Source organism: Hypanus sabinus, chromosome 31 (genome assembly GCF_030144855.1).
Source record: "Hypanus sabinus isolate sHypSab1 chromosome 31, sHypSab1.hap1, whole genome shotgun sequence".
NCBI lineage: Eukaryota > Metazoa > Chordata > Chondrichthyes > Myliobatiformes > Dasyatidae > Hypanus > Hypanus sabinus.
This window is the reverse complement of record NC_082736.1, coordinates 6134898-6423255: the sequence shown is the minus strand read 5'-3', so window position 1 is coordinate 6423255 and position 288358 is coordinate 6134898. Positions and strand designations below refer to the sequence as shown.

The 288358-nt window shown below is 45.6% G+C and overlaps 16 protein-coding genes, 2 long non-coding RNA genes and 6 other non-coding genes across 29 annotated transcripts; 17 read left to right on the top strand and 7 right to left on the bottom strand.

The window, feature by feature from the left end:
- Positions 1-12378: 12378 nt before the first annotated feature.
- Positions 12379-12903, top strand: LOC132383803 (histone H2B 1/2-like). The gene has a single exon (XM_059955010.1). The coding sequence runs from the start codon at positions 12384-12386 to the stop codon at positions 12756-12758; it is 375 nt and encodes a 124-aa protein (XP_059810993.1). The 5' UTR covers positions 12379-12383; the 3' UTR covers positions 12759-12903.
- A 742-nt stretch (positions 12904-13645) lies between these two features.
- Positions 13646-14129, top strand: LOC132383781 (late histone H2A.L3-like). Its single transcript, XM_059954986.1, has one exon. The coding sequence runs from the start codon at positions 13746-13748 to the stop codon at positions 14127-14129; it is 384 nt and encodes a 127-aa protein (XP_059810969.1). The 5' UTR covers positions 13646-13745.
- A 7475-nt stretch (positions 14130-21604) lies between these two features.
- On the top strand, positions 21605-21676 carry trnag-ucc (transfer RNA glycine (anticodon UCC)). Its single transcript has one exon. It is a non-coding gene; the product is annotated as a tRNA-Gly (tRNA).
- Positions 21677-25030: 3354 nt separating this feature from the next.
- Positions 25031-25104, bottom strand: trnan-guu (transfer RNA asparagine (anticodon GUU)). The gene has a single exon. It is a non-coding gene; the product is annotated as a tRNA-Asn (tRNA).
- A 5094-nt stretch (positions 25105-30198) lies between these two features.
- On the top strand, positions 30199-34766 carry LOC132383843 (uncharacterized). The gene is made up of 3 exons (XR_009508771.1): positions 30199-30432; positions 32909-33020; positions 33241-34766. It is a non-coding gene; the product is annotated as an uncharacterized LOC132383843 (long non-coding RNA).
- Positions 34767-47485: 12719 nt separating this feature from the next.
- On the top strand, positions 47486-47884 carry LOC132383800 (histone H2B 1/2-like). The gene has a single exon (XM_059955007.1). It carries the CDS (start codon positions 47487-47489, stop codon positions 47859-47861), a length of 375 nt encoding a protein of 124 aa, XP_059810990.1. The 5' UTR covers position 47486; the 3' UTR covers positions 47862-47884.
- A 16047-nt stretch (positions 47885-63931) lies between these two features.
- Positions 63932-64333, top strand: LOC132383630 (histone H2B 1/2-like). Its single transcript, XM_059954826.1, has one exon. The coding sequence runs from the start codon at positions 63932-63934 to the stop codon at positions 64331-64333; it is 402 nt and encodes a 133-aa protein (XP_059810809.1).
- A 925-nt stretch (positions 64334-65258) lies between these two features.
- Positions 65259-105167, top strand: LOC132383744 (late histone H2A.L3-like). Of its 3 annotated transcripts, XM_059954945.1 has the most exons (3): positions 65259-65638; positions 100534-100542; positions 104430-105167. In XM_059954945.1, the coding sequence occupies exons 1-3, from the start codon at positions 65259-65261 to the stop codon at positions 104827-104829; spliced, it is 789 nt and encodes a 262-aa protein (XP_059810928.1). In that variant the 3' UTR covers positions 104830-105167. The 3 variants fall into 3 exon arrangements, with proteins under 3 accessions (XP_059810928.1, XP_059810929.1, XP_059810930.1); XM_059954946.1 differs by lacking the exons at positions 100534-100542; positions 104430-105167 and having other exon boundaries at positions 65259-65342; positions 65433-66031; XM_059954947.1 differs by lacking the exons at positions 65259-65638; positions 100534-100542 and having other exon boundaries at positions 104446-104529; positions 104620-105167.
- Positions 72673-74196, top strand: LOC132383749 (histone H1-like). The gene has a single exon (XM_059954952.1). The coding sequence runs from the start codon at positions 72673-72675 to the stop codon at positions 73318-73320; it is 648 nt and encodes a 215-aa protein (XP_059810935.1). The 3' UTR covers positions 73321-74196.
- Positions 75541-75855, bottom strand: LOC132383835 (histone H4). Its single transcript, XM_059955044.1, has one exon. The coding sequence runs from the start codon at positions 75850-75852 to the stop codon at positions 75541-75543; it is 312 nt and encodes a 103-aa protein (XP_059811027.1). The 5' UTR covers positions 75853-75855.
- trnad-guc (transfer RNA aspartic acid (anticodon GUC)) lies at positions 93352-93424 on the top strand. The gene has a single exon. It is a non-coding gene; the product is annotated as a tRNA-Asp (tRNA).
- LOC132383785 (histone H2B-like) lies at positions 103076-103522 on the top strand. Its single transcript, XM_059954991.1, has one exon. It carries the CDS (start codon positions 103076-103078, stop codon positions 103448-103450), a length of 375 nt encoding a protein of 124 aa, XP_059810974.1. The 3' UTR covers positions 103451-103522.
- A 4812-nt stretch (positions 105168-109979) lies between the features above and the next one.
- On the bottom strand, positions 109980-284161 carry LOC132383742 (histone H4-like). Of its 2 annotated transcripts, XM_059954941.1 has the most exons (5): positions 283875-284161; positions 283378-283425; positions 282831-283163; positions 239845-239856; positions 117348-117663 (listed from the first exon to the last, which is right to left on the bottom strand). In XM_059954941.1, exons 1-5 carry the CDS (start codon positions 284159-284161, stop codon positions 117348-117350), a joined length of 996 nt encoding a protein of 331 aa, XP_059810924.1. The 2 variants fall into 2 exon arrangements, with proteins under 2 accessions (XP_059810925.1, XP_059810924.1); XM_059954942.1 differs by lacking the exons at positions 239845-239856; positions 282831-283163; positions 283378-283425; positions 283875-284161 and adding an exon at positions 109980-110127 and having other exon boundaries at positions 117350-117659.
- Positions 113352-247981, top strand: LOC132383743 (uncharacterized). Its single transcript, XM_059954944.1, has 3 exons — positions 113352-115026; positions 185777-185821; positions 247604-247981. The coding sequence occupies exons 1-3, from the start codon at positions 114550-114552 to the stop codon at positions 247979-247981; spliced, it is 900 nt and encodes a 299-aa protein (XP_059810927.1). The 5' UTR covers positions 113352-114549.
- Positions 115166-143370, bottom strand: LOC132383758 (histone H3-like). 2 transcript variants are annotated; one of them, XM_059954961.1, is made up of 3 exons: positions 143207-143370; positions 127894-128005; positions 115166-116848 (listed from the first exon to the last, which is right to left on the bottom strand). In XM_059954961.1, the coding sequence occupies exon 3, from the start codon at positions 116654-116656 to the stop codon at positions 116246-116248; it is 411 nt and encodes a 136-aa protein (XP_059810944.1). In that variant the 5' UTR covers positions 116657-116848; positions 127894-128005; positions 143207-143370; the 3' UTR covers positions 115166-116245. The 2 variants fall into 2 exon arrangements, 1 of the variants encoding a protein (XP_059810944.1); XR_009508763.1 differs by lacking the exons at positions 115166-116848; positions 127894-128005 and adding an exon at positions 130963-131440.
- trnan-guu (transfer RNA asparagine (anticodon GUU)) lies at positions 145966-146039 on the top strand. Its single transcript has one exon. It is a non-coding gene; the product is annotated as a tRNA-Asn (tRNA).
- trnag-ucc (transfer RNA glycine (anticodon UCC)) lies at positions 150643-150714 on the bottom strand. The gene has a single exon. It is a non-coding gene; the product is annotated as a tRNA-Gly (tRNA).
- Positions 153874-159874, top strand: LOC132383842 (uncharacterized). Its single transcript, XR_009508770.1, has 3 exons — positions 153874-154002; positions 156873-156951; positions 159034-159874. It is a non-coding gene; the product is annotated as an uncharacterized LOC132383842 (long non-coding RNA).
- LOC132383822 (histone H4) lies at positions 184720-185031 on the top strand. The gene has a single exon (XM_059955029.1). It carries the CDS (start codon positions 184720-184722, stop codon positions 185029-185031), a length of 312 nt encoding a protein of 103 aa, XP_059811012.1.
- Positions 193646-194084, bottom strand: LOC132383814 (histone H2B 1/2-like). Its single transcript, XM_059955021.1, has one exon. It carries the CDS (start codon positions 194018-194020, stop codon positions 193646-193648), a length of 375 nt encoding a protein of 124 aa, XP_059811004.1. The 5' UTR covers positions 194021-194084.
- Positions 204837-205211, bottom strand: LOC132383816 (histone H2B-like). The gene has a single exon (XM_059955023.1). It carries the CDS (start codon positions 205209-205211, stop codon positions 204837-204839), a length of 375 nt encoding a protein of 124 aa, XP_059811006.1.
- trnad-guc (transfer RNA aspartic acid (anticodon GUC)) lies at positions 237030-237101 on the top strand. Its single transcript has one exon. It is a non-coding gene; the product is annotated as a tRNA-Asp (tRNA).
- On the top strand, positions 248976-249411 carry LOC132383823 (late histone H2A.2.2-like). 2 transcript variants are annotated; one of them, XM_059955030.1, is made up of 2 exons: positions 248994-249077; positions 249168-249411. In XM_059955030.1, exons 1-2 carry the CDS (start codon positions 248994-248996, stop codon positions 249375-249377), a joined length of 294 nt encoding a protein of 97 aa, XP_059811013.1. In that variant the 3' UTR covers positions 249378-249411. The 2 variants fall into 2 exon arrangements, with proteins under 2 accessions (XP_059811014.1, XP_059811013.1); XM_059955031.1 differs by having other exon boundaries at positions 248976-249411.
- On the top strand, positions 281112-281759 carry LOC132383747 (histone H1-like). Its single transcript, XM_059954950.1, has one exon. It carries the CDS (start codon positions 281112-281114, stop codon positions 281757-281759), a length of 648 nt encoding a protein of 215 aa, XP_059810933.1.
- Positions 284162-288358: the final 4197 nt, after the last annotated feature.

Genomic DNA, 288358 nt, shown 5'->3' with positions numbered 1-288358 from the left:
CAGCAGCCCATTCCACGCACTCACCACTCTCTGAATGTAAAAACTTGCCACTGACATCTCCTCAGTACCTACTCCCCAGCACCTTAAACCTGTGTCCACTTGTGGCAGCCATTTCAGTCCTGGAAAAAGCCTCTGACTATCCACACAATCAATGCCTCTCATCATCTTATACACCTCTATCAGGTCACCTCTCATCCTCTGCCGCTCCAAGTATAAAAGGCCAAGTTCACTCAACCTATTCTCATAAGGCATGCTCCCCAATCCAAGCATCATCCTTGTAAATCTCACCTGAACCATTTCTATGGTTTCCAAATCCTTCCTGTAGTGAGGCGAGCAGAATTGAGCACAATACTCCAAGTGGGATCTGTCCAGGATCTTATATAGCTGCAACAATACCTCTCAGCTCCAAAGCTCAATCCTACGATTAATGAATATCAAGGCACCGTATGCCTTCTTAACCACAGCGTCAGACTGCTTAGCATCTTTTAGTGTCCTATGGATTCAGACCTCTGATCCTCCACACTGTCAAGAGTCTTATCATTAATGCTACATTCTACCATCATATTCAAACTACCAAAATGAACCACATCATACCTTCCTGCCACTTCTCAGCCCAGATTTGCATCCTATCAATGTCCCGCTGTTACCTCTGACAGCACTCCACACTATCCACAACACCCCCAACCTTTTGTGTTATCAGCAGATTCGCTAACACATCCCTCCACTTCCTCATCCAGGTCATTTATAAAAATCACAAAGAGTAGGGGTCCCAGTACAGATCTCTGGAGCACACCACTGTTCATCAGCCTCCATGTAGAATATACCAACTCTATAACCAGTCTTTGCCTTCTGTGGGCAAACCAGTTCTGGATCCACAAAGCAACGTCCCCTTGGATCCCATGCCTCCTTACTTTCTCAATGTGCCTTGCATTGTGTTCCTTATCGAATGCCTTGCTGAATTCCATATACTCTACATCTACGGCTCTGCCTTCATCACTGTGTGCAGTCACATCCTCAAAAAATTCAACCAGGCTCGTAAGGCACGACCTGCCTTTCACAAAGCCATGCTGAATATTCCTAATCATATGATGCCTTCATAAATCCTGCCTCTCAGTATCTTCTCCATCAACTTACTGACCTCTGATGTAGACTCACTTCTTGAGACTTGCTCAGAGCACAGCAACGGTTCGATTTTGTTTTGCATTGGCCTTGTCTGAGAACCTGGACTTTGGAGTCAACTGACTTTGAAGACTCGCGCTATTCGTTCCATAATTTGATGTTCTTTTGAGCCCGTTACCTGTTTGAGAGTTTTGGTTACTAGTCCTGTTTTTGCCCAGCATTTATTGATTTACTTTCATTTGAACACTGTTCACATGGAAGATTTGTGAACTATCAACCCACTTCAGTGTCTCTCACATTGCACTTTGGCCATATCCAAACCAGGGCGACAAAACAAACCCCATTTCAACAATGTATCGGATTACTAAAATATCGCACCTTAGAATTAATGTCTTTGCTGATGTATGGAACCCACAGATGAACCCAATACTCTGAGAAACAGAGAAAATACTGAATAGTTCTTGTCTGCTGAGTGACGTGCGTCTTCCTCACTGTCAGTTGCGGTTTTCACGTTTGTTTTCTTCCACACAACCCAAAACACCTTGACCTGTCACACAACCCCAAACCACACGCACTACCACCACAGTGTGTAAAAGGACATACTCACCAGGACTCCTTCGCTTTCCTTCCCAATATAAGTCCAGGACTCGCTCACTTTCCTTCCCAATATAAGACCAGGATGAAATCAGCCCGATTCTACTGAAATAGGAAATTCCATGTTCACTGGCAGGTTTGCAAATGCTACATTATGTTGTTATGCGGGCAGCCCCCTCCTTTGTGAGAATTGCAAGAGCACTAGTTGGGCGGGGGTGGTGTCAGTAGACCCAGGAAATGGGAGAGAGACATGCTGGATGCCTCGTTCCCCAGTGATGCAAAATAACGCAACATTGACCATTGTCTCCTGGAGACCACATTTGTGGATTGGGGACTATGCTACGTGTAAGCCCTCGGGCAAAGTGGGCTGGTTGAGAAGAGATTGCATCATCCCAACCTGATTGATATCTGTGACCCCATGAGGAAGTATAAAAGAGGGTCTGGGGGAACAACCCCTTCAGACGCACCAGAAGAAACACTAATGATCCCGTAGTAGCAGGAAGCCATTTGAAGGAAGCCATGTGCGTTCGGTTCCCCTTTGCTTGGGAGCCGGTGGCAGGTACCATAGAACCGATGTTCTTGAACTAACAACGAGGAACCAACTTTCCCGTTTCAACGGATTTGCTTCATAAAAGACCCGGGCAAGTTTCTTTTCTCACTAATCTCTCTCTCTCTCTCCAACAAGTGAAAACCCAGCGGTCCACAAAGGCTGAAGCCTGCAGGAACTGAGTGACTTTTATATTTCCATCGGACAAAATATTATCCCCTAGACCGGGGGTCGGCAACCCGCGGCTCTGGAGCCACATGTGGCTCTTTTACGTCTGTGCTGCGGCTCCCTGTTGCTTTGGGAAATAATTGGTTGTGGCGACCCTTTTCCTGGCACATCCGAACCGACTCACAATAAGATAGCCTACGGCTAAATACTGACCATGTAGCGGTGTGCTACACGCAGCGCTAAAATTACGACACGGAGTCGGTAACTGCAGTCGAAGGAAAAAAACTTTATTCGAAATCTTCAGCCTCACTTTTAAGCCTCCCTCAACCTGCCCCCCCCCCCATGGCGCAGAGGCTCCAAAGCTCTGTGCTCGCAAACCCCCGTAGGCTATCTTATTGTGAGTCGGTTCGGATGTGCCAGGAAAAGGGTCGCCACAACCAATTATTTCCCAAAGCAACAGGGAGCCGCAGCACAGACGTAAAAGAGCCACATGTGGCTCCAGAGCCGCGGGTTGCCGACCCCCGGTATAGTGGTTAGTATCCTCGCCTGTCACGTTGGAGACCGGGGTTCAATTCCCCGACGGGGAGTTACAAATTTTACTGCACCATTCAAGGGGAATTTTGTCTTAAGAAGACAAATTTAAAGTGGACAAAGAATTTGTGTTTACGCTAAATCAGTTCATTCGGCATTGGCAAGGTGGAATATAGTTCGGACTGTTGTGACCCCGGGACAGTAGAGCATCACAGCAAGGAATGAAGCTAATCGGGGGCGGGGGTGGGGGGCAGTTCATTATAACAGAATCACTCAGTACAATTGAGGGGTTCAGACTTCACTGTTAACCCACCTTCCGTATGTATGGGCCCCCTACAACACACTCAACAACTCGAGCGTTTAGTACCAACATGCGTTCATAAGTAAGGGTCATGTTCTTTGTATGGAACAGGAGCTGTGCCGCCTCATCTTTGACATGAGGTGCACAAACCACGTATCCACTGACATTGTTTCCAGTATCATATCAGGCGAAAAAGTCATCAAGGCCAAAAACTGAGACACCGGCTTACATCAGGAGGCATTTTACAGCGGGCAGAATTACAATTGTACAAATTCTACAGTACAGTTTGGGAAAGGATTATTTAAAGTAAACTTCATAGTCTGTGGTGTTTGTGGCGGCTGAGGGTGAAACTGACTGTTATCAAAGTTGCTTTGGCGCTGAGGGCATCTTTGAACTCAGTGGCGAGACTGTCCATAAACAAGGTGCACCTCTCACTGACGCCCCACCTTTTACAAGTAACTGTCCTCCGCCTTCTCCCCATGTTTCCTGAAGTGAATCAAAGAACTGCAAAATCCATAATTTAGAATAGTTGTTTTTTCCCCCTCTAAGTAACACTATACAATGTTCAGAACAAAATAAATACCAGTCACAAGTGGGTGACAAGTCAAATGCATTTAAAGCAGGTAACGTTCAAACAAAATTTAGAATGAAATTGTAAACAGCTTTAATATAGTAATGATGAGCAACAATGTGGTCACAGTCATCTTTATTAAATATAAAACAGAATACAAGTTAAAATAACATTCAAATCATACAGGGCAGCTGTCACAATATATTTATACAACGGTCAATATTAATGAGACAATGGTAGAGCAGTCCAGGGAGTCTCCAGTCCTCACACAAATATTATCCACTCCCTTAACAGCTTGAAGCATTTGATTTCATCTGAAATTATTGTAAACCACTCAGAATTTTACTTACCTCTTTTCATCTAACACAAGTAACAATCTACATTTCCTTTAACCTGGACTCACTTAATCATCATTTGCAATAACATTCATTACAATCGAGTAAATCAGTGTATTTCTGAAATACTTTGTTTATCTACTTTACAAATTTATTAAGGTGCCCATCTGCTTTTTGTGCAATATGGTGTATCATATGTCACTCTGGAGTGTGAAGGAAACACTTCAGTATAACATGACATTTTAGTTCAAAGTGCATAAAAGTCTCCATATTGGTCATTCTCCCATCGAGCTTTTGAGAGATTTACACCAGCCTCTTCAAGAACTCGCAAGACACTACTGGGGTGGGCTTTGTTGTAACTGTACCTGTGGGGGACAGGGGTAAAACAGGTTCCTACTACTTCCTACTCAGACATTAGTACGAGTTGTGTCTTGTTAAACATGGAATAGTACAGCACATTACAGGCCTTTCAGTCCACAATGTTGTGCCGACCCTCAAACCCTGCCTCCCATATAACCCCCCATCTTAAGTTCCTCCATATTCCTGTCTAGTAGTCTCTTAAACATTGAGGTAGAGTTGATTACACTTTCCTGTTCTTTCTGACTCTATTTCTCTAACCTTTTTTATTCAGCTTCTCTGCTCTTACTGTGAGGAGCAACCAATTATTTCTGCATTTCTCTCCAGGTGAACACCACAGGGCTCCTGAAAGTTTCCTTTCTCCTTTATCTGTATTTCTGCAAGCACTCCCTTCTTCCATTCCACCCCTTCTCAACATACTTAATTCTTTCTGCTCCACAATATACGAATAAACAAGCCACCGAGTCGTCTTAGATGTCGAGTAAGAGACTCTCACGTGACCATTCAGACACACAATCAAGGCACTCACTCATACTTCAGAATTCCCTTTCTTTCGTGCATCATGGGGTCAAATCCACCCCAAGGCATATGCATGATGACCAATGGGATTCAATCCAGCATGAGGCATCCTCTTTTCCCATCGATTCATGGGATCTAGCCCAGCCCGAGGCAGCCACAGTTTCCCTCTATTCCCTCAGCTGATTCAAACCCACCTAATGCTCCTTCTTTACTGTTGCAGCCTTCCGACAGTGGACAAAGGTGATGGACTACTCCACACACAAGGAATTCTGTTTGAGGACTGATTGGCTACAGGGGCTGAATTCCTTTCTCCTGTAAAACAAAGCCAAGGGTTCAGTTTCTCAGAGGAAACTCCATGTTTCCACCATCACCCAGTAGCTGGAATCTGAAAACTCGCACTCGTTCTTCAATCAAACCTTAGTTACCTGTGCACAAGGAGAACAACATGGCCTCTGAAACAAACTGTTCTCAAGTTTAAACAAAGAAATATCACTTTTTACAGAGTTGTTTATTCAGAGACTGGTAATGACCAAATGGTAATCTCCTCGCCCACCCCCACTCTTCACTTCCCGCAGCGATTGCTCCCTTTGTGACTCCCTTGCCCACTCAACCCTCCCGACTGATCCCCCTCCTGGTACTTACACTTGCAAAGTGTCATACCCACCCCTACCCCTCCTCCCTCACTACCATTCAGGGCCCTAAACAGTCCTTCCAGGTGAGGCAAAAATTCACCTGCGAGTCTGTTGGGGATGTCAACTGTATCCAGTGGTCCCGGTGTGGCCTCCTGTATATCAGAGCAACCTGATGTAGATTGGAGAACACTTCGTCAAACATCTTTGCTCCATCTGCCAGGAAATGTGGCATCTCCCCGTGGCTATTATTTCAATTCCACTTCCTGTTCCCTTTCCAATATGTCAGTCCATCACCACCTCTCCTGCCACAATGAATCCACAAACAGGTTGGAGGAGCAACGCCTTATATTCCAAAAGGGTAGCCTCCAACCTGATGGCATGAACATCAATTTCTTGCACTTCCACTAATTGCCCCCTGCTCTCCTTCAACATTCCACATTCCTTTTCCTTCTCCTACTTAATCTCCTTACCTGTCCATCCCCTCCTTCTCCCTTTCTTCCACGGTCTTCTCTTCTCTGCTATCAGATTCCCCTTCCTCTAGCCCTTCATCTCTATCACCAATCTATTTCCATAGCCCGTCCCCTCTCCCAGTTTCACACATCACCTACCATTTTCACTTCTTCCTTTCCTCCCGCACCTTCGTAATTGGACTTCTCTTCTTTTTTCAAATCATGATTAAGGGTCTCTGCTCAAACGCACATTGAATCTTTACTCTTTATCATAGATGCTGCCCGGCCTGCTGAGTTCCTCCAGCATTTTGTGTGTGTTGCTTTGGATTTCCAGCATCTGCACATTTTCCCCTGTTTGAAATGGAATTGCTTATGTTCAAATTCCTTATTTGTCTGTGTAATCCACATTGAAACTACGATAATACAGTATTAGCAGCCAAAACAATCTGCACATTAAATGCCAATAATAATCAAGAATTAGTGAAGCAACTGTTACATGGCAATCTGTCACTTGAATCATTATCTTGTCTTGGAATGTGAAATGGGTCCATCCCCTGCTGTGCAAAGGGAAGTTCTGCTCTTCAAAGCCAATTCTTGCCCAGGTTGACTGCACACTACCTGTAAACTATCCATTCTTGAGCAGTAGCTGTACCCTAGCCTTGTTGCAACTTCAGCTGACTCAGCCACTGAAAAGTCAGTCAACCTGGCTCACTTCTCAGAACAGGACAGACCTCCCAAATAGTTGGACCACACACATACCCCTTTTAGACATGGCTAACAAATTCTGCCGCATCGAATATTGTGCCTCGTGGAATTCCCAGTCAGTGCTCAATGTTCAAAAGTTTAAAGCACATTTATTACTAAAATTATGCTGACATTATACAACCTTGAGATTCCTCTCCTAACAGGCAGCCATGAAACAAAGGAACATACAAGGAACAAAACAAATAAAAAGAGGACCGTCAAACACTCAATGTGCAGAGAGAGAAAAACATGCAAACGGACAGAGAGCCCAAAGTTCAGCGCAGGGCAGAGTAAACATCGTGGAGCAGTGATCTGAACCAATTTGTTCAGTTGGATATGGGTGCCTCCTGGAAGAGAGCGTTCCTCAGCCTGGACCAGATGGACTGAAAGTTCCATTTTCATGCAGAGTGTCGCTGCAAATCTGAACATTGTTCACTCGGTTTGATGACATTTCACTTCTCTAAATGACTTGTAATTTCTTCATACATCAGACTCCAGCATTTTACCCTCAACACTTGTGAAATTAACAGGTCGACAATTACCTTCTGTTGTATTCTAACTTGAACAATGGACGTAGTTGAGGTTTTTCATTCCAATGGGACCTTCCTGGAACACAGTGTGTTCTGGCAAACAGCAACTTCTACCTGCACTTTCTCTCCCGCCACTTCCCTGTTAAACTCTTGAGTGCAGGTCATTGTGACCTGGTGATGTTAACTTTTAGTCTCATTCAATATTTTTCTCATGATGGTGAGTGCTGTAAGTTATTGCACAGTGTTGAAATGTCAACCAATATATCAGTGAGATGTGTCCCATGTCCCCAGTGTGAACGATATTCACATATTGAGTTTAATTTATTACAATTTTATTTGTTAGTTTAGCTATTGAGGCTCTTGCCACTGGTTCCTGAATTATTCTCATTCTGTTAGTCTATCTAACAGCTTTCTGTTAGATAGACTAACTAAAAGTCAGCAGCTTTCTCTCCAGCGACTTCTGCAGTAAAGCCACAAATCCCTTGTGCGCTCCTGTCATACTTGGTGCCCCATCAGTAGCTACTGACACCAGGTGGGTGGTCTTTATTACTTTGGCTCTTAAACAATTCAAGACAGCCTCACAGATGTCCTCCCCCAGTGTTTGGCTGTTTAGAGGTATCAACTCAATCATTTCTTCCTGTGGCCCGGCAGAGTTTACATACCGGCAGAACAGCGCTATTTGTTCAATATCACCTTTGTCTTTAGACTCGTCACAGGCAATCGAGTAGGCCACAGCTGAATTGATGTCTTTAATTTACTGTCTTGTGATGTCTTCTGCCATTTTTATGGTTCTGTCTTTGACAGTCTTTGCAGAGAGGGGCATATCCCTGATTTTCTGCTGAATTTCACTCTTGTTTTTAAGTCCGTGAATAGATGTTCTGAAGTCTTAATGAAAGATACTTTTATATATTCACCATCTGTAAACTGCTTCCCGTGCCTGACTATTTCCTGAGCGGCACAAAACTAGAGTATGTCATTGATTTTCCAGACATCATCCACTTCGTGAAATGATTTTTGCTCAGATCAACATTCCGCATCAGTTCTGAAACGACTTTTTTTCTCTCATCTCCATCCGAGTATTTTGGAGCAAAGGCTGCGTGTTTATTCTGGAAATGTCTTGCGACTTTTGATGTTTTGTTGTTTGCTAGTTTCTCATTGCATATTAAGCATACCGGTAAACCAGTCTCGTCAGCAGTGTAAGCAAATGAATCTGCCCACGTATCATTAAACTTTCTGTTTTCTTCAATCACGTTTCTTTTTTTAGAATTCTCCATAGTTAGCCGACCTTGGATCGAAAAATTAAAGAAAACGCGCACTGGCGGGTGTCAGGCATTGGCAGTGGTGACGTATATTAATAGCGGCAAAAAACACGTTTTATTTAGATTGTACAAGATCACCATAATCTTCAAATTTAGAATAACATTTCAAAAACTAACAAACTAACATAAAATACATTTTAATCAAACACTCATCGTTTATTTTCCAAAGCCACAGGGAGCTGCAGCACAGAGATCAAAGAGCCGCATGTGGCTCCGGAGCCGTGGGTTGCCGACACCTGACCTAGGCTTATCCATGGCCCTCTAATCTACTAAACTCCATGTATCCATCTAGGAGTTTGTTAAAAGACCCTATCATCTCCGCCTGCACCGCGGTCACTGTCAGCCCATTCCATGCACTCGCCATGGATAGGAAAGGTCGAGAGGGATACGGGCCTAATGCAGGCAGATGGAACGAGTTCAGCTTGACAACTTGGTTGGCGTCGATGAGTTGTACCAAAGGGTTGGTTTCAGTTCTGTATAAATCACAGACTTTATTTTGGGAGGTTAAACCAGGGCAGGATGTACACAGTGAATGACAGGCTCCTGGGAAGTTTTCATGAACAGTGACCTTATTGGCTTCTCCCCCCAGTCCTCTGCCAGCTCATTCGGGATACTAGTTATTCTCTGTGTGAAATATTTACACTTCAGATCCCCTTCTCACTGATCGGCTGGAACATTCTCATCAAAGTGTTTGTGACATTAGAGAGACTGATAAAATAATCACAGGCATTGATACGGTCAATAGTGAATCTGTTATCTCCAGGGTCATGGAGTTGGAAGCTAGAGAATACAGGTATAAAGTGCGAGAGGAAAGATTTAACTGGGACCCTGAGGAGCAGGTTTTGTTCACAGAATGTGCTGTTTACATGGAACAAACTACCTCCAGGGATGGTTTAGGGGGGCACAGTTGCCAACTCACTTGGACTGTCGGGAGGGAAGTTTCACAGGGACATGGGCCAAATTCAGGTTGGTCAGCATGGATGTGTTGGGCTGAAGGGCCTGTTTCTGTGTGGCATAACTCAGTGACAACATCTGTTGCTGTGGCAGAGCAGGAGGGACAGGGTCAGTAGTGATAAGGTTTGGGGGATGTCGATAGGAGAGTGAATAGTTGAGGATGGGGCAGATGGAACAGAATGTGGGAAATGTGAGATCACCCAATCCCAGGAACAAACTGTAAGAGTTAATTCCACATGGGAATGTTCAGAGGGACCTGGGTGTCCTTGTAAACAAATCACTTGAGTTAACATGCAGATACTACAAGTAATGAGAGAGGCAAACAGTATTTTGTCCTGTGATCCAGGAGGAGTGGAGAAGAGGGGTACAGATGTCTCACTGGATTCTATAGGGCCCTGGTGAGAGCAAACCTTGAATGTAGTGTCCGGGTTTGGTCACACTTCCTCAGGAAGGATATCCCTGCAATAGAGGGAGTTCAGTGACTGTTCCCCACACTGACTGGGCTGGTTCCAGGGATAGAGGGTTGGTTATGTGAAAGGAGAGTGAGTGGGCTGGGTCTGTATTCCTGCAGTTAATGGGAAAACAAGGATATCTGTTAGATTTTTTCTGGATGTGACTGGCAGTAGGCAAGGAGGATCTTTCCCCTGAATGAGATCTCCATAACTGAGGAAAATACCCTCAGAATGAGGCGTAAATCACAAACACCAGAGAATCCGCTGATGCTGGAAATACAAAGTAATACACACAAAATGCTGGAGGAACTCAGCAGGACAGGCAGCCTTTATGGAAAAGAGTAAACAGTCAACACATCGGCCCAAGACCCTTCCATCAGATCTCTCCCTGGTGAAGGTTCTCAGCCTGAAGCATCGACTCGTTACCCTTTCCCATAGATGCTGCCCGGCCTGCGGACTTCCGCCAGCATCTTGTGTCTGTTGAACAGATTAAGGTGACAAGCATTCAGGATGGAAATGAGATCATATTCCTTTAATCTGAGAACTAGGAACTTCTGTATTCCTTATATAAGGAATCTGGAGCCTCAGGTGCTGGGCTGAGTCAAAGCTGAGATCAACAGTCTCTGGGAAAATTTTAGTCTCTAAGTGAGTCCATAAGACCATCAGATATAGGAGCAGAATTCGGCCATTTGGCCCATCGAGCCTGCTCTGCCATTTCATCATCACTGATCTATTTTTCTTCTTAGCCCCAATCTCTGCCTATATCCAGTGATTTAGCCTCTACAGTTGCCTGTGGCCAAAAATACCACCGATTCACCACTCTCTGGCTGATGATATCCCTCCTCATCTCCACTCTAAAAGGATGCCCCTCTATTTTGAAGCTGTGTGGTCTGGTTACAGACACTCCCACCACAGGAAAAGTTCTCTCCACATCCACTCACTCAAGCCCTTTCACTATTCCATAGGTTTCAATTCAGTAACCCTTCTTCCTTCGAATTTCCAGTGAATAGAGGCCTAGTGAGGTGAAATGCTCTTCATTAGACAAGCCATTTAATCCAGGGTAAAATTCCCCATTTGTGACCTAATGTCAGTACAATAAATTCTGGATTTCAGAGATTTTTGCGTTTTGGAATCATGGATCAATCTGCCCAATATTAATCACTAGTTTGTACTGCAGTAAACTCTGTTAATTTAACCCACGCAATCCCAGGCTCACAGATGCAAAATAAAGACAGGTGTAAATTTAGAGTAGGGAAGTTTAACCGTACTTGGAGGTAAAGCCTGATTACTAGGCCTCAGAACATTCTATTCCTCAAATGGTCAGAATAAAGCCAAGTAACAAGGTCGAAAATACCCACAACTTGCAGAATTACACATCGGCAACTGAGTGGCTCCACTACACTACCCCATCCACCGTAGCCCCACATAGCTCACCATATTAAATTCTACAGACTTATCTCTCCCAGCATATATACATCCACCAGGCCGAACCTCAAACCTAATCCAGGGGTCCAAGGGGACACACAGCCCCACAAACACGATGACTAGTGTCAGGAGGAGGAAGATCCAATAAAGGCAAGTGTTGGACCTGGTGAATGAAGGCATGGGCCAGATCAAAGCGGCAGCGTTGCGTGACTCTGAACCGAGAGTGATGAGATGAAGAAGCACAAGAGGGTGATTCTCCCACTGCCTGCATAATCTCTTTGTTATTTAGATTTTGTTCTGATATTTCTCTGTCTATTTGAATATTTTGGTATAATTCATATTTAATTCCAGTGTTTCTGGTCAATGTTGTGTCTGATGCAATGTGTCTGTGATGCTGCTACAAATCCGTTCTTCTTCTCACCTGTGCATAAATAAACTCGATTTGAACTTTGCATTGAAATGTCTAAATCTCTCCTTCGCTCTCCTGCTGCCCTGTGTCATGAAATGAACATCTCAGTGTTTAATTTAACAATATTTCATCTGATTTTATTTTCATTCTGCTTTAGAAATTTGCGTTTCTCTTTTCAATTTCAGCCCGCACCCCCGCCTGTCTCTGCCCTTCTGTACTTCCTCCCGCATTAAACGACAGCGGTAACCGCCACACATTGGCGCCGCTTCCCATCCCCCAGCGTTCCGATTGGTGATTCCCTTCTCCAAACAACCAATGGGAATGCTCAGCGTTCCCATCCTCATTAACATACCACTTTGGGCGCTGCCTATTTAATCCGCGCTCCGGACAGCTTCTGCTTATTATTGTGTTTGAAACCGACGAGGAAATGCCTGATGCACCGAAACCCGCTCCCAAGAAGGGCGCCAAGAAAGCTCCATCCAAACCGGCGAGCAAGTCTGGCAAGAAGCGCAAGAGGACGAGGAAGGAGAGTTACGCCATTTACATCTACAAAGTGATGAAGCAGGTTCACCCCGACACCGGCATCTCCTCCAAGGCCATGAGCATCATGAATTCATTCGTGAACGATATTTTCGAGCGCATCGCGGGTGAGGCTTCCCGCCTGGCCCATTACAACAAGCGGTCCACCATCAGCTCCCGGGAGATCCAGACCGCCGTGCGCCTGCTGCTGCCCGGGGAGCTGGCCAAGCACGCCGTGTCCGAAGGGACAAAGGCGGTGACCAAGTACACCAGCTCCAAGTAAAGCTGTCCAGTGAGATGATCGAAAACACAACGGCTCTTTTAAGAGCTACTCACAATTTCAATGGAAGAGTTGTACTAGCTTTTCGGTAATAAATTACACATACTTTATGTCTGGTGACTTTTACAAGAGCTAGATCGCGGTTGGAATAACGTCCCACTGAACTGACAAGAAATTGTTACCCCCCCCCTTCCCCATCAGTCCGTCCCACTCGGTATCCATGCCAAGTGGAGGATTGCTGCCGTTATATTTGTGGGTTCGGTGTTTATTGGTTCCAGCTGGGTAACTCCTGAATCTCTTTTCAACTCGAGCCTGAAAGACCCCATGACTCTTTCGTATGGAGAAGTGTCGACAGTCCTTCTCTTATAGATGCTGCCTGGCCTGCTGGGTTCCACCAGCATTTTGTGTGTTGTTTGAATTTGCCGCATCTACAGCTTTCCTCGTGATGGCTCTTTCATATAATAACTTTATAAAATTGCAGACTAGACGCTGGTCAAAGTTTGAGAAGAGCCGTTTTCCATAACCTGATAACGTTCACACAGTGACCGACCGCGGGCAGAAGCTGAGGATCAGTTTTATTCGGTTCCGTTACGGGTTGAAAGAAATTAGAGAACTGAGTTCCCAGACACTCCAATATCAACTACACTTAAATCAAATATGCCTGGTTTCAGTAACAGAGGGTAACCGATCTGCAATTATTTAACTGGAAATTAAATTTGAACAATAGGTTTATTTTTGGCGGGCTTTTTTCCAGATTTCAATACATTTTGGGGAGGAGACGGTTATTTTCCCCGCTTCTACTTTTACGGACTGCTGATTGGTGATTAAGGCAGTTCTTCGATTGGAGCATTTGTCTTCACCAATGAGAATAAGGACGATCACACCAATCACAAACATCACTTTGCATTCTCAAAGAGGGTATAAAAAGGGCAAGTAGGGGCGGGGTGAACATTCCTTCATTCTCATTGGAGTAGGACTGTGACTGTGGAAATGTCTGGACGTGGAAAAGGCGGCGCTGGCAAAGCTCGATCCAAGGCCAAATCTCGTTCGTCTCGGGCTGGACTGCAGTTCCCGGTCGGCCGGGTTCACAGACTCCTAAGAAAGGGGAACTATGCTGAGCGGGTGGGTGCCGGAGCCCCGGTTTATCTGGCTGCTGTGCTCGAGTATCTGACGGCCGAAATCCTCGAATTGGCCGGCAACGCGGCCCGGGACAATAAGAAGACCCGCATCATCCCCCGACACCTTCAGCTGGCTGTCCGCAACGACGAGGAGCTGAACAAGCTGCTGGGAGGGGTGACTATCGCTCAGGGCGGTGTGTTACCCAACATCCAGGCCGTCCTGTTGCCCAAGAAAACCGGCGCTGCCAGTAAGTGAAGCGACGTAAGCTGAATCTATTTACCCAAAGGCTCTTTTCAGAGCCACTCACAATGGCTCTGGAAGGGCTGAGCGGCGGGTTCTATCCGTCCTTTTGATATCCTGCATCTGTCAGTGCCTCGACATGTTTCTTCCGCGAAAGAAACCGGAATAAATCTGCACAGAAACCGGTTCGTTTCAGTCCCGGCTCGTTTTCCCCTCTCAGCAGACCGAATGAGCTCTCTCCCCTTGCAGAGAGTCAGCGGGTTCCCTAGGCGCAGAGTCATGAAATGAACTTCCGGAGTCAGCCCCGGGAGGGAGAATTTAATCTCCGATCACTGAACGACTCCGCTCTTCATCACCTGGAACCGCGTTGTCTGGGTTCCACATTGCGGGTTGACCCCGGGCCGTTCCGGTGTGCAGAAGGAGGGAACATTGCCTGTTCGTTGCTTCATGAGCGATTCTCATCGCCTCACAGAAAAATAACATTTGCGTTTTACATTTCAGAATCAAGTTTATTATCACCGGCATCTGACGTGAAATTTGTTAACTCAGCCGCAGCAGTTCAATGTCATACATAATCTAGAAAATAATTATAAAATTATTAATTAAAATAAAAAAACAAGTAAATCAGTTACGTATATTGACTGTTATTTAAAAAAAAAGTAAAAAAAAAACAAATACCGTACATTAAAAAAAGTGAGGTAGTGTCCATAGTTTTAATGCCCATTTTGGTATCAGATGGCAGAGGGGAAGAAGCTGTTCCTGAATCGCTGAGTGTGCCTGCAGTCTTCTGTATCTCCTGCCAGTCACTTCTCTCCAAATTCCTGTCTGTTTAAGACTTCCCTAAATACCCCTGTGCTCTCTGCCTCTGACACCACCCCTGACAGTGTACACCAGCAAAACTGTATAAATTTCTGTCAGATCTCTCCTGAGCTGACGCCACTCCAGAGGAAAAAGCTCCAGCATGTCGAGCCTCTCCTCACCTCACTCCTCCTCCAGACATCCTGCTTAACAACTTCTGCACCTGCACCGAAACCTCCATATGCTTCCTAGAATGAGGTGACCGGAACTGAACACTGTGCTCTCACTGTGGCCTAACCAGCATTTTATAAACTGTAACATGATGTCCTGGTGATTGAACTCAATGCCTTGCCCGGTGAAGGCAAACATGCCGTACACCGGCTTTACCACCCTGTCAACCTGTGCTCCCAGTTTCAGGGAACCAATCTGCCCGGACCCAGCATCCTTCTGTATGTTAATGTTCCTGCCATTACCTGTGTACCCATGCTTTATGTTGGACGTGCACCCCTGGGTATCCTTTTCACCACAATGAATGTACAGAATGCAGTGGGGTTATCTTTAATCCTGCTCATCAGAGATTTTTCATCACTGTTTCTCACTCTCCAAATGTTCTTGTGTTCCCTTCTGTGTTTTAAATATCATCCTCAAACCCCCTGTTTGATTCCAGCTTCCTAAGCCTTGCATATGCTTCTCACTCTTCCTCGACTAAATTTACTTCCTCTCTCATCATCCAAGGTTCCTGAACCTTGCCATCCTGGACCCTCCCCCTTACAGGAACAAACTGGCCCTGAATCACTGTGCAGCTGTCTTTAAACAAACTCATGTCAGATGAGGATTTGCCTCAAAATCCATCCTTGCAGTGTTAAGCATCAAACTTGGCGTCAATCTCTCCATTCAGTGACAGGTGTTCTGGTTCACATCCCCCTGTCAATCTCATTTCAACCCTCCCAGGGAGCAACAATGAACCTCATGATACAGACCCCCCCCCCCCCCCCCCCGTGAAGGTGCAAACCACCCTCCCCCTTGTAAATGTCACCTCTGGACCTGAAGAGGTTCCAGTGTTCTGGAATCCTGAAACCCGGTCCCTGCACCAGCTCCTCAGCCACACAGTCATCTGCTCTAACTTTCTGTTCCCACCCGAACTACCACAGAGCATTGGGAGTAACACAAGAATTATAACCTTTCAGGTCCTGCTCTTTAACTTGTTCCCTAACTCTCTATATTCACTGTGGGACCTCATCCCTTTTCTACCTGTCCACTGCTACTGACGTGAACCACCACCTCTGGCTGAGTGAACATTGTTCAGTAGCTGCTCTGAGACATCCCTAACACTCAGTTATACAATTTACAAAACTTTGAAACCAACTAAAAAAGTCATTGAGAGGAAAAAGATGAAATATGAAGGTAAACTAGCCATTAGTATTAAAGAGGATACCAGAAGTTTCTTCAGATATACAAAGTGTAAAAGAGAGGCAAAAGTAGATGATGCTGGAGACGTCGTAATGGGGTACAGGGAAGTGGCAGAGAAGCTGAATAAGTATTGTGCATCAGTCTTCACTGTGGAAGACACTGGCAGTCTGCTGGAAATTCAGGAGAATCAGGGGGCAGAAATGAGTGAATTGGCCTTTGCTGTGGAAAAGCTGCTTGGGAAACTGAAAGATCTGAAGGTAGATAAATCAGCTGGACGGGATTTTCTACACCAGTGCTATGAAAGAGGTGACTGAAGAGATAGTGGCAGTTTTAGGAATAATCTTTCTATAATCCCTGTATTCTGGCGTGGCTCTGGAGAAGAGGAAAATTGCAAACATTATTCCACTCTTGAAGGAGGGAGAAGGGCAGATGAGAGGAAATCATAGGCCAGTCAGTCTGACCTCAGTGGTCGGGAAGATGATGGACTCGATGTATTTTCGGGCTACTTGGCGACACATGATAAAATAGGACAAAGTCAGCATCGTTTCATTTAGGCCCAAGGTGTACAAGATGATGAGAGGCATCGATCGTGTGGACAGTCAGAGGCTTTTTCTCAGGGCTGAACTGGCTGCACAAGAGGACACAGGTTAAGGTGCTGGGGAGCAGGTACAGAGATGTCAGGGGTAAGTTTTTTACTCAGAGGGAGGTGAGTGCGTGGAATGGGCTGCCCGCAACGGTGGTGGAGGCGGATACTATAGGGTCTTTTCAGAGACATTTGGATAGGTAAGCACAGTAATTCGTAAAGTAGGGACATGTTAAGCACAACTTTGTGGGCCGAAAGTCCTGTTTGGTGCTGTAGGTTTTCTATGCTTCTATTAACTTACATTGGATTAAAATGTTGACTTTGACAGTATGTTTCCGTAACGTTCTGTTTTCATGAAGTGTTCAGTGATCTAGTTACAACGTTTTTCTATCCCAAATTGTAAAAGATTATCCACACAAATATAGAAAATACAAATATTAAATATTTATAAGACCGAAAAGTCAAATTAAAATGTGAATACTACTGTCTATAAAACACTCAATTCCTGGCACTCTGTCCCCTGCACCAGCTCCTGAGCCACACGTTCATCACTGGTAACTCTCTATATCTCCCCCCACTAACAAGTGTCACTGGGAGTAATACAGAGCTTACTACTTTTTAGTTTCTGTCTTATTTCTCTAAATTTACTACACAGGACACAACCCTCCGTATCCCTGCGTTGCTATTACCAACACGCACCGTCCACCACGATGTCCGGCTGCTCAACCTTCCCTTTGAAATGTCCTGCAGCTGCTCCTGGACCATTGGACCATAAGACACAGCAGCAGAATTAGGCCATTTGGCCCATCCAGTCTGCTACCCCATTCTGCCAGGAGTAAGAGATCATGACAGATCTCTTAACCCTCTCAAACACACTTATCCCGCCCCCACCCACAATCGAGAAATTCCACATTAAATATACCCAATTAATTGGTCACATCCGTCTGTGGGGATGAATTCAGAGTCAGGACCAGAATCAGGTTTATTATCACCGGCAGGAGTCAGGAAATTTGTTAATTTAGCAGCAGCAGTTCAATGCAGGACTTGATAATATAGAAACAATAAATTACTGGATATATGGATATGTATATTAAGTAAATTAAAATAGTGCAAAAATAGAAATATTATAAATAATATATAGAATACATCTACAGCAGTTTTTGGGTGTGTTAAAGTGACAAACCAAATATCTTCAAACTCCTGATGAAATATACGCGTTGTCTTGCCTTCTTTATACTGTAGCTGCATCAATAGAGATATTGACACCCAGAAACTTAAAATTGTTCACTGTGTCCACTTCTGATCCCTATATGAGGATTGGTTTGTGTTCCCTCATCTGACCCTTCCTTCAATCAGCTGTTTTGTCTCACTTACATTAAGCCCAAGGTTGTTGCTGTGACACCACTCAACTAGCTGGTATATCTCACTCCTGTGTGTCCAATCATCTCCATCTGAGATTCTACCAACAATGGTTGTATGCAGCATATTTCTAGATTGCATTTGTGCTATATTTAGTCACATAGTCATGGGCTTAGAGGGAGTAGAGCAGTTGGCTAAGCACTCATCCTTGAGGTGCAGCAGGGCCAGTGTTGATCGTCAGTGAAGAGGAGATAGTTGAATTTGAATTGACTTTATTTCTGTCATCCTTCACATACATGAGGATTAAAAATCTATGTTATGTCTCTGTCTAAATATGCAATGTGCAATCACAGTGATTTATAATAATTGATAATAAATAGAACAGCCAGTGTAACAGAGAGGTACCCTCAAATCATCGTGAGTTAATCAGTCTGATGGCATGGTGGAAGGAGCTATCCAGACACCTGTTGGTCCTGTCTTTTGTGCTGTGGTACCGTTTCCTGGATGGTTGCTGCTGGAATAGATTGTGCTTGGGGTGACTGGGGTCCACGATGGTCCCTCGGGCCCTTTTCTCACAACTGTCTTTGTCAATGTCCTGAATCATGGGAATTTGACAACAACAGATGCGCTGGGCTGTGCTGCAATTAAGGGAGGTACTGTTCCCATACCAGGCAGTGATGCAGCCAGTCGGGATGCTCCAAAAGATGCCACTGTAGAAAGTTCTTAGGATTTGGGAGGTGAACGAGGCGCTGTTGTGCCTTTTTCAGCACACAGCAGGTACGTACAGACCACGTGAGATCCTCGGGTATGTTGATGCCGAGGAATTTAAAGCTGTTTACCTTCTCAACCCGAGATCCATTGATGTCAATAGGGGTTAGCCCGTCTCCATATCTCCACACAATCTGTGTGGATTATCACTAATCCGCACAGACTGTGGTTTCCCGGTTAGGAAGTCGAGGATCCACTTGCAGAGGGACCAGGTTCTGTAGCTTATTGATCAGGACTGTGGGAATGATAGTGTTAAATGTTGAGCTCTAGACAATGAGCAACATCCTGACATAGGCTACACGGATTCACTGCTCTTTACTAAGGAAATTGCTCCTTATCTTTGTTCTAACAGTATGTCCTAGTATTGTGAGGCTGTGCCCTGTGGTCCTTGACACATTATCGGAAACACCCTCCCCACTCCATTCTAGGCCTTTCAATAGTTGATCGGTTTCAATGAGATTCCCTCGTTCTTCTAAAGTCCAGAGAGTACAGGCCCAGAGCTATCAAACAATCCTTGTGCATTAACCCTTTTATTGCCAGGATCATTTTTGTGAACTTCCTCTGGACCCTCTCCGATGCGAGCATGTAGCTTTGTAGATAAGGGGCCCAAAACAGTTCACAATACTCCAAGTGTGATCGGACCAATGCTTATATCCTTGCTTTTATATTGTAGTCCTCTTGAAATGAATGCCGACATTTGGTTTCCTTACCACTGACTCGACTGGCAAGTTTATCGTTTGGAAATCCTGCACGTCTGAGACGGACCTGACCCCAGTACCCAGGAGGCGACACACCATCGTGTCATCTCTGTTGCTGCCACAGAATCTCCTGCACATCCCCTGTACTGTGAGTCTGCTGTCATCACTGCTCTGCTTGACCTTTCCTCCCGCGGAGCATCGGTCTGGGGTCTCAGTACCACCGACCTGGCGAGCTGCTGTCTCTGGTTTGTCATCCCAGGGGTATCCAAAGGAGTGTACTTGTTGCTGAGGGTCACGGCCACAGGGAGACATTACTCTGTCTGTCTCTTCCCCTTTCCGTCGTGATGGTCACACAACAGTCTGCATTCTGACCTCAGGTGTGACCAACTCACTGAACCTCTGGTCTCAGCATCCTGGAAACTCTCGGTCTGTCCATCTCCATCTTCATTTCCTTCACACGGTCAGTCAGGAGCTGCACCTCGGTGCACTTCCCTCATGTGAAGTTATCGGGGACACTGAGTGACTCCCACATCCTGAGGTGGAGCATGTCACTGCCGTAACTGTAATTCCAGCCACTCTGATGGGGAGAGGAATTCCAAAGAAATCCTCTGACATTTGACTTCCCAGAGTACACCGACTTATCTCCCATTTCTCTGCCCACATTTCCAGCTGGTCTATGTTCTGCTGAATCCTTTGACAACTTTCCTCACGATCCATAACTGCACCAATTTCTGTGTCTCTGCAGACCAACAAATCAGCCCTCCTTCATTTTCATCCAAATCATTTCACAAAGAGTAGAATTTCTTGTGGGCCCCACTGTTCACAGGTCTCCAGTCAGAATCACACCACTCAACCATTACCTTCTGTGTTCTCTGAACAAGCTGCATTTTGAATATACTCTACCAAATTTCCTTTGAGCCATGTGCTTCCATGCTGTGGATCAGCCCACCATGGGGACTCTTGTTGAAAGCTTTACCAAAGTCCATGTGTCCTATACCCACTACCCAACTCTCATCGATTGAATTTGTCACTTAAAACGTTCGGCCATGTTCGCAAGACTTGACGTTGCCCATGCAAAGCGATATTGGCTACTCTGAAATTGTTTATGCCTTTTCAGATGCAAGCTGATCCTATCGTTAAATATCTTTTCCAATAATATCAGCAATTTGTAATATCCCTACCACTAATGTAAGAGTCACTAGGGTATAGTTTCCCATCTTGTCCCTATTGCAATTCTTAAAAAAGTGAAGAATATTTGTCATTTTGCGCTCTTCTGCATCCTGGCCTATAATTAAAAGAGAATCATTTTTGAGTTGGTTATCTTTTTGTCCTTATTTTATCCCTCAAGCATCAGGTTTTTGAATCAATGTACAAAGTGAATTTATTATTAAAGTATGTATACATTATACAACTTTGAGGTTTGTTTCAAACAGGCTGTCGTGAAACAGAGAAAGCCAAAAGAACCCACTAATAAAATAAGACCATCAAACACCCAATGTGCAGAAAGAAAGACAAATCCTGCAAACAATAAACACAAGCAAATTCTGTAGAGTTTTAAACTGAAATGCTCAAAGAGAGTTTGTGCACAGATGCTTAGTTCAGTGCAGAGTGGATCAGCGAACTGAACCGGCTTGTCCCTGGCCTCAGGCAGAACAACCTGACCTTTTCAATCTGGCCCTGCGTCTAAATCATTGTGCAGACATTGGGTTCAGTCGCTTTGATATGATTTGGGGCCTGGTCCCCGCCACCTCGATTTGGCCTGTAACTGACTTTTCCTTTTCAGCCCAGATTTTAATCAGCAGCTTGGAGACTGATGGAGTCCCATTGAACTATGGAAGACTCCTCACTACTCAAATCCTTTGCAACATCATTGAGCGATGGTGGTATAGTGGTGAGCATAGCTGCCTTCCAAGCAGTTGATCCGGGTTCGATTCCCAGCCATCGCAGGTTGTACAGTTTTAGACTACAGAACAACTAAACTACTTACTCCAAGGAACTCCAAGGGCCGAGTAATGACTCACTATAATAGACGCTGCGAGTTTAAGACTGGTTCATTAGTCATCATCCACTGTGTCGTGGATCAGAGATAGAATTAACATCGCTCAAGAGTTTCCCGTTAAATCCTGTTCTGACTCTGTTCCAGATTCCGCAAGAATGGACACTTCATAGGAAGGATCAGCAGGATTTATAAAGCGTTGCCCGGGCGTTGCCTGATCAAAGTGTTTGAGCTTTCATTGGGATGTCAGAGCCTAGAGGAAACTTGACCGAATTATGAGGCAGAAAGTTATGAGAGACTGGGCAACACGAGTGAATCTGCAGATGCTGGAAATGAATAAAAACACAAAATGCTGGCAGATCTCAGCAGGCCAGACAGCATCTATGGGAGGAGGTAGTGACGACGTCTGCCAGCATTTTGTGTTTTTATGAGAGACATAGATTGGGCAGAGTCAGAATTGGTTCTCAGGGTAAGGATTTGAAATTCTAACGGAAATGAATGTAAGGTCGGAGTGGGAGAGAGTTTAAAGAAGATGTGCGGCTCACGTTTTCAGACGGAGTGGGGCGGGTGCTTGGAACGGGCTGCCAGGTTCAGAGACGGAAGGGTGTACGATGGTTTTAGAGAGACACATGAATATGTTAGTGTGCAGGGACATGGAGAGAGGCACAAAGAGAAAATCGCAGGTGATGGAAATCCAAACAACACAGAAAATGTTGGAAGAAGTCAGCAGGGCAGGTAGCACTTGTGGGAAAAATACAGTGGACATTTCGGGCCGAGTCCCTTCATCCCGGCTGGAGAAAAAACAACAAGGAATCAGAGCCAGACGGTGGGTGGTGGGGGGGGGGGGGGAGGAAGACACACGAGATGACAGGTGAAACCAGTGGGGGGGGGTGTCTGTTAAATTAAAGGCCTGAAACTTTGATTGGTGAAAGAGATACTGGGCTGGATAACAGGGAAGGGGATAAGACCATGGAAGAAAGAAAAGGGGGAGGAACACCAGAGGGAGATGACGGAGAGGTAATGGATAAGGTCAGAGATGGAAAAGAGAATGGGGCTTCGTGAAGGAGGGGGCATTACCGGACGTTTGAGAAATCGATGTTCATGCCATCAGGTTGGAGGCTACCCAGATGGAATATAATGTGTTGCTCTTCCACCCTGAGTGTAGCCTCATCGTGACAATACAGGAGACCTCGGGCTAATGGGCTATTTTGTCGGCATTGGAATGGGAAGTGGAATTAAAATGGGTGGCCGCTGGGAGATCTCGCTTGTTCTGGTGGACGGAGTGTAAGGTGCTCACTGAAGTGGACTCCTAATCTGTGGCGGGTCTCACCGATATACAGGAGGCCACACTGGACAAACTGGACAGGGTAGATGATCCTGAAAGACTCACAGCTGAGGTGTCCCCTTACTTGGAAGAATTTCTTGGGGCCCGGAATGGTAATGAGGGCGGATGTGTAGGGGCATTTGTTTCACTTGCAACGATGAGGGCCAGGAGAGAGATCAGTGGGAGGGACGAACACACATGGGATTCACATGGGATCCCTGCAGAAAGTAGAGGGGGGAGGAAAAATGTGTTTGGTGGTGGGATCCCGCCGGAGATGGCGGACGTTACCGAGAATTGTGTTCTGGAGGCGGAGGCTGGTGGTGGGGGGGGGGGGGGGGAGGTAGGTGACCTCAAGACAAACCCTAACCTGGCGGAGGGTGCGAGTATGGGGTAAGGGCAGACGTGAGCAAAATGGGAGAGATTCTGTTGAGGGCAGCTTTGATGGTGGAAGAAAGGAGGCCCCTTTCTTTGAAAAAAAACACGATATCTCCTTTGCTCTTGCATGAACCTCCTGCGGACACGGAGGAATTGAGAGAAGGGACTGGCGTTGTTACAAGTAACGGGGTCGGAAGAGGTGTAGTCCAGGTTGCTGTGGGAGTCTGTGGTTATAACAGGCATCAGGAGACAAGCTGTCTGCAGAGATAGAGACAGAGAGATCGAGAAAAGGGAAGGAGGTGTCCGATAGGGACCAGGTAAACTTTTGGGCTGGGTGGAAGTTACAAGCAAAGCTGATGAAGTGGACGAATTCCACGCGGGTGCAGAAAGAACCGCAATGCTGCCGTTTATGTATGTAGTACAGGAAAAGTGAGGGAGCGATATCAGTGTTGGCTTGGAACAGAGACTGGTCCACGTAACCGACAAACAGGCAGGCACAGCTGGGACCCATGGCAGCGTCCGTGGCTACACCGTGTGTTTAAAGGAAGTGGGAGGACGTTCGGCCGGAAGGAGGTGAACGGTGGTAGAGGGGAGCTGGCTGGGTTTGTTATCCAGATGGAAGCGGAGAGCTTTGAGACCTTCCTGGTGCGGGGGGTGTGGAGTTGCTGGACGTGTATTGGGTTTGGACATCCATAGTGAAAATAAGATGGTCGAGGACCGATGCGGGATGAAACCAATTAGACTCCAACTGAATGACCAAATTAAATCAAAACCAGGACATTAGACCCGGCAAGTCGGTTAGTTCCAAGGATGTCGCTCGAGGCAACGCACACTTATGGACAAAGAGAAGCGGATCTTACACACTCGTAGAACCATAGAACATTACAGCCCAGAAACAGGCCTCTTGGCCCTTCGTGGATGTGCCGAAGCAGTTTTCTGCCTAGTCCCACTGACCCGCACCTGGACCATATCTCTCCAAACCCCTCTCATCCATTACCTGTCCAAGTTTTTCTTAAATGTCAAAGTGATCCCGCATTCACAACTTCATCTGGCAGCTCATTCCACACTCCCACGAGTCTCTGCGTGAAGAAGCTTCCGCCAATGATCCTTTTAAACTTTTCCCCCTTCACCCTTAACCTATTTTTTTCCTACACTGGCCTCAGTGGAAAAAGCCTGCTTGCATTCACTCTATCTACACCCATCATAATTTTATACACCTCTATCAAGTCACCCCTCATTCTCCCACGCTCCAGGGAATAAAGTCCTAACCTATTCAACCTTTCTCTGTAACTCATTTTCTCAAGTCCCGGCAACATCATTGTAAACTTTCTTTGCACTCTTTCAACCTTATTAATATCCTTCCTGTAATTAGGTGACCAAAACTGCACACAATACTCCAAATACGGTCCCACCAATGTCTTATACAACCTCACCATTACATTCCAACTCTTATACTCAATACTTTGATCTAATCTCTCGGAACAGCTTTCTGTACCTCGGTAAGCGACAACAAACATTTTAAATGCCACTGAACGTGGTGAGGCAGTAGCAGAAATAGCGCATTTCCCAGCGGGCAAAACAGCCGCAAAAGCCGCTAGACACCAGCGTCCCTGGGTGGGCTCGAACCACCAACCTTTCGGTTAACAGCCGAACGCGCTGACCGATTGCGCCACAGAGACAATCTGGAAAAGGTTTCTATAAATGGTCCACTCCAGCTTTCCCAGATGGTGATTAACAATCGATGGTGTGACCTGGCTTTTCACGGTCTACATGAATAGTTTGCACCAGAGGGTGACAGACTACTTAAAACTGAAAACTCTGAAACCACATATGTTTTGAGAGGCAGGTTTAGAAGCATATCAGCTCTTGTCTGAATGGTGACTTGCATCCTCTCTCATTCTCCTACTGAATCAACAGCAGATGTGTCTCGTTGACTCTTTACACAACTCTGGAACATCTGGACAGCAAAGAAGCAAACATCTGGATGAACTTTATTGACTACAGCTCAGCATTTAACACCACCATCCCCTCAAAACTAATCGGCACACTGCAAGACATGGGCTTCAATACCCACCTGTGCGATTGGTTCCTGGATTTCCTCAGTTGCAAACCGCTGTCAGTTCGGATTGGCAAAATCATCTCCGCCACAATCTCTGTCAGCACAGGAGCACCACAAGGACGAGAGCTTAGCCACCAGCTCCACTCACTTTCGACCTATGTCTGTGTGGCTAAGTACAGCTCCAACAACATATACAAGTTTACAAACATGGGGGATCTCCCAGTGGCCACACGTTTTAATTCCACGTCCCATTCCCATTCTGATATGTCAATCTATGGCCTCCTCTACTGCCGAGATGAAGCCACATTCAGTTTGAAGGAACAACACCTTATATTATGTCTGGGTAACCTCCAACCTGATGGCATGAAGACTGATTTCTCTAACTTCCGTTAATGCTCCCCCCACCTTACCCCATCACCTATCTATTTATTTATTTATTGTTTGCTTATTCATTCATCCACCCATCCACTCATTTATCTATCTATCTATCTATCTATCTATCTATCTATCTATCTATCTATCTATCTATCTATCTATCTATCTATCTATCTATCTATCTATCCATCCAATCTATTTATTTATTTATTTATCTATCTATCTATCTATTTATTTATTTATTTATTTATTTATTTATTTATTCGTTTATTCATTTATTCATTTATTCATTTATTCATTCATTCATTCATTCATTCATTCATTCATTCATTTATTTATTTATTTATTTATTGTTTTCACCCTTTTCCCTCTTTTTTCCTTTTTTTCTCTCTCTGTCCCTTTCACATTCACTCCTTGCCTGCTGTCCAGCTCCCTCTGGTGCTTCATCCCTCCCTCTCCAGTCTGCTCCTATCATTTTGGATCTTCCCCCACTCCCTCCCACTTTCAAATCTCCCACTATCTCTTCATTCAGGGTCTCGGCCCGAAACGGCGACTGTACTTCTTCCTATAGATGTTGCCTGGCCTGCTGCGTTCACCAGCATTTTGTCTGTGTTACAAGTTTACGGATTACACTACTGTTGGGGGCTGTAACAAAGGGAGTTATGAATTATCATACAGGAGGGAGATCGAAATTTGGCTGATTGACATAATAACAACAACCACTTTCTCAATGACAGTAAACCAAGGGACTGATTGTGGACTTTAGGAGAGGAAACGGGAGATACAGGATCCAGTACTCAAAGGACGAACTGAGTTGGAGAGAGTCAGTAACTTTAAATTCCGGACCTGTCCTGGACCTTATACAATGAAAGCACAACAGCACCTGTACTTGCTCAGGACTCTGCGGAGGTTCAGCCTGTGGAAAGTGTGCTGACTGGCTGTAATACAGCCTGGGAAAGGAACATAGTGGAACATATGGAACATAAGCCTTTGAGTGGAAAATACCACGAAATGTAGTAGATTCAGCCCAGGTATATCACAGTTAAAAAATTCACTACCACTGAGCACTTCCACATGAAATTTTGCTGTAGAAAAGCAACATAAATCATCAAAGATCCTCACCACCCAGACAATGCACTTTTCTCACTGCAACCATCAGGTAGAAGGTACAGGTACCTCAGGACTCGCAGCGCCAGGTTCAAGAACAGTTACTACCCCTCAACCATCAGGGGCTTGAACAAAAGCGGATAGTTACATTCATTTAAGGATTGTGTTATATCGTTAATTCATGCTCCATATTTATTGCTATTTATTTTTCTGCATTTCAACAGTTTGATAACAGTTTATAGTTCCTCATATTTACAGTTCACAGTTACTGTTCTATAGTTTTGCTAAGAATACCCGCAGAAAAAGAAACTCAGCGTTGTATCTGGTGACACGTCTGTATTGTGAGAATAAATTTTACTTTGTACTTTGGGCTCTATGGTCACATATGCGTATTGTGATAACAACTTATTTTGGATTAAATTTTTGGCTTTGCAATATTTTTCCGTAACTTTCTTGTTTCATGAAATGTTCAGTGATCTTGTTCCAATGTTTTTTACCCAAAATTATAAAAGATCATCGAAACAAAAATATACAAAATACAAACATTAAGTATTTATGAGACCGAAGAGAAATTACAATATGAATATTACTGTCTATAACACACTGAATTCCCGAGGGAGGGAGAGGGGTCACCATTCACCGAAATCCCCCACTATTCCCACTCTGTTTCCAATTCTCACAAGTTTTTCAGCGGCTCCACTGATTGACAGCTCCCTCTGCCCCGCCCACGGGCTACTGAGTCACGTCACGCGACAAATCGATTTGCCTGATCGTGACGAGCTGACGTCACAGAGGTACCAGTTCCACCGACGTCGTTTCCTGGGGAACGGTCCGGGTCGGGCGGTTAGTCCGGGATGGTGGGCACGGGGTTGTGGTAAAGTGGAGTCGGTCTCCACTTTGCGTTTCGGCTCCACTGTGGGAATCGGCCTCTCCTCTTCCTGACCTCGGAACAGTGAGTGTCTGTCAGCGCCTCACCGCACCGGCTCTCTGCCTCAGGTACAATATTTAAACCATATTTGCACAGTTACGTGGATAGGAAAGGTTGAGAGGGACACGGGCCTAATGCAGGCGGATGGGACGAGTTCAGGTCGACAACTTGGTCGGCCTCGATGAGTTTTACCGAAGGGACGGTTTCAGTTCTGTATAAATCACTGACTCTATTCTGGGCGGTTCAACCAGGGCAGGATGTACACAGTGAATAACAGGTTCCTGGGAAGGTTTAATGAACGGAGACTTTGCGGGTTTCTGCCCCTACACCTCCTCCGGCAGCTGATTTAGGAGAGCAGCTATTCTCTGTGTGAAGTATGTACCCTTCAGATCCCCTTTAAATCTGTCTTTAAACAGTTTTGTACAATTCTAATGAGAGGCAGTTCGTTGTCTGAAAAGGAAAGTAGTACACACAACCCTGTCTCTCTGTGATGCCACATACAGGGAACTGTGTAACAATATTAGAGGCACATGCACAGGTAGTTCCGTGAGCAAGGCCTGGAGGGATATGAAACTAATGCAGGAAAGTGGGATTAGTATAGCTGTGCGCGATGGGGAGCATAAATGTGATGGGCCAGAGGGTCTGTTTCTGTCCTGGACAACCCTGGCAACAGCAGTCCTCCACTGCAGTGGGGTTTGTTACCTTCATTCTCAGCTGTGAGCTTGTTCCACTGAACGCATTATACTCTGAGAAGATATCTGCACCCTCCCACTTTGACCAAGCTGTTCGCTATCTCCTAATATTAACCAGCTCTTCACCAAATTCTCATATAAAAGTCCTGGTACTGGTGCACAGGGATTGGGAGCATTTTGCTAGCCTTTTGAGGGGGTTGGTTCACTATTTGACCATTAATACATTTATCCAACCAAAATCCATTGTCCTGGGTTCTGAGTGTTTTAGGTAAGTCCATCCTGAAGTTCAGTGCTCCAGGTTCCCACTGAACTTTCATAGTCAGTGGTTTCTGCATGTCTATACTGACCATCGAGAATCTGTCTCCACTAACTCAGCACTTGGTCTGTCTCCTACCCTGCCCTGGTGATTCAAATGCTCAATCAGATGGTCCTTAAATACCAGCCTGCACCACCCCCGCAGGCAGTGTGGTCCCGATTGTAAACACCTTCTGGAGAAAGAGGACAGTTTTCCTCCTATCCTCTTTAAACCACACATTTCACACAAGAAAATTAATCTCAGTTTTGCATATCGTGACAGAAATGATTTTGGTAATACATTTACTTTCAGCTTTGAACTTTGTAGTCGAGAGCCGGGTGTTGTACTGGTCTGTGTCCTCACTGGCCGGTGCTGTGCTCTGGCAGCTCAGTGTGCTTGGAATACAGTGTCAGTGTTTTTACAGAAGTGTGTCCTTCTTACACAATTGATCTTGTCCAACCAGGAGCTAGGAAAATTGACTGGAGACCAGAATGATTTTTTCAGACTGTTATTGGTCACAGGATCATTCTGGGTTGGTCTGAACTGTCTGACCCATCAAGTTTATACCAACTCCTGCTACAACATTTCCACAGTCCCATTCCCCTCTCTGTCCCCACAGCTGTGCTGGTTATTTCCCCTGAAGGACCTGTCTAAGTCCTGTTTGAACACTGGTTGTCCCCGCCACCACTCTGGTGAGTCCCATATTTCCCAAGGCAAATCAAGAATGTCTCCCTCCCTGGTGGACCATCTACACACTGTTTCAGGAAACCTTGCTGAACACACTTAACAAATAATGTCCCAACTAAGTCTCAGGTGTTAAGGGAATCCCAGTCACTCTGGGGAGATTATTCACTCAGCAAAGCTACTCTGTTATTTTTACATCAGTCCACAACCTGCTGACATATCTATTCCTACAGTACCACCCCATCACAGTGATTGCACCTTTCTCATTCCTGAGTTCCACCCACATTGTCTCACTGGATGAGCCTCCGGGATGACCTTGAATTTGTGACATTCTGCCTGATCAGCAGCACAGCTCCCCCAGCCTCATTCACCTCCCTCTGGACTGTCTGAATCTGAATCCTGCCCTTCTCTGAATCACTGTGCCATGTACTAATCCAGGCTCTAAGTACGTCTGGATTAACTGTTCCACACCCGGCACTGACACAAACACACTTCAGCCCCTCGGTGCCACTGTGCTCATTAACTATGCAGTGGTGTACTGGGCAAATGCCATCAACACGGGTGATGCCATCTGAGAATAAACTGATTAGAAAGGCTGGCTCTGTTATAGGAGTCAAACTGGACACACTGGAGGCCGTGGTTGAACAAAGGATCCTACCGAAAATCCTGACAATTCTGGACAATGTTTCTCACCCTCTGCATGCCTCCTTGGCTGAACAGAGGAGCATCTTCAGTAACAGACTGAGACAACTGTGCTGCTCGGAGGAGCGCTGTATGAAGTCATCCTTACACTGGGCCATTAGGCTCTGTAATGAGTCAACCTGTAGCCGGGGAGGTGATGACACCCCCCATGTTAGACTGTTGGAGGTAACTTACTTTTTATTCCATCTCTTACTTATAATATTTGTTTATCTGTGCACTTGTAGTACTACTGACACAGTGTAATTTCCCATTTGGACTTACTTTCTGTGTTAATCCACATCCATCAATGCCACTACTGACCTTTCACTCTTCCCATCAGCTGTCCTGAAAGAGCCCAATGATCAATGTAACTAAAACCCTCCATCCTGCACCAGCTTGTGAGCCACACAAATAACTGTACCACCTTTTTATTTCTTCCTTCGCTAACAGGTCACACTGGGATTACCCCCGTCCCCATGACAGTGTTTCTGCTTAATTTGTCTCTTTTGTTAGAACCAATATGGACACGGCCTCTAGCTGCTCACCCTGCCCTTTCAGAATGGCCTGTACTTGTTCAGTTACATCCTTGGTCTTGGTACCAGGGAGGTAATGTACCATCCTGTGACTTATCTGTGACTTATACACTTATCTGTGACCCTGGCTAAAGAATCCCCCGTCACTGAGGCTCACCGAGAACGCAGAACAGTACAGCACAGGAACAGACCCTTCTTCCCATAATGTCTGTGCTGAACACGATGTCAAATGAAACTAAATCTCTTCAGCCTGTGTTTATCTAAGACCCTGACAAATGTCCTTATCATATCTGCTTCCAGCACTCCCCGTGGCAGCCCAAACCCAGCCCTCACCACTCTCAGTACGGAAACAGAAATCTTCCCTGCCCTGAAATTCACCTTTAAATTCTCACCTGGTGTTTTAAAGCTGTGCTTTCTCATATTTAATATTTCTACCCTGGGGAAGTGATTCTGACTGTCTACCTTGTCTACACCTCTCATAGTTGTATAAACTTCTGTCAGGTCTCCTCAGCCTCCGTCACTCCAGGGAAAACAGTCCCAGTCAGTCTGATCTTTCCTTGTAACTCAAGCCCCCAGTCCAGGTTCCATTCCTGTGAATCGTTTCTGCGTCTTTCCAGCTTAATCACATCCTTCCTCTCGTGGTGACCAGAACTGCTTAGGTTACTCCTGGTGTGGTGTAATTATTGATTTGTACAACTGTAATGTGATGTCCCAACTCCTCTCAGACCCTTTGCCGATGAAGGTAAGCATGTCGTGCACCTTCTTCACCACCTTGTCTACCTGTGTTGGCACTTTCAGGGAACTATTTACCTGCGCGTCAGGTTTATCTTTTCATCAACACTCCGCAGGACCCTGCCATTCACTGGGTATGTCCTACCTGCGTTAACTTCCGAAAATCCATCAATGTGCATTTGTCTGACACTGTAACAACACTGCCCTGTTTCTCTGCACTAATGCCCCAGCAATAAATGTCAATGACCCATTCACCTTTGAACTTTGGTCATATATGGTCTTATGAACCCCTCACTGCACCCGTCACTACTTTGTTGTTCAGGCAACACCTCAACCCCTCTCTGTTTCTCTCATTTACAATTTATCTCCCCATCATAGTCTGACTTCTGATTTCTCCTGCCACTTTACATGCCATCACGCTTTGCCACCTTAAACTCCATTTTCCAAATATTCTACTCACCGACTTCTTATCCTGTTGGAGAGATGAAATGTCCAATCACAACATGTCCCCCACCACATTCCCTGTTATTGACAACCATGGATTCCTCCCTCCTCCGGGTTAGTAAAATCAGTAATAAATCATTGGCAATCTATAACTGGTCGCTGGGATACTCCACAAGTTATATCATCCCAGTCTGAATCGGACCTGTTATTCTGTCTCAGTATGATAACCAGTCTTCAGTCAATATTAACACACTTCCTTCCCAGTACTGAGCTCTGGTCTTGTGCACCAGCCTTTTATGTGGCATCTTGGCAAATGGCTCCCGACAATCAAAAATCACCACTTCTCCAACTTCCCTTGTAAAGTCTCAAATCTCTGGTATGTTTGTCAAACATGACTTAACATTCAGTAGCCCAGGTTACAGGGACAAAAACCAGGTTCCAGATGGACAGGGTGGTGACGAGGCTTTTGGAACACTGGCCTTCAGTCAGGGCACCGAATATAGAAGCTGGGATGAAATGGTGCAGTTGTACAAAGGGGCCTGGGTTGCGTCAAAGATAACTATTTTTGTCAGGGTTGGGGAATCAAGAACTAGAGGGCATTGGTTTAAGATGAGATTTAATAGGAGCCTGAAGGCAACTTTTCCACACACAGGCTGGTCAGTGTATGGAGTGAGCTGCCGGGGGAGTGGTTGAGTCAGGTATATTAAAAAGGTACTTGGTCAGGTAGATGGGAAGGAAAGGTTTTGAAGAATATGGGATAAGGAGGAGGATAGCCTTGTTCTTAATGTGGTGGTGAGGGGGTTACTGACCACAAGCTCAGATGAAAACTTTGTTCAGCGTGGACCATTTGAGCTGAAGGGCTCGTTTCTGTGCTGTGTGAATCTGACTGTAAACCCTGTTGACTCAGTTCAATCACATTAAACTTTTCTAAATGACTTGTTATTTCTTCACAGATTATAGACTCCAGTAGCTGAAGTGAAGTTAACTGGACTACAGTCACCTGGTTTTTATCTTCCACCCTTCTTCAACAATGGATTTCAACTCCACTGGGACCTTTCTGTAACAGTGAGTTTTGACAGACTTCAGTGTCTCTACTTTCTCTCCAGACTTCAGTGCAGATCATTGGGACCTGGAAATGTTTGCTTTTAGTCCCATTAGTTTCTCCCTCCTGGGGACGGTTGTTACACATTACTGCAGAATATTGAAATGTCAGCAATCAGATATCTGTGGGATGTTTGCTGTGTCCCCGCTGTGAACACTAATTCCCTGTTGGTCCTATGCTCAGTGCAGGCTGGCAATCCTGTGACACCGCTGGTGCCTGACTCCATCGGTCTCTGCCGTTGCTCTGGGTTCATCAGCTCCTGCATGGACAACAGCTTGCTTTACGTATCGTACTACCCTGGTCTGCATATTGACTTCGACAGCCAGGGCGCAATATCCATGATCGTCCCTGACCAGCAGAGGGCCATCACCAACATGCCTGTCCACGGCCTCCTCTCCTGCTACGATGAGGCCAAATACAGGTTGGATGAGCTGCACCTCGTGTTTTCATTGTGTAGCCTCCAATCTTGATGGCATGAACATTGATTTATCCAAATTCCAGATATCACTACACTCTGTTTCCTTCACGCCCACTTCTTTCCCCCATTCTGATGCAATTTAATCCCTTCACCTCTCCTGACGCACCCTCATGACCTGCCCATCAACTCTCTCTGATTCTTTACCTCCTTCGTGTCATCCCAATTTCCGACATTCTCTCCTATTAGATTCCTTTCGCTTCATCCCTTTGCCTTTTCTGCCTGTCACCCAGCTCCTCACATCATCATCCCTCTACAAACCACACACCCCACTCACTTGTCCTCCCCCACCACCTTATCCTGGCTTTTGTCCCTTTCTGTCTCATCCCGATGAGGTTCTCAGCCCGAAATGTCAACTGTTTGCTGAGTTCCTGCAGTATTTTGTGCGTGTTTGCTTCAGTCTGTGTATTGATTAAGCTGATCAAACTGGTACAGTGTAAGAGGAATTTGTGGAGTGGTCAGAGACAGTTTCTTACAGCAGGATCTTACCCAGGAACAGGCCATTTCAGATGTAATCTGTGTAATGAGGTGGGATTAAAGAGAGATCTTGTGTTGAAGGATCCCTGAAGAAGTGATCACAATGAGGGAGAACTCCAGACCACAGATTGAGGGTGAATTCAGGGTCCAGGTTTCAGGTCAGGGTTTTCCTTCCACTAGATGAGCTGCCAAGCATGGTTGACGAGCCCATCTGCCCATAGCTGTTGGTTGTATAACATTAGTAAACCGATTTGCACCTTCCCCCGACACTAGAAACAGTTCCATTGGGCTTAGTCGCTAAGCCATAAGTTAAAATCAGGAGCTGGATTTGGCTGACAGAGGCAATTTGGGATCTTGTCCCATTATCAATCCACCACTGGTTAAGACAGCTGTAAGGCACCAATATGTCAGTATGTGAATGGGAAATGGAACTAGAATGCATTGCCACTGGCAGATTGTGGTTGTTGCAGCTCACAGAGCAAAGGTACTCGATGTAGTTTTACCCCAATCTGCTTCTGCTTAAATCTCTCATGACAATCAGTGCTCCTTTCTCATCTCTCTTTGATATTTCCTCTTTTGTGCTTTACCCCATCGGGAGGAACACCTGAGGATCTTGAGACCACTCCTCCCCGTGTCTTCTTTCCCTCCCCTTTCACCATCGCTGTCCCTACATGTAAAGTGCCTATGAAAAGTATTCATGCCCCTTGGAAGTTTTCATGTTTTATTGTTTTACGATTTTGAATCACAGTGGATTAAATTTGGCTTTTTTTAACTGATCAACAGAAAAAGACTCTTGTGTCAAAGTGAAAACAGATCTCTACAAAGTGCTCTAAATTAATTACAGATAGAAGTCACAAAATAATTGTCTGTATAAGTATTCACCTCCTTTAATATAACACACCAAATCATCACTGGTGCAGCCAATTGGTTTTAGGAGTTACATTTAAAGTTAAATGGAGATCACCATGTGCAGTCAAGCTGTTTCAATTGACTGTAGTAAAATACACGACTGTTGGGAGTCAGTATTCTGGCAAAGACTACACCATGAAGACAAAAGAACACTCCAAGAAGCTCTGCAAAAATCTTATTGAAAAGCACGAGTCAGGAGACTGATACAAGAAAATTTCCAAGTCACTGAATACCCTTAGAGTCCAGTTTAGTCATAGAAACATAGAAAACCTACAGCACCCTACAGGCCCTTCGGCCCAGAACGTTGTGCCGGACATGTCCCTATCTTAGAAATTACCAGGCTCACCTATAGCTCTCTATTTTTTTGAAGCTCCATGGACCTATTGAAAAGCCTCTTAAAAGACCCTATCATATCCACTTCTACCACCGTTGCCGGCAGCCCATTCCATGCACTCACCACTCTCTGAGTGAAAAAACTTACCCCTGACATCTCCTCTGTACCTACTCCCCAGCACCTTAAACCTGTGTCCACTTGTGGCAGCCATTTTAGCCTTGGGGAAAAAGCCTCTGACTATCGACACGATCAATGCCTCTCATCATCTTGTACACCTCAATCAGGTCACCTCTCATCCTCCTTTGCTGCAAAGAGAATAGGCTGAGTTCATTCAACCTATTCTCATAAGGCATTTTCCCCAATCCAGGCAATGTCCTTGTAAATCTCCTCTGCACCCTTTCTATGGCTTCCACATAACTTCCTGTAGAGGAGTGACCAGAACTGAACACAGTTCTCCAAGTGGGTTCTGACCAGGGTTGCGTATAGCTGCAACCTTACCTCTCGGCTCCTAAATTCAATTCCACGATTGATGAAGGCCAATACACCGTATGCCTTTTTGACCACTGAGTCAACCTGCGCAGCTGCTTTGAGCGTCTGTGCACTCGGACCCCAGGATCTCTCTGATCCTCCACACTGCAAAGAGACTTACCATTAATACTATATTCTGCCATCATATTTGACCAATCAAAATGAACCACTTCAGACTTATCTGGGTTGAACGCCATCTGCCGTTCCTCAGCCCAGTTTTGCATCCTATCAATGTCCCTCCGTAACCTCTGACAGCCGTCCACACTGTTCCACTACTCCTCCAACCTTTGTGTCATCAGCAAACTTACCAACCCATCCCTGCACTTCCTCATCTAGGCCATTTATAAAGATCACGAAGGGTCCCAGAACTGGTGACTGACCTCCATGCGGAATATGACCCATCTACAACCATTCTTTGCCTTCTGTGGGCAAGCGAGTTTTGGATCCACAAAGCAATGTCCCCTTGGATCCCATGCTTCCTTACTTTCTCAGTAAGCCTTGCACGGGGTACCTTATCAAATGCCTTGCTGAAATCCATATGCACTATATCTACTGCTCTTCCTTCATGAATGTGTTTAGTTACATCCTCAAAAAATCCAATCAGGCTTGTAAGGCACATCCTGCCCTTGACAAAGCCATGCTGACTACTCCTGATCATATTATAGCTCTCCAAATCTTCATAAATCCTGCCTCTCAGGATCTTCTCCATCATCTTCCCAACCACTGAGGTAAGACTCACGGGTCTGTAATTTCCTGGGTTATCTCTACTCCCTTTCTTGAAGAAAGGAACAACATCCACAATCCTCCAATCCTCTGGAACCTCTCCCTTCCCCATTGATGGTGCAAAGATCATTGCTAGAGGCTCAGCAATCTCTGCCCCTCGCCTACCCCATGTAGCCTGGGGTACATTTCGTCTGGTCCAAGTGACTTATCCAACTTTCCAAAAGCTCCAGGTCATCCTCTTTCTTAATATCTGTATGCTCAAGCTTTTCAGTCTGCTGCAAGTCATCACGACAATCACTAAGATCCTTTTCCATAGTGAATACTGAAGTAAAGTATTCATCTGGTACCTCTGCTTTTTCCTCCTGTTGCATACACGCTTTCCCACTGTCACGCTTGATAGGTCCTATTCTGTCATGTCTTCTCCTCTTGCTCTTCACATACTTGTAGAATGCCTTGGGGTTTTCCTTAATCCTGCCTGCCAAGGCCTTCTAATTTCCTCCTTAAGCATCTTCCCAGTAGCCTTATAATCTTCTAGATCTCTATCATCCAGAAGTGGAAAGAATATGGCACAGTTGTAAACCGACCTCGAGCAGACAGTGATCAAAAATTGAGCAGCTGTGCAAGAAGAGAACTAGAGAAAGAGGCTACCAAAATACCTTTGATAACTGTTGATAACTCCGCCTTTGATAACTCAAGCTTCCCTGGCTAAACTGGGAGAGATTTTGCATACAATGATAGTTGCCCAGGTGTTTCACCTGTCACAGGTTTATCAGGGAGTGGCAAAGAGAAAGCCACTGTTGAAAAAAGCTCTCATGAAATCTCACCTGGAGTTTGTCAGGGGACGAGGGGCTCTCTGAAGCCAGCTGGAAGAAGGTTCTATGGACTGAAACTAAAATAGAACTTTTTTTGCAATCAGACTAAACTCGTAAGTTTGATGTAAGCCGAACACTGCATATCATCAAAAACACACCATCCCTACTGTGGAGAATAGTTCATTGTGCTTCACGGCAGCAAGCCCTGGAAAGCTTGTGAAGGTAGAGGGTAAAATGAATGGAGCAAAATACAGGGAAATCCTGTTAGAAAACGTAACGCAGTCTGCAAGGAAACTGTGACTTAGGAGAAGATTTGTTTTCCAGCAAGACAATGACCACGAGCTTAAAACCAAAGCTGCATAGGAATGCTTTAAAACAGCAAAGTTAATGTCCTAGAGTGGCCAAGTCAGAGTCCAGACTTCAGTCTGTAGCTGGATTTGAAAAGAGCTTTTCACTCACAAACTGTATGCATTCTGACAGATCTTGAGTAGTTTTGTAAGGAAGAATGGAGAAAAATTGCAGTGTCCAAATGTGCAAAGCTGATAGAGACCTATCCACACAGACTCAAGGCTGTAATTGCTGCCAATGGTGCATCAACTAAATACTGACTTGAAGGAGCTGAATACGCCTACCTGGACATGGTCCTTTCCCTGTACGTTTGTATGCCTGTCTTAATACATGACTCCCTTACTCTTATACTCAACACCCTGACCATTGGGGACCAGCATTCTGTACACCTTATCCCATTGTGTAGCCACGTTCAGTGAACTATCTGCCTGGATCCCAAGTTCACTCTTTACACCAATGCTGGGAAGGAGTCAATCATTAACATTATACTTCCTTCTTTCATTTGACCTCCCAAAGTGCAATACCGCATTCCCTCCCAGATTAAATTACTTCTGCAAATTCTCTGCATATCTGTTTGTGATCTGTGTGCATTGATCAATGTTTACACTGTCCACGATTCCACCAATCTTGCAGTCACCTGTAAACTTGTAAACCACCCATCAACATTTTCATCCAAACATTGATATATATCACACTCAGCATCATTCCCAGCATCAATCCTTGTGGGTCACCACTGTTCACGGACTTCCAGTACTACTTAGCCTTCTATGAGGAATCCATTTCTGAATTGAAATTGCAATTTATATTGAATCCCACTAAGATCTGTAGAGATCATGTCCACAGTCTTGCCGTCATCAAGCACCAAGATGTTGGGGCTGATTCTTTTTATGTTATATGCCAATGATTTGAATGATGTAGCTGATGGATTTGTTGCAAAATTTGCAAATGATATGAAGAGGCAGGTGGATGTGCAGGTATTTTTGAGGAAATAGGGAAAGACAGACAGATGAAGAGAGTAGGCAAAGAAGTGGCAGATGGAATACAGAATTGGGAAATGTATGGTCATGCACTTCAGTTGAAGAGATATTAGATTAGGGTTGACTATTTTCTAAAGGGAGAAAAGATACAGAAAAAATGAGGTGCAGAGGGATTTGGGAGTCATTGTGCTTGTTCTGTAAAGGTTAATTTGCAGGTTGAGACTGTGGTGAGGAAGGCAAATGTGATGTTAGCATTCATTTCAAGAGGACTAGAATATAAGAGCAAGGATGTGATGTTGAGACTTTATGAAGTACTGGTGAGGTCTCACTTGCAGTATTGGGAGCAGTTTTGGGCCCTTTATCTTAGGAAGGATGAGCTGAAACTGCATGGGTTTCAAATGAGATTCTCAAAAATGATTCCTGGATTAAACAGCTTGTCGAATGAAGGGTGTTTGATGTCTCTTGGCCTTTATTCCCTGGAAGTTAGAACAATGAGGGATGATGAATTGAAACCTATCGAATGGTGAAAGACCTTGATAAAGCTGATGTGGAGAGGATGGGAGTGTCTAAGACCAGAGGACACAGCCTCAGAAGAGAGGGACATACTTTTAGAATGGAGATGAGGAAGAATTTCCTCAGAGAGAGTGGTGATTCTGTGGAATTCATTACCACGGGCGGCAGCTGTGGAGGCCAAGACTTTAGGTATTTAAGGCAGAAGTTGATTGGTTCTTGATTGGTCAGTGCATGAAGGGATACAGGGAAAAGGCAGGAGATAGGAGCTGAGAGGAAAAATGTCTCAGCCAAGATGAAAAGAGAGAGCAGACTTGATGGGCCAAATAGCCTAATTCTATGTTATTTCTGTATCACCACCACTGAATCTGCGATCAATTTTGTCAAGCATAATGTGTCCACACAAAACCATGAAGCAAGCCATGTCTTTCCAAGTGTGCATGAGTCCTGTACCTCAATATCGACTCGGATCTGCTGGTCTTTAAACAACCCCCACATGTCAGGCCTGGACTTGTCAAACAGTGGCTTCTCCCAATTAATGCCCCTTGGCTTCTGTCTTATTGCATTCTAACTGGCCCTTAATTTAGTACCTTCATACAGGATCTAATTTTATTCTTACTCATAAGTAAGAGAAATATAAGATCCCAAAATATTCACTGACTCTCAGCTGTCAGCTGGCCTGGTTTATTTCTGAAAAACTAATTCCTGTCTGTTCTGAACTCTGATTGGGCTCTACATAATGTTTCAAACACTCCTCAGATTCACTGAACCAGTCTGGAATATCTTAGCAATAAGCAAGTTGCAGTCAATTCTATGGAAGATAAAGTCCCCCACTTGTTACTGGGGAGGGACAATTCAATAATCCTGTCAGCGTAACTGAAGTTTGCTGTTGTAAATGAACCCTCCAGTTTGCTGTGACATTCTCAGTTGTGTAACATTTGCACCTTTTAACCACCTTCCCCCCACTCACATGTAAAACATTCAGACCCAGGAATGTTGAGCTGCCAGCCCTGTCTATCTGACACATACTCCCAATGTTGAAATAACCTCATTTCATCCCATCAGTCCCTCCACTGGGCTAATATCGGCTCTCGTTCTGTTCAGACTGTCTTGTCATACACACATTCTCCCATTTGCTACTCCAGTTCAAGCTCCGCCAAGTGACACCATCAAACCTCCTGGTGAGGATATTGGTTCCCCTCCGGTCCAGATGGAAATGGCCTTGTTTGTCCCGGTCTCCCACCTGACTGGAAGGGAGCCCATTGATCCATAAATCTGAAGATCTCCCTCCTGCATCAGTTCCTCAGCAACATATTAAACTGCACAACATATCAATTTCGCACCACACAACCACATGGTTTGGGTCATAATTCTGTAATTATAATCCTGGAAGTCCTGCTGTTTTAACCTAGTTCCGGAAAATCAATTTGTAGGACCTCATACCTGCTCGTTTAAACCTTTCCGTCTCGCACGAAGAAAGCTTCCAGTACACATATTGAATATCCTCCTCACTGGACCTGTCTCACCTTCATTTCGAGAGGCAATTGATCCTTGTGCCTGAATCCCCACCCACCTCGCACCAGCTCCTCAGCCACCCCTTATCTGGGCTTTGGAAGGCGCCAGAAGCGCGGTCAGTATATCTTTATATCCGCCTATGTATCCTGTTCCTTTGGGTGACTGGACTTTCATTTCCCTCGCGACCCAGAGGAAAAATTGTTCTGATGAATTAACCCTCTCATCACTGGATGTGACTGCACCCTCGCCCACCAACTGCTGTGTGTCAGGACACTCAAACTGGTCATGGGGCCGGGGAGGGACAGACTGAGGTCCCCGGGGATTTGCGGAATGGAAAAGCACTTATTATAATTTAAAGCAGGAGAATCAGCAAATTTCCAGAAATCCTCCAGACTTTACGTGGTGTGTGAGTTAGTTTTTTTTCCGCTAGAGCGCTTCGTGTCGGATAGACCGTTGGAAACTGGTGGGTGTGGTAAAGTGAAGGCGGAGCTGGACGATGAGAGGCCGCTCTCGGCTCTGTCCGTCACTCTGACTCTGTCTCCTCCCCTCCCCGCCTCTGTCTCTCTGCGCGTTTCTCGGGCCGGTCGGGGCGCTGTGTATAAAAGGAGACATCAGCAGTCGGTTTCTCACTGAGCAGCGACCTGAGTGAAGCAGCATCATGTCTGGCAGAGGGAAAGGAGGCAAAGGACTGGGCAAAGGCGGAGCCAAGCGGCACCGTAAAGTGCTCCGTGATAACATCCAGGGCATCACCAAACCGGCCATCCGGCGTCTGGCTCGCCGTGGCGGCGTCAAGCGGATCTCGGGTCTGATCTACGAGGAGACCCGCGGGGTGCTGAAGGTTTTCCTGGAGAATGTGATCCGGGATGCGGTCACCTACACTGAACACGCCAAGCGCAAGACGGTCACTGCCATGGATGTGGTGTACGCTCTGAAACGCCAGGGCCGCACTCTCTATGGCTTCGGCGGCTGAAAAACTCCCACTTCCTCCCGAGCACAACACAAAGGCTCTTCTAAGAGCCACCCACCGCCTCACAGACGGAGCCGTGTCCACAACCTTTTAATTATTTTTGTCGATATATTTGGCTGACCTACTTTTGAAGCAGATTAATCCTTTCCGCTTGACATATCCCTGCGATTCTGCCTTTTCACTCGGTGATTACGGCAGAAGCTCTGAATGCATTAAGATCGATCAGCATCCCCTTGTCTGTCTCGGACAGAAATCAGTTCCCTCATTCAGAGAAACGATTCTGTAATCATCCATTTAAATCTTCACTGAGACAATTATATATCAAATGAAACTGACATTGTAGAATCCGTGATACAGTTAATTGTAAATAATATAAAAAAAGTAATCAAGCACCGTTGCTGGGTGCTCTGAAATTGGCGGGCGATTTGAAATTAATCCTGCGCCAATCACACTGTATTCTGATTGCACTAAGTCCGACAGCCAGTAACTTTGTAGAAATCCTTCATTGTGTACGTGGTGTGTGAGCGAGTTTTCTTTCCCCTCTGGAGCTCTGTGTTTCGGATAAACCGTTGGAAATTGGCGGGTGAAGTAATGTGAAGGCGGAGCTGGACGATGGGAGGCCGGTCTCGGCTCTGTCCGTCACTCTGACTCTGTCCCCTCACCTCCCCGCCTCTGTCTCTCTGCACATTTCTCGGGCAGGAGTAGTGGCAGAGGATTGGAGGATGGGTTATGTTATCCAGTCACGTAGGAAAGGATCGATGGAAAACCAAACACAAGACATTGTTCAGATTCTGGAGGGTCTCGGCTGAAACGTCGGCTGTTCACTGTTTCTCACAGATTCTGCCTGGCCTGCTGAGTTCCTCCAGCACTGTGCGGGTATCGCTGCAAGGAAAAGCCTGGGAGCTGAGTCAGGTCTGCTGCTGCAGTTCATTCATTAAAGACTCGGCTGACAATGTCAATGCCCGGCTCAGCAAATATGCAGATATCACTAAAGTGTGAAGAATGTAACCAGCAATACAACAGGACGGTGGTCAATGAGGTCAGTGATTTGAGTAATGACAGATAAATGTGAGAAAGAAAATAGGTGCAGGAGTAGTCCATTCAGCCCTTCGAGCCTGCAAACAAGAACAAGAGATGTTCCGTTGTCATTGACGAACCAGGGCCGAACTGCCGTGGGGAATGTTCGGTCCCTGGGAGTGCTGTAAAACAGAGAGACATCGGGGTGCAGATATCGAATTCCTTCAAAGTGTAAACACAGGTCGGCAGGACGGTGAAGGTGGTGTTTGCCACACTTGCATTCATCGGGAGAGTATTGGGCACTGGACCGTGACGTCACATTACAGCTCTCCCAGCCTTGGGGAAACCACTCTTGGAGCAGGGCGTACAGTTATAGTTGCCCAGTGATCAGAGGGTGACATTAAACTGGAGAGGGTGCAAAAGAGATTTAACAGGAGGCTGGATAGACTGGAACATTCTCACCAGAGTGTCTGTGGCATTAGAGAGGCTGATAAAATAATGGCAGGCTTGTTTTTCAGCCTTCTTGTATGGATCAAGCCTTTGTATTATGGGAAACGAGAGGTATAACATGTTTTCGTGATCCATTTTTGGACAACAGTTTTATGTCCTTTGAACAGCTATCCAATAAACATAATTTGCCTAAAAGTCAGTTTTTTAGATACTTGCAAGTTCGAAATCTCTTGAATAATATATTACAGACCTTTCCGAAATCATGTCCAATGAATATTACGGATTTTTTTTTAGCTTTCAATCCTTGCCGGAAAGGTTTAGTAGCCATCATTTATAACATGATCATGAAAATACAGCCAGAAGTATTAGAAAAAATTAAGAAGGAATGGGAAAAAGAACTTCACTGTCTTATATCCACAGCGCAGTGGGAGAAAATTTTACAGTTAGTCAATTCTTCTTCTAATTGTGCTAAACATGCCCTAATACAATTTTAGGTTGTGCATAGGGCTCACATGTCCAAGGATAAACTTGTTCGATTTTATTCTTATTTTAATCCAACCTGTGACAGATGTCATTCTGAAGTCGCTTCATTGACCCACGTATTTTGGTCTTGCCCCTGTTCGCAACATTATTGGAAAGATATTTTTGTTGTTATTTCAACAGTTCTGAATATCAAATTGCAACCACATCCTATTACTGCAATTTTTGGTTTACCAATGGTGGAAAATAGTTGTTTATCCCCCTCAGCCCGACAGATGATTGCATTTGTTACAGTAATGGTTAGAAGATCTATACTGTTGCACTGGAAATAAATTAATCCTCCAACTATATTTCAGTTATTTTCTCAAACTATTTCTTGTTTGAGTTTAGAAAAAAATTAGAAGTGTTGTTTTTGACCCTTCAGTTAAATTTGAGGAAACTTAGAGACCATTTATTCAACATTTTCATATGAGCTAAACTGACTTTTCCTAAACCTTACTCTTATCATCCTTAATTATCTGGATGGAAGTGTGGAGTTATTGATGCTACTGCATATAATTGATATAATGCAATGGCCCATGTTGGTTAGGTTTTTTGGGGTGGTTTTCATATTTTCTCCATTTTCTGTAATCACTATGATTTTGGGAGGTTATTATATATGGATTATGATCCATTTGTATTTATACTTTAACCTATGTACTCTCAAGCTCTTTGTATTCATGTTTCATTTATGTTTGTTTAAAATCAATAAAACAATTTAAAAAGAAAGAAAATAATGGCAGGCATTGATACGGTCAATAGTGATTCTGTTATCTCCATGGTCATGGACTCTAAAGCTAGAGATTACATTGATAAACTGAGAAAGGAAAGATTTAATTGGGACCTTGAGGAGCAGGTTTTGTGCACAGAATGTGTGATTTCTATTGAACAAGCTACCCCAAGTGGAGGTATAGATGGACACAGTTGCAATATCTCTTGGACTGTGGAGAGGGAAGTTTCACAGGGACATGGACCAAATTCAGGTAACTGACAATGGTTTTGTTTGGCTACTTGGCCAGCATGGATGTGTTGGGCTGATGGGCCTGTTTCTGTGCTGCATAATTCAGTGACTAGGTCTGTTGCAGTGGCAGAGTGGGAGGGACAGGGTCAGTAGTGAGAAGGTTTGGGGGATGTTGACAGGAGAGTGAATGGTTGAGGATGGGGCAGATGGAACAGAATGTGGGGAAATGTCAGATCACCCATTCCCAGGATCAAACTGTAAGAGTCGTTTCCACACGGGATGTTCAGAGGGACCTGGGTGTCATTGTAAACTAATCACTTGAGTTAACATCCTGATACAACAAGTACTGAGAGAGGCAAACAGTATTTTGTCCTGTGATCCAGGAGGAGTGGAGAAGAGGGGTACAGATGTCTCACTGGATTCTATAGGGCCCAGGTGAGAGCACACCTTGAATGTAGTGTCCGGGTTTGGTCACACTTCCTCAGGAAGGATATCCCTGCAATAGAGAGAGTTCAGTGACTGTTCCCCACACTGACTGGGCTGGTTCCAGGGATGGAGGGTTGGTTATGTGAGACATGAGTGAGTGGGCTGAGTCTGTATTCCTGCAGTTAATGAGAAAACGAGGAAATCTGTTAGATTCTTTCTGGATGTGACAGGTAGTAAGCAAGGAGGATCTTTCCTCTGAATGAGAGCTCCATAACGGAGATAAGTACCCTCAGAATGAGGCATAAATCATGAACATGAGAGAATCTGCTGATGCTGGAAATCCAAAGCAAAATACTGAAGGATCTCAGCAGGACAGGCAGCCTTTATGGAAAAGAGTAAACAGTCAACACTTTGTCCCAAGACCCTTCCATCAGATCTCGTCCTGGTGATGGCGCTCAGCCCAAAGCATCGACTCATTACTCTTTTCCAGAGATGTTGCCCGGCCTGCTGACTTCCACCAGCATCTTGTGTCTGTTGCTCAGAATGAGGTGACATGCATTCAGGATGGAAATGAGATGCTATTTCTTTAATCAGAGAACAAAGAACATCTGTATTCCTTATATAAATAATCTGGAGCCTCAGGTGCAGGGTTGTGTCAAAGCTGAGAGAAAATTTTAGTAAATAAGTAAGTCCATCAGATTTAGGAGGAGAATTTGGCCATTTGGCCCATCGAGCCTGCTCTGCCATTTCATCATCACTGATCTTTTTTTCCTTTTAGGCCCAATCTCTTATCTTCCCTTGTCTCCATTCTGGCCCTGACCAAACAAGAATCTATGAATCTCTGCCTATACCCAGTGATTTGGCCTCCACAGCTGCCTGAGACAAAACATCCCACTGATTCACCACTCTCTGGCTGAAGAAATTCCTCCTCATCTCCACTCTAAAAGGATGCCCCTCTATTTTGAAACTGTGTCTGGATACAGACACTCCCATCACAGGAAAAGTCCTCTCCACATCCACTCACTCAAGCCCTTTCACTCTTTGATAGGTTTCAATTCAGTAACCCTTCTTTCTTCGAAGTTCCAGTGAATAGAGGCCTAGAGCCATGAAACGCTCTTCATTAGACAAGCCATTTAATCCTGGGTAAAATTCCCCATTTGTGACGTAATGTCAATACAATAAATTCCCGATTTCAGAGATTTTTGAAATTATGGATCGATCTGCCCAACATTAATCACTACTTTGTACTGCAGTAAACGCTATTAATTTAATCCATGTAATCCCAGGCACAGAGATGCAAAATAAAGACTGGTGTAAATTTAAAGTAGGGAAGTTGAACCTTACTTGGAGGTAAAGCCTGATTAACAGGCCTCAGAACATTCTACTCCCAAAATGGTCAAATTAATGCTAAGTAACAAGGTGGAAAATCATGCAACATGCAGAATTACATGCCTCTCATTATCTTGCTCCATGGGATAAACTCAAACCGGGCCTGATCCACCCTGGCTGGGTCGTCTGCGTGAGATAGTCTCATGATCATCCAATGACCCTAATTTGTATTCCTAATGATGTGTCCCTTTGCAAACCCAGTTCACTAAGCCAGGTGGTGTCAGGCCACGTTAATGAAAGGCATGGGCCAGATTAAAGTGGCTCCACTACACTACCCTATCCATCGTAGTCCCACATATCTCACCATACTAAACTCTACAGCCTTATCTCTCCCTGCCCCACATATACATCCAACCTAGTCCAGAGGTCCAAGGGGACACACAGCCCCACAAACACGATGACTAGTGTAAGGAGGAGGAAGATCCAATAAAGGCAAGTGTTAGACCTGGTGAATGAAGGCATGGGCCAGATTAAAGTGGCAGCGTTGCGTGACTCTGAATCGAGATTGACGAGATGATTCTCCCACTGCCCGCATAATCTCTTTGTTATTTTGATTTTGTTCTGATAGTCCTCTGTCTATTTGAATGTTTTGGTATAATTCATATTTAATTCCAGAGTTTCTGGTCAATGTTGTGTCTGATGCAATGTGTCTGTGATGCTGCTACAAATCCGTTGTTCCTTTCGCCTGTGCATAAATAAACTCGATTTAAACTTTACATTGGAATGTCCAAATCTCTCCTTCGCTCTCCTGTTTCATGAACTAAACGTCTTAGTGTTGAATTTTACAATATTTCATCTGAATTTATTTTCAGTCTGCTTTTGAAATTTGCGTTTCTCTTTTCAATGTCAGCCCGCACCCCCGCCTGTCTCTGCCCTTCTGTACTTCCTCCCGCATTAAACGACAGCGGTAACCGCCACACATTGGCGCCGCTTCCCATCCCCCAGCGTTCCGATTGGTGATTCATTTCTCCAAACAGCCAATGGAAATGCTCTGCATTCCCATCCTCATTAACATACCACTTTGGGCGCTGCCTATTTAATCCGCGCTCCGGACAGCTTCTGCTTATTATTGTGTTTGAAACCGACGAGGAAATGCCTGATGCACCGAAACCCGCTCCCAAGAAGGGCGCCAAGAAAGCTCTGTCCAAACCGGCGAGCAAGTCTGGCAAGAAGCGCAAGAGGACGAGGAAGGAGAGTTACGCCATCTACATCTACAAAGTGATGAAGCAGGTTCATCCCGACACCGGCATCTCCTCCAAGGCCATGAGCATCATGAATTCATTCGTGAACGATATTTTCGAGCGCATCGCGGGTGAGGCTTCCCGCCTGGCCCATTACAACAAGCGGTCAACCATCAGCTCCCGGGAGATCCAGACCGCTGTGCGCCTGCTGCTGCCCGGGGAGCTGGCCAAGCACGCCGTGTCCGAAGGGACAAAGGCGGTGACCAAGTACACCAGCTCCAAGTGAAGACAAGTTTGCTGACAAAACAAACCCGGAAATCAAAGGCTCTTTTAAGAGCCACTCACGGTTTCATTAAAAGAGATACAGTCTATTGAGACTTGGAATTCGGGTAGGTTTCGAATATTTTGTTGTTGAGCTCTTTCAGAATCTTATCTCCGTCAATCAGAATTTGCTGTCCACTGGTCAGTATAATCCCGATTTCTCTGTTACATTCCTGTGTACAGGCACAGGATCGTTACGCACCCCTTCCCCATTTCCTCTCGGTCATCAGATTCCTCTGACGTGAACACTAATCGCTGTTTCTGGTTAGATTATTGTGGGAATGCAGTTTATTAAGCTTTGTCACATTTTGGTTACTTCTGTTAACCCCTTTCCAACGCGAGAGCCGAACAGTCATGGTTCGTTCAGAGTATTGTTTAAAGCTCCACTTTCTGAAGGGCGACCCGTTGGTAAACTGACAGTTTACACAATGACCGATCGCGAACAGAAGCTGAGAATCTGTTTTATTCCAATCGTTCATCAATTGAAAGAAATCGGTGAACTGAATTCCCAGACACCATCGCAATATTAACTACACTCGGTTTAAATGTGTTGGACTTCAGTAACGGGGGTAAAGGGTCAACAAACAAACCTGTTGTAGATTAATTTCAGCAACCAAGGCTCTTTTGGCGGTGTTTTGCAAATTTCAGTTTATTTCCGCGGTTAGACGGTTATTTACCGCGCTTCTACCGTTTATGTCTCGATTGGTGAACAAATCAGCTCCCTGATTAGAATATTTGCTGTCCAATCAGATAAGGCCAATCACCAATCATAAGCGCCTTGCGACATTGCTGTAGACGGTACAAGAAAGGCCAATGCACGCATTTCCAGAAGCCTGATTTCTAATGGTCATTACTTCGTTTATTTCTGACTTATCAAATCTATCTGACGTGAATCAGACTGACCACCATACACAAGTCCCTGGACAACGGGGGCAAAAACGTCCCCAATGTCGTCCTCACCCTGATGGCCAGCTTGGTGTGTGGCTGTATCAGGTTGTGTGTGGATTCCAGGTACGTGGGCACCAAGTACCACCATGTGCCCAGATTCTACCTGTCACCCTGGCTACGAAGGATGGGTCTGGCCCCTTTCCCACGCAGCACCCCTGTCGGCTGGTCGTTGCCACCATACCTGTGATGGACAGAGTGGGGTGGTTCCCTGAGCAGACTGTCCAGTTCATCTGGCAGAATGCCTCATCGCCAGACCTCACCAACAAGCACAAAGACCTCGCCTGGCTGGTGGTGAGAGGGGACCTCCCAGTCCGATCCCTCCTGTAGGCCCGGAACGTTGTCTCCACGCCCCTCCGCCCACGGGAGGACTGGAGAGAGGAGGAGTCGGTGACCCCCTTCTTTGCACACTGTGGGTTCGCGGAGAAGGTGTGGAGGAGGATTGAAGGGACAGTGTCGAGGTTCATCCCCAGCAGCTGCGTAACAGAGGGCTCTGATCTCCGGCTGTTCCCGGGGACGAACACAGAGACCAACATCTGGTGCTGCTGGCAGATCATCAGCTCGGTCAAAGACGCTCTTTGGTTGGCCCGAAAATTGATGGTCTACCAGCACATGGAGATGTCCGTGGGGAAATGCTGCTGACTGGCACATTCTCGGCTGCAGGGGTACGTGCTGAGGGACTCACTCAAACTCGATACAGGCACCGCAAAGGGCCGGTGGGGAAGGACCACAGTCTAGGGTTCTTCTCCCGCGGGGGTTGGGGGTATACCCCCTGAATGTAAATATAAAAAAACAGTGCCACGTGGGTGGCGAGGATTTTGAAAATGTAAAGACAGTAATGGAAGCAACTGTAAAGAATAGGAAGACATTGAATGGTTATTGTATATTTTTTTAATAAAGTATATTTTGTTTAATAAAACGTATTCAGGAAAACTGTTGTTAACGCATTTAAGTTCTTCCTTCCAGGATTATATCGTTATTAGGCGTGATAGATTTATTTATAAGTCAGGGTTTACACTTATATCGGGGTCAATAGGCCACTTTCAGGAGGTGGAGTTTTGGTAGAGGTAGTGGTGTTGCAAGTTTTATATAGAAAGGCAGAGGGCACAGAGTTGAGGATGTAAATGAAATGTGTGAGGCACTTGTAGAAGTATTTCATTCAACAGGTAGGGGCATTGAAGTGTTTTATTATTATAACCATTGTGGAAAGGTTGGATTTATTTGTTGGAGAGTATATGTAGCTCTAGCTCACTAAGGGTTGTATGTTTGGGGATTTTAATGCATAGAGTTCACTGTGGGGTTGTTTTCAGAAAGATGGCCATGGTTTGATTGTAGAAGACTTTTAGATATTTCACATCTTGTGTACCTTACTGGTGGGAGAGTCACGAGATTTAATGTCCATAATAGTTCTGAAACTGCTGTAAATTTAACTTTAGTTTCAAACATCAGGCTGGAGTGAGTGAGTGAGTGGAATGTCATGGGAGATGGAACACTGGGGAGTGAGCAGTTTCCTCTGTTTATAAGCCTGGGTTTAGATTTATATCGGGGTTAAGAGGCCACTTTCAGCAGGTGGAACTTTGGTAAAGCAAATTGGGAGAAGTTTTAATGTTTTATGTGATGAACAGAACGTCTGTCTGGGCTGAATGGTGAGGATGATGTGGATTTCTACAAAGAAAGGTTGTCACATTATTCATCAAACTGGTGTAAGAAATTCATATTAAGAAGGGCATTAATAGGAGAAAAGCTGTACCATGGTGCATGGAGCAGTGTGCTGAGGCAATTATTCAGAGAAATGTGGCATTTTGGAAAGTTATGAAGTATCACTCTCCGCGTGATCTTATTAAGTGTAACAGGTCACAGGCCGTGGTGAGCGAAGTAATGAAACTTGTGAAAGCAAGTTAAAGACAGACGTACTTTATCGATCCCGAGGGAAATCAGGTTTTGTTACAGTTGCACCAACCAAGAATAGTGTAGAAATACAGCAATATAAAACCATAAAAAATGTAATACTAGTAAGTAAAAAGTGCTGAGTGGAAATAAGTCCAGGATCAGCGTATTGGCTCAGGGTGTCTGACACTCCGAGGGTGGAGTTGTAATGTTTGATGGCCACAGGCAGGGATGACTTCCTATGACGCTCAGTGATGCATCTCAGTGGAATGAGTCTCTGGCTGAATGTGCTCCTGTGCCTAACCAACAAATTATGGAGTGGATGGGAGACATTGTCCAAGATAGCATGCAACTTGGACAGCATCCTCTTTTCAGACACCACCTTCAGAGAGTCCAGTTCCACCCCCACAACATCACTGGCCTTGCAAATGAGTTTGTTGATTCTGTTGGTGTCTGCTACCCTCAGCCTGCTGCCCAAGCACACTACAGCAAACATGATAGCACTGGCCACCACAGACTAGAGGTCATATTGTGATAGTATTGGAAGGACTATTAAACTTGGAGATGTTTGGGGAATGATTAAGAAAATGGGGGTGCAGGATTCATAGGGTTCCCAGTATTGATTAAAGAAGGTAATGCATTTGTTCCTAAAAGAAAGTAGGTTGAGTTACTGGCTCAGTCATCTGCTGCAATTCATAATCAAAATAATAAAGTAACTAAACAATGTAGGGATTAGGTTTTAAGAGTATACCTCAATGTGTTGGAAACCAGCTGTAGCAATGATAGCGATGTAAGGTTTGCTTTGAGTGAATTTAAGAAAACCTATTAAGAGTACAGGTCAGACGACTCCAGGAAAGGATGATCCATGTTTAAACATGGATTTGATGGATTTAAACATGTATGTTTAAATGTATGGCCAACAACTCTTGAGATAATGTTACATTTTGTGAATCACAATCGGAGTTCAGGCCATCATCCCTCCTCATGGAAAATAGCAATTGTAGTGTCTATTCTAAAATCTGGGAAACCCCAGTTGGATCCTTCTAGTTAAATGTCCTATTTGTGTAAATTTATGGAATGTACGGTAATAGAGTGGTTGAATTATATTTTGGGAAAGGAAGGTGTTAATATACTGGATTAATTTGAGCAGGCAAATGCTGGTTCTATGCCACATGTTTCAAAATCAGTCAATGTTTGAATGCAGAAAACTCACCCAGCTACTTCAACACAGCGAGCTTGCACAAACAATATACTCAATGGAAATGACAATCCATGGCCTCCTACACTGTCGCAATGAGGCCACGCTCAGGTAGGAGGAACAACACCTTGTATTCCACCTGGGTAGCCTCCAATCTGATGGCATGAACATCGATTTCTTGATCTTCCTGTCATGCCTCCCCTCCCTCCTCATTCCCCATCCCCTTTTCCCTCTCATTGCCTGCCCATCACCTCCCTCCGGTGTTCCTTCCCTCTTTTCTTTCTTCCATGGCCTTCTGTTCTCTTGCCTCAGACTCCATTTCTCCAGCCCTGTATCTCTTTCACAGAGTGAACCTCTGCATTCACAGACTAGTGACCAGTTGCAACCTGAATATTATAGGGTGAGTGAGAAGGGAACAGCAGGGAAGGATTTGAAAACTCTGGTGTGGAATAGGAACACCAGCAGGTACCTGATGGACTGAGTGGCCTCTCTACTGTAAATTAGCTGTGTGACAGGCAGGAAGCACCTGAGACACAGGATTTGAAATAGAGCTGATTAATTTGTCACAGATCCACAGTATTAATGACTGTGTATTTTCAGACTAACATTAGCAGAACAACCCTCCAATGCTCAGTAACCAGGGTTCAGTCCTGGGTGTGATGAACAGCCACAGTATCTGCTGAATATTACATGAAGAGTGTCACATGAACTTCCAACTAGATTCAGTCACCATGATGGTTAAAATGTTCACCTAGAGCTTATTTCAACTTCCTCCCTGATGTGAAGTTGCCAGTGTCTCAGCAGGTGGGATGACTGAGTAAATTTCTTTGCTGACACAAGACCGAAGTTTGTCCTCTATGTATGATAAACTCACTGGAGCCTCACAAAGTGGGTGAACTGAATGAATCCCGTCCCACGCTCGGAACAGGTGTGAAGCTACACTGAGAGACAGAGACAACTGAGCCAAGTCTAGCTGCTCACTGGTGTGACCTGGCTGGTGTTGTATGGGCTCATGTGACTGAATGAATCCCGTCCCACACACGGAGCAGGTGAAATGCCTCTCCCCATGTGAACTGACTGGTGTTGTAAGAGCTCATGTGACTGAATGAATTACATCTCACACACAGAGCAGGTGAATGGCCTTTCCCCCTGTGAACTGGCTGGTGTGTCTGCAGGTTCAGTGGCCTGGTGAATCCCTGGCAAAATGAGAGGCGGTGAATGGTATCAACTCTGTGGCCATTTATCAGGTCAGATCAAGGACATGTCCGTGTATTTGGGTTCTCCTTGTTCAGACTGGTGTGCTGTCTTCTCAACCATCTCCTCCTTCACATTCAATGATTGGTAGCCTTCAAATGCTGGAGAACTGGCAGACACATCAGACCTGACACACCGTTGTGTTTGAGATTCTCAGTCAGAAATTCTTTGCCTTTTCTATCCTGTGAAATATTTGCAAGGAAGATCAACAGGTGAAAGACAACATTTTAGCTGAGATTATTTCAGTTTTTGTGTTGATGTCTGATGTCACTCTGTTCCAGTGAGGCTGAACACTATTCGGAGGAGCGACACTTCTAACCGGCCAGAGTTCAGACATAAGGAAACAACATCAAATTCTGTTTTCCTCTCCGCCCATCAAGCCGTGACTTGGCTCAGTTTGTCTCTCTCCAATAGTATAAGCTTCATACTCTGGGTATGTCCCACAGACCTCCGAAGACACACAATACTTACAGGGTTGCTTTGTAAGAGTTTCTGCTGATTGTGACCCTGCTGGCATTTGACGGTGGTAAACTCAGAGTCAGCAATGCCATTGAACCTGAAGAGAATGTGATCAGGCTTTCTCGTTGCAGATTGATACGGCGGTATTCTTGTGGTGTGAAAGCTACTGGTCACTTGTTACCCAGTACGTTACTGTGGGTTTTCACAAACAAAATGAGATGAGGCATTTTCTGTTTAAGGAACACTATAACTCATTTATTGTCCTCCAAAAACAAATGTAAAAACAGTTTAAATAAAACTTCTCGTAATTGCATCATAACATCAGTCCAGCTTCTTAAAGAGAAACACAACTCAATGTTGATGGTCATTAATTATGGAGATTTCCACCCATTACATTACCCTACACAGACCCCCCCCCAAATCCTCCCACTGTTCCCCCTCTTTGATCTTAGCAGTTTATTTCCCTTCAATGTCACTTGCAGGATGACATGTACAGACACAGCAAGGTCCCTCAGTGTATCAGCGCTTCTAAGGGTGTTGCCATTTACTATGGAGTTTCCTCCAACATTTGACCCATAAAACTCCTCACACGTCCAGATTAAACTCTGTCCCCTATTTCTCCGTCCCTGTTTCCAACTGGTCTGCATCCAGTTCTGTCCATTTGACAACCTTCCTCACCACCCACAACAGCACCAACTTTCATGTCATCAGTGATCTGATCAGCACGTGTGTATTTGAATCTGATCAGACAAAGGTCCCATCGCTGATCACTGTAGACACACTGGTTACATATCTACAGTCAAAATTATTCTAAAATCCATCAGCCCGAATGTTGCTACACAATACACACCATTCAAACCCTCCCACAGAGACTACAGGGAAGTTACATATTTATCACAAGCCCAGAGTTCGATTTAAAGGTCTGGTCTTGTTGCGCTGGATGCTCTGCTACAAAGTCCATTCAGAGTAGTTCAATGTAACCAGATACATCATCCCTGAGATACCAATATACAACATTGATTCACAAACAAGAGAAACTCTGTAGATGCTGGAAATCCGAGCAACACACACAGAATGTTGAAGGAACGCATCAGGCCGGGCAGCATTTATAGGGAAAAAAGTAGTCAATGTTTCAGGCCAAAATCCTTTAGCAGAGTGGAGAGGAAAAGCTGAAAAGTAGGTTTAAAAGTTGGGGGTAGGGGAGAGAGAAAACAAGGTGCAAGGTGAATCCTGAAAGGGGACGGGTGAAGTAAAGAGAATGACAGGAACAGAATGAACCCCACACGCTCACACTGTACCAGAGACTGACAGGGACAGAATGGACCCCACATGATCACACTGTACCTCAGACTAACAGATACGGAATGAAACCCACACTCTCACACTGTACCAGAGACTGACAGGTACAGTATGAACCCCACACTCTCACACTGTACCAGAGACTGACAGGGACAGAATGAAACCCACACTCTCACACTGTACCAGAGTGTGACAGGTACAGAATGAACCCCACACTCTCACACTGTAGCAGAGACTGACAGATACGGAATGAACCCCACACTCTCACACTGTACCAGAGACTGACAGGTACAGAATGAACCCCACACTCTCACACTGTACCAGAGACTGATGCGTACAGAATGAACCCCACACTCTCACACTGTACCAGAGACTGACAGATACAGAATGAACCCCATACTGTCACACTGTACCAGAGAGTGACAGGGATAGAATCAACCACACACTCTCACACTGTACCAGAGACTGACAGGTACAGAATGAACCCCACACTCTCACACTGTACCAGAGACTGACAGGTACAGAATGAACCCCATACTGTCACACTGTACCAGAGAGTGACAGGGATAGAATCAACCCCACACTCTCACACTGTACCAGAGACTGATATTGGACAATAAAAATATTATGGAGTATAAAAGTTGTATTATTTGTTGTGTAACCAATACTATGTAGTCAGCTTGCTATGCATGTAACCAAAATGAAATACTAGGAATGTAAAAGACAATGGTGTGTTAATGAGAGGCAGCTAAAGAGATGTAGATTAGAACATTGGTCAGTTCTGAGTTTGCTATTATTTTGCTCCGTTCTGAGTTTGCTATTTGCTATGCATGTACCCAATTTAGTAGGAGAATGAAATCTTAAGAATGTTGAAGACAATGTTGTGTTAATGAGAGGCAGCTAAGAGATGTAGATTAGAGCATGATTAAGTCAATTGGACATACTTGTGGTACCTGTGAAACTGGAGGAGGAGATAGATATAAAATCTGCTGTGTCTGGGGATCGGTGGGTAATCAGTGACTAGCTCAATGACTGTTTCAGCTTTGATTTGCAATTTAAAGTTTAACCCTTCTTGAAGAATCTTCTGTGTCTCTTGTCATTTCTGGGGCACGAGAAACCACGACAAAACTGGCGACCGTGGCAGGACCGGACAGAGACTCGCTGAAAGGAAACGACAGATTGGGGACGCTTCCCATTCCTCCAGGGACTCCCACAAGGCTAACAGAATTAAGGGTGCACCCAAACAAAAGGTAAGCGCTTTTGCAACAATTTGGACTAAGAATTCTGTTGGCTTTGGGGAGGTCTTGTAGTCTCAGAAGTGTGGAACCACTGCCGAAGGGTCTCTCCGGTCCAAAGAATCTGGCAGGATTGGGGGTTAACAGAGGAGGCTCAGAGGATTGATCAAGAACAATGCAGTGAAGGTAAGTACAAATAAGTTAATAAGAAGTTAAGTTAAGAAAAAGTCCACGTGGTGTTCGTAAATCCCTGTGGGTACCACTTCGTATGAAACTAAAGGCTGAACGGGCAGGGAAAGGAAAATAGACTAGGCATAGAATTAGAGTAAGTTTAGTTAAGAAAAAGTCCACGTGGTGTTAGACTAGGAAGAAAAAGTCCACGTGGTGTTATAGGAAGAAAAAGTCCATGTGATGTTAGACTAGGACTAGGTGTAGAATTAGAATAAATAATATTATCCAGTAAACAAACTGCGAATCTCTGAAATACCTTAAAAGAGAAAATAACATTACAGGTAAAGGAAGGGTAGTAGAGCTTCTGAGTAAAAAATTCCCGTTAATTAAAATGAGATCCCATACAACATTGTCAGCAAATTCTAGACTTAATAAACGCCATCATGAAACCTAAAGCATTGGCTATAGTAAAATACCAGGCACATAAAAAGGGAAATGATGTAATAACAAAGGGAAATCAAGCTGCGGACGAGGCAGCCAGAAAAGCGTCTGGGTGTTCATCAGCTGTCATTGCTGCCCAGGTAAGACTAACTCCAGAACCTGAGGTACAGGACCTAATTCAAATATAAGGTAAGGCAACTTTGGCAGAACAGACAATGTGGAGAAAAAGGGGGGCCAAGCAGAGCCCGGAAGGCTTGTGAAGCACGGAAAACGGTTTGTTGGTAGCGCCCACCCCTTTACTGACGATTCTGATTTCAGAAGCGCATGGGATGGACCATTGTGCAAGGGGGGCGGGGGGTAGTGATAAAGAAAATAAAGAAGGATGGTTTTTGGTCACGTTATTTACAGACTTCAGTGGACTTTGTCTTGTCACAGTGCGAGGTATGCGCACAGAATAATGTTCAAAAGGGAATTACAACCCCAATAGGTCACATTCCTGTACCTGAAGGACCATTTAAGCATCTAGTGATCGATTACGTAGACATGATAAAGACAGTGAGAGGGAAAAGATACATGCTGGTAGTAATTGATCGATTTAGCAGATGGGTGGAGGCAGTACCTTCAAAAGATCAAGGGGCAAAGACAGTGATAAAATTTCTGACAAATGAAGTGATCCCAAGGTTTGGAATACCTACAGAAGTTAGCTCAGACAACGGTTCAGCTTTTATCCAGAAAGTGGTCAAACTGGTACTACAGGCGCTGAGGATAAAGCAAAGATTTGGATGTGTACACCACCCTCAGTCACAGGGCAAGGTAGAGAGAATTAATGAAACCCTGAAAACATTGGATTGGCTTTTGGCAGAAAAAGGGTGTGTGTGTGTAATGTTTGGAGAACAATGCTGCACTTTCATACTGAACAATACTAGCCCAGAAGGGTTTTTCACCAGAGCAATGAATAAATTAAAGAATCTGCAGACGGAGGTCAAACAGAATGCAGGGTTCGGACGTCAGTTTTTTGATTGGTTAGAAAGTAGACTCGGAGGATGGGGAGCATTGCTGACTAAAATAGCAATAACTGTCAGTATTGTATTATTGAGCTGTGCGCTTGTGCTGTGCTGTTTTCTTCCTTGTATCAAGTCTCTTGTAGTGCGTGCTGCAACCGAACAATTTCCGATGCTCGTGGCAATTACTGAAGCAAGCTTAGTGGAGAAAGAAGCACCGAAAATGTATCGTTACAGCCTACAACACCTGCAGGATGAACAAGAGCAAAACGACAGTGTGGGAGTAGATTGTAAGGGCTTATGAGTCTCTTTCCCTGTCTCAGGTACAGAGGGACATGTTTTTGGATCAGCGGCCCAGGGTAAAAGGGAGAAAATACTTTGAGGTCTTGGCGCAGAAAATTATAGTTTAACCCGAGATTTGGGAATAAGTGTTTGAGTTTATTGGGGCTTTTATGCGTGGACTCTTAGTCTTTTCTCTGGGTCTCAAAGGGGGGAAGTATTGGAATATAAAAATATTATGGAGTATAAAAGTTGTAGTCAGCTTGCTATGCATGTGACCAAAATGAAATCCTAGGAATGTAAAAGACAATGGTGTGTTAATGAGAGGCAGCTAAAGAGATGTAGATTAGAACATTGGTCAGTTCTGAGTTTGCTATTATTTTGCTCAGTTCTGAGTTTGCTATTTGCTATGCATGTACCCAATTTAGTAGGAGAATGAAATATTAAGAATGTAGAAGACAATGGAGTGTTAATGAGAGGCAGCTGAGAGCTGTAGATTAGAACATGATTAAGTCAATGGGACATACGTGTTGTACGTGTGAAACTGGAACAGGAGATTGATATAAAAAATGCTGTGTCCGGGGATCGGTGGGCAATCAGCAACTCGCTCAATGACTGTCTCAGCTTTGATTTGCAAATTAAAGTTTAACCCTTCTTGAAGAATCTTCTGCGTCTCTTGGTCATTTCTGGGGCACGAGAAACCACGACACTGACAGATACAGAATGAACCCCATGGACTCACACTGTACCAGAGAGTGACAGGTACAGAATAAACCCCACACTCTCACACTGTAGCAAAGACTGTCAGATACAGATTGAACCCCACACTCTCACACTGTACCAGAGACTGACAGATACAGAATGAACCCCACAAGATCACACTGTACCATAGACTGACAGAGACAGAATGAACCCCACACTCTCACACTTTACCAGAGACTGACAGGTAGAGAATGAACCCCACAATCTTGCACTGTAACAGAGATTGACAGGGACAGAATGAACCCCACACGCTCACACTGTACCAGAGACTGACAGGGACAGAATGGACCCCACATGATCACACTGTACCTCAGACTAACAGATACAGAATGAACCCCACACTCTCACACTGTACCAGAGACTGACAGGTACAGAATGAACCCCACACTCTCACACTGTACCAGAGACTGACAGGGACAGAATGAAACCCACACTCTCACACTGTACCAGAGTGTGACAGGTACAGAATGAACCCCACACTCTCACACTGTACCAGAGACTGACAGATACGGAATCAACCCCACACTCTCACACTGTACCAGAGACTGACAGGTACAGAATGAACCCCACACTCTCACACTGTACCAGAGACTGACAGGTACAGAATGAACCCCATACTGTCACACTGTACCAGAGAGTGACAGGGATAGAATCAACCCCACACTCTCACACTGTACCAGAGACTGATATTGGACAATAAAAATATTATGGAGTATAAAAGTTGTATTATTTGTTGTGTAACCAATACTATGTAGTCAGCTTGCTATGCATGTAACCAAAATGAAATCCTAGGAATGTAAAAGACAATGGTGTGTTAATGAGAGGCAGCTAAAGAGATGTAGATTAGAACATTGGTCAGTTCTGAGTTTGCTATTATTTTGCTCCGTTCTGAGTTTGCTATTTGCTATGCATGTACCCAATTTAGTAGGAGAATGAAATCTTAAGAATGTTGAAGACAATGTTGTGTTAATGAGAGGCAGCTAAGAGATGTAGATTAGAGCATGATTAAGTCAATTGGACATACTTGTGGTACCTGTGAAACTGGAGGAGGAGATAGATATAAAATCTGCTGTGTCTGGGGATCGGTGGGTAATCAGTGACTAGCTCAATGACTGTTTCAGCTTTGATTTGCAATTTAAAGTTTAACCCTTCTTGAAGAATCTTCTGTGTCTCTTGTCATTTCTGGGGCACGAGAAACCACGACAAAATTGGCGACCGTGGCAGGACCGGAAAGAGACTCGCAGAAAGGAAACGGCAGATAGGGGACGCTTCCCATTCCTCCAGGGACTCCCACAAGGCTAACAGAATTAAGGGTGCACCCAAACAAAAGGTAAGCGCTTTTGCAACAATTTGGACTAAGAATTCTGTTGGCTTTGGGGAGGTCTTGTAGTCTCAGAAGTGTGGAACCACTGCCGAAGGGTCTCTCCGGTCCAAAGAATCTGGCAGGATTGGGGGTTAACAGAGGAGGCTCAGAGGATTGATCAAGAACAATGCAGTGAAGGTAAGTACAAATAAGTTAATAAGAAGTTAAGTTAAGAAAAAGTCCACGTGGTGTTCGTAAATCCCTGTGGGTACCACTTCGTATGAAACGAAAGGCTGAACGGGCAGGGAAAGGAAAATAGACTAGGCATAGAATTAGAGTAAGTTTAGTTAAGAAAAAGTCCACGTGGTGTTAGACTAGGAAGAAAAAGTCCACGTGGTGTTATAGGAAGAAAAAGTCCATGTGATGTTAGACTAGGACTAGGTGTAGAATTAGAATAAATAATATTATCCAGTAAACAAACTGAGAATCTCTGAAATACCTTAAAAGAGAAAATAACATTACAGGTAAAGGAAGGGTAGTAGAGCTTCTGAGTAAAAAATTCCCGTTAATTAAAATGAGATCCCATACAACATTGTCAGCAAATTCTAGATTTAATAAATGCCATCATGAAACCTAAAGCATTGGCTATAGTAAAATACCAGGCACATAAAAAGGGAAATGATGTAATAACAAAGGGAAATCAAGCTGCGGACGAGGCAGCCAAAAAAGCGTCTGGGTGTCCATCAGCTGTCATTGCCCCCCAGGTAAGACTAACTCCAGAACCTGAGGTACAGGACCTAATTCAAATATTATGTAAGGCAACTTTGGCAGAACAGACAATGTGGAGAAAAAGGGGGGCCAAGCAGAGCCCGGAAGGCTTGTGAAGCATGGAAAACGGTTTGTTGGTAGCTCCCACCCCTCTACTGACGATTCTGATTTCAGAAGCGCATGGGATGGACCATTGTGCAAGGGGGGCGGGGGGTAGTGATAAAGAAAATAAAGAAGGATGGTTTTTGGTCACGTTATTTACAGACTTCAGTGGACTTTGTCTTGTCACAGTGCGAGGTATGCGCACAGAATAATGTTCAAAAGGGAATTACAACCCCAATAGGTCACATTCCTGTACCTGAAGGACCATTTAAGCATCTAGTGATCGATTACGTAGACATGATAAAGACAGTGAGAGGGAAAAGATACATGCTGGTAGTAATTGATCGATTTAGCAGATGGGTGGAGGCAGTACCTTCAAAAGATCAAGGGGCAAAGACAGTGATAAAATTTCTGACAAATGAAGTGATCCCAAGGTTTGGAATACCTACAGAAGTTAGCTCAGACAACGGTTCAGCTTTTATCCAGAAAGTGGTCAAACTGGTACTACAGGCGCTGAGGATAAAGCAAAGATTTGGATGTGTACACCACCCTCAGTCGCAGGGCAAGGTAGAGAGAATTAATGGAACCCTGAAAACATTGGATTGGCTTTTGGCAGAAAAAGGGTGTGTGTGTGTGTAATGTTTGGAGAACAATGCTGCACTTTCATACTGAACAATACTAGCCCGAAGGGTTTTTCACCAGAGCAATGAATAAATTAAAGAATCTGCAGACGGAGGTCAAACAGAATGCAGGGTTCGGACGTCAGTTTTTTGATTGGTTAGAAAGTAGACTCGGAGGATGGGGAGCATTGCTGACTAAAATAGCAATAACTGTCAGTATTGTATTATTGAGCTGTGCGCTTGTGCTGTGCTGTTTTCTTCCTTGTATCAAGTCTCTTGTAGTGCGTGCTGCAACCGAACAATTTCCGATGCTCGTGGCAATTACTGAAGCAAGCTTAGTGGAGAAAGAAGCACCGAAAATGTATCGTTACAGCCTACAACACCTGCAGGATGAACAAGAGCAAAACGACAGTGTGGGAGTAGATTGTAAGGGCTTATGAGTCTCTTTCCCTGTCTCAGGTACAGAGGGACATATTTTTGGATCAGCGGCCCAGGGTAAAAGGGAGAAAATACTTTGAGGTCTTGGCGCAGAAAATTATAGTTTAACCCGAGATTTGGGAATAAGTGTTTGAGTTTATTGGGGCTTTTATGCGTGGACTCTTAGTCTTTTCTCTGGGTCTCAAAGGGGGGAAGTATTGGAATATAAAAATATTATGGAGTATAAAAGTTGTAGTCAGCTTGCTATGCATGTGACCCAAATGAAATCCTAGGAATGTAAAAGACAATGGTGTGTTAATGAGAGGCAGCTAAAGAGATGTAGATTAGAACTTTGCTCAGTTCTGAGTTTGCTATTATTTTGCTCAGTTCTGAGTTTGCTATTTGCTATGCATGTACCCAATTTAGTAGGAGAATGAAATATTAAGAATGTAGAAGACAATGGAGTGTTAATGAGAGGCAGCTGAGAGCTGTAGATTAGAACATGATTAAGTCAATGGGACATACGTGTTGTACGTGTGAAACTGGAACAGGAGATTGATATAAAAAATGCTGTGTCCAGGGATCAGTGGGCAATCAGCGACTCGCTCAATGACTGTCTCAGCTTTGATTTGCAAATTAAAGTTTAACCCTTCTTGAAGAATCTTCTGCGTCTCTTGGTCATTTCTGGGGCACGAGAAACCACGACACTGACAGATACAGAACGAACCCCACGGACTCACACTGTACCAGAGAGTGACAGGTACAGATTGAACCCCACACTCTCACACTGTACCAGAGACTGACAGATACAGAATGAACCCCACAAGATCACACTGTACCATAGACTGACAGGGACAGAATGAACCCCACACTCTCACACTGTACCAGAGACTGACAGGTACAGAATGAACCCCACAATCTTGCACTGTACCAGAGATTGACAGGGACAGAATGAACCCCAGACTCTCACACTGTACCAGAGACTGACAGGGACAGAATGAACCCCACACTCTCACACAGTACCAGAGACTGACAGTTACAGAATGAATCCCACACTCTCACACTATACCAGAGACTGACAGGTACAGAATAAACCCCACACTCTCATACTCTACCAGAGACTGACAGATACAGAATGAACCCCACACTTTCACACTGTACCAGAGACTGACAGTTACAGAATGAATCCCACACTCTCACACTGTACCAGAGACTGACAGGGACAGTCATTTTGTTCTTTAATAAACTGGAGAACCCACATCGCAACTCAGTACAGCACCACTTTGTCCACTTTACACAGCAATGGACTGTCTTGAGATTCTTGCTCAAATTCTCTTCTATCTATAATTCTATACAGTATGTTTATATTTTGTGAATGTTGTGTCTCCGATATGACTACAAACTCGACTTTCAACCTCACTCAGAAATAGGTCTCTCATGAGGACAATTTGACCTTCGATCTCCTGCTGCCCTGTTTCTTCACATAAACGTTTCATATTATCAAGTTTGTGTTTTTCTCATTCCATCTGCTTTTCCAGCCGACACCACAGGTCGAATGGCCGAGTACTGCGCCTGTACTTTATGGTCCATTTTGTATTTTTGATTTCTTTCCTGCCGAATGAACCGGCAGCGGCAACTCACCAGATCAACGCCATTCCCAGTCCACGGTGTTAGCCGAAACGACAATGGGTCGCGGAGAGAGAATTCTGATTGTTTGAACGTGTTCTACAGATATCCAGTGAAATGAATAGACTGCAAATATCTTTTCTTCGAATAGCCTTTGGGAATCCAAAGCATTCCCATCCTTCATTAGCATACTGATCTGGGTGCTGCCTATTTAAATTGTGCTCCCAGCCGATTCCGCTTATTTCTGAGTCCAAAACGGTCAGAGGAGATGCCTGAGCCAGGGAAATCCGCTCCGAAGAAGGGCGGCAGGAAAGCTTTGCCCAAACCAGCGGGTAAGGCAGGGAAGAAACGCAAGAGGCTGAGGAAGGAGAGTTACTCCATCTACATCTACAAAGTGATGAAGCAGGTTCATCCCGACACCGGCATCTCCTCCAAGGCCATGAGCATCATGAACTCGTTCGTCAACGATATCTTCGAGCGAATCGGGGGTGAGGCTTCCCGCCTGGCCCATTACAACAAGCGGTCCACCATCAGCTCCCGGGAGATCCAGACCGCCGTGCGCCTGCTGCTGCCCGGGGAGCTGGCCAAGCACGCCGTGTCCGAAAACACAACGGCTCTTTTAAGAGTCACATACAATTTCAATGAAAGAGTTGTACTAGCTTTTAGGTAATAAATTATACATACTTTGTCTGGTGACTTCTACAAGAGCGAAATCGCGATTGTAATAAGCTCCCACTGAACTGACAAGGAATTGTCGTCGTCCCCCCCCCCCCCCATCAGTCCGCCCACTCGGTATCCATGCCAAGCGGAGGATTGCTGCCGTTGTTGTTTTACTTGCGGCTTCAGCAGTTTATTGGTTCCAGTTGGGTAACTCCTGAATCTCATTTCAACTCGAGCCTGAAAGACATTATGGCTCTTTCAAATGGAGAAGCGTCGACAGTCCTTCTGCTTATAGATGCTGACTGGCCTGCTGGGTTCCACCAGCATTTTGTGTGTGTTTGAAATTCCAGCATCTGCAGACTTCCTCGTGATGGCTCTTTCATATAATAACTTTATAAAATTGCAGACTAGACGCTGGACAAAGTTTGAGAAGAACCGTTTTCCATAACCTGATAACGTCCACACAGTGACCGGCCGCGAGCAGAAGATGAGCGGCAGTTTTATTCGGTTCCGTTACGGGTTGAAAGAAATTAGAGAATTGAGTTCCCAGACACCAATATCAATTACACTTAAATCAAATGTGCCCGGTTTCAGTAACAGAGGGAAATGCGAAGACCCAATCTTAAAACAGATCTGCAATGATTTAACTTGAAATTAAATTTGAATAATAGATTTATTTTTTGGCGGGCTTTTTTCCAGATTGCAGTGCACTTTGGGAAGGAGACGGTTATTTTTCCCGCTTCTACTTTTACGGACCGCTGATTGGTGATTAAGGCAGTTCTTCGATTGGAGCATTTCTCTTCACCAATGAGAATAAGCAGGATCAGACCAATCACAGACATCAGTTTGCATTCTCAAAGTAGGTATAAAATGGGCGAGTTGGGGCGGGGTGAACATTCCTTCATTCTCGTTAGAGTAGAATTGTGACTGTGGAAATGTCCGGACGTGGAAAAGGCGGCGCTGGCAAAGCTCGGTCCAAGGCCAAATCTCGCTCGTCTCGGGCTGGACTGCAGTTCCCTGTCGGCCGGGTACACAGACTCCTTAGAAAGGGCAACTATGCTGAGCGGGTGGGTGCCGGAGCCCCGGTCTATCTGGCTGCTGTGCTCGAGTATCTGACGGCCGAAATTCTCGAATTGGCCGGCAACGCGGCCCGGGACAATAAGAAGACCCGCATCATCCCCCGGCACCTGCAGCTGGCCGTCCGCAACGACGAGGAGCTGAACAAGCTGCTGGGAGGGGTGACTATCGCTCAGGGCGGTGTGTTACCCAATATCCAGGCCGTCCTGTTGCCCAAGAAAACCGGCGCTGCCAGTAAGTGAAGCGACGTAAGCTGAATCTATTTCTCCAAAGGCTCTTTTCAGAGCCACTCACAATGTCTGTGGAAGGGCTGAGCGGCGGGTTCTATCCGTCGGTTTGATATCCTGCATCTGTCAGTGCCTCGACATGTTTCTTCCGCGAAAGAAACCGGAATAAATCTGCACAGAAACCGGTTCGTTTCAGTCCCGGCTTTTCCCCTCTCAGCCGACGGAATGTAGCTCTCTCCCCTCGCAGAGTATCAGTGGGTTCACTAGGCGTAGGGTGGTGAAATGAACTTCCGGAGTCAGCCCCGGGAGGGCGAATTTAATCTCCGATCACTGAACGACTCCGCTCTTCATCACCTTGAACCGCGTTGTCTGGGTTCCACATTGCGGGTTGACCCCGGACCGTTCCGGTGTGCAGAATGCGGGAACATCGCCTGTTCGTTGCTTCATGAGCGATTCCCATCGCCTCACAGAAAAAATAACATTTGCGTTTTACATTTCAGAATCAAGTTTATTATCACCGGCATGTGACGTGAAATTTGTTAACTTAGCAGCAGCAGTTCAATGTCATACATAATCTAGCAGAGAGAGAAAAATAATAAATAAAATAACACATAATGAAAAAACAAGTAAATCAGTTACGTATATTGAATAGATTGTTTTAAAAATGTGCAAAGACTGAGAAACTATATTGGAAAAGTGATGTATTATTCAAAGCTTCAATGTCCATTTAGGAATCGGATGGCAGAGGGGAAGAAGCTGTTCCTGAATCGCTGAGTGTGCCTTCAGGCTTCTGTATCTCCTATCTGTCGGTAACCGTGAGAAAAGGGCATGCCCTGGGTGTTGGAAGTGTTTAATAATGGACGCTGCCTTTATGAGCACCGCTCCCGAAAGATGTCCTGGGTACTATCAGCAGCTTCTTTCGGTGCTGTGCCGTAGCCCCTCCACACCAGACAGATGTTGCCTGACAGAATGCTCACCGTGGTCCAGCTTTCAGGTCTCTGACTGTCTACAAAGGTACGTTTACCCTGTGGAACCGACCATATTTACTGAAAAAAAAACACGTCCACACAGTCCTCAGATTATAAATGAACATTTTGCGAAAGAGACCCGACTGACTGTCTTCATGCCAAGGAAACCCATCAATTGATCACCTTCTGACTAAAGAAATCACTCATCTCTATTCTAGAGGGGCATCTTTGTATTGAGGGTGTGGTCTGGTTCCAGATTCTTCTATTATAGGAAACATCCTCTCATATCAAGGCCTTTCAAATTCAATGTGTTTCTATACAATTCTCCCTCATTCTTCTAGATTCCAGTGAGTACAGGCCCAGATCATCAAACATCCCAGTACTCTTCTAACAAATGCAGTGATATGTAAGCCCCTGAGTCTAAGGGAGTCCCAGTCAAAACTGGGGAAATTAGTCACCCTCTACAATGCCACATCTGCTCTCAGAATGAGGCTTTTCATTCCAGGACGAAGATTTCTTCCTGTTTTAAACAAAGGGACTTCCCGTCTTCCACCATCAACTCTGCTCTCCAAAGCATCTCTCACATTTTCCTCACTTCTGCCCCCACCCCATCCGCCCGCCACCCCACTCGGGATAGGGTTCCCCTTGCCCTCACCTACCACCCCACCAGCTCCAACATATAATTCTCCGTAACTTCTGCCACCTCCAAAGTGATCCCACGACCAGGCACATCTTTCCCTACCCCCCTCTTTTTGCTTTCTGCAGGGATCGCTCTCTACGCGACTCCCTTGTCCACTAGTCCCCCCATCCCTTCCCACTGATCTCCCTCCTGGCACTTATCCTTGTAAGCGGAACAAGTGCTACACCTGCCCTTACACTTCCTCCTTCACCATCACTCAGGGCCGCAGACAGTCCTTCCAGCTGTGAGTCGGCTGGTGTGGTATACTGCGTCCGGTGCTCCCAGTGTGGCCTTTTCTACTTTGGTGAGACCCGACACAGACTGGGAGAACGTTTCGTTGAACACCAACGCTTGGTCCATCAGAGAAAGCAGGATCTCCCAGTGGCCACATATTTTAATTCCATGTCCCATTCCCATTCTGATATGTCTATCCATGGCCTTTCTCTGCTGTCAAGATGAAGCCACACTCAGGTTGGAGGAACAACACCTTATATACCGGCTGGGTAGCCTCCAACCTGATGGTATAAACATTGACTTCTCTAACTTCAATTAATGCCCCTCCTCCCCTTCTTACCCCATCTCTGACATACTTAGTTGTTTGCCTTTTTCCATCTCCCTCTGGTGCTTACCACCCCGCCCTTTCTTTCTCCCGAAGCCTCCTGTCCCAGGATCCTTTCCCTTTTCCAGCTCTGTATCATATTCGCCAATCACCTTTCCAGCTCTTAGCTTCATCCCAACCCCTCCGGTCTTCTCCTATCATTTCACATTTCCCCCAGAAGGTAGTGGCTAACAAGCTGGTGCAGGACGGAGGGTTTTAGTTACATGGATCATTGGGCTCTCTTTCAGGACAGCTGATGGGAGGAGTGAAAGGTCAGTAGTGGCATTGATGGATGTGGATTAACACAGAAAGTAAGTCCAAATAGATAAATTACAGTGTCTCAGTAGCACTACAAGTGCACAGATAAACAAATATTAGAAATAAGAGAAAGAATAAAAAGTAAGTTACCTCCAACAGTCTAACATGGGGGGTGTCATCACCTCCCCGGCTACAGGTTGACTCATTACAAAGCCTAATGGCCCAGTGTAAGGATGACTTCATACAGCGCTCCTCCGAGCAGCACAGTTGTCTCAGTCTGTTACTGAAGATGCTCCTCTGTTCAGCCAAGGAGGCATGCAGAGGGTGAGAAACATTGTCCAGAATTGTCAGGATTTTCGGTAGGATCCTTTGTTCAACCACGGCCTCCAGTGTGTCCAGTTTGACTCCTATAGCAGAGCCAGCCTTTCTAATCAGTTTATTCTCAGATGGCATCACCCGTGTTGATGGCATTTGCCCAGTACACCACTGCATAGTTAAAGAGCACAGTGGCACCGAGGGGCTGAAGTGTGTTTGTGTCAGTGCCGGGTGTGGAACAGTTAATGCAGACGTACTTAGAGCCTGGATTAGTACATGGCACAGTGATTCAGCCATTACAGAGAAGGACAGGACTGGTAGCGAAACATTCCAGGATGCGGATTCAGACAGTCCAGAGGGAGGTGAATGAGGCTGGGGAGCTGTACTGTTGATCAGGCAAAATGTCACAAATTCAAGGTCATCCAGTGAGACAATGTGGGTGGAACTCAGGAATGAGAAAGGTGCAATCACTGTGATGGGATTATACTGTCGGGCTCCAAAAAGCCAGTCAGAGAGAGGAACAGATATGTCGGCAGGTTAAGGGCTGATGTAAAAACAACAGAGTAGTTTTGGTGAGTGAATAATCTCCCCAGAGTGACTGGGACTCCCTTACCACCTGAGACTTGGATCTGGCATTATGTGTGTTCAGGAAGGTTTCCTGAAACAGTATGTAGATGGTCCACCAGGGAGGGAGACATTCTTGACTTCACCTTGGGAAATATGGGTCTCACCAGAGTGGTGGCGGGAACAACCAGTGTTCAAAGAGGAATTAGACAGGTCCTTCAGGGAAAATAACCAGCAGAGCTGTGGGGACAGAGTGGGGAATGGGACTGTGGAAATGTTGTAGCAGGAATTGGTATAAACTTGATGGGTCAGAGTCTAGATAATCCCAGAAGGATCCTGCAACTAATTATAGTCTGAAAAAATTATTCTGGTCTCCAGTGAATTTTCCAAGCTCCTGGTTGGACAAGATCAATTGTGTAATGAGGACACACTTCTGTAAAAACACTGACACTGTATTCCAAGCACACTGAGCTGCCAGAGCACAGCACCGGCCAGTGAGGACACAGACCAGTACAACACCCGGCTCTCTACTACAAAGTTCAAAGGTGAGAGTAAATGTAATATCAAAATCATTTCTGTCATCATAAGAAAACCTGAGATTATTTTTCTTGTGGGCATACTGCTGGTTTGTTACAGCAGTTGGGGAGGGTTTAAACTAATTTGGTAGGGGCGTGGGATCTGGAGTGAAATGACTCAGGCAGGGACAGATGGTAAAACTGCAAAGGTAGCATGCAGCCACACTGTCAGGAAGGGCAGACAGATGATAACTGCAGCCAGCAGGGTGAGTATCAGTGCATGAGGGATGCAGACTCAGTAAGGGTAGCAAATGCAGTACTCAGTGTTTTTTTTTCTCAATGCACAGAGTATAAGAAATAAGGCGGATAATCTTATTGCCCTATTATGGATTGTCATGTATAATGTGACCATCACTGAATCACAGCTGAAGAATATTTGTCGTTGGGAGCTAAATGCCCAAGTTTTTCTTTCCAATATTTTTATTACTTTCTATATAGAAGAATACAGAGAATAAGAAAATGTACATAAAAGGTCAAAAAGGATTTTTAAAAAACTAAATACATCTGTCCATAACAACAATCTCATTACCCCGTATTCATGTAAGTTAATCAATATTTATATTGAAATATACTAATTTATTACAAAAAGAAAGAATCTAACCCCTACCAGGGCCGAAGCTGTTCATTAAGGAATAAAGGTGGTAAAATACCTTCTCATATAATAAAAATTAATAATAGCCAACATCTGAGTTTAAACAACGAATTGAAGGTTTTGAAAATAATTCAGAAAAGATCTCCACAATGTTTGAAAGTCTTGACGAGATTTTGACTTTCTTTGTTTTAAACAAAAAAAAGACAGATGTGTCCTGTTTGAAACAAACCTCAAAGTTGTAGTATGTATACGTACTTTGATAATAAACTTACTTTGAATTTTGGTTCAAAATCCTGATGGTGGAGGGATAAAATAAGGACAAAAATTTAACAAAACTCAAAACTGATGCTTTTTTAATTACGGGCCAGGATACAGAAGAGTATGAAATGACAAATATTATTCCCTTTTTAAGAACTGCAATAGGGACCTGCTGAATCTTGCATTTATAGGCATCAGTTAGTCTTGAGAGACCATTGATTTGCGCCTTGAAAGGTTTTTCCAGGACACAGGCCTGGGCAGGGTTGTATGGGAGACTGGCAGTTGCCCAAGCTGCAAGCCTTCCCCTTTCCACACCATCGATGTTCCAAGGGAAGGGCACTAGGACCCAAGCAGCTTGGTACCGGAGTCGTCGCAGAGCAATGTGTTGTTAAGTGCTTTGCTCAAGGACACAACGTGCTGCCTCAGCTAGGAGGCCTGTACCACAGGCCATTTGGGAGGCCTGGAGCACAACTCCATCAGTGAATGCACCTCTCTTATCCTGAGCTCTATCCACACCGTCTCACTGGATGAAGCCTCCAGTGTGTTCTCTCTTAATCCCTCACCCACAATTCCATGTAAAGTCTGATCTGCCATCAGCCTTCTCTTGTATGTCGATCCCACTTCCCTGATTTTATAAACAGTTATCTTGCTTCTCTTTAAATCTTTTTGGTCATCCAGCATCTCCATTCCCCTCAGTTAGGGGATTCTAGTACTTGTTACACAGTGTTTTGTTGTTGGTAGAGTGGGCAGTGAAGATTCGTTGAGAGTACAACGGGATCGAGATGACCTGAGGAAGTCGGCCAAAGAATGGCAGATGGAAGTTGATGTGGACAAGTGTGAGATCTTGCATTTTGTGAAGTCCAACCAGAGAAGGACCTGCACAGTTAATTCTTGTTCCTTGGTGAGTATTGCAGAGACAGTGTCCATGGAATACAGGAATATCATTCACTGAAAGTGACAACACAGGTAGTCAGGATGGTGAAGACCATGTTTGGCCTATTTGTCTTGATTGGTCAGGGAACAAAGTTACAGGATTTGGGATGCAAAATCAAAATGGTCGGTCATTAGGGAGTGTAATGGGCCGGAGAGATTTAGGGGTAAATCTCTCGCACACAGTTGTTTGAAAGTGGTCTCACTGGTAGACAGGGTGATGAAGCACGGGGTTTAACATGCTGATCTTCATTAGTCGGGGGACTGAGAATATCAGTTGCGATATTATGTTACAGTTGTGTAAGTGACTGGAGGCCACACTTGTATTGTGTACAGCTCTTGTCACCGTTTTCGGAAAGGTGGTTAAACTGGGGAGAGTGTAGAAACGATTTCCAAGGATGTTTCCCGGACCTGAGGTTCTCAGTTACACAGAGAGGTTGGTCAGACAGTGTCCGTTGTCCTTTATTCCTTGGAATCAGAATCATTTATCACCGTGTTATATGACAAGGAATCTGTCATTTTATGTTGACGGCAGTACAATGCGATGAAGGTGCAGATGTGAACATTGGGTCAGCATAACGCCAAGAGATTCTGGGAATCGCGAACAACGCGGACAAAATGCTGGAGGAACCCAGCAAGTCCGGCAGCATCTCCCACCAGAGTCCTGAGGAAGGGTCTCAGCCCGAAAAGTCGGCTGTTTATTCCCACCATTGATGCTGCCTGAGTTGCTGATTTCCGTCAGCATTGAGTGTGTATTGTGTCAGAGAGAGTGAGTTAAAGGAGCGGGCGGCTTAGACCAGTGTCACTGTGTTTGTGAGTCCTAACACATCGTAGGATTTCTCAGCGCCTCCTGTAGAAAATGAAAAGATTTTTCTGTTACGGAAACGCCCCACTCCCCAGCTCAGTCCCGAAGAGGGAATTAACCACAAAGTTTTAATTCGATTAAATATTTCAGCCATAAAACAGAGAACAGGTCAACGATCGGGAGAGAGAACGCGGGCAATGCAGTAACGAAACGGGTTAAAATAGAAAGCGCTGCCTTTAATCCCGATTAAACTTTCTTTCCAGCGAACATTCCGGCCTCAGGAACGGACAGGGACTAGTCCGAGTCTCCGCAGCGTCCGATTTGAATTGGAATCAGCGAGTTTTTGAGGAGAGAGAAACACAGAAAAATGAAGCCGCCGGGAGCTGACAGCAGGATGTCTCCGCCCCGTCCGCTCGCTGCCTTTAAATTGCTCTGTGCCGCCGCCTTTCGCTTCATTTCTCATTAAATTCTGATTGTGAGAAGGAGTTACCAGAGTCGCCGACATGACTGAGACAGCACCCGCCGAAACGGCTCCTCCAGCCGCACCCGCCGCCGCAAAGAAGACTCCCAAGAAGAAGGCGGCTGCCCGGAGCAAACCAACCGGTCCCTCGCTGGGCGAACAGATCGATAAGATCGTGGCGGGTTGTCACGATAGGAAGGGTATGTCCGGTGCGGCCATCATGAAGGCTCTGGCCGACAGCGGTGTCGATGTGGCGAAACGTCGCCACCAGGTCAAAATGAGCATCAAGAGGAAAGTGGAAAGCGGCTCCTTGGTTCAGGCCAAGGGCTCGGGTATTTCGGGATCCTTTAAATCCGGTAAAGGGAAAACTGCCGTGAAGGTGGTGAAGAAAGCGAACAAGCCAGCGGCAAAGAAATCTCCCAGCAAGAAGCTTGGCGCCAAGAAACCAGCGGCTAAAAAAGCGGCAGCAAAGAAACCAGCGACTAAAAAAGCGGCAGCAAAGAAACCAGCGGCTAAGAAAGCGGCAGCAAAGAAAACAGCGGCTAAGAAAGCGGCAGCAAAGAAACCAGCGGCTAAGAAAGCGGCGCCGAAGCCCAAGAGCCCCAAGAAAGCCGCAACCCCGAAGACGAAGGCGGCCAAGAAGCTGAAGTCGAAATCCGCGAAACCCAAGAAGACAGCAGTCAAAAAGTGAATTGAGAATCCACCATTTGAGTGTATCTGAACCCAACGGCTCTTTTCAGAGCCACCCACATCTCAGAAAAGAGCTGATTCGGAGTGTTGTGATTCCCGCGCCGGGTCCGATTGAGAACTTCTCAATGGAACCCGAGATTGCCGGTACCTCTGACATTTGGTGCGCTGCAGACTCGATGGGCCGAATGGTCTACTTCTGCACCTATTGTCTATTGTCTGAAATGAGACGTGGATACTCGAGCAGAGATTGAGAGATATGGGATGTGGGCAATTTCAGGCCCAATTCCTTCTCCGATGCCGGGAGAGAGTGACTGAGACATTGACGCCAGCGGAGATTCAGCTGAGTTGATTGGGAACTGCTGAAACCTACGCGAGAGGGGAGGGGGCGTGTTGAGAGAGGGATCCGTCTCTGGGACGGACTGCAGCGGGAGGATATATGACTACCCGGTGGCATTGCCGACTGACCTTCATGCAGGCCCCAGCTACAAAACAACATTGTTAATTTAAACAAAACACCAATATCAAAAATGTAGAAGAGAGTGAAATCTAATTTAAAAAATCACTATTTCCTGGTAGTCACCGCACCCGAAATCCCCCACTTTAACCCCTCGCGTCGGCATGCTCCACTCCAAGCACTGCGGGCACGAACGTATCCCCATGTCCAAAGCAAACAAAACGATAACAGCCGCACCAGCTGTACATGACAGGTTTGTGGGAGAAGTGAAGGGCCAGATGAGACCCTGACAGGGAGGGAAGCGCGTTAATCTCTGGATGCATTCAAGAGTGTTAGAGATTGCTCTTATAGACAGCGGAGTCAAGGGATATGGGGAGAGGGCGGGAACTGGGTACTGATTGTATATGCTCAACCATGATCTCAATGAATGGCGGCGCTGTCTAGAAGGGCCGAATGGCCTACTCCTGCACCTACTGTCTATTGTCTATTATTTTCTATCCCTCGCTAATTACCTAGTCTGCACAGAACTGATGTTCGGGGTCAATTAGTGCAAAATCGATCGGCAGGACAGATCACTACTACAATAATGATGAGCAAGCTACAGCCCTTTCCTTTGCCCTGGTAGTGGCTCTTAAAAGAGCCTTTTGTGGTGTTCGGTGTGTAGGCTGGGCTTAGGCGCGCTCCCCGCGGATGCGGCGGGCCAACTGGATGTCCTTGGGCATAATGGTGACTCGCTTGGCGTGGATGGCGCACAGGTTAGTGTCCTCAAAGAGCCCGACCAGCTAAGCCTCACTTGCCTCCTGCAGGGCCATGACGGCCGAGCTCTGGAAACGCAGATCGGTTTTGAAGTCCTGAGCGATCTCCCGGACCAGGAGCTGGAAGGGAAGTTTGCGGATGAGCAGCTCGGTGGATTTCTGGTAGCGCCGGATCTCCCTCAGAGCCACGGTGCCGGGCCGGTAGCGATGAGGCTTCTTCACTCCGCCGGTGGCAGGAGCGCTCTTCCGCGCCGCTTTGGTCGCCAACTGTTTGCGAGGAGCTTTCCCGCCAGTCGATTTGCGCGCTGTCTGCTTGGTGCGGGCCATTCTGCTTCAGGAGTGAGGACACAGGCTGAAATACAGGAACAAGATAGACGAAACGGGCTCCAGCACAGGCTTTTATACCGCTGGGAAGGGCCGGCCCATCGCTTATGATTGGCTGTGCACCAACTGTCTATTAAAGGATCTCCTTGCTGCGATTGGTTGATTGATTTCATGCTGGTTGGCTGCGAATAACAATTTGCGACAAAATGGGAAATTGTTAACTGGCGGTCGGACTTCGTCCAATCGGAATGCACTGTGATTGGCGCCCGATTAATTTCGAACCGCCCGCCAATTTCAGAGCACACAGCTTGATAACTTCTTATTTACAATTAATTCTATTACGGATCATGTATTTTCAGTTTCATTTAATATCTAATTCCCTCAGTTAAGATTTGAATGCATGATTACGGAATCGACTCTCTAAACGAGTGAACTGATTTCTGTCCGAGATGGACAGAATGATTAAGATCGATATAAATGCATCCAGCATTCAAGGTAATCAGCGCCTGGGAAGGCACAATCGCAGCTATATATATTTCAAGCGTAAAGATTAATCTATTTCAAATGGATCCAGATTAATATATCTACAAAAAATAATTAAAAGGTTGTGGACACGGCTCCATCTGTGAGGCGGTGGGTGGCTCTTAGAAGAGCCTTTGTGTTGTTCTCGGGAGGAAGTGGGAGTTTTTCAGCCGCCGAAGCCATAGAGAGTGCGGCCCTGGCGTTTCAGAGCGTACACCACATCCATGGCAGTGACCGTCTTGCGCTTGGCGTGTTCAGTGTAGGTGACCGCATCCCGGATCACATTCTCCAGGAAAACCTTCAGCACCCCGCGGGTCTCCTCGTAGATCAGACCCGAGATCCGCTTGACGCCGCCACGGCGAGCCAGACGCCGGATGGCCGGTTTGGTGATGCCCTGGATGTTATCACGGAGCACTTTACGGTGCCGCTTGGCTCCGCCTTTGCCCAGTCCTTTGCCTCCTTTCCCTCTGCCAGACATGATGCTGCTTCACTCAGGTCGCTGCTCAGTGAGAAACCGACTGCTGATGTCTCCTTTTATACACAGCGCCCCGACCTGCCCGAGAAACGCGCAGAGAGACAGAGGCGGGGAGGGGAGGAGACAGAGTCAGAGTGACGGACAGAGCCGAGAGCGGCCTCTCATCGTCCAGCTCCGCCTTCACTTTACCACACCCACCAGTTTCCAACGGTCTATCCGACACGAAGCGCCCCAGCTCCATCTGTGTCCTCTGATCCTAGACTCCCCCACTGTAGGAAACATCCCCTCCACATCCACTCGAGACAGACAGAGATACATACTTTATTGATCCCGGGGGAAGTTGGGTTTCGTTACAGTCGCACCAACCAAGAATATTGTAGAAATATAGTAATATAAAACCATAAATAATTCAATAATAATAAGTAAATTATGCCAAGTGGAAATAAGTCCAGGATCAGCCTATTGGCTCAGGTTGTCTGACACTCCGAGGGACGAGTTGTAAAGTTTGATGGCCACAGGCAGGAATGACTTCCTATGATGCTCAGTGTTGTATCTCGGTGGAATGAGTCTCTGGCTGAATGTACTCCTGTGCCTAACCAGTACATTATGGAGTGGATGGGACTCATTGTCCAAGATGGCATGAAACACGTACAAACTGGAAGATTTCTGGAAATTTGCTGATTATCTTGCTTTAAATTATAATAAGTGCTTTTCCATTCCGCAAATCCCCGAGGACCTCGGTCTGTCCTTCCCCGGCCCCATGACCAGTTCGAGCGTCCTGACACACAGCAGTTGGTGGGCGGGGGTGCAGTCACATTCAGTGATGAGAGGGTTAATTCATCAGAACAATTGTTTCTCTGGGTCGTGAGGGAAATTAAAGTCCGGTCACAAAAAGGAACAGAATACATAGGCAGATATAAGGATATATAGACCTCGCTTTGATGCCTTCTAAAGCCCAGATAAAGTGGTGGCTTAGGAGCTGGTGTGAGGTGGGTGAGGGCTTTAGATACGAGGATCATTAAGGTCCCGAGGGAAAGGTGAGACGGGTCCAAGGAGGGGAGCCAATATGTTTACGGGAGCTTTCTTCATGCTACATGGAAGGGTTTAAACAAGAAAGTATCAGGTCCTACACAGTGATTTTTCGGAAACAGGTTAAAAAGCAGGACTTCCAGGATTGTAATTATCGAATTGTGGCCCAAACCTTGTGCTGGTGTGGTGAGGAAACAATTGCTGCTGAGGAACTGATGCAGGAGGGAGGTCTTCAGATTCATGGATCAATGGGCTCCCTTCCAGTCAGGTGGGAGACCAGGACAAACAAGGCCATTTCCATCTGGACCGGAGGGGAACCAATATCCTCACCAGGAGGTTTGATGGTGTCACTTGGCGGAGTTGGAACTGGAGTAGCAAGTGGGAGAATGTATGTCTGACAAGACAGTCTGAAAAGAACGAGAGCCAATGTCAGGCCAATAAACATGGTGGGATTGGTGGGCTGAAATAAGTTTATTTCAACATTAGGAGTATTATGTTGTCGGACGATCAGGGCTGGCAGCTCAGCATCTCTAGGTTTCATTGTTTTACATGTGAGTGGGGAGGAGGGGGGTTATAAGATGCAGAGGTTACCCCACTGGGAATGTCACAGCAAACTGGGGGGCTCACTTACAGAGGCAATCTACAGTCACACGGACTGGATTATAGTATTGGCCCCCAATAACCACCGGGAGGTGGAGGAACACGGAGGTTTATGTTTAGGGAGAGGTGCAGAACAGAACTGTCATAGTGGGGGGCTTTATGTTCCCCCGAATTGACTGGATCTTGCTCAATGCTGAGATGCTCAAGATTTCTTCAGCGATTCCGAGGAGTGTTTGAAACATTATGTACAGAGCCCCACCAGAGGCGAGAACAGACGGGAATTAGTTTAGGGAAACGAGCCAGGCCAGCTGACGATCACCATTTATTTTGTTTGTTAGTTATGAGTAAGACAGAAGCCAAGGGGCATTGATTGGGAGCAGCCACTGTCAGACAAGTCGACATCTGACATGTGGGAGTTGTTTAAAGACCAGCAGCTCAGCGTTCAGGATCAGCATGTTCCTGTAAGGAGTAAGGACAAGGACGGTAAGGTAAGGGAACTTTGGATGAATGGAGAGATCCTGAATTTAGTCAGAAGGATATGGAAGGTTTATGAAGCTAAAATCAGACTGGGTATCTTTGGAATATAAAGATAGCGGGGAAATGCGAAAGCTGGTGATAGGAAAGGCCAAATGGGGCCTCAAACCGTCCTCGTGCAGTGGGATCAAAGATAATCCCAAGGCCTCTTGATTTATATTAGTTAAACAGGGATAACCAGAGACTGGAAAGGTCCACTCAAGATTAAAGGAGGAATGATGTGGTTGAAGTCAGACCAAGTGGCTGAGGTACTAAATAAGTCTGTTGTATCAATATTTACCGAGGAGAAGGAATTGAATGTTAAGGAAAACAGAGCGAGACATGCTAATGTGCAGAGAGATGTTCAGATTGAGGAGGAGGCTGTGCTGGGACATCTGAAAAGCAATAAGATGGATAAGACTCCAAGAACTGAAGGCATATATCCTACAATAGTGAAAGAAGCAAGTGAGCAGATTGCTGGGAATTTGACAAGGATCTATATCGGGGTCCCCAACTTTGTTTGCACCGCGGACCCATATAATATTGACAATATACTTGCGGACCAGCCAGCGGGGGGTGGGGGTGTTTGTTAATATATACCAGAATGCAGGTGAAACTATAAGTCACTTATAAGTGGCTAATTAGTACTCTCAATTTCATTTCTAAAAGGGTTTATCTAAAGAATTTAATATTAAACAGTGCATATTTTCCTCCCATGAATATATTGATAAGTCAATTATAGGGCACATATAAGTCAATAGCATCATAACATTTTAAGTAACATTTGGATATTAAACACACAGCGCCTATTATTCCCGTATGAACATATAAAATCATTGAAACACACCAATATCGGTGAATCAGTAAGAGGCCTGGGCTTGTTTCCCTGCAATAAGGCGGTCTCATTGAAGGGTGAATGGAGACAGCAATACTCAAAGGGGGTTCCTTATGTCCTGACGAAGGGTCTCGGCCTGAAACGTCGACAGTGCTTCTCCTTACAGATGCTGCCTGGCCTGCTGTGTTCTACCAGCATTTTGTGTGCGTTGTTTGAATTTCCAGCATCTGCAGATTTCCTCGTTTTTGCTCCTTATATCCAGTCTATTCCGCAATTTAGTTTTTGTTGCATTTGTTGCAGAAAAACCTGCTTCACAGAGATATGATGTTGGAAATGGAAGTAACGTTTTCAGTGCTTTCATGGCTATCTCAGGATATTCAGCCTTGACTTTGATCCAGAATGCCGGCAGAGATGTTATGTTAAACTTATTTTTCAACCCACCGTCATTTGCAAGCTCGAGGGCTTGATCTTCCCGCGCTGACATGGATAGCTGTCATTCTCCCCTGAAGTTTGCAGACTGTCATTCAGGAGTAACCTCTTTGACTCGGGTAGTGAAACCAGACAGCCGTCCAGTCATAGCTGCAGCCCCATCTGTGCATATTCCAACACAGAATGACCAGTCCGGTTTGCCTAACATGTAGTCATTCAAAGACTTGAACAGTTCTGCCCCAGTTGTGTTAGTTGGCGGTAGCATTGCGCACAACATATCCTCATGCACATCATCCTGGAATATATATCGCACATTAACCAGCAGTGTTACCTTGTTGTCGCATTGGTAGACTCGTCGACCTGGATAGCATACCATGGTGACTCGTTAAGCCGTTCTAACATCTATGCTTCACTGTCCTCCGCTTAGTCATCGATGCTCCTTGAAACTGTGGTAGCTGGAAGAGAAACCTGTGCCATCTTGTTAGCAGCAGCTTCTCTCAACAGTTCACAGCACATGTCCTTGGCAGCAGGCAGAATCAATTCTTCCCCAACAGTGAAAGGCTTCTTAGCCTCAGCAATACGGCTAGCCACTAACTATGACGCTCTCAGAGCAGCAGCATTTGTGGAGGAGTTGGCTCTCAGCACTTGCTTCTGCCCCGCTTGCTCACGTTTTTTCCACTCAGAAAACTCAAAGGGTTTGTCTTTAAGTGCAGGGAGCTGGGACTCAAGAAGCTGAAGCAGTTTTGAGGGCTTCATTGCCTCATTAGACAGCATGTCTCCACATATCACACACAGGGGCTTGGAGCATACGAGTCACCGGTCACAATAAACCCATATTTTATGTGCGACTCGTCGTATTTTCTGTTGAAGGAAGCTTTCTTTTTTTTTGTAGTCTTGGCCTCAGCCGTCTCTGCGTGGTCGTCATCATTGGGCCTTTTATGTCCCCCACCACCTCTTCCAAAGAAACTCTCAAGCGACGTTTGTTTTTTACTCATACCGACTGATGACCTTGTGTGCGTTCAAGTTCAACAGTGGCGTGACAGGGAATGAGGAAAGGTGAAGCTGACTCATATCGTTTCATATCACCAAATCATATTGGTTCTTCACAGCCCGGCAGCACGTGTTTTGCGGCCCGGTGGTTGGGGACCACTGATCTGAGACACTCCAAATTTGTTTTGAGGTGACAGACAGGCAGGCACTCTGTGAGCCACATGGAGAGGACATTGATGGGCATCACTGGTTACATCAACTTCGGTGTGGACTGCAATGTTCCAGCAAGAACTGCGTTATTCAAATAACAAGTCATGGGTAACAAAAGACATTAAGGACATCCTGAACACTAAAAAGAGGGCATTTAGAGATGGAATTAGGGAGGAGCTGAGGACAATATAGAGGGACCTGAAAGCCAAGATCAGGGAGGCTAAAGACAGGTGTAGGAGGAAGCACGAGGAAATCTGCAGATGCTGGAAATTCAAACAACACACACAAAATGATTCATCTGTTGTCGGCCCCCAACAGCACATACTCCACTCTCCCCTACTACCCCTCCTCACAGCCCCCCACCCTGCTCCCATGACTACACCCCTCCCCCACATGAAACCACCATGGTGGGCTTCACAGCTGAACAGGTGAGAAGACATCTGAAACGTCTCCACCCAAGCAAGGCTGCAGGCCCGGATGGTGTCAGCCCCAGGGTGCTCAAAGGCTGTGCCCCCCAGCTATGTGGAGTACTTCACCATGTCTTCAAGCTGAGCCTGAGTCTCCAGAGGGTTCCCGCCAGCCCCGACTAGGAGTTGAGGATGCCATCACCTACCTGCTGAACAATGTCTATGCCCACCTGGACAAGCCGGCAAGCACAGTGAGGGTCATGTTTTTTGACTTCTCCAGTGCGTTCAACACCATCCGCCCTGCTCTGCTTAGTGAGAAGCTGACAGTGATGCAGGTCGATGCTTCCCTGGTGTCATGGATTATTGATTACCTGACTGGCAGACCACAGTACGTGTGCTTACAACACTGTGTGTCAGACAGAGTGGTCAGCAGCACTGGGGCTCCACAGGGGACTGTCCTGTCTCCCTTTCTCTTCACCATCTACAACTCGGACTTCAACTACTGCACAAAGTCTTGCCAACTTCAGAAGTTTTCTGATGACTCTGCCATAGTTGGATGCATCAGCAAGGGGGATGAGGCAGAGTACAGGGCTACGGTGGGAAACTTTGTCAAATGGTGCGAGCAGAATCATCTGCAGCTTAATGTGAAAAAGACTAAGGAGCTGGTGGTGGACCTGAGGAGGACCAAGGCACTGGTGACCCCTGTTTCCATCCAAGGGGTCAGTGTGGACATGGTGGAGGATTACAAGTATCTGGGGATACGAATTGACAGTAAACTGGAATGGTCAAAGAACACTGAGGCTGTCTACAAGAAGAGTCAGAGCCGTCACTATTTCCTGAGAGGACTGAGGTCCTTTAACATCTGCCAGACGATGCTGAGGATGTTCCACGAGTCTGTGGTGGCCAGTACTATCCAGTTTGTTGTTGTGTGCTGGGGCAGCAGGCTGAGGTAAGCAGACACCAACAGAATCAACAAACTCATTCGTAAGGCCAGTGATGTTGTGGGGGTGGAACTGGACTCTCTGACGGTGGTGTCTGAAAAGAGGATGCTGTCCAAGTTGCATGCCATCTTGGACAATGTCTCCCATCCACTCCATAATGTACTGGTTAGGCACAGCAGTACATTCAGCCAGAGACTCATTCCACCGAGATGCAACACTGAGCGTTATAGGAAGTCATTCCTGCCTGTGGCCATCAAACTTTACAACTCGTCCCTCGGAGTGTCAGACAACCTGACCCAATAGGCTGGTCCTGGACTTATTTCCACTTGGCATAATTTACTTATTATTATTTAATTACTTATGGTTTTATATTGATATATTTCTACACTATTCTTGGTTGGTGCGACTGTAACGAAACCCAGTTTCCTTCGGGATTAATAAAGTATGTCTGTCTGTCTGTGTCCTGAATTGCAACATTTGAGGTCCCTCAGTACTGGAGTGTAGCAAATGTTGCAGCTTTGATCAAGAAAGGAAATAACTAGAACCTAGGGATTTATAAGCAAGGCAGCCTCATTTCAGTGGTGGAGAAGCTACTGGGGAGGATACTGAGGTACAGGGTTTATGCTCATTTGGAAAGGCACGGCCTGCTTAGGGACAATCAGCATGGCTTTGTGCAGGCAGATCAGACTTGATAAAGCTGATTGAGGTTTCTGAGGAGGTGATACAGACTCTAAGATATAGGATCAGAATTAGGCCATTAGGCCCATCAAATCTGCTCCGTCATTTCATCCTGGCTAATCCATTTTCCCTCAAAGCCCCAATCCCCTGCCTTCTCCCTGTAACCCTTCATGATCTGACCAATCAAGAATCTACCAACTCTGCCTTAAATATACATAAAGTCTTGGCTCCACAGTTGCCCGAGGCAACAAATTCCACAGATTCACCACTCTCTGGTGAAACAAATTCCTCATCTCCACATTCTACAATGCTCTATTCTGAGGCTGCGTCCTCTGGTCTCAGACACTCCCATCCTCCGCACATCCACTTTATCAAGGCCTTTCACCATTCGATAGGTTTCAATTAGGTCAGCCCTCATTGACCTAAATTCCAGTGAGTACAGGCCCAGAGCAATCAAACGCTCTTCATATGCCGAGCTGTTTCATCCTGGAGGCAATTTTGAGAATCTCTTTGAAACGCATCCAGTTTCAGCTCATCCTTCCTAAGATAAAGGGCCCACAAATGCTCACAATACTCCAGTGAGACCTCACCAGTACTTTATAAAGTCTCAGCATTATTATGATTGGTGCAGATATTGTGGACTGAAGGGCAGGTTGCCATCTGTTCCATATTGTGTACTGACGAATATGTTTGATATACCAGCTATTGCAGGGACATGGTTACAGAGACTTGGACTGGGAATCTGACATTCCTACATGTTTAATGTTCCACACAGAATCGGCAAAATGGAAAGGAGCAGGGTGGATTTGTTCATAACGTGCGGGTGAAGGGGTGGATACAGTGCCATCAAAAGTATTCAGTCTCCTTTGGAGGTTTTCATGTTTATTGTTCTGCAACATTGATTCACAGTGGATTTAATTTGGCTTTATTTTCCCACACTGATCAGCAGAATGGACACCCTGGTGTCGAAGTGAAAAACAGATCTTTACAAAGTGATCTAATTAATTGCAAATATAAAACACAAAATAAATTAATTGCATTGGTATTCACCTCCTTCAAGTCAGGTTGACGCACCTTTGTCAGTAATTACCGTTGGCTCTGTGTGGACAGGTCTCTATCCACTTTGCACATCTGTGCAAAGATTTGTGAACTATCGACCCGCTTCAGTGTCTCTCACATTGCACTTTGGCCATATCCAAACCAGGGCGACAAAACAAACCCCATTTCAACAATGTATCGGATCACTAAAATATCGCATCTTAGAATTAATGTCTTTACTGATGTATAGAACCCACAGATGAACCCAATACTCTGAGAAACAGAGAAAATGCTGAATAGTTCAGGTGGCATCTGTGTAAAGTTAATGTTGCGTATGGAGTCGTTAATTCAGCTACTCTTGTCTGCTCAGTGATGTGTGTCTTTATCACTCTCAGTTGCCGTTTTCACGTTCGTTTTCTTCCACACAACCCAAAACACCTTGACCTGTCACACAACCCCAAACCCCACGCACTACCACCACAGTGTGTAAAAGGACGTACTCACCAGGATGCCCTCGCTTTCCTTCCCAATATAAGTCCAGGACTAAATCAGCCCAATTCTACTGCAATAGGAAATTGCATTTTCACTGGTAGGTTTGGAAATGCTACATTACGTTAATGACGGTTGCTTTCAAGTTTAACAGAATTGCTTCAATAGCAACTCCTACCCACAATCGTACGGCTGTGAATCGTATCTGATCTCAGGACCTCATATTATATACAAGAACAATGAACAAACAGCATCGTTTTGGGCCGTTCAGAGGACGGTTTTTCAACTGATAACTTTATCTCTCCAGGCATCCAGCTGCATGGTCTATCTCTTTCTTTCTCTCTCTCTCTCTCTCTCTCCCTCTCTCTCTCATCTATTTTGTATCTTGTATCTTTCACTTCCAGCATCTATTCCCCTCCCCATTTCAAGCACAATTTTTATTTTACAACAAACAAATAATACTGAGTTAAAGAGTCTGTGGTGAACTATGTGCCTGTCGGGACACGCCCCTGCTGACTGCTCCTGTGGCTCCTCCCACAGGCCCCTGTATAAAGGAGACCTGCGGCCTGAAGCTCGGCCTCAGTCTCCAAGACCTTGTATGATAGACACTCACTCCTGGTTCCTTCTTCCAGTCAATAAAAGCCGATATCTCGCCTACGTCTCAGTGTGAGTTATTGATGGTGCATCAATTTTATTGACTGGAAGTTTTAAAACATGGAACCCGTTTTGCGTCCGGACCGGTTGGATTTGGACCCTCAAGACCCTGACGCAGCTCTCGCTTTTGAACACTGGCTTGCATGCTTCCAATCGTACTTGGCGGAGCTTCGTGCGACGGAACCCGCCGTTATGCAAAGAATCCTACTCTCGAGGGTCTCCTCCAAAGTTTACTCCTTTATCCGGGACCTGCCGACCTACGAAGGGGCACTGGACGCCCTCAAAAGACAGTACCTGCGGCCGGTGAACACCGTCTACGCAAGACATCGCTTAGCTACCCGGCAACAGCGGCCTGGAGAATCGTGCGCTGAGTTTCTCCGAGCACTACAGACCCTCGTCCGAGCTTGTGACTGCAAGACGCTCACGGCAGAACAGCATGCGGAGCTGCTGATGCGAGACGCCTTTGTGACGGGACTGAGGTCAGTGTACATGCGCCAGCGGCTGCTGGAGAACTCGGATCTTACCTTAAGCTCGGCGATAGAGAAGGCCAACGCTCTAGAAGCTGCGCGGCATAACGCCGACGCTGTCCAGTCGCGCGATTCCCCGCCACCGCCGGCTCCCGGGAGCGAATTCGCCAACGCCGCCGCCAGTCGCCATTCCACGAGCTCCCCGACCCAGACCACGGCTGTGGCCCGTAAGAAACTCGTGCCTTGTTATTTCTGTGGCCAAAAGAAACATCCTCGACAACGCTGTCCAGCGCGAGAAGCGACCTGCTCCAGCTGCGGAAAGCGGGGCCACTTCGCCAAGGTCTGTAAGTCTCAACCTCGAGCGGAGTGCAGCGCTGCGGGTGAAACGTGGGGGCCGCCATCTTGCATGCCGGGATGTGGGCGGCCATCTTTGTCGACGTCAGTACGCCCCGCCCCCGCTCCTCCGATGCTGACCGGGTACCCCGGATGTGGGCGGCCATCTTTGTCGGCGTCAGCATGCCCCGCCCCCGACCCTCCGATGCTGACCGGGTACCCCGACGGCGATTCAACTGTGGCCACTGTGACTCTCGACCAAAGCGCCCCACACCAGCTTGCAAGGTCCATGATGGACATCCAGGTGGAGGGGCATTGGACTGGATGCCTGTTTGACACGGGCAGCACTGGGAGTTTTATTCACCCGGACACAGTGCAACGCTGCGGACTTGCAACGCGGCCGGTCAGTCGGAGGTTCCATTTGGCCTCTGGGTCGCAGTCCGCAGACATCCGGGCGGGTTGTGTAGCGACTTTGGTGGTGCAAGGCACAGAATATCGGGACTTTGAACTGCTGGTCATGCCTAATCTGTGCGCACCTGTGCTATTGGGGCTGGACTTCCAGAGCCATCTCGAAAGTGTGACTATGGTATACGACGGGCCCCTCCCACCACTCACTGTCAAGAATCCTCAGTTTTGTGGGACTTCTTCACATACCCCGCTACTGACCACACACATACACGGGCACACACATCCCATCCAGAACCAGGCCGACAGCTGCGCTACCGACACTTGCAGCCTCTCCACTCTCAAGATCCCTCCCCCACCGCTGTTCGCCAACCTGACCCCCGACTGTAAACCTGTGGCAACCAAAAGCAGGAGGTACAGCGCGGGGGACCGGGCCTTCATTCAGTCGGAGGTGCAGCGGCTGCTCAGGGAGGGGATCATTGAGCCGAGCACAAGCCCTTGGAGGGCCCAGGTAGTTGTTGTTCGGACTGGGCAGAAAGATAGGATGGTGGTGGACTATAGTCAAACCATCAATAGGTTTACGCAGCTTGACGCATACCCCCTACCCCGCATCGCGGATATGGTCAACCAGATTGCTCAGTATAAGGTGTACTCGACAATAAATCTGAAATCCGCTTATCACCAGCTCCCCATCTGCCCAGAGGACCGCCCCTACACCGCCTTCGAGGCGGGCGGCCGGCTCTATCACTTCCTGCGCGTCCCTTTCGGTGTCACGAATGGTGTCTCTGTCTTCCAGAGGGAAATGGACCGGATGGTGGACCAGTACCAACTGCAGGCCACATTTCCCTATCTGGATAACATCACCATCTGTGGTCATGACAGGCCAGATCACGACGCCAACCTCCAACGGTTTCTCCAAGTGGCCGCAGCTCTGAACCTTACTTATAACAGGGACAAGTGTGTTTTTGGTACCACCCGCCTTGCTATACTTGGGTATGTCGTGGAAAACGGGGTTATTGGGCCTGATCCCGAACGTATGCGCCCCCTGTTAGAGCTCCCTCTTCCCACCACTCTCAAGGCCCTCAGACGGTGCCTGGGTTTTTTTTTCCTATTACGCCCAATGGGTCCCCCATTACGCAGACAAGGCTCGCCCCCTGGTCAAGTCTACCTCGTTTCCCCTCTCTGCTGAGGCCTGCGCGGCCTTCAACTGCATTAAAGCGGACATTGCCAAAGCTACGATGCATGCAGTGGACGAGACCGCTCCCTTCCAAGTGGAGTGTGATGCCTCCGATTTCGCTCTGGCTGCTACCCTTAATCAGGAAGGCAGACCAGTAGCATTCTTTTCTCGCACCCTCCAAGGCTCTGAAATTCGGCACTCCGCAGTGGAGAAAGAAGCCCAGGCCATAGTGGAGGCTGTTAGGCACTGGAGGCACTATCTTGCTGGCAAAAGATTCACTGTGCTGACCGACCAGCGCTCGGTTGCGTTCCTGTTCAGCAACCAACAGCGGGGCAAGATCAAAAATGATAAGATTTTGCGGTGGAGGATAGAACTCTCCACCTACACCCATGATATCCTGTACCGGCCTGGCAGACTCAATGAGCCCCCTGATGCCCTATCCCGGGGAACATGTGCTAGCACACAGCTCGACCAGCTGTACGCCCTTCATGCACAACTTTGCCATCCGGGGGTCACCCGATTTTACCATTTTGTGAAAGCTCGGAACCTTCCGTACTCCCTGGAGGACATCAGGACGATGACCAGAGACTGCCAAATTTGCGCCGAGTGCAAACCGCACTTCTACTGTCCTGACACGGCACAACTTGTCAAGGCCACCCGCCCTTTTGAACGCCTGAGTGTTGACTTTAAGGGCCCCCTTCCCTCCACTGACCGCAATGTCTATTTTCTCAGTGTTATTGACGAGTTCTCACGGTTCCCCTTTGCCATCCCCTGCCCCGACACCACTGCCACGTCCGTCATAAAAGCCCTGCGCCAGCTCTTCACTCTGTTCGGGTATCCCTGCTATATCCACAGTGATAGAGGGTCCTCCTTTATGAGTGAGGAGCTGCGCCAGTACTTGCTAGCTAGGGGCATTGCTACCAGTCGGACCACGAGTTATAATCCCCGGGGTAATGGCCAGGTGGAGCGTGAGAATGCCACAGTGTGGAAGGCCACACTTTTAGCCCTTAAGTCAAAAGGGTTGCCGGTCTCTCGATGGCAGGAGGTCCTCCCTGAGGCACTGCACTCTATCCGCTCTCTGTTATGTACGTCCACCAATGCCACCCCTCACGAACGCCTGTTCTCTTTTCCCAGGAAGTCTGTCACTGGGACCACCCTACCAGTTTGGCTGACGTCCCCGGGGCCAGTGCTGCTCCGGAAACATGTGAGGAGCAATAAGTACTCCCCGCTGGTGGAGAGGGTTCACCTTCTACATGCGAACCCCCAGTATGCTTACGTGGTCTTACCTGATGGGCGGGAGAACACGGTCTCCGTCCGTGACCTGGCACCCGCAGGTGCAGCAGACCACTACCCTGAAGGCTCTCCGGTAACTGTGAACCCTGCACCAGAGGTGACACCGTACTCACCAGGCCCTACACAGACTCCTCACGACACTTGTATACCGGGTGTTTCGTACGCATTTATACCAGGCGCCTCGCACATGCATGAGGGATCACCGGCGCCTAGTGGGCAAGAACACGCGCAACCCCCGTCCCCTGTGCAATCGCCAACGTTGCCGGCACCTATGCGGTCACAGCCGGTGCTACGTAGATCGCAGCGACAGATTCGACCGCCTGATCGGCTTGACTTGTAAGAACCTTCGCTACATGAGGACTTTTTCAAACGAAGGGGGGGTGAATGTGGTGAACTATGTGCCTGTCGGGACACGCCCCTGCTGACTGCTCCTGTGGCTCCTCCCACAGGCCCCTGTATAAAGGAGACCTGCGGCCTGAAGCTCGGCCTCAGTCTCCAAGACCTTGTATGATAGACACTCCTGGTTCCTTCTTCCAGTCAATAAAAGCCGATATCTCGCCTACGTCTCAGTGTGAGTTATTGATGGTGCATCAGAGTCATTGCTAGTGAGTGCAGAGGTTGCTCGGGGTTGAAGTGAGTGAAGTTATCCACGCTGCATCATCCAGCTACGCCCTGTATTTTGCACATTCAGGAGATGGACACAGTGTCTATAGAAGCGAGACAAAGCAGCATCTATTTCACGGACCCTATACAGATTACAGAGGAGGAGATGTTTGCTCTCCTCAGATAAATTAGGATAGATAAATCCCCAGGGTGTTCCCTCGGACTCTGCAGGAGGGAAGTGCAGAGAGTGCCAGAACTCTACCAGAGATATTTAAATCATGCTTTGCAACAGATGTATCTACCAGAGGAATGGAGGGTAGCAATGTTGTTCCGCTCTTTAAGGACGGCTCAAAAATTAAACCTGGAAATGATAGGCCCTTAAGCCTGACATCATTAATTGCAAAGTAAATGGAATGTGTTTAGAGGGGCTGGATTTACAAGTATTTGGATAAACATGAACTGATTAAGGATATTCATCATGGCTTTGAGCGTGGTAGTTAATGCCAACTAATCTTATAGAGTTTTCAAGGAAGTTATCAGAAAAGTTCACAAAGGGAAGGAAGTGGATGTTGTCTACATGGACTTCAGCAAGATATTTGACAAGGTCCTGCATAATGGTTTGGATAAGTCGTTTCAGGGATTGGTGCTGGGTCTATTGTTATCTGTCATCTATATCAATGATCTGTGTGATAACGTGGTGAACTGGATCACAAATATACGGCTCATATCAAGATTAGGGCTGCTGCGGACAGTGAGGAACGCTATCATAGCTTTCAGTGGGATCTGGAACAGCCAGTTAAACGGGCTGAAAATGGAAGATGGAACTTAATGCTGACAAGCGTGAGTTCTTACACTCCCGTGGGGTACAGTGAACAGTGGGGAAGTAGGGAGCGTGCTAGAACAAAGGGAACTGGGATTACATGTCCATAATAGTTGAAAGAGGTGTCAAGGTAGATAGTGTCATAAAGAAAGCTTTTGGCATATCAAAGTATGGAGTGCAGGAGATGGGGAGTTTTTTGAAGTTGAATAAGTCAGTGGTGAGGCATAATTTGAAGTATTGTGTGCAGTTTTCTTTGCAAACTCACAGGAATGCAAATGTTTGAAAGAGTGAAAGGACATATTACAAGGACGTTGCTGGGTCTGGAGTACCAGAGTAATAAGGAAAGATTGAATAGATTAGAACTTTATTTCTCGGAACGCAGAGGATTGAGAGGATATTTGAAAAGGGTACACAAAATTATGAGGGGCATTGTTCGGGTACATGCAAGCAAGCTTTTCCCCCTCAGGTTGGGTGGGATGACAACTGGAGGTCATGGGTTGAGGGTGAAAGGTGAAAGGTTTAAGGGTTCATGAGTGGAAAGTTCGTCACTCAGAAGGTTGTGGAAAACACAAGTGGTACATGCAAGCTCGATTTCAATGTACCAGAGAAGTCTGGATAGGTTCATGGCTGACAGGGCTATGGAGGTCAATAGACTTGGTACACGCAGATGGGATTAGGCAATTTAAATAGTTATGGGGAGAAGGGCCTGCTTCTGTGTTGTACATTTCTGTGGCATTATGGCCTCACCAGTACCCTGTAAAGTTGCAGCATAACCTCCCTGCTCCTAAATTCAATTTCTCCAGCCAACATTCTATTTGCAGATTGATAACCAATTCAACGAAACGTTTGCAATCGCAGTCCCAAGTCACCCTGCACAGCAGCTTTCTTCATTTTTTCCAGCTGTTACGTATTCAGGCAACAATAAATATATGAGTTCGGCAAGGGTTTCTTATAACAAACAACACGTTTATTAAACACAGAAAACAAACCCCCCAAAAGTAAACAAACGATACCGTAACCGGAAACAGCTGCTGAGCGGCAGCCCAAACAGTTCGTAAAGTGATATTCCAAAACAGTTCTTTAAAGTGGTATTGCCAAAAGTTCGATATGCTCACAGTCCATTTAAAAGGAGAGACTTTACAGGACGATTTCGGTTCTCTTTCACGTAGCTTGCTTCGATCCCCGACGTCGAACTTCCCACGAAGAATTTACGAAACAGAACGGCTTAAAGGCACTGACCTTTCCTTCTCCACTACCTTCAATCCTTTCTAGTTAAACCTAGGGATTAACACGAAGATAGTCAACGAAATCCTTCCAAATAAGGATCAAACAAAGGTCGCCCCCGTTTCACCGTAGAAAGCGATTCTCCTCGATCTTTACTTCCAACCTTGAATCTTCACTCTCCTCTAATTCCCTCGAACTAACAGAATCATAAAGAACCTGCTGGCAATGACCTTTTAAACTTTAGACATTAAATAAAAACTTCATCCTTCAACTAAACTGCGTCATCACTTCAAACACGCAGTGGCATGAAGTCAACTTGGCAAATCCAGCCACGAACTGCCCCTCCTCACAGGGTGGGGTCTACCTTTTATAACCTGTAAAAAAAAAACCGTCACATGATCTCTACTGGCAGGAAAATGACGTCATTCCACCATCACAAGACCATCACCTCAAGTCCAGTACAGTTTCAACCCCAGTCACATGACAAGGGCTCCACTGTCATGTATCACGAGTACGTAACAAGCACTTAAATTATCATCCGAACTGTATTTTTTCTTACAAATGGATGACGTTGCACTTGTCAACATTTTACTCCATCTGCCAGACAATTCCCCATTGGTATCGATGTTGTCAGCTCATCCCACCACCCCTTAGAATGATCTCTGACTTCTCTGACCCTGTTACCTTGTTTGGCAACTTATTGGCAACGCAGTCTAGTCCCGTCTGCTGCGTAAGTCTAGGGAAGACAATATACGGCCCGGCCAAACACCTGAGATAGAGGTGCAAGCCCAGCTCAAACCCGTGTTTATGTGGGTGTTGTGTGATTTGTTACCGGGTTCAAAACGTACCACGGAATAACAGGTAGTACACCTTATACAATTAAACTAGCTTCATAATTCTTAATTTGACTAAAGGGTTAGTAGGGAAAACAAAGAAAAGAGCCAATTGTAATAAAACAGTCTGAAGTGCACAAGTTCGAGCTCATAGCTTCCCGTTCGCCGATCCTCCTCCTACGTTCCCGGACGATGTTGAATCATGGTCCCGCTCCGGGTCGAGTCCGATGTCTTCTTCCCTCCGGCGTCTCCTTCCTTCATCTCCCGCCGAACAGAAGACCCGGCTCTCCACCGGTGTCAGGCACACAGCACGAAAACACACAGCCTTCATTGGGCGGTTTACATTCCAAATCACTCGTTATCTCTTCCCATAATCCAAACACTGCTTCAGCAGAAGGAGGATTACGATAGCATTGAAAAGTGATAGCATTAATCATGTCCTCATGACATTGAGATAATTTGCTACCCCTTCATACAAAGCACAGAGTCCAACCCAGGTGTACTCTTAGAGAGCATCAGACGGAGAACTTCATGCAGATGGTGTTTGGAAACCGGAATCCGTGCCTGAGTGACCGGCGGAGGCAGGTACACTCACAACATGGGAGAATTAAGTCTGGGCGAGTGCTTGAGTTATCAAGACACTGAAGGAAATAGCTGCTGAGCGAGGTCGTTTTTGGTATGATCGGTACTTCATCGTCAGCACGGATATTGTGGGCCGAAAGGACTGGTTCGGGGGGTTTCCATGATTCTGTGACTGTATGTTGCATTTATTAATCACAATAAAGTGTATAGTTTACTCTCGTAGTGGGGGGGGTTGGTGATGAGAGAGTGGATGGTGAGTAGACTGACAGTACTCAGTGTGAACGCATCATCCGACATGTTTTGTTGTTGGTTGTGGGAAGCTGGGTTAGAGTGAGAGCAGGAAGCTGCAGTGATCGGTTGACCGGGGAAAATGTGAGGGAGAGCAATTCCATCGTTGATGGACTGGCCTGGCCAGCCCATAATAATTTTCGAGTGACCCATGGATTGACATGACTTATGGAATTGGTAGTCGAGTTTTGAGGGTAGGAGCAGTGGGACGCTGGAAGTGCATGAGTGTGGCTGGAGGTGATTGTGAATGCTGTCGGTCGGATTCTTCAGTGTGGTGCAGTTCGTGTGATGTCCAGTTGAGGTGGCGATCGTCCGACAGAGCGGAGATACAGAAGCCGTGTTTGAGTGAAGTTGATTGAAGTGGGAGTGATGGCTTGAGAATTGGATGAGGTACATCTCGTGTCCCGCCTGTGGCATTACGAAAGCAGAAATATAAATGTGTAATTGTGATGAAAATGTTGCTTGGAAGACGGAGTTGGGCTGGAATGAGAGCACCTGGTTTGGTAATCCTAGAAGATAATAGGTGACTGAATGGCTGGAGAAAAGTGAGACTCTGCTGGGGGAAGGACACGTGTGAAAGGCTCCAGTATCGCAGCGACCAAACATCAAGAGATTCTGTTCACCGTGGTGTGTTCTGAAACGTGCATAAAATGAGGGTATGAATTCCTCGTTAGTATAGTGGTTAGTATCCCCGCCTGTCACGCGGGAGACCGGGGGTTCAATTCCCCGACGGGGAGTTACAAATTTTACTGCACCATTCAAGGGGAATTTTGAATTAAGACAAATTTAAAGTGACAAAGAATTTGTGTTTAAGCTAAATCACTTCATTCGGCATTGGCAAGGTGGAATATAGTTCGGACTGCTGTGAGCCCGGCACAGTAGAGCATCCCAGCAAGGAATGAAGCTAATCGGGGGCGGGGGCGGGGGGCAGTTCATTATAACAGAATCACTCAGTACAATTGAGGGGTTCAGACTTCACTGTTAACCCACCTTCCGTATGTATGGGCCCCGTAAAACACACTCAACAACTCGAGCGTTTAGTACCAACATGCGTTCATAAGTAAGGGTCATGTTCTTTGTGTGGAACAGGAGCTGTGCCGCCTCTTCTTTGACATGAGGTGCACAAACCACGTATCCACTAACATTGTTTCCAGTATCATATCAGGCGAAAAAGCCATCAAGGCCAAAAACTGAGACACCGGCTTACATCAGGAGGCATTTTACAGCGGGCAGAATTACAATTGTACAAATTCTACAGTACAGTTTGGGAAAGGATTATTTAAAGTAAACTTCATAGTCTGTGGTGTTTGTGGTGGCTGAGGGTGAAACTGACTGTTATCAAAGTTGCTTTGGCGCTGAGGGCATCTTTGAACTCAGTGGCGAGGCTGTCCATAAACAAGGTGCACCTCTCACTGACGCCCCACCTTTTACCAGTAACTGTCCTCCGCCTTCTCCCCATGTTTCCTGAAGTGAATCAAAGAACTGCAAAATCCATAAATTAAAACAGCTGTTTTTTCCTCCTCTAAGTAACACTATACAATGTTTAGAACAAAATAAATACCAGTCACAAGTGGGTTACAAGTCAAATGCATTTGAAGCAGGTAACGTTCAAACAAAATTTAGAATGAAATTGTAAACAGCTTTAATATAGCAATGATGAGCTACAATGTGGTCACAGTCATCTTTATTAAATATAAAACAGAATACAAGTTAAAATAACATTCAAATCATACAGGGCAGCTGTCACAATATATTTATACAACGGTCAATATTAATGAGACAATGGTAGAGCAGTCCAGGGAGTCTCCAGTCCTCACACAAATATTATCAACTCCCCTAACGTCTTGAAGCATTTGATTTCATCTGAAATTATTGTAAACCACTCCGAATTTTACTTACCTCTTTTCATCTAACACAAGTAACAATCTACATTTCCTTTAACCTGGACTCACTTAATCATCATTTGCAATAACATTCATTACAATCGAGTAAATCTGTGTATTTCTGAAATACCTTGTTTATCTTCTTTACAAATTTATTAAGGTGCCCATCTGCTTTTTGTGCAATGCGGTGTATCATATGTCACTCTGGAGTGTGAAGGAAATACTTCAGTATAACATGACATTTTAGTTCAAAGTGCATAAAAATCTCCATATTGCTCATCCTCCCATCGAGCTTTTGAGAGATTTACACCAGCCTCATCAAGAACTCAGGAGACACTACTGGGGTGAGCTTTGTTGTAACCGTGCCTGTGGGGGCAGGGGTAAAATAGGTTCCTACTACTTCCTACTCAGACATTAGTACGAGTTGTGTCTTGTTAAACATGGAATAGTACAGCACATTACAGGCCCTTCAGTCCACAATGTTGTGCCAACCCTCAAACCCTGCCTCCCATATAACCTCCCCCCATATTAAGTTCCTCCGTATACCTGTCTAGTACTCTCTTAAGCATTGAGGTAGACTCGATTACATTTTCCTCTTCTTTCCGACTCTATTTCTCTAACTTTTTTTTCATATTCTCTGCTCTTACTGTGAGGAGCAACCAATTATTTTCGCATTTCTCTGCAGGTGAACACCACAGGGCTCCTGAAAGTTTCCTCTCTCCTTTATCTGTACTTCTGCAAGCACTCCCTTCTTCCATTCCACCCCCTTCTCAACATACTTAATTCTTTCTGCTCCACAATGTACGAATAAACAAGCCACCGAGTCGTCTTAGATGTCGAGTAAGGGACTCTCACATGACCATTCAGACACACAATCAAGGCACTCACTCATACTTCAGAATTCCCTTTCTTTCATCCATCATCGGCTTGATGACATTTCACTTCTCTAAATGACTTGTAATTTCTTCATACATCAGACCCCAGCATCTTGCCCTCAACACTTGTGAAATTAACAGGTCGACAATTACCTTCTGTTGTTTTCTAACATGAACAATGGAAGCAGTTGAGGTTTTTCACTCCAGTGGGACCTTCCTGGAACACAGTGTGTTCTGGCAAACAGCAACTTCTACCCGCACTTTCTCTCCAGCCACTTCCCTGTTAAACTCTCGAGTGCAGGTCATTGTGACCTGGTGATGTTAACTTTTAGTCTCATTAGATTTTTTTCTCATGATGGTGAGTGCTGTAAGTTATTGCACAGTGTTGAAATGTCAGGCAATATATCATTGAAATGTGTCCCATGTCTCCATATTTGTTAAAGTAGCTATTGAGGCTCTTGCCACTGGTTTCTGAATTATTCTCAGTCTGTTAGTCTATCTCTAGGCCTTGTCACAATCTGTGCTCTAGGCTTTAATTTAGTGTTTCCCTTGACCCCATTGGTCCATCATTCTCCTGGGTCCCTCTGTCTAATTGGGATCAATGTCTGCTGAGTGCTATGAACCAGTGGTTTAAACATCCACTACTGTTCGTCTGTTGAGCTGTTATGTTCTTATTTACCCTGTCGACCCCAGGCAACCCCACCTTCACATCTATGTAATTGTCCTTAATTATGTTGAGGACATTGGTTGTGGACATGGGTGTTCACCCTCAAATTGTATCTGGAATCCTCCCATGTATTGTTGACTTCTTCTTCAGGTATCCTTGACCACAGGAACTCTTATTAATCCCACACCATCACGTCTGAAATGTCCAGTTCAATGCAATTTTCACCCTGTATTTTCACATTTATAAGAGATCGTATATAACTTCAATTCCTACATTTTGCTTATTTTAATGTAACATTCTTCCTCATTTGTAATTCTTATTTCACTGCTACGGTGAAAGAATTTGCATTCAAATTCAACAGCATCTCCTCCACAATCACCATCAGCACTGGTGCACCACAAGGCTGTGTGCTTGGCCCCTACGCTACTCACTCTATACCTATGATTGTGTGGCTCAGCACAACTCCAATGCCACATTTACATTTGCAGATGACACCGCTATTGTTGGATGAATCAAAGGTGGTGACAAATTTGCCATCAGGAGGGAGATGGAAAATCTAGTTAAATGGATCCTCAACAATAATCACTCACTCAACTCAACAAAATCAAAGAGTTAATCATTGACTACAGGAGAAGGGAAGTGCAGGTCTATGTGCCTCTTATCATCAGGGAATTCGAGGAGGAGAGAGTCGGTAACTTTAAATTCCTTGTCGTTATCATTTCAGAGGATCTGTCCTGGGACTAGCAGTAAGTGCCATCATAAAGAAGGCACGGCAGTGACTACCTAGAAGTTTGCCTATAATCAGCATGATATTGAAAACTTTGACACACTTCTATAGATGCACAGTGGAGAGCATCCTGACTGGTTGTTGCATCACAGCCTGATATGGAAACACAATGATCAGGAATGGAAAAGTCTACAAGAAATATTAGATACATCCCAGTCCATCACAGGCAAAGCCCTCCCCACCATCCAGTATATTTACAGGAAGCGCTTCCACAAGCAAACTGCATCCATCATCAACAACATCCTTCATCCACCTCATGCCCTCTTTACACAGCTGCCATCGGGAAGGACAACCAGGAGCCCCAGTTCCCACAGCACCAGGTTCAGAATGAGTTATTACCCTACACGGGTCATGCTCTTGAAACAGAGTAAATAACTTCTCTGAGCTGATTCCATAATTTGCAGACTCACTTTCACGTATTCTACAACTGAATTTCACAGTAATATTTTTTTTTATTTTTCCACTATTTGTCTTCTTTTGCACATTAGTTGTCTGTCAGTCTTTGCTGTTTATATTTTTTTCATCAATTCCATGGTATTTATTTTCCTATAAACACCTGAAAGAAAATTAATCCGAAGTAGTAACCTTTTACATCCGAGGTCCCAACACACTAGGCCACTGCAACATCAGGATAAGGAACGCCTATTGTAGTTAAGTTGCATCATTTGACTGTACTCCTGATACCTGATACAGACAGAGCCTAAGGAACAAGGCTCCAGAGATCCAGATAACCAAGTGTTGGTCATGAGAGGTAGAGGATCGGTTACAGGATTGCCTTGAGTCAGCAGGCTGAGCCATGTTCATGAACTCAACTAACTATCTGATCGATAAGGCCAGGGTCATTACAGAGTTCATTAAAACATCTGTGGAGGTGTGTGTCCCCACAAAATCACTCAGGGTTTTCCCAAATCAGAAGCTCTGGATAAGCACTGAGATCCAGAACCTGCTGAGCACCAGATCAGTGGCATTCAAGTCTGGAGATCAGGAGTGTTACAAGAGGTGCAGGTGTGATCTCCAGAAAGCCTCTTGGGCAAGGTGGAGATTCCAGACTAGACTGGAATAAAATAGGGATTCTTGACAGTTGTGGCAGGGTTTGAACGACAGAACCTCCTGCAAAGGTAAATCCTGTGACAAAGGGGACAGCAGAGCTTTGCTTCCAGATGAGCTCAATGCCTTCATATCTTCAGCCTCACTATCTGGCAGTGTGTGGTAGCCTTCTGCTGGAAGAAAGCTTCAATCATATCGGTGCCCAACAGCAGCATGGTAACTTGTTTAAATGACTATTGCCCAGTGGCTGTTAGATCCACGATGATTAAGTGTGTTGAGAGGCTGGTGTTGAAGCATATCAGCTCTTGTCTGAATGGTGACTTGGATCCTCTCCAATTCACCAACCAAAGCAAAAGCAGATGTGTCTCGTTGGCTCTTTACACAACTCTGGAACATCTGGACAGCAAAGATGCAAACATCAGGATGCCCTTTATTGATTACATCTCAGCATTGAACACTGTCCTCTTCTCAAATCTAATCAGTAAACTCCAAGACCGGGCCTCAATACCCCCGTGTGCAATTGTATCCTGGATTTCCCCAGGTGCAGCCCCCAGTCAGTTCAGATTGGCAAAAACATCTCCTCCACAATCTCGATCAGCACAGGAGCACAACCGGGAAGTGAGTTTAGCCCCTCCTCCCCCACCTACTCACTTTTCACCTACAGTATGACTGTGTGGCCAAGTACACTGCCAACACCATTTACAAGTTTGCGTATGACACCACTGTTGTGGGCTGTACCAAAGGGCTGCATTGATCAGCATACAGGAAGGACACTGAAAACTTGGCTGTGTGCCATAATGACGACTCAATATCAATAAGACCAAGGGACTGATTGTGGCTTCAGGAGGGGAAAACCCGAGGTCCATGGACCTGTAATCAAAGGACGATTAGTGGTGGACAGGGTCAGTAACTGAATTTCTGTGTGTCACTCTTTGAGGACCTGTCCCAGGCCCATCATATCAATATTATTGTGAAGAAATCCCAACTGTGCCTCTACTTCCTCAGGGCTTTCTGAGATTCAGCATGTCATCGTAAACTTTGCCAAACTTCTATATACGTGTGGTGACTGGCTGCATTACGGCCTGGTAACAAACACCAACACCAATCCTACAAACTGTAGTGGATTTGGCCCTGTATATCACTCACAACCACTGAGCACATCAACATGAAACACAGCCGTAGGAAAGCAGTGTCCATCATCAAAGATACTCACCACCCAGACAATGCACTTTTCTCACTGCTACCATCAGGTAGAAGGTACAGGTACCTCAGGATTCGCACCACCAGGTTCAAGAACACTTACTACCGATCAACCATCAGGGGCTTGAACAAAAGGAGACAGCTACACTCATTTAAGGACTCTGTTATATTGTTATTTCATATACGTTATTTACTTGTTCAAGAGCTGTGAGGTAAGGGCCTTGGTCAGACCCCACGGAGTTAAAAACATAGAAACATAGAAAACCTACAGCACAATACAGGCCCTTCGGCCCACAAAGTTGTGTCAAACATGTCCTTACCTTAGAACAACCTAGGATTATCCATAGCCCGCTAATTTCCTAAACTCCATGTATCCATCTAGGAGTTTCTTAAAAGACCCTATCGTCTCCGCCTGCACCATGGTCGCTGTCAGCCCATTCCATGCACTCAACATGGATAGGAAAGGTTGAGAAGGACACGGGCCTAATGCAGGCAGATGGGACGAGTTCAGGTCAACAATTTGGTTGGCGTCGATGAGATGTACCAAAGGGATGGTTTCAGTTCTCTATAAATCACAGACTCTATTTTGGGAGGTTAAACCAGGGCAGGATGTACACAGTGAATGACAGGTTCCTGGGAAGTTTTCATGAACAGTGACTTTATTGGCTTCTGCCCCCAGTCCTCTGCCAGCTCATTCGGGATACTAGTTATTCTCTGTGTGAAATATTTACACTTCAGATCCCCTTCTCACTGATCGGCTGGAACATTCTCATCAGAGTGTATGTGACATTAGAGAGACTGATAAAATAATGGCAGACATTGATACGGTCAGTAGTGAATCTGTTATCTCCAGGGTCATGGAGTTGGAAGCTAGAGATTACAGGTATAAAGTGCGAGAGGAAAGATTTAACTGGGACCCTGAGGAGCAGGTTTTCTTCACAGAATGTGCAGTTACCTGGTACAAACTACCTCCAGTGATGGCATAGAGGGGCACAGTTGCCAAATCTCTTGGACAGTGGAGAGGGAAGTTTCACAGGGACATGGGCCAAATTCAGGTAACTGACAATGGTTTTCTTTGGCTACTTGATCAGCATGGATGTGTTGGGCTGATGGGCCTGTTTCTGTGCTGAATAAATTAGTGACTAGGTCTGTTGCTGTGGCAGAGCAGGAGGGACAGGGTCAGTAGTGAGAAGGTTTGGGGGAGTTCGACAGGAGAGTGAATGGTTGAGGATTGAGCAGATGGAACAGAATGTGGGGAAATGTCAGATCACCCATTCCCAGGATCAAACTGTAAGAGTCATTTCCACACGGGGATGTTCAGAGGAACCTGGGTGTCCTTGTAAACAAATCACTTGAGTTCACATGCTGATACAACAAGTGATGAAAGAGGCAAACAGTATTTTGTCCTGTGATCCAGGAGGAGTGGAGAAGAGGGGTACAGATGTCTCACTGGATTCTATAGGGCCCTGGTGAGAGCACACCTTGAATATAGTGTCCGGGTTTGGTCACACTTCCTCAGGAAGGATATCCCTGCAATAGAGAGAGCACAGTGACTGTTCCCCACACAGACTGGGCTGGTTCCAGGGATGGAGGGTTGGTTATGTGAAAGGAGAGTGAGTGGGCTGGGTCTGTATTCCTGCAGTTAATGAGAAAACAAGGATATCTGTTAGATTCTTTCTGGATGTGATTGGCAGTAGGCAAGGAGGATCTTTCCCCTGAATGAGATCTCCATAACTGAGGAAAATACCCTCAGGATGAGGCGTAAATCACAAACACCAGAGAATCTGCTGATGCTGTAAATCCAAAGTAATACACACAAAATGCTGAAGGAACTCAGCAGGACAGGCAGCCTTTATGGAAAAGAGTAAACAGTCAACACAACGGCCTGAGACATATCCATCAGATCTCTCCCTGGTGAAGGTTCTCAGCCTGAAGCATCGACTCGTTACCCTTTCCCATAGATGCTGCCTGGCCTGCTGACTTCCGCCAGCATCTTGTGTCTGTTGATCAGATTGAGGTGACAAGTATTCAGAATGGAAATGAGATCATATTCCTTTAATCTGAGAACTAGGAACTTCTGTATTCCTTATATAAGGTATCTGGAGCCTCAGGTGCTGAGATCGACAGTCTCTGGGAAAATTTTAGTTTCTAAGTGAGTCCATAAGACTAACAGATTTAGGTACAGAATTCGGCCATTTGGCCCATCGAGCCTGCTCTGCCATTTCATCATCACTGATCAATTTTTCCTCTTAGCACAATCTCTGCCTACATCCAGTGATTTGGCCTCTACAGTTGCTGTGGCCAAAAATTCCACCGATTCACCACTCTCTGGCTGAAGAAATTCTTCCTCATCTCCACTCTAAAAGGATGCCCCTCTATTTTGAAACTGTGTGGTCTGGTTTTAGACATTCCCACCACAGGAAAAGTCCTCTCCACATCCACTCACTCAAGCCCTTTCACTATTTGATAGGTTTCAATTCAGTAACACTTCTTCCTTTAAATTTCCAGTGAACAGAGGCCTAGTGACGTGAAACGCTCTTCATTAGACAAGCCATTTAATCCTGGGTAAAATTCCCCATTTGTGACGTAATGTCAGTACAATAAATTCTGGATTTCAGAGATTTGTGCGTTTTGGAATCATGGATCAATCTGCCTAATATTAATCACTAGTTTGTACTTCAGGAAACATTGTTAATTTAACCCATGCAATCCCAGGCACATAGATGCAAAATAAAGACAGGTGTAAATTTAGAGTTGGGAAGTTTAACCGTACTTGGAGGTAAAACCTGATTACTAGGCCTCAGAACATTCTGTTCCTCAAATGGTCAGAATAAAGTCAAGTAACAAGGTGGAAAATACCCACAACTTGCAGAATTACACGCCTTCCTGGGATAAACACCTGATCCACCCTGGCTGCATTGCCTGGGTGAGATTGTTTCACGATTAAAGACCTGAAACACCCAATGACCCTCAGTTGTATTATTGATTATGTGTCCTTTTGCACACCCGGTTCCCTAAGCCAAGAGGTGTTGAACCCGATAATGAAAGGCATCAGCCACTGTGTGGCTCCACTACACTACCCCATCCACCGTAGTCCCACATATCTCACCATACTAAACTCTACAGCCTTATCTCTCCCAGGCCCACATATACATCCACCAGGCCTACCCTCTAACCTAATCCAGAGGTCCAAGGGGACACACAGCCCCACAAACCCGATGACTAGTGTAAGGAGGAGGAAGATCCAATAAAGGCAAGTGTTGGACCTGGTGAATGAAGGCATGGGCCAGATCAAAGTGGCAGAGTTGCGTGACTCTGAATCGAGAGTGACGAGATGAAGAAGCACAAGAGGGTGATTCTCCCACTGCCTGCATAATCTCTTTGTTATTTAGATTTTGTTCTGATAGTCCTCTGTCTATTTGAATATTTTGGTATAATTCATATTTAATTCCAGTGTTTCTTGTCAATGTTGTGTCTGATGCAATGTGTCTGTGATGCTGCTACAAATACGTTATTCCTCTCACCTGTGCATAAATAAACTCGATTTGAACATTACATTGAAATGTCCAAATCTCTCTTTCGTTCTCCTGCCCTGTGTCATCAACTAACGGGCTTAGTGTTTAATTTTACATTATTTCATCTGATTTTATTTTCATTCTGCTTTTGAAATTTGCGTTTCCCTTTTCAATGTCAGCCCGCACCCCCGCCTGTCTCTGCCCTTCTGTACTTTTTCCCGCATTAAACGACAGCGGTAACCGCCACACATTGGCGCCGCTTCCCATCCCCCAGCGTTCCGATTGGTGATTCCTTTCTCCAAACAGCCAATGGGAATGCTCAGCATTCCCACCCTCATTAACATACCACTTTGGGCGCTGCCTATTTAATCCGGTCAGCTTCTGCTTATTATTGTGTTTGAAAACGACGAGGAAATGCCTGATGCACCGAAACCCGCTCCCAAGAAGGGCGCCAAGAAAGCTCTGTCCAAACCGGCGAGCAAGTCTGGCAAGAAGCGCAAGAGGTCGAGGAAGGAGAGTTACGCCATCTACATCTACAAAGTGATGAAGCAGGTTCACCCCGACACCGGCATCTCCTCCAGGGCCATGAGCATCATGAATTCATTCGTGAACGATATTTTCGAGCGCATCGCGGGTGAGGCTTCCCGCCTGGCCCATTACAACAAGCGGTCCACCATCAGCTCCCGGGAGATCCAGACCGCCGTGCGCCTGCTGCTGCCCGGGGAGCTGGCCAAGCACGCCGTGTCCGAAGGGACAAAGGCGGTGACCAAGTACACCAGCTCCAAGTAAAGCTGCCCAGTGAGATGATCGAAAACACAACGGCTCTTTTAAGAGCCACTCACAATTTCAATGAAAGAGTTGTACTAGCATTTAGGTATTAAATTACACATGCTTTGTCTGGTGACTTTTACAAGAGCTAAATCGGGATTGAAACAAGCTCCCACTGAACTGAAAAGGAATTGTTACCCCCCTCCGCCCCCCATCGGTCCGCCCACTCGGTATCCATGCCAAGCGGAGGATTGTTGCCGTTGTTGTTTTATTTGTGGCTTCAGGAGTTTATTGGTTCCAGTTGGGTAACTCCTGAATCTCATTTCAACTCGAGCCTGAAAGACCCCATGACTCTTTCAAATGAAGAAGCGTCGATAGTGCTTTTGCTTATAGATGCTGCCTGGCCTGCTGGGTTCCACCAGCATTTTGTGTGTGTTGTTTAAATTTCCAGCTTCTGCAGATTTCCTCGTGATGGCTCTTTCATATAATAACTTTATAAAATTGCAGACCAGACGCTGGTCAAAGTTTGAGAACAGCCGATTTCCATAACGTGATAACGTTCAGACAGGGACCGACTGCGGGCAGAAGCTGAGGGTCAGTTTTATTCGGTTCCGTTACGGGTTGGAAGAAATTAGAGAATTGAGTTCCCAGACACTCCAATATCAACTACACTTAAATCAAATATGCCTGGTTTCAGTAACAGAGGGTAACCGATCTGCAATTATTTAACTGGAAATTAAATTTGAAGAATAGGTTTATTTTTGGCGGGCTTTTTTCCAAATTTCAGTGCACTTTGTGGAGGAGACGGTTATTTTCCGCGCTTCTACTTTTACAGACTGCTGATTGGTGATTAAGGCAGTTCTTCGATTGGGACATTTGTCTTCACCAATGATAATAAGCAGGATCACACCAATCACAAACATCATTTTGCATTCTCAAAGAGGGTATAAAAAGGGCGAGTTGGGGCGGGGTGAACATTCTTTCATTCTCGCTGTAGTAGGATTGTGACTGTGGAAATGTCTGGACGTGGAAAAGGCGGCGCTGGCAAAGCTCGGTCCAAGGCCAAATCTCGCTCGTCTCGGGCTGGACTACAGTTCCCGGTCGGCCGGGTTCACAGACTCCTAAGAAAGGGCAACTATGCTGAGCGGGTGGGTGCCGGAGCCCCGGTCTATCTGGCTGCTGTGCTCGAGTATCTGACGGCCGAAATCCTCGAATTGGCCGGCAACGCGGCCCGGGACAATAAGAAGACCCGCATCATCCCCCGGCACCTGCAGCTGGCCGTCCGCAACGACGAGGAGCTGAACAAGCTGCTGGGAGGGGTGACTATCGCTCAGGGCGGTGTGTTACCCAACATCCAGGCCGTCCTGTTGCCCAAGAAAACCGGCGCTGCCAGTAAGTGAAGCGACGTAAGCTGAATCCATTTACCCAAAGGCTCTTTTCAGAGCCACTCACAATGTCTGTGGAAGGGCTGAGCGGCGGGTGTTTTCCGTCCCTTTGATATCCTGCATCTGTCAGTGCCTCGACGTGTTTCTTCCGCGAAAGAAACCGGAATAAATCTGCACAGAAACCGGTTCGTTTCAGTCCCGACTCGTTTTCCCCTCTCAGCAGACTGAATGCAGCATTCTCCCCTTGCAGAGAGTCAGCGGGTTCCCTTGGCGCAGTGTGGTGAAATGAACTTCCGGAGTCAGCCCCGGGAGGGAGAATTTAATCTCCGATCACTGAACGACTCCGCTCTTCATCACCTGGAACCGCATTGTCTGGGTTCTACATTGCGGGTTGACCCCGGACCGTTCCGGTGTGCAGAAGGCGGGAGCATCGCCTGTTCGTTGCTTCATGAGCGATTCCCACCGCCTCGCAGAAAAATAACATTTGCGTTTTACATTTCAGAATCAAGTTTATTATCACCGGCATGTGACATGAAATTTGTTAACTCAGCCGCAGCAGTTCAATATCATGCATAATCTAAAAGACAGAGTTATAAAAGTAATAAATAAAATAAAACTTAATACATAAACAAGTAAATCAGTTACGTATATTGACTGTTATTTTGAAAAAATTGCAAAAAACAGAAATACTGTAAAAGTGAGGTAGTGTCCATAGTTTTAATGTCCATTTAGGAATCGGATGGCAGAGGGGAAGAAGCTGTTCCTGAATCGCTGAGTGTGCCTTCAGGCTTCTGTATCTCCTACCTGACGGTAACGGTGAGAAAAGGGCATGCCCTGGATGTTGGAAGTGTTTAATAATGGACGCTGCCTTTATGAGCACCGCTCCCAAAAGATGTCCTGGGTACTATCAGCAGCTTCTTTCGGTGCTGTGCCGTAGCCCCTCCACACCAGACAGACGCCGCCTGTCAGAATGCTCTCCGCGGCACAACTATCCAGGTCTCTGACTGTCTACAAAGGTACGTTTACCCTGTGGAACCGACAGTATTTACTGAAAAAACTCTCGTCCACCCAGGCCTCTGAATATAAATGAACATTTTGCGAAAGAGAGGGTCAGTTTGATCAGATCTGCCGAGAGGCTCCCTATGTGAGGCGGTGCGTCGCTCTGAGTTTGGTTTGTGCCAGGGAGAAAAGGGAGGGGTGGGTGGATCGAGTTCTTCAGCACCGTAGTACCAGTCACTTCTCTCCAAATTCCTGTCTGTCTGAGACTTCCCTAAATACCCCTGTGCTCTCTGCCTCTGCCACCATCCCTGACAGTGCATTCCAAGTCCCCATCACTGTTCCCTTCACTTTCTTCCTCAGATCTTAAATACATGTCTTTTAGTAGAAGGCTTTTTCTCAGGGCTGAACTGGCTGCACAAGAGGACACAGGTTAAGGTGCTGGGGAGCAGGAACAGAGATGACAGGGGTAAGTTTTTTTACTCAGAGAGTGGTGAGTGCGTGGAATAGGCTGCCCGCAACGGTGGTGGAGGCAGATACGATAGGGTCTTTTAAGAGACTTTTGGATAGGTAAGCACAGTAATTCCTAAAGTAGGGACATGTTCAGCACAAATTTTTCGGCCGAAAGATCTGTTTGGTGCTGTAGGTTTTCTATGCTTCTATTAACTTACTTTGGATTAAAATGGTGACTTTGACAATATTTTTCCGTAACGTTCTGTTTTCATGATCTAGTCACGTTCAGTGATCTAGTTACAACGTTTTTCTATCCCAAATTATAAACGATTATCCACACAAAAATATAGAAAATACAAATATTAAATATTTATAAGATCGAGGAGTCAAATTAAAATGTGAATATTACTGTCTATAACACACTCAATTCCCGTGGGTGGGGGGAGGGATCACTGTTCCCGGAAATGCCCCTCTGTCCCCACTCTGTTCCAATGCTCGCAATTTCTCAACGTCTCCACTGATTGACAGCTCTCTGTGCCCCGCCTCCCGTCATGTGATACCGTGTGGCGATTATGACGAGCTGAAGTCATAGATGTCATACGTCACCGACGTCGTTTCCTGGGGAACGGTCCGGGTCGGGCGGTTAGTCCGGGATGGTGGGCACGGGGTTGTAGTAAAGTGGAGTCGGTCTCTACTTTGGGTTTCGGCTCCACTGTGGGAATCGGCCTCTCCTCTTCCTGCCCTCGGAACAGTGAGTGTCTGTCAGCGCCTCACCGCACCGGCTCTCTGCCTCAGGTACAATATTTAAACCATATTTGCACAGTTACGTGGATAGGAAAGGTTGAGAGGGACACGGGCCTAATGCAGGCGGATGCGACGAGTTCAGGTCGACAACTTGGTCGGCGTGGATGAGTTTTACCGAAGGGACGGTTTCAGTTCTGTATAAATCACTGACTCTATTCTGGGCGGTTCAACCAGGGCAGGATGTACACAGTGAATGTCAGGTTCCTGGGAAGGTTTAATGAACAGAGACTTTGCGGGTTTCTGCCCCCACACCTCCTCCGGCAGCTGATTTAGGATAGCAGCTATTCTCTGTGTGAAGTATGTACCCTGCAGATCCCCTTTAAATCTGTCTTTAAACAGTTTTGTACAATTCTAATGAGAGGCAGTTCTTTGGCTGATAAGGCAAGTAGAACACACAAACCCTGTCTACCTGTGATGCCACATACAGGGAACTGTGTAACAATATTAGAGACACATGCACAGGTAGTTCCATGAGCAATACTTCTGATTAGTATAGCTGTTCGTGATGGCGAGCATAAATGTGATGGGCCAGAGGGTCTGTTTCTATCCTGGCCAACCCTGGCAACAGCAGTCCTCCACTGCAGTGGGGTTTGTTACCTTCATTCTCAACTGTGAGCTTGTTCCACTGAACCGCTTATCCTCTGAGAAGATATCTGCACCCCTCCTTTGTGACCAAGCTGTCCGCCATCTCTCCTAATACTAACCAGTGTTCTTCACCAAATTCCCATTTTAAAGTCCTGTAACTGGTGAATGGGGAATGGGTGCAATTTGGTCGACTTTTGAGGAGTTTGATTCACTATTAACCCTAATGCATTAATACCTTTGTCCAACTAATATCCGTTGTCCTGGGTTTTGAATGTTTTCGGTAAGTCAATAGACAATAGGTGCAGAAGTAGACCATTCAGCCCTTCGAGCCTACACCGCCATTTTGAGATCGTGGCTGATCAACTACTATCAATGCCCGGTTCCTGCCTTATCCCCATATCCCTTGATTCCACTATCCATAAGATACCTATCTCGCTCCTTCTTGAAAGGATCCAGAGAATTGGCCTCCACTACCTTCCGAGGGTGTGCATTCCAGACCCCCACAACTCTCTGGGAGAAGAAGTTTTTCCTTAACTCTGTCCTAAATGACCTAATCCTTATTCTCAAACCATGCCCTCTGGTACTGGACTCTCCCAGCATCTGGAACATATTTCCTGCCTCTATCTTGTCCAACCCCTTAATAATCTTATATGTTTCAATCAGATCCCCTCTCAATCACCTGAATTCCAGCATGTACAAGCCCAGTCTCTCTAACCTCTCTGCGTAAGACAGTCCAGACATCCCAGGAATTAACCTCGTGAATCTACACTGTACTTCCCCTACAGCCAGGATGTCCTTCCCTAACCCTGGAGAACAAAACTGTACACAATTCTCCAGGTGTGGTCTCACCAGGGCTCTGTACAAATGCAAGAGGATTTCCTTGCTCTTGTACTCAATTCCCATTGTAATAATGGCCAACATTCCATTAGCCTTCTTCACTGCCTGCTGCACTTGCTCATTTACCTTCAGTTGCTGATGAACAAGGACTCCTAGATCTCTTTGTATTTCTCCCTTGACTAACTGTACACCGTTCAGATAATAATCTGTCTTCCTGTTCTTACTCCCAAAGTGGATAACCTCACACTTATTCAAATTAAACGTCATCTGCCAAGTATCTGCGCACACTCCCAGTCTATCTAAGTCACCCTGAATTCTCCTAACATCCTCATCACATGTCACACTGCCACCCAGCTTAGTATCATCAGCAAACTTGCTGATGTTATTCTCAATGCCTTCATCCAAATCGTTGATGTAAATCGTAAACAGCTGTGGTCCCAATACCGAGCCCTGTGGCACCCTGTGCTTTAGGTAAGGCCATCCTGAGCTTTCACAGTCAGTGGTTTCTGCATGTCTGTACTGACCATCGAGAATCTGTCTCCATTAACTCAGCACTTGGTCTGTCTCCTACCCTGTCCTGGTGATTCAAATGTTCATCCAGATGGTCCTTAAATACCAGCCTGCACCACTCTCTCAGGCAGTGTGTTCCAGTTTGTAACCTTTATTTCTCCAGCTGGTCCGCATCCCACATCCAGATTTGTTAGCCAACTTTACTGTCCATCATACCCCTAATCTTCTTATCATCTGCAAACTTGCTGATCCAGTTTACCACATTCTCATCCAGATCGTTTATACAGATGGAAAACAACAATGGACTCAACAACGGGAAGTTAAACCAGGGCAGGATGAACACAGTAATGACAGGTTCCTGGGAAGTGTTCAGGAACAGAGACTTTTTGTGTCCTTGTCTTCACCACCTCCTCTGGCAGCTCATTTGGGATACCAACTTTTCTCTGTGTCAAATATTTACCCTTCAGATTCCCTTTAAACACACCCTCTTACCTTACAACTATTCCCTTTGGCTTTAGACAGCCACACCACTGGAAACAGCCTCTGCTTCTCTAACCTTTGTATGCCTCACATAATTTTATTCACATCCAGCAACTCACCCTTCAGATTCCCTTTCAAACTCCACCCTGTCACATCAAAACTATCCCGTGCAGTTTTAGGATGGAGAAAACTGTTGCTTCCCTAAAAGACCCTGGGGAGTGAACAGTTTCTGCCTACCCATCCCTAGAAGATGTCCCATTGATCCATGAAACTGGCACTCTGTCCCCTGCACCAGCTCCTGAGCCACACATTCATCACTGGTATCTCTCTATATCTCCCCTCACTAACAAGTGTCACTGGGAGTAATACAAAGCTTACTACTTTTTAGTTTCTGTCTTATTTCTCTAAATTCACTGCACAGGACACAACCCTCCATATCCCTGCCTTGCTATTACCAACATCCACCATCCACCACGATGTCCGGCTGCTCAACTTTCCCTTTGAAATGTCCTGCAGCTGCTCCGAGACCATCGGACCATAAGACACAGCAGCAGAATTAGGCCATTTGGACCATCCAGTCTGCTGCCCCATTCTGCCAGGAATAAGAGATCATGACCGATCTCTTAACCCTCTCAAACACTCTTATCCCGCCCCTCCACACCCACAATCGAGAACCTCCACATTGGATATACCCAATGAATCGGTCACATCCATCTGAGGGGATGAATTCAGAGTCAGGACCAGAATCAGGTTTATTACCACCGGCAGGTGTCAGGAAATTTGTTAATTTAGCAGCAGCAGTTCAATGCAGGACTTGATAATATAGAAACAATAAATAAATTACAGTATATATGTATATGGATATGTATATTAAGTAAATTAAAATATTGCAAAAACAGAAATATTATAGTTAACATATAGAATACATCTACAGCGGTTTTTGGGTGTTTTAAAGTGACAAACCAAATATCTTCAAACTCCTGATGAAATATATCCGCTGTCTTGCCTTCTTTATACTGTAGCTGCATCAATAGATCCTCAGAGATATTGACACCCAGAAACTTAAAATTGTTCACTCTGTCCTCTTCTGATCCCCTGTGAGGATTGGTTGATGTTCCCTCGTCTTACTCTTCCCTCAATCAGCTCTTTTGTCTCACTGACACTAAGCACAAGATTGTTGCTGCGACACCACTCTACTTGCTGGTATATCTCGCTCCTGTATGTCCAATAATCTCCATCTGAGATTCTACCAACAATGGTTGTATGGAGCATATTTATAGATTGCATTTGAGTGAGATTTCTTCACATCGTCATGGGCTTAGAGGGAGTAGAGCAGTTGGCTAAGCACTCATCCTTGAGGTGCACCAGGGCCAGTGTTGATCGTCAGTGAAGAGGAGATAGTTGAATTTGAAATGACTTTATTTCTTGCATCTTTCACATACATGAGGAGTAAAAATCTACGTTATGTCTCCATCTAAATATGCAATGTGCAATCAGTGATTTATAATAATTGATAATAAATAGAACAGCCAGTGTAACAGAGAGGTCCCCTCAAATCAGCGTGAGTTAATCAGTCTGATGGAAGGAGCTATCCAGAAGCCTGTTGGTCCAGTCTTTTGTGCTGTGGTACCGTTTCCTGGATGGTTGCTGCTGGAATAGATTGTGCTTGGGGTGACTGGGGTCCACGATGGTCCCTCAGGCCCTTTTCTCACACCTGTCTTTGTCAATGTCCTGAATCATGGGAATTTGACAACAACAGATGCGCTGGGCTGTGCTGCAATTAAGGGAGGTACAGTTCCCATACCAGGCAGTGATGCAGCCAGTCGGGATGCTCCCAATTATGCCCCTGTAGAAAGTTCTTAGGATCTGGTAGGTGAAAGAGGCGCTGTTGTGCCTTGTTCAGCACACAGCAGGTACGTACAGACCACACGAGATCCTTGGGTATGTTGATGCTGTTTCCCTTCTCAACCCCAGATCCATTGATGTCAATAGGGGTTAGCCCATCTCCATGAACAATCTGTGTGGATTATCACTAATCCGCACAGATTGTGGTTTCCCGGTTAGGAAGTCGAGGATCCATTTGCAGAGCGACCAGGTTCTGTAGCTTATTGATCAGGACTGTGGGAATGATGGTGTTAAACGTTGAGCTCTAGTCAATGAGCAACGTCCTGACATAGGCTACACAGATTCACTGCTCTTTACTAAGGAAATTGCTCCTTATCTTTGTTCTAACAGTATATTCTAGTATTGTGAGGCTGTGCCCTGTGGTCCTAGACTGCCCCACTATCAGAAACACTTTCCCACTCCATTCTAGGCCTTTCAATATTTGATCAGTTTCAATGAGATTCCCTCATTCTTCTAAAGTCCAGAGACAACAGGCCCAGAGCTATCAAACAATCCTCGTGCATTAACCCTTTTATTGCGAGGATCTTTTTTGTGAGCTTCCTCTGGACCCTCTCCGATGCGAGCATGTAGCTTTTTAGATAAGAGGCCCAAAACAGTTCACAATTCTCCAAGTGTGATCGGACCAATGCTTACATCTTTGCTTTTGTATTGTAGTCCTCTCTAAATGAATGCTGACATTTGGTTTCCTTACAACTGACTCGACTGGCAAGTTTATCTTTAGGAAATCCTGCACGTATGAGACGGACCTGACCCCAGTACCCAGGAGGCGACACACCATCGTGTCATCTCTGTTGCTGCCACAGAATCTCCTGCACATCCCCGTACTGTGAGTCTGCTGTCATCACTGCTCTGCTTGACCTTTCCTCACGCGGAGCATCGGTCTGGGGTCTCAGTACCACCGACCTGGCGGGCTGCTGTCTCTGGTTCGTCATCCCAGGGGTATCCAAAGGAGTCTACTTGTTGCTGAGGGTCACGGCCACAGGGAGACATTACTCTGTCTATCTCTTCCCCTTTCCGTCGTGATGGTCACACAACAGTCTGCATCCTGACCTCAGGTGTGACCAACTCATGAATCTCTGGTCTCAGCATCCTGGAAACTCTCGGTCTGCCATCTCCATCTTCATTTCCTTCACACGGTCAGTCAGGAGCTGCACCTCGGTGCACTTCCCCCATGTGAAGTTATCGCGGACACTGAGTGACTCCCACATCCTGAGGTGGAGCATGTCACCTCCATAACTGCTCTTCCAGCCACTCTGATGGGGAGAGGAATTCCAAAGAAATCCTCTGACATTTGACTTCCCAGAGTACACCGACTTATCTCCCATTTCTCTGCCCACATTTCCAGCTGGTCTATGTTCTGCTGAATCTTTTGGAAACTTTCCTCACGATCCATAACTGCACCCAGTTTCTGTGTCTCTGCAGACCAACAAATCAGCTCTTCTTCATTTTCATCCAAATCATTTCACAAAGAGTAGAATTCCTTGTGGGCCCCACTGTTCACAGGTGTCCAGTCAGAATCACACCCCTCAACCATTACCTTCTGTGTTCTCTGATTGAGTACATTTTGAATATACTCTACCAAATTTCTTTTGAGCGATGTGCTTCCATGCTGTGGAACAGCCCACCATGGGGACTCTTGTTGAAAGGTTTACCAAAGTCCTTGTGTCCTATACCCACAACCCAGCTCTCAGCAGTCGAGTCTGTCACTTAAAACATTCGGCCAAGTTTGCAAGAGTTGACGTTGCCCATGCAAAGCGATATTGGCTACTCTGAAATTGTTTATGCTTTTTCAGTTGCAAGCTGATCCTATCGTTAAATATCTTTTCCAATAATGTCAGCAATTTATAATATCCCTACCACTAATGTAAGAGTCAGCAGGGTATAGTTTCTCGTCTTGTCCCTATTGCAATTCTTAAAAAGGTGAATGACATTTGTCATTTTCCGCTCTTCTGCATCCTGGCCTGTAATTAAAAGAGAATCACTTTTGAGTTGGTTATCTTTTTGTCCTTATTTTATCCCTCAAGCATTATGTTTTTGAATCAATGTTCAAAGTAAATTTATTATTAAAGTACGCATACATTATACAACTTTGAGGTTTGTTTCAAACAGGCTGTTGTAAAACAAAGAAAGCCGAAAGCGATATTGTGTTACAGTTGTGTAAGTGACTGGAGGCCACACTTGTATTGTGTACAGCTCTTGTCACCGTTATAGGAAAGGTGGTTAAACTGAGGAGAGTGTAGAAAAGATTTCCAAGGATGTTTCCCGGACCTGAGGTTCTCAGTTACACAGAGAGGTTGGTCAGACAATGTCCGTTGTCCTTTATTCCTTGGAATCAGAATCATTTATCACCGTGTTATATGACAAGGAATCTGTCATTTTATTTTGACGGCAGTACAATGCGATGAAGGTGCAGATGTGAACATTGGGTCAGCAGAACGCCAAGAGATTCTGGGAATAGCGAACAACGCGGACAAAATGCTGGAGGAACCCAGCAAGTCCGGCAGCATCTCCCACCAGAGTCCTGAGGAAGGGTCTCAGCCCGAAAAGTCGGTTGTTTATTCCCACCATTGATGCTGCCTGAGTTGCTGATTTCCGTCAGCAGTGAGTGTGTATTGTGTCAGAGAGAGTGAGTTAAAGGAGAGGGCGGCTTAGACCAGTGTCACTGTGTTTGTGAGTCCGAACACATCGTAGGATTTCTCAGCACCTCCTGTAGAAAATGAAAAGATTTTTCTGTTTCGGAACCGCCCCACTCCCCAGCTCAGACCCGAAGAGGGAATTAACCGCAAAGTTTTAATTCGATTAAATATTTCAGCCATAAAACAGAGAACAGGTCAACGATCGGGAGAGAGAACGCGGGCAATGCAGTAATGAAACGGGTTAAAATAGAAAGCGCTGCCTTTAATACCGATTAAACTTTCTTTCCAGCGAACCTTCTGGCCTCCGGGACGGACAGGGACTAGTCCGAGTCTTCGCAGCGTCCGATTTGAATTGGAATCAGCGAGTTTTTGAGGAGAGAGAAACACAGAAAAATGAAGCCGCCGGGAGCTGACAGCAGGATGTCTCCGCCCCGTCCGCTCGCTGCCTTTAAATTGCTCTGTGCCGCCGCCTTTCGCTTCATTTCTCATTCAGTTCTGATTGTGAGAAGGATTTACCAGAGTCGCCGACATGACTGAGACAGCACCCGCCGAAACGGCTCCTCCAGCCGCACCCGCCGCCGCAAAGAAGACTCCCAAGAAGAAGGCGGCTGCCCGGAGCAAACCAACCGGTCCCTCGCTGGGCGAACAGATCGATAAGATCGTGGCGGGTTGTCACGATAGGAAGGGTATGTCCGGTGCGGCCATCATGAAGGCTCTGGCCGACAGCGGTGTCGATGTGGCGAAACGTCGCCACCAGGTCAAAATGAGCATCAAGAGGAAAGTGGAAAGCGGCTCCTTGGTTCAGGCCAAGGGCTCGGGTATTTCGGGATCCTTTAAATCCGGTAAAGGGAAAACTGCCGTGAAGGTGGTGAAGAAAGCGAACAAGCCAGCGGCAAAGAAATCTCCCAGCAAGAAGCTTGGCGCCAAGAAACCAGCGGCTAAAAAAGCGGCAGCAAAGAAACCAGCGGCTAAGAAAGCGGCAGCAAAGAAACCAGCGGCTAAAAAAGCGGGAGCAAAGAAACCCACGGCTAAGAAAGCGGCGCCGAAGCCCAAGAGCCCCAAGAAAGCCGCAGCCCCGAAGACGAAGGCGGCCAGGAAGCCGAAGTCGAAATCCGCGAAACCCAAGAAGACAGCAGTCAAAAAGTGAATTGAGAATCCACCATTTGTGTGTATCTGAACCCAACGGCTCTTCTCAGAGCCACCCACATCTCAGAAAAGAGCTGATTCAGAGCATTGTGATTCCCGCGCCGGGTCCGATTGAGAACTTCTCAATGGAACCCGAGATTGCCGGTACCTCTGACATTTGGTGCGGTGTCTGAAATGAAACGTGGATGCCCGAGCTGAGATTGAGAGATATGGGATGTGGGCAATTTCAGGCCCAATTCCTTCTCCGATCTGGGAGAGAGTGACTGAGACATAGACACCGGCGGAGATTCAGCTGAGTTGATTGGGAACTGCTGAAACCTACGCGAGAGGGGAGGGGGCGTGTTGAGAGAGGGAACCGTCTCTGGGACGGACTGTAGCGAGAGGATATATGATAAACTACCCGGTGGCATTGCCGACTGACCTTCATGCAGGCCCCAGCTACAAAACTACATTGTTAATTTACACAAAACACCAATATAAAAAATGTACAAGATAGTGAAATCTAATTAAAAAATCACTATTTCCTGGTAGTCATCGCCCCCCGAAATCCCCCACTCTACCCCTCGCGTCGGGGATGCTCCACTCCAAGCACAGCGGGTACGAACGTATCCCCATGTCCAAAGCAAACAAAACGGTAACAGCCGCACCAGCTGTACACGACAGGTTTGTGGGAGAAGTGAAGGGCCAGATGAGACCCTGACAGGGAGGGAAGCGCGTTAATCTCTGGATGCATTCAAGAGTGTTAGATAGAGCTCTTATACATAGCGGGGTCAAGGGATATGGGGAGAGGGCAGGAATCGGGTACTGATTGTGCATCAGCCATGATCACAGCGAATGACAGTGCTGGCTAGTAGGGCCGAATGGCCTACTCCTGCACCTACTGTCCATTCTCTATTATCTCCTACCCCTCGCTGAATTACCCTGTCTGCACAGAACTGATGCTCGGGGTCAATTAGCGCAAAATCGATCGGCAGGGCAGATCGCAACTACAATAATAATGAGCAAGCTACAGCCCTTTCCTTTGCCGTGGTAGTGGCTCTTAAAAGAGCCTTTTCTGGTGTTCGGAGTGTAGGCTGGGCTTAGGCGCGCTCCCCGCGGATGCGGCGGGCCAACTGGATGTCCTTGGGCATAATGGTGACTCGCTTGGCGTGGATGGCGCACAGGTTAGTGTCCTCAAAGAGCCCGACCAGGTAAGCCTCACTTGCCTCCTGCAGGGCCATGATGGCCGAGCTCTGGAAACGCAGATCGGTTTTGAAGTCCTGAGCGATCTCCCGGACCAGGCGCTGGAAGGGAAGTTTGCGGATGAGCAGCTCGGTGGATTTCTGGTAGCGCCGGATCTCCCTCAGAGCCACGGTGCCGGGCCGGTAGCGATGAGGCTTCTTCACTCCGCCGGTGGCAGGAGCGCTCTTCCGCGCCGCTTTGGTCGCCAACTGTTTGCGAGGAGCTTTTCCGCCAGTCGATTTGCGCGCTGTCTGCTTGGTGCGGGCCATTCTGCTTCAGGAGAGAGAACACGGGCTGAAACACAGGAACAAGATAGACGAAACGGGCTCCAGCACAGGCCTTTATACCGCTGGGAAGGGCCGGCCCATCGCTTATGATTGGCTGTGCACCAACTGTCTATTAAAGGATCTCCTTGCTGCGATTGCTTGATTATTTCATGCCGGCTGCTGGCGAATAACAATCTACGACAAAATGGGAAACTGTTAACTGGCGATCGGACTTCATCCAATCAGAATGCGATGTGATTGGCGCCCGATTAATTTCAAATCGCCCGCCAATTTCAGAGCACCCAGGAATGGTGCTTGATAACTTTATATTTACAATTAATTCTATCAGGGATCATGTATTTTCAGTTTCATTTAATATCTAATTCCCTCAGTTAAGATTTGAATGCACGATTACGGAATCGACCCTCTAAACGACTGAACTGATTTCTGTCCGAGATGGACAGAATGATTAAGATCGATATAAATGCATCCAGCATTCACGGTAATCATCGCCTGGAAAGGCACAATCGCAGCTATATATATTTCAAGCGGAATGAATAATCTATTTCAAAAGGAAACAAATGATTATATCAATAAAATTAATTGAAAGGTTGTGGACACGGCTCTCTCTGTGAGGCGGTGGGTGGCTCTTAGAAGAGCCTTTGTGTTGTGTTCGGGAGGAAGTGGGAGTTTTTCAGCCGCCGAAGCCATAGAGAGTGCGGCCCTGGCGTTTCAGAGCGTACACCACATCCATGGCAGTGACCGTCTTGCGCTTGGCGTGTTCAGTGTAGGTGACCGCATCCCGGATCACATTCTCCAGGAAGACCTTCAGCACCCCGCGGGTCTCCTCGTAGATCAGACCCGAGATCCGCTTGACGCCGCCACGGCGAGCCAGACGCCGGATGGCCGGTTTGGTGATGCCCTGGATGTTATCCCGGAGCACTTTACGGTGCCGCTTGGCTCCGCCTTTGCCCAGTCCTTTGCCTCCTTTCCCTCTGCCAGACATGATGCTGCTTCACTCAGGTCGCTGCTCAGTGAGAAACCGACTGCTGATGTCTCCTTTTATACACAGCACCCCGACCTGCCCGAGAAACGCGCAGAGAGACAGAGGCGGGGAGGGGAGGAGACAGAGTCAGAGTGACGGACAGAGCCGAGAGCGGCCTCTCATCGTCCAGCTCCGCCTTCACTTTACCACACCCGCCAATTTCCAACGGTCTATCCGACACAAAGCGCTCCAGCTCCATCTGTGTCCTCTGATCCTAGATTCCCCCACTGTAGGAAACATCCTCTCCACATCCACTCTATCCGTGTCCTCTGATCCTGGACTTCCCCACTATAGGAAACAACCTCTCCACATCCATTCTATCTGTGTCCTCTGATCCTGGACTTCCCCATTGTAGGAAACATCCCCTCCACATCCACTCGAGACAGACAGAGAGACATACTTTATTGATCCCGGGGGAAATTGGGTTTTGTTACAGTCGCACCAACCAAGAATAGTGTAGAAATATAGCAATATAAAACCATAAATAATTCAATAATAATAAGTAAATTATGCCGTGGAAATAAGTCCAGGACCAGCCTATTGGCCCAGGTTGTCTGACACTCCGAGGGAGGAGTTGTAAAGTTTGATGGCCACAGGCAGGAGTGACTTCCTATGATGCTCAGTGTTGCATCTCAGTGGAATGAGTCTCTGGCTGAATGTATTCCTGTGCCTAACTAGTACATTATGGAGTGGATGGGAGTCATCGTCCAAGATGGCATGAAACACGTAGACACTGGGAGATTTCTGGAAATTTGCTGATTCTCCTGCTTTAAATTATAATAAGTGCTTTTCCATTCCGCAAATCCCCGAGGACCTCGGTCTGTCCCTCCCCGACCCCATGACCAGTGCGAGCGTCCTCACACACAGCAGTTGGTGGGCGAGGGTGCAGTCACATCCAGTGATGAGAGGGTTAATTTATCAGAACAATTGTTCCCCTGGGTCTCGAGGGAAATGAAAGTCTGGTCACATAAAGGAACAGGATACATCGGCAGATATAAGGATATATAGAACTCGCTTTGGCGCCTTCTAAAGCCCAGGTAAAGTGGTGGCTGAGGAGCTGGTGTGAGGTGGGTGAGGGCTTTAGGTATGAGGATCATTGAGGTCCCGAGGGAAAGGTGAGACGGGTCCAAGGAGGGGTGCCAATATGTTTACGGGAGCTTTCTTCATGCTACACGGAAGGGTTAAACGAGCAGGTATCAGGTCCTACACAGTGATTTTCAGGAAATAGGTTAAAAAGCAGGACTTCCAGGATTGTAATTATCGAATTGTGGCCCAAACCTTGTGCTGGTGTGGTGAGGAAACAATTGCTGCTGAGGAACTGATGCAGGAGGGAGGTCTTCAGATTCATGGATCAATGGGCTCCCTTCCAGTCAGGTGGGAGACCGGGACAAACAAGGCCATTTCCATCTGGACCGGAGGGGAACCAATATCCTCACCAGGAGGTTTGATGGTGTCACTTGGCAGAGTTTGAACTGGAGTAGCAAGTGGGAGAATGTATGTCTGACAAGACAGTCTGAAAAGAACGAGAGCTAATGGCAGGCCAATAAACATGGTGGGATTGGTGGGCTGAAATAAGTTTATTTCAACATTAGGAGTATTATGTTGTCGGACGTTCAGCTCAATATCTCTAGGTTTCATTGTTTTACATGTGAGTGGGGGGAAGGGGGGTTATAAGATGCAGAGGTTACCCCACTGGGAATGTCACAGCAAACTGGGGGGCTCACTTACAGAGGCAATCTACAGTCACACGGACTGGATTATAGTATTGGCCCCCAATAACCACCGGGAGGTGGAGGAACACAGAGGTTTATGTTTAGGGAGAGGTGCAGAACAGAACTGTCATAGTGGGGGGCTTTATCTTCCCTCGCATTGACTGGATCTTGCTCAATGCTGAGATGCTCAAGATTTCTTCAGCGATTCCGAGGAGTGTTTGAAACATTATGTACAGAGCCCCACCAGAGGCGAGAACAGACGGGAATTAGTTTAGGGAAACGAGCCAGTCCAGCTGACGATCACAATTTATTTTGTTCGTTAGTTATGAGTAAGACAGAAGCCAAGGGGCATTGATTGGGAGCAGCCACTGTCAGACAAGTCGACATCTGACATGTGGGAGTTGTTTAAAGACCAGCAGCTCAGAGTTCAGGATCAGCATGTTCCTGTAAGGAGTAAGGACAAGGACGGTAAGGTAAGGGAACTTTGGATGAATGGAGAGATCCTGAATTTAGTCAGAAGGATATGGAAGGTTTATGAAGCTAAAATCAGACTGGGTATCTTTGGAATATAAAGATAGCGGGGAAATGCGAAAGCTGGTGATAGGAAAGGCCAAATGGGGCCTCAAACCGTCCTCGTGGAGTGGGATCAAAGATAATCCCAAGGCCTTTTGATTTATATTAGTTAAACAGGGATAACCAGAGACTGGAAAGGTCCACTCAAGATTAAAGGAGGAATGATGTGGTTGAAGTCAGACCAAGTGGCTGAGGTACTAAATGTGTCAATATTGTACTATATGTGTCAAATGTGTCAATATTGTGTCAATATTTACCGAGGAGAAGGAATTGAATGTCAATGAAAACAGAGCGAGACATGCTAATATGCAGAGGCATATTGAAATTAAGGAGGAGGCTGTGCTGGGACATCTGAAAAGCAATAAGATGGAGAAGACTCGAAGAACTGAAGGCATATATCCTTCAATAGTGAAAGAAGCAAGTGAGCAGATTGCTGGGGATTTGACAAAGATCTATGTCGGGGGTCCCCAACTTTGTTTGCACCGCGGACCCATTTAATATTAACGATATTCTTGCGGACCGGCCGGCAAGGGGGGGGGGAGGGATAGGGGTTTGTTAATATATACCAGAATACAGGTGAAACTATAAGTCACTTGTAAGTGGCTAATTAGTACACTCAATTTCATTTCTAAAAGGGTTTATCTAAAGAATTTAATATTAAACAGTGCATATTTTCCTCCCATGAATATAGAGATAAGTCAATTATAGGGCACTTATAAGTCAATAGCATCATAACATTTTAAGTAACGCTTGGATATTAAACACCCAGCTCCTATTATCCTCGTATGAACATATAAAATCATTGCAACACACCAGTATCGGTGTATCACTAAGAGTCCTGGGCTTGTTTACCTGCAATAAGGCAGTCTCATCGAGGGGTGATGGGAGACAGCAATACTCAAAGGGGGTTCCTTATGTCCTGACGAAGGGTCTCGGCCTGAAACGTCGACAGTGCTTCTCCTTACAGATGCTGCCTGGCCTGCTGTGTTCTACCAGCATTTTGTGTGTGTTTGAATTTCCAGCATCTGCAGATTTCCTCGTTTTTGCTCCTTATATCCAGTCTATTCTGCAATTTAGTTTTTGTTGCATTTGTTGCAGAAAAACCCGCTTCACAGAGATATGATGTTGGAAATGGAAGTAACGTTTTCAGTGCTTTCATGGCTATCTCAGGATATTCAGCCTTGACTTTGATCCAGAATGCCGGCAGAGATGTTATGTTAAACTTATTTTTCAACCAACCGTCATTTGCAAGCTCGAGGGCTTGATCTTCCCGCGCTGACATGGATAGCTGTCATTCTCCCCTGAAGTTTGCAGACTGTCATTCAGGAGTAACCTCTTTGACTCGGGTAGTGAAACCAGACAGCCGTCCAGTCATAGCTGCAGCCCCATCTGTGCATATTCCAACACAGAATGACCAGTCCGGTTTGCCTAACATGTAGTCATTCAAAGACTTGAACAGTTCTGCCCCAGTTGTGTTAGTTGGCGGTGGCATTGCGCACAACATATCCTCATGCACATCATCCTGGAATATATATCGCACATAAACCAGCAGTGTTACCTTGTTGTCGCATTGGTAGACTCGTCGACCTGGATAGCATACCATGGTGACTCGTTAAGCCGTTCTAACATCTATGCTTCACTGTCCTCCGCTTAGTCATCGATGCTTCTTGAAACTGTGGTAGCTGGAAGAGAAACCTGTGCCATCTTGTTAGCAGCAGCTTCTCTCAACAGTTCACAGCACATGTCCTTGGCAGCAGGCAGAATCAATTCTTCCCCAACAGTGAAAGGCTTCTTAGCCTCAGCAATATGGTTAGCCACTAACTATGACGCTCTCAGAGCAGCAGCATTTGAGGAGGTGGTGGCTCTCAGCACTTGCTTCTGTCCCGCTTGCTCACGTTTTTTCCACTCAAAAAACTCAAAGGGTTTGTCTTTAAGTGCAGGGAGCTGGGACTCGAGATGCCGAAGCAGTTTTGAGGGCTTCATTGCCTCATTAGACAGCTTGTCTCCACATATCACACACAGGGGCTTGGAGCATACGAGTCACCGGTCGCAATAAACCCATATTTTATGTGCGACTCGTCGTATTTTCTGTTGAAGGAAGCTTTCTTTTTTTTGTAGGCTTGGCCTCAGCTGTCTGCGTTGTCGTCATCATTGGGCCTTTTATGTCCCCCACCACTTCTTCCAAAGAAACTCTCAAGCGACGTTTGTTTTTTACTCATACCGACTGATGACCTTGCGTGCGTTCAAGTTCAACAGTGGCGTGACAGGGAATGAGGAAAGGTGCAACTGACTCATATCGTTTCATATCACCAAATCATATCGGTTCTTCACAGCCCGGCAGCACGTGTTTTGCGGCCCGGTACCGGTCTGTAGCCCGGTGGTTGGGGACAACTGATCTGAGACACTCCAGAGTTGTTTTGAGGTGACAGACAGGCAGGCACTCTGTGAGCCACATGGAGAGGACATTGATGGACTCACAGAGTGCATCACTGGTTACATCAACTTCTGTGTGGACTGCAATGTTCCAGCAAGAACTGTCCTTCGTTATTCAAATAACAAGTCATGGGTAACAAAGGACATTAAGGACATCCTGAACGCTAAAAAGAGGGCATTTAGAGATGGAAATAGGGAGGAGCTGAGGACAATACAGAGGGACCTGAAAGCCAAGATCAGGGAGGCTAGGAGGAAGCACGAGGAAATCTGCAGATGCTGGAAATTCAAACAACACACACAAAATGCTGGTGGAACACAGCAGGCCAGGCAGCATCTATAGGAAGAATCACAGTCGACGTTTTGGGCCGAGACCCTTCGTCAGGACGCTTGAGTGGAAACTCCAGCAGAACAACATGACAGAGGTCTGGAGTGGGATGAGGACCATCACTGGGTTCTGGCAAACTAGCAACAGAGGAACTGAAAGCAGTGTGGACAGGGACGACAAACTTAACCTGTTCTTCAACAGATTTGACACTGTGGCCCCGGCCCATCCCCCACACGATTCATCTGTTGTCGGCACCCAACCAACACATACTCCACTCTCCCCTCCTACTCCTCCTCACAGCCCCCCACCCTGCTCTCAGGACTACACCCCTCCCCCACCTGAAACCACCATGGTGGGCTTCACAGCTGAACAGGAGAGAAGACAGCTGAAACGTCTCCACCCAAGCAAGGCTGCAGGCCCGGATGGTGTCTTGCCTCGTCCCTGTACTGAAGACGCCGCGCCCCAGTGGCTTCAATGACTACAGTCCGGTGGCATTGACCTCCCACATCATGAAGACCCTGGAGAGACTTGTTCTAGGGCAGCTCCGGCCTGTGATTAGGCCACGCTTAGACCCCCTCCAGTTGAGGTACAGGGTTTATGCACATTTGGAAAGGCACGGCCTGCTCAGGGACAATCAGCATGGCTTTGTCAGGCAGATCACACCTGATAAAGCTGATTGAGGTTTCTGAGGAGGTGATACAGACTCTAAGATATAGGATCAGAATTAGGCCATTAGGCCCATCAAACCTGCTCCGTCATTTCATCATGGCTAATCCATTTTCCCTCAAAGCCCCAATCCCCTGCCTTCTCTCTGTAATCCTTCATGATCTGACCAATCAAGAATCTACCAACCTCTGCCTTAAATATACATAAAGTCTTGGCTCCACAGTTGCCCGATGCAACAAATTCCACAGATTCACCACTCTCTGGCTAAAGCAATTCCTCATCTCCACATTCTACAATGCTCTATTCTGAGGCTGCGTCCTCTGGTCTCAGACACTCCCATCCTCCGCACATCCACTTTATCAAGGCCTTTCACCATTCGATAGGTTTCAATTAGGTCAGCCCTCATTGACCTAAATTCCAGTGAGTACAGGCCCAGAGCAATCAAAAGCTCTTCATATGCCAAGTTGTTTCATCCTGGAGTCAATTTTGAGAATCTCCTTTGAAACGCATCCAGTTTCAGCTCATCCTTCCTAAGATAAAGGGCCCACAAATGCTCACAATACTCCAGTGAGACCTCACCAGTACTTTATAAAGTCTCAACACTGTTATGATTGGTGCAGATATTGTGGACTGAAGGGCAGGTTGCCATCTGTTCCATATTGGGTACTGGCGAATATGTTGGATCTACCAGCTAATGCAGGGACATGGTTACAGAGACTTGGACTGGGAATCTGGCAGTCCTACGTTTAATGATCCACATGGAATCGGCAAAATGGAAAGGAGCAGGGTGGATTTGATCATAACGTGCTGTGGATACAGTGCCATCAAAAATATTCAGTCTCCTTTGGAGGTTCTCATGTTTATTGTTTTGCAACGTTGATTCACAGTGGATTTAATTTGGCTTTATTTTCCCACACTGATCAGCAGAATGGACTCCCTGGTGTCAAAGTGAAAAACAGATCTTTACAAAGTGATCTAATTAATTGCAAATATAAAACACAAAATAATTTAATTGCATTGGTATTCACCTCCTTCAAGTCAAGTTGATGCACCTTTGTCAGTAATTACCGTTGGCTCTGTGTGGATAGGTCTTTATCAGCTTTACACATCTGGACACTGAAAATTTTCCCCATTCTTTACAAAACTGCTGAAGCTCTGTCAGATTGCATGCGGTCCATGAGTGAACAGATCTTTTCAAGTCCAGATACAAATTCTCAAATGGATTGAGGTCTGGACTCTGACTTGGCCACTCCAGGACATTAACTTTGGTCTTAAGTCATTCCTGTGCAGTTTTGGTTTTATACTTGAGGTCATTCTCCTGCTGGAATATGAATCTTCTCCTAAGTCACAGTTCACTTGCAGACTGAATTAGGTTTTCCTCCAAGATTTCACTGTATTTGTCTGCATTCATTTTACCCTCTACTTTTATGAGCCTTTCAGGAACTGCTGCAGTGAAACATCCCCACAGCAAGATGCAGCCTCACCAGGCTGGGATGGTGTGTTTTTGATGCTGTGCGGTGTTTGTCTTGCGCCAAACTAAGTGTTTAATCTGATGGCCAAAAAGGTCAATTTTGTTTCATCAGACTATAGAACCTTCTTCCAGTTGACTTCAGAGTCTTCTGGCAAACTCCAGGTGAGATTTCATGAGAGCTTTTTTCAACAATGGCTTTCTCTTTGCCACTCTCCCAAAAAGCTCTGACAGGTGAAGCATCTGGGCAACATTTCTTGTATACACAGTCTCTCCCATCTCAGCCTTGTGACTTCTCGAGAGTTATCATAGGTCTCTTGATGGCCTCCCTCACTCGTCCCCTTCTTGCACAGTCACTCAGTTTTTGAGGATGGCCTAATCCTGGCAGATTTACAGCTCTGCCATATTCTTTCCATTTCAGGATGAGTGACTTAACTGTACTCCAACGGGTATTCAGTGACTTGAAAATTTTCTTGTATCCATCTCCTGAATTGTGTTTTTCAATTACCTTTTTGCAGAACTGCTCAGAGTGTTAATTTGTTTTTATGGTGTAGTTTCTCCCAGGATACTGACTACCAACAGTCGTGTATATTTACTACAATCAATTGAAACACCTTGACTCCCACAGAGACCTCCACTTAACTGATAATGTAATTCCTAAAACTGTACCAGTGATGATTTGGGGGTGAATATTTATACAGTCAATTATTTTGTGTTTTATATCAGTAATTAAATTAATTGTGGAGATCTGTTTTCACTTTGACACAAGTCTTTTTCTCTTGATCAGTCAAACAAATGCCAAATTCAATCCACTGTCATTCAAAGTTGTAAAACATTAAAACATGAAAACTTTAAAGCAGCATGAATACTTTTCATAGGTACCTTACATGTAGGGACAGTGATGTGGAAAGGGGAGGGAAAGAAGACACGGGGAGGAGTGGTCGCAAGATCCTCAGGTGTTCCTCCCGATGGGATAAAGCACAAAAGAGGAAATATCAAAGAGAGATGAGAATGGAGCAGTGATTGTCATGAGAGATTTAATCGGAAGCAGATTGATGTACCACAACATCGAGTACCTTTGCTCTGTGAGCTGCAACAACAACAATCTGCCAGTGGCAATGTATTCTAGTTCCATTTCCCATTCACATACTGACATATTGGTGCCTTACAGGTATCTTAACCAGTGGTGGGGCGGTAATGGGGACAAGCTGTCACTTCCTATAAATTATTGCTTCAAATTGCCTGTCAACCTGGCTTTTACATATGGCTTAGCTACGAAGCTTGACAAACTCTTTCTTAGTGACAGGGGAGGGTCTAAATGGGTTTATTGGCATCATATAACTAACTGCTATGGGCAGATGGGGCTTTCACCCACGGCTGGCAGCTCATCTAGTGGAAGGAAAATTCTGATCTGAAACCTCTACCGGCTTGAGGCTAGACCCATTCATGGGGAGGACTTCAAGAATAAACACTGAGGAACAATCCAGAGCTGGATTCCCTGTCGATCCGATGTTCAATGCAGACTGGCAATCCTGTGATACCATTGGTGCCTGACCCCATCGGTCTCTGCCGTTGATCCGGATTCATCAGCTGCATGGAGAGCAGGAGCCCCTGCATGGGCAACAGCTTGCGTTACGTATCGTACTACCCTGGCTTGGATATTGACTTTCACGTCGAGGGTACAATATCCATGGTCAACCCTGACACAGCAGAGGGCCTTCACTAACGTGTCTGTCCATGGCCTCCTCTCCTGCTACGATGAGGCCAACTGCAGGTTGGACGAGCAACATCTCATATTCTGATATTAATTTCTCCAAATTTCAGAAATCACTGCCCTCTGTTTGCACACATTCACTGAACTACTATTTTTCTTCTGACTTTTCCCCCCATTCTGGTGCCATTGACCCCCTTCACCTCTCCTCACGCACTGTCATGACCAGCCCATCAACTCTCTCTGGTTCTCCACCTCCTTCGTGTCATCCCATGGTTCAACGTTCTCTCCTACTGGATTCCTTCCTCTTCATCTCTTTGCCTTTCCTGTCTGTCACCCAGGTCTTCGCATCATCATCCCTCCGCAAAACAACCCCCGCCCCCACTCACCTGTCCTCCTCCCCCTCCCCCCCCCTCCCCAGCACCTTATTCTGGCTTTTGTCCCTTTCTTTCTAATCCTGAAAAAAGATCTCAGCCCGAAATGTTGACTCTTTGCTGAGTTCCTGCAGTATTTTGTGCGTGCTTGTGTCAGTCTGTGTGTTGATTAAGCTGATCAAACTGGTAGAGTCAAAGAGGAATTTGTCGAGTGGTCAGAGACAGTTTCTTACAGCAGGACCTTACCCAGGAACAAGACATCTCATATGTAATCTGTGTAATGAGGTGGGATTACAGAGAGATCTTGTGGTGAAGTATCCCAGAAGAAGTGATCACAATGTGGGTGAACTCCAGACCACAGATTGAGGGTGAACACAAGGGTCCAGAACCAGTGTCCTCAACCTAAATAAAGGCAATTACAGAGACGTGACAGTGGCGTTGTCTGGGGCAGATGGGGTAAATATGCTTAGGGACAGGTCAGTAATGAGCAGTGGCAACGTTTAAGGAGACTGTTCATAACAGTCAGCAGACGTTGATCCCGATTCTACAGAGGGATCACAGAGAGCAAAGAACATTCTGTGGTCAATGAAGGTCAAGGGAAACATTAAATCAAAGAGCATAAAAAGAGGCAAGGGTTGGCAGTAGAAAAGAGGATCAGGATTTTTCCAGGAACCAATGATGAGACAAAAGCTAAAACTAACAAGGAAAAAGCAGATAGGTTAACTCAGTAATTTTAATTAGTGTTCACAGTGGGGACACAGCAAACATCCCAGAGATATCTAACAGTGACATTTCAACATTGTGCCATAATGTGTAACAATCATCATCACAAGTGTGAAACTAATGGGACTAAAAGCAAACATTTCCAGGTCCCAACGACCAGCACTGAAGCCTGGAGAGAAAGTAGAGACACTGAAGTCTGTCAAAACTCACTGTTACGGAAAGGTCCCAGTGGAGTTGAAAACCATTGTTGAAGAAGGGTGGAAGATAAAAAGCAGCTGACTGTAGTCCAGTTAACTTCACTTCAGCTACTGGAGTCTGTAATCTGTGAAGAAATAACAAGTCATTTAGAAAAGTTTAATGTGATTGAACTGAGTCAACAGGGTTTACAGTCAGATTCACACAGCACAGAAACGAGCCCATCAGCTCAAATGGTCCACACTGACCAAAGTTCCCATCTGAGCTTGTGGTCTGTAACCTCCTCACCACCACATTAAGAACAAGGCTATCCTCCTCCTTATCCCATATCCTTCAAAACCTTTCCTTCCCATCTACCTGTCCAAGTACTTTTCTTAAATATACCTGACTCAACCACCCCCCCGGCAGCTCACTCCATACACTGACCAGCCTGTGTGTGGGAAAAGTTGCCCTTCAGGTTCCTATTAAATCTCATCTCAAACCAATGCTCTTCAGTTCTTGATTGAAAAAAATATTGTTATCTTTGACTCAACCAAGGCCGCTTATTATTTTATACACCTCTGCAATATTGCCACTCATTCTCCAACTTTCCAAGGAAAATGATCCAAAACGCTTCTCACAAATCAGTCCTTCGAGATCCAGCAACATCCCCGTAAATCACCTCTGCACTCTTTCCAGCTCAATGGTGCCTGTCATATTGCATGATCACTAAAACTAAACACTATTTATGAAATGCGGCCAAACCAACGTGTTGTACAACCGCACCATTCCATCCCAGCTTCTATATCCGGTGCCCTGCCTGAAGGCCAGTGTTGCAAAAGCCTTGTCACCACCCTGTCCATCTGGAACCTGGTTTTTGTCCCTGTAACCTGGGTTACCGAATGTTAAGTCATGTTTGACAAACATACCAGAGATTTGAGACTTTACAGGGGAAGTTGGAGAAGTGGTGATTTTGGATTTTCAGGAGCCATTTGCCAAGGTACCACATGAAAGGCTGGTGCACAAGACCAGAGCTCAGTACTGGGAAGGAAGTGTGTTGATATTGACTGAAGACTGGTTATCATACTGAGACAGAATAACAGGTCTGTTTCAGGCTGGGATGACATAACTGCTGGAGTGTTGAGGTGTTGCCTGCACAACAAAATAGAGACGGGTGCAGTGAGGGGTTCATAAGACCATATATGACCAAAGTTCAGAGGTGAATGGTTCATTGACATTTATTGCTAGGGCATTAGTGCAGAGAAACAGAGCAGTGTTGTTACAGTGTCAAACAAATGCACATTGATGGATTTTGGGAACTTAAAGCAGGTCAGGACATACCCAGTGAATGGCAGGGTCCTGAGGAGTGTTGATGAAAAGATAAACCTGAGGCACAGGTACATAGTTCCCCGAAAGTGCCAACACAGGTAGACAAGGTGGTGAAGAAGGAGCACGACATGCTTACCTTCATTGGCAAAGGCTCTGAGAGCAGTTGGGACATCACATCACAGTTGTACAAATCAATAATTACACCACACCAGGAGTACCCTGTACAGTTCTGGTCACCACGAGAGGAAGGATGTGATTAAGCTGGAAAGACGCAGAAACGATTCACAGGAATGGAACCTGGACTGGGGGCTTGAGTTACAAGGAAAGATCAGACTGACTGGGACTGTTTTCCCTGGAGTGAAGTAGGCTGAGGGGAGACCTGACAGAAGTTTATAAAACTATGAGAGGTGTAGACAAGGTAGACAGTCAGAATCACTTCCACTGGGTAGAAATATCAAATATGAGAAGGCACAGCTTTGAAATGCCAGGGTGAGAATTTAAAAGTGTATTTCAGGGCAGGTAAGATTTCTGTTTCCATACAGCGAGTGGTGAGGGCCGAGTACGGGTTGCCATAGGGAGTGGTGGAAGTAGATATAATAATGACATTTAACAGGGTTTTAGATAAGCCATGAATATTCAGAGAATTGAAGCACATGAATTATACACAGGCAGAAGAGATTTAGTTTCATTTGACATCGTGTTCAGCACAGACATCATGGGAAGAAGGGCCTGTTCCTGTGCTGTACTGTTCTGTGTTCTTGGTGAGCCTCAGTGATGGGGGAGTCTTTAGCCGGGGTCAGACAGGTGTATCTGTGGCATGGAGAGAGACTGCAGGATGGTGCATTACCTCCCTGGTACCAGGGCCAAGGATGTAACTGAACAAGTACAGGCCATTCTGAAAGGCCAGGGTGAGCAGCCAGAGGTCGTGTCCATATTGGTTTTAACAAAAGAGACAAAGGGACTGAGGGAGTTGGGGAAAAAATTAAGTAGAAACTCTGTGGTGAGGAGGGGGGTAATCCCAGTGTCACCTGCTAGCGCGGGAAGAAAGAAAAAGGTGGTACAGTTATATATGTGGCTCACAAGCTGGTGCATGACGGAGGATTTTTGTTACATGGATCATTGGGCTCTCTTTCAGGAGAGGAGTTGGGAAGAGTGAAAGGTCAGTAGTGGAGTTGATGGATGTGGATCAACACAGAAAGTAAGTCCAAATAGATAAATTACAGTGTCTCAATAGCACTACAAGTGCACAGATAAACAACTACCAGGTAGGCCTCAAATTTACATTTAATTTTTAAAAATGGATCTGAAAGAAACAACACAATTTTTGGTCTTTAATGGAGCAATTGGGAAAGGTTCATGAGTTTTTAGTCAAGAAGTACTGATGATAGGCTTGTTATGCCTACTTTTGAGTGGGGAAGGATCAGGAAACTTCCTAAATAAAGCCTTTAAAACTATCTATATATCTAGATCTCTGAACTAGCATTACTTATTTTTTGTGATGTGGCAATCACAATAATGTATGCAAGTCTTTGAAGTCCTTTGAAATGCTTAAGTATTTGAAAGAGAGAGTGCTAGAAATGATAATTAAATGGAGAAATGTTGAGAAGGTTTGTGAGGCATAAATTCCAGCCTGACTGGGCTGAATAGCAAGTTCCTGTGTGCTGTATTACATCTTGTATATAATTTCCAGATAAAATATCAGAATATCAAAATTTCTTAAAATTATTTCCTCAAAGGGACTTTATGATATTTTGTTAATAATCAATGATGCTCAAAGTTGGTGTATTTTCAAAGTTCAGGATAAGTTTATTATCAATGCATATGTCACCATATACAACCCTAAGGACATTCACAGTAAAAACTAAAAACAATAGAATCATTAAAAGACTGCACCCAACAGGACAGACAAACAACTGATGTGCAAAAGGCAACAAGCTCCGTAAATACAAATAGAAAAGAAAAATAAATAAACAAACAATAAATATTGAGAGCATGGGATGGAGTCCTTGAAGATGAGTTCATAGACTGTGGGAAGAACTCAGTGATGGGGCAAGTGATGTTATCCCTTTTGGCTGAGGGGGCTGATGATAACTTTTCCTGAACGCGGTGTTGTGGTCCCTGAGGCTCTCTGACCAACTCCTTGATGGCAGCAAAGAGAGGAGAGCTTGTCCTGGGTGGTGGGGGTTCCTGATGAATGCTGCTTTCCTGCAATAGCATTTTGTGTAGATATGCTCAGTGGGAGGAAGGTCTTTATCTGCGATGGACAAAATTTACAAAATAGGTTTTAGTGTTTATAGGAATATTTTATTTAGAGATAAAGCATGGAACAGGCCTTCGAGCACCACCACTTAGCAGCCTCCAATTTAACCCTAGTCTAGTCGTGTGGCAATTTGCAACAACCAATTAACCAACTAACCGATTTGTCTTTGGACAGTGGGAGGAAAGCTGGACGGCGGTGTTAGCTGTGAGGAGGATGCTCAGAGGATGCAGGGTGACTTGGATAGGTTAGTTGAGTGGGCAAATTCATGGCAGATGCAATTTAATGTGGATAAATGTGAGGTTATCCACTTTGGTTGCAAGAACAGGAAAACAGATTATTATCTGAATGGTGGCCGATTAGGAAAAGGAGAGATGCAACGAGACCTGGGTGTCATTGTACACCAGTCATTGAAGGTGGGCATGCAGGTACAGCAGGCGGTGAAAAAGGCAAATGGTATGTCATAGCAAAAGGATTTGAGTACAGGAGCAGGGAGGTTCTACCGCAGTTGTACAAGACCTTGGTGAGACTGCACCTAGAATATTGTGTGCAGTTCTAGTCCCCTAATCTGAGGAAAGACATTCTTGCCATAGAGGGAGTACAGAGAAGGTTCACCAGATTGATTCCTGGGATGGCAGGACTTTCATATGAAGAAAGACTGGATCGACTAGGCTTATACTCACTGGAATTTAGAAGATTGAGGGGGGATCTTATTAAAACGTATAAAATTCTAAAGGGATTGGACAGGCTAGATGTAGGAACATTGTTTCCGATGTTGGGGAAGTCCAGAACGAGGGGTCACAGTTTAAGGATAAAGGGGAAGCCTTTTAGGACCGAGATGAGGAGAAACTTCTTCACACAGAGAGTGGTGAATCTATGGAATTCTCTGCCACAGGCAACAGTTGAGGCCAGTTCATTGGCTATATTTAAGAGGAAGTTAGATATGGCCCTTGTTGCTAAAGGGATCGGGGGTATGGAGAGAAAGCAGGTACAGGGTTCTGAGTTGGATGATCAGCCATGATCATATTGAATGGCGTTGCAGGCTCGAAGGGACGAATGGCCTACTCCTGCAACTATTTTTTTATGTTTCTATTAGAAATAAGAGAAAGAAGAAAAATTTACCGCAAACAGACTAAGATGAGGGGTGTCGTCACTTCCCCGGCTATAGGTTGAGTCATTACAGAGCCGAGGGTCCGAATGACTTCAACCCGTGTTGATGCCATTTGCCCAGTACACCACTGCATAGTTAATGAGCACAGTGGCACCGAGGGGCTGAAGTGTGTTTGTGTCAGTGCCGGGTGTGGAACAGTTAATGCAGACGTACTTAGAGCCTGGAATAGTACATGGCACAGTGATTCAGCCATTACAGAGAAGGGCAGGACTGGTAGCGAAACATTCCAGGATTCGGATTCAGACAGTCCAGAGGGAGGTGAATGAGGCTGGGGAGCTGTACTGCTGATCAGGCAGAATGTCACAAATTCAAGGTCATCCCAGAGGCTCATCCAGTAAGACAATGCGGGTAGAACTCAGGAATAAGAAGAGTGCAATCACTGTGATGGGATTGTACTGTCGGGCTCCAAACAGCCAGTAAGAGAGAGGAACAGATATGTCGGCAGGTTATGGGCTGATGTAAAAACAACAGAGTAGCTTTGCTGAGTGAATAATCTCCCCAGAGTGACTGGGACTCCCTTACCACCTGAGACTTGGATGGGGCATTATTTGTTAAATGTGTTCAGCAAGGTTTCCTGAAACAGTATGTAGATGGTCCACCAGGGAGGGAGACATTCTTGACTTTGCCTTGGGAAATATGGGACTCACCAGAGTGGTGGCGGGAACAACCAGTGTTCAAAGAGGAATTAGACAGGTCCTTCAGGGGAAATAACCAGCAGAGCTGTGGGGACAGAGTGGGGAATGGGACTGTGGAAATGTTGTAGTGGAGTTGGTTTAAACTTGATGGGTCAGATAGTCCAGACCATCCCAGAATGATCCTGTGACCAATAAGAGTCTGAAAAAATCATTCTGGTCTCCAGTCAATCTTCCAAACTCCAGGGTGGACAAGATCAATTGTGTAATGAGGACACACTTCTGTAAAAACACTGACACTGTATTCCAAGCAAACTGAGCTGCCAGAGCACAGCACCGGCCAGTGAGGACACAGACCAGTACAACACCCGGCTCTCGACTACAAAGTTCAAAGCTGAAAGTAAATGTAATATCAAAATACATTTCTGTCATCATACGCAACCCCGGGATTTATTTTCTTGTGTGCGTACTGCTGGTTTGTTAGAGCTGTTGGGGAGGGTATAAACTGATTTGGCAGGGGCGTGAGAACTGGCATGAAAGTACTTAGGATAGTACAGTTGGTAAAGAAAGAAAAGATAGCATGCAGTCACACTGTCAGGAAGAGCGAGCTGATGATAGGACATAACTGCAGCCAGCAGAGGGATGCAGAATCAATAAGGGCAGCAAATCCAATACTTGAAGTGTTGTACCTCAATGCACAGAATATAAAAAATAAGGTGGATAATCTTATTGCCCTCTAACGGATTGTCCTGTATAATGTGATCATCACTGAATCACGGCTGAAAAATATTTATAGTTGAGAGCTAAATGCCCAATTTAGACATATCAGAGGGACAGGAAGGTAGGCAATGGGGATGGCATGGCTCTGCTGGTAAAGAATGGTATCAAATCAGTAGGAAGATGAGCCATTGGATCGGAAGATGTTGAATCATTGCGAGTAGAGTTTAAAAAATCTGCAAGTGTAAAAGGACACTGATGCAGTTATAAACAGGCTGCCAACAGTTGTTTGGATGTGGACCACAGATTACAACAGGAAATGGAAAAGGCATGTCAAAAGGCAATGTTATTGGAGATTTCATGGGAGATTTCAACAACCAGGTCAATTGGGAGAATCAGGTTGGAAATAGATCTCAAGAGAGAGAGTTTGTTGAATGCCTAAGAGATGGCTTTTTAGAGCAGTTTGTCGTTGAGCCTACGAGGGAATCAGCTATACTGGACTGTGTGTTATTTAATGAACAGGAGGCAATCAGGGAACTTAAGGTAAAAGAACCCTTAGGAGGCAGTGATCACAATATCATTGAGTTCAACTTGAGTCCAGGATAAGCGTATTCCAGAAACAAATAAATACTCAAATGGCAAAATAGTACAACTGTGGCTGAAAAGGAAGTCAAAGCTAATGTAAAACCAAAAGGGAGGGCATAAAACAAAGAAAAAAATAGTCAGAATACAGAGGATTGGGAAGCTTCTAACACCTTACAGAGAGCAACCTAAAGAGGATAAAGATTAAATATGCAAGCAAATATTATCAAAGTGGATCGTTGAAGCTTTTTCAAGTATGTAAAACATAAAGGAGAGCTGAGACTGGATACTGGATTGCTAGAAAATCAGGCCAGAAGAATAATAATGGGGTGGGGGGGGGCAGAGGCGGAGATGGCAGATGAACTAAATGAGTACTTTGCATTAGTGGAAGTTACTAGCCATGTGCCAGATGTTGAAGGGAGTGAGGGGAGAGAAGGGAGTGCAGTTATTATTATAAGGGAAAGGTGCTCAAAAAGCTGAAAGACCTGAGGGTATATAAGTCACCTGGACCAGATGAACTGGACCCTAGGATTCTGACAGAGGTAGCAGTAGAGCTTGTGGTGCCATTAGTAATTATCTTTCAAGGCGTATTGGACTCTGGCATGGTGCTAGGGGACTGGAAAATTGCAAATGCCACTCCACTCTTTAAGAAAGGAGGAAGGCGGCAGAAAGGAAATTATAGACCAGTTAGTCTGACTTCAGTGGTTGGAAAGATGCTGGAGTTAATTGTTAAGGATGAGGTTATGGAGCATTGGAAAGACAGGACAAGAAAGGACAAAGTCAGCATGGTTTCCTTCAGGGGAAGTCTTGCCTAATGAACCTGTTGGAATTCTTTGGAGAGATTACACGCAGGATAAATAAAGGGGATGCAACGGATGTCATATATTTGGACTTTCAAAAGTCCTTTGACAAGGTGCCACACATGAGGCTGCTTACCAAGTTAACAGCCCATGGTATTACAGGAAAGTTACTGACGTGGTTAGAACATTGGCTGATTGGTAGAAGGCAGCAAGTCAGCAAGTGGGAATAAAAGGATCCTTTCCGGTTGGCTGCCAGTGAGTAGTGGTGTTCCGCAGGGGTTGGTGTTGGGACCACTTCTGTTTATCAATTATTTAAACGGTGGAATAGATGGATTTGTTGCAAGTTTGCAGGTGACAAGAAGGGCAGGTACTGTTCAGGAAACAGGTAGGCTGTAGAAGTACTTTGACAGATTAGGAGAATTGGCAAGACAATGGCAAAGGAAATACATTGTTGGAAAATGCATGGTCGTGCATAAGGGTTCAGAAGAGGTTCACAAGGGTGATTCTGGTAATGAAACGGTTTTCATACGAGGAATATTTGATAACTCTGGGTCTGTATTCGCTAGAATTTAGAAGGATTGGGGGGGGGGGGGGCGGTGGATCTCATTTTGAATGGTGAAAGGCCTAGACTGAGTAGATGTGGAAAGGATGCTTCCTATGGTGGGAGAGTCTAGGATGAGAAGGCACAAACACAGGATAGAGGGCTGTCCATTTAAAACAGAAATGCAGAGAAATTCCTTAGCCAGAGGGTGGTGAATTAATGAAATTTATAACCCTGAGTGCCGCGAAAGGCAGCACAGGAAGGACCTACGGCACCCATACGGTGCGGCTACAGTTCGGCACTGGAACTTCACACTGGCCGCCGTAGTCCAACCACTCCTGGGAGCAGATTTTTTGCGAGCTCACAGCCTACTGGTCAACCTGCCAAGGAAGAGACTGGTCCACGCAGAGACCTTTCAAACGTTCTCCCTGGGTGAAGCCCAGTTGCCGGCCCCACACCTAGACTCCATCACGCTGTCCGACAACGACTTCAGCAGAGTCCTGGCAGGTTTCCCATCGGTTCCGGCGCCGCAGTTCACGGCAGCCATGCCCAGGCACGGCGTACAGCACCACATCCCGTTACAAGGACCACCCCGTGCTCGAAGGCTTCCCCCGGACAAGCTCTGACTGGCAAAGGAGGAGTTCAAGAGGATGGAGGAATTGGGGATCATACAGCGGTCCGACAGCCCATGGGCCTCCCCCCTGCACATGGTGCCCAAAGCAACAGGGGGCTGGAGACCATGCGGCAACTACCGCAAGCTGAACGAGGCTACCACACCGGACCGCTACCCTATGCCGCACATTCAGGACTTTGCAGCAAACCTGCACGGCGCACGGATCTTCTCCGAGGTAGACCTTGTCCGGGGATACCATCAAATCCCGATGCATCCGGACGACGTCCCCAAAACTGCACTCATCACCCCTTTCGCATTCCTCCGCATGCCGTTCGGCCTAAAGAATGCCGCACAGACGTTTCAGCGGTTAATGGACGCGGTGGAACGCAACCTGGACTTCGCTTTCATCTATTTGAATGACATCCTGATAGCCAGCAGTAGTCGTCAGGAGCATCTGTCCCACCTCCGTCAACTCTGCACCCGACTGAGTGAATACGGCCTGACAATCAACCCGGCCAAATGCCAGGTCCGGCTCGACACCATCGACTTCCTGGGCCACAGGATTACTAAAGACGGGGCAAGCCCTCTGCCCGCCAAGGAAGACGCGGTCCGTCATTTCCCCCGACCCAACATAACCAAAGGCCTTTAGGAATTTGTGGGTATGGTAAATTTCTACCACCGCTTCCTCCCTTCAACAGCCCGAATCATGCGCCCACTGTTCGCCCTGACGTCGGGTAAAGGCAAGGACAGACAAGGGATGAGGAGTCCGCCGCCGCTTTCATTAAAACCAAAGAAGCCTTGACAAACGCCGAGATGCTAGTGCACCTCAGAACGGACGTCCCTACCGCCTTCACAGTGGACGCATCTAACACAGCAGTCGATGGAGTGCTGGAATAACTCATCGAGGGTCGCTGGCAACCCCTGGCGTTTTTCCGCAAACACTTATGACCACCCGAACTCAAATACAGTGCTTTCGACCGGGAACTGTTGGCGCAATAACCTGCCAATCTGGCATTTCAGGTACTTCTTAGAAGGTAGGCCCTTTACCGCGTTCACGGACCACAACCCTCTTACCTTTACGTTCACGAAAGCATCCGACCCAGATTGAGGACACTGGGGGGGTGTATCGCTGGTTCTGGGGTGGAGGGGGGGGGGTTTATGTGTGGCGACCCACTTCCCAGCGCACTCGAAACAGCTCACAAAGTGGCGAGCGCCGGCATTGAGGACGGTCCCAAAAAGGGCGCCAGGCCTGCTTCACCAGCAAGAGGAAACGCCCGCACGCCCGACAGGACTGTGAATAGACGTCCCCTACAGTATTCCTGCCCGGGGAGGGCAGGAACAGGAAGGTTTTTAAGCGAGGCTGTCAAGTTTGAATAAACCTCTTTTGCAACTGCAGCTCACCGACTACGGGTCGTTATTTCAGCGTTGCATGTAGCACACCGCTACAATATAGTCATAATTAAATAAATAGAGAACATGACATGCAGGATACTTGAAAGTGAAGTGATAGATTGTGGGAAACAGTTCAGTGGTGAGTTAAGTGAAGTTAAATAGAGTTATCTCCACTGGTTCTGGTTTAAAGTGACACCAGTGAATCTCTTTTTCTAGTAAACAAATAGACTGTAACTTTCCTATCAACTTGGTCGCAATTTGATGTGGCAGAACCAATGTGAGGAAGACCCAAAGTACGGTTGGTTTAAACAACAGGCTGAAATGGCAAAGTCAGGTACAGGCCAAATCGAGGTGGTGGGTACCAGGCCCCAGATCGTATCAAAGCGCCTGAAACCAATGTTTGGACGACGATTTAGACGCAGGGCCAGAATGAAAAGGTCAGGTTGTTTTGCCCGAGGCCAGGGACAAAAGATATTTAATGATAGGATCAGCTTGCATCTGAAAAAGCATAAACAATTTCAGAGTAGCCAATATCGCTTTGCATGGGCAACGTCAACTCTTGCAAACTTGGCCGAATGTTTTAAGTATCAGACTCGACTGATGAGAGCTGGGTAGTGGGTATAGGACACAAGGACTTTGGTAAACCTTTCAACAAGAGTCCCCATGGTGGGCTGATCCACAGCATGGAAGCACATCGCTCAAAAGAAATTTGGTAGAGTATATTCAAAATGTACTCAATCAGAGAACACAGAAGGTAATGGTTGAGGGGTGTGATTCTGACTGGACAACTGTGAACAGTGGGGCCCACAAGGAATTCTACTCTTTGTGAAATGATTTGGATGAAAATGAAGGAGGACTGATTTGTTGGTCTGCAGAGACACAGAAACTGGTGCAGTTATGGATCGTGAGGGAAGTTGCCAAAGGATTCAGCAGAACGTAGACCGGCTGGAAATGTGGGAAGAGAAATGAGAGATAAGTCGGTGTACTCTGGGAAGTCAAATGTCAGAGGATTTCCTTGGAATTCCTCTCCCCATCAGAGTGGCTGGAATTACAGTTACGGCAGTGACATGCTCCACCTCAGGATGTGGGAGTCACTCAGTGTCCCCGATAACTTCACATGAGGGAAGTGCAGCTCCTGACTGACCGTGTGAAGGAAATGAAGATGGAGATGGACAGACCGAGAGTTTCCAGGATGCTGAGACCAGAGATTCAGTGAGTTGGTCACACTTGAGGTCAGGATGCAGACTGTTGTGTGACCATCACGACGGAAAGGGGAAGAGACAGACAGAGGAATGTCTCCCTGTGGCCGTGACCCTCAGCAACAAGTACACTCCTTTGGATACCCCTGGGATGACAAACCAGAGACAGCAGCTCGCCAGGTCGGTGGTACTGAGACCCCAGACCGATGCTCCGCGGGAGGAATGGTCAAGCAGAGCAGTGATGACAGCAGACTCACAGTACAGGGGATGTTCAGGAGATTCTGTGGCAGCCACAGAGATGACACGATGGTCTGTTGTCTTCTGGCTACTGGGGTCAGGTTCGTCTCAGATGTGAAGGATTTCCTAAAGATAAACTTGCCATTTGAGTCAGTGGTTAGAACAAAGGTAAGGAGCAAATTCCTTGGAAAAAGATAGTGAATCTGTGCTGCCTATGTCAGGATGTTGTTCAGTGACAAGAGATCAGCATTTAACACCGTCATTTCCACAGTCCTGATCAATAAGCTACGGAACCTGGTCCCTCTGCAAATGGATCCTTGACTTCCTAACCAGGAAACCACAATCTGTGCGGATTAGTGATAATCCACACAGATTGTGTAGATTCATGGAGATGAGCTAACCCCTATGGACATCAATGGATCTGGGGTTGAGAGGGTAAACAGTTTTAAATTCCTCGACATCAACATACCCGAGGATCTCACGTGGTCTGTATGTACCTGCTGAGTGGCGGAAAAGGCACAACAGCGCCTCGTTCACAGCAGACGAATGAGGAAGTTTGCTATGGGCTCCCAAATCCTAAGAACTTTCTACAGGGGCACAACTGGGAGCATCCCGACTGGCTGCATCACTGCCTAGTATGGGAACTGTACTTCCCTCAATCGCAGGACTCTGCAGAGTGTGTTGCGGACAGCCCAGCGCATCTGTAGTTGTGAACTTCCCATCATTCAGGACAGTTTCAAAGACAGGTGTGAGAAAAGGGTCCGAAGGGTCATTGTGGACCCAAGTCACCCCAAGCCAATCTATTCCAACAGCAACCATCTTTCTATATTAGCATGTCCTGCATTGAACTGCTGCTGCTAAATTAACAAATTTCCTGACACCTGCCGGTGGTAATAAACCTGATTCTGGTCCTGACTCTGAATTCATCCCCACAGACGGATGTGACCAATTCATTGGGTATATTTAATGTGGAGGTTCTCGATTGTGTGTGGGGGGGGGGGGGTGGGATAACAGTGTTTGAGAGGGTTAAGAGATCTGTCATGATCTCTTACTCCTGGCAGAATGGTGCAGCAGACAGGACAGCCGGACATCGTGGTGGATGGTGCATGTTGGTAATGGCAACGTAGGGATACGAGGGTTGTGTCCTGTGCAGTGAATTTAGAGAAATCGGACAGAAACTAAGACATGACAGGGTGGAGGTTGAAAGGGAATCTGAAGGGTGAGTTGATGGAGGTGGATAAAATTACGTCAGGCATACAAAGGTGAGAGAGTCAGAGGCTGTTTCCCATGGTGTGGCTGTCTGAAGCTATAGTTGTAAGGTGACGGGGGGTAGTTTAAAGAGGATCTGAAGGGTAAATATTTGACACAGAGAATAGCTGGTATCCCGAATGAGCTGCCAGAGGAGGTGGTGGAGAGAAAAAAAACAATGTTGATGAACAGAGCCCAGGAGCCTGTCATTACCGTGTTCATCCTGCCCTGGTTTAACGTCCCGGTGCTGGGTCCGTTGTTGTTTTCAATCTGTATAAACTATCAGGATGAGAATGTGGTAAACTGCATCAGCAAGTTTGCAGATGACACCAAGATTAGGGGTATGATGGACAGCAAAGGTGGCTAGCAAATCTTGAAGTGGGAAGTGAACCAGCTTGCAAAATGAAGTTGGTTACAATCTGGAACACACTGCCTGAGGGAGAGATGCAGGCTGGTATTTAAGGAACATCTGGCTGAACATTTGAATCACCAGGACAGGGTAGGAGACAGACAAAGTGCTGAGTTAGTGGAGAGAGATTTTCGATGGTCACTATAGACATGCAGAAACCACTGACTGTGAAAGTTCAGTGGGAATCTGGAACACAGAACTTCAGGATGGATTTACCTGAAATACTCAGAACCCAGGACAATGGATTTTTGTTGGACAAAGGTATTAATGCATTAGGGTTAATAGTGAATCAAACACCTCAAAAGGCTACCAAAATGCACCCATTCCCCAGGCACCAGTAACAGTACTTTTAAATGGGAATTCGGTGAGGAACACTAGTTAATAGCAGGAGAGATGGCGGACAGCTTGGTCACAATGGAAGGGTGATAAGGGATAAGGGGTTCAGTGGAACAAGCTCACAGCTGAGAATGAAGGTAACAAACCCCACTGCAGTGGAGGACTGCTGTTGCCAGGGTTGGCCAGGATAGAAACAGACCCTCTGGCCCATCACATTTATGCTCCCCATCATGCACAGCTATACTAATCCCACTTTCCTGCATTAGTTTCATATCCTCCGGGCCTTGCTCACTGAAGTACCTGTGCATGTGTCTCTAATATTGTTACACAGTTCCCTGTATGTGGCATCACAGAGAGACAGGGCTGTGTGTTCTACTTGCCTTATCAGCCAAAGAACTGCCTCTCTTTAGACAAGGGAGATCCAGTGGATGTAGCGTACCTCAATTTTCAGAAAGCATTTGATAGGGTCCCACATAGGAGATTGGTGGGTAAAATCAGAGCTAATGGCATTGGGGGGTAAGACATTGACACGGATAGACAACTGGTTGGCAGATAGAAGGCAAAGGGTAACGGTGAATGGGTGTTTCTCGGAATGGTGACTGGTGGGGTGCCACAGGGCTCGGTATTGGGACCACAGCTGTTTACGATTTACATCAACGATTTGGATGAAGGCATTGAGAATAACATCAACAAATTTGCTGATGATACTAAGCTGGATGGCAGTGTTACATGTGATAAGGATGTTAGGAGAATTCAGGGTGACTTGGATAGGCTGGGAGAGTGCGCAGATACTTGGCAGATGACGTTTAATGTGAATAAGTGTGAGGTTATCCACTTTGGGAGTAAGAACAGGAAGGCAAATTATTATCTGAACGGTGTACAGTTAGTCAAGGGAGAAATACAAAGAGATCTAGGAGTCCTTGTTCATCAGTCACTGAAGGTGAATGAGCAAGGGCAGCAGGCAGTGAAGAAGGCTAATGAAATGTTGGCCTTTATTACAAAGGGAATTGAGTACAAGAGCGAGGAAATCCTCTTGCATTTGTACAGAGCCCTGGTGAGACCACACCTGGAGTATTGTGTACAGATCCGGTCTCCAGGAGTTAAGGAAGGACACCCTGGCTGTGGAGGAAGTGCAGCGTAGATTCATGAGGTTAATTCCTGGGATGTCCGGACTGTCTGACACAGAGAGCTCAGAGAGACTGGGCTTGTACATGCTGGAATTAAGGAGATTGAGAGGGGATCTGATTGCAACATGTAAGATTATTAAGGGATTGGACAAGATAGAGGCAGGAAATATGTTCCAGATGCTGGGAGAGTCCAGTACCAGAGGGCATGGTTTGAGAATAAGGGGTAGGTCATTTAGGGCAGAGTTAAGGAAAAACTTCTTCTCCCAGAGAGTTGTGAGGGTCTGCAATACACTGCCTCGGAAGGCAGTGGAGGCCAATTCTCTGGATGCTTTCAAGAAGGAGCTAGATAGGTATCTTATGGATAGGGGAAACAAGGGATATGGGGACAAGGATGGAACCGGGTATTGATAGTAGATGATCAACCACGATCTCAATATGGCCCTGCAGGCTGGAAGGGCCGAATGGTCTACTTCTGCACCTATTGTCTATTGTCTGTTAGAATTGTACAGAACTGTAAAAGACACATTTAAAGGGGATCTGAGGGGTAACTATTTCACACAGAGAATAGCTAACATCCGGAATTAACCTCCCAAAATAGAGTCAGTGATTTATACAGAACTGAAACCGTCCCTTCGGTAAAACTCATCCACGCCGACCAAGTTGTCGACCTGAACTCGTCCCATCCGCCTGCATTAGGCCCGTGTCCCTCTCAACCTTTCCTATCCATGTAACTGTGCAAATATGGTTTAAATATTGTACCTGAGGCAGAGAGCCGGTGCGGTGAGGCGCTGACAGACACTCACTGTTCCGGGGGCAGGAAGAGGAGAGGCCGATTCCCACAGTGGAGACCGAATCCCGAACAAGATCGACTCCACTTAACCGCAGCCCAGTGACCGCCATTCCGGACCGTTCCCCTGGCAACGACTTCGGTAAAACCTCTGTGACGTCAGCTCGTCACGTGCCAGCCGTACCGTGTTGTCACGTGACGTAAGTCACCAGCCCGGGGGCGGGGCAGAGGGAGCTGTCAATCAGTGGAGCCGCTGAAAAACTTGTGAGAATTGTAAACAGAGTGGGAATAGTGGGGGATTTCGGTGAATGGTGACCCCTCTCCCTCCCTCGGGAATTCAGTGTGTTATAGACAGTAATATTCATATTGTAATTTATCTTCGGTCTTATAAATACTTAATGTTTGTATTTTGTATATTTTGGTTTCGATAATCTTTTATAATTTTGGGTAAAAAACTTTGGAACAAGATCACATTTCATGAAAAAAGAAAGTTAGGGAAAAATATCGCAAAGCCAAAATTTTAATCCAAAGTAAGTTGTTATCACAATACGCATATGTCACCATATAGTCCAAAGTACAAAGTAAAATGTATTCTCACAATACAGACGTGTCACCAGATACAACGCTGAGTTTCTTTTTCTGCGGGTATTCTGAGCAAAACTATAGAACAGTAACTGTGAACTGTAAATATGAGGAACTATAAACTGTTATCAAACTGTGCAAATGCAGAAAAATAAATAGCAATAAATATCGAGCATGAATTAACGATATAACCCAATCCTGAAATGAATGTAACTATCCGCTTTTGTTCAAGCCCCTGATGGTTGAGGGGTAGTAACTGTTCTTGAACCTGGGGCTGCGAGTCCTGAGGTACCTGTACCTTCTACCTGATGGTTGCAGTGAGAAAAGTGCACTGTCTGGGTGGTGAGGATCTTTGATGATTTATGTTGCTTTCCTACAGCAATATTTCATGTGGAAGTGCTCAGTGGTAATGAATGTTTTAACTGTGATATACCTGGGCTGAATCCACTACCATTATGGTATTCTCCAATCAACGGCCTATGTTCCTATCTGTTCCATATGTTCCACTATGTTCCTTTCCCAGGCTGTATTACAGCCAGTCAGCACACTTTCCACCACACATTTATAGAAGCTTGCCAAGGTTTTCAATGACGTGCTGAACCTCCGCAGAGTCCTGAGCAAGTACAGGTGCTGTTGTGCTTTCATTGTATAAGGTCCAGGACAGGTCAGGAATTTAAAGTTACCGACTCTCTCCAACTCAGTTCGTCCTTTGAGTACTGGCTCCCGTATCTCCCGTTTCCTCTCCTAAAGTCCACAATCAGTCCCTTGGTTTACTGTCATTGAGTAAGTGGTTGTTGTTATTATGTCAATCCGCCAAATTTCGATCTCCCTCCTGTATGATAATTCATAACTCCCTTTGTTACAGCTCACAACAGTAGTGTAATCAGTAAACTTGTAACACAGACAAAATGCTGGTGAACGCAGCAGGCCAGACAACATCTATAGGAAGAAGTACAGTCGCCGTTTCGGACTGAGACCATTCGTCAGGTCTAACTGAAAGAAGAGATAGTAGGAGATTTGAAAGTGGGAGGGAGAGGGGGAGATCCGAAATGATAGGAGAAGGCTGGAGAGGGAGGGATGAAGCTAAGAGCTGGAAAATTAATTGGCAAAAGGGATACACAGCTGGAGAAGGGAAAGCATCATGGGAGGGGAGGCTGAGGGAAAGAAAGGGGTAGGGGAGCACCAGAGGGAGCTGGACAGCAGGCAAGGAGTGATTGTGAAAGGGACAGAGAGAGAGAAAAAAAGGAAAAAAGAGGGAAAAGGGCGAAAATAAATAATAAATATATAAATAAGTGGATGGATGGACGGATGAATAAGCAAACAATAAATAAATAAATAAATAAATAGGTGATGAGGTAAGAAGCGGAGGAGGGGCACTAATGAAAGTTAGAAAAATCAGTGTTTGTGCCATCAGGTTGGAGGTTACCCAGACAGAATATAAGGTGTTGTTCCTCCAACCTGAATGTGGCTTCATCTCGACAGTAGAGGAGGCCATAGATTAACATATCAGAATGGGAATGGGATATGGAATTAAAACGTGTGGCCACTGGGAGATCCCCCATGTTTGTAAACTTGTATATGGTGTTGGAGCTGTACTTAGCCACACAGACATAGGTCGAAAGTGAGTGGAGCTGGTGGCTAAGCTCACGTCCCTGTGGTGCTCCTGTGCTGACAGAGATTGTGGAGGAGATGTTTTTGCCAATCCGATCTGACAGCGGTTTGCAACTGAGGAAATCCAGGAACCAATCGCACAGGTTGGTATTGAAGCCCATGTCTTGCAGTGTGCTGATTAGTTTTGAGGGGATGATGGTGTTAAATGCTGAGCTGTAGTCAATAAAGTTCATCCAGATGTTTGCTTCTTTGCTGTCCAGATGTTCCAGAGTTGTGTAAAGAGCCAACGAGACACATCTGCTGTTGCTTCAGTAGGTGAATTAGAGAGGATCCAAGTCACCATTCAGACAAGAGCTGATATGCTTCAAAACCTGCCTCTCAAAACATATGTGGTTTCAGAGTTTTCAGTTTTATGTAGTCCGTCACCCTCTGGTACAAACCATTCATGTAGACCGTGAAAAGCCGGGTCACAGCATCAATTGTTAGTCACCATCTTGCAAAGCTGGAGTGGACCATTTATTGAAGCCTTTTACGGATTGTCTCTGTGGCGCAATCGGTCAGCGCGTTCGGCTGTTAACCGAAAGGTTCGTGGTTCGAGCCCACCCAGGGACGATGGTGGTTCAGCGGCTTAAGCTGTGCGTTGCTGGGAAACACATTGGCCTTCCTGCTACTGCCTCACCACGTTCAGGGGCATTTAAAGTGTTTGTTGTACAAGCTTCGCTCTCTCCGAGAGATCAAATCATTCCACAGTGTATTGAGACAAAACAATGTTAAGCAATAACAGAATGCAGAATACAATGTCTCTGCGACAGAGAAAGCACAGTGCAGGTAAATAATCAGCTGTCGCATCATAACGGGTAGATTGTGAGGTCAAGGGTCCATCTTATTGTACTCGGACACCATTCAGCCAACAGAACAGCGGAGTTGAAGCTACCCATGAGCTTGTACCTTCAGCTAGATAGAAGAAGGGAAAACAGAGAATACCTGGGGCGCATGATATTTTTCTGTCAGGAAAATGGTAGGACACCGAGGGGTGCAGTAGAACAGGGGGATCTGGGAGTACAGATACAGAATTCCCTAAAAGTGGCGTCACAAGTAGATCGAGCTGTAAAGAGAGCTTTTGGTACATTGGCCTTTATAAATCAAAGTATTGAGTATGTTACGAAGGATGAACAGCTCTGATGGGCAGAAGGGCGCGGGGTTGCCCATGACACCTCCCTTGGGATAATTACAAACTGTTACTGTTGCCAAGCTGTTAATGAGAGAGAAACAGATGGAACAAAACAGACAAGGGCGAGATAACACCAGGGAAGAGACACCATATTATGACTCCGGAGAGGGTTGTTTACTTGGTACTATTCTGTTCATTAAAATTCCTCAGTGGACAGCCGGAGTGGGCTGGTTTGATGGACTAAGCCATTCAAAACTGATTGACACCTGAGACCCTGTGAGTAGGGAGAAAAGTGAGGTCTGGGGAGACAGCCCTCAGACACACCAGGAGACACACTAGTGAGCATCAGAAACCCACGAGAAAGTGTGGGGCATCGGGGACCGAACGAAGGATCGATCGGTCAATTTGAACGCACAGTGTTTATAGTGAGGCCGGTGCGGGCTTGTGTGTGTGTGCACCCTTGCCTGGGTGACGAGTCCACCACGGAAGAACGGTCTAGCTAAAGGACAGAGGGGTCATACCTGAATGGCCACAACAACACATCGACGGATCAAGATCGTAAAGGTAGGTTTGCAAGACAATAGCTGTCACTGTTTGCTCTCTCTCTCTCTCTCTCTCTCTCTCTCTCTCTTCAACAATTCCAACACATCACATCAACCAACAACTACCTGAGCCTGCATGAACTAAACTGAACTTTATATTCACATATGACAATTCATTATCCCCTAGCCAATGATAGAGCTTGTTTATTATTGATTATTATTATACCCACACTTTTAGACTTAGTATTGCTAATGTGTATTATCTGTATATTTGCATTGATATTGATTTGTATATTTTACTAATAAACACTGTTGAAAATAGTACCACCAGACTCCAATGGATACTTCTATCTTTGCTGATAAGACACCCGGTTACGGGGTACGTAACATGTATAAGAGTTGGAATGTAATGGTGAGGTTGTTTAAGACATTGGTGGAACCGTATTTGGAGTATTGTGTGCAGTTTTGGTCATCTAATTACAGGAAGGATATTAATAAGATTGAAAGAGTGCAAAGAAAGTTTACAATGATGTTACCGGGACTTGAGAAACTGAGTTACAGAGAAATGTTGAGTAGGTTAGGACTTTATTCCCTGGAGCGTAGGAGAACGAGGGGAGATTTGATAGAGGTGTATAAAATAATGATGGGTATAGATAGACTGAATGCAAGCAGGCTTTTTCCACTGAGGCCAGTGTAGAAAAAAAAACAGAGGTCATGGGTTAAGGTGCGGGATCACTTTGACATTTAAGAAAAACTTGGGCAGGTACATGGATGAGAGGGGTTTGGAGAGATATGGCCCAGCTGCAGGTCAGTGGGACGAGGCAGAAAAATGCTTCGGCACATCCACGAAGGGCCAAGAGGCCTGTTTCTGTGCTGTAATGTTCTATGGTTCAATGAGTGTGTAAGATCCGCTTCTCTTTGTCCATAATGTGCGTTGCCTCGAGCGACATCCTTGGAACTAACCGACTTGCCGGGTGTAACGTCCTGGTGTTGATTTAATTTGGTCATTCAGTTGGAGTCTAATTGGTTTCATCCCACATCGGTCCTCGACCATCTTATTTTCACTATGGATGTCCAAACCCAATACACGTCCAGCAACTCCACACCCCCCGCACCAGGAAGGTCTCAAAGCTCTCCGCTTCCACCTGGATAACAAACCCAGCCAGCTCCCCTCTACCACCGTTCACCTCCTTCCGGCCGAACGTCCTCCCACTTCCTTTAAACACACGGTGTAGCCACGGACGCTGCCATGGGTCCCAGCTGTGCCTGCCTGTTTGTCGGTTACGTGGACCAGTCTCTGTTCCAAGCCAACACTGATATCGCTCCCTCACTTTTCCTGTACCACATACATAAACGGCAGCATTGCGGTTCTTTCTGCACCCGTGTGGAACTTGTCCACTTCATCAGCTTTGCTTGTAACTTCCACCCAGCCCAAAAGTTTACCTGGTCCCTATCGGACACCTCCCTCCCTTTTCTCGATCTCTCTGTCTCTATCTCTGCAGACAGCTTGTCTCCTGATGCCTATTATAACCACAGAGACTCCCACAGCAACCTGGACTACACCTCTTCCGACCCCGTTACTTGTAACAATGCCAGTCCCTTCTCTCAATTCCTCCGTGTCCGCAGGAGGTTCATTCAAGAGCAAAGGAGATATCGTGTTTTTTTCAAAGAAAGGGGCCTCCTTTCTTCCACCATCAAAGCTGCCCTCAACAGAATCTCTCCCATTTTGCTCACGTCTGCCCTCACCCCATCCTCGCACCCTCCGCCAGGAGAGGGTTTGTCTTGTGGTCACCTACCTCCTCACCCCCACCAGCCTCCGCCTCCAGAACACAATTCTCGGTAACTTCCGCCATCTCCGGCGGGATCCCACCACGAAACACATTTTTCCTCCCCTGTCTACTTTCTGCAGGGATCCCATGTGAATCCCATGTGTGTTCGTCCCTCCCACTGATCTCTCTCCTGGCCCTCATCCTTGCAAGTGAAACAAGTGCCCCTACACATCCGCCCTCATCACCATTCAGGGCCCCAAGAAATCCTTCCAAGTAAGGGGACACCTCAGCTGTGAGTCTTTCAGGATCATCTACCCTGTCCAGTTTGTCCAGTGTGACCTCCTGTATATCGGTGAGACCCGCCACAGATTAGGAGTCCACTTCAGTGAGCACCTTACACTCCGTCCACCAAAACAAGCGAGATCTCCCAGTGGCCACCCATTTTAATTCCACTTCCCATTCCAATTCCGACAAAATAGCCCATTAGCCCGAGGTCTCCTGTATTGTCACGATGAGGCTACACTCAGGGTGGAAGAGCAACACATTATATTCCATCTGGGTAGCCTCCAACCTGATGGCATGAACATCGATTTCTCAAACGTCCGGTAATGCCCCCTCCTACACGAAGCCCCATTCTCTTTTCCACCTCTGGCCTTATCCATTACCTGTCCGTCACCTCCCTCTGGTGTTCCTCCCCCTTTTCTTTCTTCCATGGCCTTCTCCCCTTCCCTGTTATCCAGCCCAGTATCTCTTTCACCAATCAAAGTTTCAGGTCTTTAATTAACAGACACCCCCCCCCCCACTGGTTTCATCTGTCACCTCGTGTTTCTTCCTCCTCCCCCACCGCCCACCGTCTGGCTCTGATTCCTCGTCGTTTTTTCTCCAGCCGGGATGAAGGGACTCGGCCCGAAACGTCCACTCTATTTTTCCCACAGGTGCTACCTGGCCTGCTGATTTCCTCCAACATTTTCTGTGTTGCTTGGATCTCCATCCCCTGCGATTTTCTCTTTGTGCCTCTATCCATGTCGCTGCACACTAACATATTCATGTGTCTATCTAAAAACATCGAACACCCTTCCGTCTCTGAACCTGGCAGCCCGTTCCAAGCACCCGCCCCACTCCGTCTGAAAACGTGAGCCGCACATCTTCTTTAAACTCTCTCCCACTCCGACCTTACATTCATTCCCCCTAGAATTTCTAATCCTTACCCTGAGAACCAATTCTGACCCTGCCCAATCTACGTCTCTCATAAAAACACAAAATGCTGGCAGACGTCGTCACTACCTCCTCCCATAGATGCTGTCTGGCCTGCTGAGATCTGCCAGCATTTTGTGTTTTTATTCATTTCCAGCATCTGCAGATTCACTCGTGTTGCCCAGTCTCTCATAACTTTCTGCCTCATAATTCGGTCAAGTTTCCTCTCAGGCTCTGACATCCCAATGAAAGCTCAAATACTTTGATCAGGCAATGTCCGGGCAACGCTTTATAAATCCTGCCGATCCTTCCTGTGAAGTGTCAATTCTTGCGGAATAGAGTCAGAACAGGATTTAACGGGAAACTCTTGAGCGACGTTAATTCCATCTCTGATCCACGACACAGTGAACGATAACTAATGAACCAATCTTAAACTCGCAGCGTCAATTAGCGTGATTCATTACTCGGCCCTTGGAGTTCCGCGTAGACCGTGTCTATGTAAGAGGTTTAGTTGTTCTGTAGTCTAAAACTGTACAGCCTGCGATGGCCGGGAATCGAACCCGGGTCAACTGCTTGGAAGGCAGCTATGCTCACCACTATACCACCATCGCTCAATGATGTTGCAAAGGATTTGAGTAGTGAGGCGTTTTTCATAGCTCCGTGTGACTCCATCAGTCTCCAAGCTGCTGTCTGTCGGGACATTCCTCACTCTGCTGCAGGTCCTGTTCCGGTAAATTAATGTCGCCATCACCAACAAACCGGAGTTATACAACCCACAGCGGGCATACTCCAAGAATCAGACTGAGTTAGAACCGAGTCGTAGACCCTACTAATGGGATCCTTCCCTATCTCACGCATCACCAAATGGATAAACAAATCCTGATTGGAATTGTCCTTTCAAACCGCACGCTGATGGGAGCCCTTGAACACAGTAAGTGACGGGATCGCTAAAGAATCCCGGTACCCCTCCAGTTACACAGTGAGAAGGGGATGTGTGAAAAGCGCCAGATCCACACTCAACAAACAAACGTCAGGGTGACTCTGTACCCTGAAAACGTGCGGCAGATTCCATATTCTTGTATATTCCTCGTTAGTATAGTGGTGAGAATCCCCGCCTGTCATGTGGGAGACACCCGATCGGGACACCGTTTCCTGCTTCAAATATAAGGTGTTGAAGTGATCATTGAGACTATGGGACGGGAGAGTTTCCCGAGAACATGGGCCGTTGGGTTCAACCTCTTTCCCTAGACATTCACTTAGCGAGTCGGTATCTAAGCGCCGTTCCGAGTTACACAGTGTCCCGAATCCGTCACTCCGAACACATTAAACCGGGGCTATTGCTGTGAGCACGTCTCCTTCAGTATGTCTGCATGACTGTGTGGAGAAGACAGGCAAAGGGACACTTGGCAGAGAACAATCCAAGTGGACCTAGGAATTGCTCGAACGCATGCGCAGTGACAGTGCACAGCTGAAGACATGCGCAGTCCCATTCCCTCACCCATCGGCAGGCGGCGCCTTGGAATCAGCCGTGAGTGGGGAGTACCCGGGCCCGAAGCGGTAAATTGAGGAGGTGAGCCGGGGAGATCCGGGGGACACCTCGGACCAGAAATCGGAACTGGGTTCTGGAAGACCGGTGACAGGGCGAGGGGGAGACAACCGGAGAGTGGTGGGGCGACAGCGACGGGTGCCGGCGGTTTGACCACCTGTAATGTGACTGAGAGGAGCCGATGATGGGAAATTCAGATGGGGAGTTCAGTGATAGAATAGAATGGATTTTGGCAAGAAATAAAAGGAAAATGAGTCGGGAGGGACGGGTTTGGATGAGGAGGATCGCCCGGTAAGGGAAGAAGGACTGGGATAGAAGATGCTGTCGAGTTCACGGTAATGATTAATTTTATATCTTTTTTGTGATAAGCGTCTTCATCCCGGTAGTTTAACTAAGGATATTCAGAAGGATATTGGTAACGTCAGCAATATGTCAGAGCAATGAGCGGGAGTAGGCTACGTGTGCTGATTTGAAACAACAGGAGAAAATACTGAAAATGCAGACTCCGGACGGAAGCAAAACTGTCAGTACATTGGTGGGGAAAACTAGGTTCGGGTGTCATTTCAGATCTGTGTGTGTGTGTGTGTGTGTGTGTGTGTGTGTAGGATAGTGGGACAACCTGAGAGGGGGTAAGGTAGCTTTGGCTAAGAGATTACAGACTTGGAGAGAAAGGGAAGGGTTTCCCTGTTATGTTGTGTTTTTCTGCTGAATGGCTACCGTTAAAAGGTTGTTTAGGCTGCATTAATTAATCTGTCAGACGGGTTGACCTTCCACCGTTGCGGGTTTGTAAATGCCAAAGGATGGGGCGTGTTTCTGCTTCTCGTGGTGGGAAATAGCGATGTGCGAAATGCGGAGGTGAACAGGAATATGCGGATTGCGATGTCGGTGCTGAGGCGAGATGCTGCAACTGTGCGCATGCTCAGAGAGCTGCTTGTCTCGGTAGTCCGTCGTCCTGGTTAGGTCGCATCTGGAATTCCCAGTTGGCCGACGATTTCCCTCCACGCCGCTCTGTCCCGACACATGTCCACAACATCCCCAGTCTTGTCTAGCGTGGTCCAATCCTTGATGTTATCCAGCCACGTTGTTCTTTGTCCTCCTCTTCGTTTCTTTCCGTCCACCTTTAGCAAGTCCGACAAGATTTTATCTCTCCGCCTAACGTGTCCAGAATAAGCAACTTTTACCTTCATGATCTTCTCCAGCAGAATCCGTAGTCTATCAGCTTCGGACAAAACCCTTTCATTTGAAGCCTTCTCTACCCAGCTTATCTCCAACATTCGTCGATAGCACCACATTTCAAAAGCATTAATTCGTGTCATGTCAGCTTACTTCAGGGTCGATGTTTCTGATCCACACCTCAGCACTGACCGTACGTACCACTCGAGGAAGCGGATTTACTTAGGTTGCCCAGTTTCACAAAAGGCTCAAGGAGCTCGGAAGGCGAAAATAGCGAATAATAGAGAGGGAATGGGCTTGTGGTGGAGGGTAATTGGGGGATGATTGTAGAGGGAATGGGCTGGTGGTGGAAGATAATTCTACACAGGGTGCTAGACATTGATATTTTCCTATCAGATTGGAATGCATGAAGTATCTTACTCAACGGAGAGGAATTTTAAGAATCTGTTTTGGTGTTCCCTTGGGTGTTATCTGTGTACAAGAAACTTGTTGCAATCACATTTATTGTTTAATATTCAGGGTTATGAGTTTGTGGGCTAAACACAGAGCAGTGGGGGAGAGGTGTTACCGTTGTGAAGGTTTATTGTAAAGAATTCTGCTTTCTCCAAAGAATAATGAATGCATAATTATTGAATTTTTTTTATCCACATGGAGGTATCAAAATTATGAGCTTTTATAATCCAGTCTGTGGAAGTGTTGTGGAGAATGCTCTGAATTAATTCTGGTAAAATTACTTTTTTGTGGTGACTTTAACGCACATACTGGTCTTTGTGGCAGTAAGACTAATGGGACTGCATTAGATAAGTGTCTGGAAGAATCTGATTTAGTCCATTTATATGATGGAAGAGCGATATGAGTGGATATTGCCAAAGGTGTGGTTCTTGTCTGCACTTGACTTTTATCTGTGCTCTACTTGCTGGACTGTAGCTGGGATGTAAGAGCTGTTGCTGTGGGGAGTAATCATTTTCTAGTCATGTGTACTGTAGGGGACAAAGTTCACTTTCAGATTATGAGTCGTGGTACTAAAAGTTGTTATAAGAGAGGAAACAGGGGAAAATTCTTTTGAGTGTGAGAAATCATTTGATCAATTGTCTCTAGGCAGTACCATGGAAGAAGACTAACAGAGTGTAATTTCTGGATTGTGTGGACCTGCCCATCAAGCAGGTGTCCAGCAGAGCTGGTAAGAACATATTCCTCGTTGGACACAGGAATGATCAGAGGCCATCAGAGACTGGAGAGGGGCGTTTTGTGTTTTGCCATGCAGGTCAACGCAAGAAGCTTTCCTGAAGCATTTGTGAGGAGAAAAGCAATAGCAAGGAGAGTTATTAGGAATGCTAAAAAGCAGCTTGGAAGGGATTTTACTGAACAGTTGGGATGGAAACTGGCCTGGGAGTGGTGTGGAGAATGCTGAAAAAAATGAATGGTGTCAGAGGGTATAACCGGATTCCAGTATTGGTGGAAAATGGAAATTTGGCTGCAATAGACAAAGAAAAGGCAGAATTTCTGCAAAATACATTTAGAAAAAGACACAGACCAGATAATTTAGGGGATGAGTATATTAAGAAACAAGAGTGTATTTTGATGAACAGTGGGAAGATTTTTGACAAACAAGAGGCGTTTGAGATTGCCATGGATGATGACTTTACGTTTGCTGAATTGAAACTTGCTGTCAATAGGACAAGTACTACAGCCCAGGACAGGATATGGGAAGCCATCATATACTCCAGTATCTCCCTGAGGCAGCCCAAAAGAAGTTGCTTGAGTTTTATGAGGTCTGGAAGCAAGGAATGTTCGCAGGAGACTGGAAGAGGTCTGTGGTGAAGTCAATTGTAAAATATGGGAAGGATCCGATGCTGTCCAGTTGTGACAGCCCTGTTGCTGTCACATCTTCACTGTGTAAAATAATGACAAAAATGACAGCAATTCGGCTGATGATTGTTTTGGAGAGGAGAGAATCACTTCATCACTCCCAATGTGGGTTTCGTAAAGGAAGATCTATGATGCCCCTGTACTACTGGGAATGATATTTGGAAAGCTTTTTACACTGAAAGAATCAGTAGTCGCAGTGTTTTTGGACATTGAAACAATTTATGATATCCTATGGAGGGAGAGGCTTTTGATTGGACTCAGTAAGTTTGCTATTGGTGGGAGGTTTTCAAATGGATATCGTTTTTTATTGTTTGGGTGGTCATGTAGAGTGAGGGTATGTGAAAAGAGTGTCATCAGAGTTTGTGGAGGGTAACGTGTCTCCCTCTCCAGGGTAGTGTTATCAGTTCAATGTTGTTTAATCTGATGGTTAATGATATTCTTAATGGTGGTGGGCCTGTGATTGGTTTGGCTTTATATGCTGATGATATCATTGGCAGATGTTGTGAAATATGTGAACTTTACATCAGCACAATGAAATCATGATAAATTAATATAGAGAAAATCCTGAGTTACATTAAGTATTACCTATTTATGTTAAAATATGTAGTGCAAAATAACATAAATTAAAAGAAAAAAGTAGTTAGGTAGTGCTCGTAGGTCAATGGCCATTGAGCATACAGAATTCAGATGACAGAAGGGAGGAAACTTTTCCTGAATCAATGTGTGTGTGTCTTCAGCCTTCTGCACCTCCTTCCCAATGGTAACAGTGTGGGGACCCATTTCCTGGCACATCCGAACCGGCTCACAATTAGCCAACGTTCCGGCTAAGTGAGATAGCCTACGGGAGTTTGCGAGCACAGAGCTTTGGAGCCTCTGCGCCATGGGGGGGGGGGGGGTCAGTTTGAGGGAGGCTTAAAAGCAAGTCTGGGTATTTCGAATAAAGTGTTTCTTCGACCGCAGTTACTGACTCCGTGTCGTAATTTTAGTGCTGCATGTTGCACACTGCTACAACAGTGAGAAAAGGGCGTGTCCTTGGTGCTGGGGATCCTTAGTGATGGTCTGAGCCTTCCTGAGTCACCGCTCCTTGAAGATGTCGGATAATACCGAAGCTCTGCCCATGATAGTGCTGACTAGTTTTACAAGTTTCTACAAATTATTTTGATGTTGTGCAGTAGCCCACACCCCCCCATACCAGATGGAGATGCAGCCAGTCAGAATGTGCATTTGTAGAAGTTTTTAGTTGTTGAAGTTGACAAACTAAATTTCCTCAAACTCCTAATGAAATATAGACGCTACCTTGCCATCTTTATAACTGCATCAATATGTTGCTTCCAGGTTAGATCATCAGAGATGTTGACACCCAGAACTTGCCATTGTCCACGCTCTCCACTTCTGATCCCTTGATGAGAATTGGTTTGTGTTTCTTCCTCTTACCTTTCCTGAAGTCCACAATCAGCTCTTTGGTCTTGCTGACGTTGAGTGCAAGGCTGTCTCTGTGACAACACTCAACTAACTGGTACGCACATCTCACTGCTTTACGACCTATTGTCACCATCTGAAATTCTGCCTCCCCTGGTTGTATCATCAGCAAATTTCTTAATGATGTTTGAGCTGTGCCTAGCCACACAGTTGTGGGTGTAGACACAGCAGAGCAGTGAGCTAAGCACGCACCCTGTGGAGCGCCTGTGGTATTTGTCAGTGAGCTGCAGATGTCATATCCAATCCGCAGAGATAGTGGTATTCCGGTTAGGAAGTCATGGATCCAGTTGCAGAGACCTTGGTCCTATAGGTTGAACATGGAGTGATTGGGGAGAGAGAATTCATTTCCGCACTGGGAGTGGGCCGAGTCGAGAGAGGCAGAGTGAGAAGAAGTTGTCATTGATGCTTCTCTCCCTGACCATGGGAAGATTTTCCCATTTGCCCATTTCTCTATGTCTGTTGTTACTGGACACTGAGTCTGCTGAGTTGTGAGTCCCATGGAGAATTGTGTGGAAATGCGTGTTGTCTCTGTTCACCTCCCGGATTGGTGCCAGGAATTGGCGAGGTTTGTCTGTCCCTTCCTTGGTTTGGAGTTGCCTCCGTCTGCTGCCCCTGAGTGACCTCACACACTGGCACTGGCTGCACCAGTTGCTTCTCACGGTGTCTGATTTTTACCTCTCGGTTTCCTTCTCCTACCCGCAGGAAAGACTTCAATCAATGCCAATGTTCCCTCCTGCTGAGGCTCAAGCAACAGAGCAGCGGCTCATCTCTCGCACACAAGGTGTGTTACAGAGCACAGAGACACTGACGGCTCATTCGTTCCAGTCTCAGACAGCAGAGGCATTCAGTCCCACACTGACTGAGCCCAAGACCCAGACACACATTTCCAATACAACAGTTACGTTGAACCACTGACAGTCAGTATTTCCATTGCAAACTGCACCACCGTGTCCTGCAGGTGGAGACAGAGACCAGATGTCAAATCCCCACCCATGGTTTAGCTTTAGTTGGAGAGGAGGTAAAGTTCAAAGCTGATATGCAAGCTTTAGATTTGCAGAGTGGTGGGGGCATGGAACACTTGGCCTGTGTTGGGAGTGGAAGCAAAGGTGAGAATGGTGTACCGTCGGCTTTTCAAGTGTGCAGGAATGGAGGGGTACGGATGTTGTAAAGACAGACGGGTTTAGTTTAATTTGGCGTCTTTTTCAGCCGAGACTTTGTGGACCTGATAACATTTCTCCATGACCGCAATGTCCTGGTGAAACCTGTCACCATGCTCGTCACTGAAAACGCCGAGATTTTCAGGAAGAAATCTAAATGGGAATGCAAAAAATGAATCTTCAGGGACATGTTGCACTTCATGGTTTTGTAGGCATGAAGCACGTCGTCAACCATCTGCATGTAGCTTGGTACACTGTAGTTGCTGAGAAATTGTTCAACTACTTCCTTTAATGCCTTCCATGCGATTTTCTCTAGTCCCACGAGAAGTTCTTTGAATTTCCTGTTATTGGTGGCCTACTTGATTTGTGGACCAACATAAGTGCCTCCCTTCATCTTGGCATCAAATATTTTGACTTGGATTATGAACTAAAATATAAAAATATAGGCAATTTCAGAGAAGGTGTGTGATAGGGTCATTTCAGCCCAGATTCATAAAATATTCCCAAAAGTATTCAGTTGGCAATGAATTTATTGTCCGGTATAATTGACCATGTGGGAGACATTGTGGAGGGAAGCGGAAGGTATCAGGGAACTGGACAGGTAGGCAGGAGGAATTTGATCTGGAGAAGTGAGGTGATGCAGGTGGGGAACACAAACCAGGCCAGAAGGCACATGGTACCTTGTGGAAGGTGGAGAAATATAGGGGGACAGAGGACCCCTGGAGAGCATGTGAAATGATCCCTCAGGTGAGGAGGACAGAGCATTCGATGGGTTTAGAAAGCGGATGAGAGACTTGCTTTTGATGGCTGAAGGAACAGATTGGCAGAGGAGGGAGCTCTGGTGGAATTGCTGGAGCTCTGTGGACAGTCCTTGTCAGCACACCACAGGCTCACACCCACATCCAAATGAGGAGCAGGAGCCCCAATTAGCCCCTCACACCTGCTCTGTCATTTAATGTCACGGCTGTCCCATTTCAACATCATATTCCCATCTGCCCACGGGAGCATTTCACACCCTTCCTTGTAAACTATCCCAGTCTCTCGCCCTTAAAACCATTCAAGGATTCTGATCTCAAGAAGCTGTCAGTTCATGATTTCCAGTGTCTGAGGATACATTGATTCAGATAAGAATCCTCTCAGCTTTCGGTCATATCATTACATATTCCAGTTGTCCCACAGATGAAAGCTTCCTCTCCCCCCATGCTTTATCAATATCATTCAGGGACCTCCATGTTTTATTTCATTACAGGTTTATTGTTTTTGAATGTCCCGAGGTACAGGGAAAAACCTTTGTTGACATTACACCCTGTCAGATCGCTCAGTACATAAGTACATGGAGGTAGTACCAACAAAGAGAACAAGCCCAGACTCTCATGATCAGACAGCTAGTCCACTGCCAGCATTGGTCCAGTAAACATTCCCCGAACTGATTCCGATACATTGAGATTCTCCTTTGAATAATCAGGCAAAGTCTCACCCCACCACCCACAACTGAACCAACATCCGTGTCATCAGCGATCTGATCAGCCTGTGTGTGTTTTAATCTGATCAGACAGAGCCCCATCACTGATCATTGTGGGCACACTGGTTACGTTGCCTTTATGGCAGTTATTTAGTTTATAATTTTTTTGCTTAGTAATTCATTTGCTAGTATTTTCTAATTAAAATTAGAATGGTTTAAAGTATATTCATTGCCTGTAAAATAGATCGGCATGCGATGACGTCACATCTGGTTTCGCCACGTCTTGTGGGAAAATACCGGTTTGGGATCGATGCAAGAGCGGGGGCTCGCACGAGGGAGACCAGAGCAAGAAACAGACCTGTGCAAGAAGTTGTTTGTAAGCATTAGAAATCACAGTGAGAGCAACTCTGTAAGTTAATAGATAATCGATATGCTGAATTAAAATGTTAACTCCGATCCCGTTAAAAGTAACGACGGCCGATAAGGTTTATGTTTTCGTTAGTTAAAGAGTTGCGGATAGTTTGTGTTGAAGTGTATTTAAAGTGGTCCATGGCGTAGGTAGATTCTGACTGTATGCTGCACTTTAATGTAATGTAGTTGTAGTTTACTTTTACAAGTATTTACGATGTAAATGTGATATCAAGAAGGGAACAAATACTGTATCAATCTTGTATTGTTTTATCAACAGTTTTCACCATACGTTAATGTGAAGAGTGAACAGTAAATGGTTAATCTTACTGCGACCTTGTTTTCAATGACTACTGTTTATCTCGGCGTTTAATTCGGCGTTTCCATTACTCCCGAGCGAGAACGCTACACTGGTTACAAAATAGTTCAGAATTCCATTTGGCCAAATGTTGCTAAACAAAACAGACACTCTCACACTGTACCAGAGACTGACAGGTACAGGCTGAAACCCAAAATCTCACACTGTATCAGAGACTGACAGGGACAGAACGAACCCCACACTCTCACACTGTCCCAGAGACTGACAGGTACAGAATGAACCCCACACTCTCACACTGTACCAGAGACTGACAGGTACAGAATGTGTTGAAGAACATTTACCTGTCTGGATACGCCCGCCCTGCTGACTGCTCCTGTGGTTCCGCCCACTGACCGTGGCTCCTCCCACAGACCCCGGTATAAAGGCGATTGGGGTCTGAGCCCTGCCCTCAGTCTCCAGGATGTAGTAGGGTGGTCAATTGCTGCTTGTTCTTTCTTCCAGTCAATAAAAGCCGATATCTTGCCTCACGTCTCAGAGAGTTATTAATGGTGCATCACAGAATGAACCCCACACTCTTACACTGTACCAGAGACTGACAGGTACAGGATGAATCCCACACTCTCACACTGTACCAGTGACTGACAGGTACAGAATGAACCCCACACTCTCACACTGTACCAGAGAATGACAGGGACGGAATGACTGCTGCTTCCAGAGTCAGCTCCCAAAGGGAGAATTTAATCAGGTATTTTTAAGTAACAGCTCAATCGGAACCAGGTGTCAGAGGAAGTGGTTGAGGCTGATCCATTACCTAGATTGAAAAGGTATTGGACAGGGATGAGGTTAGAGAAGGTTCAGTCAGATATGGGGGCAACCTGGGCGAGAGCTTTTCTCAGCCTGGACCAGATGGGTCTAATGTTCTCTTTTCATGCAGTGTGATGCTACAAATGTGAACAATTTTCACTTGGTTTGTTGACATTAAACTTCTTCAAATGATTTGTAATTTCTTCACAGATCAGACTCCATGATCTTGCCTTCAATACTTGTGATGTTAACAGGACTACAATTACCTTCTTTTGTGTACTAACTTTCCTGAAGAATGGAGACAGTTGACGTTTTCCATTCCACTGGGATCTTGGTGGAACATGATGTGTTCTGGCAAACAGCAATTTCTCACTGAACTTTCTCTCCAGCCACTTCCTTGTAAAACTCTCGAGTGTAGGTCGTTGTGACCTGGTGATGTTTGCGTTTAGTCTGATTAGCTGTTTTCCTCATGATGGTGACTGTTGCAAATTAACACACAGTGTTGAAATGTCAGCCGACATAACACTTTGAGATGTGTGCCATGTCACCAATGTGAACAAAGTTCACACTATTGAGTTTAATTTATTGCAATTTATTTCATGCTTTCAGATTTGAGTCTCTTGCCACTGGTTCCTGAATTAGTCTGTTGGTCTACCACTAGACCTTGTCCCTTTCTGTGCTCGAATCTTTGATTTAATATTTCTCTTGACCCCTCTGATTGATCATTGTTCTGGGTCTCTCTGTCTAATTGGGATCAATGTCTGCTGAGCATTATCAACCAGTCGTTTAAGCATCTGCCACTGCTCATCCACTTATTAATCCCACATCATCACATCTGGAATGTCCTGTTCCTGGGTGAGTTCTGTCACACTATACTGTAGGAAACTGTCTCTGAACACTCCACAAATTCCTCGTCCCATGCCAGTTTGATTAGTTTTATCAATGGACAAGGACACCCTCCTCATTTCACTTTTGCAGATTCATGTGGAACATTGAATATGCTGGAATAATGAGTTCCCAGTCCCACTCTGCCTGCAACTATGTCCCTGCAAAATACATTTGTCACAATACAATACAATACCTGCATACAATCACACCATCACTCTATCTTTTCTCATTGTTACCAGCAGGTTGGAGGTACAGAAGCCTGGAGACACAGACTAAGTGATTTAGGAAGAGTTTCTTCCCCTCCGCTATCTTATTTATCAATGGACATCGAGCTCGTGAACACTACCTTCCTTTTTTGATATATATTATTTATGTTTTTTGCACAAATTTTAATCCATTCAATATATGTATACTTTAAAATGTTTATTTTTTTCTATATTATATATTGCATTAAAATGCTGCTACTAAGTTAATAATTCTCCTGACACATGCCGGTGATAATATACCTGACTCTGATCTGTACTTCTTGTGCTGTCTTTACGACAATTATTTAGTTTACAATATTTTCGCTTAGTAATTCATTTTATAGTATTTTCTAGTCAGAATTAGAAGTGTTTAAAGTATATTCTTTGCATGTAAAATATATCGGCATGCGATGACGTCACATCCAGTTTCGCCGCGTCTTGTGGGAAAGTACCGGTTTGAAATTAACGCGAGGGTGGGGGCTCACCACGAGGCACACCTGAGCAGTAGTTGTTTTGCAGGCATTACAAATCACAGTGAGAGCAACGCTGTAAGTTAATAGATAATCGATATATTGAACTAAGATGTTAATGCCGATCCTGTTAGAAGTAACGACGGTCGATAATGTTTATGCTTTCGTTAGTTAAAGAGTTGCGGATAGTTTGCATGGAAGTGTATTTAATGTAGTCAATGGAGCAGGTAAACTCTGCCTGTATACTGCACCTTAGTGTAATGTAGTTATAGTCACCTTTACAAGTATTTACAATTGAAATGTGATATTAAGGAAGGAACAAATACTGTATCAATCTTGTATTGTTTTATCAACAGTTTTCACCATATGTTAATGTGAAGAGTGAACAGTAAATGGTTATTCTTACTGCGATCTGGTCTCATTGATTGGTTTATCTCGACGTTGAATTCGGCGTTATTAGTACACGCGAAGGAGAACGTTACACTTCTCATAATCTTGTATATCTCTATCAAATGTCCCACCACTCTCCTGTGTTCCAGGTGTTACATACTCGTGACACATGACAGTGGGACCCTTGTCACGTAACTGGGGTTGAAGCTGTACTGGACCTGAGGTATGGTCTTGTGATGGTGGAGTGACGTCATTTTCCCGCCAGTAGAGATCATGTGACAGGTCTTTTTTACAGGTTATAAAAGGTAGACCCCACCCTGTGAGGAGGGGCAGTTCGTGGCTGGATTTGCCAAGTTGACTTCATGCCACTGTATGTTTTAAGTGATGACGCAGTTTATTTGAAGGATGAAGTTTTTATCTAATGCCTAAGGTTTAAAAGGTTATTGCCAGCAGGTTCTTTATGATTCTGCTAGTCGTTCGAGACAGAGGAGAGTGAAGATCAAAGTTCGGGAGTTAAAGGTCGAGGAGAATCGCTTTCTACGGTGAAACGGGTTTCGACCTTTTGTTTGATCCTTACTTGGAAGGATTTCGTTGATTATCTTCGTGTTAATCCCTGGGTTTTACCAGAAAGGATTGAAGGTAGTGAGGAAGGTAAGGTCAGTGCCTTTAAGCCGTACCGTTTCGTAAATTCTTCGTGGGAAGTTCGACGTCGGGGATCGAAGGGAAGCGACGTGAAAGAGAATTTAAATCGTCTTAAAGTCTCTCCTTTTAAATGGACTGTGAGCATAGCGAACTTTTGGCAATACCACTTTAAAGAACTGTTTTTGCAACATCGCTCTAAGAACTGTTTGAGCTGCCTCACCGCAGTTGATTTCTGGTTACGTTAGTGTTTGTTTACTTTGGGGGGGGGTTGTTTTCTGTGTTTAATAAACGTGTTGTTTGTTATAAGAAATCCTTGCCGTACTCATATATTTATTGTTGCCTGAATACGTAACATTAAATATGGGGGCTGCGTCCGGATTGGATCGTTTGAGTTTAAATGCTTGCTAACTTTTGAATCGGTGTTTTGGAAACGGGGAAAACTCGGTTCTTTTGTTTGATTGGCTTGTGAGTGGTATTCGGGAGCAATGAATATTGATAAGTTTCTGGCTTCGCCAGATGTGGAGTTGTTGGCGAAGGTGAAAAAAAGCTGAGGTGTTTGAGATAGCTGGTAGATTGCAACTTAAAGGTATTTTGCAGACTACTTCTAAGGCTGTGATACAGCGAAAAATCGCGTCACACTATGTGGATTCGGGTGTTTTTGATGATTCGGTTTTAGAGTCGTTTCCTATAAGTAATCTAGAGATGCAGTTGCAAATCGAACAAATGAGATTGGAACAGAGTAAAGCTGATTTGGAGAGGTGTAAATTGGAGGCGGATCAGAAGAAGAGGGATTTTGACTATGCAATGGAGGAATTAAGGTCTGGGAAACAGTCTTCTGGTTCAAGAAAACTGTTTGTTGCTAGTCAAGAAATTAAATTGGTCCCTTCATTTAGTGAAACAGAAGTGGAAAGATATTTTCAGCATTTTGAAACTATTGCTCGGATGTCAGAGTGGCTGAAATATAAATGGTCAGTGTTGTTACAGAGTGTAATTAAAGGTAAAGCACAACAAGCTTACACATCTTTAACTGCTGCATAAACACTTGATTATGATATTGTGAAGAGGCATATCTTAAACGCATACGAATTAGTCCCAGAAGCTTATAGGGAAAGATTCAGAAGTTTGAAAAAGTCTGTGGAAATAAACTTATGTGGAATTTGCTTATGATAAAGCTATGTGTTTTGAGAGATGGGTTTCTTCTAAAAATGTTAATGAGGACTACGATACAATGAGAGAGCTGATTTTAATGGAGGAATTTAAAAGAAGCATTCCTATTGAAGTAAGTACTTACTTAAATGAGAGGGATACTGATAAATTGCAGGACTGTGCTAGATTAGCTGATGAGTATGTTTTAATCCATAAGAATAAATTTCCTCAGGGCAGAAATTTTAAGAGGAAAAATAACATGGAGACTCAAGGTAAATAAAAAATTAAATCAGAGGTTAATGAGAAAGGTAAGGAAGAAGGGAAGCCTGTGAAGGAAAGACAGGTTGGTCTTATTTGTAACTATTGTAAGAAGCCTGGCCATGTAATAGCTAACTGTTTCAGATTGAAAAAGAAAGAGAAGGAAGCAGTTCCGGATGCTTGTGTGCAACATACTGAAGCACCTGTAAAGTTACAGGGTTTGATAAACAGAAATGAGGCTTTGTTAGAGTCTGACCAAGTTAGCAAGGGATATGATCATTTTATAACTGAAGGGTTTGTATCCTTGAAAGAAGGATCTACTCTGGTGCCAATAAGAATCCTTAGGGATACTGGTGCTTCTCAGTCATTGATGTTAGACAGTGTGTTGAAGTTTAATGAAGAGTCTGATACTGGTGAGGTAAATTACATAAGAGGTGTTGGGAGTAATTTTTTGCCTGTACATTTACATAAAGTAAATTTAAAGTCAGGGTTAGTTACAGGATTTGTTAAAGTAGGATTACAGCAAAGCTTACCTGTGAAGGGTATTTTTTTATTGTTAGGTAATGACATGGCAGGTGGACAAGTTTTTCCTGAAGTGCATTTGACATTGGAGTCAGAGGAACCAGAGTTGAATTCTAACACAGATTCTTCCTGTGTTGTGACTAGAGATATGGCTAAAAAGATTGATGCACAGAATGAGGTTGTTACTCAGGACTATTCAACTCAGGATTCGAGTTTTGAGGATGTGTCAGAGACTTTCTTATCTTCGTTGTTTGCACAAGATTCTGGGAGTAAGTCTGACTATAAAGATTTATCTCTGTCTCGGAAGGAGATGATAGCAGAGCAGAATAGAGACTCTGAGATTATAAAATTAAGAGAGCAGGCATTACTAGATAGTGAAATTAAGAAGGTGCCAGTAGGATATTACTTGGAAAAAGGAGTGTTGATGAGGAAGTGGAGATCGCCTACAATTCCTGCAAGTGAGGATTGGAATGTTGTTTACCAGGTAGTTGTCCCGAAAGTTTATCGAAATCAGATTTTGACTTTAGCTCATAGTGTGCCTTTAGGTGGACATCAAGGGGTAAGGAAAACTGCGGACAAGATTTTAAAACATTTTTACTGGCCTGGTCTAAGAAAAGATGTGGCGATGTTTTGTAAAACGTGCCATACTTGTCAAATTGTGGGTAAACCAAATCAGGTTACACCAGTAGCTCCATTACAACCTATCCCAGCGTTTGGTGAACCATTTTCTAAAGTTATTGTAGATTGTGTTGGTCCATTACCAAAGACAAAAACTGGTTATCAGTATTTATTGACTATCATGTGTACTTCGCCTAGGTTTCCAGAGGCAGTACCACTTAGGAATATAAAAGCTAAAACTGTGACAAAGGCCCTTATAATTTTTTTTACTTATTTTGGATTACCTAAGGAGATACAAACTGTTGAAGGCAGTAATTTTATGTCTGGATTGTTTCAACAGATAGTTTATAAATTGGGAGCTAAGCAAATCACTTCGTCTGCATACCATCCAGAATCGCAGGGTGCCTTGGAGAGGTTTCATTCTACCCTCAAGAATATGATTAGGACATTTTGTGTGGAAAATGAAAGTGACTGGAATGAGGGTATAAACTTACTTTTATTTGCAGTAAGGGAATCAGTACAGGATTCTTTAGGTTTTAGTACATTTGAACTGGTGTTTGGGCATAGAGTTAGAGGACCTTTAGCTTTATTGAAAGAACAGTGGATTATTAAGGAAGTACACACTAATTTGTTGGACTATGTTTTGAAATTTAAGGACAGGTTACATAAAGCTTGTAGTTTAGCTAAGGAAAATTTAAAGTTGGCTCAGGAGAAAACGAAGACTTGGTATGATAAAGAAGCTAGGATGAGGATTTTTAAGCCTGGAGATAAGGTGTAGGTTCTTTTCCCAGTGCAGACAAATCCTTTAAAAGCTAGATTTCATGGTCGTTATGAAATTGTGTCTAAAATCAATGATGTGGATTACGTGATAAAAACTCCAGATCGTAGAAGGTCAACACAACTTTGCCATATAAATATGATAAAACCATATTTTGAGAAACAATCTGATACTGTGACTGTTGTGGTTAGTGAGAATGAATTTGATTTAACTAGGAACATGATAGATGATTCATCTGACTTTCATTCTAAATCCAACATTGTTTCTGTTAGGTTACCAAATTCAACCATTCTGGAAAATATTGATGAGAAATTAGCACATTTACAGCTAGGGCAAAAACAACAGATGCAGGAGTTAATTTTTAAGTATAAGGATTTGTTTTCAGATGTTCCGAGAAGGACTACTATAGCTTCACATGATGTAGATGTTGGAGATGCCAAACATATTAAACAACATCCATATAGGATGAACATGGAAAAATGTGAACTTGCTGAGAAAGAAATTGAATATATGTTAGAGAATAATATCATTAGACATTCTAACTCGAATTGGAGTTTGCCATGTGTTATGGTGCCAAAACCAGATGGTAGTATTAGGTTTTGTACGGATTATAGGAAGGTGAATGCTGTAATGAAAACTGATGCCTATGCAATTCATAGAGTAGATGATTGTGCAGATAAAGTTGGAAAAGCAAATTTCCTTACAAAGTTTGATTTATTGAAAGGGTATTGGTGTGTTCCATTAACGGACAGATGTAGAGAGATTTCTGCATTTGTAACTCCATCTGGGTTATATGAGTATAATGTTCTTCCATTTGGGATGAAGAATGCCCCAGGTACTTTCCAGAGGATGATTAACTTTGTGATTCAGGGATTGAAAGATACTGATGCTTATATTGATGCCTTAGTGACAGGAAATGATACTTGGGAAGCACACATTATTGCGATGGAGAAATTGTTTGACAGGCTTTCAAAAGCTAACTTAACTATTAATTTAGCTAAGAGTAAATTTGGACATACCACTGTGACTTACCTTGGTTGTGTTGTGGGTCAAGGTAAGGTAGCACCTGTTCAGGCAAAAGTTCAGGCAATTTTAGAGATTCCCACTCCAACGGGGAAACAAACTCTCAGAAGATTTTTGGGAATGGTAGGATATTATAGAAAATTTTGTAAAAATTTTGCTTATGTTGCCCTTCCATTAACTAACCTTCTGCAGAAGAATGAGAAGTTTGTGTGGACAGTGCCTTGTCAAGAAGCATTTGAAAAATTGAAAACAATGATATGTCAACAACCTGTGCTTAAGGCACCTGACTTTGAAAAACCTTTTTCATTGGCTGTGGATGCTACTGATGAGGCTGCAGGAGCAGTATTAATGCAAAGGAATGAGGGTGATGAGGTTGATCATCCAGTAGCTTACTTTTCTAAGAAATTTAATACGCATCAAATAAACTATTCGACAATAGAGAAAGAATTGTTATCTCTTGTTTTAGCTTTGGAATATTTTGAGGTATATGTTGGTACAACTCAAAAACCACTTATTGTTTACACTGATCATCAACAGTTAGTTTTTCTGAGTGAGATGAAAAACAAAAACAGAGGATTATTAAATTGGAGTTTGATGCTACAAGAGTACAATATTGTGATCACTCATATTAAAGGTAAAGATAATGTGGTTGCTGATTGTCTATCTTGATGTTGAATGTACACTGTAATTTTTTTATGGAGTGTTTTTTTTTCAATTGTAACACTCCTACTGTCTTGTGAGTTATAAGCTGTTATATGATGGTATTGTATATTGTGTATGTTCTAAAATTTATACCTTTGTTTTTTTTGTAAGCAATTGTTAAAAATTTTTGTTCTTGTCAGACCAAAAATGTTTTTTTGGAGTGAGGTGTTACGTACTCGTGATACATGACAGTGGTACCCTTGTCATGTGACTGGGGTTGAAGCTGTACTGGACATGAGGTATGGTCTTGTGATGGTGGAGTGACGTCATTTTCCTGCCAGTAGAGATCATATGACAGGTTTTTTTTACAGGTTATAAAAGGTAGACCCCCACCCTGTGAGGAGGGGCAGTTCGTGGCTGGATTTGCCAAGTTGACTTCATGCCACTGCCTGTTTTAAGTGATGATGCAGTTTATTTGAAGGATGATGTTTTTGTCTAATGCCTAAGGTTTAAAAGGTCATTGCCAGCAGGTTCTTTATGATTCTGCTAGTAGTTCGAGACAGTGGAGAGTGAAAATCAAAGTTCGGGAGTTAAAGGTCGAGGAGAATCGCTTTCTACGGTGAAACGGGGGCGACCTTTGTTTGATCCTTATTCGGAAGGATTTCACTGACTATCTTCGTGTTAATCCCTGGGTTTTACCAGTAAGGATTGAAGGTAGTGGAGAAGGAAAGGTCAGTGCCTATAAGCCGTTCCGTTTCATAAATTCTTCGTGGGAAGTTCTACGTCGGGGATCGAAGCCAAGTGACGTGAAAGAGAATTTACATCGTCTTAAAGTCTCTCCTATTAAATGGACTGTGAGCATATCGAACTTTTGGCAATACCACTTTAAAGAGCTGTTTTTGAAAAATATCGCTTTAAGAACTGTTTGAGCTGCCGCACCGCAGTTGATTTCCGGTTACGTTAGTGTTTGTTTACTTTTGGGGGGTTTGTTTTCTGTGTTTAATAAACGTGTTGTTTGTTACAAGAAACCCTTGCCGAACTCATATATTTATTGTTGCCTGAATATGTAACACAGGGAATAAAATCCTAACACATTTAACCTTTCACTGTTCCTTAGGGCTCACATTTCAGCAACGTCCTTTGATATTTTCTGAGTACTTTTCCGATTTCATTGATATCTTCCCTGTGAGTAGGTGACCAGAACTCCAAATCAGGCCTCACCAATGTACGGTCCTGGTCGCCGCACCACAGTGACAGACAGACACACCAACATCCAAATTCCCACTCAGCCCCTCCCACCTGCTCTGTCATTTATTGAGCTCACAGCTGGTCCCACTTCAACATCAGACTCCGTTTCTGTCTGCCCTCAGGAACATTTCACCCCCTTCCTTATAAAGTATCCCAATCTCTCTCCTTTAAAAAGATTCAAAACGCTCTGATCCAAACAACCTTGTCTGAGGACGATGAGATTCAGAAAAGAATCTTCTCACCTTTAGCACAAATCATCTAACAATGGCCCCGTGGATGCTTGTCCCACAGATGAACATTTCCTCTCCACACATGCCCGGTCAAGACCATTTAATTGGTTATAGGTTTATTGCTGACATACGTCCCAAGGTGGAGGAAAAGTGTCAGTTGACGTAACACCCAGACAGATCATTCCACACACAAGTACGTGGAGGCAGAGGAAAAGGAAATTACCAACCGAGTGCAGAAAATGTATGAGAATACAAGACCCTTCTCAATCATTTAATCTCCAGATACAAGTCCAGGCTGTCCAACCCCTTCTCATCAGACAATCGGCCCATTGCAGTATTGGTCCAGTAAACATTCTCTGAACTGATTCTGATACGCTGAGATGTTCCCTTCAATAATCTGCCCAATTCTGTATAAATATTCTCATTCCTGTCCTGTCTAAGTGAAAAATAAACTACGCACATTTGTACTGTATCCTTTATCAATAAAATATCCTGTTCTCTCCAGTACTTGTAGCTGCAGACAGGAGAAGGAACATCCCTTTCAGCCCATGATATCTCCACCAACAATGATGTCAGGAGAAACTGCACACACAGGGGTGCCACGATAGCTCTGTGGTTAGCCCAACGCTATTACAGCTCGTGGCGTCAAAGTTTAGACCAATCCCCACATCTTCTTCACAGAGTCTCTGTATGTTCCCCTATGGATTGTGTCAGGTTTCTTCCCACAGTTCACAGATGTACAGGGTAGGTCAATTGGTGATTGTAAATCACCCTGTGATTAGGTTCGGGTTAAATCAGGTTTGTCAGGTGTAGCTGGGCAGTACGGCTCAAAGGGCCAATTCCATGTTGTATCTCGTAAGAATTTTTTTAAAAACTCCATCTGTTATCCAATTTTCCTTGTACTAATCCAAGCAACATATTGGGGATGTCGTCTGCATCCTTTCCGTAGACATAGTGCACACATGACTCTAAGTGTGGTCCAACCAAGGGTTTGTAACAAGTCATCCCATGGTTGTATTCAATGCCCTCCCTGACTGATGAAGGCAAGTGTAGCGTACATCTACACAAGCATTCCCCCACACCCCACCCCCCGGAAGTTTTATCATGCTCTCTTGTCTACAACACTGAATCACAGTGGATTTAATTTGTTTTCTTACATGTGGACCAACAGCATAACACTTACAAAATGTTGGAGGAAACCAGCAGGTCAGACAGCATCTATGGAAAAAAGAACAGTCGACGTTTCCTGGCCCACAGAGTTCCTCCAGCATTTTGCTTGTGTTGCTTGAATTTCCAGCATCTGCAGATTTTCTCATTGTATGAACAATTTTCCATGACAAAGTGAAAACAGATCTCTTCAAAGTGATCTAGATGTATTACAAATATAAAACACAGAGAACTGATTGCATAAGTATTCAGGCTCCTTTATATGACACGCTAAATCATTACTGGTGCAGCTAATAAGCTTGGAAGACATAATTAACTAAATGGAGATCACCTTGTACATTCAGGTTGTTTCAATAGACTGGAGTAAGTCAGGAGATGGATACAAGAAATTGTCCAAGTCACTGAATATCCCTTGGAGTACAGTTAAGACAATAATCAAGACATGGAAAGAATATTGGCAGAGCTGTCCTCATAAACTGAGTGACCATGCAAGAAGGGAACTAGTAAGGGAGGCCACCAAGAGACCTATGACAACACTGGAGGAGGTACAAGCTTCAGTGGCTGAAGAAATTAATGAGCTGACTAGTTTCTAAATGGAGAGAAAATCCAAAACTCTGAGATACAAAGGGACTTGGGGGTCCTTGTGCAAGGCACCATAAACGTTAGCTTGCAGGTAGGTTCGGTGGTGAGGAAGGCAAATGCTGTATCAAAGTGGGTGATGAATCAGCATACTGGAGGGAAATCGAAAACTTGGTTGAGTGGTGTAATGACAAGAACCTCTCACTCAATGTCAGTAAGACCAAGGGACTGATTGTAGACTTCAGGAGAGGAAACCGGAGGTGCATGAACCAGCAATCAAAGGACAATCGCAGGTGGAGAGGGTCAGTAACTTTAAATTCCTGACACCCGCAAATTATATACAACATATCGGGGTGGGGGGGGAGAGAGAGGGAGAGGGGAGAGAGGGAGAGGGAGAGGGAGAGGGAGGGAGAGGGAGAGAGAGAGGGAGAGAGAGAGAGAGAGAGAGAGAGAGAGAGCGAGAGGAGAGAGAGAGAGAGAGAGAGAGAGAGAGAGAGAGAGAGAGGGAGAGAGAGAGAGAGAGAGAGAGAGAGAGAGAGAGAGAGAGAGAGAGAGAGAGAGAGAGAGAGAGAGAGAGAGAGAGAGAGAGAGAGAGAGAGAGAGAGAGAGAGAGAGAGAGAGATCCAAAAGAAAATATTAAAGGTACTTCACCCCAGACGACACTAAAGTGTACCCCTGCCTAATAGGAGTCAAAAATAATGACAGTGTTATTCGCTGCACTGTTTGCAACAGTGACGTTTCTATTGCCCATGGTGGGTTCAAGTGTAAAAGAGATGTTGAGGTGAGTTTAGGTGTCATTCGCTCACGAGCATAGCCAATGTTATTTAAACTAACTGGCTCGCTGCTAAGGAGCTATTCTGTTGCAGACATCCCACCTCTCCCGGAGCCTCCCGCATATTGACGGTGCTACCTCCCTGAAATAAGTTCCTGAGGGGGAAAGGGGGGTATCTGCAATTCCCGTGGGTGGGGGAGGGGGGCACTGTTCACGGAAATCCCCCACTGTTTACAGTGACGAGCTGACGTCACAGAGGTGCCAGTTTCACCGACGTCGTTTCCATGGGAACGGTCCGGGATGGTGGGCACGGGGTTGTGGTAAAGAGGAGTTGGTCTCTGCTTTGGGTTTCGGCTCCACTGTGGGAATCGGCCTCTCCTCTTCCTGCCCACGGAACAGTGAGTGTCTGTCAGCGCCTCACCGCACCGGCTCTCTGCCTCAGGTACAATATTCAAACCATATTTGCACAGTTACATGGATAGGAAAGGTTGAGAGGGTCACGGGCCTAATGCAGGCGGATGGGACGAGTTCAGGTCGACAACTTGGTCGGTGTGGATGAGTTTTACCGAAGGGACGGTTTCAGTATAAATCACTGACTCTATTTTGGGAGGTTAATTCCGGATGTCAGCTAAACTCTGTGTGAAATATTTACTACTCAGATCCTTTTTAAATCTGTCTGTGAACAGTTTTGTACAATTCTAATGAGAGGCAGTTCTTTGGCTGATAAGGCAAGTAGAACACACAACCCTGTCTCTCTGTGATGCCACATACAGGGAACTGTGTAACAATATTAGAGACACATGCACAGGTACTTCAGTGAGCAAGGCCCAAAGGGATATGAAACTAATGCAGGAAAGTGGGATTAGTATAGCTGCTCGTGATGGGGAGCATAAATGCGATGGGCCAGAGGGTCTGTTTCTATCCTGGACAACCCTGGCAACAGCAGTCCTCCACTGCAGTGGGGTTTGTTACCTTCATTCTCAGCTGTGAGCTTGTTCCACTGAACGCATTATGCTCTGAGAAGATATCTGCACCATCCCACTTTGACCAAGCTGTTAGCCATCTGTCCCAATATTACCTGGAGTACGTTAACAAATTCCCATACAAAAGTACTGTCACTGGTGCACAGGGAATGGGAGCATTGTGGTAGCTTTTTGAGGATGTTGGTTTACTATTTGACCATTAATACCTTTGTCCAACAGAAATCCATTTTCCTGGGTTTCAGGTAAGTCCATGCTGAAGTTCTGTGTTCCAGGTTCCCACTGCAGTTTCACAGTCAGTGGTTTCTGCGTTTCTATACTGACCATCAAAAATCTGTCTACACTAAGTCAGCACTTGGTCTGTCTCCTACCCTGCCCTGGTGATTCAAATGCTCAATCAGATGGTCCTTAAATACCAGCCTGCACCACCCCCTCAGGCAGTGTGTTCCCGATTGTAACCACCTTCAGAGGATAGAGGACCTCAGGTCCTCTGTAAACCACACATTTCTCTTGTTAAATTTATGTTGCAGACACCTCATACTTGTGTGAATTAAATTCCATCTGCCATTTTTCTAGCTGGTCCACATCCCAGATCAAGATTTGCCACAATTCCTCACTGTCCACTACATCCCTAAACTTGGTGTCATCTGCAACCTTGCTGATCCAGTTTACCACATTCTCATCCAGATCGTTAATACAGGTGGAAAACAACAATGCATCCAGCACCAGGAAGTTCAACCGTTTGTGGTGAAAATGGCACAGCAGCGCCTCTTTCACCTCAAAGCAGGTACGTGAAGACCACGTGAGATCCTCAGGTAGGTTGATGCAGAGGAACTGAAAGCTGTTTACCCTCTCAACCCCAGATCCATTGATGTCAATAGGGGTTAGCCCGTCTCCATTAATCCGCACAGATTGTGGTCTCCCAGTTAGGAAGTCAAGGATCCAATTGCAGAGGGACCAGGTTCCTTAGATTATTGATCAGGTCTGTGGGAATGATGGTGTTAAACACTGAGCTCTGGTCAGTGAACAACATCCTGACATAGGCAGGACAGATTCACTGCCCTTTACTAAGAAAATAATTCCTTATCTTTGTTCTACCGGGATGTCCCAGTATTCTGAGGCTGTGCCCTGTGGTCCTGGACACACTATCAGAAACACCCTCCCCACTCCATTCTTGGCCTTTCAATATTTGATCGGTTTCAATGAGATTGACTCATTCTTCTAAAGTCCAGAGAGTACAGGGCCAGAGCTATCAAACAATCCTTGTGCATTAACCCTTTTATTGCTAGGATCATTTTTGTGATTGGACCAATGCTTATATCCTTGCTTTTGTATTGTAGTCCTCTTGAAATGAATGCTGACATTTGGTTTCCTTACCACTGACTCCACTGGCAAGTTTATCTTTAGGAAATCCTGCACGTCTGAGATGGACCTGACCCCAGTACCCAGGAGGCGACACACCATCGTGTCATCTCTGTTGCTGCCACAGAATCTCCTGCACATCCCCTGTACCATGAGTCTGCTGTCATCACTGCTCTGCTTGAACTTTCCTCCCGTGGAGCATCAGTCTGGGGTCTCAGTACCACCAACCTGGCGGGCTGCTGTCTCTGGTTCGTTATCCCAGGGGTATCCAAAGGAGTGTACTTGTTGCTGAGGGTCACGGCCACAGGGAGACATTGCACCGTGTGTCTCTTCCCCTTTCCGTTGTGATGGTCACACAACAATCTGCAGCCTGACCTCAAGTGTGACCAACTCACTGAATCTCCGGTCTCAGCAACATGGAAACTCTGGGTCCATCCATTCCCTTAACACAGTCAGTCAGGAGCTGCAACTGGAGCACTTCTGACATGTGAATTTATCAGGGACACTGACTGATTCCCTGACCTCCCATATCCTGTGGTGGAGCATGTCAATGCTATTACTATAATTCCAGCTGCTTCAACAGGGAGAGGAATTCCAAAGAAATTCTCTGACATTTGACTTCCCAGAGTACACCAACTTATCTCCAATTTCTCTGCCCGCATTTCCAGCTGGTCTATGTTCTGCTGAATCCTTTGGCAACTTTCCTCACTATAAGCAATTGCACCAGTTAGTGTGTCTCTGTAGAACTACAAATCAGCCCTCCTTCATTTTGGTCCAGATCATTTCACAAAGAGCAGAGTCCCAGCACTGATCCTTGTAGGGCACCACTGTTCACAAATCTCCATTCAGCATCGCATCCCTCAACCTTTTGTGTTCTCTGGCCAAGCTACATTTAGAATGTATTATACCAAATTTGTATTCAGCCCACGTGGCTCTATGCTCCGGATCAGCCCACCATGGGGACTTTGCCAAAGTCCTTGTGTCCTATACCCACTACCCGGCTCTCATCAGTGGAATTTGTCATTTAAAACATTCGACCAAATTTGCAAGACTTCAGAAGTGATATTGGGTACTCTGAAAGTGTTTAAGCTTTCTCAGGTACAAGTTGATCCTAGTGTTAAAAATCTTTGCCAAAAATATCCCTACCACTAATGTGTTGGCGAGTGGCCTAGTGTATAAGGCATCAGGTCTAGTGATCCGAAGGTCACTGGTTCGAGCCTCAGCTGAGGCAGCACGTTGTGTCCTTGAGCAAAGCACTTAACAAGACATTGCTCTGCGACGACACCGGTACCAAGCTGCTTGGGTCCTAGTGCCCTTCCCTTGGAACATCGATGGTGTGGAGAGGGGAAGGCTTGCAGCTTGGGCAACTGCCGGTCTCCCATACAACCCTGTCCAGGCCTGTGTCCTGGAAAAACCTTCCAAGGCGCAAATCAATGGTCTCACAAGACTAACAGATGCTTATAAATGCAAGATTCAGCAGGGTATAGTTTCCTGTCTTGTCCCTATTGCAGTTCTTAAAAAGGGAATAATATTTGACATTTCATACTCTTCTGTATCCTGGCCTGTAATTAAAAAAACATCAGTTTTGAGTCTTGTTAAATTTTTGTCCTTATTTTATCCCTCAACCATCAGGATTTTGAACCAAAATTCAAATTAGGTTTATTATCAAAGTATGTATACATTCTACAACTTTGAAATTTGTTTCAGAGAGGCTGCCATAAAACAAAGAAAGCCAAAATCTCGTCAAGACTTTCAAACATTGTGGGGATCTTTTCTGAATTATTTTCAAAACCTTCAATTCGTTGTTTAAACTCAGATGTTGGCTATTATTAATTTTTATTATATGAGAAGGTATTTTACCACCTTTATTCCTTAATGAACAGCTTCGGCCCTGGTAGGGGTTAGATTCTTTCTTTTTGTAATAAATTAGTATATTTCAATATAAATATTGATTAACTTACGTGAATATGGGGTAATGAGATTTTTGTTATGGACGGATGTATTTAGTTTTTAAAAAATCCTTTTTGACCTTTTATATACACTTTCTTATACTCTGTATTCTTCTATATAGAAACTAATAAAAATATTGGAAAGAAAAACTTGGGCTTTTAGCTCCCAACTACAAATATTCTTCACATTATACATGACAATCCATAATAGGGCAATAAGATTATCCACCTTATTTCTTATACTCTGTGCATTGAGAAAAAAAAAACACTGAGAACTGCATTTGCTACCCTTACTGAGTCTGCATCCCTCATGCACTGATACTCACCCTGCTGGCTGCAGTTATCATCTGTCTGCCCTTCCTGACAGTGTGGCTGCATGCTACCTTTGCAGTTTTACCATCTGTCCCTGCCTGAGTCATTTCACTCCAGATCCCACGCCCCTACCAAATTAGTTTAAACCCTCCCCAGCTGCTGTAACAAACCAGCAGTATGCCCACAAGAAAAATAATCTCAGGTTTTCTTATGGTGACAGAAATGATTTTGATATTACATTTACTTTCAGCTTTGAACGTTGTAGTAGAGAGCCTGGTGTTTTACTGGTCTGTGTCCTCACTGGCCGGTGCTGTGCTCTGGCAGCTCAGTGTGCTTGGAATAGAGTGTCAGTGTTTTTACAGAAGTGTGTCCTTATTACATAATTGATCTTGTCCACCCTGGAGCTTGCAAAATTCACTGAAGACCAGAATGATTTTTTCAGACTGTTATTAATCACAGGATCCTTCTCGGATTATCTAGACTCTGACCCATCAAGTTTATATCAACTCCTGCTACAACATTTCCACAGTCCCATTCCCCACTCTGTCCCCACAGCTGTGCAGGTCATTTCCCCTGAAGGACCTGTCTAATTCCTCTTTGAATACGTTGTTCCCGCCACCACTCTGGTGAGACCCATATTTCCCAAGGTGAAGTCAAGAATGTCTCCCTCCCTGGTGGACCACACACTGTTTCAGGAAACCTTCCTGAACACACATAATGCCACATCCAAGTCTCAGGTGGTAAGGGAGTCCCAGTCACCCTGGGGAGATTATTCACTCACCAAAACTACTCTGTTGTTTTGACATCATCCCATAACCTGCTGACATATCTGATCCTCTCTCTCACCGGCTATTGAGAGGCCGACAGTTTCATCCCATCACAGTGATTGCACCTTTCTCATTCCTGAGTTCCACCCACATTGTCTCACTGGATGACCTTGAATTTGTGACATTCTGCCTGGTCAGCAGTACAGCTCCCCAGCCTCATTCACCTCCCTCTGGACTGTCTGAATCTGAATCCTGGAATGTTTCGCTACCAGTCCTGCCCTTCTCTGTAATGGCTGAATCACTGTGCCATGTACTAATCCAGGCTCTAAGTACGTCTGCATTAACTGTTCCACACTCGGCACTGATACAAACACACTTCAGCCCCTCGGTGCCACTGTGCTCTTTAACTATGCAGTGGTGTACTGGGCAAATGGCATCAACACGGTGATGCCATCTGAGAATAAACTGATTAGAAAGTCTGGCTCTGTTATAGGAGTCAAACTGGACACACTGGAGGCCGTGGTTGAACAAAGGATCCTACGGAAAATCCTGACAATTCTGGACAATGTTTCTCACCCTCTGCATGCCTCCTTGGCTGAACAGAGGAGCATCTTCAGTAACAGACTGAGACAACTGTGCTGCTCGGAGGAGCGCTGTATGAAGTCATCCTTACACTGGGCCATTAGGCTCTGTAATGAGTCAACCTGTAGCCGGGGAGGTGATGACACCCCCTTCCCTGTCATGCTAGACTTACTTTTTATTCTTTCTCTTATTTCTAATATTTGTTTATCTGTGCACCTGTAGTGATACTGAGACAGTGCAATTTCCCATTTGGACTTACTTTCTGTATTGATCCACATCCGTCAATGCCACTACTGACCTTTCACTCTTCCCATCAGCTGTCCTGAAAGAGCCCAATGATCCATGTAACTAAAACCCTCCGTCCTGCACCAGCTTGTTAGCCACTACCTTCTGGGGGAAATGTGAAATGATAGGAGAAGACCGGAGGGGGTGGGATGAAGCTAGGAGCTGGAAAGGTGATTGGCGAATATGATACAGAGCTGGAGAAGGGAAAGGATCCTGGGACAGGAGGCTTCGGGAGAAAGAAAGGGCGGGGTGGTAAGCACCAGAGGGAGATGGAAAAAGGCAAACAACTAAGTATGTCAGAGATGGGGTAAGAAGGGGAGGAGGGGCATTAATTGAAGTTAGAGAAGTCAATGTTCATACCATCAGGTTGGAGGCTACCCAGTCGGTATATAAGGTGTTGTTCCTCCAACCTGAGTGTGGCTTCATCTTCACAGCAGAGGAGGCCATGGATAGACATATCAGAGTGGGAATGGGACGTAGAATTAAAATGTGTGGCCACTGGGAGATCCTGGTTTCTCTGATGGAACAAGCATAGGTGTTCAGCGAAACGTTCTCCCAGTCTGTGTCGGGTCTCACCAATATAGAAAAGGCCACACTGGGAGCACCGGACGCAGTATACCACACCAGCCGACTCACAGGTGAAGTGTTGCCTCACCTGGAAGGACTGTCTGGGGCCCCGAACGGTGGTGAGGGAGGAAGTGTAAGGGCAGGTGTAGCACTGGTTCCGCTTACAAGGATAAGTGACAGGAGGGAGATCAGTGGGAAGGGATGGGGGGACTAGTGGACAAGGGAGTCACATAGGGAGCAATCCCTGCAGAAAGCAAAAAGAGGGGGGTAGGGAAAGATGTGCTTGGTAGTGGGATCACTTTGGAGGTGGCGGAAGTTACGGAGAATTATACATTGGAGTTGGAGGCTGATGGGGTGGTAGGTGAGGGCAAGGGGAACCCTATCCCGAGTGGGGTGACGGGTAGATGGGGTGGGGGAGATGTGTGGAAAATGTGAGAGATGCTTTGGAGAGCAGAGTTGATGGTGGAAGAAGGGAAGCCCCTTTGTTTAAAACAGGAAGACATCTTTTTCCTGGAATGAAAAGCCTCATCTGAGAGCTGATGTGGCAGAGACGGAGGAATTGTGAGAAGGGGATAGCATTTTTGCAAGAGACAGAGTGGGAAGAGGAATAGTACGGTTCCTGTGAGAGTCTGTTGGCTTATAATAGATATCAGTAGATAAGCCGTCTCCAGAGATGGAGACAGAAAGATCAAGAAAGAGGAGGGAGGTGTCGGAAATGGACCAGGTAAATTTGAGGGCAGGGTGAAAGTTGGAAACAAAGTTAATGAAGTCAACGAGCTCAGCATGCATGCAGGAGGCCGCGCCAATGCAGTCGTCGATGTTGCGAAGGAAAAGAGGGGGATGGATACCCGTATACACTTGGAACATGGACTGTTCCACAAAGCCAACAAAAAGGCAGGCATAACTGGGACCCATACGGGTGCCCATGGCTATACCCTTGCTTTGGAAGAAGTGGGAGGAGCCAAAGGAGAAATTATTCAGAGTAACAACTAATTCCGCTAGATGGAGGAGAGTGGTGGTAAAGGGGTATTGGTTAGGTCTGAAATCCAAAAAGAAGGAAGGAGCTTCGAGACCGTCTGGGTGGGGGATGGAGGTATATAGGGACTGGACGTCCACTGTGAAAATAAGGCAGTGGGGGCCAGGGAACTTAAAATCACTGAAAAAATTCAAAGCATGAGAAGTGTCACAAACATAGGTGGAAAGAGATTGAACAAGGGGGGAATAAGACAGTGTCAAGGTATGCAGAAATGTGTTCACTGGGACAGGAGCAAGCTGAGACAATAGGTCTACCTGGACAGGCAGGTTTGTGGATCTTGGGTAGGAGGTAGAAATGGGAAGTGCGGGGTGTGGGAACTATGAGGTTCGTGGCAGTGAATGGGAGATCCCCAGAGCTGCTAAGGTTGGTGATAGTATAGGAGACAATGGCCTGGTGATCCTTAGTGGGGTCTTGATCAAGGGGTAAATAAGAGGAGGTATCAGAGAGTTGTCAATGTGCCTCGGCCAGGTAGAGGTCAGTACACCAGACAACAACAGCTCCCCCCTTATCAGCAGGTTTTATAGTGAGGTTGGGATTGGTGTGGAGGGAGCAGAGAGCAGAGCGTTCGGAAGGAGTGAGGTTAGAATTGGAACAGTGAAGTCGAGACGGTTGATGTCCCGTCGGCAATTGGCAATAAAGAGATCCAGAGTAGGCAGAAGACCAGAGCGGGGTGTCCATGAAGAGGAGGAGGGTTGAAGACGGGAGAAGGGGTTATCGGCGGGGGTAGCAGAGTCCTTGTCGTAGAAGTAAGTTCGGAGACAGAGCCGGCGGAAGAAGAGTTCAGCGTCATGGCGTACACGGAACTCGCTGAGGTGTTGGCGAAGGGGGACAAAGCTGAGGCCGTCACTGAGGACAGACTGCTCTGCCTCAGAGAGTTGAATGTCGGAGGGAATGGTAAATACCCGACACAGATGAGAGATGGGATCAGAGGGGGGAGGTAGCGTCAGAGGAGAGGAGAGGGAAGGTATCACTGTAATGATTGTACGCTCTAGTATCAATTGTTTGGTGAGAGGAAGATGGAGCCTCTGAGGGCCCAGGCGCTGACGATGGGATCTGAGGGAAAGGGGATGGCAGAGTGTGGTGGGGGAAGGGGAGACGGGAGACACAATCGCAGTATGTGAAGACCCGGCCTGAAGTTCAAGGCTGGAGTCGCAGTCGGTGGTTGAAATGACCTGACTTGGTCTAACCAAGCAGAGTTCACCGCCAAGAAGGCCCACCAGCGCCTTTACTTCCCGAGAAAGCTGAAGTAATTTGGCCTGTCCCCTAAACCCTCACTAATTTTTATAGGTGCACCGTAGAAAACTTTCTTCCAGGGTGCATCACAACCTGGTATGGAAGTTGTCCTGTCCAAGACGGAAGAAGCTGCAGAAGATTGTGAACATAGCCCAGCACATCACACAAACCAATCTTCCATCCTTGGACTCACTTTACACCACACGCTGTCGGAGCAGTGCTGCCAGGATAATCAAGGACAAGACCCACCCAGCCAACATACTTTTTGTCCCTCTTTCCTCTGGGAGAAGGTTCAGGAGAATGATGATTTGTACGGCCGGATTTGGGAACAGCTTCTTTCCAACTGTGATAAGACTGCTGAACAGATCCTGGCCATACCTTCCAAATATCCGGAGCTGACTTGCACTACTGTACTTTCCCTTTTCTATTTTCTAATTATGATTTATAATTTAAATTTTTATTATATTTACTTCGATTTGCACTTCAGGGAGCATGAAACACAGAAACAAATATCACTGTGATGATTGTACGCTCTAGTATCAATTGTTTGGTGACAATAAAATATTTGTATTTGTAATTTAAACATTGAAACATAGAAAATACGTGCAGGAGTAGGACATTTGGCCCTTCGAGCCTGCACCGCCATTCAGTAAGATCATGGCTGATCAGCCAACTCAGAACCCTGTACCTGCCTTCTCTCCATACCCCCCTGATCCCTTTAGCCGCAAGGGCCATATCTAACTCCCTCTTAAATACAGCCAATGAACTAGCCTCAACTGTTTCCTGTGGCAGAGAATTCAACAGATTCACCACTCTCTCTGTGAAGCAGTTTCTCCTCATCTCGGTCCTAAAATGCTTCCGCTATATCCTTAAACTGTGACCCCTCTTTCTGGACTTCCCCAACATTGGGAACAATCTTCCTGCATCTAGCCTGTCCAATTCCTTTAGAATTTTATACGTTTCAATAAGATTCCTCCTCAAAATGATCTAAATTCCAGTGAGTATAAGCCGAGTCGATCCAGTCTTTCTTCATATGAAAGTCCTGCCATCCCAGGAATAAATCTGGAGAACCTTCTCTGTACTCTCTCTATGGCAAGAATGTCCTTCCTCAGATTAGGGGACCAAAACTGCACACAGTAATCCAGGTGTGGTTTCACCAAGGCCTTGTACAACTGCAGTAGAACCTCCCTGCTCCTGTAGTCTAATCCTCTTGCTATGAATGCTAACATACCATTCATCTTTTTCACCACCTGTTGTACTTGCATGCCCACCTTCAATGACTGGTGTACAATGACACCCAGGTCTCGTTGCATCTCCCCATTTCCTAATCGGCCACTGTTCAGATAATGATCTGTTTTCCTGTTCTTGCCACCAAAGTGGATAGCCTTGCAGTTATCCACATTAAAATGCATCTGCCATGAATTTGCCCGCTCACCTAACCTACCCAAGTCACCCTGCATCCCCTTAGCATCCTCCTCACAGCTAACACCGCCACCCAGCTTCATGTCATCCACAAACTTGGATATGTTGCATTTAATTCCCTCGTCTAAATCATTAATATATATTGTAAACAACTGGGATCCCAGCGCTGAGCCTTGCGGTACCCCACTAGTCACTGCCTGCCATTCTGAAAAGGTCCCGTTTATTCCCACTCTTTGCTTCCTGTCTACCAACCAATTCTCTATTCTCATCAATACCATACACCCTATACCGTATGCTTTAACTTTGCACACTAATCTCCTGTGTTGGACCTTATCAAAAGCCTTTTGAAAATCCAAATATACCACATCCACTGGTTCTCCCCTATCCACTCTACAGTTACATCCTCAAAAAATTCTATAAGATTCGTCAGACATGAATGTCCTTTCACAAATCCATGCTGGCTTTGTCCGATGATTTCACCTCTTTCCAAATGTGCTGTTATCACATCTTTGAGAGCTGACTCTAGCATTTTCCCCACCACCGATGTCAGGCTAACTGGTCTATAATTCCCCGGTTTTTCTCTCCTTCCTTTTTTTTAATAAAAGGGGATATATTAGCCACCCGCCAATCCTCAGGAACTAATATAGAATCTAAAGAGTTTTGAAAAATTATCACTAGTGCATCCAATATTTCTTGGGCTACTTCCTTAAGCACTCTGGGATGCAGACCAACTGGCCCTGGGGATTTATCTGCCTTTAATCCCTTCAATTTACCTAACACCACTTCCCTACTGACATGTATTTCCCTCAGTTCCTCGATCTCACTAGACCCTCGGTCCCTTAATATTTCTGAAAGATTGTTTATATCCTCCTTAGTGAAGACAGAACCAAAGTAGTTATTTAGTCTGCCATGTCTTTGTTCCCTGTGATCAATTCACCTGTTTCTGACCGTAAAGGACCTACATTTGTATTGACCAATCTTTTTCTTTTCACGTATCCATAAAAGCTATTACAGTCAGTTTTTATGTTTTCTGCCAGCTTTCTCTCATAATCTTTTTTCCCTTTCCTAATTAAGCCCTTTGTCCTCTTCTGCTGGTCTCTGAATTTCTCCCAGTCCTCAGGTGAGCCGCTTTTTCTGGCTAATTTACGTGTTTCTTCTTTGGACTTGATACTATCCTTAATTTCCCTTGTCCGCCACGGGTGCTCTACCTTCCCTGGTTTATTCTTTTGCCAAACTGGGATGAACAATTGTCGTAGTTCATCCATGCGGTTTCTAAATGCTTGCCATTGCATATCCATCCTTTAAGTATCATTTGCCAGTTCATCTTACCTGATTCACGTCTCATAACTTCAAAGGTACCCTTCTTTAAGTTCAGAACCTTTGTTTCTGAATTAACTATGTCACTCTCCATCTTAATGAAGAATTCCACCATATTATGGTCACTCTTACCCAAGGGGCTCGCACAACAAGATTGCTAACTAACCCTTCCTCATTGCACAATGCCCAATCTAGAATTGCCTGCTCTCTTGTTGTTTCCTCGACATTTTGGTTCAGAAAACCATCCCGCATACATTCCAAGAAATCCTTTTCCTCAGCAATCTTACCAATTTGGTTCACCCAATCTATATGTAGATGGAAGTCGCCCATTATAACTACTGTTCCTTTATTGCATGCATTTCTAATTTCCTGTTTAATGCCATCCCCAATCTCACTACTGCTGCTATGTGGTCTGTACACAACTCCCACCAGCGTTTTCTGCCCCTTAGTGTTATGCAGTTCCGCCCATATCGATTCAACATCCTCCAGGCTAATGTCCTTCCTTTCTATTGCGTTAGTCTCCTCTCTAACCAGCAATGCCACCCCACCTCCTTTTCTTTCCTGTCCATCCCTCCTGGATGTTGAGCTCCCTGGAGCCATGTCTCTGTGATCCCAACTATATCATATTCCTTAATAGCTATCTGCACATTCAATTCATCCACCTTGTTACCAATGCTCCTCGCATTGACACACAAAGCCTTCACCTCTGCACGTGGTGTGTGAGAGAGTTTATTTCGCTGGAGCGCTTTGTGTCGGATAGACCGTTGGAAATTGGCGGGTGTGGTAAAGTGAAGGCGGAGCTGGACGATGAGAGGCCGCTCTCGGCTCTGTCCGTCACTCTGACTCTGTCTCCTCCCCTCCCCGCCTCTGTCTCTCTGCGCGTTTCTCGGGCAGGTCGGGGCGCTGTGTATAAAAGGAGACATCAGCAGTTGGTTTGTCACTGAGCAGCGACCTGAGTGAAACAGTATCATGTCTGGCAGAGGGAAAGGAGGCAAAGGACTGGGCAAAGGCGGAGCCAAGCGGCACCGTAAAGTGCTCCGTGATAACATCCAGGGCATCACCAAACCGGCCATCCGGCGTCTGGCTCGCCGTGGCGGCGTCAAGCGGATCTCGGGTCTGATCTACGAGGAGACCCGCGGGGTGCTGAAGGTTTTCTTGGAGAATGTGATCCGGGATGCGGTCACCTACACTGAACACGCCAAGCGCAAGACGGTCACTGCCATGGATGTGGTGTACGCTCTGAAACGCCAGGGCCGCACTCTCTATGGCTTCGGCGGCTGAAAAACTCCCACTTCCTCCCGAGCACAACACAAAGGCTCTTCTAAGAGCCACCCACCGCCTCACAGAGAGAGCCGTGTCCACAACCTTTTAATTATTTTTTGTAGATATATTAATCTGGTTCCATTTGAAATAGATTATTCATTCCGCTTGAAATATATATAGCTGCGATTGTGCCTTCCCAGGCGCTGATTACCTTGAATGCTGGATGCATTTATATCGATCTTAATCATTCTGTCCATCTCGGACAGAAATCTGTTCACTCATTTAGAGAGTCGATTCCGTAATCATGCATTCAAATCTTAACTGAGGGAATTAGATATTAAATGAAACTGAAAATACATGATCCGTGATAGAATTGATTGTAAATAAGAAGTTATCAGGCTGTGTGCTCTGAAATTGGCGGGCGGTTCGAAATTAATCGGGCGCCAATCACAGTGCATTCCGATTGGACGAAGTCCGACAGCCAGTTAACAATTTCCCATTCTGTCTCAAATTGTTATTCGCAGCCAACCAGCATGAAATCAATCAACCAATCGCAGCAAGGAGATCCTTTAACAGACAGTTGGTGCACAGCCAATCATAAGCGGTGGGCCGGCCCTTCCCAGCGGTATAAAAGCCTGTGCTGGAGCCCGTTTCGTCTATCTTGTTCCTGTGTTTCAGCCCGTGTTTTCACTCTCGAAGCAGAATGGCCCGCACCAAGCAGACAGCGCGCAAATCGACTGGCGGAAAAGCTCCTCGCAAACAGTTGGCGACCAAAGCGGCGCGGAAGAGCGCTCCTGCCACCGGCGGAGTGAAGAAGCCTCATCGCTACCGGCCCGGCACCGTGGCTCTGAGGGAGATCCGGCGCTACCAGAAATCCACCGAGCTGCTCATCCGCAAACTTCCCTTCCAGCGCCTGGTCCGGGAGATCGCTCAGGACTTCAAAACCGATCTGCGTTTCCAGAGCTCGGCCGTCATGGCCCTGCAGGAGGCAAGTGAGGCTTACCTGGTCGGGCTCTTTGAGGACACTAACCTGTGCGCCATCCACGCCAAGCGAGTCACAATTATGCCCAAGGACATCCAGTTGGCCCGCCGCATCCGCGGGGAGCGCGCCTAAGCCCAGCCTACACACCGAACACCACAAAAGGCTCTTTTAAGAGCCACTATCACGGCAAAGGAAAGGGCTGTAGCTTGCTCATCATTATTGTAGTTGCGATCTGCCCTGCCGATCGATTTTGCGCTAATTGACCACGAGCATCAGTTCTGTGCAGACAGGGTAATTCGGCGAGGGATAGGAAGTAATAGACAATGGACAGCAGGTGCAGGATTAGGCCATTCGGCCCTTCTAGCCAGCATCGCCATTCACTGTGATCATGGCTGATCATACGCAATCAGTACCCGGTTCCTGCCCTCTCCCCATATCCCTTGACCCCGCTATCTATAAGAGCTCTAACTAACACTCTTGAATGCATCCAGAGATTAACGCGCTTCCCTCGCTGTCAGGGTCTCATCTGGCCCTTCACTTCTCTCACAAACCTGCCGTGTACAGCTGCTGCGGCTGTTACCGTTTTGTTTGCTTTGGACATGGGGATACGTTCGTGCCCGCTGTGCTTGGAGTGGAGCATGCCGACGCGAGGGGTAGAGTGGGAGATTTGGGGGGGGGGGCGGTGACTACCAGGAACTCGTGATTTTTTAAAATAAGATTTCACTCTCTTGTACATTTTTGATATTGGTGTTTTGTGTAAATTAATAATGTAGTTTTGTAGCTGGGACCTGCATGAAACCACCGGGCAGTTTATCATATATCCTCCCGCTGCAGCCCGTCCCAGAGACGGATCCCTCTCTCAACACGCCCCCTCCCCTCTCGCGTAGGTTTCAGCAGTTCCCAATCAACTCAGCTGAATCTGAGCTGTTGTCAATGTCTGTCACTCTCTCCCAGATCGGAAAAGGAATTGGGCCTGAAACTGTCCACATCCCTTATCTCTCAATCTCAGCTCGGGCATTTCAGACACCGCACCAAATGTCAGAGGTACCGGCAATCTCGGGTTCCATTGAGAAGTTCTCAATCGGATCCGGCGCGGGAATCACAATGCTCCGAATCAGCTCTTTTCTGAGATGTGGGTGGCTCTGAGAAGAGCCGTTGGGTTCAGATACACACAAATGGTGGATTCTCAATTCACTTTTTGACTGCTGTCTTCTTGGGTTTCGCGGATTTCGACTTCGGCTTCTTGGCCGCCTTCGTCTTCGGGGCTGCGGCTTTCTTGAGGCTCTTGGGCTTTGGCGCCGATTTCTTAGCCGCTGGTTTCTTACCTGCCGCTTTCTTAGCCGCTGGTTTCTTTGCTGCCGCTTTCTTAGCCGCTGGTTTCTTACCTCCCGCTTTTTTAGCCGCCGGTTTCTTGGCGCCAAGCTTCTTGCTGGAAGATTTCTTTGCCGCTGGCTTGTTCGCTTTCTTCACCACCTTCACGGCAGTTTTCCCTTTACCGGATTTAAAGGATCCCGAAATACCCGAGCCCTTGGCCTGAACCAAGGAGCCGCTTTCCACTTTCCTCTTGATGCTCATCTTGATCTGGGGGCGACGTTTCGCCACATCGACACCGCTGTCGGCCAGAGCCTTCATGATGGCCGCACCGGACATACCCTTCCTATCGTGACAACCCGCCACGATCTTATCGATCTGTTCGCCCAGCGAGGGACCGGTTGGTTTGCTCCGGGCAGCCGCCTTCTTCTTGGGAGTCTTCTTTGCGGCGGCGGGTGCGGCTGGAGGAGCCGTTTCGGCGGGTGCTGTCTCAGTCATGTCGGCGAATCTGGTAAATCCTTCTCACAATCAGAACTGAATGAGAAATGAAGCGAAAGGCGGCGGCACAGAGCAATTTAAAGGCAGCGAGCGGACGGGGCGGAGACATCCTGCTGTCAGCTCCCGGCGGCTTCATTTTTCTGTGTTTCTCTCTCTTCAAAAACTCGCTGATTCCAATTCAAATCTGACGCTGCGGAGACTCGGACTAGTCCCTGTCCGTTCCTGCGGCCGGAATGTTCGCTGGAAAGAAAGATTTATCGGGATTAAAGGCAGCGCTTTCTATTTTAACCCGTTTCATTACTGCATTGCCCGCGTTCTCTCTCCGGATCGTTGACCTGTGCTCTGTTTTATGGCTGAAATATTTAATCGAATTAAAACTTTGTGGTTAATTCCCTCTTCGGGAATGATCTGGGGAGTGGGGCGCTTCCGAACCAGAAAAATCTTTTCATTTTCTACAGGAGGCGCTGAGAAATCCTACGATGTGTTAGGACTCACAAACACAGTGACACTGGTCTAAGCCGCCCGCTCCTTTAACTCACTCTCTCTGACACAATACACTCTCAATGCTGACGGAAATCAGCAAGTCAGGCAGCATCAATGGTGGGAATAAACAACCGACTTTTCGGGCTGAGACCCTTCCTCAGGACTCTGGTGGGAGATGCTGCCTGACTTGCTGGGTTCCTCCAGCATTTTGTCCGCGTTGTTCGCGATTCCCAGAACCTCTTGGCGTTATGCTGACCCAATGTTCACATCTGCAACTTCATCGCATTGTACTGCCGTCAAAATAAAATGACAGATTCCTTGTCATATAACACGGTGATAAATGATTCTGGTTCCAAGGAATAAAGGACAACGGACATTGTCTGACCAACCTCTCTGTGTAACCGAGAACCTCAGGTCCGGGAAACATCCTTGGAAATCTTTTCTACACTCTCCTCAGTTTAACAACCTTTCCTATAACGGTGACAAGAGCTGTACACAATACAAGTGTGGCCTCCAGTCACTTACACAACTGGAACATAATATCGCAACTGATATACTCAGTCCCCTGACTAATGAAGATCAGCATGTTAAACCCCGTTCTTCATCACCCTGTCTACCAGTGACACCACTTTCAATGAACTGTGTGTGAGAGATTTACCCCTAAATCTCTTTGGCCCATTACACTCCCTAATGACCGACCATTCACAGTGTAAGTTCTACACTGGTTTGACTTTGTGTGCAGTTTTGGTCAACAAATTTGAGGAAGGACATTCTTGCTATTGAGGGAGTGAAGCGTGGGTTCACAAGGTTAATTCCTGGAATGGCGGGACTGTCATATGTTGAAAGATTGGAGCGACTGGGCTTGTATACACAGGAATTTAGAAGGATGAGAGGGGATCTGATTGAAACATATAAGATTATTAAGAGATTGGACGCACTGAAGGCAGGAAGCATGTTCCCGCTGATGGGTGAGTCCAGAACTAAAGGCCACAGTTTAAGAATAAGTGGTATGCCATTTAGAACAGAGATGGGGAAAAACTTTTTCACCCAGAGAGTGCTGGATAGATGGAATTCTCTGCCCCAGAAGGCAGCGGAGGCCAAGTCTCTGGATGCTTTCAAGAGAAATTTCTGCTAATAATTCAAATCCTCCAGTGTCAGTAACACCCTAATCAAACTTCCTTCCACACTTTCCAGCTTCATGACATCCTTCCTGTAGCTGGGTGACTAGAACTGTGCACAATACAGTGCAATCTCACTTTGATGATGACATCCCAAATCCTGTAACTCAGTTCCCTGACCAATGAAGACAAATAGGCCAAACATCATCTTCACCATCCTGACTACCTGTGTTGTCACTTTCAGTGAATGATATTCCTGTATTCCATGGATGCTGTCTCTGCAATACTCTCCAAGGAACAAGAATTTTCTGTGCTGCTCCTTCCCTGGTTGGACTTCTCAAAATGCAGGAGCTCACCCTTGTCCACATCAACATTCATCTGTCATTCTTTGGCTGACTTCCCCAGGTCATCTCAATCACGTTGTACTCTTGATCCCATTGTATTCTCAAAGAATCTTCACTGTCTACTTTACCACCAACATTGCTGTCATCTGCAAATTCACTAATCACGTTCACAACAATGTCAGAGAAAGTGTTCACATCAATGACAAATGACAGTACCAGAACCGATCCCTGTGAACGTCACTGGTCAGAGGCCTCCAACCTGAATGACAAGCTGCCACGACCACCCTCTCTCTCCTTCCACCAAGACAATTTTGTGATTCTGATATCAGGCAGAATATTGTCTGGTATCCTTTCTGCTCCAAATGTGTAATACAGAAGAAATAAAGAATAAAGAAAATCATATCTTCCTACAGCCCACACCTCTCAGAAGTGCCGAAGCCTCAACTCCCCACTTCAATTCTGGCCCACGCATACAATGACCACTCTGTTAAAATCTAACTTCTTTTTATTGGATCTTGGTAAGTGCCTAACTATGCGCAATCAAATGTCTTCCAGGGAACGATGAGATGCAAAATGTGCCAAATCCCCATGTTCACTTCATTTAAACTGCCTCTGCCTTTGCGTAATCATGTGACTGTGGCACACAAAATTGTGAAATGCAGGAAACCAAAGTACATGCCTGCACTGTTCCACAAGGCCACAAACGATAAAACAAATAAAACACTGTATAACAAACACTCGAATCCCTAACTGAGAGGAGTGGAGATGCTGGATGACCATAAAGATTTAAAGAGAAGCAAGATAAATGTTTATAAAATCAGGGGAGTGGGATCGACATACAAGAGGAGTCTGATGGCAGATCAGCCTTTACATGAAATTGTGGGTGAGGGACTAAGAGAGAACACACTGGAGGCTTCATCCAGTGAGACGGTGTGGATAGAGCTCAGGATAAGGGAGGTGCATTCACTGATGGAGTTGTGCTACAGGCCTCCCAAATGCCAGCAGGAGGTAAAGAAACTGAAATGTAGCAGGGAATGAAAAATGTAAAAGCAACAGGGACCTTGTAGTGGGTGACTAATTTCCCCAATGTTGACTGGGACTCCCTTAGACTCAGGGGCTTAGATATCACTGCATTTGTTAGAAGAGTACTGGGATGTTTGATGATCTGGGCCTGTACTCACTGGAATCTAGAAGAATGAGGGAGAATTTTAAAGAAAGACATTGAATATTGAAAGGCCTAGATAGCGCTGATATGAGAGGATGTTTCCAATAATGGAAGAATCTAGAACCAGACCACACCCTCAATACAAAGATGCCCCTCTAGAATAGAGATGAGTAAATTCTTTAGTCAGAAGGTGATCAATCAATGGGTTTCTTTGGCATGAAGACGGTCAGTAGAGTCTCTTTCGCAAAATGTTCATTTATATTCAGAGGCATGGGTGGACGAGTTTTTTTCAGTAAATACGATCGGTTCCACAGGGTAAACGTACCTTTGTAGACAGTCAGAGACCTGGATAGTTGTGCCGCGGAGAGCATTCTGACAGGCGACATCTGTCTGGTGTGGAGGGGCTGCGGCACAGCACTGAAAGAAGCTGCTGATAGTACCCAGGACATCTTCAGGGAGCGGTGCTCATAAAGGCAGCGTCCATTATTAAACACTTCCAACACCCAGGCCATGCCCTTTTCTCACCGTTACCGTCAGGTAGGAGATACAGAAGCCTGAAGGCACACTCAGCGATTCAGGAACAGCTTCTTCCCCTCTGCCATCCGATTCCTAAATGGACATTTAAGCTTTGGATAATACCTCACTTTTCCAATATACAGTTTCTCTGTTTTTGCACATTTTTCAAATAATCTATTCAATATACGTAACTGATTTACTTTATTATGTTTTATTTTATTTATTATTATTTTTTCTCTCTCTGCTAGCTTATGTATTGCATGGAACTGCTGCTGCTTAGTTCAGTAATTTCGTCACATGCCGGTGATAATAAACTCGATTCTGAAATGTAAAACGCAAATGTTATTTTTCTGTGAGGCGATGGGAATCGCTCATGAAGCAACGAACAGGCGATGTTCCCGCCTTCTGCACACCGGAACGGTCCGGGATCAACCCGCAATGTGGAACCCAGACAACGCGGTTCTAGGTGATAAATAGCGGAGTCGTTCAGTGATCGGAGATTAAACTCTCCCTCCCGGGGCTGACTCCGGAAGTTCATTTCAGGACTCTGCGCCTAGTGAACCCGCTGATTCTCTGCAAGGGGAGAGAGCTACATTCGGTTGGCTGAGAGGGGAAAACAAGCCGGGACTGAAACGAACCGGTTTCTGTGCAGATTTATATAGGTTTCTTTCGCGGAAGAAACATGTCGAGGCACTGACAGATGCAGGATATCAAACAGACGGAAAGCACCCGCCGCTCAGCCCTTCCACAGACATTGTGAGTGGCTCTGAAAAGAGCCTTTGGGTAAATAGATTCAGCTTACGTCGCTTCACTTACTGGCAGCGCCAGTTTTCTTGGGCAACAGGACGGCCTGGATATTGGGTAACACACCGCCCTGAGCGATAGTCACCCCTCCCAGCAGCTTGTTCAGCTCCTCGTCGTTGCGGACGGCCAGCTGCAGGTGCCGGGGGATGATGCGGGTCTTCTTATTGTCCCGGGCCGCGTTGCCGGCCAATTCGAGGATTTCGGCCGTCAGTTACTCGAGCACAGCAGCCAGATAGACCGGGGCTCCGGCACCCACCCGCTCAGCATAGTTACCCTTTCTTAGGAGTCTGTGAACCCGGCCGACCGGGAACTGCAGTCCAGCCCGAGACGAGCGAGATTTGGCCTTGGACAGAGCTTAGCCAGCGCCGCCTTTTCCACGTCCAGACATTTTTACTGTCACAGTTCGACTGCAACGAAAATGAAGGAATGTTCACCCCGCCCCAACTCGCCCTTTTTATACCCTGTTTGAGAATGCAAATTAATGTTTGTGATTTGTGTGATCCTGCTTATTCTCATTGGTGAAGAGAAATGCCCCAATCGAAGAACTGCCTTAATCACCAATCAGCAGTCCGTAAAGGTAAAAGCGCGGAAAATAACCGTCTCCTCCCCAAAATGCACTGAAATCTTGAAAAAAGCCCGCCAAAAAATAAACCTATAGTTCAAATGTATTTTCAAATTAAATAATTGCAGATCTGTTTTATGATTGGGTCTTCGCATTTCCCTCTGTTACTGAAACCGGGCACATTTGATTTCAGAGTAGTTGATATTGGAGTGTCTAGGAACTCAATTCTCTAATTTCTTTCAACCCGTAACGGAACCGAATAAAACTGCCGCTCAGCTTCGGCCCGCGGTCGGTCACTGTGTGAACGTTATCAGGTTATGGAAAACGGCTCTTCTCAAACTTTGACCAGCGTCTAGTCTGCAATTTTATAAAGTTATTATATGAAAGAGCCATCACGAGGAAATCTGCAGATGCTGGAATTTCAAACACACACAAAATGCTGGTGGAACCCAGCAGGCCAGGCAGCATCTATAAGCAGAAGCACTATCGACGCTTCTCCATATGAAAGAGTCATGGGGTCTTTCAGGCTCGAGTTGAAATGAGATTCAGGAGTTACCCAACTGGAACCAATAAACTCCTGAAGCCACAAATAAAACAACAACGGCAGCAATCCTCTGCTTGGCATGGATACCGAGTGGGCGGAGCGATGGGGAAGGGGGGGGGGTGGTGGTAACAATGTCTTCGCAGTTCAGTAGGATGTTGTTCCAACCGCGATTTCGCTCTTGTAAAAAGTCACCAGACATTAGGTATGTGTAATTTATTACAGAAAAGCCAGTACAACTCTTTCATTGAAATTGTGAGTGACTCTTAAAAGAGCCGTTGTGTTTTCGATCATCTCACTGGACAGCTTCACTTGGAGCTGGTGTACTTGGTCACCGCCTTTGTCCCTTCGGACACGGCGTGCTTGGCCAGCTCCCCGGGCAGCAGCAGGCGCACGGCGGTCTGGATCTCCCGGGAAGTGATGGTTGACCGCTTGTTGTAATGGGCCAGGCGGGAAGCCTCACCCGCGATGCGCTCGAAAATATCGTTCACGAATGAATTCATGATGCTCATGGCCTTGGAGGAGATGCCGGTGTCGGGGTGAACCTGCTTCATCACTTTGTAGATGTAGATGGAGTAACTCTCCTTCCTCAGCCTCTTACGTTTCTTACCTCCCTTACCCGCAGTTTTGGGCAAAGCTTTCCTGCCGCCCTTCTTCGGAGCGGAGTTCCCTGGCTCAAGCATCTCCTCTGACCGTTTCAGACCCAGAAATAAGCGGAATCGGCCGGGAGCACGTTAAATAGGCAGCACCCAGATCAGTATGCTAATATGCGATGGGAATGCTTTGGATTCCCAATGGCTATTCGAAGAGAAGATACATGCAGTCAATTCATTTCATTGAATAGCTGTAGAACACGTTCAACCAATCAGAACTCACTCTCCGCGGCCCATTGTCGTTTTGGCTAATCTGTCAGTCTCTGGTACAGTGTGAGAGTGTGGGGTTCATTCTGTATGTGTCAGTCTCTGGTACAGTGTGAGAGTGTGGGGTTCATTCTGTCCCTGTCAGTCTCTGGTACAGTGTGAGTGTGTGGGGTTCATTCTGTATGTGTCAGTCTCTGGTACAGTGTGAGAGTGTGGGGTTCATTCTGTCCCTGTCAGTCTCTGGTACAGTGTGAGAGTGTGGGATTCATTCTGTACCTGTCAGTCTCTGGTACAGTGTGAGAGTGTGGGGTTCATTCTGTACCTGTCAGTCTCTGGTACAGCGTGAGAGTGTGGGATTCATTCTGTACCTCTCAGTCTCTTTAATTCACCCATCCCCTTTCAGGATTCACCTCGTTTTCTCTCTCCCCTGCCCCCAACTTTTAAATCTACTTTTCAGCTTTTCCTCTGCAGTCCTGCTGAACGACTTTGGCCTGAAACATTGACTACTTTTTTCCGTATAGATGCTGCCTGGCATGATGTGTTCCTTCAGCATTTTGTGTGTGTTCCTCGGATTTCCAGCATCTACAGATGTTCTCTTGTTTGTGACACAATGTTGTATATTGGTTTCTCAGGGATGGTGTATCCGTCTGACTGATCAGATTAAAATACACACGGGCTGATCAGATCACTGATGACATGAATGTTGGTGCAGTTGTGGTTGGTGAGGAAGGTTATCAAATGGACAGAACTGGATGCAGATCAGTTGGAAACAGGGACGGAGAAATAGGGGACAGATTTTAATCTGGACGTGTGAGGAGTTTTACAAGTCAAATGTTGGAGGAAACTCCATAGTAAATGGCAACACCCTTAGAAGCGCTGATACACTGAGGGACCTGTTGTGTCTGTACATATCATCCTGCAAGTGACATTGAAGGGAAAAAAACTGCTAAGATCAAAGAGGGGGAACAGTGAGAAGATAGTGGGGGGGTGTGTGTCGGGTAATGTAATGGGTGGAAATCTCCATAATTAACGACCACCGACATTGAGTTGCGTTTCTCTTTAAGAAGCTGGACTGATGTTATAATGCAATGACGTGAAGTTTTATTTAAACTGTTTTTACATTTCTGTGTTTGGAGGACAATAAATGAGTTATGATGTTCCTTGAACAGAAAATGCCTCATCTCATTTTATTTGTGAAAACCCACAGTAACGTACTGGGTAACAAATGACCAGTAGCTTTCACACTGCAAGAATACCGCCGTATCAATCTGCAACGAGAAAGCCTGATCACATTCTCTTCAGGTTCAATGCCATTGCTGACTCTGAGTTTACCACCGTCAAATGCCAGCAGGGTCACAATCAGCAGAAACACTTACAAAGCAACCGTGGAAGTATTGTGTGTCTTCGGAGGTCTGTGGGACATACCCAGAGTATGAAGCTTATATTAATGGAGAGAGACAAACTGAGCCAAGTCACGGCTTGATGGGCAGAGAGGAAAACAGAATCTGATGTTGGTTCCTTATGTCTGAACTCTGGCTGGTTAGAAGTGTCGCTCCTCCGAATAGTGTTCAGCCTCACTGGAACAGAGTGACATCAGACATCAACACAAAAACTGAAATAATCTCAGCTAAAATGTTGTCTTTCACCTGTTGATCTTCTTTGCAAATATTTCACAGGATAGAAAAGGCAAATAATTTCTGTCTGAGAATCCCAAACACAACGGTGTGTCAGGTCTGATGTGTCTGCCAGTTCTCCAGCATTTGAAGGCTACCAATCATTGAATGTGAAGGAGGAGATGGTTGAGAAGACAGCACACCAGTCTGAACAAGGAGAACCCCAATACACGGACATGTCCTTGATCTGACCTGATAAATGGCCACAGAGTTGATACCGGTGAACTGACATTCACTTCCTCTCATTTTGCCAGGGATTCACCAGGCCACTGAACCTGCAGACACACAGCCAGTTCACATGGGGAGAGGCATTTCACCTGCTCTGTGTGTGGGATGGGATTCATTCAGTCACATGAGCTCTTACAACACCAGCCAGTTCACATGGGGAGAGGCATTTCACCTGCTCCGTGTGTGGGACGGGATTCATTCAGTCACATGAGCCCATACAACATCAGCCAGGTCGCACCGGTGAGCAGCTAGACTTGGCTCATTTGTCTCTGTCTCTCAGTGTAGCTTCACACCTGTTCCGAGCGTGGGACGGGATTCATTCAGTTCACCCACTTTGTGAGGCTCCAGTGAGTTTATCATACATAGAGGACAAACTTCGGTCTTGTGTCAGCAAAGAAATTTACTCAGTCATCCCACCTGCTGAGACACTGGCAACTTCACATCAGGGAGGAAGTTGAAATAAGCTCTAGGTGAACATTTTAACCATCATGGTGACTGACTCTAGTTGAAAGTTCATGTGACACTCTTCATGTAATATTCAGCAGATACTGTGGCTGTTCATCACACCCAGGACAGAACCCTGGTCACGGAGCATTGGTGGGGGGGTGGGGGGGTTGTTCTGCTAATGGAAGTCTGAAAACATACAGGCATTAATACTGTGGATCTGTGTCAAATTAATCAGCTCTATTTCAAATCCTGTGTCTCACACAGCTAATGTACAGAGTAGAGGCCACTCAGTCCATCTGGTACCTGCTCATGTTCCTATTCCACACCAGAGCTTTCAAATCCATCCCTGCTGTTCACCTCTCACTCACCATATAATATTCAGTTTGCAACTGGTCACCAATCTGTGGATGAAGAGGTTTACTTTGAATTAAATCCATGACTTTCTGAAAACTGCAGAAGATGAATTCACGAGGGTTTTGTCCCAAATGGTCTTCATTCCTCACAGCCCTGGACCAAGGATGAAGTCTTGTGTGGTTAAAATCTTCCTGTCCTCCTCTATTCATTGTTTTGTGTCATTTTCACTGATTTTGAAGGGCTGTGCCTCACACAGCTGGGGTGTTGCAATACAACGCTCTCCTCTAAAGTATGACAACAGAATGATGGATAAATATTTGATGGAGCAGAAACAAGAGGGGTAAGTACAATGAGGGCCTTGGGGCTCCATATGTGATGGAGGCTCGAGTTTATGGGGAGTAGAAGGAAAGAATCAGACCAGGAGGATGAGGCTACCAATGAATGTTCAGCAACATTGGCAGAAAACAGAGGGTTATCTTTGCAAAATGCTGGAGGGACTCCGTGGCCCCGGCCGCATTTATGGAGAGGAATAAATAGTCAATATTATGGGACAAGACACTTCATCCTATCCAGACTGTCTATTCCTCTGCTTAGTATCTGCTGACTTCCTGCAGTACTTTGTGCGTTTTACTTTACAGTTTATCCCCAGCATTGCTGAATCTCAAGTTACATATCTGCATTTCTAAGTGAGTGGGACTTACAGTTGACATTTTGGGCCGGGATTCTTCAGAAGGATTAGGGAGAAAACAATGAGGAGTAAAGATTAAAGGTGGGGGAGGTGAGAGAGAAACACAAAGTGATAGGTGGAACTGGGAGAGGGAGAGATGAAGTAAAGAACTGGGAAGTTGATTGTTGAAAGAGATACAGGGCTGGAGTAGGGGAGGCTGAGACGAGAGAACAGAAGTCCATGGAAGAAAAAAAAGTGGGGAGGAACACCAGAGGGAGGTGATGGGCAGGTAACGAGAGGGAAAAGAGGATGGGGAATGATAGGGGGGGGGGGGGGAGGCATGTCAGGAAGGTCAAGAAATTGATGCTCATGCCATCAGATTGGAGGCTACCCAGACAGAATACAAGGTGTTGTTCACCATGGTAGAGCCTTTCTCCTATTAATGCACTTCTTAATATGAATTTCTTCCACCAGTTTGATGAATAATGTGACCTTTCTTTGTAGAAATCCACATCATCCTCACCATTCAGCCCAGACAGACGTTCTGTTCATCACATAAAATATTAAAACTTCTCCCAATTTGCTTTACCGAAGTTCCACCTACTGAAAGTGGCCTCTTGACCCCGATATAAATCTAAACCCAGACTTATAAATAAATCACGCCTAATAACGATATGACTCTGGAAGGAAGAAATTAAATGTATTAACAACAGGTTTCCTGAATACACACAACTTCAGATAGATTTGATAAATCAGAAATCAACTTGAAGTCTTGATCATTAGAAATCAGGCTTCTGGAAATGAGCGCAGTAGCCCTTCTTGTACCGTCTGCAGGAAAGTAGCGGGGCGTTTATGATTGGTGACAGTGCCGAATCTGATTGGACAGCAAATACTCCTTTCAGAGAGCTGCTTTATTCACCAATCAAGAGACAGAGACGGTAGAAGCGCGGAAAATAACCTCCTAACCGCCGAAATAAACCTAAATTTGCAAAAGAGCGCCAAAGAGCCTTTGTTGCTGAAATTAAACAGGTTTGTTTGTCGATCCTTTGAAGTCCAACATATTTAAACCAAGTGTAGTTAATATTGCGATGGTGTCTGGGAATTCAGTTCACCAATTTCTTTCAATTGATGGAACGATTGGAATAAAACAGATTCTCAGCTTCTGTTCGCGGTCGGTCATTGTGTAAACTGTCAGTTTACCAACGGGTCGCCCTTCAGAAAGTGGAGCTTTAAACAATAATCTGAACGAACCGTGAGTGTTCAGCTCTCGCGTTGGAAAGGGGTTAAGAGAAGTAACCAAAATGTGACAAAGCTTAATGAACTTGTTACGTACTCTTGACACATGACAGTGGTGCCCTTGTCATGTGACTGGGGTTGAAGCTGTACTGGACTTGAGGTGATGGTCTTGTGATGGTGGAATGACGTCATTTTCCCGCCAGTAGAGATCATGTGACGGGTTTTTTTTTACAGGTTATAAAAGGTAGACCCCACCCTGTGAGGAGGGGCAGTTCGTGGCTGGATTTGCCAAGTTGACTTCATGCCACTGCGTGTTTGAAGTGATGACGCAGTTTAGTTGAAGGATGAAGTTTTTATTTAATGCCTAAAGTTTAAAAGGTCATTGCCAGCAGGTTCTTTATGATTCTGTTAGTTTGAGAATTAAAGGAGAGTGAAGATTCAAGGTTGGAAGTTAAAGATCGAGGAGAATCGCTTTCTACGGTGAAACGGGGGCGACATTTGTTTGATCCTTATTTGGAAGGATTTCGTTTACTATCTTCGTGTTAATCCCTGGGTTTACCAGAAAGGATTGAAGATAGTGAGGAAGGAAAGGTCAGTGCCTTTAAGCCGATCTGTTTCGTAAATTCTTCGGGGGAAGTTCGACGTCGGGAATCGAAGCAAGCGACGTGAAAGAGAACTTAAATCGTCCTGTAAAGTCTCTCCTTTTAAATGGACTGTGAGCATATCGAACTTTTGGCAATATCACTTTAAGAACTGTTTTGGAATATCACTTTAAAGAACTGTTTTGGAATATCACTTTACGAACTGTTTGAACAGCCGCTCAGCAGCTGTTTCCGGTTACGGTAGTGTTTGTTTACTTTTGGGGGGTTTGTTTTCTGTGTTTAATAAACGTGTTGTTTGTTATAAGAAACCCTTGCCGAACTCATATATTTATTGTTGCCTGAATACGTAACATTAAATATGGGGGCTCGTCCGGGATTGAATTTTTTTAGTTTACATGCTTGCTAACTTTTAAATCGGTGTTTTGGAAACGGGGATTACTCGGTTCTTTTGTTTGGCTTGTTGTGGTATTCGGCAGCAATGAATATTATTGAGTTTCTGGCTTCGCCAGCTGCAGAGGTGTTGGCGAAGGCGAAGAAAACTGAGGTGTTTGAGATAGCTAGTAGATTGCGACTTAAAGGTATTTTGCAGAATACTTCTAAGGCTGTGATACAGAGGAAAATCGCGTCACACTATGTGGATTCGGGTGTTTTTGATGAATCGATTTTAGAGTCGTTTCAAATAAGTAAACTGGAGATGCAGTTGCAAATCGAACAAATGAAATTGGAACAAAGTAAAGCTGATTTGGAGAGGTGTAAATTGGAGGCAGAACAAAAGAAGAGAGAATTTGCATATGCAATGGAGGAATTAAAATTTGGAAATCAGTCTTCTGCTTCTAAAAAAACGTTTGTTGCTAGTCAGGAAATTAAATTGGTCCCTCCATTTAGTGAAACAGAAGTGGAAAGGTATTTTCAACATTTTGAAACTATTGCTCTGATGTCAGAGTGGCCGAAAGATAAATGGTCAGTGTTGTTACAGAGTGTAATTAAAGGCAAAGCACAACAAGTTTACACAGCTTTAACAGCTGCACAAGCTCTTGATTATGATATTGTAAAGAGTCATATTTTAAACGCATATGAGTTAGTCCCAGAAGCATATAGGGAAAGATTCAGAAGTTTGAAAAAGTCTGTGGAAAAAACTTATGTGGAATTTGCCTATGATAAAGCTATGTGTTTTGAGAGATGGGTTTCTTCTAAAAATGTAAATGGGGACTATGATACATTGAGAGAGCTGATTTTAATGGAGGAATTTAAAAGAAGCATTCCTGTTGAAGTAAGGACCTACTTAAATGAGAAGGATACTGATAAATTGCAGGACTGTGCTAGATTAGCTGATGAGTATGTTTTGATCCATAAGAACAAATTTCCTCAGGGCAGAATTTTTAAGAGGAAAAATAACATGGAGACTCCAGATAAATTTGAAATTAAATCGGAGGTTAATGAGAAAGTTAATGAGAAAGGAAAGCCTGTAAAGGAAAGACAGTTTGGTCTTACTTGTAACTATTGTAAGAAGCCTGGCCATGTAATAGCTAACTGTTTCAAATTGAGAAAGAAAGAGAAGGAAGCAGTTCCAGATGCTTGTGTGCAACATACTGAAGCACCTGTAAAGTTACAGGGTTTGATAAAAACAAATGAGGCTTTGTTAGAGTCTGACCAAGTTAGAAAGGGATATGATCATTTTGTAACTGAAGGGTTTGTATCCTTGAAGGAAGGATCTACTCTGATGCCAATAAAAATCCTTAGGGATACTGGTGCTTCTCAGTCATTGATGTTAGACAGTGTGTTGAAGTTTAATGAAGAGTCTGATACTGGTGAGGTAAATTACATAAGAGGTGTTGGAAGTGATTTTATGCCTGTACATTTACATAAAGTAAATTTAAAGTCAGGGTTAGTTACAGGATTTGTTAAAGTAGGATTACAGCATAGCTTACCTGTGAATGGTATTTCTTTATTGTTAGGTAATGACTTGGCAGGTGGACAAGTTTTTCCTGAAGTGCATTTGACAATGGAGTCAGAGGAACCAGAGTTGAATTCTAACACAGATTCTTCCTGTGTTGTGACTAGAGCTATGGCTAAAAAGATTGATGCGCAGAATGAGGTTGTTATTCAGGACTGTTCGACTCAGGATTCGAGTTTTGAGGATGTGTCAGAGACTTTCTTATCTTCGTTGTTTGAACAAGAATCTGGGAGTAAGTCTGACTATAAAGATTTATCTTTGTCTAGGAAGGAGATGATAGCAGAGCAGAATAGAGACTCTGAGATTATAAAATTAAAAGAGCAGGTTTTACTAGATAGTGAAATTGATAAAGATGCTAGGATGAGGATGTTTAAGCCTGGAGATAAGGTGTTGGTTCTTTTCCCAGTGCAGACAAATCCTTTACAAGCTAGATTTCATGGTTCTTATGAAATTGTGTCTAAAATTAATAATGTGGATTACGTGGTGAAAACTCCAGATCGTAGAAGGTCAACACAACTTTGCCATATAAATATGTTGAAACCATATTTTGAGAAACAATCTGATGCTGTGACTGTTGTGGTTAGTGAGAATGAGTTTGATTTAACTAGGAACATGATAGATGATTCATCTGACTTTCATTCTAAATCCAACATTGTTTCTGTTAGGTTACCAAATTCAACCATTCTGGAAAATATTGATGAAAAATTAGCACATTTACAGTTAGAGCAGAGACAACAGATGAAGAAGTTGATTTTTAAATATAGGGAGTTGTTTCCAGATGTTCCGAGAAGGACTACTATAGCTTCACATGATGTAGATGTTGGGGATGCCAAACCTATTAAACAACATCCATATAGGATGAACATGGAAAAATGTGAACTTGCTGAGAAAGAAATTGAATATATGTTAGAGAATAATATCATTAGACATTCTAACTCGAATTGGAGTTCGCCATGTGTTATGGTGCCAAAGCCAGATGGTAGTATTAGGTTTTGTACGGCTTATAGGAAGGTGAATGCTGTAACGAAAACAGATGCATATCCAATTCCTAGAGTAGATGATTGTGTAGATAAAGTTGGAAAGGCAAAGTTCCTTACAAAGATTGATTTATTGAAAGGGTATTGGTGTGTTCCATTAACGGACAGAGGTAGAGAGATTTCTGCATTTGTAACTCCATCTGGATTATATGAATATAATGTTCTTCCATTTGGGATGAAGAATGCCCCAGGTACTTTCCAGAGGATGATTAACTTTGTGATTCAGGGATTGACAGATACTGATGCTTATATTGATGATTTAGTGACAGGAAATGATACTTGGGAAGCACACATTATTGCGATGGAGAAATTGTTTGAAAGGCTTTCAAAAGCTAACTTAACTATTAATTTAGCTAAGAGTGAATTTGGACATGCCACTGTGACTTACCTTGGTTATGTTGTGGGTCAAGGTAAGGTAGCTCCTGTTCAGGCAAAAGTTCAGGCAATTTTAGAGATTCCCACTCCAACGGGAAAAAAAAAACTCTCAGAAGGTTTTTGGGAATGGTAGGATATTATCGGAAATTTTGTAAGAATTTTGCTAATGTTGCACTTCCATTAACTAACCTTCTGCGGAAGAATGAGAAGTTTGTATGGACGGTGCCTTGTCAAGAAGCATTTGAAAAATTGAAAACAATGATATGTCAACAACCTGTGCTTAAGGCACCTGACTTTGGAAAACCTTTTTCATTGGCTGTGGATGCTAGTGATGAGGCTGCAGGAGCAGTATTAATGCAAAGGAATGAGGGTGATGAGGTTGATCATCCAGTAGCTTACTTTTCTAAGAAATTTAATAAGCATCAAAGAAATTATTCGACAATAGAGAAAGAATTGTTATCTCTTGTTTTAGCTTTGGAATATTTTGAGGTATATGTTAGTACAACTCAGAAACCACTTATTGTTTACACTGATCATAATCCGTTAGATTTTCTGAGTAAGATGAAAAACAAAAACAGAAGGTTATTAAATTGGAGTTTGATGTTACAAGAGTACAATATTGTGATAACTCATATTAAAGGTAAAGATAATGTGGTTGCTGATTGTCTATCTCGATGTTGAATGTACACTGTAATTTTTTTTATGGAGTGTTTTTTTTTCAATTGTAACACTCCTACTGTATTGTGACTTATAAGCTGTTATATGATGGTGTTGTGTATTGTGTATGTTATAAAATTTATACCTTTTTTTTCTTGTAAGCAATTGTTAAAAATTTTTGTTCTTGTCAGACCAAAAATGTTTTTTTGGAGGGAGGTGTTACGTACTCTTGACACATGACAGTGGTGCCCTTGTCATGTGACTGGGGTTGAAGCTGTACTGGACTTGAGGTGATGGTCTTGTGATGGTGGAATGACGTCATTTTCCCGCCAGTAGAGATCATGTGACGGTTTTTTTTTTACAGGTTATAAAAGGTAGACCCCACCCTGTGAGGAGGGGCAGTTCGTGGCTGGATTTGCCAAGTTGACTTCATGCCACTGCGTGTTTGAAGTGATGACGCAGTTTAGTTGAAGGATGAAGTTTTTATTTAATGCCTAAAGTTTAAAAGGTCATTGCCAGCAGGTTCTTTATGATTCTGTTAGTTTGAGAATTAAAGGAGAGTGAAGATTCAAGGTTGGAAGTTAAAGATCGAGGAGAATCGCTTTCTACGGTGAAACGGGGGCGACCTTTGTTAGATCCTTATTTGGAAGGATTTCGTTTACTATCTTCGTGTTAATCCCTGGGTTTACCAGAAAGGATTGAAGATAGTGAGGAAGGAAAGGTCAGTGCCTTTAAGCCGTTCTGTTTCGTAAATTCTTCGGGGGAAGTTCGACGTCGGGAATCGAAGCAAGCGACGTGAAAGAGAACTTAAATCGTCCTGTAAAGTCTCTCCTTTTAAATGGACTGTGAGCATATCGAACTTTTGGCAATATCACTTTAAGAACTGTTTTGGAATATCACTTTAAAGAACTGTTTTGGAATATCACTTTACGAACTGTTTGAACAGCCGCTCAGCAGCTGTTTCCGGTTACGGTAGTGTTTGTTTACTTTTGGGGGGTTTGTTTTCTGTGTTTAATAAACGTGTTGTTTGTTATAAGAAACCCTTGCCGAACTCATATATTTATTGTTGCCTGAATACGTAACAAACTGCATTCCCCACAGTAATTATACCAGAAACAATAATTGGTGTTAAGTCAGAGAAATCTGATGACAGAGAGGAAAATGATGGGGAAGGGTGCGTAACGAATCCGTGTCTGTACACAGGAGTGTAACAGAGAAATCGGGATTATACAGAGAAGCGGACAGAAAGTGCTGATTGACGGAGATAAGATTTTGAATGAGCTCAACAAGAAATTTCCAACCTTACCTCAAATCCATCTCTCAATATTTAGTAACTCTTTTAATGAAACCGTGAGCGGCTCTTAAAAGTGCCTTTGATTTTAGGGTTTGTTTTGTCAGCAAACTTGCCTTCACTTGGAGCTGGTGTACTTGGTCACCGCCTTTGTCCCTTCGGACACGGCGTGCTTGGCCAGCTCCCCGGGCAGCAACAGGCGCACGGCGGTCTGGATCTCCCGGGAGCTGATGGTTGACCGCTTGTTGTAAAGGGCCAGGCGGGAAGCCTCACCCGCGATGCGATCGAAAATATCGTTCACGAATGAATTCATGATGCTCATGGCCCTGGAGGAGATGCCGGTGTCGGGGTGAACCTGCTTCATCACTTTGTAGATGTAGATGGCATAACTCTCCTTCCTCGACCTCTTGCGCTTCTTGCCAGACTTGCTCGCCGGTTTGGACAGAGCTTTCTTGGCGCCCTTCTTGGGAGCGGGTTTCGGTGCATCAGGCATTTCCTCGTCGGTTTCAAACACAATAATAAGCAGAAGCTGTCCGGAGCGCGGATTAAATAGGCAGCGCCCAAAGTGGTATGTTAATGAGGATTGGATTGCTGAGCATTTCCATTGGCTGTTTGGAGAAATGAATCACCAATCGGAAGACTGGGGGATGGGAAGCGCCGCCAATGTGTGGCGGTTACCGCTGTCGTTTAATGCGGGAGGAAGTACAGAAGGGCAGAGACTGGCGGGGGTGCGGGCTGAAATTGAAAAGGGAAACGCAAATTTCATAAGCAGAATGAAAATAAAATCAGATGAAATATTGTAAAATTAAACACTAAGACGTTCATTTCATGACACAGAGCAGCAGGAGAACGAAGGAGAGATTTGGACATTTCAATGTAAAGTTCAAATCGAGTTTATTTATGCACAGGTGAGAGGAACAACGGATTTGTAGCAGCATCACAGACACAACATTGACAAGAAACACTGGAATTAAATAAGAATTATACCAAAATATTCAAATAGAGGACTATCAGAACAAAATCAAAATAACAAAGAGATTATGCGGGCAGTGGGAGAATCACCCCTCTTGTGCTTCTTCATCTCGTCACTCTCGATTCAGAGTCACGCAACGCTGCCACTTTGATCTGGCCCATGCCTTCATTCACCAGGTCCAACACTTGCCTTTATTGGATCTTCCTCCTCCTGACACTAGTCATCTGGTTTGTGGAGGGTTGTGCCCCCTTGGACCCCTGGATTAGGTTTGAGGGTCGGGCTGGTGGATGTATATGTGGGGCTGGGAGAGATAAGGCTGTAGAGTTTAGTATGGTGAGATATGTGGGGCTACGGTGGATGGGGTAGTGTAGTGGAGCCACACAGTGGCTGATGCCTTTCATTATCGTGGTTCAACACCACTTGGCTTAGGGAACCGGGTGTGCAAAGGGACACATCATCAGTAATACAACTTAGTGTCATTGGGTGTTTTGGGTCTTTAATCATGAGACAATCTTGCCCAGGCGACCCAGCCAGGGTGGATCAGGCCCGGTTTGTGTTTATCCCATGGAGCAAGATAATCAGAGGCATGTAATTCTACATATTGCATGAGTTTAGACCTTGTTACTTGGCATTATTGTGAACATTTGGGGAGTAGAATGTTCTGATGCCTAGTAATTGTTGTGGTTTCTCGTGCCCCACAAACGTCCAGGAGACGCAGAAGATTCTTCAAGAAGTATTGAACTTTAATTTGCAAATCTAAGCTGAGACAGTCAGTGAGCTAGTCGCTGATTGCCCACCGATCCTTGGACACAGCATGTTTTATAGCAATCTCCTGGTTTAGTTGCATTAGCATATGCAATCGGTCTATAGTTGCGTATCACACGTACATCCGCCACTATTGTTTCTGCCCATTGACTTAATCATGTTCTAATCTACATCTCTTAGCTACCTCTCATTAACACACCATTGTCTTCTACATTCTTAATATTTCATTCTCCTACTAAATCGGGTACATGCATAGCAAATAGCAAGTTTCAAAGCTGACTACATAGTTTTGGTTACACAGCAAACAATCTCAACTTTTATACTCCAATATATCCCCCCCTTTGAGACCCAGAGGGGCTCACACAGAGAAAAGACTAAGAGTCTGCACACAAAAGCCCCAATAAACTCAAGCACTTATTCCCAAATCTCGGGTTAAACTATAATTTTCTGCGCCAAGACCTCAAAGTACTCTTTCCCTGTTACCCTGGGCCGCTGAGCCAAAAACCTGTCCCTTTGTACCTGAGACAGGGAAAAAAAAACTCAGAAGCCCTTACAATCTAGTTCCACACTGTCGTTTTGCTTTTGTTCATCCTGCAGGGGTATTTTCGGTGTTTCTTTCTCCACTAAGCTTGCTTCAGTAATTGCCACGAGCATCGGCAGTTGTTTGGTTGTAGCACACGCTACTAGAGACTTGAGACAAGGAAGAAAACAGCACAGCTCAAGCGCACAGCTCAACAATTCAATACTGACAGTTATTGCCATTTTAGTCAGCCATGCTCCCCATCTTCCGAGTCTACTTTCTAACCCCTCAAATAACTGATGTCCGGACCCTGCATTCTGTGCGCATACATCGCACTGTGACAAGACAAAGTCCACTGAAGCCTGTAAATAAGGTGACAAAAAACCATGCTTCTTTATTTTCTTGATCACTTCCCCCCTTGCACAATGGTCAATCCCATGTGCTTCTGAAATCAGAATCGTCAGTAGAGGGGTGGGCGCTACCAACAAACCGTCTTCCATGCTCCACAAGCGTTCCGGGTTCTGCTTGCCCCCCCCCCCTTCGTCTCCACATCGTCTGTTCTGCCAAAGTTGCCTTACTTTGTATTTCAATTAGGTCCTGTACCTGAGGTTCTGGAGTTAGGCTTACCTGGGGAGCAATGACAGCAGATGGACACCCAGACGCTTTTCTGGCTGCCTCGTCCGCAGCTTGATTTCCCTTTGTTATTACATTGTTTCCCTTTTTATGTGCCTGGCATTTTACTATAGCCAATGCTTTAGGTTTCATTATGGCTTTTATTAAGTCTAGAATTTGCGGACAATGTTGTATGGGATCTCTATTACTTTTTTTTAATCCTCTCTGTTTCCACGGTTACGTACCCTGTAACTAAGTCACTTACCAGCAAAGATAGAGAGGTCCATTGAAGTCTGATGGTACTATTTTTTTTAAAGTCTTTATTTATAAAGGGGCACAAAAATAAGATTAATACAAACATTCAGATAATATACGTCGTCACTACTCAATCTAAAAGCGCGGGTCTAATAATAACAGCTCAATCGTTTGTCTAGGGGATAATATATTGTCCGGTGGAAATATAAAAGTCACTCAGTTCCTGCAGACTTCAGCCTTTGGGGACTGCTGGATTTTCACTTGTTGGAGAGAGAGAGATTTGTGAGAAAAGAAACTTGCCCGGGTCTTTTTATGAAGCAAATCCGTTGAATCAGGGGAGCGGGCTTCCCCGTTGTTAGCTAAAAGCTGTTTTCTGTGGTTCCAGCCACTGATTCCAGCCACAGAATCGAACGCACATGACTTCCTTCAAAGGGCTTTCCGCTACTACGGGATCATTAGCGTTTTTTCTGGTGCGTCTGAAGGGGTTGTTCCCCCAGACCCTCTTTTATACTTCCTCACGGGGTCTCAGATGTCAATCAGGTTCAGATGATGCAATCTCTCTCTCAACCAGCCCACTTTGCCCGAGGGCTTGCACGTAGCATAGTCCCCAATCCACAAACGTGGTCTCCTGGAGAGAATGGTCAATGTCGCGTTATTTTGCATCGCTGGGGAACGAGGCATCCAGCATGTCTCTCTCCCATTTCCTGGGTCTACTGACTCCCCCCCCCCCAACTAGTGCTCTTGCGATTCTCACAAAGGAGGGGGCTGCGGGTATAACACCACACTGCCCCGAACAAATGGCATACTCCATGAGCATATGCCGAATCAGTATAGATGTCTACGTTCTCATCTTCCATCATTTCACACGCAGCTGTCAGGGCTTTGATTTCCGTTAGATGGGCGAAACATGGTTGGGGACAGGACTCCATCCTAATAATCTTATAGCTCGACTGATCCTGCTGCACTACTGAGAACCCTGCATGATTTCCATCATAGTCCCTATAACAAGAGCCTTCTACAAACAGAACCTTCTTATCTGCATCCTCTAGTGGTTCTGATCGTAAATCTGCTCTCAATTTGGCAAATGCCATCGTCTTCCCTACACAATCATGGGGTTCTCCTTCATAGCCCAAAGGGACGAAATAGGCTATATTGCTGGTAGTGCATCTCTGTATAGTTATGTCTGGAAATGTCAATAGCATCTGATACGCTGCTATCCTGGCTGGCGTCAGCACAAATTTCCCTCTTTTCAGCAATTCTGCTACTTTGTGGTGTGTGGACAGAGTCACAGGATAGCCCAGGGTTACAGATGATGCCTTTCCATATGCATAGTACAGCGCCGCCAATCCCTGATAACAGGGTGGATACCCCTGAGCCACCTCATCTAGTCTCGTACTGTAGTATGCTATCAGCTGCTTTGCTTTTCCTGTGCCTGTCTCTTGTGTTAGAACCACTGTGACATAACCCTCCTGTCGGTTGGATACATACAAATGAAAAACCTTCTCGTAGTCAGGCAAAACTAATGCTGCTGCTGATTGCAATTCCTGCTTAATAGTATTGAAAGCTATCTCCGCCTCTCCATTCCACTGTAAGCCATTCTTCAAATTTGTATGTCCTGCTTTTTTCATTATCTTTCTCAAAGGTGCCACAATCTCAGCATATTCTCCTATCCAATCTGAGCTGTATCCTGCCATTCCCAAAAACGTCATCACCTGCCCTACAGTCTGGGGTTTTGGGGCTAAGTTATTGCCTCAATCTGATCTGGTGCTATCGCCTTCACTCTCTTGGATATTACCCTGCCTAAGTATTCCACTTGCTGCGTGCAAAATTGCAGTTTCTTTTTGGATACTTTATGTCCTCCGTGCACCAGCTTCTCTAACAGAGTTACAGTGTCCTGCTCACACTGTTCCTTACTGTGGGAGCAAATCAATAGGTCATCCACATACTGTAACAATGTACTTTCCAATGGTATGCCCTCTAGGTCTGCCTTCAACACCTGACTAAAAACATGTGGTGAATGTTTAAATCCTTGCGGCATTCTGGTATAGGTATACTGAGCACCTCTGTAAGTAAATGCGGATACTGACACTGGTCGGCTAGAGGAATGCTGAAGAAAGCCGAACACAAATCAATCACTGAAAAGTAACTTGCTTCTGGTGGAACATTAGTCAAAAGCGTGTGTGGGTTGGGGACTAACGCTGGCCAGTCCTCTACCACATCATTTACCGCTCACAAATCATGCACCAATCTCCACTTAGATTTATCTGCTTTTAAGACTGGCAGCAACGGGGTATTGCATGAACTGTTTGTTCTTTTAAGCGCTCCTATTTCAAGCAACCCCTCCACTGTCGATGCTATTCCCTCTTCTGCTTCTGGTCTTAGAGGGTATTGTGGTCTCCTGGGTGGAATTGCTCCCCTTTTCAGCCTTATTTCCACCGGACTAGCTGTTTTTATTTTCCCTACGTCCGTGTCATGCTGTGACCACAGAATAGACGGCAACTCATCTAACCTGTTATCTTTCTGCTGGCCTCTTTCCTTTCCCAGCAAGGGCAGGTGTGGTTGGGGAGTTATTTCGACCTCTCTCACGGTCCCTATCATATCTACACTTACCATTATTCTAATGCAATTGTTGTCTTCTGATATCCACACCTCTGGCATGGTTTTCCTCCACACAGTTAAGAGTGCTGAAACCGTAACAAAGGGTCCTAAGTCTTTAGACTGATATCCCTTGTTTACCAACAATGTTACGTGGGGCGCAGCCTCCGGTTTCCTGTACCATTTTTCTAAAAAGGTGTTCCACTTAACTTGTAAAGCTGCCCCTTGCTTTCCAATTATCACAGCCTCCCCTTCCAGGTGCTGTTGGGTACATGCCTCCAGGTGCCATCTCTCCTCTAACTCCCTGTTGAGTCTCGTCAAGAATCACTGTACAATGTAGCTCAGATTTGGGCATTACCGCCCTGGGTAATATAGCCTGCACGCCCCTTTTCCATTTTTCCCAGGTTTCCTGAATCTGATCTGCGATGTCTCCTATCCAAAAGACATTACCCTTCTTGTCTTCTCGCACAATCAATTGAGCCCCTGCTCTTTCCACACTCAGCCCATTTCTGGTGCATTCTAATTTTAATTCCAGTTTCAATAAGGCATCTCTGCCTAACAAATTAATCGGAGTTCCTTTAAATACTAGCACCGGCAAAACAATTCCTTTATTTCCCATTCTCAACCGCACTGGAGCCGTGCACTGTGTCAACTGTGTTTTCCCCGAGAACCCTACCGTCTTAATAAACTTTCCTGACATGGGAAGATGAAGGGCATACTGTGGCTGTACACAAGTGTACGTGGCTCCAGTATCTATCATCATTGGTGTCAGTTGCCCTTCTAACATGACCTGAACAATGGGTTCCTCGTCTGCCTCCCTTGTTATCATTGGGTAATGTCCCTTCCCATTTGAGTTCTCGGGGCACCCCTAATACCTCGCATAGGGGTTGGGCCTGTGGGGGCGGGTCTTTGGCTAAACTTTAGTTCCCTTCTTATCGGTTCCTGCTGGTGTGTGACAGGCCATGGTGTAAACAGACAATCTCTTCTCATGTGACCTGGCTGATTACATCCCCAGCACAATCTCTCTACCTCTCTTTCTCCCTGTTTCCTCACTGGTCCCCTCTGCCCATAGCTCCTTTGTCCCCCTCCTTGGGACTTCCAGTCCTGTCTGGGCTGTTTGAATTTAGTCTGTTCCTGATAGGGCATTTGTGGGAATACTCCTCCAAAAACGATTATTGGCATGGGGTTTTCCAGCCCTTGTCTTACAGTATGATCGTTCCCTCCATATAGCAGTGCTTTGTCCAGTTCGATGGCTGTACTCGGACCGGTGGTTGCTGGCAGCATCTTTTTGTTTTTCTCTTCATCCTTCTTTCTGAGTTCTTCGAGCTGCATTTGTATTAACTTTCTTTGCACCTCTTCCTGCTGCTCAGCCAACCTTCATTTGTCTTTCTGGTATTTCTCAACCGCATGGACTACGTGGTCTCTAAATTCTTGTGGGGTCATTGACATCAGCCCAACCACTTCCTCCAGTTTGGATTTTACTTGTGGAGGCATTGCATCCAAAATGCTATGTCGGAACAGTGAGGTCATAAATAAGTTATTCTCCACCTCTTGCTCAGTCTCCAGTCTCCACCTTTTCAACTGGTTTTCTACGTAGGCTGCCGGGTTTTCAGTGTCTCCCAGTGGATCCCCCTTTAAGGCTTTTGGGTCCACTTTGGGTGGATAAAGCTGAGGGCCTGTCATACCCTCTGCCTCACTCTGTCAAACCCGTCTCCATCAGTGCTTGGGTCGTTCGAGTTTACTATGCCAGCTATTTCCATTAGTTCGTTAAATTTGGAAGTTCCCATCAACCTTATCAACAGTGCTTTCAAATCTCCCATAGCCAATAATCGTCCCGCCGTTTCTTCTTCAAAGGCTGTAATCCATTTCCCTGCTCCTTCATGTAGATTGGGCAGTGTTTTTCAGCCCTTCTAGGTCCTGGGATCCCCAAGGGATATACTGCACTTGTCCTTATCCTTTAACTAACTACGGCATCATTCTTCCTCCTTCTTCCCACCTGCCCTGGCTCTCCTCCTCACCTGATTCCCCATCTGTCTCAGGGTATGTCCTTACTGCCTCCCACACAAATGTCTCCAGGGTCCTCTTCTTCCCTAGGTCTCCCTGTGGAGTCCTTCCTTTCTGCCTTGATTCAATACTTGGTTGGCCCCTGGAGTATTTTTCGCATCTCCTCTGGCAATCCCCTCTCAGTAACTTATCTAGCTCACTCTCTACTTCCGCAAGTCGCTCCCCTACTGCCTCCTTCTGCTCTTCTATGCTTCTGCCTCCTACCTCTTCCCCACAAATTCTCACATCCTCTCTCTCTCTCCACTTAACTCTTGCTCCTCCAATGAGTCACCTTCTCTTTCTTCCTGTCCGTGTCTGTACACCTGTGGCAGGGACTCCTCATGATCCTTACTCGTGCTTGATTCCCTTCTCTCTTGTGTTTCTCCAAGACTCACATCTCCTATCTTTTTTCCACTTCCCCTTGAATGCCTCATCTCTTCCTTCCCTGATGAGCCACTTTCTTTTCTAGTCTGTTCATTTCTATGGTATTGTAGCGGTGTGCTACACGCAGCGCTAAAATTACGACACGGAGTCGGTAACTGCAGTCGAAGGAAAAAACTTTATTCGAAAACTTCAGCCTCACTTTTAAGCCTCTGTCAAACGGCCCCCCATGGCGCAGAGGCTCCAAAGCTCTGCTCGCAAACCCCCGTAGGCTATCTAATTGTGAGTCGGTTCGGATACGCTAGGAAATGGGGCGCCACATAACCCCCCCCCCCCAGAACCGGCGATACACCCCCCAATGTCCACAGTCTGGGCCAGAACCTGCTTGGGAGGTCGGCCTCTGCGCCGAGGCGCCGGAAACTCGGCCGGTTGCGCCAGGTCCACATGGGCCGGCTTGAGGCGGTCCACAGTGAAAACCTCCTCCTTCCCCCCCAACGTCCAGCACGAACGTGGACCCGTTGTTCCGGAGCACCATAAACGGCCCCTCGTATGGCCGCTGCAGCGGTGGCCGATGCCGGCCCCTTCGTACAAACACAAACTTACAGTTCTGTAGGACTTTGGGTACGCAGGTCGGGTGCCGCCCATGCTGTGAAGTGGGTATGGGGGCCAGGTTACCGAGCTTCTCGCGAAGTCTGCCCAGGACTGCTGCGGGTTCTTCCTCTTGCCCCCTTGGGGCTGGTAGGAACTCCCCGGGGACGACCAGGGGCGCGCCGTATACCAACTCGGCCGACGAGGCGTGCAGGTCGTCCTTGGGCGCTGTGCGGATGCCGAGCAGGACCCAGGGAAGCTCGTCCGCCCAGTTGGCTCCTCGCAGGCGGGCCATGAGGGCCGACTGCAGGTGACGGTGGAAACGCTCCACTAGCCCGTTCGACTGTGTGTGGTAGGCAGTTGTGTGGTGCAGCTGAGTCCCCAAAAGCCTGGCCATAGCTGACCACAGGCTGGAGGTGAACTGGGCGCCTCTGTCGGAGGTAATGTGTGCTGGTACACCAAAGCGAGATATCCAGGTGGCGATCAGGGCTTGGGCGCAAGATTCGGAGGTGGTGTCGGTGAGCGGGACCGCCTCTGGCCATCTTGTGAACCGGTCCACGATAGTCAGGAGGTGCCGCGCTCCGCGCGACACTGGCAGGGGGCCCACGATATCCACATGAATGTGGTCGAAACGCCGGTGGGCGGGATGGAACTGCTGCGGTGGGGCTTTGGTGTGCCGCTGCACCTTGGCCGTCTGGCAGTGCATGCACGTTCTGGCCCATTCACTGACCTGTTTGCGGAGTCCGTGCCAAACGAACCTGCTGGAAACCATCCGGAAAATTGTCCGGATGGAGGGATGCGCCAAGTTATGAATGGAGTCGAAAACGCGGCGCCGCCATGCTGTCCGGACGACCGGACGGGGCTGGCCGGTGGCGACGTCACAGAGTAGGGTCCTCTCACCCGGGCCCACGGGGAGGTCCTGGAGCTGCAGACCGGAGAATGCCGTCCTGTAACTCGGAATCTCCTCATCCGCCTGCTGTGCCTCTGCCAGCGCCTCAACGTCTACCCCTGGGGAAAGGGCATGAACGGTAGGGCGAGAGAGCGCATCCGCCACGACATTGTCCTTACCCGAGACGTGCCGGACATCCGTCGTGTATTCAGAGATGTAGGACAGGTGGCGTTGCTGGCGGGATGACCAGGGGTCGGATGCTTTCGTAAACGCAAAGGTAAGCGGTTTGTGGTCCGTGAACGCAGTGAAGGGCCGACCTTCTAGGAAGTACCTGAAATGCCGGATTGCCAGGTAGAGCGCCAACAGTTCCCGGTCGAAAGCACTGTACTTAAGCTCGGGTGGTCTCAGGTGTTTGCTGAAAAACGCCAGGGGTTGCCAGCGACCTGCGATGAGTTGCTCCAGCACCCCACCGACTGCCGTGTTGGATGCGTCCACTGTGAGGGCGGTAGGGGTATCCATTCTGGGATGTACTAGCATTGCGGCGTCCGCCAAAGCTTCCTTCGTTTGAACGAAAGCGGCGGCGGACTCCTCGTCCCAGGTAATGTCCTTGCTCGGACCCGACATCAGGGCGAACAGGGGGCGCATGATCCGGGCAGCTGAAGGGAGGAAACGGCGGTAGAAATTGACCATACCTACGAATTCCTGAAGGCCTTTGATCGTGGTGGATCGGGGGAAGTGGCGGACCGCATCTACCCGTCTTTAGTAATTCTGTGGCCCAGGAAGTCAATGGTATCGAGTCCGAACTGGCATTTGGCAGGGTTGATTGTAAGACCGTACTCACTCAGTCGGGTGCAGAGTTGACTGAGGTGGGACAGATGCTCCTGACGACTGCCGCTGGCTATGAGGATGTCATCCAAATAGATGAACGCGAAGTCCAGGTCCCGTCCCACCGCGTCCATTAACCGCTGGAATGTCTGTGCGGCATTCTTCAGGCCGAACGGCATGCGGAGGAACTCGAAAAGGCCGAAAGGGGTGATGAGAGCCGTTTTGGGGACGTCGTCAGGATGCATCGGGATTTGATGGTATCCCCGGACGAGGTCTACCTTGGAGAAGATCTGTGCGCCGTGCAGGTTTGCCGCAAAGTCCTGAATGTGCGGCACAGGGTAGCGGTCCGGTGTGGTAGCCTCGTTCAGCCGGCGGTAGTCGCCGCACGGTCTACAGCCCCCCGTCGCTTTGGGCACCATGTGCAGGGGGGAAGCCCATGGGCTGTCGGACCGCCGGATGATCCCCAATTCCTCCATCCTCTGGAACTCCTCCCTCGCCAGTCGGAGCTTGTCCGGGGGAAGCCGCCGAGCACGGGCATGGAGGGGTGGTCCCTGGGTCGGGATGTGGTGCTGTACACCGTGCCTGGGCATGGCCGCTGTGAACTGCGGTGCCAGAACCGATGGGAACTCCGCCAGGACCCTGGTGAAGTCGTTGTCGGACAGCGTGATGGAGCCGAGGTGAGGGGCCGGCAACTGGGCTGCACCCAGGGAGAACGTCTGAAAGGTCTCGGCGTGTACCAGTCTCTTCCTGGGCAGGTCGACCAGCAGGCTGTGAGCCCGCAAAAAATCCGCACCCAGAAGCGGTTGGGCTACGCAGCGTATCCGAACCGACTCACAATTAGATAGCCTACGGGGGTTTGCGAGCACAGAGCTTTGGAGCCTCTGCGCTATGGGGGGCCGGTTGACAGAGGCTTAAAAGTGAGGCTGAAGTTTTCGAATAAAGTTTTTTCCTTCGACTGCAGTTACCGACTCCGTGTCGTAATTTTAGCGCTGCTTGTAGCACACCGCTACAATTGGTGACCCCGACGGTCCAAACGATTTTTGGACCAGAAATGACCGACGCCGCCTCTGTTCATGCGGTTTCGTTGAAACTGCCGGGTTTCTGGACACAGCGACCGAACCTATGGTTCCAGCAAGCCGAAGCCCAATTCCACGTTCGCCAGCTCACCTCAGAAGACACCCGTTACTACTATGTGGTGAGCTCCCTCGACCAGGACACAGCGGCCCAGGTCGCGGAGTTCGTACAGTCGCCCCCGGCAGACGGCAAGTACACGGAATTCAAAGCTCTGCTCCTCAGGACTTTCGGACTCTCACGGCGCAAGCGGGCTGCCCGTTTACTGCACCTGGATGGCTTGGGCGACAGACCTCCATCGGCTTTAATGAATGAGATGTTGTCTCTCGCCGAGGAACACTCACCCTGCCTCATGTTTGAGCAGGCATTCCTGGAGCAGCTGCCCGAGGACATCCGCCTGCTGCTGTCCGACTCGGATTTCACTGACCCCCGGAAGGTGGCAGCCCGGGCGGACTTGCTGTGGAACGCCAAAAAGGTGAGCGGGGCGTCCATCGCACGGATCTCCCAGCCCCGCTCCCGGCAGCAAACCAGTCCAGGCCCAGCCGCAGAGCCCGCTAACCCCCGGCCCAATGAACACTGGTGCTTCTACCACCAGCGGTGGGGTGCAGAAGCCCGCCGTTGTCGCCCGCCCTGCAAGTTCCCGGGAAACGCCAGGGCCAGCCGCCGCTGATGGCTACGGCGGCTGGCCATCGGGATAGCCTCCTGTATGTGTGGGATAGAAGGTCGGGACGCCGGTTTTTGGTCGATACTGGGGCTGAGATCAGCGTTTTACCTCCGACGAGTTAAGACACCCGCAGCAGGGCACCGGGTCCCCCCCTGAGTGCCGTGAATGGCAGCACCGCAAGGACCTATGGCACCCGCCAGGTACAGCTACAGTTCGGCTCCAGCCAGTTCACGTGGGACTTCACACTGGCCGCCGTAGCCCAACCGCTTCTGGGTGCGGATTTTTTGCGGGCTCACAGCCTGCTGGTCGACCTGCCCAGGAAGAGACTGGTACACGCCGAGACCTTTCAGACGTTCTCCCTGGGTGCAGCCCAGTTGCCGGCCCCTCACCTCGGCTCCATCACGCTGTCCGACAACGACTTCACTAGGGTCCTGGCGGAGTTCCCATCGGTTCTGGCACCGCAGTTCACAGCAGCCATGCCCAGGCACGGCGTACAGCACCACATCCCGACCCAGGGACCACCCCTCCATGCCCGTGCTCGGCGGCTTCCCCCGGACAAGCTCCGACTGGCGAAGTTCTATGGTATAACCGATACTCCTCATACTCCTTTTCCTCTCTCAAGTATTTCATCCATTCAATCTCTTCTTTCATTTCTCTCTTTGCCTGTTCCACCTTTATCCTTTCTGCCTGTATCTCTTTCCATATTGCCACTTTTTCCTGCTCGTACTGTTTTTTTTTTCTCCTTATTATCCCAAACTTGTACTTCTCCCTTCATGTTTACTGTTCCCGTCAGCAGGGGGCTCTGCTTAGGGGTTCCTTCCTCATTATAGGGAGGGGGCTTTTCTGTTTCTTTCGCATCCGGGTACGGAGCTGAAGCCAGCTTCTCACCGTACCCTCCTCTCTCTCTAACAGGCTGTTTCTCCAGCACCTTAGTGTCTTCCTCGCTTGTAATCAGTATTCTACCTGTCCTCCTCAGCCTTTCTCCCTCCGTTCTGAAGAGTTTTAGCACTTCCATTTCTCGCTCTCTTTTTTGTACTCTTTTCTTAGATTTATCTTTTGGATTGCAATTTTTAATTAGTGCCTCCATTTCTTCGCACAAGCTTACATCAAACATTCCCTCTCTTGGCCATTTTGTGACCGGGTTTTTGGTTCTCTTTTCCCAATTTTCTGAAGTTTTTTCTGATCTCATATTTATTTACCAGGATTTTTTTTTGCTCAGAATCTCTACTGCCGTTCCTTTACCTATCATGTTATTCTCTCTTTTTGAGATATTTCAGAGATTCACAGTTCGTTTACTGGATAATATTATGTACTCTAATTTTATGCCTAGTCTATCGTCTATCTACCAGCGCTTTAAACTATATCTCGGACTGTCCTTGTTTCCTATTCTATTCTGCCCGTACAGACCTCTATTCAGAGCGGTACCCACAGAACTTGCTATTTGCACCTCATCTATTCAGACCCTTATCTCTTAAGGCGGTATCCATGAGGATTTTCTCTGTTTTCCTTTCCCTGCTCTTTCAGCCCTTCATTTCATATAAAGTGGTATCCACAGGGATTTACCAACACCATGTGGAATTTTTCTTAACATTTTATTAACTTATTTGTACTTACCTTCACTGCAGTGTTCTTGATCAATCCCCTGAGCCTCCTGTTAACCCCCATTTCTGCCAGATTCTTTGGACTGGAGAAACATTTCGGCAGTGGTTCCACACTTCTGAGACTCCAAGACCAACAGAATTCTTAGTTAAAATTGTCGCAAAAACCTTTTGTTTGGGTGCACCCTCAATTCTGTTAGCCTTGCAAGGGTCCCAAGAGGACTGGGAAGCGTTCCCAAACTGCCATTTCCTGTCTGTGGGTCTCTTTCCCGTCCTGCCGCGGCCGCCAATTTTGTCGTGGTTTCTCAAACAACCAGGCTACGCAGAAGATTCTTCAAGAAGTATTAACCTTTAATTTGCAAATCAAAGCTGAAACAGTCATTGAGTTAGTCACTGATTGCCCACCGATCCTTGGACATAGCATGTTTTATAGCAATCTCCTGGTTTAGTTGCATTAGCATATGCAATCGGTCTATAGTAGCGTATCACACGTACATCCGCCACTATTGTTTCTATCCATTGACTTAATCATGTTCTAATCTACATCTCTTAGCTGCCTCTCATTAACACACCATTGTCTTCTACATTCTTAAGATTTCATTCTTCTACTAAATTGTGTACATGCATAGCAAATAGCAAGTTTCAAAGCTGACTGGATAGTTTTGGTTACACAGCAAACAATCTCAACTTTTATACATCAATATAATCAGGCTTTACCTCCAAGTATGGTTCAACTTCCCTACTCTAAATTTACGTCTTTACTTTGCATCTGTGTGCCTGGGATTGCATGGGTTAAATTAACAGTGTTTACTGCAATACAAACTAGTGATTAATGTTGGGCAGATTGATCCATGATTCCAAAACGCAAAAATCTCTGAAATCCAGACGTTTTTGTGCCGACATGACGTCACAAATGGAGAATTTTACCCAGGATTAAATGGCTTGTCTAATGAACAGCATTTCATGGCTCTGGGCCTCTATTCACTTGAACTTCGAAGAAAGGAGGGTTACTGAATTAAAACCTATCAAATAGTGTAAGGGCTTGAGTGAGTGGATGTGGAGAGGACTTTTCCTGTTGTGGGAGTGTCTAAAACCAGACTACGCAGCTTCAAAATAGAGGGGCATCCTTTTAGAGTGGAGATGAGGAGGAACTTCTTCAGCCAGAGAGTGGTGAATCAGTGGAATTTTTTGCCACAGGCAGCTGTGGAGGCCAAATCACTGGGTATAGGCAGAGATTGGTGCAAAAAGGAAAAATTGATCAGTGATGATGATATTGTACCCTGGCTGTCGAAGTCAATATGCAGACCAGGGTAGTACGATACGTAAAGCAAGCTGTTGCCCATGAGCATATGCCCAGGAGCTGATGAACCCAGAGCAACAGCAGAGACTGATGGAGTCAGGCACCAGTGGTGTCACAGGATTGCCAGCCTGCACTGAACATAGGATCGTCAGGGAGTTAGTGTTCACAGTGGGGACACAGCAAACATCCCACAGATATCTGATGCTGACATTTCAATATTGTGCAATAATGTGTAACAACCGTCATCACGAGGGAGAAACTAATGGGACTAAAAGCAAACATTTCCAGATCCCAATGATCTGCACTGAAGCCTGGAGAGAAAGTAGAGACACTGAAGTCTGTCAAAACTCACTGTTACGGAAAGGTCCCAGTGGAGTTGAAAACCATTGTTGAAGAAGGGTGGAAGATCAAAAGCAGGTGACTGTAGTCCAGTTAACTTCACTTCAGCTACTGGAGTCTATAATCTGTGAAGAAATAACAAGTCATTTAGAAAAGTTTAATGTGATTGAACTGAGTCAACAGGGTTTACAGTCAGATACACACAGCACAGAAACGAGCCCTTCAGCGCAAATGGTCCACGCTGAACAAAGTTTTCATCTGAGCTTGTGGTCAGTAACCCCCTCATCACCACATTAAGAACAAGGATATCCCATTTCCTTGCATTTGACCCATATCCTTCAAAACATTTCCTTCCCACCTACCTGTCCAAGTACCTTTTTAATATAAACCACTCAACCATACCCCCGGCAGCTCACTCCATACACTGACCAACCTGTGTGTGGAAAAGTTGCCCTTCAGGTTCCTATTAAATCTCATCTCAAACCAACGCCTTTCAGTTCTTGATTCCCCAACCCTGACAAAAATAGTTATCTTTGACCCAACCCAGGCCCCTTATTATTTAATACACCTCTGCAATATCAGCACTCATTCTCCAACTTTCCAGTGAAAATAGTCCAAAACACTTTCCACAAATCAGTCCTTCGAGATCCAACGACATCCCCATAAATCAGCTCTGCACTCTTTCCAGCTCAATGGTTTCTGTCATTCTGCATGATCACTAAAACACTATTTATGAAATGCGGCCAAACCAACGTGTTGTACAACTGCACCATTTCATCCCAGCTTCTATATTCGGTGCCCTGACCGAAGGCCGGTGTTCCAAAAGCCTCGTCACCACCCTGTCCATCTGGAACCTGGTTTTTGTCCCTGTAACCTGGGCTACTGAATGTTAAGTTATGTTTGACAAACGTACCAGAGATTTGAGACTTTACAGGAGAAGTTGGAGAAGTGGTGATTTTGGATTTTCAGCAGCCATTTGCCAAGGTGCCACATGAAAGGCTGGTGCACAAGACCAGAGCTCAGTACTGGGAAGGAAGTGTGTTAATATTGACTGAAGACTGGTTATCATACTGAGACAGAATAACAGCTCTGATTCAGACTGGGATGATATAACTTGTGGAGTGTCCCAGCGACCAGTTATAGATTGCCAATGATTTATGTCAGAAACACACTGAGTCTCAGCAATTTGCAGAACGGTAAACTTTATTTTTCGAGTCTGCAGAGTCGGACCCAACCAGCTCCTGCTAGATTGAGTGCCGAATTACACTTTGCACAGTTTTTTATACCCTACTTGTTTACGACTTTGTGAGTTGCACCCATGTGAGGTGCAGACATTCTTCCTTAATCTCATTACAAAGTTACAAATGTGATTACCCTTTGGCCCACTTATCAGCCTCAGCGCATTAACACCGTTATTGTTCAACCGTTAAGCATGTCTTCCCGTTACCCGTATCGCTTCTTTAATCAGCAAGCTATTGTTTCATCCTGATTTTGCAAATTGGTTTATACGTTGCCCTGCAAGTTGCTTTGCACCTTCTTTCTGTGTCAGCACATTCTAAATGGACTCCTTAAGAACCGTCTTTAATTTAATCATTTCTCTCAATCCACCCTTTTTCTTTTTAGAATGTGCTATCAGTTGGGCTTTTGCCACGGGTTTACATAGGCTTCTTCCTGTAGCTCTATTTCCCTTTGTAGGAGTACCTGAACAGGATCAGCTGGGGCCCCTGGTTGCATGACTTGTCATGCTACTAGCTCCCGCAAGCAGGGGATCAGACATGGTAGCAGAAGGAGGACCATCAATCCCCCTCCTATAACCCCTAAAGCGGTTCGCCACCAGCCTCCTTTCAACCATCCGTCCCAATACCCCAGCGGCTTCCAGGTCTGTACCGGCACGTGGGCCAGTTTCCTTATTTTATCTGATATTTTTTGAACCACCTTTCCGTTGTCATCTATCTTTAAGCAGCAGTTGGTTAGATTAAACTTTCCACATACTCCTCCTTTTTGTTGCAGTCATAACATTTCTCGTTTACATGCGAGTGTGATACAAAGGACCCTGGAAAACAGTCATGCCCACCCTTACCGTCGTCCTGCACTTATCACATCCCCCTTCAGCGCTTCTCAACAATAGCAGTATATACATTACAGTCCCAAAGTTCATTCTGTCCGTCTTTTGAGCTTTAGCACCATCGGGTCTTCTCCCTGGACGCAAGTCCATTCTGCACCTTCTTCGGGCTTTACGGGTCCCTTGATTCTCGCGGCGTGGGTCCACCCTTTTTCTTTTGTCCTTACTGCGGCTTCGGTGGTCAGTAGCACCTGGAATGGGCCTTCCCACTGCGGCTGTAACTTCTCTGGCTTCCAAGTCTTAATCAGGACCCAGTCACCGGGCTGAGTTCGGTGGAGTGCGAAGTCCAGAGGTGGGGTTTGTGCGAGTAACCCCTTTCTGCGCAATTCTGCAAAAGAACGAGACAGTGCCTGTAAACAGACCCTTACAAAGACATCTCCCCCTTGCAGGGAAGGATAGCCCTCCACCTTGTTCCAATATGGAAGGCCAAACAACATTTCATAAGGGGATACTCCTATATCTTTTCGAGGAGCCGTGCGGATTCTTAGTAGGGTCAGGGGTAGACACTTGGTCCAGGGTAGCTTGGTTTCCATCATTAGTTTTGTCAATTGCGTCTTCAAAGTGCTGTTCATCCTCTCGACTCTTCCTGAGCTCTGAGGGTGCCAGGGGGTGTGCAGCTTCTACTGGATTCCTAAGGCGTCACAGATTAGCTGGTGTGTTTTTGAGGCAAAGTGTGTTCCCCTATCTGAATCAATAGACCCCATTATTCCATATCTCGGGACTATATTTTCTAATAGGATCCGTGCCACTGTAGGGGCGTCCGCTTTAGTGGTTGGGAATGCTTCCACCCACCGAGTGAAGTGATCCACAATTACTAACAGGTACTTCCATCTCTGAACTTGTGGTAGTTCCGTAAAGTCTATTTGGATCCGATGGAACGGTCGGACGGCTAGTGTTTGTCCCCCCTTATGGGTGGCACGCATCATTTTCTTGTTTACCTTTTGGCAGGTGTAACAGCCCCACACCTCCCGTTGAGCTAGTGTGAATATCCCTTTACAAACATAGTCCCTTAGGATAGTGTCGCACATAGCTTGCACTCCCCAATGGCTTTGTTGGTGTAGTTGTTGCAGTATATGACGAGTTACTTCCTTATTCAGTACTTGCCGTCCGTCGGGGGTCTTCCACTCGCCTTCTGATGTTTGTCGGGCTCCCAGCTGGCTCATAGCGTCTATTTCTACTTGGGTGAAGACTGGTAGTTTGTTAAGCCCTTCCCTTATTGGTATCAGGGTTAGACGTCGCACCGTTTTTTCCATTGCTGCCCGTTTGGCTTCTTCATCTGCGAGCCGGTTTCCTATTGCTTCCGGGGCTGTTCCTCGTTGATGTCCTGGAACGTGAACCACTGCAATTTCTTGAGGTAATGTTAGAGCTTCCAGAGTCATGCTTATCATTTGTTCGTGAGCTAATTCCCTTCCCCTGGCTGTTATCAACCCCCGTTCTTTCCAAATCTTTCCGAAGGTGTGTACCACTCCATAGGCATACTTAGAATCGGTGTATATAGTGCCTATTTTGTTTCTTAACAGTTGCAGTCCCCTCTGCAAGGCATATAGTTTACAAGACTGGGCTGACCAATTACCCGGGAGCCGGCCGGACTCCACCGTCTCCCTAGTCCTCCCGTTTATAGCATATCCACTGTGTCGTACCCCATTGATGCATCTGGAGGAGCCGTCGATATATAGTTCCTCGCCTTCAATTAGGGGAACTTCTTGTAGATCTTCCCTACTTTTTGTCTGAAGGTCTGTTAGCTCCACGCAGTTATGCTCGGTTTCCTCCCCTGTTGATTCCCCGTATAAGAACTGTGCCGGGTTACAACTATTGTTCTTTTCAAAGCTTAAATCATCCCCGACCATCAGAATGGTTTCGTATTTCAGTATGCGAGAGTCCGTCAACCACCGCTGAGCTTTTTGGGCTAAGAGAGTGCTAACGGAGTGCGGGGTATACACCGTTATTCTTCACCCAAAGGTTAATTTCCGTGCTTCTTCTACTAGTACGGCTGCTGCCGCTACGGCTTGTATGCACGTCGGCCATCCCCGGGATACCGGGTCTAACATTTTTGATAAAAAGGCCACAGGTTGCCGCTTTCCTCCTTTTTCTTGGATTAGTACTCCTAACGCAGTTCCTTCATTGTTTGTTGCATACAGCTGAAAGGGTTTTTCCAGTGCTGGCAGTGTTAATACCGGGGCCCGAATTAGTTGCCCTTTTATTTTCCTGAACTTCTGTTCTTCTTCTTCGGTCCAGCTGATTATTCCCCGGTCTTCCTTTGCCAATTTGTCATACATAAACTTCACCAGGGAGATATAATTCTCTATCCAAATCCGGCAATAGCCCACTAAGCCCAGAAATTGTCTTATTTCCTTCTTTGTCCTGGGATGCGGTATTTTAGTTATTCCCGCTATTCTTTCTGGGGTTATTTGGCGGTGCCCTTTACTGACTCTGTGTCCGAGATATGTTATTTCCTTCTCGACAAATTGCAGTTTCTTCTTGGACACCCGCAATCCTTTTTCTCCTAGGTAATTCAGGAGTCTTATAGTATCGTCTCGCACTACCTCCTCTGCTGGTCCCGATAGTAGTAGGTCATCGACATACTGTAATAGTTGGTTCTTTTCGGTACAATGGAATCCAGCCAATACTTGCTCCAGTACCTGTTCGAATAGGTTTGGGGACTCCGTGAACCCTTGGGCCAAGACGGTCCACCGGAGTTGCTTCTTCCGCCCAGTGAAGGGATTTTCCCATTCAAATGCGAACATATCTCGGCTACCTTCCTCCAACGGGCAACTCCAAAAGGCATCTTTTAGATCTATCACACTGAACCATTCATGTTCAGGAGGTATTTTGCTCATTAATGTAAAGGGGTTAGGCACTACCGGGTATCGTGTTTGGACTACCACATTTAAGCCTCTACGTGCCGTCGGGCATTCGGACCGGTAGGATGGGGGTATTAAAGGGTGACATACATTCTTCCAGGAGTCCATCTGATACTAATGTCTCAATTACAGGTTGTAATCCCCTCCTCCCTTCCATGGCAATGGGATATTGCCGTCTTCTCTCTTCTGCTTGTTTGTCCCACTGTGGGTCGTTTACTGGAAATTTCCGGTCCCCCGGTAACTCATTCGGCTGTTCCCTTCCCCAAATTGATATTGCAGCTTGTCGTATCATTTGCCTCTCTTGTGCAGAAAATAGCGTTCCCATAATCGCAATCATTTCTTCCCAAGTGTAAACATTAGGTCCTAAGAATTGATCCAACTGTTCTGCCAGTCCCATTGGATCTTCTAATAAAGTTTTCATATCTTTCTTAAATCCTCGTACTTCGGTACTTGTCAGAGGGACGTTTACAAATCCTGTTCCTTCCCGTTCTCCTCCCATTGGAACCTCTCGAAGGGGACACAGCTGTACCTCTTCCTTTTTTAATTCGTCTTTCTTTTTCTTATCTGCTCCTGTCACACTCCTTGTTTCGATCCTTGCCTTTGCTTTTTCCCTAACATCCCTCTCTTCCCTCTCCGGGTCTATTTCTTCTGTTTTTTTCACTTTCTTCACTTCCTCCCTCTGCTCCCGCAAGGGGCGCAGAAGGCTGGACATAGGGAGGGGTAAATGATCGAGTGGGTCCCACTTCCGCTCCCTTTTAATGCCCAATTTAAAACTCTTTGTTGTTACTCCTGGCCAGGGAGCCCAACAAAAAGCATAAGCAATTTCTTCCGGTTTTACATTTGGTTTTGAATTAACGTAAATGTTTAAGGCTTGTCGTACCCAATCCTCCTCAGACCCAAGCCGCGGCCACCAGACCGCAGGTTTTTCTATCGGCTGTTTCGACCAAATTAAACAGTACTGTATCATTTTTTTCTTTTGTTTCCCTTTTAGTCTTCCACATCCCCAATTCTCAAACATTCTACCGAGGGGGCTATCAGGAGGAACCCCCGGGTATGGTCCCGGTCTTTCCGTTTCCTCTTTCTTTTTAGAGCCACCCCCTCCCATCTTATTCCGCTCTTACTTAATCCCGCACCCTTCTACTGCAACAGTAGGCACTTTACCCGATGCGTCCCAAGGACTTTTATCAGGAGGACCCCCGGGTAGCGATCCCGGTCTTCTCCGTCCTTACTTATTCCCGCACCCTTCTACTGCAACAGTAGGCACTTACCCGGTGCGTCCTGGGGACTTCCAGTACCAGGTACTGTCCCCTTCTCCCCGTTTACCGCTCTGCGCTGTCCGGATATCACTCGCTCAAGCCGCGTTGGAGCGACGAGCAAGGAGTCAGGGACCGCCAAACTCGGCGGGGTGCACCGTCTCCGATGTCCTTCCTCGTGTCCACCGCGGCCGGAGTGTGGATCCCGGACGAGCCCCCACGTTGTCAGAAACACACTGAGTCTCAGCAATTTGCAGAACGGTAAACTTTATTTTTCGAGTCTGCAGAGTCGGACCCAACCAGCTCCTGCTAGATTGAGTGCCGAATTACACTTTGCACAGTTTTTTATACCCTACTTGTTTACGACTTTGTGAGTTGCACCCATGTGAGGTGCAGACATTCTTCCTTAATCTCATTACAAAATTACAAATGTGATTACCCTTTGGCCCACTTATCAGCCTCAGCGCATTAACACCGTTATTGTTCAACCGTTAAGCATGTCTTCCCGTTACCCGTATCGCTTCTTTAATCAGCAAGCTATTGTTTCATCCTGATTTTGCAAATTGGGTTATACGTTGCCCTGCAAGTTGCTTTGCACGTTCTTTCTGTGTCAGCACATTCTAAATGGACTCCTTAAGAACCGTCTTTAATTTAATCATTTCTCTCAATTTATTACTGATTTTAATAACCCGGAGGAGGGAGGAATCCATGGTTGTCAATAACAGGGAATGGGGGATATGTTGTGATCGGACACTTGATCTCTCCAACAGGATAAGAAGTTGGTGAGTAGAATATTTGGAAAATGGAGTTTAAGGTGGCAAAGCGTGATGGCATGTAAAGTGGCAGGAGAAATCAGAAGTCAGACTTTGATGGGGAGATAAATTGTAAATGAGAGAAACAGAGAAGGATCGAGGTGTTGCCTGCACAACAAAATAGAGACAGGTGCAGTGAGGGGTTCATAAGACCATTTATGAGCAAGGTTCGAAGGTGAATTGAAATTTATTGCTCGGATGTTGGTGCAGAGAAACAGAGAAGTGTTGTTACAGTGTCAGACAAATGCACAATGTTGGATTTTGGGAAGTTAAAGCAGGTCAGGACATACCCAGTGAATGGCAGGGTCCTGAGGAATGTTGATGAAATGATAAACCTGAGGCACAGGTACATAGTTCCCGGAAAGTGCCAACACAGGTAGACAAGGTGGTGAAGAAGGTGCACGTCATGCTTACCTTCATTGGCAAAGGCTCTGAGAGGAGTTGGGACATCACATTACAGTTGTACAAATCAATAATTACACCACACCGGGAGTACCCTGTGCAGTTCTGGTCACCACGAGAGGAAGGATGTGATTAAGCTGGAAAGGTGCAGGAATGATTCACAGGAATGGAACCTGGACTGGGGGCTTGAGTTACAAGGAAAGATCAGACTGATTGGGACTGTTTTCCCTGCAGTGAAGGAGGCTGAGGGGAGACCTGACAGAAGTTTATAAAACTATGAGAGGTGTAGACAAGGTAGACAGTCAGAACCACTTCCCCAGGGTAGAAATATTAAATATGAGAAGACACAGCTTTAAAACACCAGGGTGAGAATTTAAAGGTGAATTTCAGGGCAGGGAAGATTTCTGTTTCCGTACAGAGAGTGGTGAGGGCCGGGTTTGGGCTGCCACGGGGAGTGCTGGAAGCAGATATGATAAGGACATTTGTCAGGTTCTTAGATAAACACAGGCTGAAGAGATTTAGTTTCATTTGACACCGTGTTCAGCACAGACATCATGGGAAGAAGGGTCTGTTCCTGTGCTGTACTGTTCTGTGTTCTCGGTGAGCCTCAGTGACAGGGGAGTCTTTAGCCGGGGTCACAGACAGGTGTATCTGTGGCAAGGAGAGAGACTGCAGGATGGTGCATTACCTCCCTGGTACCAGGGCCAAGGATGTAACTGAACAAGTACAGGCCATTCTGAAAGGGCAGGGTGAGCAGCCAGAGGCTGTGTCCATATTGGTTCTAACAAAAGAGACAAATTAAGCAGAAACTCTGTCATGGGGACGGGGGTAATCCCAGTGTCACCTGTTAGCGAAGGAAGAAATAAAAAGGTGGTGCAGTTATTTGTGTGGCTCACAAGCTGGTGCAGGACGGAGGGTTTTAGTTACATTGATCATTGGGCTCTTTCAGGACAGCTGATGGGAAGAGTGAAAGGTCAGTAGTGGCATTGACGGATGTGGATCAATACAGAAAGTAAGTCCAAATGGGAAATTACACTGTCTCAGTAGCACTACAAGTGCACAGATAAACAAATATTATAAGTAAGAGAAGGAATAAAAAGTAAGTTACCTCCAACAGTCTAACATGGGGGGTGTCATCACCTCCCCGGCTACAGGTTGACTCATTACAGAGCCTAATGGCCCAGTGTAAGGATGACTTCATACAGCGCTCCTCCGAGCAGCACAGTTGTCTCAGTCTGTTACTGAAGATGCTCCTCTGTTCAGCCAAGGAGGCATGCAGAGGGTGAGAAACATTGTTCAGAATTGTCAGGATTTTCCGTAGGGTCCTTTGTTCAACCACGGCCTCCAGTGTGTCCAGTTTGACTCCTATAACAGAGCCAGACTTTCTAATCAGTTTATTCTCAGATGGCATCACCGTGTTGATGGCATTTGCCCAGTACACCACTGCATAGTTAATGAGCACAGTGGCACCGAGGGGCTGAAGTGTGTTTGTGTCAGTGCCGGGTGTGAAACAGTTAATGCAGACATACTTAGAGCCTGGATTAGTACATGGCACAGTGATTCAGCCATTACAGAGAAGGGCAGGACTGGGAGCGAAACATTCCAGGATTCAGATTCAGACAGTCCAGAGGGAGGTGAATGAGGCTGGGGAGCTGTACTGCTGATCAGGCAGAATGTCACAAATTCAAGGTCATCCCAGAGGCTCATCCAGTGAGACAATGTGGGTGGAACTCAGGAATGAGAAAGGTGCAATCACTGTGATGGGGATGTACTGTAGGAATAGATATGTTAGCATGTTGTGGATTGATGTAAAAACAACAGAGCAGCTTTGCTGAGTGAATAATCTCCCCAGAGTGACTGGGATTCCCTTAACACCTGAGACTTAGTTGGGGCATTATTTGTTAAGTGTGTTCAGCAAGGTTTCCTGAAACAGTATGTAGATGGTCCACCAGGGAGGGAGACATTCCTGACTTTGCCTTGGGAAATATGGGACTCACCAGAGTGGTGGCGGGAACAACCAGTGTTCAAAGAGGAATTAGACAGGTCCTTCAGGGGAAATAACCTGCAGAGCTGTGGGGACAGAGTGGGGAATGGGACTGTGGAAATGTTGTAGCAGGAGTTGGTATAAACTTGATGGGTCAGATAGTCCAGACCATCCCAGAATGATCCTGTGACCAATAACAGTCTGAAAAAATCATTCCGGTCTCCAGTCAATGTTCCAAACTCCAGGGTGGACAAGATCAATTGTGTAATGAGGACAAACTTCTGTAAAAACACTGACACTGTATTCCAAGCACACTGAGCTGCCAGAGCACAGCACCGGCCAGTGAGGACACAGACCAGTACAACACCGGCTCTCTACTACAAAGTTCAAAGCTGAAAGTCAATGTATTATCAAAATCATTTCTGGCACCATATGCAAAACTGAGATTAGTTTTCTTGTGTGAAATGTGTGGTTTAAAGAGGATAGGAGGAAAACTGTCCTCTTTCTCCAGAAGGTGGTTATAATCGGGAACACACTGCCTGTGGGGGTGGTGCAGGCTGGTATTTAAGGACCATCTGATTGAGCATTTGAATCACCAGGGCAGGGTAGGAGACAGACCAAGTGCTGAGTTAGTGGAGACAGATTCTCGATGGTCAGTACAGACATGCAGAAACCACTGACTGTGAAAGTTCAGTGGGAACCTGGAACACAGAATTTCAGGATGGACTCACCTAAAACACTCAGGACCCAGGACAATGGATTTCGGTTGGACAAATGTATTAATGGTCAAATAGAGAACCAACCCCCTCAAAAGGCTACCAAAATGCTCCCACTCCCTGTGCACCAGTAACAGAACTTTTATATGAGAATTTGGTGAAGAGCTCTGGGTAATATTAGGAGATGGCTAACAGCTTAGTCTAAGTGGGAGGGTGCAGATATCTTCTTAGAGAATAATACGTTCAGTGGAACAAGCTCACAGCTGAGAATGAAGGTAACAAACCCCACTGCAGTGGAGGACTGCTGTTGCCAGCGTTGTCCAGGATAGAAACAGACCCTCTGGCCCATCACATTTATGCTCCCCATCGCGCACAGCTACAATAATCCCACTTTCCTGAATTAGTTTCATATCCCTCCAGGCCTTGCTCACTGAACTGCCTGTGCATGTGTCTCTAATATTGTTACACAGTTCCCTGTATGTGGCATCACAGAGAGACAGGGTTGTGTGGTCGACTTTCCTTATCAGCCAAAGAACTGCCTCTCATTAGAATTGTACAAAACTGTTTAAAGACAGATTTAAAGGGGATCTGAAGGGTACATACTTCACACAGAGAATAGCTGCTATCCTAAATCAGCTGCCGGAGGAGGTGTGGGGGCAGAAACCCGCAAAGTCTCTGTTCATTAAACCTTCTCAGGAACCTGTCATTCACTGTGTACATCTGCCCTGGTTGAACCGCCCAGAATAGAGTCAGTGATTTATACATAACTGAAACCGTCCCCTCGGTAAAACTCATCCACGCCGACCAAGTTGTCGACCTGAACTCGTCCCATCCGCCTGCATTAGGCCCGTGTCCCTCTCAACCTTTCCTATCCATGTAACTGTGCAAATATGGTTTAACTATTGTACCTGAGGCAGAGAGCCGGTGCGGTGAGGCGCTGACAGGCACTCACTGTTCCGTGGGCAGGAAGAGGAGAGGCCGATTCCCACAGTGGAGCCGAAACCCAAAGTAGACACCAACTCCACTTTACCACAACCCCGTGCCCACCATCCCGGACCGTTCCCTAGGAAACGACGTCGGTGACGATGGGACCTCTGTGGCGTCTTCAGTTCGTCATAATCGCCACACGGTATCATCGCAACACGGTGTCACGTGATGGAAGGCGGGGCAGAGAGACCTGTCAATCAGTGGTGCCACTAAGAAACTGCGAGCATTACAACAGAGTGGGTACAGAGGGGCATTTCCGGGAACAGTGACCCCACCCCCACCCACGGGAATTGTGTGTGTTATAGACAGTAATATTCACATTTTAATTTGACTCTTCGGTCTTATAAATAGTTAATGTTTGTATTTTGTATAATCTTGTGTATTTAATCTTTTATAATTTGGGGTGAAATAACGTTGTATCTGGATCACTGGACCTCTGCATGAAAACAGAACGTTATGGAAAATTAAGTCAAAGTCAACATTTTAATCCAAATTAAGTTAATAGAAACGTAGAAAACCTCCAGCACAATACAGACCCTTCGGCCCACAAAGTTGTGCTGAACATGTCCCTACCTTAGAAGTTACTAGGCTTACCCAAAGCCCTCGAAGCTCCATGTACCTCCATGTACATAGCTTTTTCTAAGCTCCATGTACCTATCTGAAAGTCTCTTAAAAGACCTTATCTTATCCACCTCCATCACCGTTGCCAGCAGCCCATTCCACGCACTCACCACTCTCTGAATGAAAAAACTTGCCACTGACATCTCCTCAGTACCTACTCCCCAGCACCTTAAACCTGTGTCTGCTTGTGGCAGCCATTTCAGCACTGGGGAAAAAGCCTCTGACTATCCACACGATCAATGCCTCTCATCATCTTATACAGTTCTATCAGGTCACCTCTCATCCTCTGTCGCTCCAAGTAGAAAAGGCCAAGTTCACTCAACCTATTCTCATAAGGCATGCTCCCCAATCCAAGCAACATCCTTGTAAATCTCACCTGAACGATTTCTATGGTTTCCAAATCCTTCCTGCAGTGAGGCGACTAGAACTGAGCACAATACTCCAATTGGGGTCTGTCCAGGGTCTTATATAGCTGCAACAATACTTCTCAGCTCCAAAGCTCAATGCTACGATTAATGAATACCAAGGCACAGTATGCCTTCTTAACCACAACGTCAGACTGCGTAGCATCTTTGAGTGTCCTGTGGATTCAGACCTCTGATCCTCCACACTGCCAAGACTCTTATCATTAATGCTACATTCTACCATCATATTTGAACTACCAAAATGAACCACATCATACTTTCCTGCCACTTCTCGGCCCAGATTTGCATCCTATCAATGTCCCGCTGTTACCTCTGACAGCACTCCACACTATCCACAACACTCCCAACCTTTTATGTTATCAGCAGATTCGCTAACCCATCCCTCCACTTCCTCATCCAGGTCATTTATAAAAATCACCAAGAGTAGGGGTCCCAGTACAGATCTCTGGGGCACACCACTGTTCATCAGCCTCCATGTAGAATATACCAACTCTATAACCACTCTTTGCCTTCTGTGAGCAAACCAGTTCTGGATCCACAAAGCAACGTCCCCTTGGATTACATGCCTCCTTACTTTCTCAATGTGCCTTGCATTGTGTTCCTTATCGAATGCCTTGCTGAATTCCATATACTCTACATCTACGGCTCTGCCTTCATCACTGTGTGCAGTCACATCCTCAAAAAATTCAACCAGGCACGTAAGGCACGACCTGCCTTTCACAAAGCCATGCTGAATATTCCTAATCATATGATGCCTTCATAAACACTGCCTCTCAGTATCTTCTCCATCAACTTACTGACCTCTGATGTAGACTCACTTCTTGAGACTTGCTCAGAGCACAGCAACTGTTCGATTTTGTTTTGCATCGGCCTTGTCTGAGAACCTGGACTTTGGAGTCAACTGACTTTGAAGACTCGCGCTATTCGTTCAATAATTTGATGTTCTTTTGAGCCCGTTAACTGTTTGAGAGTTTTGGTTACTAGTCCTGTTTTTGCCCAGCATTTATTGACTTAATTTCATTTGAACACTGTTCACATGAAAGATTTGTGAACTATCGACCCGCTTCAGTGTCTCTCACATTGCACTTTAGCCATTTCCAAACCAGGGCGACAAAACAAACTCCATTTCAACAATGTATCGGATCACTAAAATATCACACCTTAATGTCTTTGCTGATGTATGGAACCCACAGATGAGTTCAATACTCTGAGAAACAGGGAAAATGCTGAATAGTTCAGGTGGCATCTGTGTAAAGATAATGTTGCGTATGGAGTCGTTAATTCAGCGACTCTTGTCTGCTGAGTGATGTGTGTCTTCATCACTGTCAGTTGCCGTTTTCACGTTCGTTTTCTTCCACACAACCCAAAACACCTTGACCTGTCACACAACCCCAAACCCCACGCACTACCACCACAGTGTGTAAAAGGACATACTCACCAGGACGCCCTCGCTTTCCTTCCCAATATAAGTCCAGGACGAAATCAGCCCGATTCTACTGAAATAGGAAATTCCATGTTCACAGGCATGTTTGCAAATGCTACATTGTTATGCCCGCAGCCCCCTCCTTTGTGAGAATCGCAAGATCACTAGTTGGTGGGGGGGGGGGGGGTCAGTAGACCCAGGAAATGGGAGAGGGACATGCTGGATGCCTCGTTCCCCAGCGATGCAAAATAACGCGACATTGACTCCTGGAGACCACGTTTGCGGATTGGGGACTATGCTACGTGCAAGCCCTCGGGCAAAGTGGGCTGGTTGAGAGAGAGATTGCATCATACCAACCTGATTGACATCTGAGACCCCATGAGGAAGTATAAAAGAGGGTCTGGGGGAACAATCCCTTCAGACGCACCAGAAGAAACGCTAATGATCCCGTAGTAGCGGGAAGCCATTTGAAGGAAGCCACGTGCGTTCGGTTCCCCTTTGCTTGGGAGCCGGTGGCAGGTACCACAGAACCGATGTTCTTGAACTAACAATGGGGAACCAACTTTCCCGATTCAACGGATTTGCTTCATAAAAGACCAGGGAAAGTTTATTTTCTCACAAATCTCTCTCTCTCCAACAAGTGAAAACCCAGCGGTCCCCAAAGGCTGAAGCCTGCAGGAACTGAGTGACTTTTATATTTCCATCGGACAATATATTATTCCCTCGACAAACGATCGAGCTGTTTCTTATTGATGGTTATTATTAGACCCGCGCTTTTAGATTGCGTAGTGACGACGTATATTATCTGAATGTTTGTATTAATCTTATTTTTGTGCCCCTTTATAAATAAAGACTTTTAAAAAAAGTACCATCAGACTTCAACGGACCTCTCTATCTTTGCAGGTAAGTGACCTAGTTACAGGGTACATAACAACGTTAATCAAGGTTGCTTTCAAGTTTATCAGAATTGCTTCAATAGCAATTCCTACTCACAATCGTACGGCTGTGAATCGTATCTGATCTCGGGACCTCATATTATATTCAATAATGCTGAACAAACAGCATCGTTTTGGGCCATTCGGAGGGCGGTTTTCCAACTGAAAACTTTATATCTACAGGCATTCGGTGTAGCCTCCTGAACATTCCCATGGTTCCTTAGTCTCAGTTTGAACTTAAAAGTATTTCATAGAATCAGGTAGAGACAAAAGTCACGAAGAGAAACTGGCTTATGACCTACTGTGCCCTGATATTGAAGATCTCGGACACCAGGGCCCACAGGTGAAGTATTGAATGGTGGGAATTGAAAGTGACCACACTGGTTTCCTTTCCTAGACCAAAGTCCAGCTCCATTGTCTATCTGCGACTCTCTTTCTTTCTCTCACTCTCTTTCTCATCTATTTTGTATCTTATGCTTGTCTGTTTCTCTTTCACTTCCAGCATCTATTCCTCTCCCCCTTTCAAGCACAATTTTTATTTTACAACAAACAAATAATACTGAGTTAAAGAGTCATTTCTAGTGAGTGCAGAGGTTGCTCGGGGTTGAAGTGAGTGAAGTTATCCACGCTGCATCATCCAGCTACGCCCTGTATTTTGCACATTGAGGAGATGGACACAGTGTCTATAGAAGCGAGACAAAGCAGCATCTATTTCATGGACCCTATACAGATTACAGAGGAGGAGATGTTTGCTCTCCTCAGATAAATTAGGATAGATAAATCCCCAGGGTGTTCCCTCGGACTCTGCAGGAGGGAAGTGCAGAGAGCGCCAGAACTCTACCAGAGATATTTAAATCATGCTTTGCAACAGATGTATCTACCAGAGGAATGGAGGGTAGCAATGTTGTTCCGCTCTTTAAGGACGGCTCAAAAATTAAACCTGGAAATGATAGGCCCTTAAGCCTGACATCATTATTTGCAAAGTAAATGGAGTGTATTTAGAGGGGCTGGATTTACAAGTATTTGGATAAACATGAACTGATTAAGGATATTCATCATGGCTTTGAGCGTGGTAGTTAATGCCAACTAATCTTACAGAGTTTTCGAGGAAGTTATCAGAAAGTTCACAAAGGGAAGGAAGTGGATGTTGTCTACATGGACTTCAGCAAGGTATTTGACAAGGTCCTGCATAATGGGTTGGATAAGACGTTTCAGAGATTTGTGCTGGGTCTATTGTTATCTGTCATCTATATCAATGATCTGTGTGATAACGTGGTGAACTGGATTACAAATATACGGCTCATATCAAGATTAGGGCTGCTGTGGACAGCAAGGAACGCTATCATAGCTTGCAGTGGGATCTGGACCAGCTGGTAGAATGGGCTGAAAATGGCAGATGGAACTTAATGCTGAGAAGCCTGAGTTCTTACACTTCCGTGGGGTACAGTGAACAGTGGGGAAGTAGGGAGCGTGCTAGAACAAAGGGAACTGGGATTACATGTCCATAATAGTTGAAAGGGGTGTCAAGGTAGATAGTGTCATAAAGAAAGTTTTTGGCATATCAAAGTATGGAGTGCAGGAGATGGGGTGGTTTTTGAAGTTGAATAAGTCAGTGGTGAGGCATAATTTGAAGTATTGTGTGCAGTTTTGTTTGCCAACTCACAGGAATGCAAATAAGTTTGAAAGAGTGAAGGGAAATATTACAAGGATATTGTGGGAAGCTGGGTTAGAGTGAGAGCAGGAAGCTGCAGTGATCGGTTGACCGGGGAAAATGTGAGGGAGAGCAATTCCATCGTTGATGGACTGGCCTGGCCAGCCCATAATAATTTTCGAGTGACCCATGGATTGACATGACTTGTGGAATTGGTAAGCGAGTTTTGAGGGTTGGAGCAGTGGGACGCTGGAAGTGCATGAGTGTGGCTGGAGGTGATTGTGAATGTTGTCGGTCGGATTCTTCAGTGTGGTGCAGTTCGTGTGATATCCAGTTGAGGTGGCGATCGTCCGACAGAGCGGAGATACAGAAGCCGTGTTTGAGTGAAGTTGATTGAAGTGGGAGTGATGGCTTGAGAATTGGATGAGGTACATTTCGTGTCCCGCCTGTGGCATTACCAAAGCAGAAACATAAATGTATAACGGTGATGAAAATGTTGATTGGAAGGCGGAGTTGGGCTGGAATGAGAGCACCTGGTTTGGTAATCCTAGAAGATAATAGGTGACTGAAAGGCTGGAGAAAAGTGAGACTCTGCTGTGGGAAGGACACGTGTGAAAAGCTCCAGAATCGCAGTGAACAAACATCAAGGTGATTCTGTTCACTGTGGCTGGTCTGAAACGTACATAAACTAGGGCATGAATTCCTCGTTAGTATAGTGGTTAGTATCCCCGCCTGTCACGCGGGAGACCGGGGTTCAATTCCCCGACGGGGCGTTGCGAGTTTTACCGCATCATTCAAGGGGTTTGTTGAATAAGACAAATTAAAGGGAACAAAGCATTTGCGTTTAAGCTAAATCAGGCCTCATTGGGCATTGGGCAAGGTGGAACATAGTTCCGACTGCTGTGAGGCCGGGACAGTAGAGTCTTCCGAGAAGAAAGGGGCGTTGCTCTCAGCCTCTTTCCTCAAATATCCCCTGACAATCTGTATCTCAGAACCGTTATTCGTTTTTACCTTCAGTGAGAGTCCATCACTCCGAGCATATTAATCCGGGGCATTTGTTGTCAACTGTGAGTTCCCGCATGGTCCCACCACAGTAGTAAAATAACTGACCAATATCAGTCCAGACAAAGGGTGCCGGTCGGAAAAGTCGTCCCTTTACCCTTTTCCATCGATTATGCTTGCTCTGCCGAGTTCCTTCAGCATTTTCTGTGTTGATTGGATTTCCAGCATCTACAGATTTCTCGTGTTTGTGACCAATATTATGTGTCACCCTGGAACACTTCCTTTGCATCCTCATCTTGTTTTGGCTCCAGTCCCCTGCTGTGCAAAGGAAAACTCTGCTCTTCCCTGGGTTGACTGCACACGATCTGTAAACTCTCCTTGCCAAGACGCGACATTAACTTGACTCGCTGTGATTTCCACACGCCCCACTTCCCTTTCGTCCTGTAAAGGACCACATGGATTGTGGAGGCAGTTGAACTGCACAGAGAATTCGGGTCTCCTCACTGACCCTGTTATCGTCTGTCTGAAGAGCAGGATTGCGGAACGATAGGAGGCAGCTATCCTTTAGGTCCTCTCTCCATAGAGAGCTCTCAGTAAGAAACTTCAACAAGTTTCAACAGCAGCAAGAATAGAAACCGCATTGCTCACTGTACACTGGAGTTGCACGAGCATCCCAGCAAGGAATGAAGCTAATCGGGGGGGGGGGGGGGGGGGAGTTCATTATAACAGAGTCACTCAGTACAATTGAGGGGTTCAGACTTCACTGTTAACCCACCTTCCGTATGTATGGGCCCCCTACAACACACTCAACAACTCGAGCGTTTAGTACCAACATGCGTTCATAGGTAAGGGTCATGTTCTTTGTGTGGAACAGGAGCTGTGCCGCCTCATCTTTGACATGAGGTGCACAAACCACGTATCCACTAACATTGTTTCCAGTATCATATCAGGCGAAAAAGCCATCAAGGCCAAAAACTGAGACACCGGCTTACATCAGGAGGCATTTTACAGCGGGCAGAATTACAATTGTACAAATTCTACAGTACAGTTTGGGAAAGGATTATTTAAAGTAAACTTCATAGTCTGTGGTGTTTGTGGCGGCTGAGGGTGAAACTGACTGTTATCAAAGTTGCTTTGGCGCTGAAGGCATCTTTGAACTCAATGTGCACCTCTCACTGACGCCCCCACCTTTTACCAGTAACTGTCCTCCACCTTCTCCCCATGTTTCTTGAAGTGAATCAAAGAACTGCAAAATCCATAAATTAGAATAGCTGTTTTTCCCCCTCTAAGTAACACTATACAATGTTCAGAACAAAATAAATACCAGTCACAAGTGGGTGACAAGTCAAATGCATTTAAAGCAGGTAACGTTCAAACAAAATTTAGAATGAAATTGTAAACAGCTTTAATATAGCAATGATGAGCAACAATGTGGTCACATCATCTTTATTAAATATAAAACAGAATACAAGTTAAAATAACATTCAAATCATACAGGGCAGCTGTCACAATATATTTATACAACGGTCAATATTAATGAGACAATGGTAGAGCAGTCCAGGGAGTCTCCAGTCCTCACACAAATATTATCCACTCCCTTAACAGCTTGAACCATTTGATTTCATCTGAAATTATTGTAAACCACTCAGAATTTTACTTACCTCTTTTCAACTAACACAAGTAACAATCTACATTTCCTTTAACCTGGACTCACTTAATCATCATTTGCAATAACATTCATTACAATCGAGTAAATCTGTGTATTTCAGAAATACTTTGTTTATCTACTTTACTAATTTATTAAGGTGCCCATCTGCTTTTTGTGCAATGCGGTGTATCATATGTCACTCTGGAGTGTGAAGGAAACACTTCAGTATAACATGACATTTTAGTTCAAAGTACATAAAAGTCTCCATATTGCTCATTCTCCCATCGAGCTTTTGAGAGATTTACACCAGCCTCATCAAGAACTCAGGAGACACTACTGGGGTGGGCTTTGTTGTAACCGTGCCTGTGGCGGCAGGGGTAAAATAGGTTCCTACTACTTCCTACTCAGACATTAGTACGAGTTGTGTCTTGTTAAACATAGAATAGTACAGCACATTACAGGCCTTTCAGTCCACAATGTTGTGCCGACCCTCAGACCCTGCCTCCCATATAACCCCCCATCTTAAGTTCCTCCATATTCCTGTCTAGTAGTCTCTTAAACATTGAGTTAGCCTCGATTACACTTTCCTGTTCTTTCTGACTCTATTTCTCTAACTTTTTTTTTCATCTTCTCTGCTCTTACTGTGAGGAGCAACCTATTATTTTTGCATTTCTCTGCAGGTCAACACCACAGGGCTCCTGAAAGTTTCCTCTCTCCTTTATCTGTACTTCTGCAAGCACTCCCTTCTTCCATTCCATCCCCGTCTCAACATACTTAATTCTTTCTGCTCCACAATGTACGAATAAACAAGCCACCGAGTCGCCTTAGATGTCCAGTAAGGAACTCTCACGTGACCATTCAGACACACAATCAAGGCACTCAGTCATACTTCAGAATTCCCTTTCTTTCGTGCATCATGGGGTCAAATCCACCCCAAGGCATATGCATGATGACCAATGGGATTCAATCCAGCATGAGGCATCCTCTTTTCCCATCGATTCATGGGACCTAGCCCAGCCCGAGGCAGCCACAGTTTCCCTCTATTCCCTCAGCTGATTCAAACCCACCTAATGCTCCTTCTTTACTGTTACAGCCTTCCGACAGTGGACAAAAGTGATGGACTACTACACACACAAGGAATTCTGTTTGAGGACCGATTGGCTACAGGGGCTGAATTCCTTTCTCCTGTAAAGCAAAGCCAAGGGTTCAGTTTCTCAGAGGAAACTCCATGTTTCTACCATCACCCAGTAGCTGGAATCTGAAAACCCGCACTCGTTCTTCAATCAAACCTTAGTTACCTGTGCACAAGGAGAACATCATGGCCTCTGAACCAAACTGTTCTCAAGATTGAACAAAGAAATATCACTTTTTACAGAGTTGTTTATTCAGAGACTGGTAATGACCAAATGGTAATCTCCTCGCCCACCCCCATTCTCCTCTTCCCACAGCAATTGCTCCCTATGTGACTCCCTTGCCCACTCATCCTTCCCGACTGATCCCCCTCCTGGTACTTACACTTGCAAAGTGTCATACCCACCCCTACACCTCCTCCCTCACTACCATTCAGGGCCCTAAACAGTCCTTCCAGGTGAGGCAAAAATTCACCTGCGAGTCTGTTGGGGATGTCAACTGTATCCAGTGGTCCCGGTGTGGCCTCCCGTATATCAGAGCAACCTGATGTAGATTGGAGGACACTTCGTCAAGCATCTTCGCTCCGTCTGCCAGGAAAAGTGGCATCTCCTCGTGGCTATTATTTCAATTCCACTTCCTGTTCCCTTTCCAATATGTCAGTCCATCACCACCTCTACTGCCACAATGAGTCCACAAACAGGTTGGAGGAGCAACGTCTTATATTCCAAAAGGGTAGCCTCCAACCTGATGGCATGAACATCAATTTCTTGCACTTCCACTAATTGCCCCCTGCTCTCCTTCACCATTCCACATTCCTTTTCCTTCTCCTACTTAATCTCCTTACCTGTCCATCTACTCCTTCTTCCCTTTCTTCCATGGTCTTCTCTTCTCTGCTTCCTCTAGTGCTTGATCTCTATCACCAATCTCTTTCCCAGCTCTTTCCTTAGCCCCTCCCCTCTCCCAGTTTCACACATCACCTACCATTTTTCACTCCTTCCTTCCTCCCCCACTTTCTTAATCGGACTTCTCTTCTTTTTTCAAATCATGATTAAGGGTCTCTGCTCAAATGCACATTGAATCTTTACTCTTTATCATAGACGCTGCCCGGCCTGCTGAGTTCCTCCATCATTTTGTGTGTGTTGCTTTGGATTTCCAGCATCTGCTCATTTTCTCATGTTTGAAATGGAACTTGTTTATGTTCAAATTCCTTATTTGTCTGTTTAATCCACTTTGAAACTACGATAATACAGTATAAATAGCCAAAACAATCTGCACATTAAATGCCAATAATAATCCAGAATTAGTAAAGCAACTGTTACACGGTACTCTGTCACCTGAATCATTATCTTGTCTTGGAATATGAAATGGGTCCATTCCCTGCTGTGCAAAGGGAAGCTCTGCTCTTCGAAGCCCTTTCTTGCCCGGGTTGACTGCACACTACCTGTAAACTATCCATGCCTGAGCAGTAGCTGTACCCTAGCCTTGTTGCAACTTCAGCTGGCTCAGGCACTGAAAGGTCAGTCACCTGGCTCACTTCGCAGAACAGGACAGACCTCCCAACTAGTTGGACCACACACATACCCCTTTTAGACATGGCTAACAAATTCTGCCGCATCGAAGATTGTGCTCCGTGGAATTCCCAGTCCGTGCTCAAAGTTCAAACGTTTAAAGCACATTTATTACTAAAATTATGCTGACATTATACAACCTTGAGATTCCTCTCCTAACAGGTAGCCATGAAACAAAGGAACATAAAGGGAACAAAACAAATAAAAAGAGGACCGTCAAACACTCAATGTGCAGAGAGAAAAAAACATGCAAACAGACAGAGAGCCCAAAGTTCAGCGCAGGGCAGAGTAAACATCGTGGAGCAGTGATCTGTACCAACGTGTTCAGTTGGATATGGGTGCCTCCTGGAAGAGAGCATTCCTCGGCCTGGTCCAGATGGACTGAAAGTTCCATTTTCATGCAGTGTGTCGCTGCAAATCTGAACATTGTTAACTCGGTTTGATGACATTTCACTTCTTTAAATGACTTGTAATTTCTTCATACATCAGACTCCAGCATCTTGCCCTCAACACTTGTGAAATTAACAGGTCGACAATTACGTTCTGTTGTTTTCTAACTTTCTTGAACAATGGAAGCAGTTGAGGTTTTTCACTCCAATGGGACCTTCCTGGAACACAGTGTGTTCTGGCAAACAGCAACTTCTACCTGCACTTTCTCTCCAGCTACTTCCCTGTTAATCTCTCGAGTGCTGGTCACTGTGACCTGGTGATGTTAACTTTTAGTCTCATTCGATATTTTTTTCATGATGTTGAGTGTTGTAAGTTATTGCACAGTTTTGAAATGTCAATCAATATATCATTGAGATGTGTCCCATGTCTCCATATTTGTTAGCTATTGAGGTTCTTGCCAATGGTTCCTGAATTATTCTCAGTCTGTTAGTCTATCTCTAGGCCTTGTCACTATCTGTGCTCTAGGCTTTGATTTAATGTTTCCCTTCACCCCATTGGTCCATCATTCTCCTGAGTCCCTCTGTCTCATTGGGATCAATGTCTGCTGAGTGTTATGAACCAGTGGTTTAAGCATCCACTACTGTTCATCTGTTGAGCTGTTATGTTAGGGCCAAGATGGCCTGTTTCTGTGCTGTGATTGTTATATGGTTATATGTTCTTATTTTCCCTGTCAACCCCAGGCAGCCCCACCTTCACATCTAATGTAATTGTCCTTAATTATGTTGAGGACATTTGCTGTGGACATGGGTGTTCACCCTCAGATTGTATCTTGAATCCTCCCATGTATTGTTGACTTCTTCAGGTATCCTTGACCACAGGATCTCTTATTAATCCCACACCATCCTGTCTGAAATGTCCAGTTCCTGGGTAAGTTCTGTAACATTATGCTGCAGGAAGCAGACTCTGGCCACTCCACAAATTCCTTTTCCTGTGCCAGTTTGATTAGTCTTATCAATGAACAAAGGCACCCTCCTCATTTCACTTTTGCAGACTTATGTGGAACATTGCATATGCTGGAATACTGAGTTCCCAGTCCCAATCTGCCTGCAACCATATCCCTGGAAAACCTAAAACATCAAACACACTTGTCACAATACAATGCATTTTTCACCCTGTATTTTCACATTCATAAGAAATAGTATATAACTTCAATTCCTACATTTTGCTTAATTTAATGTAACATTCTTCCTCAGTTGTAATTCTTATTTCACTTCCACGGTGAAGAAATTTGCTTTCAAACTCAACAGCATCTCCTCCACAATTACCATCAGCACTGGTGCACCACAAGGCTGTGTGCTTGGCCCCTACTCTACTCACTCTAAACCTCTGATTGTGTGGCTCAGTACAACTCCAATGCCACATTTAACTTTGCAGATGACACCACTGTTGTTGGATGAATCAAAGGTGGTGACAAATTTGCCATCAGGAGGGAGATGGAAAATCTAGTTGAATGGATCCTCAACAATAATCACTCACTCAACATCAACAAAATCAAAGAGTTAATCATTGACTACAGGAGAAGGGAAGTGCAGGTCTAAGTGCCTCTCATCAACAGGGACTTCGAGGTGGAGAGAGTCGGTAACTTTAAATTCCTTGTCGTTATCATTTCAGAGGATCTGTCCTGGGACTAGCAGTAAGTGCCATCATAAAGAAGGCACAGCAGTGACTACCTAGAAGTTTGCCTAAAATCAGCATGATATTGAAAACTTTGACACACTTCTATAGATGCACAGTGGAGAGCATCCTGACTGGTTGTTGCATCACTGCCTGATATGGAAACACAATGATCAGGAATGGAAAAGTCTACAAGAAGTAATGGATACATCCCAGTCCATCACAGGCAAAGCCCTCCCCATCATCCAGTATATTTACAGGAAGTGCTTCCACAAGCAAACTGCACCCATCATCAACAACATCCTTCATCCACCTTATACCCTCTCTGCACAGCTGCCATCGGGAAGGCCAACCAGGGGCCCCAGTTCCCACAGCACCAGGTTCAGAATGAGTTATTACCCTACACGGGTCATGCTCTTGAAACAGAGTAAATAACTTCTCTGAGCTGATTCCATAACTTGCAGACTCACTTCCACGTATTCTACAACTGAATTTCACAGTAATATTTATTTTTTTTTTTATTTTTCCACTATTTGTCTTCTTTTGCACATTAGTTGTCTGTCAGTCTTTGCTGTTTATATTTCTTTCATCAATTCCATGGTATTTATTTTCCTATAAACACCTGAATGAAAATTAATCTGAAGTAGTAACCTTTTACATCAGAGGTCCCAACACACTAGGCCACTGCTACACCAGGATAAGGAATGCTTATTGTTGTAATGTCGGATCATTTGACTGTACTCCTGATACCTGCATAAAGACAGAGCCTAAGGAACAAGGCTCCAGAGATCCAGATAACCAAGTGTTGGTCATGAGAGGCAGAGGATCGGTTACAGGATTGCCTTGAGTCAGCAGGCTGAGCCATGTTCATGAACTCAACTAACTATCTGATCGATAAGGCCAGGGTCATTACAGAGTTCATTAAAACATCTGTGGAGGTGTGTATCCCCACAAAATCACTCAGGGTTTTCCCAAATCAGAAGCTCTGGATAAGCACTGAGATCCAGAACCTGCTGAGCACCAGATCAGTGGCATTCAAGTCTGGAGATCAGGAGTGTTACAAGAGGTGCAGGTGTGATCTCCAGAAAGCCTCTTGGGCAAGGTGGAGATTCCAGACTAGACTGGAATAAAATAGGGATTCTTGACAGTTGTGGCAGGGTTTGAATGACAGAACCTCCTGCAAAGGTAAATCCTGTGACAAAGGGGACAGCAGAGCTTTGCTTCCAGATGAGCTCAATGCCTTCATATTTTCAGCCTCACTATCTGGCAGTGTGTGGTAGCCTTCTGCTGGAAGAAAGCTTCAATCATATCGGTGCCCAACAGCAGCATGGTAACTTGTTTAAATGACTATTGCCCTGTGGCTGTTACATCCACGATGATGAAGTGTGTTGAGAGGCTGGTGTTGAAGCATTTCAGCTCTTGTCTGAATGGTGACTTGGATCCTCTCCAATTCACCTACCAAAGCAAAATCAGATGTGTCTCGTTGGCTCTTCACACAACACTGGAACATTTGGACAGCAAAGATGCAAACATCAGGATTGATGTTTATTGATTACAGCTCAACATTGAATACAGTCCTACCCTCAAATCTAATCAGTAAACTCCAAGACTGGGCCTCAGTACCTCTGTGTGCAATTGGATCCTGGATTTCCCCAGGTGCAGACCCCAGTCAGTTCAGATTGGCAAAAACATCTCCTCCACAATCTCGATCAGCACAGGAGCACAACCGGGAAGTGAGCTTAGCCCCTCCTCCCCCACCTACTCACTTTTCACCTACAGTATGACTGTGTGGCCAAGTACACTGCCAACACCATTTACAAGTTTGCTGATGACACCACTGTTGTGGGCTGTACCAAAGGGCTGCATTGATCAGCATACAGGAAGGACACTGAAAACTTGGCTGTGTGCCATAATGACAACTCAATATCAATAAGACCAAGGGACTGATTGTGGCTTCAGGAGGGGAAAACCCGAGGTCCATAGACCTGTAATCAAAGGACGATTAGTGGTAGAAAGGATCAGTAACTGAATTTCTGTGTGTCACTCTTTGAGAACCTATCCCAGACTGATCATATAAAAACTATTGTGAAGAAATCCTAACTGCGTCTCTGCTTCCTCACGGCTCGGAGATTCAGCATGTCATCATAAACTTTGCCAGACTTCTATATACGTGTGGTGACTGGCTGCATTACGGCCTGGTAACAAACACCAACACCAATCCTACAAACTGTAGTGGATTTGGCCCTGTATATCACTCACAACCACTGAGCACATCAACATGAAACACAGCCGTAGGAAAGCAGTGTCCATCATCAAAGATCCTCACCACCCAGACAATGCTCTTTTCTCACAGCTACCATCAGGTAGAAGGTACAGGTACCTCAGGATTCGCACCACCAGGTTCAAGAACACTTACTACCGATCAACCATCAGGGGCTTGAACAAAAGGGGATAGCTACACTCATTTATGGACTCTGTTATATTGTTATTTCATACGCGTTATTTACTTGTTCAAGAGCTGTGAGGTAAAGACCTTGGTCAGACCCCACGGAGTTAAAAACATAGAAACATAGAAAACCTGCAGCTCAATACAGGCCCTTCGGCCCACAACGTTGTGTCAAACATGTCTTTATCTTAGAACAAACTAGGATTATCCATAGCCCGCTAATTTCCTAAACTCCATGTATCCATCTAGGAGTCTCTTAAAATACCCTATCATCTCTGCCTGCACCATGGTCGCTGTCAGCCCATTCCATGCACTTACCATGGATAGGAAATTTTGAGAGTGATACGGGCCTAATGCATGCAGATGGAACAAGTTCAGGTCGACAACTTGGTCGGCGTCGATGAGTTGTACCAAAGGGACGTTTTCAGTTCTGTATAAATCACAAACACCCAATGACACTAAGTTGTATTATTTGATGATATGTCCCTTTGCACACCCGGTTCCCTAAGCCAAGTGGTGTTGAACCACGATAATAAAAGGCATCAGCCACTGTGTGGCTCCACTACACTACCCCATCCACCGTAGCCCCACATATCTCACCATACACAATCTACAGCCTTATCTCTCCCAGCATATATACATCCACCAGCCCTACCCTCAAACCTAATCCAAAGGTCCAAGGGGACACACAGCCCCACAAACCAGATGACTAGTGTAAGGAGGAGGAAGATCCAATAAAGGCAAGTGTTGGACCTGGTGAATGAAGGCATGGGCCAGATCAAAGTGGCAGCGTTGCGTGACTCTGAATCGAGAGTGACGAGATGAAGAAGCACAAGAGGGTGATTCTCCCACTGCCTGCATAATCTCTTTGTTATTTTGATTTTGTTCTGATTGTCTATTTCAATATTTTGGTATAATTAATATGTAATTCCAGTGTTTCTTGTCAATGTTGTGTCTGATGCAATGTGACTGTGATGTTGCTACAAATCCGTTGTTCCTCTCACCTGTGCATAAATAAACTCGATTTGAACTTTACATTGAAATGTCCAAATCTCTCCTTCGCTCTCCTGCTGCCCTGTGTCACGAACTGAACATCTCAGTGTTTAATTTAACAATATTTCATCTGATTTAAATTTCATTCTGCTTTTGAAATTTGCGTTTCCCTTTTCGATGTTAGCCCGCACCCCCGCCAGTCTCTGCCCTTCTGTACTTCCTCCCGCATTAAACGACAGCGGTAACCGCCACACATTGGCGCCGCTTCCCATCCCCCAGCGTTCCGATTGGTGATTCGTTTCTCCAAACAGCCAATGGGAATGCTCAGCAATCCAATCCTCATTAACATACCACTTTGGGCGCTGCCTATTTAATCCGCGCTCCGGACTGCTGCTGCTTATTATTGTGTTTGAAACCGACGAGGAAATGCCTGATGCATCGAAACCCGCTCCCAAGAAGGGCGCCATGAAAGCTCTGTCCAAACCGGCGAGCAAGTCTGGCAAGAAGCGCAAGAGGACGAGGAAGGAGAGTTACGCCATCTACATCTACAAAGTGATGAAGCAGGTTCACCCCGACACCGGCATCTCCTCCAGAGCCATGAGCATCATGAATTCATTCGTGAACGATATTTTCGAGCGCATCGCGGGTGAGGCTTCCCGCCTGACCCATTACAACAGGCGGTCCACCATCAGCTCCCGGGAGATCCAGACCGCCGTGCGCCTGTTGCTGCCCGGGGAGCTGGCCAAGCACGCCGTGTCCGAAGGGACAAAGGCGGTGACCAAGTACACCAGCTCCAAGTAAAGCTGCCCAGTGAGATGATCGAAAACACAACGGCTCTTTTAAGAGCCACTCACAATTTCAATGAAAGAGTTGTACTAGCATTTGGGTATTAAATTACACATATTTTGTCTGGTGACTTCTCCAAGAGCGAAATCGCGATTGTAATAAGCTCCCACTGAACTGACAAGGAATTGTTACCCCCGCCCCCCCCCCCCCTCCACATCAGTACGCCCACTCGGTATCCATGCCAAGCGGAGGATTGCTGCCGTTTTATTTGTGGGTTCGAGGTTTATTGGTTTCAGCTGGGTAACTCCTGAATCTCATTTCAACTCGAGCCTGAAAGACCCCATGACTCTTTCATATAGAGAAGCGTCGACAGTGCTTCTCTTATAGATGCTGCCTGGCCTGCTGGGTTCCACCAGCATTTTGTGTGTGTTTGAAATTCCAGCATCTGCAGACTTCCTCGTGATGGCTCTTTCATATAATAACTTTATAAAATTGCAGACTAGACGCTGGTCAAAGTTTGAGAACAGCCGTTTTCCATAACCTGATAACGTTCACACAGGGACCGACCGCAGGCAGAAGCTGAGGGTCAGTTTTATTCGGTTCCATTACGGGTTGAAAGAAATTAGAGAATTGAGTTCCCAGACACTCCAATATCAACTACACTTAAATCAAATGTGCCCGGTTTCAGTAACAGAGGGAAATGCAAAGACCCAATCTTAAAACTGACCTGCAATTACTTAACTTGAAATTAAATTTGAACAATAGATTTATTTTTTGGCGTTTTTTTTCCAGATTTCAATGCACTTTGGGGAGGAGACGTTTATTTTTCCGCTTCTACTTTTACGGACTGCTGATTGGTGATTAAGGCAGTTCTTCGATTGGGGCATTTCTTTTCACCAATGAGAATAAGCAGCATCACACCAATCACAAACATCAGTTTGCATTCTCAAAGAGGGTATAAAAAGTGCGAGTTGGGGCGGGGTGAACATTCCTTCAATCTCACTGGAGTAATATCGTGACTGTGAACATGTCTGGGCGTGGAAAAGGCGGCGCTGGCAAAGCTCGGTCCAAGGCCAAATCTCGCTCGTCTCGGGCTGGACTACAGTTCCCGGTCGGCCGGGTTCACAGACTCCTAAGAAAGGGCAACTATGCTGAGCGGGTGGGTGCCGGAGCCCCGGTCTATCTGGCTGCTGTGCTCGAGTATCTGACGGCCGAAATCCTCGAATTGGCCGGCAACGCGGCCCGGGACAATAAGAAGACCCGCATCATCCCCCGGCACCTGCAGCTGGCCGTCCGCAACGACGAGGAGCTGAACAAGCTGCTGGGAGGGGTGACTATCGCTCAGGGCGGTGTGTTACCCAATATCCAGGCCGTACTGTTGCCCAAGAAAACCGGCGGTGCCAGTAAGTGAAGCGACGTAAGCTGAATCTATTTCTCCAAAGGCTCTTTTCAGAGCCACTCACAATGTCTGTGGAAGGGCTGAGCGTCGGGTGCTTTCCGTCCCTTTGATATCCTGCATCCGTCAGTGTCTCGACCTGTTTCTTCCGCAATTAAACCGATATAAATCTGCACAGAAACCGGTTCGTTTCAGTCCCTGATCGTTTTCCTCTATCAGCCGACCGAATGCAGCTCTCTCCCCTTGCAGAGAGTCAGCGGGTTCACTGGGCGCAGAGTCGTGAAATGAACTTCCGGAGTCAGCCCCGGGAGGGAAACTCCACCCTGTCACATCAAAACTATCTCGTGCAGTTTTAGGACGGATAAAACTGTTGCTTCCCTAAAAGACCCTGGGAAGTGAACAGTTTCTGCCTACCCATCCCTAGAAGATGTCCCATTGATCCATGAAACTGGCACTCTGTCCCCTGCACCAGCTCCTGAGCCGCACATTCATCACTGGAATCTCTCTATATCTCCCCCCACTAACAAGTGTCACTGGGAGTAATACAGAGCTTACTACTTTTTAGTTTCTGTCTTATTTCTCTAAACTGACTGCACAGGACACAACCCTCCGTATCCCTACATTGCTATTACCAACACGCACCGTCCACCACGATGTCCGGCTGCTCAGCCTTCCCTTTGAAATGTCCTGCAGCTGCTCCGAGACCATCGGACCATAAGACACAGCAGCAGAATTAGGCCATTTGGCCCATCCAGTCTGCTGCCCCATTCTGCCAGGAATAAGAGATCATGACAGATCTCTTAACCCTCTCAAACACTCTTATCCCACCCCTCCACACACACAATCGAGAACCTCCACATTAAATATACCCAATGAATTGGTCACATCCGTCTGTGGGGATGAATTCAGAGTCAGGACCAGAATCAGGTTTATTACCACTGGCAGGAGTCAGGAAATTTGTTAATTTAGCAGCAGCAGTTCAATGCAGGACTTGATAATATAGAATCAATAAATACATTACTGTATATATGTATATGGATATGAATATTAAGTGGATTAAAATAGAGCAAAAACAGAAATATTATAAATAATATTTAGAAAACATCTACAGCGGTTTTTGGGTGTTTTAAAGTGACAAACCAAATATCTTCAAGCTCCTGATGAAATATACCCGCTGTCGTGCCTTCTTTATACTGTAGCTGCATCAATAGATCCTCAGAGATATTGATACCCAGGAACTTGAAATTGTTCACTGTCCACTTCTGGTCCCTCTATGAGGATTGGTTCATGTTCCCTCGTCTTAACCTTCCTTCAATCAGCTGTTTTGTCTTACTGACACTAAGCACAAGGTTGTTGCTGCGACATCACTCAACTAACTAGTATATCCCACTCCTGTATGTCCAATAATCTCTATCTGAGATTCTACTATCAATGGTTGTATGAGGCATATTTATAGATTGCACTTGAGTGAGATTTCTTCACATAGTCATGGGTTTAGAGAGAGTAGAGCAGTTGGCTAAGCACACGTCCTGGAGGTGCACCAGAGCAGTGTTGACCTTCAGAGGAGAGGAGATAGTTGAATTTGAATTGACTTTATTTCTGTCATCTTTCACATACATGAGGTGTAAAAATCTACTTTATGTCTCCATCTAAATATGCAATGTGCAATCATAGTGATTTATAATAATTGATAATAAATAGAACAGCCAGTGTAACAGAGAGGTCCCCTCAAATCAGCGTGAGTTAATCAGTCTGATGGAAGGAGCTGTCCAGAAGCCTGTTGGTTCTGTCTTATGTGCTGTGGTACCGTTTCCTGGATGGTTGCTGCTGGAATAGATTGTGCTTGGGGTGTCTGGGGTCCACAATGATCCCTCGGGCCCTTTTCTCACCTCTGACTTTGTCAATGTCCTGAATCATGGGAAGTTGACAACAACAGATGCGCTGGGCTGTGCTGCAATTAAGGGAGGTACAATTCCCATACCAGGCAGTGATGCAGCCAGTCGGGATGCTCCCAATTATGCCCCTGTAGAACGTTCTTAGGATTTGGGAGGTGAACGAGGCGCTGTTGTGCTTTTTTCACCACACAGCAGGTACGTACAGCCCACGCGAGATCCTCGGGTATGTTGATGCCGAGGAATTTAATGCTGTTTACCCTCTCAACCCCAGATCCATCGATGTCAATAGGGGTTAGCCCATCTCCATATCTCCACACAAGCTGTGTGGATTATCACTAATCCGCACAAACTGTGGTTTCCCGGTTAGGAAGTCGAGGATCCATTTGCAGAGGGACCAGGTTCCATAGCTTATTGATCAGGACTGTGGGAATGATGGTGTTAAACGTTGAGCTCTAGTCAATGAACAAAATCCTGACATAGGCTACACGGATACACTGCTCTTTACTACAGAAATTGCTCCTTATCTTTGTTCTAACTGTGTGTCCTAGTATTGTGAGGCTGTGCCCTGTGTTCCTAGACGGCCCCACTATCAGAAACACCCTCCCCACTCCATTCTAGGCTTTTCAATATTTGATCAGTTTCAATGAGACTCCCTCATTCTTCTAAAGTCCAGAGAGTACAGGCCCAGAGCTATCAAACATTCCTCGTGCATTAACCCTTTTATTGCCAGGATCATTTTTGTGAACTGCCTCTGGACCCTCTCCAATGCGAGCATGTAGCTTTTTAGATAAGGGGCCCAAAACAGTTCACAGTACTCCAAGTGTGATCGGACCAATGCTTACATCCTTGCTTTTGTATTGTAGTCTTCTTGAAATGAATGCAAACATTTGGTTTCCTTACCACTAACTCGACTGGGAAGTTTATCTTTAGGAAATCCTGCACATCTGAGACGAACCTGACCCCAGTACCCAGGAGGCGACACACCATCGTGTCATCTCTGTGGCTGCTACAGAATCTCCTGCACATCCCCTGTACTGTGAGTCTGCTGTCATCACTGCTCTGCTTGACCTTTCCTCCCGGGGAGCATCGGTCTGGGGTCTCAGTACCACCGACCTGACGGGCTGCTGTCTCTGGTTCGTTATCCCAGGGGTATCCAAAGGAGTGTACTTGTTGCGGAGGGTCACGGCCACAGGGAGATATTGCACCGTGTGTCTCTTCCCCTTTCCGTTGTGATGGTCACTCAACAGCATCCTGACCTCAGGTGTGACCAACTCACTGAATCTCTGGTCTCAGCACCCTGGAAACTCTCGGTCTGTCCATCTCCATCTTCATTTCCTTCACACGGTCAGTCAGGAGCCAAACAATTCCAAAGAAATCCTCTGACATTTGACTTACCAGAGTACACCGACTTATCTCCCATTTCTCTGCCCACATTTCCAGCCGGTCTACGTTCTGCTGAATCCTTTGGCAACTTTCCTCACGATCCATAACTGCATCAGTTTCTGTGTCTCTGCAGACCAACAAATCAGCCCTCCATCATTTTCATCCAAATCATTTCACAAAGAGTAGAATTCCTTGTAGGCCCCTCTGTTCACAGGTGTCCAGTCAGAATCACACCCCTCCGCCATTACCTTCTGTGTTCTCTGACCAAGCTGCATTTTGAATATACTTGCTGCGTTCTCGCTCGGGTGTAATGAAACGCCGAATTAAACGCCGAGATAAACCGTAGTCAATGTAAACAAGGTCGCAGTAAGATTAACCATTTACTGTTCACTCTTCACATTAACGTATGGTGAAAACTATTGATAAAACAATACAAGATTGATACAGCATTTGTTCCCTTCTTGATATCACATTTACATTGTAAATACTTGTAAAAGTAAACTACAACTACATTGCATTAAAATGCAGCATACAGTCAGAATCTACCTACGCCATGGACCGCTTTAAATACACTTCAACACAAACTATCCGCAACTCTTTAACTAACGAAAACATAAACCTTATCGGCCGTCGTTACTTTTAACGGGATCAGCGTTAACATTTTAATTCAACATATCGATTATCTATTAACTTACAGCGATACTCTCACTGTGATTTCTAATGCTTACAAACAACTTCTGGCTCCGGTCTCCCTCATGCGAGCCCCCGCCCTTGCGTTCATCCCAAACCGGTATTTTCCCACAAGACGTGGCGAAACCTGATGTGACGTCAACGCACGCCGATATATTTTACAGGCAATGAATATACTTTAAACAATTCTAATTCTAACTAGAAAATACTAACAAATGAATTACTAAGCGAAAATATTATAAACTAAATAACTGCCATAAAGGCAACACACTCCCCGCTTGACCTTCGTAAGGTCACAATGAACAGAATACAAAACTTAGTCTCTAAATCAGTCATTAGGTAGAAGTGGAATGACTTCTGTAACTGGCCTTTGGTAAATTTTCACATCGCCTTGGTCGGTAGTCTTCAGCTCGACATTCCTGAGATGTCCATCCCCACGAGGGAATGTAGCAGTGATTCTGGCCATTGGCCAGTTGTTGCGGGCGATTTGCTTGTCCCTGAGCAGGACTAAGTCTCCAACTTGAAGATTCCTGCGGGGTTCTGTCGACTTTTGTCTGTGTTGCAACAAAGATAGATATTCCTGTCTCCAGCGGGACCAGAACAGATTTGCCAGAGCTTGGACTTGTCTCCTTTGCTTTGTGTACAAACCCTTGTCTGAGAAGTCTCCTGGTGGAGGGGGAGCTCCGGCCTTCTGCGTAAGGAGCATTGATGGCGAGAGTATGAAGGAGTTTTCCGGGTCAGACGACACGGGTAGGAGTGCTCATGCATTTATAATGGCTGTGATATCAGCCATTAGGGTACACAGCACCTCGTGGGTCAATCGGGTGCATTGCTCCAGAAACTTTGAATAAAGAATTCTTCTGGCGATCCCAGTCATCCGCTCCCATGCGCCTCCCATGTGAGAGGCCTGTGGTGTGTTGAACTCCCAGTTGCATCCCTGCTGACTGAGGTACCTTTGCACCGTTTTGTCCATCCCCAGCTCCTTTGATGCTCCTACAAAGTTCGTGCCGCAATCAGATCTTAAGTGTTTTGCAGGGCCTCTTATCGCAAAGCACTGCCTGAGAGCGTTAATGCAGCTGGATGTATCCAAAGATTCAATTACCTCGATGTGTACCGCTCTTGAACTCATGCAGCTAAACATGATGGCCCACCGCTTGCGCTCTGCTTGTCCTCCTCTGGTGCGTCTCGTAGTGATAGACCAGGGGCCAAATACGTCAAGCCCCACATATGTAAAGGGAGGGCAGGTTTCGAGGCGCTCAGGTGGGAGGTCCGCCATACGTTGAACTTCTAATCTACCTCGCAGTTTCCTGCAGGTTACACATTTATGAAGTACTGAATTGATCAGTGTTTTACCTCCCAAGATGCACAGTCCCGCTGTCCTTATTGCTCCTTCCGTCAGGTGACGGCCCTGATGCTTTCCCTGTTCATGATGATAGCGATTGAGCAGTAAGGATACATGGCTGTCTTTGGGCAGGATTACTGGACTCCTTTCTGCGGCCGGAAGTTGGGAGTGTATTAACCGGACTCCAATACAGATAATATCGTTCTTCAGGATCGGGCTGAATTTCCTCAAAGGTCTGTCCTTTGGTATTGGTTTGTTGACTTGGAGAGCTGAAAACTCCCCTGCAAAAGCCGCTCTTTGCGTTGTTTTAAAGATGGCCCTTTGCCTGGGCCAATTCGTCCGCCGTGCAAGGCAAAGTACATTTGTGCCATCCCCTACATTTACTGTTTCGGGATGAATGTTTGTGTGATCTGGCCATGTGAATGAGGAACGCAAGTCCTCTCACTAAAGAATTCAAAGTGGAGAACCGCCGAAAGCGTTCGTTAATATGTATCGATTCTTCGAGGTAGGTGGCTCCTGTTTGTATTTGCGGCCGAATTTCCGAGTCTTTCTCAAGTTCGATCAGTTCAAATGTCTCGCTCATTTGAGTCCTTTCCGATGGTGGCTGATGCAGAAAGGGGGGTCCGGTGAACCAGGTTGTCTGAGCCAGGCGGGATGCAGGTAAGGATCTCGATGCATGGTCTGCAGGGTTATCCTCGGTACGTACGTAATGCCATTGTTCGGGCTTTGATGACAGGCGGATGCGTTGAACTCTATTATGAACGTACACGTAGAAGCGTTTTGATTCGTTGTAAATATAACCAAGCACGACTTTGCTATCCGTGTAGAACTTGATATCGTTGAACTCTAGGTCTAGCTCATCCTGGATAAGGTCTGCCATTTCCACGGCCAAGACGGCTGCGCACAGTTCAAGCCTTGGAATTGTCGGCTCGGACTGAGGAGCGAGCTTCGCCTTACCAGTTACAAATCCCACTTCGACTTGGCCGTCCTTTCCGACCACTTTCAAGTAAGCCACAGCACCGTTGGCCTTGGTGGACGCATCCGAAAAAACACACAATTCTGTGTGCGTTGCCTCGGTGGGTGAGGTCGCAGTGTATCTACGTTGGATATGAAGCTGTTTTAGATCTGGAAGTGAATCTCTCCAAGCCTCCCACTTGCTTAGCTTGTCTTCAGGTAGGGGAGTATCCCAGTCAGAGGGCTTAGATGTAAGTTCTCTGAGAAGGGCTCTTCCTTGAATCGTAACTGGTGCCAGTAGACCCAAAGGATCGAAAACACTGTTGACAGTGGAGAGGACTCCACGGCGGGTAAATGGTTTGATCACAGTCGGCACGGAGAATGTGAATGAGTCGGTCGTTATCTCCCAGAGGAGACCCAAGCTCCTTTGTGTGGGTATGGTTTCTCCATCTAAATCTAGATCTTTGATTGCTGGAGCACAGTCATCGTGTGGAAAGGCCTCCATTACTGCCTGCCGGTTTGATGCAAACTTATGCAAGCGGAGGTTTGACTCCGCGAGTGAGGCTTGTGTCCGTCGGAGCAGATCGATTGCTTCGTCTTCTGTCTGTAGTGATATCAAGCCGTCGTCGACGTAGAAGTGCCTTTCTGCAAACTCAACGGTGTCGTCACCGTGCTCCTGTGGGCCCTCTCTGATGGCTCTTCGCAGCCCATAGATGGCCACGGCAGGTGACGGACTATTGCCGAAAACGTGGACTTTCATCCGGTACTCGATGACTTCCTTGTTCTTGTCATTGTCCTTGTCCCATAAGAAACGGAGGAAATCACGATAGTCTTCCTGTACTAAGAAGCAATGGAACATCTGCTGGATGTCCGCTAAGATTGCGACCTTCTCCTTCCGGAAGCGCAGCAGGACCCCGAGAAGAGTATTGTTAAGGTCGGAGCCTGTAAGAAGCACGTCATTTAGGGAGACGACGGCACACTGGGCAGTGGAGTCGAAGACCACCCTGATCTGATTGGGTTTTTGTGGGTGGTAAACTCCAAATGTTGGGAGGTACCAGCACTCCCCGCCTTCCGGCAGTGGTGGTGCTGCCTCGGCATGTGCATTAGCGAAGATCTTTTCCATAAATGCTATGTATTGTTGTTGCATCTCGGGTTTCCTTTTCAGGGTTTTTTGTAAGGACGTGAACCGCTTGACCGCCTTCTCTTTGTTATTTGGCAAGCACTGGCGTGGTTCTCTGAAGGGTTGTGGGGCGACCCAATTATTTGCTTCATCTCTGAAGACTTTGGTGTCCATCATTTTTAAGAAGAAGATATCTTGAGCTGATGCAGCAAGTTTATTATAAATCTCCGTTTGAGAGAAGACTGACTGGCCCAGCGTCTCGTCGGTGACTTTGCGCTTGTTAACGCCTTGTTGTGCTTCCTTGATACACATGGAACTTGTGCAGGGTTGAAAAATTGAATGGCGGCCACTCTCTAGCACATTGGTCTTGAGTGTGTTAACCGTCGGTTTGTGTACTTTGCCAGGGCACACCTCTCCTATCACCACCCAGCCCAGATCAAGGCGTTGCGCAAAGGGGGCGCCGTGTGGTCCATTGACCTGCTGCCTAACCTTGTGCACCCGGATTACATCTCTTCCTAATAGCAGGAGTATTTCCGCTTTTGGATCCAGTTCTGGGATGTGTTTAGCGATGTGGTGGAGATGTGGCTGGTGTAGCACCGCACTTGGTGTCGGGATCTCAGAGTGGTTATTCATGATTTCATTGCACTCTAAGAGCGGAGGGAGACAGATGACGACTTTACCATCCAGGTACTCGATCTGGACGCCTTCTGCCTTCCTTCCTTGAGTTTCCACATTGCCAGAGCAAGTTCTAAGGTAGTATGGGAACTGCTCACTCTCAATGTTGAACAATTTAAAGAACTCTGGACTGACTAGTGAGCGATTGCTCTGATCATCCAGAATTACGTAGGCTTTGATGGCATTGTCTTTGGCTCCTTTAGGGTACACCTTAGTGAGGCAGATCTTTGAACAAGAACGGCTTGACTGAGCTTGACCACAAACTTCTGTACAGCTCGAGCTGACAACTGTTGTCCTGGAGTGAGCCTCTCCCTCCCCACCGTCCTGTTGTGGGGGTGAAGAAGCGTTGTCGGTTTGCGGTGACAGGCCGGGATGCATGGCCCCATCGTGATTAGTGCTATCACATTCCGGACACTTCACGGCGATCGTACACTCTCTGGCAAGGTGAGAGGTTGAGGAACAGCAGTTAAAACATATTCTTTTCTCCCTGAGAAGGGCCATCCTCTCTGCAAGGGTTTTTTTCCCTAAATGTTCTGCATCTTTTGAGGGGGTGGGGTTTGTTATGCAATGGACAATACTTGCTAGGGTCATTGTTAGTTGTAAAAGCTTCAGTCTTGAGCACTGAGACGGGTTTATTGATGTTGAAAGTATTCGAAGAGGATCTACCTGGCTTGGTGTAAATCGTACTGCTTCCTGGACCCTATATACGCTGGCGCGTATATTACTGAGGGCGTACATTTCTTATGGAATTTGCTGTCCTGAATTCGACCTCTGCATCTCTTCTCACTAAATCTTGTAGGTTTGGTGTCGAGAAGTATTTGTCGTCAGCTCTTTCATTCTTGACTTCATCGCGGAGTTGCGAGGGTAAATTGTCTTCCTCGTATGGATGTGATGCAATCGGGCCTCTCTGAGGCTCCTCATGACATGGGATGTTATCGAATACGTATGGAGAGGAAGGACGAGCCTTCCTGTCTATTTGAGATCGGACATAGTCGCTTGTGCGTTCCAATCTGGTCCTTTCTGAAGTAGATCTTACGTCGGTCAGATTCTGCAATCCTTCAGCTTCTTCTATGTACTCTGCTTCCACCTTGGCAGCTTCTTCTTCTCCTTCTAGCTCCAGCACTTCCAACTCTGCCGATATCCTTGCCTTTTTCAACTGGATTTCGGTTTCTCTGGCAGCCTTTTCCTTCTAGATTTCGGCTTCTTTGGCAGCCGCTTCCTTCTGGATTTCGACTTCTTTGGTGGCCGCTTCCATTTCTCTGGCAGCCCTTTCCTTCTGGATTTTGGCTTCTTTGGCAGCCGCTTCCATTTTCAATTTTGCTGCTCGCTTGACATAGCCCACCCGCACATGGGCGTCATCTGCTTTAGCTCTTGCCTGGGCGGCCTTACTTGATGATGCCCTACTGCCCTTGTCGCTGGGTGGCATCGACTTGATGCTGGCTCGAGATGATATTGCAGCACTTGAATCACCTGATAATGCCGCTTTTTCACTGTAGCGTTCTCGCTCGGGTGTAATGAAACGCCAAATTAAATGCCGAGATAAACCGTAGTAAATGAAAACAAGGTTGCAGTAAGATTAACCATTTACTGTTCACTCTTCACATTAACGTATGGTGAAAACTGTTGATAAAACAATAGAAGATTGATACAGTATTTGTTCCCTTCTTGATATCACGTTTACATTATAAATACTTGTAAAAGTAAACTATAACTACATTGCATTAAAGTGCAGTATACAGTCAGAATCGACCTACGCCATGGACCGCTTTAAACACACTTCAACACAAACTATCCGCAACACTTTAACGAACGAAAACATAAACCTCATCGGCCGTCGTTACTTTTAACGGGATCGGCGTTAACATTTTAATTCAACATATCGATTGTCTATTAACTTACAGCATTGCTCTCACTGTGATTTCTGATGCGAACAAACAACTTCTGGCTCTGGTCTCCCTCGTGCGAGCCCCCGCCCTTGCATCGATCCCAAACCGGTATTTTCTCACAAGACGCGGCGAAACCGGATGTGACGTCATCACATGCCAATATATTTTACAGGCAATGAATATACTTTAAACAATTCTAATTCTAACTAGAAAATACTAACAAATGAATTACTAAGCGAAAATATTATAAACTAAATAACTGCCATAAAGGCAACACAATACTCTACCAAATTTCTTTTGAGTCATGTGCTTCCATGCTGTGGATCTTGTTGTGGGACTCTTGTTGAAAGCTTTACCAAAGTCCTTGTATCCTGTACCCACTACCCAGCTCTCATCAATTGAATTTGTCACTTAAAACTTTCGGCCATGTTTGCAAGAGTTGACATTGCCCATGCAAAGCGATATTGGCTACTTTGAAATTGTTTATGCTTTTTCAGATGCACGCTGATCCTATCATTAAATATCTTTTCCAATAATATCAGCAATTTATAATATCCCTACCACTAATGTAAGAGTCACCAGGGTATAGTTTCTCGTCTTGTCCCTATTGCAATTCTTAAAAAGTTGAAGGATATTTGTCATTTTCCGCTCTTCTGCATCCTGGCCTGTAATTAGAAGAGAATCACTTTTGAGTTGGTTATATTTTTGTCCTTATTTTATCCTTCAAGCATCAGGTTTTTGAATCAATGTTCAAAGTAAATTTATTATTAAAGTACGTACACATTATACAACTTTTGAGGTTTGGGTATGTCGTGAAACGAAGAAAGCCAAAAGGACCCACTAATAAAATAAGACCATCAAACACCCAATGTGCAGAAAGACAGAGAAATTCTGCAAACAATAAACACAAGCAAATTCTGTAGCATTTTGAACTGAAATGCTCAAAGAGAGTTTGTGCACAGATGCTTAGTTCAGTGCAGAGTGGAGAAGCGAGCTGAACTGGCTGGTCCCTGGCCTCGGCCAGAACAAACTGACCTTTTCAATCTGGCCCCTCGTCTAAATTGTTTTCCAAACATTGGGTTCAGTCGCTTTGATACGATCTCGGGCCTGGTCCCCGCCACCTCGATGTGGTCTGTACCTGACTTTTCCATTTCAGCCCAGAGTTTAATCAACCGTACTTCGGGTCTTCCTCACTTTCTGTGACGTCGGTCCTGCCACATCAAATTGCCTCCAAGTCGAAAGGGAAGTTACAGGCTATTCGTTTACCAGAAAAAGAGATTCACTGATGTCACCCTAAACCAGAACCAATGGAGATAACTGCATTTAATTTCACTTAACTCATCACAGAACTGTTTCCCACAATCTATCAATACACAAAAAATGCTGCTGGAACACAGCAGGCCAGGCAGCGTCTATAAGGAGAAGCATTGTTGACGTTTTGGGCTGAGACCCTTCGTCTTGACTAACTGAAAGGAAAATAGTAAGAGATACTCAACTCTCTACTGTCAAGATGAAGCCACACTCAGGTTGGAGGAACAACACCTTATATACCGGCTGGGTAGCCTCCAACCTGATGGCATGAACATTGACTTCTCCAACTTCCGTTAACGCCCCTCCTCCACTTCTTACCCCATCCCTGATATATTTAGTTGTTTTGTCCCCTCCTTTTGTTTTCTCTCTTTCTGCCCATCACTCTGCCTGTTCTCCATCTCCCTCTGGTGCTCCACTCCCCCTTTGTTTCTCCCTAGGCCTCTCGTCCAATGATCCTTTCCCTTCTCCAGCTCTGTACCCCTTTTGCCAATCTCCTTTACGGGCCTCAGCTTCAACCCACCCCATCGGTCTTCCCCTATCATTTTGCATTTTCCCCTCCCCCTGCTACTTTCAAATCTCTTGCTATCTTTCCTTTCAGTTAGTCCTGACGAAGGGTCTCGGCCTGAAACTTCGATAGTGCTTCTCCTTATAGATGCTGCCTGGTCTGCTGTGTTCCACCAATATTTTGTGTGTGTTGCTTGAATTTCCAGCATCTGCAGATTTCCTTGTGCCCACAATCTACCAATTCACTTTCAAGGATTCTGCATCTCATGGTCTCTATTTATCTAATTATGACATTATTATTTTCTCTCTTGTATTTACACAAGTTATTGTTGTTTGCACATTGGTGATTTGGCCACCCTGTTGGGTGTGGTCTTTCTTGGATTTACTGAGTAAGACCGTACGACATAGCAGCAGAATTAGGATATTTGGCCCGTCGAGTCTACTCTCCCATTCAATCATGGCAGACCTTTTTAACCCTTTGCATCCCCACTCCCTGGTCTTCTCCTTGCAAAGTTTGATGCTCTGTCCAATCATGAGCCTATCAAGCTCTGCCTTAAATACACCCAAGGACATGGCCTCCACAGCAGCCTGTGGCTATAAATTGTTTTAAATGGACAGCCATCTATCCTGAGATTGTGCCTTCTCATCCTAGACTCTCCCACCATAGGAAGCATCCTTTCCACAGCTACTCAGTCCAGGCCTTTCAACATTCGAAAAGAAATTTCCTCCCCCCCATCCTAAATTACAGCGAGTACAGACCCAGAGCTATTCCTCGTATGATAACTGTTTCATTCGCAGAATCACACTTGTGAACCTGTTCTGAACCCTTTCCAATGCCCGCACATCTTTTCCTCGATGAGGAAGCCAAAGCTCATCACAATACTCAAGGTGAGGCCTCACCAATGCCTTATAAAGTCTCAGCATCACATCCCTGCTCTTGTATTCTAACCGCTTGATGTGAATGCTATCATTGCTTTTGCCTTCCTCACCTCCGACTCTACCTGCAAGTTATCTTTGGGTTGGTCTGCACAAAGACTCCCAAGTCCCATCGCATCTCAGATTTTTGGATTTTCTCCCTATTTGGAAATAGTCTGTACATTTATTTCTACTACCAAAGTGCACGACCATGCATTTTCCAACATTGTATTTCCTTTGCCATTGTCTTGCCAATTCTCCTAATCTGTCAAAGTACTTCTGCAGCCTACCTGTTTCCTGAACAGTACCTGCCCTTCTTGTCATCTGCAAACTTGCAACAAATCCATCTATTCCAACAATTAAATCATTGATATACAGCATAAAAAGAAGTGGTCCCAACACCGACCCCTGTGGAGCACCACTACCCACTGATAGACAACCCGAAAGGATCCTTTTATTTCCACTTGCTGACATGCTGCTTTCTACAGTTACGTACTCGTGACACATGACACTGGAGCCCTTTTCATGTGACTGGGGTTGAAGCTGTACTGGACATGAGGTGATGGTCTTGTGATGGTGGAATGACGTCATTTTCCCGCCAGTAGAAATCATGTGACGGGTTTTTTTTTTACAGGTTATAAAAGGTAGACGCCACCCTGTGAGGAGGGGCAGATCGTGGCTGGATTTGCCAAGTTGACTTCATGCCACTGCGTGTTTGAAGTGATGACGCAGTTTAGTTGAAGGATGAAGTTTTTATTTAATGCCTAAAGTTTAAAAGGTCATTGCCAGCAGGTTCTTTATGATTCTGTTATTTCGCAATTAGAGGAGAGTGAAGATTCAAAGTTGGAAGTTAAAGATCGAGGAGAATCGCTTTCTACGGTGAAACGGGGCGACCTTTGTTTGATCCTTATTTGGAAGGATTTCGTTGACTATCTTCGTGTTAATCCCTGGGTAACCAGAAAGGATTGAAGGTAGTGGAGAAGGAAAGGTCAGTGCCTTTAAGACGTTCTGTTTCGTGAATTCTTCGTGGGAAGTTCGACGTCGGGGATCGAAGCAAGCGACGTGAAAGAGAATTTAAATCGTCCTGTAAAGTCTCTCCTTTTAAATGGACTGTGAGCATATTGAACTTTTGGCAATACCACTTTAAAGAACTGTTTTGGAATATCACTTTACGAACAGTTTGAACAGCCGCTCAGCAGCTGTTTCCGGTTACGGTAGTGTTTGTTTACTTTTGGGGGGTTTGTTTTCTGTGTTTAATAAACGTGTTGTTTGTTGTAAGAAACCCTTGCCGATCTCATATATTTATTGTTGCCTGAATACGTAACATTAAATATGGGGGCACGTCCGGGATTGAAACTTTTGAGTTTAAATGCTTGCTAACATTTAAATCGGTGTTTTGGAAACGGGGATTACTCGGTTCTTTTGTTTGGCTAGTTGTGGTATTCGGCAGCAATGAATATTGATGAGTTTCTGGCTTCGCCAGCTGCGGAGGTGTTGGCAAAGGCGAAAAAAACTGAGGTGTTTGAGATAGCTAGTAGATTGCGACTTAAAGGTATTTTGCAGACTACTTCTAAGGCTGTAATACAGAGGAAAAATCGCGTCACACTATGTGGATTCGGGTGTTTTTGATGAATCGATTTTAGAGTTGTTTCCAATAAGTAATCTGGAGATGCAGTTGCAAATCGAACAAATGAAATTGGAACAAAGTAAAGCTGATTTGGAGAGGTGTAAATTGGAGATGGAACAAAAGAAGAGAGAATTTGCATATGCAATGGAGGAATTAAAGTCTGGGAATCAGTCTTCTGGTTCTAAAAAAACTTTCGTTGTCAGTCAAGAAATTAAATTGGTCCCTCCATTTAGTGAAACAGAAGTGGAAAGGTATTTTCAACATTTTGAAACTGTTGCTCGGATGTCAGAGTGGCCGAAAGATAAATGGTCAGTGTTGTTACAGAGTGTAATTAAAGGCAAAGCACAACAAGTTTACACAGCTTTAACAGCTGCGCAAGCTCTTGATTATGATATTGTAAAGAGGCATGTTTTAAACGCATATGAGTTAGTCCCAGAAGCATATAGGGAAAGATTCAGAAGTTTGAAAAAATCTGTGGAAAAAACTTATGTGGAATTTGCCTATGATAAAGCTATGTGTTTTGAGAGATGGGTTTCTTCTAAAAATGTAAATGGGGACTATGATACATTGAGAGAGCTGATTTTAATGGAGGAATTTAAAAGAAGCATTCCTGTTGAAGTAAGGACCTACTTAAATGAGAAGGATGCTGATAAATTGCAGGACTGTGCTAGATTAGCTGATGAGTATGTTTTGATCCATAAGAACAAATTTCCTCAGGGCAGAAATTTTAAGAGGAAAAATAACATGGAGACTCCAGGTAAATCTGAAATTAAATCGGAGGTTAATGAGAAAGTTGATGAGAAAGGAAAGCCTGTGAAGGAAAGACAGTTTGGTCTTACTTGTAACTATTGTAAGAAGCCTGGCCATGTAATAGCTAACTGTTACAAATTGAAAAAGAAAGAGAAGGAAGCAGTTCCAGATGCTTGTGTGCAACATACTGAAGCAGCTGTAAAGTTACAGGGTTTGATAAACACAAATGAGGCTTTGTTAGAGTCTGACAAAGTTAGAAAGGGATATGATCATTTTGTAACTGAAGGGTTTGTATCCTTGAAGGAAGGACCTACTCTGGTGCCAATAAAAATCCTTAGGGATACTGGTTCTTCTCAATCATTGATGTTAGACAGTGTGTTGAAGTTTAATGAAGAGTCTGATACTGGTGAGGTAAATTACATGAGGTGTTGGAAATGATTTTATGCCTGTACATTTACATAAATTTAAAGTCAGGATTTGTTAAAGTAGGATTACAGCATAGCTTCCCTGTGAAGGGTATTTCTTTATTGTTAGGTAATGACTTGGCAGGTGGACAAGTTTTTCCTGAAGTGCATTTGACAATGGAGTCAGAGGAATCAGAGTTGAATTCTAACACAGATTCTTCCTGTGTTGTGACTAGAGCTATGGCTAAAAAGATTGATGCGCAGAATGAGGTTGTTATTCAGGACTGTTCGACTCAGGATTCGAGTTTTGAGGATGTGTCAGAGACTTTCTTATCTTCGTTGTTTGAACAAGATTCTGGGAGTAAGTCTGACTATAAAGATTTATCTTTGTCTCGGAAGGAGATGATAGCAGAGCAGAATAGAGACTCTGAGATTATAAAATTAAAAGAGCAGGTTTTACTTGATAGTGAAATTGATAAGGTGCCAGTAGGATATTACTTGGAAAAAGGAGTGTTGATGAGGAAGTGGAGATCGCCTACAATTCCTGCAAGTGAGGATTGGAATGTTGTTTACCAGGTAGTTGTTCCAAAAGCTTATCGAAATGAGATTTTGACTTTAGCTCATAGTGTGCATTTAGGTGGACATCAAGGGGTAAGGAAAACCGTGAACAAGATTTTAAAACATTTTTACTGGCCTGGTCTAAGAAAAGATGTGGCGATGTTTTGTAAAACGTGCCATACTTGTCAAATTGTGGGTAAACCAAATCAGGTTACACCAGTAGCTCCATTACATCCTATCCCAGCATTTGGTGAACCATTTTCTAAAGTTATTGTAGATTGTGTTGGTCCATTACCAAAGACAAAAACTGGTTATCAGTATTTGTTGACTATCATGTGTACTTCTTCTAGGTTTCCAGAGGCAGTACCACTTAGGAATATAAAAGCTAAGACTGTGACAAAGGCCCTTATATTTTTTTTTACTTATTTTGGATTACCTAAGAAGATACAAACTGATCAAGGCAGTAATTTTATGTCTGGATTGTTTCAACAGATAGTTTATAAATTGGGAGCTAAGCAAATCACTTCGTCTGCATACCATCCAGAATCGCAGGGTGCCTTGGAGAGGTTTCATTCTACCCTCAAGAATATGATTAGGACATTTTGTGTGGAAAATGAAAGTGACTGGAATGAGGGTATAAACTTACTTTTATTTGCAGTAAGGGAATCGGTACAGGAATCTTTAGGTTTTAGTCCATTTGAATTTGTGTTTGGGCATAGAGTTAGAGGATCTTTAGCTTTGTTGAAAGAACAGTGGATTAATAAGGAAGTACACACTAATTTGTTGGACTATGTGTTGAAATTTAAGGACAGGTTACATAAAGCTTGTAACTTAGCTAAGGAAAATTTAAAGTTGGCTCAGGAGAAAATGAAGACTTGGTATGATAAAGACGCTAGGATGAGGATGTTTAAGCCTAGAGATAAGGTGTTGGTTCTTTTCCCAGTGCAGACAAATCCTTTACAAGCTAGATTTCATGGTCCTTATGAAATTGTGTCTAAAATCAATGATGTGGATTACGTGGTACAAACTCCAGATCGTAGAAAGTCAACACAACTTTGCCATATAAATATGTTGAAACCATATTTTGAGAAACAATCTGATACTGTGACTGTTGTGGTTAGTGAGAATGAGTTTGATTTAACTAGGAACATGATAGATGATTCATCTGACTTTCATTCTAAATCCAACATTGTTTCTGTTAGGTTACCAAATTCAACCATTCTGGAAAATATTGATGAAAAATTAGCACATTTACAGTTAGATCAGAGACAACAGATGAAGGAGTTGATTTTTAAATATAGGGAGTTGTTTCCAGATGTTCCGAGAAGGACTACTATAGCTGCACATGATGTAGATGTTGGGGATGCCAAACCTATTAAACAACATCCATATAGGATGAACATGGAAAAATGTGAACTTGCTGAGAAAGAAATTGAATATATGTTAGAGAATAATATCATTAGACATTCTAACTCGAATTGGAGTTCGCCATGTGTTATGGTGCCAAAGCCAGATGGTAGTATTAGGTTTTGTACGGATTATAGGAAGGTGAATGCTGTAACGAAAACAGATGCATATCCAATTCCTAGAGTAGATGATTGTGTAGATAAAGTTGGAAAGGCAAAGTTCCTTACAAAGATTGATTTATTGAAAGGGTATTGGTGCGTTCCATTAACGGACAGAGGTAGAGAGATTTCTGCATTTGTAACCCTATCTGGATTATATGAGTATAATGTTCTTCCATTTGGGATGAAGAATGCCCCAGGTACTTTCCAGAGGATGATTAACTTTGTGATTCAGGGATTGAAAGATACTGATGCTTATATTGATGATTTAGTGACAGGAAATGATACTTGGGAAGCACACATTATTGCGATGGAGAAATTGTTTGAAAGGCTTTCAAAAGCTAACTTAACTATTAATTTAGCTAAGAGTGAATTTGGACATGCCACTGTGACTTACCTTGGTTATGTTGTGGGTCAAGGTAAGGTAGCTCCTGTTCAGGCAAAAGTTCAGGCAATTTTAGAGATTCCCACTCCAACGGGGAAAAAAGACTCTCAGAAGGTTTTTGGGAATGGTAGGATATTATCGGAAATTTTGTAAGAATTTTGCTAATGTTGCCCTTCCATTAACTAACCTTCTGCGGAAGAATGAGAAGTTTGTATGGACGGTGCCTTGTCAAGAAACATTTGAAAAATTGAAGACAATGATATGTCAACAACCTGTGCTTAAGGCACCTGACTTTGGAAAACCTTTTTCATTGGCTGTGGATGCTAGTGATGAGGCTGCAGGAGCAGTATTAATGCAAAGGAATGAGGGTGATGAGGTTGATCATCCAGTAGCTTACTTTTCTAAGAAATTTAATAAGCATCAAAGAAATTATTCGACAATAGAGAAAGAATTGTTATCTCTTGTTTTAGCTTTGGAATATTTTGAGGTATATGTTAGTACAACTCAGAAACCACTTATTGTTTACACTGATCATAATCCGTTAGTTTTTCTGAGTAAGATGAAAAACAAAAACAGAAGGTTATTAAATTGGAGTTTGATGTTACAAGAGTACAATATTGTGATGACTCATATTAAAGGTAAAGATAATGTGGTTGCTGATTGTCTATCTCGATGTTCAATGTACACTAATTTTTTTTATGGAGTGTTTTTTTTCAATTGTAACACTTCTTCTGTATTGTGACTTATAAGCTGTTATATGATGGTGTTGTGTATTGTGTATGTTATAAAATTTATACTTTTGTTTTTCTTGTAAGCAATTGTTAAAAAATTTTGTTCTTGTCAGACCAAAAATGTTTTTTTTGGAGGGAGGTGTTACGTACTCGTGACACATGACAGTGGAGCCCTTGTCATGTGACTGGGGTTGAAGCTGTACTGGACTTGAGGTGATGGTCTTGTGATGGTGGAATGACGTCATTTTCCCTCCAGTAGAGATCATGTGACGGGTTTTTTTTACAGGTTATAAAAGGTAGACCCCACCCTGTGAGGAGGGGCAGTTCGTGGCTGGATTTGCCAAGTTGACTTCATGCCACTGTGTGTTTGAAGTGATGACGCAGTTTAGTTGAAGGATGAAGTTTTTATTTAATGCCTAAAGTTTAAAAGGTCATTGCCAGCAGGTTCTTTATGATTCTGTTATTTCGCAATTAGAGGAGAGTGAAGATTCAAAGTTGGAAGTTAAAGATCGAGGAGAATCGCTTCCTACGGTGAAACGGGGGCGACCTTTGTTTGATCCTTATTTGGAAGGATTTCGTTGACAATCTTCGTGTTAATCCCTGGGTAACCAGAAAGGATTGAAGGTAGTGGAGAAGGAAAGGTCAGTGCCTTTAAGCCGTTCTGTTTCGTGAATTCTTCGTGGGAAGTTCGACGTCGGGGATCGAAGCAAGCGACGTGAAAGAGAATTTAAATCGTCCTGTAAAGTCTCTCCTTTTAAATGGACTGTGAGCATATCGAACTTTTGGCAATACCACTTTAAAGAACTGTTTTGGAATATCACTTTACGAACTGTTTGAACAGCCGCTCAGCAGCTGTTTCCGGTTACGGTAGTGTTTGTTTACTTTTGGGGGGTTTGTTTTCGGTGTTTAATAAACGTGTTGTTTGTTGTAAGAAACCCTTGCCGATCTCATATATTTATTGTTGCCTGAATACGTAACACTACCAATCAGCCAATGTTCTAACCACGCCAGTAGCTTTCCTGTAATACCATAGGCTGTTAACTCGGTAAGCAGCCTCGTATGTGGCACTTTGTCAAAAGCCTTTTGAAAGTCCAAATATATGTCATCCGTTGCATCCCCTTTATTTATCCTGCGTGTAATCTCTTCAAAGAATTCCAACAGGTTCATCATTCAAGATTTCCCCTGAAGGAAACCATGCTGACTTTGTCCTTTCTTGTCCTGTGTTTCCAATGCTCGATAACCTCATCTTTAACAATTAACTCCAGCATCTTCCCAACCACTCAGGTCAGACTAACTGGTCTATAATTTCCTTTCTGCCGCCTTTCTCCTTTCTTAAAGAATGGAGTGACTATTTGCAATTTTCCAGTCCCCTAGCACCATGCCAGCGTCCAATGCGTTTTGAAAGATCATGACTAATTGCACCACAATCTCTACCGCTACCTCTGTCAGAATCCTAGGGTCCAGTTCATCTTGTCCAGGTGACTGATATACCCTCAGGTCTTTCGGCTTTTTGAGCACCTTTCCCTTATAATAATAACTGCACTCCCTTCTCTCCCCTCGCTCCCTTCAACATCTGGCACATGGCTAGTAACTTCCACTGATGACAAATATTTAATTCATCTGCCATCTCCTCCCCCCCCCACCCCATTATTATTCCTCTGGCCTGATTTTCTAGCAATCCAGTATCCAGTCTCAGCTCTCCTTTATGTCTCACATACTTGAAAAAGCTTCAACGAATCACTTTGATAATATTTGCTAGCTTGCTTGCAGATTTAATCTTTATCCTCTTTATCTCTGTAAGGTGTTAGAAGCTTCCCAATCCTCTGTATTCTGAGTTTTTTTCTTTGTTGTATGCCCTTCCTTTTCGTTTTACATTAGCTTTGACTTCCTTGTCAGCCACGTTTGTACTGTTTTGCCATTTGAGCATTTATTTGTTTCTGCAATACATTTATCCTGCACCTCCCTCATTTTTTCTCAGAAACTCACTTTTGCTGCTCAGCTGCCATCTCTGCCAGCATCTCCTTCCAATTTACTTCAGCCGACTCCTTTGTCATAACACTGTTCCTAGCTTTACTCCACTAAAACACTGCCATGTCAAACTGTACTCTCTCCCTGTCCAATTTCAAGTTGGACTCAACGACACTGTGATCACTGCCTCCTAAGGGTTATATATAACTTATAACAATTACAGCATGGAAACAGACCATCTCAGCCTTTCTAGTCCGTGCCGAACGCTTACTCTCACCTAGTCCCACCGACCTGCACACAGCCCTCAACCCTCTATTCCTTTCCTGTTCATATACCAATCCAATTTTTTTTAAATGACAATATCAAACCTGCCTCTGCCACTTCTACTGGAATCTCGTTCCACACAGCTACCACTCTCTGGGTAAAGAACTTCCCCCTTGTGTTAGCCCTAAACTTTTGCCTCTTAACTCTCAACTCATGTCCTTTTGTTTGAATCTCCCCTACTCTCAGTGGAAAAAGCCTATCCACACCAACTCTATCTTTCGCGTCATAATTATAAATGCCTCTATCAAGTTCCCTATCAACCTTCTATGCTCTAAAGAATAAAGACCTAACTTTCTCTGTAACTTAGGTGCTCAAACCCAGGTAATATTCTAGTAAATTTCCTCTGTACTCTCTCTATTTTGTTGACATCTCTCCTATAATTCGGTGACCAGAACTGTACACGATACTCCAAATTTGGCCTTACCAATGCCTTGTAGAATTTTAACATTACATCCCAACTCCTATACTCTATGGTCCGATTTATAAAGGCCAGCATACCAAAAGCTTTCTTCACCATTCTATCCACATGATAATCCACCTTTGGGGAACGATGCACCATTATTCTTAGACCACTCCGTTCTACTGTATTCCTCAATGCCCTACCATGTACCATCTATGTCCTATTTTGATTAGTCCTACCAAAATGTAACACCTCACACTTATGAGCGTTAAACTCCATCTGCCATCTTTCAGCCCACTCTTCTAACTGGCCTAAATCTCTCTGCAAGCTTTGAAATCCTACTTCATTATCCACAACGCCAGCACTTCTGGCCCAGAGCACAGCCAGCGCGAATCGCCGATGCTATTGGCCTGGAGCGCGGACAGATGGGAACCGCCTCTAAACCTGTTTAGCACACCGAATGTTCGTGGGGAACCCGGTGCTAAAATATTAGCAGACAACCTAATTTGGGCTCAAGGTTTCGTAAGTATCAGAACAGCTACCTCGCTGCGATCTACTGAAACAAATTTTTGTCGGCCAATAGATCCTACAAGGGAGGCGAGCGCGGGCCTGTCGCTCTCCTCACTCGGTCGGTTCGCTCTGTTCTACCTGTGACCGCCGCGTCCCCGGCACGAGGACCTCTGGCCCTGAACTTGTCCTCTCACCCCACCCGCGACCAGATGCACCTGGCCAGGGCGTTTGGCGGCGGGAAGGCAGAGGCTGGAGTTCGGACCCGGAGGCTGTCTAATGAGGCAATGAAGCTCTCAAAACTGCTTCGGTACCTTGAGTCCAAGCACCCTGCACTTAAACCTGAACCCACTGAGTTTTTCCCAGAGGAAAAAAACGTGAGCAGCGCGGGACAGCCACTAAACTAAAACTAAATTGCGGGATAGACTGGACATAAGGAACCTGCTTCATTCCCGTCATCCCGTCCCGTCCACCCCCCCGTCGGCCGGTCCACAAGAATATTGTCAATATTAAACCGGTCTGCGGTGTAAAAAAGGGTGGGCACCCCTGGTGTTTACGGATTATTTCTACTTCCAGGTTGTCGGGTATTACTTCCAGTCTTTCTGCCCCGGTGCGCCTGTGTGTAACTAATCAATTTGGAGTTGATCTTGCCTTTCACTCAGGACGAGGTAGGGGATCTTGGGCTTAAAAACGTTGGTGGCCACTACTTTAGAGGATTATCCTGCCTGTCAAATGTGTTGAAATTGCTTGAAGAAATAAGCAGGATAGACAAGAGAATCAATGGGTGGGTGTGTCTTGTGCAATTGGATTTTTAGAAGGCCTTTGACAAGGTGCCACACATGAGGCTGCTTAAATTAAGAGCCAATGACACAGGAAAGATACGAGCATGGATTACGACTTGGCTGATTGGCAGGAAGCAAAGAGTGGCATAAAGGGAGCCTTTTCTGGTTGACACAATGGCTAATGGCATTTTATGTTATAGTATATGTCAATAATTTGGATGACAGAAATGGAGGCTTCGGGGCCATTTTCAGTTCAAAATAGGTCGGGGGAAGACAGTGCCGAGGAAGCAGAGAGGCTACAGAAGGGCTTAGACAGATTGTGAGAATATGCAAAGATCTGGCAGGTGGAATACCATGTTGAGAAGTTTATGGTCCTGGACATTGGTAAAAAAAATAAAAGGATAGACAATTGCTCTAAGGGGAAAGAAAAATGAAAATCTGATGTGCAAAAGAACTTTGTAGCAGAGGAGGTTCCTTGAGGTTCGTTTGTACTGTGAGCAATTCTGGGCCCCTTATCTAAGAGGTACTCTGACATTGGAGAGGATTCTGAGGAAGTTCACGAGAATGATTCCCGGATTGAAGGGTTATCATATGAAGACCATTTGATTATGCTGGGCCTGAACTGACTGGAATTTATAAGGATGAGAAGGGATTGCTTTGAAACCTGTTGAATGTTGAACGGCCACGGTAGAGTGGATCTGAAGAGGATGTTTTCTATAGAGGGGGAGTCTAGGAACAGAGGGCACAGCCTCTGACTAGAGGGACGTCCATTTAAATGGAGATGAGGAGGAATTTATTTATCCAGAGAGTGGTTAATCTGTGGAATTCCATGCCAAAGGCAGCTGTAGAGGCCGTCATTGGGTATATTTCAGGTAGAGGTTGATACATTGTTGGTTTGTCAGGGCATGATGGGTTAAGGGGACATCAGGATATTGGGGCTGAGAGGGAAATGGATCAGCCATGATGAAATGGAAGTACTGTCTTAATGGGCCAGAGGGTCAAACTCTGCTCCTATATTTTATGCTCTTACATCAGATTGGTTCCATCCCAAACAACCTCCCAGTAAACCTGCTCCACACTGTCAGGGAGGTTCATTCCTGTTCCCTGGGATTGGCAGGGGATGGGGACCAGAGCCCCAGGTCACCCATTCCAGTGATAATTTTCTTTCTACAGTGTGTCGACCAGACCTGTAGACGGTACGCCAGCAGTGTGAAACCCCACATGTTATCAGGCTGGTGCCTAAAACGTCTTTTATCTATTAACTCTTTATTTTCTGCCATTAATACCCGCAATATCTCCAAAACTCACTGTGCCTTACCAATGTAGTTAAAATTCTCAGCAATCAGTCTGTTCATATTAAACGTCTCAGCATTAGTTTTCAAATCTCTCCAGCTTTATATCTCACAAAATGCTGGAGGACTCAGCAGGCCAGGCAGCGCCTATGGAAAAAAAAAGTACAGTGGAAGACCTGGTCCGAGACCCTTCAGCCCGATACATGCTTTCCCATACATGCTGTCTGGCCTGCTGAGTTCCTCCAGCATTTTGTGTGTGTAGTTCAGATTTCCAGCATCTGCAGATTCCCTCGGTTGTTGCATGTTGCACTCTGTCTGTGACTCGTTTCCTCGGCAACGGATGCGGGAGAGTGAGGGGGATCGCCCGGGGGTGGCGTTGAGGCTTCCTTCCCCCCCCCCCCACCCCCAGCGGGGTGGCAGGGACCGAACTGAAATGGGGTCGGTCTGTACTGGCTGCCCTTTGGAAGAATGAGAGGGGATGGAATGGGCTTCTCCATTCCCTGCCTGTTCCTGCCTGACTAAACACCTCTTCAACATTACCAGTGTATCAGCTTGAACCTTTCCCTGGCAGCCATCAGTCTCTAAGAAAAATAGAAACTCACCTGCTCAATCTATTTGAACCATTCCCTCTCCCACTTTTAAATTGAAGCTCTGCCCTTGAGTATTTGACATTTGCTGCCTGTGTAAAAGACTCTTGTCCACCTTATCTATTTTAAAGGTCTCTGCTAGGCCTTTGAAACAAGAGAGATAAAGGGAGATTGAACAAACACAGTTTGTAAACAATCTGTGTTTCTACATCCTCACCTTATAACTGAAACTGTCGTTCCTGAGATGTGGCAACCAGCTCGGATCACAAGATTTTAAAATGTTTCTAATGTGTCTGCCACAATCACCGACAGTTTGTTCAAAATACAGACTACCCTCTGCCCATTATGTCTGATCTGAAACACCTACTTCCTTGTTTTTACCAGCCATTTCCTGTGAAAAAAACAGTGTTTTTACCCTGTCTGTGCTCCCCATGATCTCCATACCTCTACTGGGATCACCTCTGAGTCTGCTCTGTTCCAGGGAATAAAATACCAGTGTTACGAACTCTGTATCTGGGTGTCTTACCAGCAAAGATAGGAGTATCCGTTGAAGTCTGATGATACTAGATTTAACAATAATTATTAGTAAAAAAAACAAAAGTAATATCAATGCAATTATACAGATAATATATGTCATCAATACTACACCTAAAAGTGCGGGTATAATAATAATCAAAAGAAATAAGCTTTATCGTTGTCTAGGGGATAATGAATTGGCGAAAGGAAATATAAAGTTTAGTTCAGTTCATGCAGATTGCGGTGGTTTGTTGGTCACTATGTTGCAATTGTTGGAGAGAGAGAGAAACAGCTATTGACCTGCTGACTTTTCTGTTCGCTCTTGATCTGTCGATGCGTTGTTGTTGTGGGCATTCATGTATGACCCCTCCGTCCTTTAGCGAGACTGTTCTTCCGTAGCGGACTCGTCACCCAGGCAAGGGTGGACACACACACAAGCCCCCACTGGTCTCGTAGTGTCTCTCCTGGTGCGTCTGAGGGGTGTTTCCCCAGACCTTACTTTTATCCCCACTCACGGGGTCTCAAGTGTCAATCAGGTTGGGATGATGCAACCCATCAAACAGACCACTCTGGTTACCCCTGAGGGCTTTCAATGAATAGAACAGTACTCAATACACAATCCTTCTCCAAGAGACAATAGCAGTAATCAGTGGTTCCGTTCCGCTTTTGTTAGGAGACATTCCACTTTTGTGTATCTCTGCGTTGTCACTCTCTCATTTCCTTGGTATCAGACCCAAAATAGTAGCGATTTTGTGATTCTCAAAAAGAGGGGGGGGGGCGACTTTGCACCCTTCTGCTCATGAGAGTTGCTCCTCATTCGTAACACTAGTCCATACAACCTGTCCTTCTAACTCTGACTCCCCAGGTCTAAGCAACCATCTGATATTTATTTTTCTCTGTGCACTCTTTCTAGTTTAGGAACATCTTTGCTACAACAGGGTGATCCAAACTATAGTCAGTATCCCCAGTCAGTCCTCTCCAAAGACTTGTATATTTATAATGTATCTTCTCAACTCTTATACTCTGTGCCATGAATGATGAAGGACAGCAGGTCAATCAACACCAACTTCACCACTGTATCTCCTTGAGGTGTCAGATCCGGTGAACTATGATTCACATGGATATTGTTTATATAAATTACGAACAACAAAGGTCCCGGTGCAGTGGAACACCACTTGACAGAGACCTCCAGTCTGAGGAATAACCGTCAACCCACCAGCCTCTGCCTCCTGATACTGAGGCAATTATGAAACCAATCAATTATCTCCCTTGGATTCCAACTCTCAGAACTAACCTCCCAGACCAGAGTCAAAGGTCTGGCTAATGTCCAGATAGACAACACTCACAACCCTAACCTCATCTACGCACTTGTGAAATTCCTGAAAGAGCTGCAAGATATTTGTGAGACATGATTTCCCTTGCACAAAGCTGTGCTGACAGTCTTGAATCAGACCAAATGTTGGTAGATCCTGTTCCTCAGAAACCCCTCCAGTATATTCCCCAACACTGATATCCTGCCTGTAGTTTCCTGAATAGTTTCCAGTACCCTTTTTAAACAATGGCACAGCATTAAAACAAAACACCTTAAGTCATTGGAGCAGGATTAGGTCTTTTGGCTCATCCAGTCTGTTCCATCATTCCATCATGCCTGATTTATTATCCATCCCAACCCCATTCTCCGACCTTCTCCCCGTAAACTTTGATGCCATTAATAATAATTAAATCCCACTAACATCTGCTTTAAATAGACCTACTGACTGCCTTCATGGCCACCTGTGCCAAAAGAAACCCATCGATTGATCACCTTCTGACTAAAGAAATTACTCATCTTTATTCTGGAGGGGCATCTTTTTATTGAGGGTGTGGTCTGGTTCTAGACTCTTCCATTATTGGAAACATCCTCTCATATTAACACTACCTGGGCCTTTCAACATTCAATGTGTTTCTATACGATGCTCCCTCATTCTTCTAGACTCCAGTGAGTACCTGCCCAGATCATCAAATGATGATTATATCCTAACTCTTTCAGACTTGGGATCATTCTCGTGAATTTCCCCTGCAGCTTCTGCAATGTCAGCAGAGCCTTTCTTAGAAAATTGACCCAAACCTGCTCATGATACTTCAGCATTAGATGCTTGCTTTTATATTCTAGTTCTCTTGGAATGAATACAAATATTGCATTTGCCTTCCTTAATACCATCTAAACGTGCACATTAACCTTTAGGGAATCCTGCACTAGTACCCCCAAAGTTCCTTTACACATCTGATTTCTGTTCTCTCCCTGATTAGATGGAGTCTATGCCTTTATTCCTCCTCCCAGAGGACACGGCCACACACTTCCTTACACTCTATATTGTCTGGAACTTCTTTGTCCATTCTTTAAATCTGTCCAAGTGCTACTGCAGACTCCCTGCTTCCATAACACTGCCTGCCGCTCATTCTATTTTTGATTTATACACAGACTTGGCCTCAAAACTGTCAATTCCACATTAATCACTCTCCAATCACGTGTAACCTCAAATGGTGCCTGTGATGAAGCAGCAATTTCTCCCGTGGCCTCCACAGTGTATTCTCTAACTTCTCACAAAATACAAGAATGTACCTGATAAGGCCCTGGAGATTCAACAGCCTTAATGCATCTTAAGGCTTCCAATATAGATCCCTGCTAATTTGAATGTGGTCTAAGAAATCACAGCTGATTCCTGCCATTTTGGTAACACCATCACTTTCCATAATTTTCTCAATGGTGAAATAAACGTCAGAAACATTCATGGAAAGCCTCTCCCATTTCCTTCAGTTCCACACACAGATGGCCATCCTCATCTCCACGCGGAACAATTCTGTCTAAATTCCCTTTTCCTCTGAATGTACCGAGAGAATCTCAGGGGATTTTACTTGCATTTCCTTCCAATTCTTGATATATCGTCCTTTTACACCCCTAATTTTTATGAGAGACCGTATGTCTAATAATAATCTGGAACAATTTCCTGAGCATTGATCCAAGCCTCATCAGTCAATAATTTACTGGTTTAACTCTATGGCCTGAGGAACAACATGCCTTGGAATATCGGCATTCCCTTCTCTGATCTCACTATCCTCTATGACCACATTGATGAATAGTGATGTGAAGTACTGGTTCAGTCCTTCGTCCAATTCAGACATAAACTCTCTCCTTTGTCCTTTTGTTGTTGTACTCTCGCCATAGTGCCCCTTCACCCCACAGTCATTTCTTGTCCCCGTTTCAAACTTTTATATTCTCTGTTGCTTGCTTCATATTGCCAGAGGCCATCTCCAATTTATACACCTGAAACATTCTTTATCTTTTTCTTTCAGACTGAATTCATAACATCTCTTACCACGCCCTTCTGCCGGACTTTACCATCCTTGTCTTTCCTCCACACATCGAAACAGTCTGAATTCTGACCTGATTGCCTTTAACAAACAGTCACATGTCAAACACAAAATACTCTGCAGATGCTGAGGTCAAAGCAACACGCACAACACAGGGTGTTGGCCCGAAACATTGACTGTCCGTTTCCACGTATGCTGCCCACACCGCACCCCCCCCCCGCTGAGTTCCTCCAGCGTGTTGTGAGAGTCACATGTCAAATATGGTTGGACAAATCACATTCCGCTCTCTTCAGTTCCTGTCCAACACAGTTGCCTTTCGCTATAATCCCGATTGACCACATAGCCACTGTGTCCAGTCTTGTGCTTATTTACTTTTCCCTGAATGAAACTTTTCTCAATGGCCAGGCTCATTTCCCAACACAATATCTTCTATGACCACCTTCCCTGGTTAGACTATCCACTTCTATGTTAAAAAACGTCCCAGTATTCTTCCAACATATGCAGTGATATCTAAGCCCCTGAGTCTAAGGGAATCCCAGTCAACATTGGGGAAATTAGTCGCCCTCTGCAACAACCCTGTTGCCTTTGCATCTTTCATTCCCTGCTACATTTCAGCTTCTTTACCTGCTGCTGGCATTTGGGAGGCCTGTAGCACAACTCCATCAAAGAATGCACCTCTCTTATCCTGAGCTCTATCCACACCGTCTCACTGGATGAAACCTCCAGTGTGTTCTCTCTTAGTCCCTCACCAACAATTCCATGTAAAGGCTGATCTGCCATCAGACTCCTCCTTTATGTCGATCCCACTTCCCTGATTTTATAAACAGTTATCTTCCTTCTCTTTAAATCTTTTTGGTCATCCAGCATCTCCATTCCTCTCAGTTAGGGGATTCTAGTGTTGGTTACACAGTGCTTTGTTGGTGGTAGAGTGGGCAGTGAAGATTCTTTGAGAGTACAACAGGATCGAGATGACCTGGGGAAGTCAGGATGGTGAAGATGATGTTTGGCCTATTTGTCTTCATTGGTCAGGGAACTGAGTTACAGGATTTGGGATGTTATCATCAAAATGAGATTGCACTGTATTGTGCACAGTTCTAGTCACCCAGCTACAGGAAGGATGTCATGAAGCTGGAAAGTGTGGAGGGAGGTTTGATGAGGGTGTTACTGACACTGGATGATTTAAATTGTTAGCAGAAGTTTGGACAGACTGGGACACTCTTTCTCACCAGAGAGATTAAGGAACTGTCTGGTAACCATCCAAAGGTTTACAAAATCAGTAGGCAATCACTCTTTGTGTCAGGGTAGAGAAGCATAAATTTACAAAACAATTGTTTAAGGTGAAGGGGAAACATTTAAAGGCTACCTGACAGGTGGGGGGGGATGTTGCATGTTTGATTAATGAGACCAACACTACAGTAATAAGTGAGGGATTTGATGAGGTCTTGTAAGTGGAGGTTTTAAATAAAATGATGAATGGTGATTTTGATGGGATTACACTGCTGGCCTCCCAATAGGCTCAGGTATTGTGGAGCAGACATGTTGGTAAATCACACAGAGGTGTAATGGGAACAGGCTTACAGCAGTCGGGCATTTTGACTCCCCCAGCATTAACCAGATTACCTTTGTATGAAAAGCTTGAGTTTCCAGGAGTAATTTGGCAGATGCAGGATCAGTTCATCCCTCAGCAGAAACAATATTTGAAAGGGAGAATGAGGCAACCATCACCAACAACGGAAGACAAAGGCAGCATAAAGGAACATGAGAGAGCAGAGAATATCACAAAAGTTAGTGGGAAGCTAAAGGATTAGTGGACTTAAAAAGAACAGAAGGGAACTAAATGGCAATATGGAGAGAACAGATGAATTATTAAAGTGACTGGCCAATAGTATAAAGGGGAATAAGGATTTCTTTCAGATATTTAAAGAGTAAAAGAGGCGAGAATGGATCAGGTTTCCCATTCTCACCTTCAGAATCACATCCCTCCCTGAGCCTCTTTTACACTGTTTAGTTTATTCTGTATTTCTTACTTAACCCGGCAATCTTGATAATTTAGTGAAGAGGCAAATGCAAATGCATTTCAATACAGATAAATGTGAGACAGTGCACATTGCAAAGTGAAACCAGTGCAGAACTTACACTGTGAATGGTCGGTCATTAGGGAGTGTAATGGGCCGGAGAGATTTAGGGGTAAATCTCTCACACACAGTTCATTGAAAGTGTTGTCACTGGTAGACAGGGTGGTGAAGAACGGGGTTTAACATGCTGGTTTCATTAGTCAGGGGACTGAGTATATCAGTTGGGACATTGTGTTCCAGTTGTGTAAGTGACTGGAGGCCACACTTGTATTGTGTACAGCTCTTGTCACCGTTATAGGAAAGGTGGTTAAACTGGGGAGAGTGCAGAGAAAATTTCCAAGAATGTTTCCCGGACCTGAGGTTCTCAGTTACACAGAGAGGTTGGTCAGACAATCTCCGTTGTCCTTTATTCCTTGGAACCAGAATCATTTATCACCGTGTTATATGACAAGGAATATGTCATTTTATTTTGACGGCAGTACAATGCGATGAAGTTGCAGATGTGAACATTGGGTCAGCAGAACGCCAAGAGATTCTGGGAATCGCGAACAACGCGGACAAAATGCTGGAGGAACCCAGCAAGTCAGGCAGCATCTCCCACCAGAGTCCTGAGGAAGGGTCTCAGCCCGAAATGTCGGCTGTTTATTCCCACCATTGATGCTGCCTGAGTTGCTGATTTCCGTCAGCATTGAGTGTGTATTGTGTCAGAGAGAGTGAGTTAAAGGAGAGGGCGGCTTAGACCAGTGACATTGTGTTTGTGAGTCCGAACACATCGTAGGATTTCTCAGCGCCTCCTGTAGAAAATGAAAAGATTTCTCGGTTACGGAAGTGCTCCACTCCCCGGCTCAGTCCCGAAGAGGGAATTAACCACAAAGTTTTAATTCGATTAAGTATTTCAGCCATAAAACAGAGAACAGGTCAACGATCCGGAGAGAGAACGCGGGCAATGCAGTAATGAAACGGGTTAAAATAGAAAGCGCAGCCTTTAATCCCGATTAAACTTTCTTTCCAGCGAACCTTCCGGCCTCCGGGACGGACAGGGACTAGTCCGAGTCTCCGCAGCGTCCGAATTGAATTGAAATCGGCGAGTTTTTGAGGAGAGAGAAACACAGAAAAATGAAGCCGCCGGGAGCTGACAGCAGGATGTCTCCGCCCCGTCCGCTCGCTGCCTTTAAATGGCTCTGTGCCGCCGCCTTTCGCTTCATTTCTCATTCAGTTCTGATTGTGAGAAGGATTTACCAGAGTCGCCGACATGACTGAGACAGCACCCGCCGAAACGGCTCCTCCTGCCGCACCCGCCGCCGCAAAGAAGACTCCCAAGAAGGCGGCGGCTGTCCGGAGCAAACCAACCGGTCCCTCGCTGGGCGAACAGATCGATAAGATCGTGGCGGGTTGTCACGATAGGAAGGGTATGTCCGGTGCGGCCATCATGAAGGCTCTGGCCGACAGCGGTGTCGATGTGGCGAAACGTCGCCACCAGGTCAAAATGAGCATCAAGAGGAAAGTGGAAAGCGGCTCCTTGGTTCAGGCCAAGGGCTCGGGTATTTCGGGATCCTTTAAATCCGGTAAAGGGAAAACTGCCGTGAAGGTGGTGAAGAAAGCGAACAAGCCAGCGGCAAAGAAATCTCCCGGCAAGAAGCTTGGCGCCAAGAAACCAGCGGCTAAAAAAGCGGGAGGTAAGAAACCAGCGGCTAAGAAAGCGGCAACAAAGAAACCCGCGGCTAAAAAAGCGGCAGCAAAGAAACCAGCGGCTAAAAAAGCGGGAGGTAAGAAACCCGCGGCTAAGAAAGCGGCGCCGAAGCCCAAGAGCCCCAAGAAAGCCGCAGCCCCGAAGACGAAGACGGCCAAGAAGCCGAAGTCGAAATCCGCGAAACCCAAGAAAACAGCAGTCAAAAAGTGAATTGAGAATCCACCATTTGTGTGTATCTGAACCCAACGGCTCTTCTCAGAGCCACCCACATCTCAGAAAAGAGCTGATTCGGAGTGTTGTGATTCCCGCGCCGGGTCCGATTGAGAACTTCTCAATGGAACCCGAGATTGCCGGTACCTCTGACATTTGGTGCGGTGTCTGAAATGAGACGTGGATGCCCGAGCTGAGATTGAGAGATATGGGATGTGGGCAATTTCAGGCCCAATTCCTTCTCCGATCTGGGAGAGAGTGACTGAGACATCGACACCAGCGGAGATTCAGCTGAGTTGATTGGGAACTGCTGAAACCTACACGAGAGGGGAGGGGGCGTGTTGAGAGAGGGATCCGTCTCTGGGACGGACTGCAGCGGGAGGATATATGATAAAATAACCGGTGGCATTGCCGACTGACCTTCATGCAGGCCCCAGCTAAAAAACTATATTGTTAATTTACACAAAACACCAATATCAAAACATGTAGAAGAGTGAAATCTAATTTAAAAAATCACTATTTCCTGGTAGTCACCGCCCCCCGAAATCCCCCACTCTACCCCTCGCGTCGGCATGCTCCACTCCAATCACAGCGGGCACGAACGTATCCCCATGTCCAAAGCAAACAAGACGGTAACAGCCGCACCAAGCTGTACACGACAGATTTGTGGGAGAAGTGAAGGCCCAGATGAGACCCTGACAGGGAAGGAAGCGCGTTAATCTCTGGATGCATTCAAGAGTGTTATATAGAGCTCTTATAGATAGCGGGGTCAAGGGATATGGGGAGAGGGCAGGAACCGGGTACTGATTGTGCATGATCACAGCGAATGACAGTGCTGGCTAGAACTGATGCTCGGGATCAATTAGCGCAAAATCGATCGGCAGGGCAGATCGCTACTACGATAATAATGAGCAAGCTACAGCCCTTTCCTTTGCCGTGGTAGTGGCTCTTAAAAGAGCTTTTTCTGGTGTTTGGTGTGTAGGCTGGGCTTAGGCGCGCTCCCCGCGGATGCGGCGGGCCAACTGGATGTCCTTGGGCATAATGGTGACTCGCTTGGCGTGGATGGCGCACAGGTTAGTGTCCTCAAAGAGACCGACCAGGTAAGCCTCACTTGCCTCCTGCAGGGCCATGACGGCCGAGCTCTGGAAACGCAGATCGGTTTTGAAGTCCTGAGCGATCTCCCGGACCAGGCGCTGGAAGGGAAGTTTGCGGATGAGCAGCTCGGTGGATTTCTGGTAGCGCCGGATCTCCCTCAGAGCCACGGTGCCGGGCCGGTAGCGATGAGGCTTCTTCACTCCGCCGGTGGCAGGAGCGCTCTTCCGCGCCGCTTTGGTCGCCAACTGTTTGCGAGGAGCTTTTCCGCCAGTCGATTTGCGCGCTGTCTGCTTGGTGCGGGCCATTCTGCTTCAGGAGTGAGAACACAGGCTGAAATACAGGAACAAGATAGACGAAACGGGCTCCAGCACAGGCCTTTATACCGCTGGGAAGGGCCGTCCCACCGCTTATGATTGGCTGAACACCAAATGTCTATTAAAAGATCTAATTGTTGCGATTGGTTGATTATTTCATGCGGGCTGGTGGTGAATAACAATCTACGACAAAATGGGAAACTGTTAACTGGCGGTCGGACTTCATCCAATCAGAATGCACTGTGATTGGCGCCCGATTAATTTCAAATCGCCCGCCAATTTCAGTGCACCCAGGAATGGTGCTTGATAACTTTTTATTTACAATTAATTCTATCATGGATCATGTATTTTCAGTTTCATTTAATATCTAATTCCCTCAGTTAAGATTTGAATGCATGATTACGGAATCGACTCTCTAAACGACTTAACTGATTTCTGTCCGAGATGGACAGAATGATTAAGATCGATATAAATGCATCCAGCATTCACGGTAATCACCGCCTGGAAAGGCACAATCGCAGCTATATATATTTCAAGCGTAAAGATTAATCTATTTCAAATGGAACCAGATGAATATATCGATAAAATAATTAAAAGGTTGTGGACACGGCTCCGTCTGTGAAGCGGTGGGTGGCTCTTAGAAGAGCCTTTGTGTTGTGTTCGGGAGGAAGTGGGAGTTTTTCAGCCGCCGAAGCCATAGAGAGTGCGGCCCTGGCGTTTCAGAGCGTACACCACATCCATGGCAGTGACCGTCTTGCGCTTGGCGTGTTCAGTGTAGGTGACCGCATCCCGGATCACATTCTCCAAGAAAACCTTCAGCACCCCGCGGGTCTCCTCGTAGATCAGACCCGAGATCCGCTTGACGCCGCCACGGCGAGCCAGACGCCGGATGGCCGGTTTGGTGATGCCCTGGATGTTATCACGGAGCACTTTGCGGTGCCGCTTGGCTCCGCCTTTGCCCAGTCCTTTGCCTCCTTTCCCTCTGCCAGACATGATGCTGCTTCACTCAGGTCGCTGCTCAGTGACAAACCGACTGCTGATGTCTCCTTTTATACACAGCGCCCCGACCTGCCCGAGAAAGGCGCAGAGAGACAGGGGCGGGGAGGGGAGGAGACAGAGTCAGAGTGACGGACAGAGCCGAGAGCGGCCTCTCATCGTCCAGCTCCGCCTTCACTTTACCACACCCGGCAATTTCCAGCGGTCTATCCGACTCAAAGCGCTCCAGCTCCATCTGTCCTCTAATGCTAGACTCCCCCACTGTAGGAAACATCCACTCCACATCCACTCGAGACAGACAGAGAGACATACTTTATTGAAATTGGGTTTTGTTACAGTCGCACCAACCAAGAATAGTGTAGAAATATGGCAACATAAACCATAAATAATTCAATAATAATCAGTAAATTATGCCAAGTGGAAATAAGTCCAGGACTTTCAACGGTCTATCCGACACAAAGCGCTCCAGCGAGAAAAGCTCCCTCACACAGCACGTACAGAGGGGGATTTCTGGTAATTTGCTGATCAGCCAGAAAAAGCGGCACACCTGAGGAGTGGGAGATATTCAGAGTCCAGCAGAGGAGGACAAAGGGCTTAATTAGGAAAGGAAAAAAAGATTATGAGAGAAAGCTGGCTGGGAACACAAAAACTGACGGTAAAAGCTTTTAGAGATATGTGAAAAGAGAAAAAAAAAAGATTGGTTGAGACAAATCTGGGTCCCTTACTGTCAGAAACAGTTGAATTGATCATGGGGAACAAGGACATGGCAGACCAATTGAATAACCACTTTGGTTCTGTCTTCACTAAGGATGACATAAATAATCTTCTGGAAATAGTAGGGGACCGAGGGTCTAGTGAGATGGAGGAACTGAGGGACATCCATGTCAGTGGGGAAGTGGTGTTAGGTAAATTGAAAGAATTAAAGGCGGATAAATCCCCAGGGTCAGATGGTCTTCATCCCAGAGTGCTTAAGGAAGTAGCCCAAGAAATATTGGATGCATTAGTGATAATTTTTCAAAACTCTTTAGATTCTATATTGGTTCCTGAGGATTGGAGAGTGACTCAGATAACCCAATTTTTAAAAACAGGAGGGAGAGAGAAACCGGGGAATTATTGACCGGTTATCCTGACATCGGTGGTGGGGAAATTGCTAGAGTCAGCTATCAAAGATGTGATAACAGCACATTTGGAAGGCGATGAAATCATCAGACAAAGCCAGCATGGATTTGTGAAAGGACAATCATGTCTGACGAATCTTATAGAATTTTTTGAGGATGTAACTAGTAGAGTGGAGTGGGGAGAACCAGTGGATGTGGTATATTTGGATTTTCAAAAGGCTTTTGATAACGTCCCAGACAAGAGATTAGTGTACAAACTTAAATTATACGGGGTACCGTATTGATGTGGATAGAGAATTGGTTGGGTAGACAGGAAGCAAAGAGTGGGAATAAACGGGACCGTTTCAGAATGGCAGGCTGGTGGGGTACCGCAAGGCTCAGTGCTGGGATCCCAGTTCTTTACAATAATGATTTAGAAGAGGGAATTAAATGCAGCATATCCAAGTTTGCGGATGACATGAAGCTGGGCGGCAGTGTTAGCTGTGAGGAGGATGCTCAGAGGATGCTCAGAGGATGCAGGGTGACTTGGATAGGTTAGGTTAGTGGGCAAATTCATGGCAGATGTAATTTAATGTGGATAAATGCGATGTTATCCACTTTGGTGGCAAGAACAGGAAAACAGATTATTATCTGAATGGTGGCCGATTAGGAAAAGGGGAGGTGCAACGAGACCTGGGTGTCATTCTACACCAGTCATTGAAGGTGAGCATGCAGGGACAGCAGGCGGTGAAAAAGGCGAATGGTATTTTAGCATTCATAGCAAGAGGATTCCAGTACAGGAGCAGGGAGGTTCTACTGCAGTTGTACAAGGCCTTGGTGAGACCACACCTGGATTATTGTGTGCAGTTTTGGTCCCCTAATCTGAGGAAAGATATTCTTGCCATAGAGGGAGTACAAAGGTGGTTCTCCAGATTTATTCCTGGGATGACAGGACTTTCATATGAAGAAAGACAGGATCGACTAGGCTTATACTCGCTGGAATTTAGAAGATTGAGAGGGTATCTTAATGAAATGTATAAAATTCTAAAGGAATTGGACAGGCTAGATTCAGCATGATTGTTCCCAATGTTGGGGAAGTCCAGAACAAGGCGTCACAGTTTCAGGATAAAGGACCTTTTAGGACCGAGATGAGGAGAAACTTCTTCACAAAGAGAGTGGTGAATCTGTGGAATTCTTTGCCACAGTAAACAGTTCATTGGCTATATTTAAGAGGGAGTTAGATATGGCCCTTGCGGCTAAAGGGATCAGGGGGTATGGAGAGAAGGCAGGTACAGGGTTCTGAGTTGGCTGATCAGCCATGATCATACTGAATGGTGGTGCAGGCTGGAAGGGCCAAATGGCCTACTCCTGCACCCATTTTCTATGTTTAAATTACAAATACAAATACTTTATTGTCACCAATGAATTCATACTAGAGCATCATCACAGTGACATTTGTTTGTGTGCTTCGTGCTCCCTGAAGTACAAATCGAAGTAAATATAATAAAAATTTAAATTATAAATCATAATTAGAAAATAGAAAAGGGAAAGTACAGTAGTGCAAGTCAGCTCCGAATATTTGGAAGGTATGGCCAGGATCTGTTCAGCAGTCATATCACATTTGGAAAGAAGCTGTTCCCAAATCTGGCCGTATGAATCTTCATGCTCCTGAACCTTCTCCCAGAGGGAAGAGGGACAAAAAGTGTGTTGGCTGGGTGGGTCTTGTCCTTGATTATCCTGGCAGCTCTGCTCCGATAGCGTGTGGTGTAAAGTGAGTCCAAGGATGGAAGATTGGTTTGTGTGATGTGCTGGGCTATGTTCACGATCTTCTGCAGCTTCTTCCGGTCTTGGACAGGACAACTTCCATACCAGGTTGTGATGCACCCTAGAAGAATGCTTTCTACGGTGCACCTATAAAAATTAGTGAGAGTTTTAAGGGACAGGCCAAATTTCTTCAGCTTTCTCAGGACATAAAGGCGCTGGTGGGCCTTCTTGGCAGTGGACTCTGCTTGGTTAGACCAAGTCAGGTCATTTCAACCACCGACTGCGACTCCAGCCTTGAACTTCAGGCCGGGTCTTCACATACTGCGATTGTGTCTCCCTTCTCCCCTTCCCCCACCACACTCTGCCATCGCCTTTCCCTCAGATCCCATCGTCAGCTCCTGGGCCCTCAGAGGCTCCATCTTCCTCTCACCAAACAATTGATACTAGAGCGTACAATCATTACAGTGATACCTTCCCTCTCCACTGATGCGACCAGCCTCCCTCCCCCCTCTGATCCCATCTCTCATCTGTGTTGGGTATTTACCATTCCCTCCGACCTTCAACTCTCGGAGGCAGAGCAGTCTGCCCTTAGTGAAGGCCTCAGCTTTGTCCCCCTTCGCCCACACCTCAGCGAGTTCCGCGTACGCCATGACGCTGAACTCTTCTTCTGCCGGCTCCGTCTCCGACCTTACGTCTTTGACAAGGACTCTCCCACCCCCACCGATGACCACTTATAGACAATAGACAATAGGTGCAGCCATGTCTCCATTATCCCAACAACATCATAGTTACCCATTCGTACCTGGGCTTCAATCTCATCCGCCTTATTTCTGACACTTTGTGCATTCGGATATAGAATTTTTAACCCATTTCTCCTCCCTCTGTTTGAATCGCTGCCTATTGTGCTTAACCCAGCTCCCCGAACTCCCATCAGGCTATACGCCCCTAGAATTTTATTGTCCTTCCTAAATTTACCTATTCTTTCAACACATTTAACTCCATGTTCCGTCAGACCATCCCTCTGTACATGAGTCCTCCTTAACACTTGTTCCACCCCACCTTCCTCTACTACACACTTAATATTCCGGATCGGTGTAGTCCCCACCTGTTCTTTATTCTTCCTCTCGCTGTCCTCCCTCACATTCTGGATCCCCGCCCCCTGCAAATTTAGTTTAAACCCCCCCCCCCAAGAAGCACTAGCAAACTTCCCTGCGAGAATGTTAGTACCGCTCCAGTTCAGGTGTAAACCATCCCATTGGAACAGATCCCAACTTCCCTGGAACAAAGCCCAATTATCTACAAACCTGAAGTCCTCCCTCCTGCACCATCCTCT

Bases quoted from the DNA above. Each gene is read 5' to 3' on its own strand.
- LOC132383785 (XM_059954991.1), top strand. From the start codon at position 103,076: ATGCCTGATGCACCGAAACCCGCTCCCAAGAAGGGCGCCAAGAAAGCT.
- LOC132383816 (XM_059955023.1), bottom strand. From the start codon at position 205,211: ATGCCTGATGCACCGAAACCCGCTCCCAAGAAGGGCGCCAAGAAAGCT.
- LOC132383747 (XM_059954950.1), top strand. From the start codon at position 281,112: ATGACTGAGACAGCACCCGCCGAAACGGCTCCTCCTGCCGCACCCGCC.
- LOC132383822 (XM_059955029.1), top strand. From the start codon at position 184,720: ATGTCTGGCAGAGGGAAAGGAGGCAAAGGACTGGGCAAAGGCGGAGCC.
- LOC132383814 (XM_059955021.1), bottom strand. From the start codon at position 194,020: ATGCTTGAGCCAGGGAACTCCGCTCCGAAGAAGGGCGGCAGGAAAGCT.
- LOC132383823 (XM_059955031.1), top strand. From the start codon at position 248,994: ATGTCTGGGCGTGGAAAAGGCGGCGCTGGCAAAGCTCGGTCCAAGGCC.
- LOC132383742 (XM_059954941.1), bottom strand. From the start codon at position 284,161: ATGTCTGGCAGAGGGAAAGGAGGCAAAGGACTGGGCAAAGGCGGAGCC. The intron at 283,426-283,874 runs CACTCTCTATGG...ATTTGAAATTAA, and splicing joins GCTCTGAAACGCCAGGGCCG to TCGGGCGCCAATCACAGTGC. The intron at 283,164-283,377 runs GTTAACAGTTTC...TCACTCCTGAAG, and splicing joins TGGATGAAGTCCGACCGCCA to CAGAATGGCCCGCACCAAGC.
- LOC132383743 (XM_059954944.1), top strand. From the start codon at position 114,550: ATGACTGAGACAGCACCCGCCGAAACGGCTCCTCCAGCCGCACCCGCC. The intron at 115,027-185,776 runs GCGGGAGCAAAG...CCTCGCAAACAG, and splicing joins AGAAACCAGCGGCTAAAAAA to TTGGCGACCAAAGCGGCGCG. The intron at 185,822-247,603 runs GTGAAGAAGCCT...GAAACCGACGAG, and splicing joins GCGCTCCTGCCACCGGCGGA to GAAATGCCTGATGCATCGAA.
- LOC132383781 (XM_059954986.1), top strand. From the start codon at position 13,746: ATGTCTGGACGTGGAAAAGGCGGCGCTGGCAAAGCTCGATCCAAGGCC.
- LOC132383800 (XM_059955007.1), top strand. From the start codon at position 47,487: ATGCCTGATGCACCGAAACCCGCTCCCAAGAAGGGCGCCAAGAAAGCT.
- LOC132383758 (XM_059954961.1), bottom strand. From the start codon at position 116,656: ATGGCCCGCACCAAGCAGACAGCGCGCAAATCGACTGGCGGAAAAGCT.
- LOC132383744 (XM_059954945.1), top strand. From the start codon at position 65,259: ATGTCCGGACGTGGAAAAGGCGGCGCTGGCAAAGCTCGGTCCAAGGCC.
- LOC132383749 (XM_059954952.1), top strand. From the start codon at position 72,673: ATGACTGAGACAGCACCCGCCGAAACGGCTCCTCCAGCCGCACCCGCC.
- LOC132383835 (XM_059955044.1), bottom strand. From the start codon at position 75,852: ATGTCTGGCAGAGGGAAAGGAGGCAAAGGACTGGGCAAAGGCGGAGCC.
- LOC132383630 (XM_059954826.1), top strand. From the start codon at position 63,932: ATGCCTGAGCCAGGGAAATCCGCTCCGAAGAAGGGCGGCAGGAAAGCT.
- LOC132383803 (XM_059955010.1), top strand. From the start codon at position 12,384: ATGCCTGATGCACCGAAACCCGCTCCCAAGAAGGGCGCCAAGAAAGCT.